The sequence below is a fragment of the Pungitius pungitius genome, chromosome 14 (genome assembly GCF_949316345.1).
Source record: "Pungitius pungitius chromosome 14, fPunPun2.1, whole genome shotgun sequence".
Taxonomy (NCBI): domain Eukaryota; kingdom Metazoa; phylum Chordata; class Actinopteri; order Perciformes; family Gasterosteidae; genus Pungitius; species Pungitius pungitius.
Genome location: NC_084913.1, coordinates 17,669,258 through 17,895,320, shown reverse-complemented (window position 1 = coordinate 17,895,320; position 226,063 = coordinate 17,669,258). Strand labels below are relative to the sequence as shown.

The window sequence follows — 226,063 nt, the reverse complement described above, 5'->3', positions numbered from 1 at the left end:
CAAGGGCCCTTTGAGGTCACACGCCGGGTGGGGGATGTCGACTATGAGGTAGTGCGGTCTGACAGGGGCGGGGCTACACAAATCTACCACCTCAACCTCCTGAAAGCCTGGAGGGAGGTGGAGTCTGTTTCTCTGGTTTCCTCAGTATCAGAAGGAGAGGACCTGGGGCCGGAGGTGCCAAAAGCGGCCAATCCCACCCTGCTCCCGTGTGAGGCCCGTCTCTCTGAGGACCAGAGGGCAGACATTGTTGCAGAAGCGGTTTGCTGACGTGTTCTCCCCCCTGCCGGGCCGGACCGACCTAATAGTGCACCGCATCGGGACTTCCCCAGGGGTGACGGTAAGGTCACGACCCAACAGAATGCCCGAACACAAAAGAAAGGTGGTTCGGAATTGGCTTCTATGTTGGAGATGGGGGTAATAGAGGAGTCCAACAGTGCCTGGAGCAGCCCCATCGTTCTGGTAGCCAAGAAAGATGGGTCTGTACGGTTCTGTGTGGACTATCGCAGGGTGAATGACGTGTCACGATTCGATGCCTACCCAATGCCCTGGACCGGCTGGGCACTGCACGTTTTTTTACGACCCTGGATTTAACTAAGGGCTACTGGCAGATTCCCCTGTCGTCAGAGTCCAAAGAGAAAACTGCTTTCTCCACTCCGTATGGTTTGTACCAATTTACCATGCTTCCCTTTGGCTTGTTCGGTGCGCCGGCCACTTTCCAGCGGCTCATGGACCGGGTCCTGCGCCCGCACGACAACTATGCGGCCGCCTACTTGGACGATGGTATTATCCACAGCACCACCTGGACGGAGCACGTGCGGCGGGTGGGCGCGGTGCTGGAGTTGCTGAGTCGGGCCGGACTCACCGCCAACCCGGGGAAGTGTGTAGTTGGACGGAGGGAGGTACGGTATCTGGGGTACCACTTGGGGGGTGGGCAGGTGCGCCCTCAGGTGGACAAGACGGCAGCTATTGCGGCCTGCCCGCGTCCCAAGACGAAAAAAGAGGTGAGGCGGTTCCTGGGGCAGGCGGGGTACTACAGACAGTTCATCACCGGCTTCGCGGACCTCACCTGCCCCTTGACCGACCTGACCCGGAAAGGTGCGTCAGATCCGGGGAGCCGCTCCTCCACAGCCCTAACTTTTCTCTTCCCTTTACCCTGCAGACCGACGCATCGGACAGAGGGCTGGGGGCCGTTTTGTCCCAGGAGGTGGAGGGGGCCGACCGCCCCGTGGTTTACATCAGCCGGAAGCTGTCTGAGAGGGAGGCCAGGTACAGTACGGTGGAGAAGGAGTGCCTGGCCATCCGGTGGGCGGTGGGCTCCCTACGCTACTACCTTCTGGGACGCCCATTCACCCTCTGTTCGGACCACGCCCCGCTCCAATGGCTCCACCGCATGAAGGATACTAACGCCCGGATCACTCAGTGGTATCTGGCTCTACAGCCTTTTAACTTCGAGGTGGTCCATAGGCCGGGGACGCAGATGGTCGTGGCGGACTTTCTCTCCCGTCCCCTGGAGGGAGGGGGGGGGAGTAAGCTAGGCCGGACGGCTCCCCGGCCTAAGTCGGGCGGTGGGGGTATGTGGTGGCGGGCGTGGTTTTGGCTCGGCTGCAGAGGGAGAGAGCGGGGGAGTGGCTCAGGGAACAGTGCCAGGTGCAAACACTTGACAACCAGCTGGGTTGAATTAACGTGTGTCCTCTCGCCCCGATAATAACAGTGAGGCGGGCGAGCGAGGAGGTGCCACCCCGAACGAGCGAGCGGGATACCGGCGCATTGTGGCAAAGCAGAAAATAAAGTATTTGAAACCCGCCACCCTGAGGTCCTGTGCCTTGTCTGTAACCCCCACGCACCCACACCGTACAGTGATTAATAAATAAATAAACATGTCATCCCAAGATCAGCTGTGCGGACCTGGTTATTCCGGAACCCTTCCTTAGAACCCGACCGGTTACACAGTCCTACGAGTCTAAAGTAACAGGGTTACTCTCCACCAACAGTTCTCTTCAAGAGGAGCTCCATGAACAGCAGGCCAAAAAAATCGAGACAGAGGCTCTGCACAGCAAAACTCAAATGAACACTATTTGAGTTAATTTTAACACTTTTAAAGTGTCCCATGGGGTCAACACGCCACAGTGTCAATGTAACACTTTTTAAAGTGTTGTCATTTTAACACTGTTAAAGTTAATTTGAACTCTTATATACTCATATATAAATTTAACAACACTCAAGCTTTAGATTCTCAACACAAGTGGGTAGTGAGTTAAATTGACTCTGTGAGATTCAATTTTAACTCTAAGATGGTGTTTATATTGTCACAATCTTGTCAGTGTTAAATCAACACTTTAACGAAGTGTCTCATCTTGACACTGGATAATCACTCCAGCTCGTTCGTACAATTGACTCTGTAAGAGTTGAATCTTTTTGATGTGTGATTTCAACTCTGCACTTCAACACTTTTGCCCAACACCGGTAAATTAATTTTAAGAATGTTGCTGTGTGGCTGCGTTACAAAGAGCCCAGAGGAGACCCACCACGAGAGCGTCTCTACCACTGAGTCTTGATCGCAAAGATCCAGCAAATAGAAGATACCATCGCCAAAGGAGACCACATCCTTATCACCAGGTTCCAAGATTTAGAGTACGACCAAACAGTCTTTGAGAACAGCTGCCTCGACTTAAAAGAAGAGAGGCATTTTTGGGAGGCGGATGCAAGACCGGCAGACGGAGATGGAAAAAATGAGGCGCAAGATGCAGGAGTCAAAGAAATGGAGAGAAGCGAAAAAAGGAGACCATCCAGGGCGTCAACATCAACTTGCCTGAGAAGATAACTATGGAAGTAAATCTGTGCCATCGGGGGTTGAAATAAAAAGGTGATTGAATTTCTAGCACTGAATATTTATGCATTGAAATTATGTACCTGAATGTTTTTCAACATTAAAACACCGCAAAAAAACCTAAAAAAAATGTTGAAATATTCAGCCGCAACAGAAATGGAGGTTACAATATTCAACCCGAAAAATTTCAACCTTGACACACCAACATCCGGAGGTTACAATATTCAACCCGAAAAATTTCAACCTTGACACACCAACATCCGGAGGTTACAATATTCAACCCAAAAAATTTCAACCTTGACACACCAACATCCGGGACACTAAGGAAGAGCAATCGATTCTAGATTCAAGATCAGGGGCGTGCGTCAAGCTAAAGGAGCGAGCACCCAAAACACCTTCGACTTCGGATTGTATCCATGTCCAATAATAACGGGGCTTTAACTCTTCTTCATGCCATCAGTGTGGCAACGTAAGAAGAAATACATAAAAGAACATATAATGTTCACCCTGGACCAAAACGTTTGCTTGCCACTGACAATATACAACTTTATTACGACTATACAAATCAGCTAAAATCCTATAAGCTCGTTTTTATACATATTTCATCCCATTTTATGGGGAGCTTTAATCAACCATAAAATGTATGGCCCCACCCCCTAACTTGATTTTGGTCTGTTGCCTCAAGGCAACTTGTAAATATAATAAGTCAAATAAGTCAAACAAGCAATGTAGCCATTTATAAAGTACTTCATTTTGAGGACATTAACCACAAATGGATCCAAACATAAATACAAAACTAGAATCTTAAAATTAAGATTGGACGGGTCCTCGCTACTTCTTGCACGTTGGGGCAAAAATGGACCCTGAACCCAAAACTGCCAATCATATCGAGAACCCCATTGAGCACATGATCCCAACATGAAGTTATTGAGGTGCTGGCACCGAATCACTTTTTACATTGGACCTATTCATTGAAAGGGATAAATATAATTAAAAGAAACAATCAATACTTTCATGCCCATTTCACTTCAGGCAGAGAGTACACATCACCATGGTGTGCCTTGGTGATAACCAGGACATTCTGATGTTCCATCCCAAAATAAAAGCCTCTCAAAATACCATACATGACCCAACTTCCTTCGTAATCTTTTAAAAGGTGTTTTTTTTAATCTGCGCCCTACGCATATAGTTTAATATTTCTTACGGCAAAATGCAACTTTTAGAGGCCAAGGTCTCAAGAGCACACTCCGTGGACTTGAAAAGAATCGGGTTTAATCCCAAGGAGAAGTTCGGTCTTTTACAATTGTAAGGAATTAGGAAAATATGCCAAAAAGGCACATCTTTAGTGATTAAATGCAGCAACCCCTAATCTTCAAAAATTATGAAAAAATTAGCGTGTGTTCAGGGGTTCAATGTTTACAAATCCTGCAATTTTGGTGAAGGCAGGCCAAGCCATTCGGAAGTTATACATTTTGCCAGATTAAGCCACACCCTTTGCAAAGTTCATTAACCGTAATATCTTCTTAAAACCATAAGACAGGTCAGAAATGATATGACTGTTTAAAGGGTGAGAAGTCCATGCTATATGAGAAATATGGAGCATATTAGATAAAGTATGGTCGAGTTATAACAACTTTGAAGTTCGTGGCGAATGGTGTTTTTTAATTCTCCCTACACTTATAGTTTGGAAATTCTTCCGACAAAATGAAATTTTTAGAGCCTAAGGTCTCAGGATCACACTGCGCGATTTTGAAAAGAATCGGGTTTAATCCCTGGGAGGAGTTCCTTTTACAACTGTAAGAAATCATGAAAAAGACCAAAAACCGGCCAAAAAGGCAGATTTTCCACTATTAATTATAATTAATTATATAAAATATTAGTATGTGTTTAGGGCTTCAATGTTCACACATGCAACAATTTTGGTGAGGGCAGGCCAAGTCATTTGGAAGTAAAAAATCTGCAAGATTAAGCCACACCCAGAGTTAATTAGCCCATATCTCATCAAAACAATGAGTTATCAGCACCATTCTGATATATCAAGGACACATTGACCCAATAATGATCCACCAACGGTTTCGTGACAATCAAACTCAGCGTTTAGGAGAATTTACCAAAAATATGTTTGTACGGTGTGGGTAGCTCGGGCTCCGGACAGAGGCACAGGACACCAGGGTAGCGGGTTCTAAATGCACTTTTATTGTGTACTGTTTCCAAACAACGCGCCGGCGTCCAGCTCGCTCGTGCTCCCGCGCTCCTTCGCTCGCCGCCTCCCTGTGTTATATCTCGGGGAGAGCACACACATTAGTCAATTATTGCCAACTGCCCTCACCTGGCACGGTTCCCCGAGCCACTCCCCCTCTCTCACCCCTGCAGCCAAGCCGAAACCACGCCCGCCACCACATACCCCCACCGCCCGACTTAGGCCGGGGAGCCGTCCGGCCTAGCCAACTCCCCCCCCTCTCCCTCCAGCGGGCAGGAAAGGAAGTCCGCCACGACCATCTGCGTCCCCGGCCTATGGACCACCTTGAAGTTAAAAGGCTGCATGGCCAGATACCACCGAGTGATCCGGGCGTTAGTATCCTTCATGCGGTGGAGCCATTGGAGCGGGGCGTGGTCCGAACAGAGGGTGAATGAGCGTCCCAGGAGGTAGTAGCGCAGGGAGCCCACCGCCCACCGGATGGCCAGGCACTCCTTTTCCACCGTGCTGTACCTGGCCTCCCTCTCCGATAGCTTCCGGATGATGCAGACGGGGCAGTCGACCCCCTCCACCTCCTGGGACAAAACGTCCCCCAGCCCTCTGTCCGACGCGTCGGTCTGCAGAACATACGGGAGAGAAAAGTTAGGTGTGTGGAGGAGCGGCTCCCCACAGAGAGTCTGTTTTACCTTCTCAAACGCCCGCTGGCACTGCTCCGACCACTGGACCGGATCTGACGCACCTTTCCGGGTCAGGTCGGTCAAGGGGCTGGTGAGGTCCACAAAGCCGGCGATGAACCGTCTGTAGTAACCTGCCAGCCCCAAAAACCGCCTCACCTCTTTTTTTGTCTTAGGGCGCGGGCAGGCCGCAATAGCTGCCGTCTTGTCCACCTGAGGACGCACCTGCCCACCCCCCAAGTGGTACCCAAGATACCGTACCTCCCTCTGTCCAACTGCACACTTCCCCGGGTTGGCGGTGAGCCCGGCCCGCCTCAGCGACTTCAGTACCGCGTCCACCTGCCGCACATGCTCCGCCCAGGTGGTGCTGTGGATGATTACATCGTCCAGGTACGCGGCCGCGTATGAGGCATGCGGACGCAGCACCCGGTCCATGAGGCGCTGGAACGTGGCCGGGGCACCGAACAAGCCAAAGGGAAGCATGGTAAATTGGTACAAACCATACGGAGTGGAGAAAGCTGTTTTCTCTTTGGACTCTGACGACAGGGGAATCTGCCAGTAGCCCTTAGTTAAATCCAGGGTCGTAAAGAAACGTGCAGTGCCCAGCCGGTCCAGGAGTTCGTCGACCCGGGGCATTGGGTAGGCGTTGAATCGTGACACGTCGTTTACCTTGCGGTAGTCCACGCAGAACCGCACAGTCCCATCCTTCTTGGCCACCAGAACGATGGGGCTGCACCAGGCGCTGTTGGACTCTTCTATTACCCCCACCTCCAACATAGCCGCCAATTCCTCCCGAACCACTTTTCTTTTGTGTTCGGGTAGTCTGTAGGGTCGTGACCTCACCGTCACCCCCGGGGGTGTCTCGATTCGATGCGCTATCAGGTCGGTGCGGCCTGGCCGGGGGGAGAACACGTCAGCAAACCGCTCCTGCAACTGGGCAATGTCTGCTCTCTGGTCCTCAGAGAGATGACCCTCACACGGGAGCGGGGTGGGATTAGCCGCTTTTGGCACCTCCGGCCCCAGGTCCTCTCTTTCCGATACTGTGGAAATCAGAGAAACAGACTCCGCCTCCCTCCAGGGTTTCAGGAGGTTGAGGTGGTATATTTGTGTAGCCCCGCCCCTGTCAGACCGCACCACCTCATAATCAACCTCCCCCACCCGGCGTGTGACCTCGAAGGGCCCTTGCCACTTAGCCAGGAGTTTAGAGTTGGAAGAAGGAAGTAATACAAGTACCTTTTCTCCCGGTGTGAATTCTCGCAGCTTGGCTCCTCTGTTGTACAGCCGCTGTTGTCGTTCCTGGGCCTGGAGCAAGTTCTCCCGTGACATCCTACCCAGTGTGTGGAGCTTTGCTCGTAGGTCCAGGACGTACTGGATCTCGTTTTTCCCGGGGCTCGGACCTTCCTCCCAGCTTTCTTTAATAAGGTCCAGCACCCCTCTTGGTGATCTGCCAAACAGAAGCTCAAAGGGAGAAAATCCTGTGGAGGCCTGGGGGACCTCCCGGACTGCAAACAACAGAGGGTCAAGCCATTTGTCCCAATTACGTTCATCGTCGCTAATAAATTTACGAATCATGGACTTCAGCGTCCTATTCATCCGCTCCACCAACCCGTCAGTCTGGGGATGGTAAACGCTGGTGCGGACGGACTTAATGCCCAGTAACCCGTAAAGTTCTCCCAGTGTGCGCGACATGAACGAGGTGCCCTGGTCTGTTAGAATCTCTTTCGGGATTCCAACCCGGGAGATGACCTGAAACAGTGCTTGCGCGACGCTCTTTGCAGAGATATTGCGCAATGGCACTGCCTCCGGATACCGGGTTGCGTAATCCATGAGGACTAACACAAAGCGGTATCCGCGTGCGCTCCGGTGAAATGGCCTGATTAAATCCATGCCGACGCGCTCGAACGGGACCTCCACCAGCGGTAGAGGCCGCAGCGGGGCACGCGGGATGGCTGGTGAATTGACCAACTGACACGAATGCCTGGCCAATAAAATCGGGCCATTATCCGGTCTAGTGTTTTCCCGTATCCCATGTGACCCGCCATCGGATTATAGTTAGCCGCCGGGAAAATCAAAAAAAAAAAAATTTCGGCACCAGTAACTGTGTGTTTTCCTGCCCCGTTCGAGTGTCACGACTCACTCTATACAGCCTGTCCCTAATCAATGAGAAGTGCGGGTATGACTGTGCTGCATCAGGGCGCACCCAATGACCATCATTTCTTATCACCTGGTCGTAGGCTGAGCGTAGAGTATCGTCACGAGACTGCTCGAGTGGAAAATCCTCCATGGAGCGGAACTCGGGAACCGCCGGCGTCTCCAGCGGAGGCGCCGCCGGTTCCCCCTCTCCCCCGGCGGCGTCGGACGACCTCGCGTCACCGCTCAGCACCGCACACATACCGCATGTCCCTGTCGGCCGTGAACGCACCCCCGCCGCCTGCCCCATTAGCGTGTTAAATCCCTCCCAATCCGTTCCCAAGATTACGGGGTGCGTCAGGTGGGAGCTAACCGCAACCTTTATCCTATATTTTTTCCCCCTGAACCTAAGTTCAACGGCCACAATAGGATACTCGTGAATGTCCCCATGCACACAACTAATTTTCACCCGCGACACCTCCATCAATGCCCCGGGCCGAACCAGGCTCTGGTGTATCATGGACTGCGAGCAGCCCGAATCCACCATCGCCTGGCGTGTACCCCCCTGGATTCTTACCGGAACGCGGTACGTCGCTTCCGGGCCGGGGGAGGGTGATGGAGCGCCGGCAACCCGGATCACCTGCCCCACCTCCATCAGCGGGCACTCCCTCCGCAGATGGCTGGGCTGCCCACACTTCCAGCACTCCTGCCCTGGCTTTTGAGAACCTCCGGGTGGGTCAGGAAGAGTGCCGGGGCTTGCTGCGGTCGGGGGGTCCCGGTGTCGGATCATCGGCTCCCGCCGTGGGGCTGGTCGGGGTCGCCCTATGGTCAGCTGCTGGCTCACTCCCCGTGGTGCGGCTGCTTCCAGGGTCGATTGTGGTGCGCCCTCCCGGTCGCCCCGTCCGCTGTGTTGCACCGCCTGGTTGTCCTCGGCCAGGGTGGTGGCTGCCTCTAGCATCGGTGGGCGGTGGTACCGAACCCACGCCGCCGTTCGGGCCGTTAGCCCCTCCAAGAACTGCTCCGGTACCACCTTTCCCAGCACCTCCGACGCTGTTCCCACCCCATTCGGCAGGAGCCACCTGGCGGCCGCGTCCCGGAGCCGCTGTCCGTAGGCGAATGGCCGGTCCTCCGGTCTCAGCCTGGCACCCCGGAATCGCCGCCGGTGGTTCTCTGGCAGCAGCCCTAGCCGGTCCACTACCGCCTTCCTCACCGCCTGGTAGTCCCGCCGGGCCGCTGGAGGTAGCCCCATGGCGGCCGTCTGTGCCTCCCCAGTTAGCAACGGGAGCAGCCTAACGGCCCATTCCCCCACTGGCCATCCGCACGCCTCCGCTGTTGCCTCGAAGGCCTCCAGGAACGCCTGGGCGTCGTCCTCCGCCGTCATGCGGTGGAGGGTCGGGCTCGCCAGCGCTGTTGGCCCCTGTGGTGGTCTCGCCGCCAATTGCTCCAGTGCCTGGGCCTGTCTCCCCACCTGGGCCTGGAGCACCTCCATGAATTGCCGGTAATCCTCGGCTTGCTCGCGCTGAATCCCCGCAAGCTCCCTGATCATCTGTGCCAGCGCGAGCGCTGGTTGGGTCGGCATTCCCTGTTGCCCCTCGTCCGACATTCTCCGCCGAGTTGGGCGCCACTGTACGGTGTGGGTAGCTCGGGCTCCGGGCAGAGGCACAGGACACCAGGGTAGCGGGTTCTAAATGCACTTTTATTGTGTACTGTTTCCAAACAACGCGCCGGCGTCCAGCTCGCTCGTGCTCCCGCGCTCCTTCGCTCGCCGCCTCCCTGTGTTATATCTCGGGGAGAGCACACACATTAGTCAATTATTGCCAACTGCCCTCACCTGGCACGGTTCCCCGAGCCTCTCCCCCCTGCAGCCGAGCCGAAACCACGCCCGCCACCACAATGTTTTTCACTAAATTCAAAATGGCAGAAAATCTAGTTAGGTGCATTTGCATACCATGATTTACTTTTTTGTAGAGCATGAGAAAGAGGACCTGTGTGCCAACTTTCAAGTTGATCGGACATCGGGGCCGGAAACTGGCCCAGTGTGGTCTTTTTTAAATTTCTAGAGGGTGCTATAGAGACATTTCTTTATACCCATATACAGAGGTGTGGACTCGAGTCATGTGACTTGGACTCGAGTCAGACTCGAGTCATGAATATGATGACTTGAGACTCGACTCGACAAAACGTACAAAGACTTGCAACTCGACTTGGACTTGAACACTGATGACTCGTGACTTGACTTGGACTCGAGCCTTTTGACTCGAGAAGACTTGCTACTTCCCATGAAATTTGGGGGAAAACATTTTCACACCACCGCGCCGCTCTGTTTATCTGCATCTGTCAAAAAAACGTCCGCCACCTGTATGCAGAGAGCGCTGCCTGCACGACATCCAATCACTGCAGTCCATTTGACCGTATCAACGAGACAGCTCGTTCATGGTTACAAAAATCGGGATTTTTGAACCCGGATTCAGACTCCGATGGAAATCCTCGCCAACATTATGTCAACGTCCGTTTTAAAGTAGTGTAATGAGCTGAGTTAAAGTTATTAGTTAATCAGTTATGCAGATGTTGCATGTGTTCACGTTATGCTCTGTTACCAGCTGTAGTTACGCGAGACACCCCGAGTTTTGGGGGGCCGTGTATGCGGAAGTGTTCGTTCGGCGTGGTGACGGCCAACAGTGACCGAAGTTGAGTTGTTTTATATAAATAAATGCAGCGGAGTTGCAAGCCAGTCATCGCCTCCTTATTTACGCTGCAGCATTGGGGTGAGCGTTACAGTACTATAACACAGTCACAGTCGATCCACCATTACCCTTCCCTTCGTAGTCTAGGTCTGTGAGGCAGCGCACCATCACCCAGGGTTCCCCATCCCCACTATAATAAAATGACTTGAATTGACTCGAAACTAAAATGGTACGACTTGTGACTCGACTTGAGACTTGTTGGCTTTGACTTGTGACTCGACTTGGGTCTTGCTTCGTCTTTGACTCGACTTGACTCGGGACTCGAGGGCAATGACTTGAGACTTGCTTGTGACTTGCATAACAGTGACTTGTTCCCACCTCTGCCCATATACCTGAGACCCAAAAATTATCAAATGTTTTAACAGTCCGGATATCCATGCCAAATTTAACAACTTTTTGAATATGATAAAGGCCCCAAAAAGGCCCGCGGTTTGTGAGAATAATAATGATAATAATAATAGTAATAATAATAATAATTCCTTGAAATACAACAGGTTCCTCTATGTCTAGTCGTAGCGAGGACCCTAATAATTCCTTGAAATACAATAGGTTCCTCTACGACTTGTCAACGAGTCTACGACTAGTTGTCGCGAGGACCCTAAATATTAAACAAAGAAATGAAATGACCACACTCTATGTACAAAATCCACATACAAAACATGTAAATTTAAAGGGCTTGTTTGTGTCACATTGTATGGCATATATATATATATTAGACTGGCCTACAGCTACTGGCCTGAAGAGTGTCTTAAAATATTGAAGGGGGGGACATGATATCGTTAAAAATGTTATGCCAGGGCAAGCACAGAGTGTATTGTGAGGTGTTCACCGGGGGGATTTTCAACCTCTTCTATGTCTTCTTCCTCATCTTGATCCACAGACTCACTATCATCAGACATGCGTTATCCTAAGAAAGTACAAATTTGAATGTCATATTCAAAATGAATGATTATGAATGAATGACACAAATTGTTCTACTGACTGACCCCTGACTGACCCCTGATCTCCTAACTGTCTGGCAGACCTGTTGCAGGGATCCAATCTTCCAAGACTCCTTTCAAGCTCACTGTCCTCGTTGTCACTGCCCTCATTGTCAGATGGATCGGCCCTAACAGCTTGATTTTTAAACATTTCGCCCATTAAATGTTCCTGTTTCGATTCCCATTCAATACCAGTATTTGGTGTAACAAAAATATTGACTATGGACAACAGTCTGCCATAGAGGGTCTCGTGCTAGTATTTAGCCTTAGATGGAGTTCACCACCCACTAAGGGCTGTTTTCCAAACAACCCGACTTCAAGAAAGGTTGTTACGGCCTAATGCCGTCCATGGGCTCTGCTTCGATCTGATGTGCAGGCTGAGCGGTCTGACGTGGAACCGCATTTCGGCACTGGGCTCTTTCCTCTTCGCATGTCGCTATTGCGGGTAACCTTGTTAGTTTCCTTTCCTGCACTTAGTAAGATGCTTAAATTCAGAGGGTTAGCTTGTCTAATCTGAGGTCACAGTCAAATGAGGTGCAGCCCCAGAACTGCTGGAGCGGTAGAGGAGGGTCCCACCCTAACCCGTGGCCACCCATGGACCCCCGCTGGAACAACACCTTTTGTAACCGGAACACGCATAATGCGGTCAGTACAAGAACTAAAGTCCACCAGCAACTACATCCTACCGAGGAGGAAAACTGGCCCAATCAGTCTGGACTGAAGGGGACAAAGGACCAACTGAGCTGACTTTCTCTTATTTCAAACTGTACAGTAAAGGTTTATGGAAATATTTATGACGAATATAATGGCATTTTTGGTGACTTCGCCTTCAGTTATCTCAAAAGGTACACAGTAATATAGAGAGGGAAATGTACATGGTTATAGAGAAGGTCAACCAGAACTAGGATCAAGTGTCAATAGAGTGTTAGCCAACTTGGATCTAGTTTAACCCTTTTAGTCCTATATACGTTTTTTTTGGCCTCATGCTCAAAATTGCATTTACATACTAAAACAGTCATATTTATGAAAGCAAAAGGTTTATCTTGAAAATTCTTGTTGTCTTAATACAAGGAAACATAGGTGAGTGTGTTGTGAAAATCAGTATATATATTTTTGATATATATTTCTGTCAGAAATCTTGCGAGGAGCACCTGGCCAAAACAAATTTATGGTGAAATAATTGTCTTTCCGCTTCCGTATTATGGCCCCAAGAGTGCTCACTGGAACATTCACAAGCTTAGAAAGGCGCCTATAACCAATTCCATCATTGTGTTTTGCAACAATTGCGAAGGTCTTGAGTCAGCTCTGGGCTTTTACCCATCATGGGATGTGTCTTGTGTGTCACCTTGACAATGAGACCTTTTTGTAGGCCATAAGTTGGGACTGAACCAGCTGATATTAATTTGCACTGACAAGGGTCTAGATTGATTTTTAATTACTGATAGTTTTCAGCTGTTGTCTTGGCTTTCCATACCTTTTTGCACCTCCCTTTCTTCATGTGTGTCATGGTTTGAGTTTTCTTCCTTTTTTTATTTTGTAGTTTCATGTCTCGTGTTCCTGGGGTTAGCTTCAATTCCTGCCTTGTCCTGTGATTGTCTGCAGTGTCGATGATTGTTTCCACCTGTGTCCAACAGAGGTGGGACAAAGTCATTGTTATGGAAGTCACAAGTAAGTCTCAAGTCGTTGCCCTCGAGTCCCAAGTCAAGTCGAGTCAAAGATGAGGCAAGTCCCAAGTCAAGTCAAAAGTCAAAGCCAACAAGTCTCAAGTCGAGTCCAAAGTCTTACCATTTTAGTTTCGATTCATTTCAAGTCCTCTTATTACAGAAATAAAATGTATACAAATCATGTATGTCTGTAAGATTTGTATTTGTTTAAACCTCTTTATACAATGACGTTAACCAAATACAGTAAGAAACAGAAAATGTAATTGTCACAAAAAATTCAATCTACGATGCTTTTGTTCATTTGGTATTCTTCATACCTGTAAAAGAAGAAAATGAAACATGTCAGAAAATCCCTTATAACCACATGTTTTATTTGAAACTACTCTTTACTCATATCAATGTTGTGTTAATATTCATTGTCTATTGTATACTAAGGTATACAATAATACATTTCCGTTTATGCAATATTAAGAATATTTTCACTGCTTCAAAAGCCCTCCCTCAAGAAACCGAAGTCATATGCTTTAAAGCAAAGTGGGTACGGGGAACCCTGGGTAATGGTGCGCTGCCTCACAGACCTAGACTACGTAGGAAAGGGAAGGGTAATGTTGGATCGACAGTGACTGTGTTATAGTACTTTAAAACGGACGTTGACATAATGTTGGCGAGGATTTCCATCGGAGTATGAATCCGGGTTCAAAAATCCCGATTTTTGTAAGCATGAACGAGCTGTCTCGTTGATACGGTAAAATGCTAGTGAGTTACGGTACTACATTCGATAAGGTGCTCAGCATTCGTTCAAAACTTACCTTTCTTTGTGCAACTTCAGGTGTCGAACAAAGTCGGACGTTGTGGCAGCGCCGTCTGTAATCTTCGACCCGCATGTTTTGCAAATAACAACTCGTTTTTTGTCAACTACCTCGTCATTTTTATAGCCAAACGAAACTATCTTCGGTATCATTTTTCCAACTGGCGCGTTGTTGCGCTTCATTGGTTGTCTTGCAATGTGCCTGTTTAGATGCTGTCGAATCAGAACCAGGTGGGACTGCAGTCCCACCTGGTCATTGTTTATTGTTACATGTCGGCGATGTATGTCCATGGTCCCTGTTGGTGTTTTTGCCACGTTTTGGAGTTACTAAAGAACACTTTTTTGCCTGAACTCTGCACCTGAGTCCTGCCTGCCTGACTGCCTACCTGCACCAGCCATTGTGACAATGTGTTCAATACTTTTTCCCTGTGTCATTTCACATTATTACACATAACTTTATTTCTGAACTTATTTGTTTTGATTTCTTTATGTATGTATTCATGTATTACTTGAGCTGTTACTTTTTTGTGGAATATTAGTTTATTTAAAGAGCCCTAAGCCTTGTGGCACGGTTGCTTTTTGTTTATTACAGCGATCCACTTATTGTGTCCTGTCCTGGGCTTAGACATCATCACTGTGCCTCTCTATGCATTGTGGAAGGTTTCCTCTTTAAGGAATGAAGGCAAATAAGCCTGTCTTTCCTTCAGTTGGTACTGCTTCTGTCAAGGGCGTAACCACGCATTCTTTGGGGGGGGTCATGTCCCCCCCAATGTTGAGAAAATAGCAATCTGTCCCCCCCAGCAAAGAATATGTCAAATTTATGTTCTACCTTTTTTCCTTTAGATGGGAATTCAAATTATCAATGTACTCATCAAAACTATGTTCTAAAGATGCACATTATAATATATGAATATAGAATTGTAGGCAATGCACTTAACAAAAAAATTATGGCGAAGAGTAATAATTTGGACCCCCCCCCCCCCCCCCCCATGTCTAAACCATGGCTACGCCCTTGGCTTCCGTGTCCCATCTATAACCTCATGTGGTGCTATTGGGCCAGCTTTCAGAATGGCACCTTGGACGTTTTGATGGCCCTTATGAATGCATGCTTTGAGATCCTCTCACAATGACCTTTAGGTTTCATGTTTCATGTTCATTTCTACGGTGACACTCAACCTCTCAGTACTCACCATGGGACCTTTTCATGAGAGCCTAATGCACTAGTAGTAGTGCATTAGGTCACGCGTGTGTATGCGCGTGCACAGGCTTCGCTACGAGCTTGTACGCCTTTAAATGTCGGACGCTGAGTAGAGGGCGGACCCGAATGGCCCGTGTGTGCGTGCGTGCGACTCTTGTCGGCAGTCTCGGTGAGTCGCACGGATCTAACAGCCGCCTTTGTGTGCGTGATGTACCGTGGTCGACGCATCTGTGAGGAGCGATACAGCCAGCTGCTTAGTTCGGATGTGAGAGTAGCTTACAGCTGGATTGTACCTGTCGGATACAGCTGGCAACATGCGTAACTAAGGTCAGTAGCGTTGTCTTTGCCCCAACCTGTCCATATTGGTCGTGCATTAAACGGAGTGAGACGGGAACCGATGCCCCACAAATATGAAGCAAAAAAGGCATTTTTCTACTCTTGACGCACAAATATCACGGAACTTGACACTTTTACAGGACTTTCCGAAATGGAACTGTGAATTAAGGCGCAGCTGGGGCAGGTGTGCGTATCCTTGATGGAAAAGCGGCTTTTGAGGGATTCGAAATTGGAATATGTGCCATATTGGCCTCTAAATCTCCCCGTTGGAGCTGAGGCACCGTGGCAGGCGGGTTTAGAATTACACACGTCCTGTCACCTCCCTGAGGCGATGTTTCTATCTGAAGGATCCATTTTATTTGTAGTTGTATTTTATCTTCGACATGCGACCATGCGTTGTTCTAACCATGCTATTTGATATAATAGGAGGATCAAGTCTGCAAAAATACTTAAACCGCGATCATCTTGTTTTTAGAGATGATGAATAATAAATAGCATGAACGCCAGGTATCGTGTGTCCGCGCATTGTTCTAGTCTGCAGCTTCATGCTCAAATGTCAAACAAGTGCACGCTCACGCGCAGCTCACAGCAAAAACCTCGATAAACAGAGATGCATATTTGGATGGAATAAGAGGAGTATGACATGCCTTTTGATGCATGACCTTCTGTGTTAACGCAGATGGACAGCACGCCGTAGCAGTGCTCATGTCCCCGCCATTTAGCCTGAGCGGCACATTCCTCCATTATCCCGCTCATGTGTATGGATTTCCAAAATTCAGCTGCAGAGTCAATCGGCTGATTAATATTTTCAACATTTTAAAAACCATAAAACAAAAACCTTTATCCTTAAATTAGATAAAATATGAACGCATTATTGTGAAAATGGCCTCGAACCGACCGTTAGTATCTTCTAAAAGGTGCCCTTCGAATGATTGAGTGTGGGGATCTTTTTAGGGATACAGAATTATGAAGATTTCGATTATGTCAGTTCACTGGTTGATCGAATAGCGTTGCAGAGTCCACGGGGAGGACGGCTCAAACGGAATTTTTATGCTGCACGTTGAACTCCAACTCCATCTATCCGCATTTTAAAGCCAACGGGCCTGCAACATATTAGAGGTTTTGTTTAATTAAGTTTTATATATATATATATATATATATATATATATATATATATATATATATATATATATAATTAGGCCTCACTGCGACGAATGCACGATGTTCAATTGGATACATCGGGTCCTTTTCATTGCAGTAAGCGCGAGGCCTCATGCAGGGCTCCATAGCATCCGCTATCTGTCCATAAATGAGCCGTTATGTGTCCGGGCCTCCATGCGTCGAACGCCTTTAACTGGAATACCTGCACACTAGTGAATAAAACGACGGCAAAATGGGTGCCAATCCACAGAGATAATTCTTGTTTTTAATATAACTATCAGAACACATTCGAAGGTTTTGGATTTTAAGAGTTAATAGAATAAGAGGGAACTCTTTTATTCATTTCCAATCTGGCTTCATAGCGCGCGTGACACACCCAGAGCACGCGTCTTGTTTCCCTGCGGAGGGCCCAGGTTGCTTCTTCACCTGTTCGGACAATCATTTATATTAAAGCCAAAGACACGTCCAGGACATATTTCGAGAAAGAAAACGAAAATGTTTGACTTCATCGGGTAATTCTGTTCATTATTTCACCGTTCTATTAAAATATTTTTGCTGCATTGATAGGAATTTAAATGCATCCGACTGCACTCAATATGATTACGTTTGACCGCTACTGACAACTATTCAGAAAAGAAAGATTATTACTATTTTTGCCAAATACTTGTGGTTTTCGAGTGGGATGTCAGACATGGATAGGAATTTTTACTGAACCCCTATCCCCGATTCGATGTCCCTTCTCGTTTTCTTCTCAACCCCCCCGCCCCCCCCTCACCCTCCGGGTGGGGGTTGTTCGGTTACGATGGAGGCTGTTTTGGGTAATTTGGCTGTCCTGCTTTTCTTGTCCTGGTTGGCAGCCGATTAACTGCGCTGACAGATCAGGCGCAAAAAGCCAAGGGCTCTCAAGGTAACAGTAATCCTCTGGGCGGGGTGAGTCGGATATCACGCAGGATTTTGGAGATGCTCTTTTCTTTAATAAGTAAAAAAAATATATCCGTTGTGCGATCTCTTCTGTCGTCTTGTTTAAATAGAAAGGGAAATGCCTCTTCCTCGTTTGTAAATATTTCGGATTTATTACAATAGTAAACTCATGTCATAATTTCGAACATTGGATTTTTGCTGATGGACTAGAGTATACGTTGAACAAATATAAAAAGCCAAATGAGTCCGAATTAAAAGTTGATGGCACAATGTAATGCTCTCTAACCTGTGGGGAAAAGGTGTGTTCTCCAGTGGACTGGGGTGCCATAGAGGGGTTGTGTAATATATTTTGTGTGCTATGTGCAGTCATTGTGGTGTGGTGGATGCTGGGAATGTGTGTGTAGGTTTGTGGGCTGCTCTCTAACTGGGTGATGTAATGCCATGAAGGGTGCTGCAGCAGAACCACAGAGCCCAGAGAAGGCGTGTCCTGCTTGCAGAGGAGCTGAATAACAACATGGTGCCCATGCTGCACCCCTGCCAAACCGACGCCACAACCTCACCCAAAAACACACACCACCAGCCTTCATCGCTGGCTTTTACGCAACCCTCCATTGACAGTTCACTTTGTTTTAAACATCTGTTTTTATTAATGTCTTTTTTAAAAGAGCAGCAGAGCCTGTGCATACAAAGAACGTGTCAAAACAAATATTACAAAGTATTTACATATAGCTATAGTCATTTTGTAAACAGACCAAAGGATACCCCCCTAATTTTAAATGAGGATTTTTTCATTTTCAATTGAAAAATTAGTCGTGGTATTGCTGTCCCTCTTATAAATGCCATCTTGTCTTTAGAAATAAACTGCTGAGGTGTCGTGCTGTACAGAGATCATTTGTAGGGTGCTATTCACGAGTATTGTCGAAGATGATCCATGCTGTATTTTTAAATCTCTTGAGTGTACAAGGCCATTGTAAACTTTGTTCCATTTCTGGCTAATATTTATCTCAAGAGTATTACAGTATTAAAATAGACATACACCATGCATAAAAAATGTATTCACATTCCCGTAGCTCTTCCTTTCATAGGAGAAATACCAGTTTAAGATGGTGGGTAAATGCCATTCTATTTACACAAAAAGCTTTGTGTCCGCATCGGGATGAAGAGAGAAGAGGAAGAGCGAAGTCAGGGCGTTTCATGCCATGCATGAGTGGGAGTAGATGAGGTGGAACATCACTCCCTCCCTGCGTTTCCACTGATCCTGCCTTCTGCTGTCCCTCCTCCCCTCCACTATCATGTTATATGTTGTGGTCAAATGTATCCCAGTAGCAACAAAGACAGGCAAAAGAAAATGTCACCTCTATTTGTAGATGTAAACTGCACCAGACTCACACTGAGCTATTCCAGCAAATCAGAAACATCGCAGTCTGTCCCTTTTTAGATATTATCACCATTTTGTCACTGCGTCTGTGTTTTTGTGAGAATAGTGTGTGATCAGGGCACCTGCTATAAAATGACTGGCAAGCGGCACCCATTGAAATGCATTGGGCTACCGATGGGTTGCTTTTATTTGCACTTACACACACATGCCCTCCATCCCAGTCCGGGTGGTTGTTAATAAGATCCAGAGTGCTGCTGCCTTTTGTTAGTGTGTGTATGTAGACTCGTCCCTGTGGGGTTCGTCAAAGGAGCCTTTCAAAGAGAACAATGATCCATGCCGTTTAGCCTTTTAACCCCTGACGCTCCCCACACAGCAACAAAAGATACACACACACACACACACCGAGATAATGCCGGAATATGTCATCATTTGTAAACACTAGTGTAGTATTAATCTGAAGTGGGAATGCAGAGTAGGAAAAGAGCTTGTCTGTATGTCGTAAGTAATTATTCATATTAGCTGAAACCAATTGAAAAAAAATGTAATGCAAAATATATTTACTACAGGACTCTTTTAAAAATACTGCATCAGCTGCAGTCAAAAATGGATCAAGTAAAGAAAAATCAGCTCAGTCAGTTCAGCTTAAACATTAATACAGCTGTGCTGATGTGAGTTTTTAAAGGCTGAAGTACTTATTATTTAGGACTGAAAGCTGATATTTTGCAATTTTATGGCATTCAAATTGTCAAAGTTAGAAAATGGAATGTTCATTAAAGCATTGTTGAACAGACATATTGCACTTTTTCTTAACATTGCAATTTCTTACTTTGAGTGGCAGACATTTTATGTTTCAAAAATGAATAAAACGGACACATCTTTTAATATTTTGCAGATTAGGAAAGTGTAAAAATGTATTTATGCATTAAGTATTTACTGAAAAGACACACAGAATAAAATATCAACATGCCAGTTGAGCTCACTATTGTGTAGATCCAGGCCAGAGGAACTGGCAGAGAACAGTTCAGAATACAGATTAAATAAAATCGACTTTTTAAAAATAGTTTTTGGAGGTGGTGGTCATATAGGCCCTTTACATTTTTTTTTTATAGATATTCAATTAAAATATGAATAGACAGCAAAACAATGGTCTATTCCAAAGTCAATTTATATTGATAATGTTTATAATAGATCCCAGTGGTTGCTCTTTCATATTATTCTTATTGTTTTTATTATTAACCAGTTGGATAAGTAATATCACATAGTAGCGTTGGGCGGGCAACACTGTTTTATACCTTTTTTTAAAATAAAAAGCTTTAATACATTAATTTCAATACATTGCTGAGTCATTATGTCAGTGTCACTATTCAAAACGGATAGGCCGGAATTTTTTTTTTCCGGCGGTACGTTTAAAACTCTACGGATGGTTTTGAGTGAGCACTGAAGTATTCATGATCAAAATAATTGGGGTTCACACTTTGCCAATGGCTTCTTTAAGCCATTTGGGTGCCCTAAGCACAAATGCTTAGTGGTGCCCCCCCCAACCAACCAACCAACCAACCACCACAGGAATAACAACCATTCAGAATTTCTTAGTTAGGTTCTCTTTATTCCCCAAATAACTTCTAAACATAAATAATTTACATAAACAAACATGAAAAGAAATAAATTATATAAAAGATAAAATTATAAATACCAAATACCACCACAATTACTAAAAACACAGATTTGCAACTGAACATTGTAAACGCAGAAAGTATTCAAGTATATAACCGTGTAAGTAATAATGTGCACATTTCTTCAGTAAATAATATACATAATTACAAATAATAATGAAGTGCACATTTTAAAGTGCAAATAACCATACATAAGTACAAACTGCACAGTAGAATTTACTTTGCCATCTCTATAAAAGAGACCATTCTGCTATCCGATAGAACTATATTACAAACATTTTCACTACCATCAGTTGTCAAAGGCCCTACAGAGGCACACACCTGCATTTCCTAGCTGCAAAATCAGCTATCAGGTCATCATATGACAGTTTGTGAGCCACGTCCCCATTGATGCTGACAGTTTAAGCATAATCAGAAATACCATTGCTAGCTAGCTAACAACCTAAGGAATGATTGCTAGTCTTATTGCTAACGGTAACAGAAACGTAACATCAATGATAACAAAAACGTAAATGATAACATAAACGGTAACAGAAACTTTGGGCGGCCCGCGGACGATTACCGAATACGGCCCACCGGCGATCCGTGCGGTCATTATGAGCGCGAGTATACGTGGCCAGCCGGCCGCCCGTTGACCGCTAGCAACGGTCCTCACAAGAAAAAGTTTGGGGATCCCTGATTTAAAACATTGTCTTACTTGAGAGCGACGCGCGAGCATCATCCCGCTCTCTTCTTTTCTTTTTTCCGCCCCCGACTCTTGATGCCTTTTCGAAGCCATTTCAAAGCTGTCTGCCACATTTGAGATTTGTATTTGTACTTGTACTTTGTATTATGCTTTTGCATATTAACATGCTTTGGACATATTTTATATGTTATTTATACTAGTAGCCTACTATGATGATTTTTCCCGTCCCAGATTTTTTTATGCCCCCCCAGGCACTTGGTGCCCTACGCGCAGTACGTGATGTATGGGGTTGCATAGAGAACAAATTTGTTGATTCTTTGCCACTTACTGATTTGTTATATTTCATCAAAAAGATTCCTCAAAATCAAAGAAAAATGAGGGTATGTCAGAGATAGCCATTGCTGGGCTGCGCTTAAGTTCAGAATGCGAAGAAGGGTTGACAACACAATTTTTTGTAGTGAATGGCAGATCCTTACCCAAGGGTTATGGTAATCAGGGTAGGAAATTCACACACAATTTTTGCCCCCACTCACTGAAAACCAGGATTATTTTATGAGAAATTGGAGGCATATTTTGACACTTGTAAAATAACCTTTAACCTCTGTTCTAAATAATAAATATACTTATTGGGGCTTGCTGTATATGCATTTGTCATCAAATAGCAGCAATTACACTATAAGGCAGTAGTCTACAGATTCAAACTGTGATTTATTTTTACCAAAATGAACAGAAAACATAATTCAGACTCATTTAATTTGATTTGTGTTAAGCAATATCTGAGCAATGTCAAACAGCTTGACCATTTTGCAGAACGCTGATTCACAGCTTCCACGATTGGCTCTGTTATTGAGCTGATTACTCCGTGCCTCAGTAAAAACAAAGAACAAAACATTTAAACCTTGAGTCAACTGCAGTCTCATTTAATTGTATTTTACCCAAATAGAGGATTGGTTGTTAACCAAAAGATGGCAGTGACTTATGCGGAGAGGAGAAACATCTCTCACTGACTACACTCTGTCCAACGTTAGCTGACGCTAGCTAGCTAGCAAGCCTTTGTAGCTAGTTAAATAGCTAAAAAGATCTATCCAACGTTAGCTAACTTAACTAAATCATTTCAAAACAATAAATACTTAGTTATCACCCACTTATGGGATGTTGCTTGGTTGTCTGGTGACAAAAGGACACGTTTTTCTTATTGTTTTTGCTCCTCCTGATTAAGTCAGCAAAATAATTTGCCATTGCTGGTGGACAACGACGTTGCCAGTTTGTTGTCGGCAAGTTTGAGTCCCTCGAGTCTTCTCTTGGTGGTCTCTTGTGGTCTTCCTCCACCCTAAAGGTAATCTATCTTCCCTTTTTTGCGTGGATTTTTTCTTTTGAACCAGAGAGGGTGACAACACTGAATTCACTCTCCCGCACTGACAGGTCTAATCCAGAATCGTTCCATTTTTATTTTTAAGAATGTTTGATTCTTCCTGCAATAAGTTGAGGCGAGAATGAAAACATTCTATGGTAACTGGACCAAGTCATTATGGCTACGATGTTTTTGACAAGTCAACTAAGTTGTAATTATTTTTTGCACCTGTCCATTTTGGGGCAATTTTGCCCTTTTCCCTTGTTTTTTTCCGACACTGATGATAATGGTATGCAAAGAAAGCCTTTGCATTCTTAACTGCTACTTGTTGGGGACACAAGCTTTTTTGCTTTTTGAGATTTTTGAGACAGGGTGCTTTCTGTTCTCCTGATGTCATCACTGGTAACCAGCGGAAGAGCAGAGTATTGTGAGGGAATTTTAGTTCAAAGACCAGTCAAGCTGCTGCATTCTCAATGAGCTGAAGAGGCTGGATGGCCCTGGCAGGTCAACCTGCTGAGAAGGAGTTACAATAGTCAAGGCATGAGATGACCAAAGCCTGTACCGGAACCTGCGCCACCTTCTGAGTGAGAAGGGGACGTATTCTCCTGATATATCTACATGAACGTGTTGTTGCTGTAATGTTGACAGGGAGGGAAGGTTAACTGTAGAGTGTAAAACTGTGGATAGGACGGTGTTGGTAAAGGTCAGGTTATTGTTTGGAGGGCGTTTTCCTGGAAGAAAAAGAAGTTTAGTCTTGTCCACTGACAGATCTCAGTCAAACAAGCATAGATTCGTGCTGCTACCTGTGTCTTAGATTAGGGAAAAGACAGGATTAGTTGGGTGTCATCAGCATAGCGATGGTAGTCAAGGACAGAGCAGAGACAGTTAGTGTACAGAGAAAACAGGAGGGGACCTGAGTCAGAACCTTGGGGGACCCCAGTGGTGAGACGACATATCCTCTACAAGTTACTCAGTGCGGTCATTAAGGTAGGATGAGGGAAGCGACAGAGCAGAGCCTGAGACTCAGAGTTCTTGAGGGGAGAAAGGATCTGGTGGTTGACTTAGTCAAATGCAGCCGAACGGTTAAGAAGGATAAGGACAGAGGAGAGCGAGGCTGCTTCCACAGTATGGAGTTGCTTATAGACAGCAAGGAGGGCAGTCTGTTCAATAGGGTTGGGTACTGAGAACAAGTACCAATAATGGCAACGGTTACTGTACGACCAGTACCTACCGTACCGAAACACAACAGCGATTTTGGTGCGTGCTTTTGGTTCTTGAGCCGATTGAAAAACTTTATTTACACAATCTGATGACTCTGTCCTCGCAGCAGCTAACGATAGCCTACTGCTTGTCTGGCAAGCAAGCTATCTACTTTCTATTTTTTATTTAAGGCAGTGTTTCCCCTCAGTTATTAAAGTCTGCATGTGTTTTTGCAGCGCACCGCACTATTGCCCCGATGGACGCAGGCAGACAATTGTGCGTGCATACACACAGACACCTGCACATACACAAGAGAGCACGCACTCACCAGCAGACACAGCGTACGTACGCAACAACAAACCTCCCTCCCTCCCGTCGGACGACCCCCACCGAAGTATTATTGGTATTGTAGCGGCGTTGCTTCTGTGTTAGTCGTCATTAAGTCACACATGACTTAATTTTCCTCGTGCGAATGAAGGACTTTTGACTAAATATAGAAATAATAAATTCTGTCACACGGTAGAAAACGATGCAGCTCTTTTGTGTTGCACCTACTGCAACAAGGAGCATCCAACAAAAAATGCTTTTCAATATACAGTATGTTACATGTCTTTACTTCCTGCACAATGGTCAAAAAGTTCAAAGCCATAGTCAAAAATTGCATTATAAAACCCCTCTTTTTTTCAATCATTCTTTTGTGCTTTAAAAAAAAAAAGTTTACTTTAGCACCGTTATTGGAAAAAATCCAAACGACTAGTTAAAAATGACTGTGTTATGGAAAGAAAGGGCAGAAGAGAGAAAGGCCTGCAGTTGTTACCTTCAGATGGATTGAGACTGGGTTCACGAAATGGTTTACTCTCGCCTCTTTCAGAGAGTTAGGTAAAGTTGAAAGGGAATTGAATGGGAGTTGATAAGATGGGTGAGAAAAGGAAAAAGGTCCAGAGCAATACACTGGAAAATGTGAGAAGGAATGGGATAATGGGGGCAGGTGGTCGTCAGGCAGAGGTTTCCAAGATGAGTACTTGGTTGGGAGACGAGAGGGCGAAAGAGGAAAGGAAAAAGGGTGAAGATGAAGTCAATGGAAATATGGTCACAAGGGGAGGATTAGAAAATGTATGAACATCCATCTATCCAGACTAATAAAGATGGAGTAGAGTTTTTGGGGGTTTGTTGATAATTTTTTTGTTTATCAATTCTCCACTTTCCCTGTGCTACACAAGACTGTCTTTTGAGGGCACTTTTTTTGCTCATTATCGCATAAACATTTGAATGGAGGCACAGTAAATACTATTTGTGATAGTAACTGTGGGAAAAAGCCTAAAAGGATTCTGAAAACTGTCTTGGCACGTTTGTATAAAAACCTGAGAGTACAATACAGTTTACTGTCTGAGGTGGATGCCAGTCAGTCATCAGTCAGTCATCTTCAAAGCCGCTTATCCTTCGTACAAGGTCTCAGGGGGGCTGGATACAATCCCAGCCAACATCGGGCGAGAGACAGGGGACACCCTGGATTTGTCTCCAGTCAATCGCAGGGCTCACACTAACATCAGCACACCAATGGCCAATTTAGATGTGTCATTTATACAACCACTGAGGTAGTCGTATAAATGACACATCTATGTCTAAACAGATACATAAAAAGAAGTACTCCAGTGTTTGTCTTTTTAAGTGTGTAAGCCCCTTAAGTCAACCGATTAATTGAGTCAATAAGACAGAATCTGGGGAACAACAAACATGCATGAATGCATATTATGCATTAGACTTGGAATATCAGCAAATTACTTTTTTATAACGAAACTGCAGTTTTAAGGATATGAAGTCCACAAAAGAGACAGAAGAGGATTTGAAATGAGAACATTTTGTGTGCCTGCTATTTTCCTACTTTTTATATCGTATAAGTATACACTCACCGGCCACTTTATTAGGTACACCTGTCCAACTGCTCGTTAACACTTAATTTCTAAGCAGCCAATCACATGGCGGCAACTCAGTGCACTTAGGCATGTAGACATTGTCAAGACAATCTCCTGCAGTTCAAACCGAGCATCAGTATGGGGAAGAAAGGTGATTTGAGTGACTTTGAACGTGGCATGATTGTTGGTGCCAGAAGGGCTGGTCTGAGTATTTCAGAAACTGCTAATCTACTGGGATTTTCACGCACAACCATCTCTAGGGTTTACAGAGAATGGTCCGAAAAAGAAAAAACATCCAGTGAGCGGCAGTTCTGTGGGCGGAAATGCCTTGTTGATGCCAGAGGTCAGAGGAGAATGGCCAGACTGGTTCGAGCTGATAGAAGGGCAACAGTGACTCAAATAACCACCCGTTACAACCAAGGTGGGCATAAGAGCATCTCTGAACGCACAGTACGTCGAACTTTGAGGCAGATGGGCTACAGCAGCAGAAGACCACACCGGGTGCCACTCCTTTCAGCTAAGAACAGGAAACTGAGGCTACAATTTGCACAAGCTCATCGAAATTGGACAATAGAAGATTGGAAAAACGTTGCCTGGTCTGATGAGTCTCGATTTCTGCTGCGACATTCGGATGGTAGGGTCAGAATTTGCCGTCTACAACATGAAAGCATGGATCCATCCTGCCTTGTATCAACGGTTCAGGCTGGTGGTGGTGGTGTCATGGTGTGGGGAATATTTTCTTGGCACTCTTTGGGCCCCTTGGTACCAATTGAGCATCGTTGCAACGCCACAGCCTACCTGAGTATTGTTGCTGACCATGTCCATCCCTTTATGACCACAATGTACCCAACTTCTGATGGCTACTTTCAGCAGGATAAAGCGCCATGTCATAAAGCTGGAATCATCTCAGACTGGTTTCTTGAACATGACAATGAGTTCGCTGTACTCAAATGGCCTCCACAATCACCAGATCTCAATCCAATAGAGCATCTTTGGGATGTGGTGGAACGGGAGATTCGCATGATGGATGTGCAGCCGACAAATCTGCGGCAACTGTGTGATGCCATCATGTCAATATGGACCAAACTCCCTGAGGAATGCTTCCAGCACCTTGTTGAATCTATGCCACGAAGAATTGAGGCAGTTCTGAAGGCAAAAGGGGGTCCAACCCGTTACTAGCATGGGGTACCTAATAAAGTGGCCGGTGAGTGTATGTAATATTAGGAATTAATAGTAGTATTGGTGGAGGCAGGAATATAAGTAGTAATAGCATTTGATGTAGTTGCATCTGTACTTAGCAATGTTGTACTGTAGCAGTAGAAATAGAAGAAATACTAGAAAATGTTCTTCTGAAAATGCGTTTGAAATGCTGAAAACAGAAATTAATTTCAGACAATTGCTTAAAATACAGAAATTCAAAAATACCAGCAAGCAGAAAGCTGAAAGGAGTTTCAAAAAATAGCTGAAAATACAGAAATAAGAAAATCTTAAACAACAACAGCAGTAGAAATACTAGTAGTCGTAGATGGGATTGGGTGAGGCAGGGAGGGCGTTAAGATACCGAAGGTTTGTCTTTCAATCAATGAAATTATTAATAGGCCTCATCACAAACATTACATTAAGAAATTCCCCCATGGGGCTTTTATTTTGAAATTATGTGTGATAGAAAGGGAGAGAGAGTAAGAGAGACACAACAGCAGAAAACCCAAAATTAATTAGTGGAGTCAGAGGCTCCTTCCCTCTGTGGTGTCTCCACCTCAACCTCAACCTCTGTCAGCCTCCCATCCTCCTGCTAAGGTCTCTCCCAATCTGCCAGATAAAATACATCCCAAGAAGAAAGTACAGTACTTATGGTGATGGTTCCAAAGGAGCACAGCACACTGCTAAGAACTGAAGTTGTTGCATCGCGTTTTTTTTTCTTCAAAATTCAAACGCATCAATCGATTTTGCACTCTCCCGGACACTCCCGGACCTGCCCCCAATTTGTTACGGTCTGGCTCCTTGAACACAACAAATGATGAAGGAAAGCAAAAAAGGTCTATTCCATAACTATAAACCATGCTTTTCAAAAGAAGGCACAAACAGCATTCGCCAAAGGAATTCTCGTAGACCACCATGCCACAGTCGCACCAGGTGTCTTCAGGAAGAATGGCCCACAATGCATCAGGTTGGGCGTCCCTTAAAGGCTGGCTGCACTGGCCAGCTTCCTCCAATCGGGTTAAGGGCCTCACTCTCCAGCCACTCAGGAACCTGTAAGACAGACAGGCAGATACACACATACCAACACCAGAGGCTCTGGGGCTGTCATAGTGTTGCAACTATTTTAGCCTGTGAGCGGTAAGGCCAAAAATTCATATCAAGGTATTTCAATCCGGAGAGACTTGTTGAAGTTTGAACACTGCTTTATTATAACATGCATTAATATTGATATTGCAATGTGTTTGGGGCTTGGACTCCATCCTGCCGTAGGATAGACCAGGGGCTGGGATGCTGAGCCGAGTTATATCCCCCCCTTCGGGAGTCCAGACACTGGTGATGGTGGTAGAGAATAAGTTGCTCCAATATCCTGATGTGCCAGGTACTACTGTAGATTGGAGGTGTCGGGTGGTGGCGGGTCACCTTTGGTGCGCGCTGAAATGACAACTGACAGCAGAGAGAGAGAACAGTCTTTTAACGTTTGCCAGCACTGATGCAATTGGTTTATGGTAACATCACCCACATCTGGTTGGCTGGTACTACTTGACCCCGCCCCTAATCAGCTGGCCGTGTGCCCCCACGAAGAGAGGAAGCCTACTGGGAATGGCAACGCCTGTCCAGTCTTCCTGACTAAATTTTCGCCTAAGCTTCATTTTGTGTGATTTTGCCGGTATCAAAATATGTCATGGTATTGTTCCATGTTTTTTTTTAAAGACCACATCCAAGAGGGGCATGATCAGACAGGGAAAAGAGGCAGGAGGAACAGAGGGGGGAGGGAGGGTGGTCAAAAAGGTATAGGTGTGGTTCGAGAGATGGGGGAAGAGAGGGCAGGTGAGGGCAGGTGGAGTCCAGGTGCTGGGTGGAAGGTGAGAGAGGAGGAGGACCCAAAAATTCAAGAAAGTCTACACAAAATGTTAAACATGACAGCTCTTTAGAATGGTTACATCCTATAGAATTGAGCAGAACTCATCAGAATAAGATTGGCAGCACTTTAAGCCAACTAGAATCAGCGGAGAGCAGTCATGGCAGAGCGTAGCCACCCCATGACTGTACCTTTCCCAAGAACAAAAAAAGCTCCTAGGACTGCTTGTGAGGGATTAGACTATAACACGGGGGTGTTCTATTACCAGAAGCAAACACTTTTTATGGCTAACTGCCAAAGCAGGTGACATTGTACAAATATTCTTTGGCTTTTGTTGATGTTCTCTGACTGATGTGTTATTGAGAGCTTTACCGAAGAGGTGGATCTCTGTAATCGGCAGTCTGTCTGCTTTCTTGAAGGGTCTTGTATTTTTAGCATGAGGTGGTGGTGCATTTTTGTTGGAAATGTTTGACTAGGTTTGCTAATTCACGTCCAATGCGTTGGTTGAGCTTTGTTTGGAGACTGTACAGTGTTTCCTTGTTCCTTTGTGGTGGCGGACAGAGGGGCCGAAGTGTGGGGCAGTGGGGCTGGGGCTCTCTGTCCACAGATGCGAGCATAGGCACACATCTGTGTATGCGCACACATGTCTCAAGCCGCGGGATAATGTGGCTAATATATTGTTGGAGCCCCCGTTCTGCTGACAAGGTTCTCCTGTCAATCATGAATCATTCACCACTGATCTTGTGAAATCGTCCAGCTGCTGGATATGTATCCCCTCTGAGGCAAATTTGTAATTTGCGATTTTGGGCTATACAAAATAAAATGAATTGAATTGAAGAATCCATCTAGCCAGTGTTTGATTTGGTCAATGGCTGGCAGACCTATTACAATCAGCATTTTGTGATGTGATAGTGGCAGCCAAGAGTGTAGTCCTGGGACTTCATGGTTAGTGTATGTGTTATTGCTACCTTTTGTTTTTGTGTTATGCTGCGTTTTATTTGACAAAACTATTTTTCTAAATTATTTTATATACCCTTTTCTTAATCCGTATATCTTACTCTACTGACTCATGAATTCAATTAATTTGTATAGACCAAAATCACACAGGACAAATTTGCGTCAAAGGTCTTATAAAATTTGTACACATACAACATCGTCTGTCCTAGAACCCTCTCATTGGCATTGGACCCTCTACCCCACAGAAAGGAAGAAACCTTAGGGAGAGCGGTAGAGTAAAAATAATTAATTTTGTAACATCTGCATATGCAGTAGGGGGTGCTGATGTTTCTGTGAACAACTACCTGTTTTTTTGTGCTGAAACATTTCGGTGACCAGCCTTCACCCCTGAACTACAGTGGAATAACATTAACCACAAAGACTTCAGGAAAGGTGCAAAGTCAGTAACGTTAGTTTATGATGACAGTAGTATTAATGTCACTATTAATGATAGTGATAGCAGCATCAGATGTCAGCTGGGCCATGCAGGAGGCAGGAACAGGGTCCCTGCTAAAAGTAAGTGCTAAAAGTAAGTGCCATTGTGAGTGCTAATAAAGTGCTACCTAGTCCAGGTAGAGTTGAATATTGAGTTAGTCCCACTTCGTTGACAGTGTAAAAATACTCCTACACAACTTAAAGTCTCTCATTAAAAATGTTACTTAAATAAGATTATGGAAGGATAATCTGCAAACTAACTTAAATGGCCAAATGTGAGTAGTACCTAATTATACGCACAATATTAGTTAAGGAGCATTAGTTTAAAAAGTAATAATGTGATTTGGGTGCTTGGCTTAGTGTTTAAGGATTGTCAGAAAAATGCTACCGATATTGCCGTAATCACGGTGGAATGGGCCTGCTGTTTGGAGGCTCTTTTAGGGTTAGTAAAGTAACCCTCTGGGTGTATGACATTATTATATTGGTTCATGATGAGGGCCTTTTATTGATGTTATGTGGTGGACATCAGAATGTTTTTATTTGGGAGGGGGCAATGTTCTGCTCATTTTATGCTGTTGGGTCTAATATGATGTTATATTTCATTTGTAGATTATATTCAATCAGTTGAGGTACTTTACCTTCATATCTTTTTACTAAAATCTATTACTACAGTTTTTTCGTAAATATTCAAGCTGAGCACTGGAGCTCACTCTGGCACTACCTGGACCCTTTGCAAACTCTTGAGTGTTGTTAGGATGTATCGTTGGGTTATTTAGAGCACCACACTGGGCTGGCTGGTCTCCAGAATTTGTAGTTAAACCTGTTCACCAACAACCCAAATCAAGATCTTTTCCTAAACCTAACAAAGTAGTTGTGTTGCCTAAACTACGGTTTTTCGGACAGAAGTTAATTTTTAATAGACTGTATGGATATAACAAGCTGACTTGTATTATCAGACATGACAAATTAGGAGTAACCTTTTGTAGGACATCATACAAACTAAATATAGGAAGATTCATTGCTCTGTGAGCAATACAGCAAACAGTGGACAGTCTGTGGAGACACAGAACCAGCAAAGAGTACTGTGGACACTGTCCGAGGAGACTCGTTTGAAAGTTAATTGCCATACTATTTCATCAAAGGTTTAGCTTATTTTTACAGTCTCATCATAATCAATTCATCCTCACAGGTGACAAGCTCTTGCACAAGAAGCACTATTTTGCTTTAGAGGCAAGTCTTTCTTTCAAAGTCTTTCACCTACCGGTTCCTTAATTCTTGTAGAAAAATAATGTTGTTTTTCTTCAGACAAAATGTAATTTTTTTGACACTGAAAATAATGTATTGGCCCGCTGATGAGAAGCTTAGTTCATAACCTGAGTAAATGCGCTTGGATACTTTCTACCTGTGTACAAGATGTTAAACCAAAATAACAGTGCCCATGTTTCTGACTTTTTTCTCTCTGAACCTGCACGTATGTGACTTATGTGGTATTATGTGCTACTGTTATGCTATTTGGATGCAGGATGTGTGCTGTAGTAAAATCAATAATGAGGGACCCATCCTAACCTCCTGCCTCTCTCTTTCTGACAGTGATGGAAGAAAAAGAGGCCAGTGGATCCCTTGTCAGCTCCAACTCCCAATGAACAATATGGAGGAAATTCATCTTGCCATGATATCTGGAAACGTCCATCATATCAGACCTTTCAGCACAAGTCTTAATAGCATCTGTTCAGAAGTGTAAAAGAAACATATTAAAACATCACCTCTCCCTCCCTGCTTTCTCGGTAACCCTACTACTGGAACTACTGGACAATTTACTCATGTGAAGATAGTGACACAAAGACTGTTAACCACAACTACTGTTCTCCTGCCACGGCCTTTTTCCCTTTTGAAAATATATTTTTATAAGAAATATTTATTAGAATATAACTGCCCATTTTATTCATAAAACTTTGGATCTTTAAAATCTGTTGGATCATCTTAACATTTCCTTTAATTGGCTTTCCGTCAGTTGGATTAAAACATTATTTGCAGCCATGGGTCTTGTAGGTTTTTATATCACTCTACAAGTGTTCCTCAGCACATGTCTGGGACTGGAATTTTTAGGCACACCAGGTCAGTGGGCCCGCTACCTCCGCTGGGATGCCAGCACCCGAGGCGACCTCAGCTTCCAGTTCAAGACCGAGGCCTCGGAGGCTCTGCTGCTGTACTTTGACGATGGAGGCTACTGTGACTTTCTGCAGCTGTCAGTGGTGGGGGGCCGACTGCAGCTTAGTTTCAGCATCGACTGCGCTGAGACCTCGATCTTGTCTGACAGACGGGTGGATGACAGCAGCTGGCACTTTGCCAGTCTTAGCAGGTATAACCTGCGCACAGTGCTGGTACTGGATGGCCAGGCCAAAGCAGACGAGGTACGGCCACAGCGCCAGTTCATGAACATAGTCAGCGACCTTTTCCTGGGTGGAGTGCCTCAGGATATCCGCAAAGGTGCGCTCACACTGTGTACAGTGCGAAACATGCAGCCCTTCAGGGGCTCCATTACAGACCTCAAATACGGTATTTCACTACCCCTGCTCCTGGGAAGCCTCAAGGTGCCCCTGGAGTCAGAAGGGTGGTGCACGGTAAACCCATGTGAGAATGGAGGTACGTGTGCTGTGGTGGATGGAGAGCTGTTCTGCGACTGCTCCAAAACCGAATACAAGGGCCGCTTCTGCAGTGAAGGTAACGCATGACACATTATATATCCATTCATCCTGATCAACTTTGGCAGGTCTCCAACTGTGAAACCGATCTCAATTCAACCTTAAACATACCTAATTTACTTTTTTGTATTTGAACTATATTTCAAATGCAACTAAATAGGGACCCATGCTGTTCCTGAGGGCATGGTTTGAATTAGATACAAATTAGAAATGTAGCCAATAATGCAGCAATCTGGGAACACAGAAGGTTAAAGCTTGTGAAGTAAGTAATAATCATCCACGAAATCAATCAAAATAGAAGACCTGGCTTCATTCATTGCATATTTTCACATTTGGAGAGCTGTACCTGTGTAACTATCACATTTGATTTAGCCGTTTGTTGTTTTCATGTGCGTTGATTCAGCGGATTTTACAGTGTCAATCTATTCATTGTGTTACTTCACTGGAAGGTTAATGACCAACATCATAACCTTAAAGGTTTCAGTGTTTTTCAAATTCTGTTTTCCTTTTTCCAAAGACTGTTAATGATCTGAGGCTTTCTATGTAGACTCTCCCAATGATCATTATCTTATACACACTCTTTGTATGTGTGTGTGCGTATGTTTATGTGGAGCTGAGTTTTAAAATCAGAAAGCCATTCCAAGCATGATTAGCCAGGAGGCACAGGTTAATGTTGTCGCTCCTGCAGGCAGTGATAAGGATGCCTATAGGGAGAATGGTGCCTCCTGATCCCTCTTTCTTCACGCAATCACAAGATGCCAGATGTTTAAATCACATTCTTTTGTGCAGAGAATTTACCAGAGCTGTGTTTCAATTGCTACCCAGCTGGCTGTGCGTTGACAAAATGAATTTGTATATAAAAAAAGCTCTTTTCTCATTCACCCTTCCCCCCACAATTTCTTTACTGCGTGCCACATAGAAGGCACTCAATTGCGGAAGCTTGAATTTCCTGTGATTTGATGAATAATTAGCACTTACCATTCTATGATAATGTCTGTTTTGTGGTTAATTATTGAACTGCTCTTTTTTTGGGCTCTGAAAATGAACTCTTTGTTATGTACTTAATTATTCACAATCAATTCGAATTCACAGGCTGCTCCCAGTACACAATAATCTGACCCTTTATTAGTTAATCAATACCATTTAGACTAGAAAGTATTTTCAATAAATCAATTCAGATCAGAGGTAATTCTTTTGTAATATATTTATTTAGCTATTTTACCCCCATCTCAATTCAAGCCCTCTTCTTAACCTCTCACAAATATGGAATTTACATCTCATTTGCGCTGACGCTAAATCCCCTGGTTTCAGACAAAAGACGAGGGATTCTGGAATTTAAAGATTAGTTTTTTTTTTTTTATTGAGCTTGAAGTAAAGACAAAAAGGGAGGGTGTGAGGGTGTGTGTTGCATGGGGGTTGAAATGTTTTTCACTTTGCATTTTTAAGAAGTATTAAAGGAAATCTGCTTCGTCACAACATCCGACCGGTCAAGGTCTCTCTATAGCTGGAAAGGAAACCCTCTCTGCTCTGAGCAGCAGAGTTAAATATGTGAAAAAGCGTTCTGTTGTTAGTACAGGTGTAGGATCTGATTATTTTGGCCACATCACCCAGGCTTTTGAGATTAACTAATCTGCTAAATATGTTAACATTGCTCTCTAATCTAGACTCCAACAATCTACTCTTTTTTTGTCACAATTAAACCGGATTTAGGAAAAACTCACGAATGTTGAATAGGATAAAATCATGTAATTTCTGGACAGGTTGGTAATTATAGTACTTTTTTTCATGTCAAATATTAAAAGTCTCATTTAACTAGGATGTTTTCCAATCCACTGTCTTTTAGGGACACAATGGTCATCCTCTGCAGGGTAAATGTTGAGATGGAGGTAGTTTAGCAGCTACCAACATGTTCCGAGGATTATCAGTCCGAAACTGGACCGTTTGCCACTCATCCCCCTCGATTTGACACATGGAGGAATACCTCTGCACAGTTAGTTTTATTTCCAATGCAAAAGCTGTCTCCATGAATTATATACTAATATATATATATTGTATAGTTGTCAAGCTCTCCCTGCTGTTGTTAAACTCTTCCTGCCTTGCCTTATTTTGGCCTATTTTGGGCTCCACATTAAAAATGGCATACCCATGGTGTAAGAACTCTAACTACTTTGTCTGTCTGAACTTGTCAGGCTATAGTGAGTGTACTGATGAGTAAAAATCAGTTCATATGTCACTGGTGGAGAAATGAATCTATATAACTTTTTAAAAAGTTCAGTCATCCAATTTTCAGAATTATCTGAAAACCAATCACCAACAGGGTATCAAGCCTTATAAAACAAAGAGATACCAGGAAAAACACAGTAATGTGTAAACAGTAATCATGGAAAGGTTCATGTTGATAAAGGGAAATTGAACTACTCTAACGGAGGTTTTAGTGCAGGCTTCACGGCAGAGAAAACTTTATTTTTCTGTCCGATTTCCAAAAACATCTTTTGCGAATCGTCTGATGCCATTGGTGCGACAGCTGCCTTAAGCCTGGAACACACCAACCCGACAAACTAGTGGCGACGTGAGCAGACTGCACAATCGGCTCACATTGGCAACGTCTGGGTCCAAAGTTGCCCTGTCACACCAAGCCGATTCTTAACACCCGACGGCCAAGTTGCACCTCCGTTCTGCGCCTGCGTAAGAGAAAATACCTTCTTTACCAGCAGGTGGCAGTCAATCAGAATGATCAGAAGGCCCGACTGACCAACAAGCCCAGACGCCGATTCAACATGTCGACCAGGACCAAATTCGGCCGATGGTGCGGAACACACTGAGGAGATTTAGTCTGCCGACGCATGAAAACTGCCCGACGGCCGACCGTCGGCTTGGTGTGTTCCACGCTTTAGCCACTCAGAAGCCAAAATGGGTAGAGCGTAAATGTCGCTGAGAGTGACGTCTTTCTTTGAAATTCCACACCCTTAACGTCATTCAAAAGCGACAAGAAGCTGTGTGAGTCGTACTTTAAGAGTATTATGATTCCAGAGCTTGGTGGTTATTTTGCTCTAAATTTAGTAGCATTAGGTATTTAGCAAGGTTTGTCTGAGAGAAATGTCTTGGATATCGCTGGATTCAGCCTTGAATGTTCTAGCAACTTGCTTTCTCTTTTTTGTATCAGGTATAGCTTTGACAAATTGTTCAACTTTTACACCACCGTAGGATATTTTCTAACTCTTTAAATACTTGTTAGTGTTCGTAGTGTAGTGTTTCGAGCATTTTCAAATGAATAAATTGTCTATTCATTTCATTTGAAAAATGAAAAAAGGCAGTCATAAAAGTCATATCTTGGTTGACGTTAACTCCAAGATTGTTTACGGTGCTACTTGATCAGAGCAATTCCATCAAGAGAAACCATATCCCAAAATGACTGACTTTGAAGGTGCTCTGGGTCTATCAAGATGTCATCTGTTTTGTCTGAATACAACATCAGAAAGATTTAATGTCCCCCAGACATCCCTGATATGGAAGTAAATCTGTGCCATCGGGGGTTGAAATATAAAGGTGCTTGAATTTCTAGCACTGATTATTTATGCATTGAAATTATGTACCTGAATGTTTTTCAACATTAAAACACTGAAAAAATATTCAACCGAAACAAAAAACATGGTTACAATATTCAGCCGTAAAAGACATGACGGTTACAATATTAAACACAAAAAATTTCAACCTTGAGACACCAACATCCGGGACACTAAGGTAGAGCAATCGATTCTAGATTCAAAATCAGGAGCGTGCGTCAAGCTAAAGGAGCGAGCACCCAAAACACCTTCGGATTCGGAATGTAGCCATGTCCAATAATAACGGGGCTTTAACTCTTCTTTATGCCATCAGTGTGGCAACATATGAAGAAATATATAAAAGAACATATAATGTTCACCCTGAACCAAAACATTTGCTTGCCACTGACGATATACAACTTTATTAGGACTATACAAATCAGCAAAAATCCTGTGTAGCGCAGCCGCTTTGTGGCACAACGTTATTTTGCGTGACTCGGTTCGAATCCTGGTTGTGGCGGACTTTTAATAAATGTTCTTTTATGTATTTTACGGCAGTGACGTAGTGCTCACTTATACAATCGTAATCGCTGCAATGGATATGGGATGCATTTTTGAACATTTTCAGCACAATATGTTTGCAAATGTGTGACGACTCAAGTGACGGAGGCAGACAACACCTGCCTGCCGGGGAAAAACAAACACGCACCCTTAGCCAAACCAGTAGTTCAAAAACCAGTAGGCATGTAACACCGTCACTGAAAAATGGGTTCTCGTTTCAGACTTCATGAGCAAATACAGGATCCCTTTGAGATAAATTCTAAAGCCTCGCATTAAGATGTACATCCCTTTATGTAAGACTCTGCGCTACTTGCAGGTCGCTGTGTTGTGCCAGATCCTCAATAAAGTTTACCCATGGTCATGAAGACTCATTTAACGTTACGTGGACTTTGAATGTCTCGTTTAACTTCCGCTTAGTTTGTGTCCAATACAGTCTGTTAATCTACAGCTGTCTATTACGGAATCTTACAGACACAAACCACACTGATGGCATAAAGCATAAAGAGTTAAAGCCCCGTTATTATTGGACATGTATACAATCCGAAGCCGAAGGTGTTTTGGGTCTTGAATCTAGAATCGATTGCTCTACCTTAGTGTCCCGGATGTTGGTGTCTCAAGGTTTTTGGGTTTAATATTGTAACCGTCATTTCTTTTGCGGCTGAATATTTCAACAGTTTTTTTTTTAGGTTGAATTTTTTTGCGGTGTTTTAATGTTGAAAAACATTCAGGTACATAATTTCAATGCATAAATATTCAGTGCTAGAAATTCAATCACCTTTTTATTTCAACCCCCGATGGCACAGATTTACTTCCATACCCTGAAGTCTTACAAACTGGCTGGTCTCGACTGGCTTGATCAATGGATACAATTGAGTGTCATCTCCATAACAATGGAAGTTTATGCAGTGCTTGGTTCAAGCAAAGATCCTTGTGGGACTCCATGAAGAACATCAAGAATCAAGAACTCACTGTTTACAGACAAAACTGGGATTGATTTGATAAATAGGACTTCAATCAAATGTTCTAGTCACTGCAACAGGTGTACTTTCCACACACTGGGCCATCGCATAAATGTTGCTTTAACCTAGTATCTAAATAGCTCTTAAAAGGCTCACAGGGCGGTTAGTGAATATTCTTATTCAGGGGATTGCCAAAATGCTATTGTTTGTGTGTTGTATTGATTTATTTTGATCCCCTCTAATATATTAACTTATTTTTACACATCAGAATACTTTAGAGGGGTTTCCTTTTATCCCCACCAAAAGAAAATTGTCCAGATAGACAGAGTACTTACTTACTTTCTATCATGGGTATGCCACTTTTTTCAGTACCTCCACCCTCTAGCCTCTTAGCCCTGTGATGCGGGACTCACAAAGACATTGATGCGAGAGCACTGGTGACCCTTCTAGGCTCATAGGCACCCTTTCCCAACCTCGATTCACAAGCTGCACATTGGGACCTGTTCCCAGTGTTGATTCTCCTTCTCTGAGCTGTCTGCCTGGTTGCCTCCTGCCAGGTTAGTGGAAGCACGGATCAGGGATAGCTATTTCAGCTCATTATGTCCTTCGTCCTCCAAATGTCACAATATGTAAATGTTTCTTTGAGGAGGTGGATCACTCTCTGAGGAAGACAGAGAGGGGTGTATATATATGAACCACATAGCAGCAAAACTTTTAACTGATATTTGTTTTATTATTTCATTGGACAGTGACAACCCTCCCGACACATCAAATATCACTTCAATGGTCCTAAACTTTAGATTACGTTGTTTATGGCGCGTTTCCACCGAGCGGTACGGTACGGTCGGGTCGGGTCGGTACGGGTCGGGTCTGTTAACCATGATTTGGCGAGTGTTTCCACCGGCAACAGTACCCTTACTTGATAGGCATGGTAAAGTCACTTGATAGGCGCGGTATTGGACGGAAAGTAGATTGACGTCATTCGATCGCGCGAAAACTGAAAGCTAACCGCAAACAACAACGGAGGACATACAGCCGATCCTGTTCTTGCTTCTCGATGTGGCTGTTAAAGTAAATGCTGCGCGGCGACATTGTTGCGACGGTGTTGTAGTTTAAAAATGGCGCTTCGTGTGTTGTCTTTCCCCTTGCGGCACGCGCAAATGACGATACTCTTTCAACCAATCAACGTTCTACAGTGAGTCTAGCTCCACCCTTTAGCAGAGGTGTGGACTCGAGTCATGTGACTTGGACTCGAGTCAGACTCGAGTCATGAATTTGATGACTTGAGACTCGACTCGACATAACGTACAAAGACTTGCAACTCGACTTGGACTTGAACACCGATGACTCGTGACTTGACTTGGACTCGAGCCTTTTGACTCGAGAAGACTTGCTACTTCCCATGAAAACTGGGGGAAAACATTTTCACACCACCGCGCCGCTCTGTTTATCTGCATCTGTCAAAAAAATGTGCGCCACCTGTATGCAGAGAGCGCGCGCTGCCTGCAAGACATCCAATCACTGCAGTCCATTTGACAGTATCAACGAGACAGCTCGTTCATGGTTACAAAAATCGGGATTTTTGAACCCGGATTCAGACTCCGATGGAAATCCTCGCCAACATTATGTCAACGTCCGTTTTAAAGTAGTGTAATGAGCTGAGTTAAAGTTATTAGTTAATCAGTTATGCAGATGTTGCATGTGTTCACGTTATGCTCTGTTACCAACTGTAGTTACGCGAGACACCCCGAGTTTTGGGGGGCCGTGTATGCGGAAGTGTTCGTTCGGCGTGGTGACGGCCAACAGTGACCGAAGTTGAGTTGTTTTATATAAATAAATGCAGCGGAGTTGCAAGCCAGTCATCGCCTCCTTATTTACGCTGCAGCATTGGGGTGAGCGTTACAGTACTATAACACAGTCACAGTCGATCCACCATTACCCTTCCCTTCGTAGTCTAGGTCTGTGAGGCAGCGCACCATCACCCAGGGTTCCCCGTCCCCACTATAATAAAAGGACTCGAAATGACTCGAAACTAAAATGGTACGACTTGTGACTCGACTTGAGACTTGTTGGCTTTGACTTGTGACTCGACTTGGGACTTGCTTCGTCTTTGACTCGACTTGACTCGGGACTCGAGGGCAATGACTTGAGACTTGCTTGTGACTTGCATAACAGTGACTTGTTCCAACCTCTGCCCTTTAGTACCAAACAACTGTGCCAGGTACCCCAACGGAAGGGTACCCAAAAAGTTGTACGCCACGGTGCAGATTTTTGGTACGTTTCTCAGTGGAGACACAAATAAAAGGGTACCGACCCGACCCGTACTGTACCGCTCCGTGGAAACGCACCAATAGCGTCACCAATCCACCTAACCTGCAAGTCTTTGGAGTGAGGGAGGAAGCCACATTACCTGGAAACATATGGTTTCGGTAAACATGCAAAATATGTCTTCATCTTATATTTTGGAAGGTACGAATAAAAGGACTGCTTCTAGTCTAGTTTGAACTACGGAGTCTGCATTTTGTTGTTTCATTAATATAAACACAACTCGACACAACGAAAATTGTTAATGGTGAATACCATATTCTGAAAAGCAGTTACACTTCTTAGTCAAAGAATATATCCAAGTTGTCATTACAAAAGCCACAAAATATACAGTTGTAGATTAAACACACAAAAAGGTGAAGAAGAAAGTTGTCAAGCGAAAACTAGGAAATGGAGCAGCTGTCAGTTTGGTTTACAGCTCTGTGTGGCACCTGGCTGACTTCCACCATTGTATCCTGAATGAACCATTGCATCTGCTTGTGTTGCTACCCCAACACAAGCAGATGGATTTAGCAGCCCTCCCTGTCTGCATCTCAAGCCACCCTTATGTTCATATCAACATGAAGCATGGCTGCTGGTTAGGAAATGATGGCTGTTACAATATTGATGATGAAAACCGTAATAATCAAGCCCTCAACACTATTACGACTCAAGCCTTCATCCTGTGGGAATGTTGTGTGTCAAAATGGTCATTTTAATACATCCAGGAAGCATTAGTTAATCCAGCACTGATAAACGAAAGCAGTATTTGAAATACCTCACTAATCACTGTGCGTTCCTACTTTATCCAAAACATCGGGAATCATCCCTTTAGGTAATCCACTTTGAGCTCTAATCCCCTGCTGAATTATAAGAGAGAGTCATGCTCTCACTGAGATTATGTGTCCACTGATAAATAAATACATTTTTCAAAGTATTGTGAGCCACATCAGAGAATGGTGATCGGTTTGGTGTTTACTTTTGGGGGAGATGTCTGAGGTGAGTTGGAGAATATATATTTATACATTCATACCAGAGATTACACATTTCAGAGCTCTCTGGTACAGTAATTGTATTGAGTTTAATTTAGGCTAGCCAGCCACTGGGAGTTGTGTAGCTATGTGTTGGCTGCTACCTCATTAAAGATGTGTGTTTGCAGGCCTTTCTCTCTTTGCACGCACGCACACGCACAAGCCGGAAACTATGGCATAATACAGGGGTACTAAATTGTCAAAGGAAGTAGGTTATGATGAAAGCAGTAACTACAGCTGATCGGAAAAGATGGAGAGAGAGATTGGGCTCCTGATGATGAATCAGGCAGAAAATCAAACTGCAGGGGTAGAGTGAACTAAAAAATGAAACCGTTAACTCTTTCCCCAGCTTCTGACGTTCCTCCATTAGGGACACTAATGCTGCATTTCCACTGTATGCCACGCTTGTCTCTTTTTTTGGTTAGAGGAAATTACCACTTCCTTACATAATATCACATTTACTTTCCCTTTAAAAATGGACTTCACCTATGGGTTGTCTTTTTCTTCCTGTTTTTAAAAACAGTAAAAAAAAAAACACGCCCTTTTATATGCTACACAAAGACAAACATTAACTGTGTCATGGGTCATGAGACTCCACAGCTTCATTTAGGAATTGACACGATTCAGAAAATTCAGAAAGCATTTCCATGATCACACACAAATATTCTAAGAATTTAATCATGGATATAATTTTCTTTCCAGCGGAGTCTTGGATTCGTATATATTTGTGGGCCCATGGCTGAATTAACCTTGACACATTTACATTACAGTGTCTCTGAAAAAAGGAAAAGCATCAGCACGTTATTTTGGCTCTCTGGCCATCGCCTTTTTGTTTGCCTGACTGTCTGCGGTGAAAGATAATGGAAACCAAATGTTTGTGTGTCATCAGCGGGTCAAGTCGTGGAGGAACAGAGGCCTCTGCATCACGCTGGATATTTTTTCTAATGAGATTGAATGCTTCCAGACCAAATGTTGGTCTATGCTAAAACTTTCAACATTATTAATGACATGCACATGGCTGTGCCTACTGCCGGCCCATTGTATGGACTATGAAGTGTATCATATTTTTGCATGATATTCATGCAAGTAGTACGCATGTTTCTAATACTTGCTCTGTTTGCTTGTTTTCTCTCTCTCCTTGTGTTCCAGAGGTCAACAATGATATGCCAGGTGAGTTTGAATTGAAAAAAGATATATTACATATCACATATATATTCAATTTAATATTTGTTAGCAACCATTAGCATAGCTGCAGCTTTCCAGATAGGCTAGAACACTGCATACATGCTTGCATACCGTTGACAGCCGGGCTGGAGCTATCAGGGTTTTTTGGTGTCCTTGCAGCCCTTTTTAAAGTTATTTCTTTCTTCAAAAGTCATTTTGACCTCTTAAGATATGCATTTGGCCATAACTGAACAATTCATTTGAGAATCGGGACATTTTCAAATAAATGTCTAGTAGGATAGAATCATGAATTGCTGATATTTTGGGGACCTCTCTGGTTGGCAAATTAAATGATGTGCAAATTGAAAATGCACATACTATGTGGCCTTTGGTGGTGAATGTGAGGCTGATTATTGAACCTAAGAAAAAGGGAGGTTCAATGTTGTTCTATCTCTTCTGCTAACATGCTGGTATTCTAATGAGGAAAACCACAGAAAGCTTTGTGCGACCTGTCAGTGTGTTCTAATGCTATGCTTTCTCTCCTGAGAAAACATGTGTCATGACAATACCAGAGTGTATTAGAACTAAGTGTTCTCTTTGCTCAAGGGTTCTTTTGGCTTTTTCACCTTCCCTCCCCTTTTTTTCTTTTCAAGGCCTTGCACATATGCTGGCAGAACAAGGTATGGCTCTCCTCCCCTCTTTTCTGTCATGTCTGTGCTTTGTGTGTCATTGTAGCGTGCAGCTGCATGTTTTTGTGCTCAAGAAAAAGGAAACTGCATATTTTGATAGAGTTTGATTTTTTTCATTTTGCAGTCCTGCCCTATGAATCCGAAACACACTGCCGCTATAAAGGGGTGCAAAGTCCCTGGCCTCCACCTAAGAAAGATAGCTGTTTAAAGTTTAAGCTTGTCGGAGACAAAGTTACAACAAGCCTTTACTAATACTGTGTTTTGTTCTATGTAACTAAATGTAAATTGGCCAATTAATTGTTTTTCTTTGTTACAGAGGACAGAATATGAAAAATTATTGACCAGGCAATATGCAAATGATCCCAGTATAAAGTTAATTAATAATATGTGCTATACGGTCCACACATGTGTTCAACATTTTATAGGAAAACAAAAACCCAAGGAGGTACCTCTCTAATTTGTACTATTTATACTTGGGATGGATGGATGGGTCAACAAAATATCTTTAACACAGGGCACCGCTGTTTGTTTCTATTAACAGTCCATTCGGATTCCTTCCTTTGGACCAAGCCCAAATCCTAATCAACAGGTTATTGTTGTAACCTCGATGAAAGATGCCTCCTTACCTTACCTAAGTTGCATTCTTGTCAAACCTCATCAAACCTTAACCGTAGGGTTTTTAAATATCGGACAGGACATTTTTTTTAGAAGTTCTCCGACATTGTGTGAACGGAACAATTTCAAAATGAGTATATATATTGAATGACATCATGAATGATTTAATGATTATTATTACATACAATGTCAATACATATAGTAATAATATTGTCCTAAAAAGGATTTATTTATTGACACACAAGTTTTTAGAAGCCTAAAAACTTGTGTGTGTGTGTAGTTCTCTGGAGCCTTTGTGGTGCAGAGATCCTGTAATCATATTGTGCTTGCATGTTTCATGTGTTTTGTGATGTACAGCTGTCATTGTACATTGTCTCACATGTCTTCTTTTTCTTCCCTGTCTCGGCTGTGGATCCTTTCTTCTGTCTTGGTTTCCTCCTGCCCCTCTAGCTAAAAGCAAAGGTACAGCTTTTTCGAAATCTTTCCTTTACCGCCTCTATGAAAAACGGCGCTTGCTCTGTGAGTGTTTGAGAGAAGTGTGGTGTCTAATGTGTTTCCTTCACTATTCAGTGTCTCCTTCTCACTGAGGGTGCATGCAGAGTGAGTAATAGAACCTGAATAGAAAGAGAAAGAAAAGAGTGTGACGCTTTTGTTTTCTTACGATGTGTGTGCGCGTGTTTTGTAATATTTTAAAATGCCGTACAGCAGGGGTGTCAAACTCAGTTCAGGTTCGGTCCAGATACTGCCCACTCATCATAAGCGGGCCAACCCATTAAAACCATAGGGAGGGGTGGCACTGACGATTCGCCAGAGGCCTATATGGCCAACGGGGTGGAGGGGAGGGGGGGGTGCCATGCGAAACAAATTGATATAAAAAAACAAACACTTGCCTCTCAATGTCCGATGTTACTTTATGTTGCATTTAATTTACCTGCCGATTTTATCCAAAGCGACTTACTTTGCATTATAACCCATGCATTACATTTTTGCCTGGGGAGCAATTAGGGGTTAGGTGTTTTGCTCAGGGACACTTCGACATGGCACATTGGGCAGCCGGGATTTGAACCACTAACCTTGGGGCTCCCAGAGCATTACACCACTCCATGCGTCACCATCGCCACTATGTATATTGGCATGCGTGGGGACCTTTCTGTAATTCTAACAATAGCAAAGTCATCCGGTGGGCAACACTGGACGTCCTGGGGGCCCAGATCTGGCTCGTAGGTTTGACACATGTGCCGTACACTATATAAGATTCATGAGTTTCATTCACTTAGGCTCGGTTTTCAGGTTTTCACAAGAACAGGCATCTCCACTCTCTTCCTCTGTAAACATTCAAAGGACATTCTTTCTCCTGGCAGATGGTAGCTGTGATGTGCAGGCTTCCTGTAAGCAAAAAAACTGTCTTAACCCTTGTTTGGTGTTCGGGTCTGTGGGTACCTGTTTTCATTTTTCAACAAAACAAAAATAATATAAAGAATTATTTTTTCAAACTCAGATTTATTGGCATTAGCTCATTTTCTACAGCGGACATATATCAGACAACATTTTCATCTACAGCACACTGTAACCCCCCCCTACACATTTATATCACACATAGGGTGTTCGGGTCCACTGGACCCGGGCTAGTAAAAGTGTGGGAATTGTAGGTTCTGTGTACCTTCAGCCTGTCCTCCTCATGTCTGGGCCTGCTCTAAGTATGGGTCAAGGTATGAGAGTTGTCCTGGACATGGCTCAGGGACTCAGTGGACATAACATCACATGGGACAATTTGTTTTACATCGTACAAGCTGGGACAGGAGCTCCTAAAAGGAAGCTGACCATGGTGGTAACAATAAGAAAAAACGACCTGAGCTCCCTCCTCAATTGCTGCCTACAAAGAACAGGCCTATCATCTCTTCTAAGTTTGTCTACACGGTTGACACGTCCCTGGTAACCTACACTCACCGGCCACTTTATTAGGTACCCCATGCTAGTAACGGGTTGGACCCCCTTTTGCCTTCAGAACTGCCTCAATTCTTCGTGGCATAGATTCAACAAGGTGCTGGAAGCATTCCTCAGGGAGTTTGGTCCATATTGACATGATGGCATCACACAGTTGCCTCAGATTTGTCGGCTGCACATCCATGATGCGAATCTCCCGTTCCACCACATCCCAAAGATGCTCTATTGGATTGAGATCTGGTGATCGTGGAGGCCATTTGAGTACAGCGAACTCATTGTCATGTTCAAGAAACCAGTCTGAGATGATTCCAGCTTTATGACATGGCGCATTATCCTGCTGAAAGTAGCCATCAGAAGTTGGGTACATTGTGGTCATAAAGGGATGGACATGGTCAGCAACAATACTCAGGTAGGCTGTGGCGTTGCAACGATGCTCAATTGGTACCAAGGGGCCCAAAGAGTGCCAAGAAAATATTCCCCACACCATGACACCACCACCACCAGCCTGAACCGTTGATACAAGGCAGGATGGATCCATGCTTTCATGTTGTAGACGCCAAATTCTGACCCTACCATCCGAATGTCGCAGCAGAAATCGAGACCCATCAGACCAGGCAACGTTTTTCCAATCTTCTATTGTCCAATTTCGATGAGCTTGTGCAAATTGTAGCCTCAGTTTCCTGTTCTTAGCTGAAAGGAGTGGCACCCGGTGTGGTCTTCTGCTGCTGTAGCCCATCTGCCTCAAAGATCGACGTACTGTGCGTTCAGAGATGCTCTTATGCCCACCTTGGTTGTAACGGGTGGTCACTGTTGCCCTTCTATCAGCTCGAACCAGTCTGGCCATTCTCCTCTGACCTCTGGCATCAACAAGGCATTTCCGCCCACAGAACTGCCGCTCACTGGATGTTTTTTCTTTTTCGGACCATTCTCTGTAAACCCTAGAGATGGTTGTGCGTGATAATCCCAGTAGATTAGCAGTTTCTGAAATACTCAGACCAGCCCTTATGGCACCAACAATCATGCCACGTTCAAAGTCACTCAAATCACCTTTCTTCCCCATACTGATGCTCGGTTTGAACTGCAGGAGATTGTCTTGACAATGTCTACATGCCTAAATGCACTGAGTTGCCGCCATGTGATTGGCTGCTTAGAAATTAAGTGTTAACGAGCAGTTGGTCAGGTGTACCTAATAAAGTGGCCGGTGAGTGTATGTCCCAAAGAAAACCAAGAATGTGGTACTCATGAGCACAGGGATGGAAGAATCTGGCCAGCAGAAACCAGAGATAATCATGGACTACAAAGCCACAAAAGGAGGGGTAGACAACATGGACAAGCTGTTGTCTGCCTACAGCTGCAACGCTCTTGAAACCACAAATCCTGAGAAGACAGCATGTTCTGACAACCTCAGACTCTGCAACCACCGTGAGGAGGATTCAGGAGGACAATGCTGGTACCCCATCCACCCAACCTACAGAATCCTCTGCAGAGCCTGAGGTAAGTGTTTGATGCTGTTGCAGTATATGTTTGACACTCATACCTTGCAAGACAGAGGTTTTAGTCAAATTCATGATCTTTTCATCTTTCTAGGATGCGGCCGGTAGTAACAAAAAGAAACGCTGTGAAGTGTGTGGACCCATGACAGACAGAAGACACACAGACAGAAGACAGACAGAAATACAAGACGCAATATACATGCACCACATATGCAACACACACACACACACACAGTAAAACTCTGCCACAGTGTTTGAATAGTGGCAGATCTGCTGGTATGAAAAGGCAATGTGTTCAACAATGTAATGTGTTCAATGTAACCTGTGTGTTGTGCTATGTAAAATGACCTGCTTACTAATGAAATTCAAATAAATAAAAGTCAATGGTTATAAACAACCTTGCTTCTTTGTAAATTTGTCCACTCATATCTTGATAATTGATTTTCTTGATATTTAAAAAAACAAAAAAATAGCACTTTAATTTGTAAATGTGTTATAACAAAGTTAACTATATTTTCTGTTTACATTGCTTCTAATTTGGATGAATAAAACATTTGTTGACTATTTTAACTTAAAATTATTTGATCGTGTTGAATTAAAAACCCCAAATCGCAGCGGGTCCACCTAATGAGTAACAAAAAAATTAACACCATACAAGGGTTAAACTCTTTCATCTCTATGTGGTTATGTCAATGAATGTTGATGACATATGAGAAATGTGCACTAAAAGCACTTCAGTGGCTCTAAAGTTAGCACAATAGTGCTCTGATATATATATATATATATATATATATATATATATATACTGTATATATATATATATATATATATACTGTATATATATATATATAAATATATATATATTCTTTAAATGGTTACAGCGCTATCAGATCAACATCGACTGTAGAAACCTTTGCCAAGAGCAGCAGATTCAATTCAAAATGATTAGACAATTTTCCGACAAGAGAGTTCCGTGCAAAGACTGTTGAATGTTCAATAAAAAAGAAAAATGCATTATCAAGGCTACCAATATTGACCCCAATTTTTTTAAATAGTTTATTATAATTATTATATGGAAAGGGGTGGATTCATCATAATCATAAACATTTACATAAACATGTAAGTGGTTTCAGTCTAAATAAAGGTTTAACAGTTAAAAATTTGGTCAGAAATCAGAAATGCTTGGTCTATATTGCATTTCAATTAGGACAGACTTCACTGTATTACCCGTATTGCTGCAACAAATTCCTTACTTGCTGCTGCACAATAATGTTTGCATGTGAGGTCACAAGAGGACTATGATGCTAAAATGCTATACAGGACTGTCTCAGAAAATTAGAATATTGTGATAAAGTTCTTTATTTTCTGTAATGCAATTAAAAAAACAAAAATGTCATGCATTCTGGATTCATTACAAATCAGCTGAAATATTGCAAGCCTTTTATTCTTTTAATATTGCTGATTATGGCTTACAGCTTAAGAAAACTCAAATATCCTATCTCTAAATATTAGAATATCATGAAAAAGTATACTAGTAGGGTATTCAACTAATCACTTGAATCGTCTAATTAACTCGAAACACCTGCAAGGGTTTCTTGAGCCTTGAAAAAATCGGATTGGTTCAGTAAACTAAATCACAAGTATGGGGAAGACTGCTGATCCAGAGGACCATCATTAACACCCTCCATCAGGAGGGTAAGACAAAAAAATAAATTTCTCAAAGAGCAAGCTGTTCACAGAGTGCAGTTTCAAAGCACATCCACAATAAGTCTGTTGGAAGGGGGAAATGTGGCAGGAAACGCTGCACAACCAAGAGAGATGACCGCAGCCTTAACAGCATTGTGAAGAAGAGTCGCTTCCAGAATTTGGGGGAGCTTCAAAGACCGTGGACTGAAGCTGGAGTCCAGGTATCAAAAGCCACTGTTCACAGACGTGTCCGGAAAATGGGCTAAAATAGCCGTATTCCCATGGTCAAGCCACTTTTGAACTCAAGACAACGGAAGAAGCGTGTGACTTGGGCTATGGAAAAGAAGCACCGGACAGTTGCAGAGTGGTCCAAAGTCCTCTTTTCAGACGAAAGCAAGTGTTTTATTTCATTTGGAAGTCAAGGCGCCAGAGTCTGGAGAACGGCTGGAGAGGAGCAAAAACCAAGTTGCTTGAAATCCAGTGTGAAGTTCCCACAGTCAGTGATGGTTTGGGGAGCCATGTCAGCTGCTGGTGTTGGTCCACTGTGTTTCATCAAGTCCAGAGTAAATGCAGCTGTGTACCAAGAGATTTTAGAGCACTACATGCTTCCGTCTGCTGAAAAGCTCTATGGAGATGAGGATTTCATTTTCCAGCATGATCTGGCACCTGCCCACAGTGCCAAAACCACCAGTAACTGGTGTGCTGACCATGGCATTACTGTCCTCGATTGGCCTGGCAATTCCCCTGACCTGAACCCCATAGAGAATTTGTGGGGTATTGTGAAGAAGAAGCTGAAAGACACCAGACCCAACAATGCAAATGAGCTAAAGGCCGCTATTGAAGCATCCTGGGCATCCATAAAACCTCAGCAATGCCACAGGCTGATTCCCTCCATGCCACGCCGTATTGATGCAGTAAGCCGTGCAAAACGATTCCCAACCAAGCACTGAGTGCATTAATGGACATTTTCAAATGTTGGATTTTGTTTTGCTGTGATAAATCTTCTAATATTTAGAGATAGGATATTTGATTTTTCTTAAGCTGTAAGCCATAATCAGCAATATTAAAAAAATAAATGGCTTGCAATTGTAGCAGTATAGAAGGAAGGTTGTCTTGCTGAAGTTAATTGCGCTGGCTGACCACTAGGGCGGCAGTATATAAGTGCGGCCCTCCTTCTCGTGCCCCCACTGATGCATCATTTCCGGGTCAGGTATCTGTCTGCGCAGAGTAGCGACAGAGTGCTCCGTGCACCGTGCTCAGCTTTTGCTCTTTGATCCTCTCGATCAGTGGTAAGTGTCCTCTCGTTCTCTCTCCGTGTTAGATCGATCAATATTCTGTGGCTAATGTCATTGTGGCCACAGGTAGATGTCTGCCGCCGTGTGGGTGTTTTCTTGACCTCGAAAACGGGTACGTTACTGAAATCTAGCCTCCAAAAAGCCTTGATCAATGTGGCTTAGTAAAGTTAACTTCATGTTCATTGACAGGGAATGCTCATCACCTGGTTGAAACCTATAGGTGGTGATCCATGTGACAGCACCATCAGTTGATTGGGGCCTCTGCTGCTTTGTCTGCTGCGTTCTCCACTGTTAAATGCTGCCAAGTGTACATTTGTAGTGTTTGCCACGAGGTACCCAGCGTGTCTACTGCCATCGCTGGCTGGGGGGGCTATGGTTGGCTTTCCTGGTGGATTGCCGACACCAGATTTGAACCACGGCTGGTGGCGTGGGTAGTGGTCCATTTGATTTTGTGCCATCACTGGGTGAACTCTTGTTTGTTTTCTTTAAGTTGGTTTTATTAATTCTCTTGCCCCACCACCGGCCCTTCTCACCAGTGGGCCCTTAGCATTTGATTATGTTTATTTTTGATTATGTGACAAATGCCAGATTTTATAGTAAATTATATTTACCTACCTTTTATTGAATATTAAATGTTTACAAAAATGTTTTTGTAAACGGGGAACCACGAGCCCTTTCCTTTTGAGTAGAATGAACCTGTGTGCTTTAAAGGTCTTGGGCCTATCCCAAGTGGCGTTGTTGGAAATCTTAAAATCCCTGAGTGTTTCTCTGCCTCTCGTTCGTGCTGCCACACAATATTTCAGTTGATTTGTAATGAATCCAGAATGCATGACATTTTTGTTTTTTTTAATTGCATTACAGAAAATTAAGAACTTAATCACAATATTCTAATTTTCTGAGACAGTTGAGGGAGGGAAAATACAAAGCTGGTACACAGTTATATCCTTCAAAAGCCCACTGATGGATACAGATTGCAGCAATACACCAGTAGACCAAGGAAGAGTTTCCGTTATGCCACTTAGGCTTGCATATGTGGTTTGTGATCAGGAATAGACAGGGCTCCTGCTTTATTGATCTTTTTTATGGACTTCATGATCTGCCTTTACATGGAGGGAAAGATGGGAGGAAAGTGGTTGGGGGTTATTGAGATGTTGGTATTAGAGGTAAAGGAGATATTACAATGCCTTTGAATTAATATCTCCAAGTTGTGTGTGACTGCACTTTTTTAGCTTGCATCAATCACTTGTATGAGGAGTGAGCAGCAGCAGCAGCAGCAGCCTAGCACAGTCTTCCAACTTTCCATATACACTGTGGTAGATTACAGGGAGAGGTGAGGGGGTTGGGGATGGAGGGGAGGTACCTTGCGGCCAGATGGCACCACCCCCGAGCCTTATATGGACTTTGGCCTAATGCGGAGAGGGTGGGAACAGCTTAGCAATTAAGGAGAGCATAAGAAGGGGAACAAACAACCCAACAGGGAGGAAGAAGGGGAGAGAGAACAGACCAAGTGAAACGTAGTTTCGGAAAGTAGAGAAAAGCCGATTCAACCAAGTGGAAGACTAACGGAATTGACCTGGACTGCCTGACTAACCTCCTGTGTACCAAACTGTTTTGGAAGAGAACTCGCGTATGACCTGGTAAAAGAAGACGACGAGAATGGCTTGGAAATGGTGACGTGGTGTTAGCTTCCTACACGGTCAATTATTCTAAAATAAACTGTTAAACTGTACCTGGTGACATGGAAACCCACACCCATGGGCTTGCCACAACACACATTCATAGACATACACAGCTCATGAGTCAATAGGATGGGGTGGTCTTAAAATGTATTATTCAGAGAAACTGCAGCAAGATGATTGGTCAGACATGCAATTGTGTTGGGTTTATTGGTCAAGAGGTGACTGATTATTAGAACCAACTGGTCTAATTACCTTATGTCCTGACAATAACTGCAAGAATTTTAGAGTCAGATGTATGACAAATAAACTTCGGTGTAAACCCTACAAGTCATAATTTCACATTCACACCCATTCATACAATGATTGCAAGGCAAACCTTCCCCTCAGGATGTAGATGTTTGCATTGATCATTGCTCATAAGATACAATGTCATTTAAGTATATACTATTTGTGGTGTGCATACATTATTCACTTTACTTTGTATACTGTATGTAAATATGATAAAACACACACCTTATGTGATTCAAACAATGCTTTTTGCGACCTTCTCTCATCCAAGCTGTTCATGCAGTCCAAAAATGCGTAGAGCTATGTGCTGGCAGAGATTATATGCCAACAAACAGCAGTGTCAACAAAAACAATAGATCCAGACAAAACAAAGGCAACACAGCTATGACAAACTCCTCACAAAAATGTTCAGTAATTTTGTTGTTTAACTGTTAATGCTTCTGAAGGCAGAAATGACACATTCTATACAAATTTAATATGAAGATGAGGGCAAACGTATAATATATATAATCATGTCTCCAGTGATCAATTGTTTATATTAATATTGCCAAATGTTGTTTTCAAGTACAAGTTATTGTGTATCTATTCTACATAGGGTGGGGGTTTGAGGGCTTGCAATTTATTTTAAAATACACTACCGGAACTGGTTCCTGACTGGTGGTCCAGTGTTTTACATTATAAAATGTATTCTTCTTTGCACATTGGTTTAAATTTTACATATGTAATCTTTTTAGCTTCCGGCTATTCTCTGGTTCGTTCAAGCTTTGTTGGATGGACAGGCTGACGATGCCATCTTCGATCCTACTGACGGTTGTTAGTTTTTAGTTTTATTACATTCAGCCTCTCTCTCTCTCTCTCTCTCTCTCTCTCTCTCTCTCTCTCTCTCTCTCTCTCTCTCTCTGAATTTCAATTCAACCTTTTTTGTACAAGCCAAAATCGCAAATTTGCCACACAATTAACCTAATCCCCAGAGCAAGTCTTTGGACTGTGGGAGGAAGCCGCAGTACCTGGAGAGAATCCAGGTGTGTGCCTTTCTAAATCTTGTCTCGGTTGACAAACATTGGCCAATTTGAATGTGAATACATCCACATTGTGTATACAGATGATAGTTTAACATCTCACAGCAGTGTATAGATAAAAAACCAACTCACTAGTTTATGTTTCTAGACAGCTGCTAGAAGCAAATGTGTCTTATCTTGAAAATGCTTCATGAATAGCCGCAGGACGAGTGGGATAAGCATCATCCTTTGGATTGTCATTTCTTTGGTGTATGATGTCCTAACATTGTCCTCTTCCAAAACCAACGCAGCATTATTTTCTACAAAATGCAGGTGAAAATGTTGTCCTTACAATAAATTGTATCCCGTTCAAGCTGAAGATGTCAACCTCAGTTGTCCATTTGCCCCAGGGCAAACATATTTGCAGTGCACAACAGTCCCTAGACAGTATTTTGTAGAGGGGGTTGTGGAGGTGGGGGAGTGAGAACATGCCTCAAGGGAAGAAAAGCATGGCGCCGATCTGGGAAACGATTAAATCAAGATTCCTCCCAATATCACCCCGATTCCCCCACGACACACAAACACACACACACACACCCCAGGGGAATGGCATGCCAAGCAGCACAGAAAGAAAGATGGAGGGAGAGAGAAATGGAGAATGAAATAGATTATAAGTGAGAATGTGCTGCTTATCTTAATTAAATGGAAGTGCATTTTATCCTCCTCCTATTGATTTCTGCCAGGGGTAGTGTGTGTACTTCAAAGACAGTCTGCTCTATAATGGTGGTCTGAAGGCTGTATTTGTTACTCAAGGCAGACATGACTATTGATGGCAACAAACTATTGAGATAGTCATTTCAAGGATTAATAAAGTCTAGTTCTAAGAACTAACAACTTGCAGCCCACGTTCTCCATATAGCTAATGTTACAAAGCCACATACAGTTAAACGACATGATGTGCATGAGAACATATCTGCAAAAGTGTTTTTTTAATTGTTTGTATCGTCTGTAAACAAATGTGTTTATCATTTTTATCAGTTCAGAAACATGCAATGCCATTCGATTGCCCTTTCCTACCCTCCTGACCTCCTCAATTCATTTTCATTTTGAAAGGTCAATGCATTTGTGCTCTAGGCAACACTTATTTATGTGTTTTGTAATTTATTTTGGCCTGCTTTCTGGTTACTTTATTGTATAAATGGGAATCACAACTCATTTAAAAATGAAAAATTTGGTCTCAAAGGTCTGTACAAAACATATGCAGCATCCTCTGTCCCAGCCCTAAAAAAAAAAAAACGTAAGGGTTAAACTGTGTAAAATATATATGAAAGTAATTTTTCATATAATAACCTGTAATAGTAGTAACTAAAATCATCATATACCGCTTAACTACAGTAGCGTAACATGAACCACGTTTTGATCACGTTGCTGCTGAGGCCCAACCATGTCACTATAAAGCAAGGTTGTTTCTGGTATTACGCCTACCTTCATTGATATTAAAGTAGAGAAAGGTAATGTAGGAATCCTTGTCAGTATATCACACCTACGTTCATCCGGACCACTAACCTCCAAAATTATCTTCATGAAGTTGAAACGTCTCTCGGTTACGTATGTAACCTTCGTTCCCTGAAGGGAACGAGACACTGCGTAAAGACGCTGTGGGAACGCCCCTGCGTGACCGCGTCATGAAGCACGTGTAAAATCTAACCAATGGCGAGCTGGTACGTCATAGGCGGGGACGCCGGACCAGGGCGCTATAAAGGGACCCGAAGGGCAGGACCATTCATCTCTGAAAGGCCAAATCGAGTGCCATGGGCAGGCCGGGAGTATTGCAGAACGTTTACGCAGCATCTCGTTCCTTTCAGGGAACGAAGGTTACATACGTAACCGAGAGACGTTCCCTCTCAGGGAACTCAAGCTGCGTAAAGACGCTGTGGGAACCCTATACCCACTCACCATATGAGCAAGTGACCGTGGTGTAAAGTTTTAAAAACGCACACTCAGACGAGCACCTGGGCTCAAGGTGTAGCGTTAAGGCCAAGGTGGTAAAACCTCACGAACGTGTGGGGAGAGGACCAGCCTGCCGCCATGCAAACGTTGTGTAGCGATATTCTAGACAACAGGGCTTTAGAAGCCGCCATACCCCTAGTAGAATGGGCCCGGACAGCCAAGGTGTGGGCTGGCCGGCCGATTCATAAGCAAGTGTGATGGCCTAAACCACCCACTTGCTCATCCTCTACTTAATTACCGGGCCGCCAGTGTTTGGGAGGCCCGAAACACACAAACAGCTGTTCGGAGAGCCTACACAGGGAGGTCCTGCGGACGTACAGGTCTAGGGCTCTGAATGGGCAGAGGAGGTCAAGCTTCGCCTGGTCCGACGCTTTTTCTTCTCAGGAACGGGGGAGGACAGAAAGCCTGCAGCACAATAGGCCCGACCGCAGCGGACGGAACCGTAGGAATGTAGCCGGGGGAAGGGAGAAAAACGCCTTCACCATACCGGGTGCAAATTCCAAGCACGATGGGGCCACCGAGAGGGCTTGCATATCTCCAACTCTCTTGAGGGAAGAAATAGCGAGCAGGAAGAGGGTCTTAAGAGCCACATACTTCACTGCAACCTCCGCCATGTGCTCAAAGGGAGCACCTGAGAGACCGGGACTCTAGTGCTGGCCGCTGGCCTTAGCCTCAGGGTGCCACGAAGGAAGGGGGATGCCAGCGGGTGTCTCCCAAGAGAACGCCCGTCTAGTGGGGCATGGGCTGCCGACAGGGCCGTCACATATACTTTGATGGTGGACGGGAATAAACCTGTGGCAAACGCTCCTGCAGGAACTCCAGGATGCATATAGATTATAAGTGACGCATCCTGCCTCGGGGCGAGGGAGAAACACAGAGGACAGTGAGTGGTCTCTCTGAAGGCAAACAGGTCTACCTCGGTAAGACCGCCTTTCCACAGGAGCTCCACCACCTCGGGGTGGAGTCCAGTCCCCGGGCCTCGGCCCCTGTCTCGACAGGGTGTCTGCCCCCCATATGGCCAGAGCCCGCAGGCAACGCCGAGTGACCTAGATCAGACGGCGCTGGTTTCCCCTCGGGGAGAACCCCTTGGCCGTGGGCCACCACTGCAACGGTCTAAAGTGTAACGGACTGCAAAGGATCACGTAGGATGCTGCTGCCAGGAAACCTAACAGTCTCCAAAACCGTTTCATAGTGAGTGGCTGGCCTAGCTTGTCCTGCTTGACTGCGGAGAGGATCGAAACTACTCGAACGGGAGACGGATGTGCCCGCATCGTGGTCGAATCCCAAACAACGCCCAGGAAGGTGGTCCTATGCACCGGGGACAGCACGCTTTTCCTGGCATTGAGTCTCAGCCCCCAGACGGTTGATGTGGGCAAGCACAACACCTCTATGTTGCGCTAGAATCAACCATCGTCTGTGTAGTTTAAAATGCAAATGCCCTGGAGACGCAATGGTGCCAGAGCAGCGTCCACGCATTTGGTACGGGGTGAAAGGGCTAGGCCGATCGGAAGAGCCCAATATTGGTAAGCTTTCTCCCCAAAAGCGAACCTCAGGAACTTCCTGTCATGGGAGGATGGAAAATAAGCGTCCTGGAGAACTACCGTGACAAACCAGTCCTCGGACCTGATCTGTGCCGCGATCTGTTTGAGAGTGAGCATCTTGAAGCTCGTTCCGAGGCTCCCATCCGCAGCAGTGCCTGTACTTCTCGCACCGATGTCCGCGCCTGCTGAGGGTCTAACAAAGTGGGTAGTACCCCGTAAAATCGAGGGGGCCGCCACCTGACGAACTACGGCCCAGCCTCGACGAGGGGGTGCATGCAGCGCGATGCTCTCCTGCTGCACCAGGTGATGCGAGCTTAACGACGTGGCGTCGACGGGCTCTTACGAGGTAGCACCATCGTATGCAGGCAGGAAGCCGCCTGCATTGCCGCCGAGCCAGGGCCGCATCCGCGGCCGGCATGCTAGCATAGCCATGTCGCTTAGCCTCCGCCACTGACGAATACAAAGCCGCAAGCGGGTTGTAAACGCGTCCGGGAAGAAAGGCAAGTACCGGCGCGGAGGTACTCTACGGGAAGGCAGAAACCGTTCATGCAGCTTACCGGAAGCAGCAAGCTGTTGTTTACCCGCCAGCCAGCTGATATGGGACTTGTCAGCGGCTCGGTGAGGACCTCCAGCAGATCTTCTTTTCTTTTATTTCGGCGGCAGCGGGGGAATGAGTCGCCTCGGCGTCAGCCTCCGCTGCCTCTACGCTCACCACGTCCAGCTCCTCGGAGCCGGGAGAAGGTGGGAGCGGCGTCTCGTCCGGGGTGGAGGAAGCCGCGGAGCGTGTCTCCGACGCCGGAAACGAGCGCCTGGATCCGGCTGTGAAGGGCCGGGAAAAGGCCCCATCCGTCCCGGAATTCTCCGCGAGATCCATTTGTGATCCCACTTGAAGACATCCGGCGCTCTGCCTCGGGACGAGCTGGACCAGAGCCGCGGGGAGCACGCCTCATCGAGCCGCTCCTCAGTGAAGAGAGCTCGACGGAAAGATGGGATTGCCACACACAATCTGCACAGCTAGGCCCCTCAAGGGCTAGCTGAGCGTGCTCCACGCCTAGGCAGACAATACAGGCGTGTCGTCTGAGTCACTGCCCGTAATAAAACGGGCTTGCAAGGGGGAACACATTGGACAATACCGCTCAGCCATTACTAGGTGGAAAAACTTCACACGCACTAGATGAAGGCACAGAGATGAATGGTCCTGCCCTTCGGGTCCCTTTTTAGCGCCCTGGTCCGGCGTCCCCGCCTATGACCTACCAGCTCGCCATTGGTTAGATTTTAAACGTGCTTCATGACGCGGTCACGCAGGGGCGTTCCCACAGCGTCTTCACGCTGCTCGAGTTCCCCGAGAGGGAACTTTAACAAAACACAGGGGTCTAATTATTATACTTTTTTGTCCAATCCCCTGTTGTGATGGAGGACTAATTATTTTATTATTTTGAACAGCAGTTCTTGGGTCTGTGAAAGGGGCCCCATCTAGCTCCATGGTCTCTTCAGAAAAATGACCAATACTGCCACCATTTCTTCAATCAGTAGGTATAATCCCACATGTAAAGTATGACCAGTATGACAAACAACATGGAGTAACACGCTGCTTGAATGTTCTTGACTTGAACATGGAGCCTTCATACAGCTCAATAAAGAAACACACTACTTGATGGTCTGTCAATACATGTCTGTGATGTGTCACTGTAAAAAGTGCAACGGCACCAGTGCCTTGCACATGGGCAGTCCACCGTTTTACATATTTCAGTGTTTCATTTTCCCTATTAATGGCCCACGATGCCAAAAATCTAACTTTAGCCTCTGGCTTGTCTCATTGTCTCATTTACAGGAAGATTTCAACCACGTCACCAAAGAATGCTAGCCATCCTGTGTATCACCATCGATCCCCTTGGTCTAGTCACATCTGCAGTAGATAAACTGCATTGCTTTAAAATGTGCCTCTCAATCACACATTACACTTCAACTAGGGGGAAGTTGTTCCCCCAGATTCACAAATATGTTTCCCTCTCTCTATAGGTTATAAGACCTATATGGCTCCCCTTCAGTGGTTCTCAAAAAGTTGCAAGCAGCAATACCACACGCAATGTCTTTAATATGTACAACTTGGGTTGGTTTACCGGGAACCAGTTTCTCTATTGGCGCGTTTCCACCGAGCTGTACGGTACGGGCCGGTACGGGTCGGGTCTGTTAACCATGATTTGGCGAGCGTTTCCACCGCCAACAGTACCCTTACTTGATAGGCGTGGTGTATTCCAGAAAGTAGTGGTAACGTCACTTGATAGGGGCGGTATTGGACGGAAAGTAGCAGGGCCGGCGCTAGCCATTTGGGTGCCCTAAGCACAAATGCTTGGTGGTGCCCCCCCCAACCAACGAACCACCACCACCACCACCACCACCAAAGGAATAACAACCATTCAGAATGTCTTAGTTAGGTTCTCTTTATTCCCCAAATAACTTCTAAACATAAAGAATTTACATAAACAAACATGAAAAGAAATAAATTATATAAAAGATTAAATTATAAATTATAAATACCAAACACCACCACAATTACTAAAAACACAGATTTGGAACTGAACATTGTAAACGCAGAAAGTATTCAAGTATATAACCGTGTAAGTAATAATGTGCACATTTCTTCAGTAAATAATAAACATAAGTACAAATAATAATAATGTGCAAACTGCACAGTAGAATTTACTTTACCATCTCTATAAAAGAGACCATTCTGCTATCCGATAGAACAATATTACAAACATTTTCACTACCATCAGTTGTCAAAGGCCCTACAGAGGCACACGCCTGCATTTCCTAGCTGCAAAATCAGCTATCAGGTCATATGACAGTTTCTGAGCCACGTCCCCATTGATGCTGATGACAGCCAGACCACTTAAACGTTCCTGCCCCATTGATGAGCGCAGGTACGTTTTGATTAGTTTGAGCTTTGACAAGCTTCGCTCAGCAGAGGTAACTGTGACAGGGAGAGTCAGTGCAATACGAAGAGCAATCCACAGATTGGGATATGCCTCTTGAAGCCGATTGTTATGCAAAAACGTAAACGATAACATGAAAAACAAATGATAACAGAAACGGTGACGGTAACAGAAACTCCATGCGGCCCGCGGACAAGTACCGAATACGACCCACCGGCGGTCCGTGCGGACATTATGAGCGCGAGTACATGTGGGCAGCCGGCCGCCCGGTGACCGCTAGCAACGGTCCTCACGAGACAAAGTTTGGGGACCCCTGATTTAAAACATTTCTTAGCTGAGAGCGACGCGCGAGCGTCATCCCGCTGTCTCTTTTTTATTTTTTCCGCCCCCGACTCTTGATGCCTTTTCGAAGCCATTTCAAAGCTGTCTGTCACATTTGAGATTTGAGGCGTAATCGAACAAACCACTGGGAGGTGGGGGGAGGGGAGCACACAGGAGGTTTTTCTCCTTTTTCTCCACTAATTTGGTCTAGGCCTATTTCTTTTGTATTGCTTTTGCATATTAACATGCTTTAGACATATTTTATTTGTTATTTATACTAGTAGCCTACTGTGATGATTTTTCACGTCCCAGATTTTTTGGTGCCCCCCCAGGCACTTGGTGCCCTACGCGCAGCGCGTGATGTGCGTGTGCGGAGCGCCGGCACTGGAAAGTAGATTGGCGTCATTCGATTGCGCGAAAACTGAAAGCTAACCGCAAACAACAATGGAGGACAAACAGCCGATCCTGTTCTTGCTTCTCGATATGTGGCACGTTAAAGTAATGCTGCGCCGCGACATTGTTGCGACGGTGTTGTAGTTTAAAAACGGCGCTTCGTGTGTTGTCTTTCCCCTTGCGGCACGCGCAAATGACTACACTCTGTCAACCAATCAACGTTCTGCAGCGAGTCTAGCTCCACCCTTTAGTACCAAACAACTGTGCCAGGTACCCCAACGGAAGGGTACCCAAAAAGTGGTACGCTACGGTGCGGATTTTTGGTACTTTTCTCAGTGGAGACACAAATAAAAGGGTACCGATACCGCTCGGTGGAAACGCACCATAAGATCGGTTCCTACCGATCGAGTCAAACTCAAGCGCACATTTCGGTGCATGAGCCGATTGAAATATTTTTTTCAATGTTGTCAATCATCGTTTTGGCACCGTTTAGCCGGTTATCAATAAAAAACAAGACCCATAAACTAGGTATAACAGCAGTATATGTAATTTGTAATTTATAGACTCTGAGGAAGTGAGCAGGATGATTGCTTTAAGCCTCTGGCTTACATGATGAATTATGGATGAGGACACTCGGTAGACTTCACAAGTACAAATCCCTGATGTGCATGTGATTGAAAATGACCAACATCGAACATTTTTAACCTCAGGCAATTACACACTTGGAAGTCCATTAAATACAGGATTTGTTGCTTTGTTCTTTGATTCCTCCTTTTCACGTGTTCTTTAGCAAAACATTGCACCTTGATTGGCTTCCAATGCCATGTATATTGAGAAATTGAGAGTTGTGTGAAATGCAGTTCCATGCACTAATTTCCATGCAAACATATATGCCGACACATACAAATAGGTATGTTGTAGGATTTATAGTGCAGATTTCCAGAGCACCGTTCTTCTGAGTAAATTTGATAATTGCCACGGTTTCTTTTGTGGATTGGAGGGTGTGTATTTGAAAAGCAGATTATTGTGGTGGGCCCTGGCCATATCTCTGTCGACCAGTCGCTTACTGTGACACATGACGACTCAGCTGTTATCTCTCTCCCACCAGATCCTGCAACCTCACCACCCTCACTCCTGCTGCCCCTCCTAAGCATATTCCTTCACCCCACCTCTTTCACTAGATGTTTTTTTGAAGGATTGGTTTACAATACATTTGAAGGATTCTGTATTTCATTCACAATAATTAACTATAAATAGTAAATATAACCTTTTTTTCCGGGTAGCCATTTTAGAAATATAACTTTGAGCTGGAATGGTACGTGTTTATGTAAATGCAAACATAAACATACATATACATGTCATCCTCTGTTACATCTGAAACTTGAATGTGTTTGACTTTTCACATTTTATGTTAATTCATTAAATGACTAATTAACAGTCACAGAGCTAGTGAGGTAGATAACGGAGGGGTGGAAATAAATAATTGTTCCAAGAGGAATAAGGGTAACTATAGGAAAAATTATGCTGCTGCCTCGGTGGGGGTGAAATCCGGGCCAATCAAGGCTGGGCGTTCCACACCAATGACTCCCACTTCAGAACCTCCCCCACCCTCAGCTGTTCAAATGCTTCCACGCTCTCACACACACACACACACACACACACACACACACACACACACACACACACACACACACACACACACACACACACACACACACACACAGTAAGCTACATTTGTCAGGCTGACTATATAGTGTCACTATCACATAGACTCATACCTATATTACAAATGATGAATATTTGACAGAACATCTTGTCTTTGATCTGTGAATCATGTACTTGGCCAGAGCCTGTTGCTACAAAACACTGCACGTCGGTCAGTAAATTGAACACTAACGGCAAGCACGCTGTTATAAGCTTCTAGGACCTACATATCCACTGCTGCTGGTATAGCAGACGATTTTACAGTTCATAACATGTGAATGTCATCGGTCACCGTCAATATACATGCTAGAGGCTAGATATCCTGTAGAGATCTTTTGTTGTCAATACTGACACATGAATATCTACTCAGTTTTTGTGATAATAATAATAATAAAAATGAGTTTTCATGTTTAACGTAGTCATATTAATGTAAACACACTAGTTGTGTGCTCGGCATTGTCTATTATTTACCTTTTATCATAGAATAGATTTGAGATTATTGCCTGGAAAAAACTATAGGGTCATTATTTCTTTTCTTTTCTGATGTTGTGTTGAATGATGCTGTACTGTAGAGCCCAGCCATGCAGACTGCGTCTGGTGTGTTGTGGGGGAGGGGCAGATAGCGAGGTGATTATTTGCGCTCCTCTGGGGCTTTTGTCTGGGACTCATGAGAGAAAGAGGTTAACGCCACTTAGCCTCAGGAAGGCCTGCAGAGGCCTATTGTGTGAGCGCGTGCAGCCTGCTGCTGTGTGTGTGTGTGTGTGTGTGTGTGTGAGGGGTCTGGGCTTCCCCGCTGTTATACGAAATCACTTACTATTTACTCCAAGCCATCAGACATCCCTGTCTGTTAGCGTCATGCTGACACAAAGGATAAACATGTGTTTGTACGAACAAGACTGTAAAAAGGATATTGCTTGCAGTGGAATGCAGTTTTGATTTAGGGATAGGTTCATTATCATCGTAGAAGTATTAGGTCTAAGGCCCATTTCTAGATGTCATGTTCCACTGCAGATTATTATCACACCAACTGCCATGTCAAAGATCTCCCTGGATCCGTTCATCGGAACCCAAAAAAGGAAAAGTCTGTATCTCTTCAACTGATCACGGGCTTAGTTTTGCGGGCTGCCATTTGCTAAATGCTCGGTCACTATTGATGCTAACTTTGCTATTTAACAAACTGAGTCGGAACAGGGCGCCTTATGGTCCGAGTTCGGATTCTGGTGATGATTATCTGGGGGCCTAAATAACAAAGATCCCCATAACCTGGAGGGGGCTTCAGTGATTGGCATCTCGGCATCCTGACCTGAGTGTCTTCTCATTAAGCCACTGTGTTCATGCAGTATTAGACCTGCCACTTCTCATTTTTGGAGATGTACACTTCTGCTAGGAGTCAGTGTGTGAAATCATTGCCAACCACCTTGACTCCTTCAGAAATTAGTTTACTGTTGTGATTAATTTCTCTCTTCATGCCATCTTTTCCTCTCAAATGCAATTATATTTTTTAGTTAAAGGACAAGCCGTCCATCAGATGAAAATAATGACAAATGAGAAAAAAATGGTGACTGCAATGCAGGCTGAAGGGAGAACATGCTGTATGAGAAAGGCAGATGGGAATTTGTCAAAAGGAGAGAGAGTAAAATAAAAAATCCAAAAGTAAAATATGAAAAGAGAAGAACATTCGTGGTTGTTACAGATAATGCAACATCATTCAATGCTAAATGTTCATATTGCTAAAGACAACTACTACTGTAGGATTAACCAGGGAATTGATTTCTACCACAACATGTTGTATGAGGACTCTGATGTAAGCATTTGCCCAGTATACAGTAACAATGCTTTGGAAACTACACAAACCAAGACGTTAGAGGTTAGGACACGTAACCCAATATAACAAAATGAGCCTTTAAATAAACAATACTGGCAGACCAACATGCTGTCTGTTCAACTCAGGTAAAGTTGTGAAACATCCAGCAAGGTGTGGTAGAAGAGGTCTACGCTTACCCAGGATGGGGCGGGTCTTATCAGCTGAACGCAGTGGCCAGCTGCCTCCAATTAGCTTGATGGAATCACGCTCGCATCGTCCAGGACAAAGCAACAGAACACACACACATGTACACAGGCCATGTGCAAGGCCCTGGTGCCGTTGCACTTTTTACAGTGACACATCACAGATATGTATGTATTGACAGTCCATCAAGTAGTGTGTTTCTTTATTGAGCTGTATGAAGGCTCCATGTTCGAGTCTAAAGAAAATTTAAGCCGTGTGTTACTCCATGTTGTTTTTCATACTGGTGATATTTTACATTTGGGATTATACCTACTGATTGAAGAAATGGTGGCGGTATTGGTCATTTAGCTGAAGAGACCATGGAGCTGGATGGGGCCCCTTTCACAGACCACAGAACTGCCGACACACTTTATCAATGGACAATGATAACTGGCTCAGTTTGTCAATCTTTATCCCAACTCTTGAAACCATCAAAATGATTGCATTTTTTCTTTATTTTTCAGTGCTAATGCATCCGTAGCTCCATCCCCCCTCTCCGTTTCAGCTCCCCACTGCCGTTAGGTGCAGACATCTCAACGCACCATTGGTCAAGCCACAAAACAAATGGAAATCCGCCAGCCTGCTGAAATTACTGATTATTATCTCCCACACCCCCATCCGTTTCCACCAGCAGCCATTCTCCAACACCCAGCCTCCCCTCAGATTACTGTCCTCCATCTCTCTATTTATCTTCCACCCAAAGACTGGATTCCCAGCTTCTCACAGTAGAGTTGCACACAGGATCAAACTAAAATCATTCAGTTATGAAAAGAATAGCCTTATTGGCTGTAGTATCTCATGCATTAAGGTGTTCTTGTCTCGGTCTTTACAATGCTCATTATCCACACAATGGCTAGTGATCTTAAATGCTATTATAATCACTTTGCTACTCAAAAATACATCCTATGATAAGCAATAGTGATAGTGTGCCCCCCCCCCACATTTTGAGCCATGTTAACAAAAAATGTTCATATGACTATAATGAAATGGTGGTATGAACGGGTTCTGGTTAATTCATAAAATTACTTCATACATAGAAATAAGATTTAAGAAATTAAGATCTATTTGTTCCGACAATGCCCTAAATATCTAAATATCTAAAATCTTCAGCGTCAACCTATTCTCAACCATTGAGGCAGCCTCAGAGGTGCAATATAAAAATAAAAATATATATATATATATATATATATATATATATATATATATAGTAACCTAAATGTTGTGGAACACGGTGACATTAGCAAATAAAACATTTATATGAATATAATCATCATAAATATATATTACAACATGCCCCTCTCAGTTGACGGCCTGTATTTTATTTTAAAAAATGATATGTCTGAGTCAAAACTATATTCAACACTTTTCTTCCACTTATTTTTATTTTGAATACATTGTTTTATTTTTCTATGTTCAATTGATCCACAAGCCTGCACTACTAACAGCAGATCAGGGGAAAAGGAGGCCACACACTAACATAGATACCGTTTTATTGTGCTCTAAGTTCAGTTCCTTGAAGTGTGGGTGAGGCTGAGAGAGAGCCACACACTCAACAAAGTGCCATCTTGTATTGCCTTCTAGGAGGTTCCAATAAGATTGGCTTCCAAGGTGGATAGTGTTCCCTCTCCGCCCACCAGGAAAGGGTCCAAAGCCCAAACTCTGTGTGCACTAATATCTGGTTATTTATGTTTATTAAGAATTCTTTTTATCCGTCTATTGCTGTTAAATCACAACAAAATTAGTTTATTTTGAGTTTAGACAGCCAACATCTTTACAAGATACGCTGTGATTACGGCGTTCGTTCTCCGAAGTTCAGAGGAGCAATGGAGGGAAGTCAACTCATCAGATAAAACCCGGGCAGAGCAGGTTAGATTGCCAGGTTCATTAAGATGGTCTTCCAGCAACTTTCATCAATTCATCTTCTCTACTTAATATGAAATGAATAATGAATATGAATATGAAATCCATAACAGAACCATTTAGCATATTCTCTTCTGCCTCATCACCGTCATAATCACCATTGGGAATGTATGTTGTGTTGGGTGAGGCTTCGTTGAGGACATGATGCCTTGTATTGTGTTGTGCCTGAGTCTAAAAACAAGGAGCTAAATTAAGATGATATTCCAGATAACGAGTCCTGACTGGACCCTTCCTCCGTGTTATCCCTCAGCTGTGCTGGCCCTCTCTTTCTTTCACCCATTTCTTGTGAATACGACATTTTGGTTTGCTGGGTACAAAGCAGCAATATTGGTTATTGATTGATCAAAGAAAGTCTACATGGAGGCAAGCCCTTCCTCCTCTCTGGCATCAAAAAGAAAACCAAAAAAAGGAACCTTAAGGAAACGATTGATTTCCCTGTAAGAATGCAGAAAAACAGACACAATTGCCTAAGCAGCATGACGAGAACATTTGCTTTGCATTTGTTGGAAACACAGCATGAGTAACTCACCTTCTATGAATCTAATGCTAACCCACCCATGTCATAATGACGCATTACAGGTGCAGGGAAAGGACATGGGTGGGTCAAAGAACACATGACTTTAATTCAGGAGAACACTATCATGCTACAGTTTATTATGCCATACTGCTATAAGACTGGTTGCATCCGTTGTTACTTCTGTGGATCTTTAGTATCATTAGTATCATGGCTCGGTGCTGATTGTGATTAAATCTACACTTCTATGTGCTCATTAACCAAGTCAGTTTTACATTTAGACTTCTACCAGAGTCTCTCTTGTCTCCCCACGTCATATTTTTAGGAACGTGCCTTTGCTCATTTTCAATGTCAGTAATAACTAGAAAAGGCAGCGAGGTAAGACTGTGAAGTTGAATATAAGTGAGTCTTGCAGAGGTTATCATCAATTAATTTAATATTTCCTGGGGAGTTCTCCAATCAACCCACTTCTTGTATCCTCTTCTCCTTCCTCCTCCTCATCCTCAGTGATCTATGTGGTGTTGGATTAGTCTACTTTAAGGAAAGGCTGCCTGAGGTGTTTGTGTCTCAGAGATGAAAGCAGCGCCCATTTTCTTTCATTTCCCGACCCCACACTTTTTTTTCTTTGCGCGTGTGTGTGTGTGTGTGTAGAGGAGAGGGGGGGTCAAAGCTGAACTCATGCTATCCTATTAGTGTTGTGGTGGCTGATGGATTATATTTTAACACGGTGACTTAATTGAAGATGATCTCCCACATAACGAGTCCTGACTATTTCCTGTTTCACTCTTTCTTTCCACACTTCACTGCTTCTCTTCTGTCGTTCTCTTTCATCAAGATTACATCATTTATTTTGCTTTCACTCTGTCTCATCATAAGCAACTACTCTGTCATGAGCAGGTTATTTGACAGGAAATGGTCATTTTAAAGGCAGGAGTAGGCCTTTGATGATGTTGGATGATAGCTATCTACGAATTCCTTTTTCTTTTCCCATTGCCAGTCCACTGGATTCCCCACAGGTGGACCTTTTTAGTAAGAACTTCAGTAAGAACGGTATTCAGTCATGCAGGGATTTTTTCTTCATTCGTGGTTAATTTGAATTCAACTTGTTGTATTGAGCGGCAAATCATTCTACATCCCTTTCTACGTTTTAAATCCATTTCTTAACAGTTTTAGCTTAATAGTAGCAGAAAAAGTGTGAAAAACTGCAGGGACAACCACCGGGGCTTCTGTAGGGAGGGAGAGCAGAAAGATGTTGGTTTATGATGACAGTAATATGAATCATATTTAAAGTAATGATGATGGCAGCAACAGGTGTCAGCAGAGCCATGCCAGGAGTCAGATCCAGGGTCCCCACGGAACTACGATCCACAGAGACCTGCCAGGCGAGAAAGCACTCCCGGAAAGAAGCTGAATTAGTGATGTACATTAATAAAACATGGATTATTGTGAAAGGTGAGAGTGAGGGTGAGTGTGAGAGATGGGCTCGGTGTGTCCTAAAAAGTCCCCCGGCAGTCTAAGCCTAGGCAGCTTAACTAAGGGCTGGTCCAGGCTAATCTGAGCCAGCCCTAAGTATAAGCAATATCAAAGAGGAACGTTTTATGCTTTATCTTAAATGAGCTGACCAAATCAGCCCCCGGACTGAAAGTGTTCATGGTCAAATGTGGGCGGTCAGTCCCACAATGCTTTTATGGTTAGGTTTTGTTTTCAAATTAAAGTGTGAAAAGTGCTGTCTGGTAGACAAAGTAAAAAATAAAAGGAAAGGCTAGAAGACCGTCTATAAGCAGCTTCATGTTCTTGTGAGTACACATACAAATTATTCAGAAGTTAACGGTCTTATTACCTTTTTCTGTTTCAAATGATCTCAGTGACCATTGTTGGTCTTTTACTGTAATAATCTTCTACTACAGGGGCAGGGGACTATGAAGTGTGTGTTGTGAGTTCTGGTTCCTTCATCAAATTGAACCTGTGATCCTGAGGCAATACAGTACCAGTCCTCAGTTTGGACAGACTCTTGTCACATGGAATGAGATAATGTCTCTAAAGTTTTGAATGGTACTGTATAATGAGAAATGTTGAAATCCAAACTGCAACGTTTTCAGGGCTAACTATAGGCTTCATTTGAATCTGTCCTTCCCTCTTTTCTCTTTTTTATCACAGCCAGGGAAGAGAATGTGGCCACGTTCCGTGGCTCTGAGTACTTCTGCTACGATCTCTCCCAGAATCCCATCCAGAGCAGCAGCGATGAGATCACTCTCTCCTTCAAGACGTGGCAGCGCAATGGCCTTATCCTTCACACTGGCAAGTCAGCTGACTACGTAAACCTGGCACTGAAGGACGGCGCCGTCTCCCTCGTTATCAATCTGGGCTCTGGAGCCTTTGAAGCCATCGTGGAGCCAGTCAATGGAAAATTCAATGACAACTCATGGCATGATGTCAAAGTGACCCGCAACCTCCGGCAGGTAAGGCACAGGGATGGTTGAGCGCAGCTACTATCAAAGCTCCAGATAGATAGGACAAGAGATGAGTAGAGCTAGGCAGGTAGGTACGTCGACAGGTACACTACATTTCATACCATTTTGGTCTTTCATCAACCTAGTCACAGAATCCTCTTGGGGCATCCACGGGCTATCAAGCAAAATAGAAGATTGTTTCAGAACGTGATGACTTTAACTAGTAAACCCAAATGTTTGTTTCCATTGTCATTCATATGTGAGCAAAGTGCTCCACAGTGAAGCTCAGCTTATCAAATCCTTTTAACGCTGCCTCCGTTTCCAGCAGTAAGTAGTGACTTGGAATGAAGCATTGTTTTTACAAACCTGTGTACTCCCACACTTTTCATTACTTAGCTTTCATTTGTTTTACTTTAATGTACTAACAAAACCTTTGGTCAACCGTGTATTTTTGTTTCTCACCCACCCCACCTTTTTGAAAAGCAAACAAGCGTTGGACGCGCTATGGTAAACACTCTCCATTGTATGGTAGATATCATTATTATTATCATCCTTTAGTTTGCTGTGTTCTTTTGCTCCTCACTTTTCTTTAAATTCTTTAAATTGAGTAAATAAAGATACCATCTCTGAAAAATGTTTTGATATTTCCCAGCCTTCACATGTGATTTACTTTTCTTGTCCAATCATTTTCCTTGTTGCTTAACTGCTTTCATTTTTATTCCTTCAAGGTTTTATTGTAGATTTTCTAGTAAGGCTTTTATGATTAGTGTTAACAAGAATATTACAACCACATTCAAGAGACAAAATGCACACCCCAAAGTCTTAAATATGTTTCACTCACAATCTCAATCAAAGTGAAAACGAGAGGTGACTAACATTGTACATTGGAGACAACTCATTTTTATGTCTACAGGAAACTGGTGTAAACTTTGTTCATCAGTACTTATTTATTGACCCTATCGCAGCGGCCAGATGCAAAAGAAATCCCAAATCAACAACAATACAGCCAGGTTAAAATGTCAAGGTATGCTCGTGTTAAACATGGATATGTTTACGTAATGGGGCTGGTATTTTTGCATTGTTTTTAATGATCTATTCAAGTTATGTTTTACCTCATTACTTCTACGTCTTACCTTAACCTCCCTACGTAGTTTGTGTAAAGACACTATTTCCAATTGAATGGGTACCATGAATTAGATACTCATCAATATCTGTGCCGGTGGAGCGCCCAACGGGGTTCTTGGGCGTCTTTCTGTCTTTGTTGAATAGTGATAGTTAGCAAAAGGGATAAGTATAAGTAGCAGCGCTAACGTTGTCTTGCGCTATGGCAGTGGTTCCCAAATTGGGGGGCGGGACTCCCAGGCGGGTTGTGGCTTCATCACGAAAAAAAGAAAAAAGAAGAAAGTGAAATCGACATGAGGACCTAACATGCGCTGTGATCGAACCGCGCTCCCCAGAGCGCCTCAGGGTAAAAGTAGACTAGTGCAGCAAAAAGGCATAGAGACGCAGCATCAGAAAGACAGCGAAAAAGAAGAAGAAAGTAAAGGCTAGAAAGTACAAAAGCACATCCGTCCCTTTTCCAGCTCTGTGGTCGGTCAGGGAGAGAGACCCCAGTGTGTTTTGTGTCTTAACATTTTGGCATCTAAAAGCATGAAACCCACTAAATTAAATTGCGACATGGAAAACCAACATCCTGATCAAATGAATGAACCCTCTGAGTTTTTTAATGTGAGAAACTATACCTTTGCACTTTTATGTTCTAGCATACTTTTTTTAACTGGTCCGAAAGATTTCCTGTGACATTTGGAAATATACGTTTTTGCAGTGTTCCCAAGCTCAATTTTAATGTTCAAAGTAAATTTACAAAATGTAATAAAACTGTTAAGTGGAAGTGTTAAGTGGACATAGAATTGAACAGAGTTTATAGTATTGTCGCGGTTTGGTTCTGCTTCCTGTTTTATTTTGTAGTTTCATGTCTCTTGTGTTCCTGGGTAACACTTCCTGCCTTGTCCTGTCTTCCCCTGTGATTGTCTGCCGTGTCAAGGATCGTTTCCACCTGTGTTCAATCACCTGCACCTCCCTTTTGTATTTAAGCCCTGTCAGTCCCTTGTCTCATGTCGCGTCATTGTATCCTGTTCCATGGTTCAGGTTGGTGCATGTCGGTTCTGTTTGAGAATATTAAAGAGCACTTTGTTTTTCGGAAACTCTGCGTATGAGTCCTGCCTGCCTTCGACCCGGACCCGTATATATGTGTATATTATAAAGCAATTCAACAAAGAAGGAACAAACAATTTTTTTTTTTTTGTTCGGCGTCTTCTAATGTTCCCAAATCCTCAAGGAGGGCCCTGAAAATTTTGGGAACCACTGCGCTATGGATTTGCATGTAGTATGCAGTGGTCGCATCCCACCAGTTAAACATCCTGAATATAAAATATACAATTCAGCTTATGAACTTGATTTTGAATACATTTTGGATGTTGAGAATATTCCTTCATTTTGGGTCGTGGCTTGTGATTAAGGGGTGATGGTGGGGTGGTGACAAAAAGCAAACAATTGAATGCTAAGCATTTGTCAGCTTTACAGGAAGGTGCTCACCCATTTCATTGTCATCTCTCAAATACAATATGCTCAAATGAACAGGATTGTAATTGAGTTTCATTACCATAACATTTAGACAATCTAAAAGACTATAAAATAACAGAAGTTTAAGGAAAACTTAAATTGATTACACCTCGAGTCAGAGTACAATTCTCTAAAGGCATTCAATTACGACGTCTAGAGGTAGTATTAGTAACATGTAGGTCTACTGAAGGTAAACCTTTCTTTTTACCTTGTTGTGGTATTCTTTAAAGAACATGAGGGGTTTTGTAATACTACTTCTACTACTTTTAATACTTTGTTGTTAGGTGGAATCGATGGTCAAATAAATGCACAAAGTGGTATATAAAAGCAAACAACTGAATAGTTCAGTATAGTAAAAAGTACCTAAATATTGTACTAATCAAAATGTTCTCACAGCTTGGAGGTTTCTATTCTGTGACTCAAATCCTGTAGTGTGGATGTCTCCTCTGCATGTTTGCACATTATTTTCTTTGGCTTCCTACTAACTCCTTCCTTTTGGTTTGTCAATATTATTTTCTATGCCCCTGCATGCTTGTTCTATTAGTTTTAGTACCTCCTCATATGTTTTGACAAAAAAAGAGATCCAACAGTAAACAGCATATAGATCAGACTTCTATCAATAGCATCTGCTATGATGATGGCTGTCATAGTCTTCGATCCTGAAACTCCCAGAGAAACATTTCAATTCCCCACTCACCGATCACTTTTCCCTGTCAGGTGACGATATCAGTGGATGGGATTTTGACCACCACCGGTTACACCCAGGAGGACTACACCATGTTGGGTTCTGATGACTTCTTCTATGTTGGTGGAAGCCCCAGCACCGCGGACCTGCCTGGATCTCCAGTCAGCAATAACTTCATGGGTTGTCTCAAGGAGGTAAAGTACCTGGCTCATCGAGTGGTGGCGATGGTGGCGCAAAGTGTGATGCGCTGGTAGCCGCAAGGTTGGCGGTTGGAATCCCGGCTGCCCCATGTGCCATATCAAAGTATCCCTGAGCAAGACACCTAACTCCTAATTGCTCCCCAGGCATAATGTAACGCATGGGTTATAATGCAATGTAAGTCGCTTTGGATAAAAGTGTCAGCTAAATGACATGTAATGTAATGTATTGTAATGAGTGAGATGTGCTGCTAGTGATTAATTGCAAAAAAGCTCATATCTATCTGTCCATACCGTCCCTTGGATGTTCTGCTAGATATTCCACTTCCTTCCTTCCTACTAGTATCTGGCTTTGCCTTACTAGTGTTTGGGGCTGGGCAGTTACTATGTAGTGTGTTTATCTGACATGTTTGCTGTTGTGTCAAAGGGATTGATGACAGCAGGGCCATCAATAATTGAATAAACCAACATTACATGAAAACAAAAACAGTGTGCCTGATCACACAGAAATGCCGTAAATTACCACAACCTCTTAAAAGCGCATTGGGTCGTGGATACACCAAATCTGTGAAAAAGGTGTGCTACCATCCTTTGCCATGGTGGGCAAACAAATTCCCTGCATCAACAAAAGACGCAGGCTAGGACTGACACATTGGTCAAACCCAGGAGATTTGTATTTGTGTCTTCTGTAAAACTAAAAGTTAATGTTGAGTAATGCTAAATTACACTACTTGTGTAACAAATGTAGCTATTTCAATCCAAAACATGCATCATATTTTCTTTTCTAAACCATACCAATATGCTGTACAGAATTGCATTGTGTAAACCAAAAGAAAGTAATGAGGCATTCCTTAGTGACTTCAGTATTTAACGAGCCTCTCACAATGAATACAGTAATCATGTTCAACAACTGGTTATTCAAATAAAACAGTGGAAAAACAAACAATGTAAATACAGTATGTATGATCTACAACTTTAGATATGTGCTCTCTTTTCCATTGCCACAAATGTTTACTGACTCCATCTCCTCAACTAAAATGAAAAGAAAGGAACTTTTTAATATACTAATTGCATAACTATTGCCTTCAGATTCCTGTCATGATGCTTACAGTTTCAAACTCCAGTCAGTGAGAGATAATGGCAATTGTCAAGACGTTTGTAAAGACGCTTTACACAGGAACTATTTAGCCGTATCATTGCAGGATGAACATCAACTATGTGCCTGTTGTATTTTGGCCATGCTATTTTGGATGCCGGGACAATGGAATCAATCCACCTTTTAATTGTCTGATCCTGTTGGATCCCTTAGCCGCTCTTAAGCCAAAACGGGTAGCGTCATTCAAAAGCAACGAGTAAGAAGCTGCGTGAGTCATGCAAGTTGGCGGGTGGCCGTACTGCAGAAACAGTTAATCAAATTAATAATTTTGATCAAAAATGTTTATGATTCAAGTGCTAGGTGGTTTATTTACCCACCGTATGTGTAAGAAAAATATTAATGATATCACAGGATTCAGCACAATCTCGGCTAGCGACTTTCCATGTTATTTTCCGTGCTTTTCGCTTCGATGGATTGTTAAACTTTTGCGCTGCCGAGAGCAGTTTTCTGGACTAAATTTCATTTTCTAACTCTTGTAATACGTTTTGTTTTTACGCAAGTTTTTCAAACAGATTAATGGGAATTCTAAAGCTTCGATGGGTGAAGGATTCATATCTTTGTTTGTGATGAGTACACAATATTCTGTTGGAAATTTGAATTTGTTAGATTTTGGTCCAGTTTGGACCCTATTTATTTTGGACCCGATTTGCTCGGGATGAATAGGAGCTAGTTGGTTTCCCGTTGCTTTGCTTATGCAGATTGCCATATAATAAGAGCTCAAGAGGTAACCGACCCTTCACTCACAGACAAAAAAGAAGTCCTCCCCTCAAGCTGATGACGTTTTATCTTTGCAATTGGCTACTGCAGTGTGTGGCAATAGGCACCTGTTTTCTCTTTTTACTGGTTACAAAGGACACACACACACACACAGGAACACACACACAGCATATATGGCCCACAGGGGGGGTGTGAGGAATTGGCGCAGTAGCAATTTAATCCCCCTCTGGCCCACTTCCTGCTCTATGCCATGCTGAGCAAGGTAGCGATCCCAGCCAACCCTCACACACACAAACGTCCAAATAAAAAATACAAAAATACAAACACGCACTTCAAGTCATTCACATTAGTTTTGAATCATTTATTCTCTCATGACACTGAGATAGCAAGAATAAACACCGTGTTATATAACAATTACAAGACATCTTTCCTTGGTTTTTAACACACAAACACTCAGGTCAAATATACTGTGAAAGTGCATATAGGCTGCAGCATTTGTTGCAGATGCGTTTTTCATTTTCAAATGAATACACCTTTGCTAGTAAGTATGTGTAAGGGTAGTGATTTATCTGAATTTATCTTTATATTTATTTTGTTGATAAATAGGCACTCTTTTAAAGCAATCCACTTTGGTCTTCTTCATGTTAATGTGTGCACATTGGGACGAAACGCCCCCGTGTGCAGAGAATGGTGGATTATTGTACCATGCAATCAGGGCTTGACATTAGTACCCGCCCACCGGCAAAATGCAGGTAGCATTTGGCTGTGGCGGGTAAAGCCGTCACTCTCACTAGCCACTTTGGTGGGTGGAATTCTAAATCTCTCTATATATTTTTTATTGTAGTGGAACCAACTGTCTTCTGTTCAGTGTTTGAGATAGTATGTCCCTTCAGTGTTGCCATAGAGGCAAACGGGTGGTTGAGGACGGTTATTAAAGCCCAGAACGCTCCGTTTTATTGGTAGCAGCAATGTTTCATGTAAACCGGCTACAGGCCGCGACCACATGACTATGCACTTCCTTAGTTTAGCTTAGCTGTCTCAGTTTAGCTAGCAGGCGGAATCTGAGCGCCGTCGGTGCAAGATGTGCTTGGGGATGAAGACCCGTTTAACAGCTCAGGGCTGTTCGGCAGAGGGTCGTGGCCCTCCGTTTTCTAAAATAATAAACCCATTGTAAGGTTCTCAACCCTCACGCATTGACTGTGACACACACACATTTCAACCAGTTCCCACGCCACAACGCCAACCAAGTTCTCCTGCTATGTTGTATGATGCACATATCGTTTTCCCCTCAGCCACCGTACTGGCTCATTATGCATGTATTTTTTACTTTATTCTTTTCTATGAATTGATTGAGAATTAATTCAACACCACATTGAATTACATGATATTTCATATTACAGCTGCAGTCTGCAGTGAATACAGATTATCTGATCACCAGGGGAGTGGGAGCAGAGCAAAAGAACTGGCCAGCTCTCAAACATGCATCAGCATCATCACTCCCTCCAGGAAAAACACAACAATTTAATTACTGATGCATTCATTCCTTTTATTGAAATCTCAGCAGATAATCTTCAGCACTGTAGCCAGACTGACAGATTCACTGCTCTCCTATTAACCTTGACTGGTGGAAGGTGGAACCTTGAATGACTTCATGAACTTCTTCAATGAGAAGATTAGAGAGAAAACAAATAATCTCCTACCCTAGGCCAAGACAGATCTATCTGCATACCCAGTAACCTTAGAACCAGCTATAAACTCTAAAATATATTCGAAAGTATGCTATTATGACAACTAATAATACCAGTGAGTGTCAATCAGGATCACGGTGGAGGTAGAACCACCATTCATGAATGACCTTATGAGGTAAAACAAAGAACAACAACTTTATTGATCTCTTCAGACATGTCCCCAGTACGGTGGCTTTTCAGGCAAGTAGTGCCACAGTGTTTGGGCTTTTTGATTTAGCTACCATACATCGCAGGCTGAGGCGCTCAACCATGGCAAATTATTTCCAACCAACTAAATCATTTTTTAAAGGAATTGACTTATTCCTGCCCCCGGCATTACCAAACTGTACAATAAACACACCCACGCCAGGGTCAACAATGCAAAACTAGATCCAGGATGTCCTCAAGGCTAGATCTCGCCCAAAAGAGGTCAGTGTAGAACTCTATGGCATGGCCATTGATATCATCTTTGATACATGAGTTTCAGAGACCTCAACTTAAGAGGATAAGCAGTAATACTAGTAATTCCTAAAGGAATTGTTGTATACATTGATTCTATCTTTTGGAGGTTTTAATGCACTACAGGTAGTAGCAGGCATTTCAGTTCCATTTCCAAAATGGCAACTCGTTCTACAGCTCCCTTCCGCAGCAGGGTCTGTACTTCTTGCTCCAACACCAGAGCCTGCTGGGGGTCTACCACAGTGGGTAGCACCCCCCGAAATCGAGGCGGCCGCCACCTAAATTGGATACATCGGGGAGGGCTCGCCACTCACCCAAAAAGTTTCTCAGGGGCTCGAGCCCCTCGGGGCCGGTCTCTGGAAGTCTCGGGTCTACAGACACAGCTCCCTGTAACAGCGAACTGGCAGGGAAGTGCTGGTGTAGTAGAGCCGGAACCCTCCTCAGAGGGGGCCAACGGCCCTCGGGCTCACACTCGCTGGACCCGGTCGTGCCCCGAAGCGGCGGGGGGGACAACGGACCGACTCCCGGAGAGTACCGGGGAGAAGGGGGCACCGAAAAGTGCGGTGACACTCTAACCCCACCGGTGGGGATCACTCTCCGGGCCCTGACCCTTATGGTGTCAGGGCCTATTGGACCAGCGAGAGAACCTCGTCCGAGCGTATCGTGCTGCGGCCCAGCCTCGATTAGGGGGTGCGCGCAGCGCGACGCTCTCCTGCCGTGCCAGGTGGTGCGAGCTCGTCGACGGCCGGGGCCGCCCTCGAGCAGCCCCGCGGACGTGGCGTCGTCGGGGGAGGAAGGAATCGAGCGCCTCTGCCTGCCACCTCTCCGCGTGGAGTTTGTCCACAACGGCCCCAATGGCACCACGAAGAGGGTTGCCGGGGAAAGAGGGGCATCAAGGAGGAAGGCTTTGTCCTTCTCCTTGAGGCTGGAGTGGCTCAGCCAAAGGTGCCGCTCCGTAGCCACCAGGGCTCCCATGGAGCGCCCGACGGACTTCGCCGTCTCCTTCGTGGCTCTCAACGCGAGGTCAGTGCTCACAAACTGCCTCCGGAGTTAGCTCCTTCCCCTCGGCCACGTCGGCCAGCAGCTCTGCCTGATATACCTGGATAAGCGCCATCGTATGCAGGCAGGAAGCCGCCTGCCCCGTCGCCGAGTAAGCCTTGCCCACCAGAGCCGAGGTAGTCCTCGAAGGCTTGGTGGGCAGCACCGGAGTCCTCAGCGACACGGCCGCGGGGGAAACATGGCCCGCGTGCCTCCGACGCCAGAAACGAGCGCCTGGGTCCCGCGGTGAAGGGCCGGGAAAAGGCCTCAGCTGTCCCGGAATCCTCCGCGAGATCCATTTGTGATCCCCAAGAAGACATCCGGCGCTCTGCCTCAGCACGAGCTGGACCAGAGCCGCGGGGAGCACGCCTCATCGACAAACCGCTCAGCCATAGCACTTGGAAAACTTCACACGCACTAGATGAAGGCACAGAAATGAATGGTCCTGCCTTTCGGGTCCCTTTATAGCACCCTAGTCCCGGGGTCGCCCCCCTATGACGTACCAGCTCGCCATTGGTTAGATTTCACATGTGCTTCATGACGCGGGGAAATCCAGGCAGAGAGCGGCAGACAGACTGGGGAACCGAGAGGATCGATAACTAAAAGGACTCAAATACAGGTTCAGCAGAAAGACAAACAATAAACTTTTATTGCTGAAACCACGCTTCAAAGAGCAGCCAAGCACAGGCTTTACCCGGTAGGTTGGACAACGATCTGGCGACGAGTGAATGAAGAACCGGAGTAGATATACTGCTGGGTAGGGATGGGTATCATTTTTTTTTTTTCGATACCGGTGTTAAATCGGTGTGTACGGTGTGGCACTGGACACAAGTGGGTACAAGTTTCCAATATATATTTATTTAGTACAGCTCGCCGGCGTCCCGCTCGCTCATTCGCACTCTCCCTCAGTCGCTCGCCTCACTGTTTTAAATAGGGAGGAGAGGACACACACATCAATTCACGCCAGCTGATTGCAAGACGTTCTCACCTGGCACTGTTCCCTGAGCAACTCCCCCTCTCTCCCACACCTGCAGCCGAGCTGAACCACGCCCGCCACCACACGGTGCTTTTAAAACAATACCGGTGCCTAAGCGGTGCCTAAACCGACTATTCGACTAAGGACAAAACAATAATTGATATGCTAAAGAAACATATTTTTCTTCAAATTGAACAATAGATTAACTGTTTAAACAATACTGTAAATATAAATGAATAAAAAACACTTGGCTTCAAACTTTTTAACTTTAAACTATAAACAATATTTTAACTGTTGGTACTGTTGGTATTTCCCCTCTAAAAGAGCTTGAAGTGTAAATATAATTTAATTGGAATTTGGGGCATATTAATCATATCATTTAATTTTAGATTTATGCTCATTGTGCAGGAACTAAAGATATGTAACATATTGAAAAGCACTTGTGTTGGATTGACTTTTTCTCGATGTAAGGACGTCATGAATGCAGCAGGTGCAACACAAAGACTTGCATTATGCACAAGAGCATATTGTTTCTTATATTCTTATTGTTTCATATCTACGGTGTGATAGAAATTATTATTTCTACGTCTGGTTAGCGCGTGCTCCCCTGTGTATGTGGTTTGTTTATTGGCAGCTTGGTTACCTGAGCAGGTGAGGCGACTTCTCATCAGGTTGTCTGAATAGGCTTCAGACTAGAGCCACCCCCACTACCACACCATTCAGGCAGGAGGCGTGGCCTCGCCATGACAGGAAGCTCAGATAGTTGTGAGGACATATAACAACCAAACCACTAAAAATTTCCAAATGTTCAAAAACAATCATTTGTTATTGAATCAATTTGTTATTAATCAACATGTATATAATAATATATGTAAATAGAAATAAGAAAATAAACACTGTGAGCTATAAGCCTACTGGCTGCGAGCCCAGCCAACGTGCTGCTAGCAGTGGCCCTGAAGTGCCAGCAGCAGTCACGTCAGCAGAGCCTGTCGTCTCGCAAAATATTTGAGCTTTCCTGAGCTGGCATACACCGTCTGGGAGCCGCTACCGGGCTTCATTCTAGAGAACACCTTCAGTGTCTAAGTAGTTGAATCCAGAGTAATGAACACATGCCGCCTCATAGACTGACTTTGCTTCAGTTTGGGATGTTTAAAACCCAATTTTTCTGTTTTGAATCCGGAGCTCCTTCTCGAACAATATACATTTTTAGGGATAATCAGTGGACCACCGACTAGTAAAAAAGCTCCTTACTTTATATTTTGAGAGTGCATTATCTGTTCAGCCATATACAGTATATCCGTCTGTCATTCTGCCGTTTAATGTCCACTCAGTAACATTGTACGTGCCTGCTGAATTTGGTCAAAAACACTGTGCGAAAGATTGTCATTATTCCTTCTTCCTCCTAATCACAGGCCCCCACCAGCTCTCCCTGTGTCGTCGTCCAGCATCCTCTCATCCTCCACTCCCCGCTATTAGAGCTAATTTGCCTGCTGCCAGTGCTCTTGTCCTCGCCATCCGTACAGCGGCATTATGGATAAATGTTTTGTTACCATGGCACCAGGTACTGGTCGCCCTGGGAAGCCCCGTTGGTTGGCTGGCCCATGATTATTACGCCTTTCATAAGCCAGCAATTACAGAGAAAGCCTACATCTCAAGACCTACAAAATACTTAATGGCTTACAACAACACATAATTGCTATAACTGCATTGCCATTATACCTCCATCAAGCGCTCATATGGAGCCTGCTGTGTCTGTATTACTACAGTACAAAGAGTAGGAGCAAAAAAGCACTGACTGTTGGTTGGCATTCCCCAGTAGTGAGAGTACTTTGTTACTGTAATTTTATATTTTCATTGCACTTGTACAAATCAACCGAGTGGTTCTCGGTCTGCATTGTCTTCCATTACAGTTACGAAAAACGGGTCACCTACTTCTATGATACATAATAGATAAGAGTGAAATATATGTTTTTTACTATTTGACAACGTAAAATATATCCCATAGTTAACCCACTGTATATCAGAGGTAAATAGTGTGCTTTCTTTTAGAAGGGAATATAGTTTTTTCTCTGTTACCACTCAGATGCCATTATTATACCATTTCCGTTTTCCTCCACTACATTGCAGTATTAAATTTGTAATTGCTACTCTGCTACACCTAAGAGGGAAATAATACATTATTGACATGAATAGAACTCCACTAAATCCCAAAGGTAAATTATGTACTTCTTACTAGACAATTGTCTGATAGATTTAGTTACTTTTCAAATAACAGGTTTTCATTCCCTTCCTGTTCAATGAAAACCATATTTTCCAAGATGTGTCCTTTATGATAAACTGAAGCGGTGACATTATTCTAGAAATGCAAAAAACAAATAAAACACACAGAGGAAATATATCACTAATCTATCAATACTGTTTTTTTGTATGGTTGTAATTTAATTTTTACTTCTAGTAGAATATTTCTAGTGTGGTATTAGTAATTTATTTTCCTAACCAATATGACTACTTCTTCCACTATAACATTAACTTTATTCTACCATGTAATCGTAGCTTACTCCTGATACTATGTGCAGCTTATGTGACTCGACGACATTAACACCTGAAATACCTAATGATTGATGTATTGAAGTTCCAGGCCTCAATTTGTAATGCAGCGAAGACCTTTTCATCAGGTCTTGCTTATATAGTTAGTGCTGAAACAGCATATTCTGGTTCTGGTTTACATGACAGTTGTCCCTAAAATAAGGAGTCTCTCAGCACACCACACACTGCTCACTGACATGTCTTTACACATTATCTAACTGATCGGAGTATGAAAGCACTATCAATCTCAGATAATCCCTTTTTTTCACTACACTCATTTAAGAAGATCCCAGAACATACCGTATTTTCTGCAAAGGAAAGGATGCCACCCTGTGGACAAAACCATACTCTTTAACTGTCTCATGGCAAGACCATGTGACCACAGATATAGTGCCTATTGTAGGCGCGCGTCTACATGATGGTTCCACCGAATACCCCCTGTAAAAAAAAAACTATTCTCAACCTTTAACTGTGTTTTTCCAGACTATAGAATCAATGAAATTTCGATCCTACTCATACACACAGACAGAGACACACTCTCAGTGGGCAGAGATTTATGGGCAAGGCAGATCTAGATCTAGATGACAAATGTTTGTGTCCCTCAGCCCTTAACACCCAAACTCACACACACACATTTTTCTACTTGTTCTGTATTATAAACTAGACAATGTTTTTGTAGCTAATATAACTACTAACAGTAAAATGTAAAAATGTAGCCCCTCTGATGGCTTTTTCAATGCAAAGCTTTTGTTTTTTTCCTGAATCAGTTAGTCTGAATGGCGGTCTTAAAAGCTAATTTGAAACCTGTGTCGTATTGTGTACATCTCTTTGTCACATACTGATAAGAGAGAGAGGGGAGGGGCGAGGGGGGTTGTGTGTCTGCGTGCGTGTAATGGTGTCTGTGTCGTCAATGCCTGGTTGAAGAGATAAGGCAGTGATGGATTTCGATCAACTAGTCATTGTCAAACAGTTTCAAATGCTTGCCATGCAGATTGACTCACACACCAACATACTTCTATTTATGCAGTGTGTGTATATGTATGTTTACCTTGTGTGTGTTGGGTATCCCTTAGTCTGCAATCAGAGTCTACTGATGCTTTATTATTGTGTTAACCTGCAGTCTGCATCTGCAGTGTGCTGATAAAGCTCCCTTTGCATGTTGAAAGCCTTTTTTCCTATCATTGTTCAGAGGTGACAGGGACTCAAAGGGACGTGTCAAATTGTCAGCTAAACTCGCTGTTCTCGTCTCCATCTTGCTGCCATTGTCTCTTTTCCTTGACGTCTTGAAGCACATTTCATACGATTTATGCTTCATTTCATCAACAAGCAAGACACAGTGGCAAATTTGTGATGTAACAACAAAGTTGTATGTCCATCCAGCTCAATGTAAAGGAATAGCCATTTTGATTTGGGTAAAACATTTAAAAATAATAAGAATAAAGCCAACCAAATCACTGAAATCCTCATTCTTCCTTTTCAGTTCCTTCTGAACTCAATATATTGTGCTAATGTATTGTGCAGGCTAATAGGTTAGGTTAATGCTGCATTTAGAAGACATTGCTTTCTTGCTCCCTGGAAATGCTCCCTGTAGGAAGATTTTTGACTAGTTTCACCAATTGATATTTTGCACACAGGTGCTCTTGGATATGCTCTGCAAAAAAGGCAATCATGGTATGCAAATGCAACTACATTTTGCGCCATTTTGAATTTTGTGAAAACATGTTTTTGTGAACTCCTCCCAGACGCTGGGTCCAATTCTCACGATTCCTCAGGGAATGATTATTGGCTCAGTGCCATCTAACATAATTGAAATATTTCAACTTTGGGCCAAAAATTCACCTGACGCTGTCTCGCAAAAGCCAATCAGTGTTCACCGCTGTCTTGCTGTCACAGCGTGAAGACACGCTCACCGGAGACACACAGGCCATCAAACCGGCTGCTTGTCGGCCTGAAGCACCGCTGGAAGAGGCGGTCATCCAGACGCACTTCCTGGAGGAGTTGGTGAAATTCAAGCTGTGTGCGGTGACTGATGACGTCATGAACCCAAACACAACACCGTTTGTGGTCCCGACGTGTAATTCACACAACAAAGACAAAGAGCACAAAAAGGGGTTATTCATTTCCATGGTGGATAGCGGAAATTATTATTACTGTCCTTACGGATACAAGTAGCAGAGATGAGCCACGGCCCCTTCCAGGCGCGAATGAAGCAAAATAACTCCAACTAGTTGTGCGAGTAAAGCGTGGCAAAAATTCGCTTGGCTTTTGGCGTGAACGCAGCATATCGCTCTCCAACAAAGCATTGAAGCCGTCCAAAAAAGCGTCATATGTAAACCAAAGATCCAACGCTCTGGGAAAGTGGATGAATATTTTTAAAAGAAAGAAAAATGGGCTACAGATGCACCAGTCCATCATCTTACTGACTGGTATTGTTAGGTAATGTTGTTTGTGCAGGTTTACATAAAGATAATAAATAAATAAATAATAAATAAATGTCCTTGTGATGATCATTGTATCAGGATTTTGCTTGTTAAATTTCATTATTTTATTTAATCATTGAACACAAATCCATCCACAATTGATATCAAGTAGTTAATCCAAGACAGTGTTAATATTTGAATGGGCCCCGGGCCATCTTGTACCTCAAAAAGGTTAAGAACCCCTTCCTTTAAGTATTCCCATGCAGTGATGTTCAAAGAATTATAGCTCCACCTATTGGCAAAGGGAAATGCAACATTTTTACATTTTGATTGGCTACTCCTAGCCCTTCTATCTAATCAACCTCAAATTTGTGCAGATACGCCTTAAGACTTTCATTATCAATCACTGTGAATATTGGGAGTTTTTAAAAACTTTGTTTGATTATAAACTTGTTGTTTTCGTGTTACAGTGTTGCCATGACAACCGGTTATTCACAGTCAAAACGAAAGTGCTTTTGAGGGACTAAATATGCTCCAATCTTTACTAAACTTGAAAAACGCATTTAGAGCTATGTGAACATATGATTTTGATGCTTCCAAATAGCATTTTGGCTCAATAGTGCCCCCTACACGTATTCATAAAGCCTCCCCAACAACTGCTTTGATCTACAGTAGGTGCACATATCAGCAGATTAGGCTGGAGAATAATGAATAAAGCTTAAAAACTTACTAAAAAATTGGCGCGTCAGGATGGCCATGTCTATGGGCACATACTCAACCTTTGGCTGAATTTACTTTCTCTAACAACTTGAAGTTAATTGAAATGCCGCGATACTTGGGAAGCTCTCAGCCATTCAACAATTCTTGGACAACTCTGGGCTAGGAGAGGGATCCGAAACATTCATTTAAAAGGAGTACAATGACAAAACGATAGGGATTGAACCCGTAAACTGCCCTACTGTGCACTATTCTTACATTTTATACAACATATTTTACAAAATGCTTCATTGAATAGAGCAGCAGCGCCATCCCATATTAAAGTATCCCAGTGTTTAAAGACAACCAACAAAATATTTTAATAACTTCCCTGCTGTAAAGATTCAGCTTATTTGGAACCTTTTAGCTGAATAGCTGATTAGGAAGGTGGAAGCCCACATGAAGTTATAGTAGTCGGCATAAGATAGACATAAGTGTTAATTAAATTAAGTTTATAGTAGCAATGTAACTTGCATGTTAGGGTCAGTTTGTTCGGCACCCAGGTGCGTGAATCAGAAACGTGTTCAATCTGAACAGCAACTGTACATTATCAATAATGCACCCCCCCATGAGTCACTCAACCTCAACCAATCCGAACGCTGGATTTCATCTACCCGTGTTAAAATTCTTGTTAATACACATGCAAGTTTATGCAGTGTTTTCTGTTAACACTGATAATGCAGAAACTAATCTTAAGATGTTGCTAAAAATACAGAAATGAAAAGGCATCAAATGATAAAAGGCATCAGTTGTACTATAACTAAACGTCAGTTCTAATAGTAATAGTAGTTTTTAAAGTAATATTAGTAGCAGTATGTGTGATATTAATAGCAGTTTATAATATGGGTCGGTTAAATAAGCATTATAATTGGTTGAGAGTGACAACCCGGGGTATGCTGAATTTAAGCAATAAGGTAAGAGAGGCCTTACATCGTCCAATAGTGTAACAGTTCGGGGTGTTGTCAGGTCCGACGCGCAACTTTAATTGTCTGGTTGCAAAAGCTTGCATTACCCAAAATTAAATTTGTGGGATTTACGGTCTTTTTCCAGCGATCGCCACCGAGCTAAAAGCTAAAATATCAACAAACGGTCACGCAAAATTGAACTTTGAGTGCCCAGTGATATGCAACGCTCAGGTCAATGTGAACAGCAACTGTACATTAACGAATAATTCACACCCTGTGACTCACTCAACCAAGCGGAACGATGAATTTCATCTACTCGTATTATAATAAGCCAAGTACTGTACACCTGTTGACATTGACCTGAGCGTTCCACATCAGCGGTCAGAATTTCAGAATAAATGAGATGCAAAAATAATGTAGATCTCCTAGCGTTTGGTGCAAGGCTAATGTAGGATCCGAAATTAGTAGCGGATCGTAAACGTTGAGTTGACGCGTTTCTGTAATCTCACACCGACAAGTTCCGTTAGTGAAATCGAGTGTCCTTTTTTATTTGTCCAAAGTTTGCTGTTTCACTATACAGAGTTCAAATTAACACGGTCAAAAAAACTGTCCGGCTCCGCTCCGCCACTGTCCCTATTAACTGCTGTAAAACGTTGGTTATCCCTTATAACTGCGATGCCAGTCCACAACGCACGTGAGCCTTAACACGCAAATTGTTACATTTGGTGGCTACAACAATATGTGCTGAAAGGCAGCTATTTACATACTATTTATAATGGGGCTGGTAACCGTATTATTAAATTAAATTACCTTATTGCTTAATTAAAGCAATAAGGTACTTGAGCCTGTACTTTATTTCCAATAATGTTACATTTCAAGGGTTTGCTTACAACACCCCTGAACTGTAACATTATTTACAATGAAGTACAGCCTTCAATCCAGAGAAACTTGTTGAAAATGTAACAGTCATGAATATTTTCTAGTGCAGAGTTGTTTGGGGCTTGGACTCCATCCTGCCGTAAGTTAGACCAGGGAGTGACACCGAGTGCGAAAGTCGTCAGTGGAAGGTGGCTATGGTGGGTGGGCGGTGGCGATGGTTGGATTGCCAGGCGGGGATGGTCGGAGGAAGATGGCGATGGTCGGATCGTCAGGTGACGATGGTCTGTAGTAGGTTCCTCCGGTGGTCGGCGGAAGGATACTTTTTTAGTAGCGTTTAGTTTAGGCCCTCATGCAAATTACATGTAAATGTAAAGAGTATCTTACAACCATGGGTTTTCCCTAAGTTTGTTTTCTAACTTTATTGAGAATGTGGCACAACACGGCGACCTACAAGTAGAACAGTGTCTTAAATAAAGTGAAGTACGTCTTAATGCGACACTTTTGAAATCAACACAAAGGGATTCTGTATGTGTTCATGAAGTTTGAAGCGGGTCATTTAGCTAATGTTTTGATAACAGACCGCAGCGGACCGACTACTTCCCCACACCCCCGTCTGGCCAAACGTCTGACCACTGGCAGTCACTGGAAAACGGGTTATCGTTTTATTTTTTTTCATGAGAGCCCCTGCCCGCCACCTGCTCGTGAACTAGGTAGTCGCTGCCTGGGAGAAGCTGGACAAGGACATGATCCGAAAGTCCGTCAAAGTTTGTGGACCGCACGCAAGTAGCCCAGGATGAGGAGAACGACGAGGAGGACACTGCAAATAAAGCGCTATACGCGATAAACTTAAGACTGACACTATGGTTTATTACTGATTCATTTCTAAATGGTTAGTCTCCAGAAAGTTGATTAGCTATAGGGCTACCGGTAGAATGAAACCGGTAGCCTATCGGTAAATGGTTGCAGGAAGTGCTGAACACATACGCAATGAATGATATTAGCCTACTGTAATTATGCCCATTATTTTATTTAAATAATACAATTCTATAACAGAAGATACCGGTAAGTAAGAAATAAAGGCCTGCCCCTAATAAAAGCCTCCCCCAAATACAAGCCGGTGCGCTGTAGTCTGGTGTTAGATTTTGAAGGAAATTGGCTCATGTATGGTATTTCGAGAGGCTTTTATTTTAGGACTGGTACATCAGAATGTCCTGGTCATCACCAAGTCTCACCATGGTGATGTGTACTCTCTGCCTGAAGTGGAATGGACATGAAAGTATTGATTGTTTCCTTTTAATTATATTTATCTCTTTCATTGAATAGGTCCAATATAAAAAGTGAAATGGTGCCAGCACCTCAATAATTCCATGTTGGGATCATGTGCTCAATGGGGTTCTCAAGATGATGGGCAGTTTTGGGTTCAGGGTCCATTTTGGTCACATCTGACTATAGCACCTTCTTCCACATGTTTGCAGTGTCTCCCACATGACTGGTGTTAAACTCCAAACTGTATTTCTTATGCAGCTCATCCAGAGTTACATTGGCCTCTTGATTGCTGCTCTATTAAAGACATCACAATCTACTCAGAAAGAATATCAACTTTGACGATGTTCATGATAGACTAAATGAAAACTTAAATCGTGGCAAAGAAGAAAAGAGAACAAATGGAACAGTGGTTTCAACTCGAGACATACTTCATCTAAACTGCTCCAGATTTCTCAATTGTCATGACATCCTTACCTCTATACATCCATATTATAATCCAAGCCTGGTGGAAACATGAACTAGCACCACTGACTTGCGAACGCCACAGGCGTCCTCGACCACCTTTCTAACCATCTGGCCAGTGCCCCAACGTGCAAGGAGTAGCGAGGACCCGTCCAATCTTAATTTTAAGATTCTAATAATATTATTGTAATTTTCCACTTTCTCTCTAATCTGTCTGTCCTTTTGAGGCAGTATCATCCTACCTGGAATGCAAAGACTTGTTTGGTCAAGTGCTTAACTAAAATGCCATTGGGCTGTGCTTTCAGCCTCTTTCCGTAAAGAGACTACCATAGCTGCGCTGGTCAAAAAGTGGACCGTCAGGTTTTAAGTCAGCTTCAGCTTTAGCTTAGCTTTAGGTTTGGGTCTGGATGGGACGGCTTGTGGGTCATTAGTGGTGGGCAAATGTATCTATTGACTAGTGCGCTGTAGCAAAGGGTACCCCAGTTAACCTTTGCAGCAGAAATAGTGCTAAAGTCTTCAATTATAGTTGCAGGATCTTCTCCTCTTGGGGGTGTGGATGGTCAGGTCGACGGCGCCACTGATGGTTTGGCCGAACGATCTAGCATGACTGACGCGGCTTCTTGTCACTTTTAAATAACGTTAGGCGGGTTAGGGGATCTGATTTCACAGGCTTGAGCATCATTTACTCTCTACTTGTTTCGGCTTCTGAATGGCTAAGCCAGCTGTCGATCTTTCCGTATGGGTTTAGTCATATCCAAAAGGATGCAATAGGACCAAAAAAGTGGTTAAAATGCCAACCACAGCAGGACTTAGCCCTAGAATCCAGATTCTGACTTTTGTCATATTTCAGCCCTAAAGCCTGAACAAAATCCTTTTCTGGAGAAGTAATAATCACTCTATCAACGTAAAGACTTTAGCTCTGCTTCTTGGTCTAAACAGAGAGCAGAAGCAGAAGCAAAATTGTATTTTTAGTTGGTTTGTATCTTTTAAAACTGAAAGGAGCTAACGGAATACTTAAAGCTCACTACATCCACAAATATAAATGCTGGTTGGAAGGTATAATAAGTGATTGATAAGTGCACAGTTACGCTTTGTCAGAGTTTCCGTGATGCACTTACCTTCAGTATGCTTTCATAATCACAACTTTTAGGTACCGGTCCATACCCAACGGTTATTAATGAGAGCGTTAACGACTCTCGTGCCCATTTCAAATTAGATTTGTATTTCAGGCGGTATCATTCCGACCAGCGAAGTATCAATGCCAAAGTCATGGACTGAGATGTAATTAACCTGCTTGTTCATATGACTCCCTGATCATTTATATACCTTAAATGATCCCACCCTGTCAACTTATGTAGATACAAGGCTAGAGTATTGGTTCATCATTTCAGCGCTTGGCATTTAGTCACATTACTCTCTCAGACCCACAAAACAAACCCAATCAAATGAAGATGTACGAGTCAACCGCTTCCCACACAAAGGGTGCACACTCTCTAAAGCTTAATTCCTGGTGTCTAAGTTTTAATAAACTGGCTTGTCTTTCAAAAAGTGAATGTTTAGAGATATGCATTACTTACATATTCAAACACGATATTTTGAGGTCCATATTGAATTCCTTGTTTGAGGAGAAACATGACAAAGCTGAAAGGGTTTTTCAGCAGAAGTAAGACAGGGTACAAATCTCAAAGGTAATCATGAGTACACAAAGATTCAAACAAAAAACAGGACTAGGGTCTTACGGAGGATCCCAAACAATCACCTCCCCAGGAAAACACTGGAAAGGTGGAGGTGTTTGGACACAGGTAGGGACAATGTAGACAATCAGAAGGGAGGAGAAAACACACCAAGGAAGGAAGTGAAGTCAACCCACACACACAAGAGGTAGGGAAATACTAAATAAAACTAGGACAGACCAACCACGTAGCGAAAAGCAGGTTTTTATATTAATCTATCTTTGACAATACCACGATAGACGAATGACTGAAATGCTGTCCTTGCTCTACCACAGGTGGTGTATAAGAACAATGACATCCGTCTTGAGTTGTCCCGCCTGGCACGCATTGTGGACCCTAAAATGAAAATCCAGGGTGAAGTATCCTATAAGTGCGAGAATGTGGCCACTCTAGACCCAATTTCCTTCGAAACTCCCGAGGCCTATATCAGCCTCCCAAAATGGAACACCAAGCGGATGGGATCCATTTCTTTCGATTTCCGCACAACAGAACCCAACGGCCTCATCCTCTTCACCCATGGCAAACCTCAGGAGCGGAAAGATGTTGCCCGCAGCCAGAAGAACACCAAGGTCAGTCCATGATTCTGTATATCATTTGCTAATTTAATTCTAAATGTAAAGGCCAACAGGCTTGTTTGGAAGCACAGATCATCAACAAACATCAAAATGTTTTTACCACAAAACAGCAAATCTAATTGCATTTGACTTGATACTTCCTGTCATCCTTTGACCTGAATGATTGAGAACCTGCAAAAGCATTTTACAAGGGTACTTGTTATTTATTTATTGCTTTGAGATGACCATGTCAAATTGGTTGCGATGGGAATTCTCACATCAGCTGCTTCACCTCAGCTCCACCAATCTAGACAGGGATTTGAATCTTCAATTTTGTTTTCGAAAAATAACTGGTCAAATTAAATAAAACAATAACGAAATAATTGGACATTCAATTTTTAGCAGATTGCTGGAGCAGAATCAAAGATTAAGAGTGGAAAAAATGCAGAGGTGCACTCTCACTCGATCATAGACACACAGTTTCTCGGCAACACACACACAACAGAAAACAAACTCTCCTCAGGCTTATAACTGAGGTTGTTACATGCTATATATAAATAATTTTCAGATTCCAATTCTAATTACATATATTTGATGACTTCATGATATATGCTTTATTAATATGTTTAACTAAACTGTGTTGTGCATTGATTACACATACTGCGTTTTCATTTTAAATCAAATATTCACAAATCAGAACTACGACTTTTTCCGTAAAATGACCATGATTTATTGCTCAACCTCTGGGTTTTTTCCAGGTGGATTTCTTTGCAGTTGAATTGCTGGATGGCAGCTTGTTCCTTCTGTTGGATATGGGCTCAGGTACTATCAAGGTAAAGGCCACCCAGACAAAGGTCAATGATGGTGCCTGGTATCACGTGGACATCCAGAGAGATGGACGCTCAGGTCAGTTGTGCTTTTGAATCAGAACTGTAACATTATCATTTTACATAAAAGCCCCAAATTTGAAGTACATTGTAAAAAGCACAAATATTTCTCAAAATACTTCGGTACTTGTCTAAAAGTATAAAAAATAGAACATTGTACTTGTATTGAATTTATTGAGAACTTATGAGGATTGTTGACCACCCTCAACGAGTAATTCATATCCTTAATTTGATATCAAAATACATTTAAAGATAACAAAATATTTTCAAAACTCATCTCTATCCCAGTGCTTGTGTATACGCATCTCAAGTACCAACCAACCACCAAAAAACTGTGGAAAGAAGACAACACAGTCAGTTGTTTGCATCATGGTCTTAGTTTTCTTGTTTTTCTGTACATTAACTATCAACTTGTGTCACCTTGTCTGTTTTTTTTATTCTTTTTATTTTCCTGCCTTTGACTTCACACTTTCTTTACACTTTTTCTCTTTAGTTGTATCCTGCCTTTTCTTTTCCTCTTCTGCGTTTGAGATAACAATTGAACACAGACAGCACCAACTGATCAATAATTTACTCATCTGATTTAATTAATGATAATCTGTGTTAGGTGGTATATTTGCTTGGTTGCTTGTATGGGGAGTGAAAGGTAACTCTTTGTTGGGTTTAAAGAGACTGTACAGAAGCTGGTTTCACTCTTAGCCATAGCTGTGGAAGTCTACACTTGGAATTGATTCTGGACATAAAAAACACCCCGGTCTTCCGTCCCTGTATCCTGACCATGCTCTAGCCTCTGACCCTCTCCTGGTAATCAGCCTAGCCCTGTAAAGTGTAAGGGATTTGTGACTTCCATTCCCCTTCTTTGGAGGTCCGTTGTCAAAATAATCCAAATAGATTGTTCAATTAAAATTAACTTGTTTTATTTGTTAAAAAAACCCATGGCAGTCAGTGTGAGTGACCCAACCCGAATCCCAGAGAGTCTCCCAAGCAGGTATGGGAAGGATGCACGGATCGGGGGTGAGGGGGCAGTAGATTGCCACGGCGTGGTCGAATGAAATGTATCTTGCAAGCCGAAAAACTGTGGGCACCCCTACCTTATCAGGTTTCCTGCCCGTTACTACTCCCTGCACTATTCTGAAACACATATAGTGTAGTCAGGAATCAGGAAATGTTTGTTGCCATAATATGTCAGACATAGATGAAATTTGACTTGGCGGTTGGTGCATGACGGCAGAAAGTACAATAATGGGCAACAGACAACGTAGTGCAGAAATAAGATAAAGATATAATAAAATATATGCTATGGATTAGTTCGCTAAAGCTATGGGTTAGTAATGTGGCAATACGAGTTGCCTACGACACTGCAGGAAAATAACAGATCTCCAACAACGCCACTTGGGATAGGCCCAAGACCATTCTTGTTCAGGCACACAGAGCCGTTCACCAAAATCAGGGGTCAGAGACCATAAGATAATTATAAAAATATACAGTGTTATTCTGTTACAGTGTAATATTCTTTTTAAAATGGCAATATGTTCTTTGTTGAGGAGTAGATGAGGAATATCTCCAGCTCACACCAGCAGTGGCTGACACCTGCTCGCTGATCTACATCTGCCCAATACCTCTCCTTAAAGTGCAGCAACCTCTTGTTCCTGTCCACACCTGCAGTTGGATCTTCAGTTGGCGGCTGCATTCCCTGACATCAAGTCCCAATACAAATTCCAGTTGTCGCAAATAGATCCTGAGCTTCCCCTTGTTTCTGAGTTATTTGTGTTCCATTGTTTCTATTGGCCTCCCTGCCTTTTTTACATCATATTGTAAGTTTACTCATTATTACATCATTGCATATTTTCTGGTCATCTTCACCTTCATATCCATTTCTTTATTTGCGTCCATTCCTACAATTGTTGAACCGTGTCATTTTCTGGGCTGCTTAAATCAGAAAATATTTCATTAAACAAGGCTTTCATATTTGGCTCCCCAAAGTAACATACAAGCTCATTAGAATATGGTGCACCTCATCTAACTATCTCCACCTCCAGCTTAAAAACTATTATGCAATGTTGCCCCATACCTTTCTCAGAAACCGATCTGTTTAGACTTGGCTTTTTAGTGAGAGTGACTTAAAAGGACAGGCACTGAGTGTTTTATTTAGACAGAAGTATATCTTGACTCTCTCAATCCCCAACACAGGGACCATCTCCGTAAACAGCAGAAGGACCCCTTTCACAGCTAGTGGCGAAAGTGAGATTCTCGACTTGGAGGGCGACATGTATCTGGGGGGGCTTCCCAATGACCGCACCAACCTCATCCTGCCCACTGAGCTCTGGACGGCAATGCTCAACTATGGCTATGTGGGGTGTATACGTGACCTTTTCATTGATGGTCGAAGCAAAGACATCCGTCAGATAGCTGAGGCACAAAATGGCGCTGGCATCAAACCCTCGTGCAACAAGCAACTTGGCAAACAATGTGAGAGCTACCCATGCAAGAACCGGGGAGTCTGCAAAGAAGGCTGGAATAGATTCATCTGTGACTGCACTGGCACTGGATACTGGTCACGCACCTGTGAGAGAGGTAAAGGCATGTTCTCTCTTCTATAACCCTGAAACTATTCTGACATAATCTCAATAGCAGAGGAATATCAATAGCAGAGGCATTAAAAATGACAGACACACTAGAGAACCGGAACAGAATAATAATAATACTCCACCAATAATAAAGGAATTCAAAGGAATAATTCACCCCAAAAAATAATGATTTGTACATCATATTCTCAACCTGCGTTACCTGGAATCCATTCAGTTAATCTGTTTAATCAACAGCAGCATTCAGTACATTTATTTTATGAAGTATTATAAGTATTATAGTAGTAAACAGTTTGCAGAGTGATTCTTCCAAGGGATCCTCGCCCTGGCTAACTTGGTGTTGTGCTAGTTGACTCGATCAACATCAGTACTTTGTACATTTGACATTACAGCTATCACAATTGGCCAGGTTTTCTTGCCCATGCTAACTGGATGAGATACTATGTTTTATTAGATCAACACTGACATTGTATTAATTGACCTTTTGTTTGTGCCTGACAGATAGCTAGCAGTGTCTTTGCTCAGGCTGAGATTCTACCTGGACACATTATAGCTGTCACAGTTGGCGAAGTGCCCTTGCTCAAGCTGACTTGTGAGACACAATTAGCTACAGCGACTGTCCTAGTGAAGATGGTGCATCACCACAGGCAGTTTTCTTGTTTACTGCCCGGTGGTCTTCCATTCGGACCCTCTACGCGAGTGCTTAGAGGGTGCGCTACTGGCGCCCTTTCCTCCTGTAATTGCAGGGCGTAAAATACTGCCTCACTTAGACAATTGGCTGACATGTGCGCCAGCCCGGTAAAGAAAAAATGATTAGGGTAACAGATTTGTGGAACTGACTACGGTTATCACTGTGCCTTCTTACAACCTTTTGCCTGACCAGCCTTTGGGTAATTTATCTACCCGGCAGTGGCTATTGCATCCAGAGGTGATGCTGACCTCTGGATGATGTTCTTTATACCTTTGCACTAATTCCTTTTGATATTGGCAACACTCCTTAGAGTTCTTTCATAATAGTAGGAACTTATTGTCTTGCGTTCAATTATGGGCCTGTCCACGGAAAGATCCCACCAGGAGGCTATGCTGCGTTCACAGTTGTATTTGGAGGTGTTAAACCTCAGAGATTAATGTGTGGTTTTTGAATTGGACAATCTGAGATAGTTCATTGCTCTTATACTGCGATTTATGGCAAGTAGGGTCCAAAACATCACTGGCGTTAATGGTTTCACATAGAATCCTAAAGATAATGTATAATGAGACCTTTGACCTGGATAGTCAGAAGATGATTCACTCTAAAGTTTTCAAAAGCAAGGGCAGGAAACAGGTTGCAGCTGTTAACTTCGGAAGGATTAAGGTTCGGTTTCTTCAGGAGAGGGTTAACTTGCCTCTTTCAGAGTTATGCAAATAGCCAAAAGTGAGAACTTGGACCGGAGGCAAGGGAGTGAAAGAGAAGCGCATGAAAAATGATTAAAAAAATAAGGGGTGTGTCTGATGTATCTTTTAGGATGCACGAGTAAGAAAAATAGCGTAATATTCGTAATAGCAAAATGTCTAGTAGAAAAAGAAAAAAAAAGTCGGAAATATCAGAACCTGGTGGACGGAAGGGAACAACAATGTTTAATTGTACTGTCAGTGTGGAACTCAAAAGACATGGTATAAAGAGTGGAAGGGGGTAGAGAAAAACTCCATTTTGGCGTGATGAGTAATTCAGTAACAGCACCACTAATAGTACGTTCACACCAAACCCATCACCAGCAATTGGCACGACAGGTTTACATACAAAGTCTACCCAGGTAGCCAAAATTAACTGGCCCAGATCCGGCTTGAGCTCGGCATGCCGGAAAACACAGGTCAGGCCGAGTGTTTGCCGGGTTGAATATATTCTTAATGTCACAAAAACACACTTTTACTTACAAAATCAAGCCAGTCGAAATGACATTGTTTAGTGATGAATTTATGTCAAGAAAAGTATGAAAAATCATAAGCCAAAGAAAGATTGTTGTGTTTTTATTTTGTGAAAGTTTTGTCTTTGTTTGATCCCTCTCACTTTCCAGTTGACTATCCAATTCAAACTCTACATTAGTTTTAGCCATTGCAATTAGCTTCAACATCATAGCCTCCACATCATTTTGAAGGCCCTCATTTTCTCCATTTATGTGCAACTTGCAGCTTGGTGCTGATCTCTTTTAGCAGGGCATTCTAACATATCTCCATTCATTTGTTCTCGTAGGACATCTAGGAACTGTGGCAGTCTGTCCTCTAGCTCTCCTCTTACTTGTTCCTCCAGTGAACGTAGGTAAAAATCCACTGAAGATTCAACCTCCTCAGAATCAAATTCCATTTCCTCTGACATTATCTCCTTTTTCTGGAGGTCTTCGAACCAAACTTATGTGATTAAAGGTAAAATGAGGTAACACTTTTAAAGCACAACGGTAATAACATTTGTTTGTTGACAAACAGAGTAGGGTCTGACTATGGGGTCAAGGATTTCATCCCGATACCTAATGGTAGGGAGACTGCAGGTCTCTAGCCTTTAGAGGTCTGTGCGTTCCTCCTTGGAAGTAGGATCGCTTCCTTGATCACCGCCAAACCGTGTTTGTGATGTGGTGTCGTCTTCTGGATCCATGTTCTGGCCAGATCGTACTGTATCAGTGGATGGACCTAGAAGCAGTATGACAAAGCAGTAGTTCAATACGGGCTTTCTTTTCCCTCTACACGAACCACAGAGGTTGTAGACTTACTGGGAAAAGACGTGGTCAGAGAAAGAAGTCTGGGTAAATAATCAGTGCGGAACAAGGTAAGGTAATGTAAGGTTATCCAAGTCAGGCTGGTTTGGCAACGGGAAATCAGTCCAAGAGAAAATGCGGGAAAGTCGGTCATGCCCTGGAGAACGATCTAGTATCAAGTGAGATAGTGACCGTGGTTTAAATATTGAAGAAAGTGAGTAGGGTAGACAGGTGAGTCTGATTGGGCTAACGAGGTGGATTTGACTAGCAGGTGCACAGAATGAACTGATTATGTGGAGTGAGCGGTGGAAATGACATGGTGGAAGTGATAGGTTGAAATGACAGTATCTGTCACAGCTTTATCACCAAAGAGAGTCACTCCAGAACTAAAAGTATAGTACATCTTAGGGCCATTTCACCAAGAGAGAGAAATTGCACATAGGTGTGAGGACCAACCTCTGGCATGGGGTTTTCGTCCCGAAGCAGCACTGGAGGCCAAAGCTCAGCCTTTTTATTTTGCCATGATATTCAGTCTTTTGTCCAACCATCACACTCAGCCTTCTTGTCCCCAACCGTATCAACTACAATAACTATGTATCTGAATCACATTGGGATGTCACCTTCCTGCCTGAAAGTCCATGCTGCCCAGCTGGCTCCCATCTTAACGGTGGTCTTCAACGGATCACTGAAACTGTGTAAAGTCCCCTCCTGCTTCAAATGCTCCACCATCCTCCCAGTCCCCAAGAAATACGCCATCGCAGAATCAAATGACTACATGCCTGTCCCTATCCTGATGCCTGTGGTCAAGAAATCCTTTGAGAGGCTGGTGATGACCCACCTGAAGATAATCACACGGCCCCTCCTGAACCCTCTGTCAAGGACTATTAGGTGGTCGCCCCCAGTGATTTTTGCCATACCAACTGCACATCCCTAGCTACATCAATGACTGCACCTCAAAGGACCCAAATGTCAAACTCCTGAAGTTCGCTGAGGACACAATGGTCAAAGGCCTCATCAGGGATGCCGAAGGGTCTGTCCACAGACAGGAGGTTAAACACCTGGTCATTTAGTGTGGTCAGAACAACATGGAGCTGAACAAGCTCCAAACTGTGAAAATGACAGGTGACTTTAGGATAGCCAGCGTTTCACAAGCGTGTACACGCAGAAACAGCAAGTTTTGGATTTATTTCTGTTTAAGGACACCATCGTTCTGCTATTTCACAAAGCTAAATACAACTAATACAATAAATGTGAACTGGTCAAAGAAGCAGTAACTTCATAGAAGCCAAACAAAATACATTAAGGTCTTGGTGGTTTAAAAGTTGAGAGGTCAGTCAGCTTATAGTGTATAAATCCTTTGGACACACTTTATTGCGACCATCTCCCATGCTAATAATTACGTACAAACATACATACTAACACACGCACATACAGCAAAGAAATATTTAATGTCAAGAGTTAATCTGACAGCATCCATGCAAATTTGTTTGGTGCATGTTACACCATGCATAATCTGACACCTTGTCAATTTGACATCAGTCCCGGGCATCTCTATGACCAATCACAGTCATCTATTTAATGTGCAATTGAAATTGACACAGACATTTACAGCATGGAAACACACAAGTAAAAAAAAGTGATTGGGATTTCGTCACCTTATATGTAAAATGTTGGGAGTGCACGAGGGGCATTTGCTTTCAAAGAGCTAAGGGCCGAATTGAACTCTGTGTTGACAGGTGTCAATTATGTTATATCTAGGATTTTATCGTTGATATGTGAAGAAAAGGGATGACAGAGTACACAGCTCTGTTTTAGCACAGTGAGTCGAGATGTCTTTTACAAGGGAAGGTGCTGTTCAAGATTTTCTAGCTGAGGGATAAGGTCAGAGTGTTCTTGACTCGGGAAGGGTATTACCTCGCCCACAAATTTCATTATAAAAACTTCTTACAGAAGCTTGCTTATCGCAGTGGTATGTTTTAGAAGCTCAATGGACGGAATTTAATGTTTCAAGGCACCAACACTTATCTTCCACAGCTCACAGACAAAATAGCATCTTTTACCAAAAAACTGAAGATGTGAGAGAAATTGCTTGCAGAGGGGAGTCTGGACTCTTTTGAAAACTTGAATGCAGTCCTTCTCAACAATGAGCTGGGTAAATACAATAATTCCATGTATAAAGGCTCGTATTTCAGCACTTTCAGAAGTACTTCCCAGAGGATTCTGCGAAATGTGACCGGATACGAGATGCCTTTCAAGCAACTATATGTGTTGTTTGCACTTCTTGCATGATGCTTATTTGAAACACTATTTTGAAAAACTGCACTGTTTCCAATTTCAATTTTAATAATAAATTTACATGTTCATCAAATATACTAAAACTATGAAAAAAAAGTTGAAAAGTCTTGTAGATTTATTTTAGAAATAAAAATACTTTCATATTATAATGCAATTCATTCAAAACTAAAGAGGTAAAACCTATTTTCATTTAATAGTTATTGTTTGGGGGAGGGTTGGTTGGGTGCGACTGAGGGTGTCTCACTACGTCTATATCCTCAAATGGGGGACATGACAGAAAAAGTTTTTGCCTTAATAGGTGACTTTAAAATTCTCCATTGGTGTGTGAATGTGAAAGTGAATATTTGTCTCTATATCCTGTTTAGTAGCTAATCTCTATGTCAGAGAAAGACAAACCCAGGAGTTTTGTGATTACTGTTCTTGATGCGACAGGACTGTAGTCTTTGAGGATGGTAGTTGCTGTCTGCTTCTGGATTGAAGATATTTTTGAGCATGATCTTGAATGGCTGACTAAAATGTGCAGCCTTTGGCATCATTTGCAGAGTGTTCCAGCTGATGATATTCCTAACCTCTCTCTATGTGCCTGACTCTCTCACACAGAGGCTTCCATCCTCTCTTATGATGGCAGCATGTACATGAAGGTGGTGATGCCAACCATCATGCACACTGAGGCTGAGGACGTCTCCCTGCGTTTTCGCTCCCAGCGGGCATATGGCCTACTCATGGCCACCACTTCGCGAGAATCAGCCGATACACTCAGGCTGGAGTTGGATGGCGGTCGCGTCAAACTCACGGTCAACCTAGGTATCGTATGGCCACTCCCACCCCCACCCATCAGCCTCCACACTTCCACCATCACCCTGAGAGTTCACTGTTGAGTGGTGACCTCTCCTCTACTTTTACCTCTCTCTGTTTGCATATTCTTTCAGTTACTCATTTCTATGACACCTTAAAGGTCTTTCCAGGCTTTAGAAAATTGTTTTGCATGGGTATTCATGCTGTTTTATGCCTACCACGGCCTGTTTACTAAAAACTCATTACAAGATAAAATGTTAGGCTACACATATAACTTATATGATTTAAATGGTAAACTTCTTTGAAAAAGAAGAAAACATAATATCTGTATTCTGTTTAACTGCTTTTCTGTTTAACTCAACCATTGATACAGTAACAGCACAATAAGTACATAAAGATAATGTTGAAAGAAACAAACCACCACTGAGTATGCTCACTGATTTTCAGTCCATCATTCAACAGGACACTAGAAAAACCTTGTCTTTCTCAATAACCCAGTTTTCTGTCTCAGATCAAGTCATTTCTTTAACATCTTCCTCTTCTTCCGGGTTTTTTTCTTTGCAAATGATGGTGTCTTTTCTGGAGGTCTAAGCTTTTCTGTGTTTTGTCTTTATGTTTATATCTCAACTTCATTATTCATCATGCTTTGTCAAAAGATGGTATTCACCCCTTCAAAGGCCTTAAGCCTGCGGCCCGTCAGGCGAACAGCCCGAGAACAGAGCCCAGCTAAACCTACAGCTGGCTGCAACCCCAAATACTTCCCAACATACTTTATAATAAAGGATGTGAAACTTATCTGTAATTTATAAGTTATGAATAACATATGAAAAGTCTTATAAAAGAATAGTAAGTTTTCGAGTATTGGCAATATTAACAGAGGTTGGCTGGCATTTCCAAGCCACATTTACATAGCTTATTCACATGAATTCATGTAAGTCAAACCCCAGATTTTAGTCAACATTTGTTGTGCAAATCTTAATTGTTCAGAACTCATATGATTGCTTAGATTTTATGAATGACTACAGTTGCACAGTTTTTTGGTAGATCTACCCTCTGATGTATCTTAGAAACACACGTAGCATACTGTAGTTCTCCTGATCTGATGGTTGGGGTAACTGTGCCTCTGCATGGTGCTGGTGCTGATTGGATCGTGGCTGTTTGCTCCCACTTTTCTGTTGCGGTTGACGACACATGAAACCACCAGCCACATGGTGATCAACCCTCACTGTCTTCACCACTGCATACAGTAGTTATTCTGGCCTCAAGGGGTCTGTCTATTGCACCATTGTCTTACAAAATCAACATTGTATCATATTAAAGTGACAAATTATCACATAAACAGATGGATTTTACCATCTTCTTAGTGCGGAAAATTTGGATGTTTCTGTTTTTAAAACCTGATGAACAGTCAGTGTTGGGTTGGACAAGTCATGTAGCTGGTATTACAAGTGGCCATTTTACTGTAAATTTAAACTGGTATTATGGGTAACAAAAGAGCTCTAGAAAAGCAGCTTTGTACAACTAGCACATTACTATGATGAATTCATGCATTATCATATCTCCTATTAAATGGTGTTTTTGAAAATCTTTACAGTATATAATTTATTTCATGGTAATTTAGCATGAAGTGGACTAAAGACTAAATTAATAAAATGGCTGCCTTTCTGCATGTGTACGTCCCCGGAAGGGTGGACTTTTTGTTTTTGGATGTCTGCAGCAGTAACCTTGAAGGATGCAATTTCATCTGTCATTTATTCTTCCCCATCTAGACTGTATCAGGATAAACTGTAACTCCAGTAAGTTAACACTCAAGTTTCATTTTGCTTTAATGTTGATGGTATGTTGATGTTGTTTTGTTGTTGTTCTTGAAGGAAATGTTTTTAATATGCACCTGCACTGCCCTCCACATTCTTTTTTAAAAACCATAAAGGAAGGATATGTTTACTCGATTGGTTAAACTTCCCGTAATTCAACAGTAACTAAAATAAACAGTTTAATGCAATGGTTAGTGATCCATTTAATTTATTAGACAAATCTTAACTTTTTTTTAATCTACAACTTTATTCTAAAGCTTTATGGTACTATTCTCTTGTTTGCCATCAAAAATTAAAACCATACCAACACCATTACAACAACATAGCATAATAACTTAGTTGGGGCTGAGTGCTACTTGGGTCTTCTCAACAAATTTCAAGTTTTAATAATCTAGATGAAGCTGTTCAACACCGTCTGTCCATTAGGTGCACCCCCAAGGGTCATATAACCTTAAGAGTGAACCTCATCTTCAATGCTGCAGAACCCCATTTTTCTAACACCAATTTGTTACATAATTACATCCAAAGTAATTTGGAGTAATTTCTGTAAATAATGGGTACAATCCATTATGGTGCACCGATAAGAAATGATGAGCAGCTGTGTATAGTTGGTGTGTAATTGAAAAAATATTTATCTTTATTTTAGCATAAACTCATAAGAGAGAAACAACATATTATTAAAGTCAAACAGTCGATCAGGAACTGAATACAAAAACATTAACTCTTAAATTTCGCAGAACACAAAGCAACCTTTTGAATTTTTTAGGAAAACTCCATCCAACCCAATGCATTATTGTGTCAGTTTATATTCTACACAATCAAAGTAAACCAATGGCAAATTTTTTTTGCAACTACATGTGTCCGCTCTTTTTACAATGTAAAGTTGTTTATAAGTATTCTACAGATTGCTTTTACTCATTGAGGTCATTGAGACTTTAACTGTCATATCTGGTTTTTATTTATATATATATATATATCTTAGGGCTGGGCCAGTTAACACGTTGTTATCCCTTTAATAAATGAGTTACTAAATGCAGTCAATTTTTATTTTGTTATTATTTGAAAGTCAGTTGCTCAAACCATAGGTCTAAGGGGGGGGGGCTGAATGGTATTAACTTGGCAGGGTTGTCATCATGCGTCTAAACCAATGAGAGCATTTTGGGGCGGGCCTAAGTCTGCTACACTGCGCTCATGTGAACCAACTAATGGAGGACAGACAAATGGAGAAGGGTAGCTAAGACTGTTGTGGACGTTTTCATTTTATAAATCTTTCAGAAGGCAAAGCTGATAGAGCCACACTTATAAGTAGAAAATCCAGTAGAAACATGGACGTCACAGACAAAAATGTCCATGCACAGTGTACTTAGTGCTGGACCACTTCACTCTAACAGGGACACCTACTACTGAACGTAGACTATTGAGATCTCCCAATGAATTAAATATGTCGCACAAAAACTGGTAAAAGTCAAAGATCCCAGAGAGAGTACAAAGACTGGACTTGACTCCAAGTCAGTGCCAATCTCGGCTGAGTTGCCCCCTTTTATTGTCCTCTCTGTGTTATAGAATATGCAGAGATTCTGGGATTTCTTCCATAGAAGCAAGGTAAAAATCCTATCCAAAGCTTTTGAGGCCACAAATTATACCTGCAACAGGTCCGACCTGCACCTGGCGCATGACTGAAGATCACAACAGAGATGACGTCAGTCCTCCATACTTTTTACAAAACTCGGCACAGATCTTAGATTGCATGCACAGAGTAAAATATTAGAAAACACTTTTACATATGTAAGTGTGTTATATCTTTAGTCTATAACAACCATTACATGTCATGTCATTTAGCTGATGCTTTTATCCAAAGCAACTTACAATAAGTGCATTTCCACATAGAGATACAAACTCAGAAGAACAAGTAAAAAGAAAGAAAAAATTTCATCAAATAAGCAGTATCAAAACATGTTATAGAAAAGTGCCATTATAAGTACAATTTAAGTGCTACTATTTGTTAGTGCTACGGTTTGCTACTGTTTTAGTCAAGGTAGAGTCTAAAGAGGTGTGTCTTGAGTTTTCGGCGGAAGATTTAGAGGCTCTCTGCAGTCCTGATGTCATCAGAGAGCTCATTCCACCATCTGGGAGCCAGGACAGCAAAGAGTTGTGATCTTGCAGTGTACTTTTCTCTCAGTGACGGAGGAACAAGCAGCTTGGCAGATGCAGATCGGAGTGTGCGGGTTGGGATGTAGGGTTTAACCATGTCCTGGATGTAGACTGGACCCAATTAATTCACAGCATGGTACGTGAGTACCAATGTTTTGAACTGGATGCGGGAAGCCACTGGTAACCAGTGAAGAGAGCGGAGGAGTGGTGTGGTGTGGGAGTATTTCGGAAGGTTGAAGACCAGTCGAGCTGCGGCATTCTGGATGAGCTGCAGTGGTCGAATGGCGGTAGCAGGGAGACCTGCCAGGAGAGAGTCACAACAGTCAAGGCGGGAGATGACAAGAGCCTGAATCAGTACCTGCGCCACCTTCTGAGTGAGAAGGGGTCGTATTCTCCTGATGTTGTAGAGCGTGTATCTACAGGATCGTGTTGTCGCTGTGATGTTGGCAGTCAGGGAAAGTTGGGAGTCAAGTGTCACGCCGAGGTTCCTAGCAGTCAGAGTGGGCATTAACACAGAGTCGCCGAAGTTAACAGTCAGGTCCTGAGTGGGAGAGTGTTTTCCGGGGAAGAAAATTAGTTGGGTCTTGTCGGGGTTGAACAACCAGGTTAAACGTGGGTAAAATACAGAGCATCTCATCTACATGTACCCCTTAACATGGCTGATTATATTCATATGAAATGTGTTCATACTTATAAGTTAAGACTCAAGCAACTTGAATTTATTTGTACATTGGACCACTCATGGTTCATTCGTTCTCAACTTATCATGTTGTTATCATGAAATGTTCTAGGTAGAGCTATCTAATCAATTTCATGTATAAAAATAATCAGTATGATACTGTATATATGTCAGTCGTCTCGAGCTTGAAGGCGATAAATGCCGTGATCTTTACTTCCTCTACAATGTCATCCGCCTGTCAATACCACCCTCGATGAGAACACTATGCTGGGTGCAAAATCAATGTTGCCCAAACCCAAGTATATTTAAGGACGCTGATTCGCTAAATTGTATGTCACACTTTTTAAAATGTATTTAGCAATTTGCTAAAGTGCTTCTGCAGGCAATTGTCAGCTTGCCACTAGCGCATGAGGAAACTACCCGCGTTGACAGGAAGGGACGTGCAAGAAAAGCATACACTTTGCACGGATATCATGTTTTATGAATATTGCTAGGTACATTCCATATTTCAAAACACAAATATTGACATTTTTATACTTTAATTTGAACTTTCCTTTTCTTTTGGCTCAAGAAGGGGCGCTCCTGGTGGGGCGACTCCTCGTTGGCCTCAATTGGCCAGCCGCTAATGGTTTGGAGGACTGACATCTCACCTCAAAGTTTTCGAAACACAGAGTAAATAGATGAATTTCATCAAGCCCTTGCACAAAGATTATATTTGTAACAATTAGGCAAGAATGAGATTTTGTTTGTGTCTGATATGGCTAAAAGTACTTTATGGTTTTAGTTCTGGTTTCATCTTCAGAAAATTCAATGAAGAAAGAAAGGACAAAAGGTAAGGCAGGGAAGAAGTAAGAGAAAGAATTTCTGGAAGCCTATGATGAGTAAAAGCAATTTGTCCTCCTGTAGTATGGTAAAAGCCATGCCTCTTTTCTGAAAAAAATGATGGCGAGGTGTATATTATAATTATGAATGTCAAGTACTCTGTATTTCACTGACAAAACCAAACCTTAGTTTCCCAATGGCATACAACGACGTTGACTTGTATTTAAAGCCATTTTTCAGTTTGGGTTAGCTGGTTGTGGAGTTCTGCCAATTATTGAAAGCTGAGAGTCAGGAAACTAAGGTTTGGTTTTAGCCTCAGGATGTTTTTAACTTTGTGATTGAACACTGTTCCCAGGCAAGGGACCGGAGACCCTGTATGCTGGGCAAAAGCTCAATGATAATGAATGGCATACAGTGCGAGTGGTGCGTCGTGGCAAAACCTACAAGCTAACTGTTGACGATGATGTAGCAGAAGGTACTTACCTGCATCAACTTGTTTCTTTGCTCGAAGGAATGCTTATTGTTGCCTTTTCAGCAATATCCTGCCATGCAGTGGTCTTGTCGTAGAGACAGGGCAAATCTGTATTTTATTCTGCTACAAAGACAGCAGGTAGATATTTAAGCTTTGATGGCAGTTTGCATCCATCTAACAATGTAATGCAATTTTCTTCTTAAATCAGCCCTTTTGTGTTAGTGTCAGACAGTGTTCTCTTTTCTTTTTCGTTTTTGTCTTTCTTTTCAACCCATCCCCTCCACCCTGCCCGTCTTCAGGCCAGATGGTGGGCGACCACACTCGTTTGGAGTTCCACAACATTGAAACAGGAATCATGACAGAGCGTCGATTTGTTTCCAGCATCCCATCCAGCTTCATTGGTCATCTGCAGAGTCTTAGGTATTCAATTGACTTAACTGAAAAGAAATACTAGTATTTATTTATCGTTTCGAATTTTGCCTCTTTTAGGTAATTATTATGGTCTCATTATTTTCTCCAGCCTCAGTTGTCTTGTACTTGAACATTTAGAGAGTTGCTAGTAAAAACAATGATGGCCATATTTTATATTTGTTAGAAACAAACTGGAGATTTATGTAGCTTTAGAGTGTTTTCCATACAAAATACTGTTTCAATCTCTATACTTTACATCTGTTATAAGGCTTTAAATAACAAGAGTACACTTAATTGTAGGTCAATCATGTCAACTGTCTGTTCCTGTCATTTCCTCAGATTTAACGGCATGCTCTACATTGACCTGTGCAAAAATGGTGACATTGATTATTGCGAGCTCAATGCACGCTTTGGGATTCGTTCTATCATCGCTGACCCTGTCACCTTCAAATCCAAGAGCAGCTATCTGAGCTTGGCTACCTTACAGGCCTATACATCCATGCACCTCTTCTTCCAGTTCAAGACAACCTCCCCAGATGGCTTCATAATCTTTAACTCTGGAGATGGCAACGATTTTATCGCCGTAGAACTGGTCAAAGGGTATGTTTCGGGATGCTTGTTAAACTTTTACATGTTCGAATCCTGAAGATTATGAATTGTAAAATTAAACCTAAAATTGCTTTCATAGATGGTTTTATGGTAACAATGTATGAAATGATAATGTACAGATGTACACGTCTCTCGTTACATAATGCCTGCCATCTGTTTTCAGGAAATACTCTAAAACCTTCATTACAAAATACAGTTGATAGACACAGTTAAAAACCAAAAGTAGAGCTTACACCAGCATAAATAAACGGGTGTATGAGATTCTTTGATGTTTGCTGGGCAGTTGGGTGGGGTGAATGTCGGCTGATTGAACCTTGCGTAAAAAACATTCAGGTCGTAAGGCAGATTGCGATTCTCCACAGTGAGGGGGGTTGGTCTCCTGTAATTTGTGGATACTTGCATGCCTCTACACAACTGAGTTGGCCGTTGGCTTTCGTTCAGTTTCTCTGTGTAGCTCCTCTTTGTATATCTCTGTGTGTTTTTGCAAGGGTGCAAAAGCATCCTTTATTACAGTTTAGGAGTGGTCCAGTGAATTTTGGTCCCTGATGCTACACTTAATATGCGGTCTGTATTGGGGCAGTTCTTTGTTTAGGTTTTCTCTTTTAAAGGGAGTCTATTCAGCCAGCTGTTGGAGCTGCTCTTTCACCTAGGCCTGAGGTTGGATCTAAACACCGATATTCTACGACATTCTATCACCTACAAGTTCTTTAGAAAGGAAACGGGCTTCCATAGTCCTGGGCATCAACTCAACAGAGATGAAAACCAAGATGACTAATGATGACAATCCAAGACGAGGACTTTAACCAATTAGACAAGAAGATACCATGGTGACTGGGTCCACCCACTTACGATCAAAAAGAAAAATTACGAGACGCACGAGTCGAACAGTTTAAAATTCCGCAAGTGGCCAAATAAAAAAATTGAAAACGGCTTTTGCTTGCACGAGAGGCACATTTGCACCCTTTGAGTTTGACATTGATTTGCCTTCATAAATGTGTGGGTTCAGTGCTTTGCCCAATGTCATTCCAAATAGAGAAGCTGGTGATAAAATCACCCCCTGAACAACGGCCAATTTCATTAAATATATTTATCTAATTTCTTCAAACCTTTAAGTTCGGGACTGCCTCATTGTCAACATTTCAAACTGAGGCTGAAAACTGTAACTCTTATATCTTGTTTCATGCAGATACATCCACTATGTTTTTGACCTTGGAAATGGGCCCAACCTCATCAAGGGCAAAAGTGACAGGGCATTGAATGACAACCAGTGGCACAATGTGGCCATCACCCGAGACAACAGCAACACCCACACTCTGAAAGTGGATGCAATAGCCACTACTCAGAGTATCAATGGAGCCAAGAATCTGGACCTAAAAGGTATACAAATGTCATCAAAAATGTTTTACGTTCTGTGTGTAAAGCATGTCCTTGTCTACATTTTACGGAATATGTCTTGTATTTTCTTTTCTATATTATTGACTTTGGGAACATGTTAATACAGAACTACTGATATGTCATTATAGGGATGTTGAACACAAGGTGTCGTAAGTGGTATTGAGAGCACATTATATGCATCCAGTGGAAAGTAGTATCCATTGTTTAGGGAGAGAACTACAAGCAGTAAATTGTGTTAATTAGGAACGTAGTCCCTGTTTATTACTAAAGTGACTAGTCCGGAAAAGGATATGTGAGAATATGTGAAAGTGGTACCATTTTATCACTGCCTTTGGGAAGTTTGATTTCCAAACTTTCATGATTATATTTTCCTACATTTTACAATGTAGCTTGCGACCCCATGACACTCCACAAATAATAGTTTGAACATTTAGTGTAAACTACTCTATGAATAAAGAGGAAAAGGACAGGAAGACAGGATTTGTTGCATAGTTATATCAGACAAGATCTTACAGTTTCTTTGTCTTATCTACACCCCAGGTGATCTGTTCATCGCAGGACTGGGTCCAGGTATGTATGGCAACCTGCCAAAACTAGTGGCTTCCAGAGAAGGCTACCAGGGATGTTTGGCATCAATCGACCTCAACGGTCGCCTCCCGGATCTCCTCAATGACGCCTTGTTTCGCAGCGGGCAAATAGAACGTGGATGTGAAGGTACATCGCCCCTCAAGTCTGAGCCCGATTTGTACGACTCAAACTTCAACTCTAACTCCATCTCTAGCAGCACTTTGTTCCTGCTCAATGCAAACAGTAGCTCCATGGCCCTGTATCCATACGGAAGCCCCTCCATTCTAATAACTGTACTTGTAGCCTCACTTAATCACTTCTAGAGTGGGGCACAACATCAAACAATCCCAAGACAACGCCACCTGTTACCTGCCACTTTGGTCCCCTCTTTACAGTGCTGTTGCGGTAACCCTAAACAGTTTTTGCTACTGTGGACACATAATGCTGCCAGGTCCTCCATTGTTATCTTTTCAGCTTTTGTTAAGTTTCATTTTTGTTTAAAATTTTGTGAATGTTGAATCTTCACCAATATTATTGAAATAATTATGCTAGGCACAGGTCACTATAGTGGCTGATTGAGGTGAAGCTGAATCAATTTGATTATGCAGAGATACATTCACAATCAGTGCAAACTTTGGTGAATACGTCGATTCCTGAAAAGAATGATGAAAAGAAACTACAAATTTAGTCGAACGTTGACAACCGTCGTCCCCCTTAGTTAATGTTGCTATGCTTGTAAAGCTTTGGTGCCTAATGACATGGCAACATCAGACTGATGTTGTATTACTGGGTAGTTGACTAGTCCTGTTTTAATGAGCAGTATCATGAGAAAGCTGCTCATTAAACTGCTCATATTTAACTCTCCATAAACATATGAAAAATACATAGACATTACCACAAATAACTTGATATGTTTCACTTTTACATAACAAAAAGCTTTGAGAATGAAAACTAACCCATCAATTGGTCTCAATTAAGGTCCCCAAACTCAATACAGGACAGAACTGACAAGCTATTCACCCCACAAAAAAACTATTTGGCTGAACATGTCAAAAGGGTAAAAAAGAATCTATGGGAGGGATTTGAGTAACTAATGTCTTCAAGACAACAGTAAACACTTTAACATACTTTTTTTTGTTTTGAATGCCTTAAACGAATGTAGTGCTACAAATCCATCAGGAGGGTTGGATCAATACTGTTGAATAACAACATTAGAGAGCACATGCATGAATGACTGTAGGCACCGTCATTCAGTTCAGTGAGGGAAAAAGCAGAAGAAAACATAATTTCCATTCCTCAAGGTTCAGTATCATTGGTAGCTATACATAAAGCAGAGAATATTTGGACAAAAAACCTCCATTATATTATTGAATAAAGGTTGGTTCTACCTGGCATAATCTGTTAAATCTCTCCCGGGGACTCTTTTGAAAAAGTATAGTGATGTTAATCCTAAGTCTGTCACAAAACATCACAGGATCATCCATTTCTGCAGAATTCCATGTAAAGATCAGGCAAACAGCATTTTATGTGGCTGCTTATACTTTCTTATCACATATCTTTATTAGTTGATTGCACAACATGTGCATGTAGTTAATGGTGCCTGGTGGTAAGACTGAAAACATTACACTGCTGAGACAGATTATGATAAGAGTTTTATTCATATTTAACCGGAGTGCATTATCAGGATGAAGTGAACCGCGCAACGTAGCTGACTTTTATTGTAAAACATTTAGACGGATATGATGTTGGCTGAGACAACTTGTTAAACCTGGGGGTCATTGGGCACCCAAAAAAACACACCAGTCCCCTAATCAGTGGATCTGACTAATTACTCTGGAGACTTTCTGGAGTATTCACTCGCATACGCAAAAACTGAAAGTGTTTGCCCTACATTATTTTAAGCCTGAAACTAAAGCCTTAACTTTTAGCCTTATTGTTAATGCTGGGGAGCAAGCAAAAATGGTACTTTAGGACAAACCAACAAAATAAATAAAAATTGAAGGTCTGAGTATGGATGCAGGTTTGGAGCGGACCATAACATAACAGGAGCTTTGAAAATCTTTATCAGGCCATTTCAAGACTCAGGGCCGCATGTACTAACGCTTTTGTGCCCACTTCAGGTGCATTTACAAACCAGCTGCACTGAGGTGAAAGCGCAGACTGCCTGCCGCGGAAAATGAATAAGCTAAATTGCCCTTTCTGTGTCATGCAATTCACAGGAGAGTCAAGGGGATGATGGCAGTTTCCCATAAAGAGATGGGAGGGGATGCACCTAATCATGTATTCCGCAGTATGTACAGAAACTGCCCATGGAAGCACGCCTTTTTTTGGTGTAATAATTCTCAGCCTCTTAAAAGCAGGTGTAAACCTGAATGCGTGTTTCCTTGCATATGCCTCCTGGTTTAAATGACAGCAGTAATCCGAGCCAGGCGGTGACTTAGGCAAAAGAGACGAGCTGAAAGAATTTCTGCCACAAGGATCACACTTTTTCCGTTGGGTGAACACAAAATCATTACGCGTTACAGATTTAGCAGCCACGCAGTTTTACAGTTACTGGAAGAAATCAAAGATGACATCGCATCTCTGACTCAGCGTTCACATTCCACTCCAGCAGGTGTTAAAATTCTCTTTGTGTTACAATTATTGGCATCAGGATCATTTTAAACAGTCATAGCATCAGCAGTGGGAATATCGCAGTCTGCACTCAGCTACATTGCAGCACAAGTACTCCAAGCTTTGCTGCAGTACACTAGTCAATGCACACATTTCCTCACCACTAATACCCAAAATAAAACATCTTTGTTGTCACTGAATTTTTGTTTTTTGATGTTGAATGGCTGATCCATGATAGGCAGAGAGAAGGAGGTCCATTCAAGTGTGCGTTACAATGCTCGCAATCTGCGGTATAGTGGGCGGAGATAGGCGCTGATTACCTGATGAGCTGCAGGTTTTGGAAGTACAATGTGAACTTAAGTATCACAACGCATGCTATCTGCACACTTACCGTGGCGCTGATAACGCTACGCAAATGTACGTACATGCGGCCCTCAGTCCTTACCTTTTTTGACAAAGCAAAACTTACCTAATGGTTTAGTTTCTTTTGTGTTGATTTTCAATTGTTCATGCATATTGTAGCTACATCAAAAGGGGCTTTTGAAACATTTTGCAAACATATGTCCCTGTGGACAAAATGTTTCCTTCTTCATGTGCAAGTCGTCATTATGTCGTAGTAGTATTTGTCATCATCTTAAGGTTCTGGGTGACACAGCCTGTTGCATGGAAACCTTTTTCTCTACAGATGTTGATTCTTGCCATATCATTCCATTAGACATTAAGTGTTTTTTACATTGACCTACTGAGCTCCATTTTAGAGAAATACATGTTACTAAATGTTTTAGTCAAGACAATCTATAACATTGTGTACAGTATGTCCTCTTTGCTCTCACAGTCTGAATGTGGTTTATGAAAACAATGCTTTTCACTGTGCTATATGTACCGCAAGAAAGTAATAATGACAAATTTATTTTTCAAAATAAAATCTCATCAATCAATGTTGGTCTTCTCCATGGCATTCTGTCTCATTTTTCTTTGTGTTCGTGTTATTTCTTTCCTTTCTTTTTTTTGCTTATGTATGACGATCAGTTGATTGCTCATTTGATTATACTGACATGCACGGCCTGCTTTTCATCACAAGCTTTCATCGCATAATTTAATTTGTGTTTCTCTATCCAATGAGCCCACATACTGTAATCACCAATTAATGATGGTTGACTTGGCCATACCCTCCTTTTACTAGACTGTGATACTACACGGTTGAAAAAATTGTAACAGAACACTGCGGGCCGTGGCGTGTATAAGCTTTTTACTGTGGTTACATCTTACATTAAATCCAGTACCCGATATGTAGATCAGCTGCAGGACTTTCCTGTGTTGACCCTGTTGAATTCTACTATCTAATTTATCAGCAATTAACTTGGATCTTAACAGCCTCTTTGGCAGAGCAGCTTGCATCAGTTTACCAGGTAAGTTTAAAACTTAACACATTAACCTGAGTTAAATAAGTTAATGAAAACTGGCCGTCGGCATGTTTAGCCAATTTAAAAAATATTTAGCAGATATAGTATAATCCAAGGTGTGTGGAGAAGGACAACGCCAGCAGCAATTAAACTTGTTTTGGCTAAAAAGAGTCATCATAAAAGACATTTAAACAGCATAGGCATAGAGCATTTAAAATATGAAAGACAGTCCCTCATGTACACATTCATTCCAAAGTTGTGTGTTGCCTGCTTCTAAAGTTAAATTTGTTGCCTTCAGATGTCTCAGAGTAAATGTCATGCCTTTATAATTAGAGAAGGTTGTTTTCAAAAAAAGGGTTTTGTACGAAGGGCTTGTTTTGTCCAACTCGGTCTCCACCATGTCAGTCCTAGATTGCAGAATATCAACTAAACATACAATGTAGTGAAAAACAGCTTATAGCCAAGTTGATCAATAGTCCATTATGCTTTTTTGTAATGCTTTTGGAGTGTAGTCAGGGTGCTTCAACAGTAATTTCTCTATACACGATTGTAAAGATCAAGATTCCGGAAAATCGCTTTGATGTGATTTGGTACACCACACTGTCCCTTTAATGTAGGCTGTGGGTTTACTTCAGCATGTGCTGGTTATGGTTATAAATGACATGAGTTCTCTCCCTCTCTTTTTGTGTGTGTGTGTGGCCGTGTTTGTGTGTGGCTGTGTGTCTGTTTGATCCTTGGGATGGCTGGATTTATACAGGTCCCAGCACCACCTGTCAGGAGGACTCCTGTGCCAACATGGGTATTTGTATCCAGCAGTGGGAGAACTACACGTGTGACTGCTCCATGACCTCCTACACTGGCACACAGTGCAATGACCGTGAGTACTGATCTCATTATTAAATATCACACATGGACAACAGGGAATGGACAACTTCCACCATCCAAACACCATGTTTGTTTTGAGGGTGTGTGCATACCTCCAACAGCTTTCTTGTAATCATTGTTCAAGTTTTTGAAAGACGGAGAGACCGTTTTTTTGGTGTTTACAATGGGTGTGTATGTGGGGAGAAGTGGGCGAGGCTGGATTGTTAGAGGGTGAAGCAGTGTCAGCATCTGATTAAAAAGTAGTTCATACTTTGCCACAATTTTAATTCTTTATGCTTCATTTTATCCCAAAATGATGGAATGCTTGTGCTAGTCGTACTCATGTGTTTATCCAAAGCGTTTGGATGAGTTATATGTGTTTATTTTGACATCTGTGGCCGTTCTAGGCCATGCTGTCGAAATGTCTGCGGGATTTTCTAGTTTGGACTGTTGTCTTAGCCAGGGATCGAGACCCTTTTTCTCTGAGACAGGGCTCGTCACTCCTTGCACTATCCTCTAATGCAACACAACAACAAAAAACTTTGTATTATCTTTGTAATAATAAATAAATGCCCCTACAGCTGTCCAACGACAGATTCATGTACAGTTGAAATTCATGACATTAAGTGGAGGCACTAAGTGGAGGCTGTCCTTTCGCAAGCTCTGATGATGTGAGAGGTGGTTGATTGCCCTCGACTCCAGTGCCGGGTCTTCAGACACATCCGCGTACAGGGGATGTCTGCAACTCCATTTCTTTAGGACGAACTATCAAATGTAGGTCTCAAAACCAACTGCTTGTGCAGACAGCTCGGAAAATAGCTGCTGAGTAGTTCCAAGCGGGAAGGGTCCAGAAGAAATGGCAGACTATATACAACTGTCACGGTTTGGTTCCTCTTCCTGTTATATTTTGTAGTTTCATGTCTCTTGTGTCCCTGGGTTAGCTTCACTTCCTGCCTTGTCCTGTGATTGCCTGATTGTTTCCACCTGTGTCCAATCACCTGCACCTCCCTAGTGTATTTAAGCCCTGTGTGCCTGTTGTCCTATGTCGAGTCATTGTAAATGTCACTTTTACCTGTTGTTGGAGCAGCGCCTTGGTTTTGTAATAAAGAGCACACAAACTCTGCGTTTGAGTCCTGCCTCCCTCCGCACCAGCAGCACCTTACCTGACAACCACGTTAAAAAACAAAATAAAAACTTTTAGGGAAATACGTTTGAGCCAAATGGTAAGATCATGTTGTGTAATCTATAATATGTGGACCAAGTGGAACAGAGCGACAGCTCTCTTAGCAACTCAGATGCCAAAATGGGTAGAGCTTAAAATGGTGAATCGAGAGTGAGCGAAAGCACTGGTATTGCTTGTGATGCGCAAACAATGGCTAACACATGTATCCCATTTAAAAAAAACTGGTTAATTCCATAATTTTGTTCATATCGTAAAAGATTTATGATTCATATGCAGGAACCTTGGTGGTTATTTTGCTCTGGCTTCAACAAGGATTGTCTAAGAGAAATGATTCAGATATCATCGTCTTCCACATCGTCTTGGCTAGCGATTTTGTTTTCTTTGTTCGGTTCTTGCATCGCTGAGGACACACGGAAGTCCTGAAATCATTAAGTCCCTTTACTGCATTTGGATGTGTTACGAAATATGCCAAATGACTGCAACACCACATTCTGCTGTAGGGATTATTGCAAGGCCCCAAATTACCCTTTTTTAAGTCTACGTGTCATACATGTATCTACCTAGTTTGGTATCAAAAAAGGCGGGAACAGCTTCATTAAAATGCAGTAGTTGCCGCTTTTGAGCTGAATTGCCAATCTAAAGCTCTAAAATCATGATAGCTACATTTAGGATTTCAAATGTGATGCCAAGTTTGGTTAATAATCAGCCTTTATGTCGACAGTCTTGACCGTATTGCTGTGAGCAGGTTGTTTTCCCACCTTATATGGCATCCCTTGCCATCAGTGTATCAACGCATGTGAAGGGGAGAAGGTTGACATGTTGTATACAGGACTGTTAGTGTGCTGTCAGAATGTTAATGGATATCCATTTTCACTTTGGCTTCTAAGTCCAAAATGCTTCAGGATGATTGGACTATTGTACTATTTTCCTACTACGTAATTTTCATTATAATAATTTTCCAGATGTCTTTAGCTTTATGATATGTAATCAATTATCTTACCTTGTGATTTTACTGTATAGTTTGGAGTTGAGTTGCTTAAAAATTCTCCTCTTTTCAGCTGGCACAACGTACATCTTTGGTAAAGGAGGAGGACTCATTACATTTAAGTGGCCAGCTAATGAAAGACCGAGCACCAGGACGGACAGGCTGACCGTTGGCTTTAGCACCTCCCTGAAAGATGGCATCCTGGTCAGGATTGAAAGTGCACCTGGTCTGGGGGACTATCTGATGCTGCACATTGTAAGTTCTCACATATTCTTTACTTGTCTCATTTAAAGTTTAGTAGTGTCTCCATTTTCTCTGTTTTTTACTCACTACTAATTAATAATTAAGGAAGGAAAAAGTGCAAAGCGAGAACTACATGGCTGAAGGTGCAGAGTGTAAGATTTGTAACCATCTATAGCTTTCAGCAGAAATTTGGTGGATGTTCCTATAAAGAGACACTGTCCAAACCCACTCCCTTTGTTGATAGAACAAAGCTATTCTCAGCTAATGTAAACACAACTCTTTTCAGGTGATTATACACTAAATAAATCATATTTATTGATATTATTTAATTTCTGACAATGAATCCCTATAGAGATCACAAACTGTGGCAGTGACAGTAAGTATTTGAAAACCATACAGTAATAAAGATGGGATTTTTTCATTTCCAAGGTTTTCCTAAAGTATCTCTGCTGCTGCTTATCACCTGATAGGGACTCATGTAATATTGTACACCCCAACACAAATAACCTATTTCTTTAATCATTCCTTTCTTGCAAACCCCTCATTTTGAAATCTCAAGATTTTGATTGTGTCTAGTTCAAAATCATAATAACTGTTAATAACTGTTGGTCTGATTATCAAAAAGAAAAAGAAACAATTTTATTATCAATTACAAAGATTTTTATTAAAAAATAGCTAAAGAACGGAGCTTAAAAGACCTATTTTGATGTCCACAAGTGTATTGAAATAACAGCTGTAATTAGTCTTTAGAATGATAAGTGAAAAACTGAAAACTACAAAACAGAGTCACAGTGTGTTGACCATATCTATTGACCCATAATCTAGTAAAAATGTTTTATTTATTTATATTTTAAGATAAATTAAATGTTTGTGACTAAGAGAGAAAGCGACAGTGGGAAATTTGCCGCTTTGGAAGTCTAACTTTGAAAAACTAAACTTCTAAAACTTGAAAATGTATTTTATACTCTCCTAAAAGGTCTCTTCCTTGTAGAGGAAGATTTTTACAGGAAGATGTTACGTATCTCTGTAGGTATCACAATCCTTCAACATTGAAGACTAGACTAGAAAATATTCTACTTCCTGTTTTCACATGCACCCATGGCCCCTCTACTTTATTGGTCGCTTAATATTGGTTTTCAGACTAAAGTGGACTGGGAGACCATTTAGAAAACAAAGAAGCCTGTGTGAATGCAAATGTATCGGTGTGCTGTAGCCTCAGGGGATAACCCAGGCTCACACATGGGGAACATGCAATTGCCACACAGATTCATTCCCATTCAACCTAGCAATCAAAAATCGGGACCTCCGGCTGTCAGGCAACAGTGCTAGTCACCACAACATGGTGCAGCCCCAGCTTCAGGGGTGTACACCAATAATCATGTTTTCTCATTTCAGCAACAAGGCAAAATTGGAGTGACATTCAACATTGGCACAGTGGATATCAGTGTCCAGGAGGGCAGTACCCCTGTAAATGATGGGAAGTATCATGTTGTTCGCTTTACCAGAAATGGTGGCAATGCTACACTGCAAGTGGATAACTGGTCGATCAACGAGCACTTCCCAACAGGTACAAAACTAATCATTCAATCATCTTCAAATTGCATCTTTACTCTGCAACATGTTTTCTATCTAAATCGATAGGAAATCGGACACTTTTAGTTAACAATGAAAACCTATGGCAATGATTATCAGAAAGAGCTTAAATAGGATGAATAATTCGACCAAGATTTTGGGTCATGCAACAGTTAATGAGGTCAATGGAAGAGGTCAATGGAAGAACAACATTATTACATTTGTTGTTCAACTGCTTATTTTCTCACTATTTATATATATTTAACTATTATATATATATATAACTATTATATATATATATATATATATATATATATATATATATATAATATATTTAACTGTGTCTTAAATTAGTTGACATATATCTTTTGTGCAGTAAAAAGCGACAAAACACCACAAATAAACTATCCAAAACGCCAATGTTCCTTTTCAGGTTTTTTTTGGTGCCCTTCTTTTTATAAAGTGTTCCACTCAGAAATTCCACTAATAAGGAGTTATTAGGTTATCTCTGAACTCTGTGGACCTCACCAGCAGTAACTGCAATACACATTTTGTGGGTAAAGTATTTGCTTTAACTTTTCTAAAGGACCCAACTCTTTCTTGTTGGCTTGATATTGGATTTAGGATTGTACAATTTCCATAGGCCCTGTTCATGGAATAATATGCGTTGCAGGAAAGCGCAATATATAGACCACTGGGGCAACATCTTGAAGTGCTATTAAACCTTTATGGGTTTGCTAAGATCTGTGTGTGGATGTTTGGAGGTTGGATGAAGACAGAAAAGCTGCTTAATAGGACTTCCGTATCAAATCCCATGAGGACAGTTTAATAATGTCATATTTCCATCATCCCTTTAGTATCAGTGGTAAAGACCTCTACAAAGATGTATCCTCCTATTAAATTTCCATATAATTTCTGTACCTAACTGATAGTGAACTCAAACCAGGAATCAGGAAACGTTTATTGCCATTATATGTTAGACATACATGGAAATTGTCTTGGCGGTTGGTGCATGACGGAAGACAGTACAATAATGACAACATACTGCAGCAATAAGATAAAAATAAAATAAAAGTATAATAAAATATATGCTATGGGTTAGTAGGCTAAAGCTATGGGTTAGAAGCTAAGAAGAGATAAAGATAAAATGAAAAATAAAAATAAAGATAAGGTGCACCAGCTAAACAAAGTGACAAGTGAAAGTGAAAAAGTGAATGAACATGGCAGTTAGAGTCAGTCAGGGGGGGGCCCAGGCTCTGTTGATGAGCCCGACTGCCGAAGGGAAGAAACTGTTTGTGTGGCGGGAGGTCTTAGTCCTGATGGACCTCAGCCTCCTGCCAGATGGAAGGGGCACAAACAGTTTGTGTCCGGGGTGAGAGGGGTCAGCTACAATCTTTCTGGCCCGCTTCAAAGTCCTGGAAGCGAACAATCCTGGAGAGACGGCAGATTGCAGCCAAGTACCCTCTCTGCAGAGCAGATGACACGCTGCAACCTGCCCTTGTCCTTGGCTGTGGCTGCAGCATACCACACTGGGATGGAGGAGCAGAGGATGGACTCAATGAATGCCGTGTAGAAGTGCACCATCATTGTCTTTGGCAGGTTGAATTTGCCTCAGGAAGAACATCCTCTGCTGAGCCTTTTTGGTGATGGAGCTAATGTTCAGCTCCCACCTGAGGTTCTGGGTGATGATGGAGCCCAGGAAACGGAAGGAGTCCACAGTGGTGACGGGGGAGTCACACAAGGTGAGGGGGAAAGGTGGGGCTGCGTTCTTCCTGAAGTCCACGACCATCTCCACTGTCTTCAGGGCGTTGAGCTCCAGGTTATTCTGGCTGCACCACGTCCCCAGGTGGTCAGACTCCCACCCTGAGGCAGACTCGTCCCCAGCAGAGTTCAGTCCAATGAGGGTGTTTTCATCAGCAAACTTCAGGAGCTTGACGGACTGGTGACGGGAGGTGCAGTTGTTGATGTACAGGGAGAAGAGCAGAGGGGGAAGAACGCAGCCTTGGGGGGAACCGGTGCTGATGGACCGAGAGGCAGAGATGTGTTTCCCCAGCTTCATGTGCTGCTTCCTGTCGGACAGGAAGTCACTGATGATGGTGTTGAAGGCAGAGCTGAAGTCCACAAACAGGATCCTGGCATAGGTTCCTTGGAGTCCAGATGCTAGAGGATGAAGTGGAGGGCCATGTTGACAGCATCGTCTACAGACCTGTTGGCTCTGTAGGCGAACTGCAGGGGGTCCAGGAGGGGTTAGGTGTGGGTCTTCAGGTGGGACAGGACTAGCCGTTCAAAGGAGTTTATAACTACGGAGGTCAGGGCGACGGGCCTGTAGTCATTCAGTCCTGTGATCCTGGGCTTCTTGGGAACAGGGATGATGGTGGAGGCCTTGAAACAGGCTGGGACATGGTATGTCACCAAGAAGGTGTTGAAGATGGTGAACACAGGAGACAGCTGGTCAGCACAATGCTTTATTTTAAAAGCTTCGAACAGTACTCGGGCTGCGAGTGATGACGTTTCACAAGTCCACGAGAACAAAAGTCCACACAAGAACGAATATTGAGAAAGGGCCAATCAGACTGGTGACACATGAGGAAGGTCAAGAAACCTGAAACGAGAGGAGAGTTAATTTCCAAAATAAAACAGGAAGTCACAAAACAACCGTGGAGACAGGACAAAAACTCAAATTGACATACAGGTGTGACAGTGCAGATCTTTTAGAGGTGTCAAACACAGTACTAAGGTCCTACAAGACAAGAGTAGAGACGAGTCCTTTGTCGAATGCAATTAATTCCTTATTCATTTTCACCAGTGCTGTCTCTGTGTTTTGTAACAGTATGAACCTGACTAAGACTCAAATAAACCATTGTTATTTATTAATACCTTCATTTTTTATATATGCTTTTCTAAAGACTTTACAAACTGAACAAAACAAAAGGCTTGTTTGGATGATGATGGGGTGGAAGCCCGAAGGATGTGGATGCGGAGGGCGTTCCAGAGGGACTAGTGGGGTGCAGCAGCAGAGAAGGCCACGTCACCCCAGGTCCGGTCCTCGGTCCTGATGGTCTTTAGGGTGTTTGCATTGGCAGGCTGGTTGCTAAGAAAAAAATCCCATAGAAGGTTCCTTTGGTTTGGCTGCTCCCCTCCCTATACACACTCAAAACTAGTGACATTATAAAGAGTCCATGTCTGATGGTTGGTATTGTGACGTTGGTGATGCAGTGAGAAAGGGAAACACCCAAACACAGACAGCACTTGTGTTTGTAAGTTCATTCTTGTATTAAACATTTACAATCAGAGAGTTTCCAAGTAACAGCATGCAGGTAACAGGCAATAAAATAATAAGACAGAATGCATGGATCCAATGAAAGAAGAAGTCATGTACTCGTGTCATTTTCAAGCAGATTATACATTTTGGGATTTGTGATATTGGGCTATACAAATAAAATTGGAAGACAAATATTAAATGTTCTTTGAGGAGAAAAACAGATAAGGAGATTTGTGTAGACTGCCTTCATTGATCAAGCGACACACTGCGCAATCAGTGCTGGCTACAGGTGGAGAAGATGCAGCTGTGGGAGGGGCCACGCTCAGTTTAGGGTCAATGTTGAGTTTGGACAGCAGGGCTATTACCGAGGTGGACCGTAGGCATATCCAGCAGCATCATATGGCTGTGAGAGGGAATTAGAGGTGAAATCCCCGCCGGATCGAATGCCCCTGATGCCAGACTACATGACCATTCACCTAGATGCTGTGCTAGTCAGTGCATCACTTTGTCTTGCTTTACAAGATATAAGATGATTCTTTTTTTCCATCAAAAATATATAGGATAAATTAAATTTGCAACTACTAAAGAGCACATTCAAGCTGAAAAATATTAGTGCATGCCAATATTTATAGCATGAAAGGGAACACACACACAAAGACGGGCAAATCCTAAAATAAGTATAGTTTTGGGTTGCAGAGAAAGTTGAAAGGACAAAGGTCCAAACGCCTATTTGTTACTGTGTCAACGGTCTGAAAGAAATGTATGAGGGGGTTTGACAGGATGCAAAACTATTTGTTGTTATGTTTAAAAGGGTGAAATATATTCATTTTGTATGTTTCATGTATTTAATAATACTGTTGTTATTGTTCTACTTTGTATCCATTTTCGTCAACAAATTTGAAGATGATTTATGCTGTAACTAATCAAAGTTTAATTAACAATGTAATCGTCAGCTAAAAAGATTTAAACCACATTGTAAATGATTGAGGGAAAGTGATATTTGCTCATGGTGACATAATGGTGATGATCAATAAAAGTCTTTATAAATTTCTTTTAAACTTTAAAGGGAACAGTGACATTGAACGCTATCAAATGGCCAATAAGAAAATTCCTTTCAAATACGCCAGACCAGTAGAAGAATGGCTGCAAGAGAAAGGTAATTTCAAACAAAGTGTTTCTATGCTTATCTGTGTTCACTATGCTGGTATGATGTGAAATTCCTCATCTGCACTATAATGAAAATGAAAATGAATACATAAATGCTAATTTACTCAATTTCAGGCGTATTAAAGAGTAGAATCGATTTTTTTTCTATTAACATGTAAAGATGATTGAACAAACTTTTCTTTGAAGTTGTTAAGCCAATAGTGTCCCTGGCATGGGCATAAATGTAAACCCACAAAAATCATGAATACATAACAATCTAAGGAACTAAAAGATTGTAAAACCAATAACTGGCTAAATAATTCAACATACTTTATGATACAAATTAATAAAATAGAGTAATTATTTTAAAGAAATCTATCACTATCATAAATGTTTCTAATCACAGGTTTTGTTGTCACTGGCATGTCTGAACCTTCTGAGGGTCTTATTGTTATTGTGCAAATTAAACAACAGGTGCATAGTCTGTGAGCATTTCAAATTGTTTGGATATTAGTGTAATCAAACAGTGAGGTTGGAGAATACATCCGAGCTTATGACTGCCCTTTATGAGGGTGAAGAGAACCAATGGTAGCTTTAGGTAATGTAAACACATGGGGGCCACATTCCTTTCACCGATGAAAACATAGTTAGAAATGGTATATTCCGATAATCATAAATAATCAACCTAAATCTCATATATGGGTCCTTTAAGTCTTGCTATTTTGTTAATGTGTCGAGGAGTGCAAAGTTCTCATATATTTAAGATATCAATAATTCAAAAAAAGGAGAGACGCTTCCAGGAAATTATGTGGTGGTCTGAAGCATAAAGCCAACAGCTTCTGGTAGCCATTCATATGGTTGCATACATTTGATCAGCTCCAAATGAAAGTTTGTGGGCCACGTGTGATGCCACTGCATTACAGTGTGTCACTTCGCAAATTGATTCTCAATAATCAACACGTCCGTCCTCCTACTGCCGAGGTTTAAGCAGCTTTATACAAACCCATATTTGTTCATGTATTCATGTAGAAAATATTTAAATGGTATGTTAAATTATAATTATCTGTGAACAACCATCATTCATATTGATACTCAGTATTGAGTTTGATCTTGTTAATACAAAATGGCTCTTAATCTTTTCATAAACCAACAGTAATGCTACAAATGAAGTTGCTTTTCTTTGTCATAAATATCTTACATCTGGATGTCTCTTCTAGGACGGCAGCTAACAATTTTCAACACTCAAGCAGCAGTGGCAATTGGTGGTAGTGATCATGGCCGGCCCTTTCAGGGTCAACTGTCTGGCCTTTATTACAATGGCCTCAAAGTGTTGAACATGGCTGCTGGGGGAAACCCCAACATCAAGATTAATGGAAGTGTGAGGTTGGTGGGTGATGTACCCAGCGTAGCAGGCTCAGCCAGGACCACCGCCATTTCACCAGAGATGTCAACGACTTTTATTGAGACTACTACCATGATGTCTACCACTACCACGCGGAAACACAGATCCTCCTCCACAGTGCAGGTAAGGATAGACGTCCATTATAACTACACAAGGAACAGATGACACACTCATATTACCCGTACCAACTCACTGCCTAAACAGTCAACACAAAGGTTGAAAAAAGCATTTGTTTACGTAGGACATTTGAGACATATTTACTTAATAAGTAACTCGACGACGAGTAACATGTCATTTGAGTTCATTCTCGTTTGTAAATGTATGTCCTACACAAGGCAATAACCTGGCCTTTTTGTCAAGAGATGTCAGCAGGTGTCCTCTGCTGTTCGGGCTGGATTTACGTGGATTATAAATATCGGATCAATATGAGGATCAGAAAGATTGGCTCAGTGATTGACCTTATTCAAAAATAGAGACAAGCAAAGAACCACGGTTTATTTTGAAGGCCATCGATTGCACTGTTCATTGTCCTCAGAAGGTCTTTGAACTGCCCCTCGGTGTCCTAATGAACCACTGAGAAGGACCTTTGATCCAGCAGCAAACCGATATTTGAATGAACACCTATAAATGTAGGTTTTAGTTTAAGCAACTTTGGATTCATGTACCTTTATGGCCTTGTAGGGTGTTCAATTCAATTTCAATTCATTTTATTATGTATATCTCAACTCAGAGGGCTTTACAGTCTGTACACATGCAACATCCTCTGTCCTGAAACCCTCACATCGGCACAGGAAAAACTCCCCAAAAAAGGAGAAAACCCTTCAATGGGGAAAAAAGGGTGTTATTCACTCATGTGTTTTTTCTGTCTGTTGTGCACAGTGCACAAGGAGCTACTTCTATTGGGTCTAATTTTCAGATATACGGTCTGATTAATTTTCTTGATCATTTTCTAACTTCTCTTTTATATTTTCTTCTCTCTATACCGCTGGCCCCTTTTGTTTTGGGTACATCTGCTGGGGCCTTGATCTTTGATGAACGCATTCTACCCAAGAAGCATACAGATGAAATGGTGTCATCTGCAGAGTGTCCGAGTGATGATGAAGATCTGGAGGAGTGCGGAACTACAGCAGGTGGGACAGGTCAGTTTGCATTTGCTTGCTTTTTATGTGCTTTCCCTCATCTGCAACGGAGCATCACAGTATCGTTAAAGCATCACACCCCCATGGTTGAATAAAGTGTAACTTAAAACACACAAATTAATGCTAGTACACCTACGCATTAAACATTACCTGACATAAGTTATGAATACGAGTTATGAAATGCTTCAAATTCAAACTCCAAAGAAAAATTGAACTGATGAATCGGTGATAGAATATGTTTAATTTCATTCACTAAGCATTCATAGCATGAGCTACACTTGCACATGGGGTCTTCTGAAGCTGTAAACATGGTCACCAATATGCATACTAATTCTGGATGCTCAGAGGAATAATATGGTTCACGACAATACAAATTTGCACAATTTGTATGAGGGTGAGTCATGTTATCTGCACTGATGCTGCAAAATGTATGCCACCCTATAAGAGTCCAATGCTCCCATCCTTCGCTGCTCGCCTGATTTCATTTTGAAACCGTACATATTAACGTCATTCATTTTCATTTTTAGCTGAAATGCAAATTGTTGTATAGTCTCCATTGATTATTTATATTTTAGTTTTATCATTGAATTTTTTCTTTTTTTGGGTCATACTTTTGCTTTTAGGTGTACTCGTTATTCTGTCTTTTTTGTATCAAAATATTAGAAATTCTGAAATGTCTAAGCCTTGTGATAGGTTGGAAAATCAGTTTGAAAGAATTTGGGAATCTCCATATATAAGTGACAGAATTTGTAGGATACAGCAAACAGTCATGTCAACACTTCCATACTGAATAATCAAACTTTCACAAACCTTTCGGAGGGTTTTTAGTTGGAGCATGTTCATAACATGATTTTTCTGTTCATTTATTGTCCGCCTAAAACAATACAACAGAACCGTTTAATAACATTGCTTATTTGATTTATCTCATCAATAATTCAATTCCCAATAGCCACCCAAACAGCAAACTGCATGCCCTCAGAGTGCTGCTGTTGGGTTTACATGGCATGACAAATTTAGTATTTCGTTGATGTTGGGGGTAAAGACAAGCTGTCCCGGTCCTGTAAAGAAATTCCTGCTGCAGTACTTGCACATACTCCACTCTTGTTTTTCCAGATTTAAAAAAATATATAGATAAATGGTGAAAGTAAATTAAAAGGACTTCCCTAGACAGACTGGCCTGATATACATCACTACGCTAACCATGGTTATTATTATTATTAACAAAACAGCCAATGTTCCAATGTTGGGGAAGTTCTTCAACATGACATTTAAAAAGACAGCAAATATTGCAGTGAAACATAAAGACCAGATTTTGCAATGTATTTGGACCCAAGGTAACATTTTAAAACATTATTGATGGGGGTTTCAGTGCTTTTCTGATGGCCACTAGTGAGTTCTCCCTTCTGATGCTCATTCCCATTTTGCTACAGAGTGTGTGAAAGGTATGGAGTATTTGGGTCTTCTATGTAGCCTGAGATTCATTTGGATTTGTGTAGAAAGACGAAGACGGGGCCCCAATCATGCAATTGTTTACACAGAAATTCACACCATTTGAAACCGAACATCACTTTGACATTGACCGCATGCTGTTTTTCTAATGTAGTTTGCTGTATTATCTTTCCCGTTCTGTTGCTATTCTGAATTGTGTTATCCAGACATCATTGTTGTCTATTCAACGATCATCGAAAATCCCAAATATATTTTGGCCTCTCATGTGTCGCATGATGTTTTGGTGGGTCATTGTGGTTTTCACGTATATATATATATATATATATATATATATATTTATTTGGAGTTTCTATTTGGCTTTAAATGACAATATCCCTATTTCTATATCCTAACCCTAAACCTAAATAAAAAGGCAAACCGATGATGACAGCAATTGTTTTTTGGATGCTGTTGTACCCTTTTAATTATTCTCTTGCAAACTAGTATCTATTATTATACTGCATTTGAACCTATTTAAGTGTAGACGGCTTAAAAGGTTTTTTTGTTCTATTCTTTCCCTCCTCTAATGATTCTCGTATTGGTGAACTTTGATTTCTTTGAATGATTTTGATTGATCCTTAACTCCATGGCCCAGACTAACTCGGTTGTTTTCGTCTTGTGCTTAATTTGAAGATGAATGAATGTGCCCTAGCTTTCCACACCTTTGTTTGGTCAGTTTTGCTGCAGTTATGTTCTCTGTTGCAAATCTCTTGTGTTCTCCTTTCCTTTCAATTCATTCCTTAAGATGGTAATTGGCATACCTATGATAAAAAGTTCAATAACTGTAACTACTTTGTATATCTGGATATTATTTTTCTATGGGGATAAAGACAACCCCCTGGGAGTTTTCTGTTGTGTAAAAATGAGTTTATATGTTACTGGTCAAAAAATGAATTAATATAAAACCAGAGAGACAAAAAAAACACAAGAGATTTGCCTGAAATAAAATAGCAACCCTACAGGTGTATACCAACAGAGTCAAGCCTTTATTTGATATAATTTTGATGATTATGGCTATATTATATATATATATATATATATACTAATATCTTAGTTTCACCTTTTAAATTGAATAACTGAAAGTAATGAGCTTTTGCACAATATTCTAATTTTTTGATGAAAATGTCATAAAACGTCTATAAAACATTGAGATACTAGGCTAAATTCACATCTAAGTGGAAGGTTTTACATTGATGGAGTGGGTATTACTACTGTAGGAAAGGCTTTTGTGCAGGCCTCGTTAGGCACGCAGGTTTAGTTGTTTTGCTCAAAACGCAAAGGTAAGGGGCAGTTATGATCGATATGCTATCTGTATAGGCAGGGTTTTATATCAGCATCTTCAGCACTCCGTAGGCTTGCTCTTCTGTGCAGTTTCCGTTATCATGTTGCTTCGCTGAGGAATGCACCGCCATGTGGGCATTTCTCGGGTGCGGTGCTGCCTCCCGATCCTCGGTAGAGCCAAAAAATATATATATACGGAAATATTACGGAAAGTATACAGTATTACAGAACAGTGCCTTTTGTTAGATTCCATACCTGTTCTGTCAACGAAAAGTTGGAATAATGGAGGACAGAGTTATTCTCCCAACATTTGGCTGTACCCTTCGCCCAGCCTCGGCCATTGTAAGCCCGTGATTGAGAATGTGTTTTGCCTACCAACTCCTCCGCCACACAGCCCGCCTCCTCCTCCTCTTCCTCTTCCTCTCCTCGCTAGCTGTTGACCACGTTCAATTCTGTGTCCTTCCATTGTCCAATATTGTGTTGTGCTGTGGCTATATGTATATATATATATATATATATATATATATATATATATATGTATATATATATATATATATATATACTTGCAAGTTGATGGTTGATGAGATGCACCTTCGTTAGAGAAAGTCAAGATTGACCTGGGAGCAGTTTACAAATATAGGATAGATTTAGAAAAAAAGAAATGTATAGAAATGTGGTTGACAAATTATAACAACCATTTTGCATGTAAAGACTTTTTGTGATGAACTAATGCCAAAGTTATAGGGGTGGGGGCTGAGAATATTCAACGAAGACCCATTATAATACTCTTTGATCCACATTTCATAAGCAATTGATAATATAGGAAACAGGATACAATTTTACAAAATCACTTGCATGGACGTACCAAAGCATTTGCAATTAGTCAAAAAAGTAATGAGAAACTGCTTTTTTGATGTGCACACAATGATGTCATAATATATCAATTCTAATGAGAAATGTATCAAAGCAACTGAGAAAAACTGTAATACAATCCATACATTTTAAAATGCATTGCCAAATTCAATTCATTTCAATACATTTGATTTTGTAAAGGCTTTACAGTCTGTACACATGCAACATCCTCTGTCCTGAAACCCTCCCATCAGAAATGAAAAAAACTCCCCAAAAATGAAACAAACACAGAGAAAAAAGGGAAGAAACCATAGGGAGAAAAGCACATGAGGGATCCCTCTCCCGTTACAGACAGAATGCGATGATATGTCATGTGTACACAATGAACCACGTGGAAGATGTACCGTACGTTTGATTCATACAACAGAAATGATTCAACTAGTACCCAGGTGTGTGGCCGGATCACTGCAGGAATATCTACCGTCAGATATAAACACCATCTGATGTAATGTTGTGAAAAATGCTCACTCACTACCGTTTCTCTGTCGTGAGGCCTGCACAAATGCCTCTCCAAGAGTAGTTATCAGTATTCTCTCAACGAGAAACTTTCCACGATTACTGTCCACACAGCGGGCTCACAGGCAAGTGTGTGTTTGGCATCGTATCTCAATGCCTTATAAGGCTTAATTCTCTGTTGGTGATTTATTTTCAGAATTTGAAGGGTTTTTGTGTGTTCTATTGATTTATTTCTTCATGAGTAACATATAGACTGATTCTTATACATCAGAACATTCCCAGAGGTTACCACTTTGTATTTACCACAGAATTTTTCTTTCTCAAATAGACAAAGTAGTTACAAAGGTAATTACACTTTTTTTCGTGCCATTTTTTGAAGCAGAGGGCAAAAAAACAGGCCAGAGGGTAAAAGGGGATCTACTCCTGATTGATTCATTGAAAGTGAAAACTAGCTAATGCCAAGCTCTTCACATGTCAGAGCTATAGCCTTTTAAACCAGCTAATTCTTAAAAGCAGATACACCATTTTTACAGATCTCTCAAACAAAATCCCAAAAGGTAGAGAAACTTTCCAAATAGTGCCCAAGGTAGGTGTATCCTCTGGTTTATCTAATTTAATTGTGACAAGAACGGTGACAACACAGAATTGCAAAGGCTGCAGTGCCCTCTGGTTTGGCGCCATAGACATTAGAATTAGAGATTACCAGAATCCTGCATGAACTGTTCTAGGGTAGCTAAAGGGTTTGTGCATCACAATATAGTCAACATTTCTTCTATAATCATAAAGCATAAAAGTGAATATTAATTTGATGTAATGGCTTGATATGTATCTCATATAGTCATAGCAAAAACGTGATGCCAGGTTGAAAAGAAAAAAAGACATGAAGACCTTTGGTAAATGTAAACGGTTAAACTTCTAAACTGTAAAATGTTCCACTAAAGCAGTAATATTTATACACCATGCGTGCTCTGGCTGGAGTGACTGGTGTTCCAAAAACAGTTGATGGTCTCCTTTCATTTTCCCTTGAACATAGACAAATGCAATCTTATGGAATCTCTCTGAAGGAAAATGACTGAATGCAGTATCTCAAAAGAAATGATGGGTTAAAGCTGGTGACCCATAATGTTTAATAGTCAATCCTTTGAAGTGTCAAAGACACATCAGAGACACTGTTTTCACACAAGGTTTGTTTGCTTGAGTACTAACCTGAATCCGATTGGGGATGCTTTCACACTGGATAACTGTTGCTCCAATGGAACATTTGTATGTTTTCCTCAACAAGTGAATGTGAGGAGATGTTTGGGCACCTGTTTTGCCGTACGATAATGGTCGGAGCTATGTATGCAAATATTACCACAACACTTGGAGATGACTTTCACATCTGTTCTTGTACACTACTAGTCTCTACTAGTCTCAGGTCATACTTGGTGAGTGTTAGCGCACATTTCACGCAAAAAAAATGCCTTTCAGGAGGTGCATTAGAATGCTGAAAACTAAAATGAATTTCCAAAAAAATGTGAAAATACAGAAATGAGAAAAGCTGAAATAAGTTTAAAAAAATGCTGAAATGAGTTTTTAAAAAATGCTAAGATCAGAGCTGGGCCAGGATCGTGGGAACCACAGACACGCACTGCTCAGTCTATCGCACAATTGATTGGTATTAGCTGATAAGTGGAGTCACATGACAGAGCTATTCAGTCAACAAACCGACATCGCTTGGCCCTCCCTCCTCCAGCCTGACCCCGCTGCTTCTGTATCTGTATCCTTCCAGAGACTCCAGTGTCTCCCTCCGATAGTGCGTCCTTGTATGGTAAAAAATCCCACTATGTGGAACGAGATCAACATGAAGCGGTGAAGGTTTTATTGCCAGTGTGAAAGCACCCATTGAGTAAACTGCTATTGAGAAAATGTTGATGAATTGATCAGCTTTAGTTCACACCTGTTGACATTGCCAACAATTCCTGTGTCATGTACAATATGTGGGGTAGTAGCACAGTAGCCAATTTCATTAGATGGTTAAGCTATAAATAAAACATGAAAATATTGTGGGTATCAGCTTTAAGCCTTTTCTTTTGACCTTTCCCCATTCTTGAATCCTGAATACATTGCATGTCTTTCACAGTGGATTGTAAAGTATTGTAGATGTGTTCTGTGGTTTTATTTTGACCCTCTTGCCCAATGCTATTAGTTAGACTTGAGCAGTGTCCCAATTGCATACTACTGCAGTCTGGTAGTAATTTACTTTTTTCTGTTTTTGGGTGGTTGGAGGGGTAGTGTGTATTCTCAATCTGCTTACAGAATTGACTTGATGTAAGTGGGATGCACATCGGTTGCACATTGCAATGAAATGCACAACAGAAATAGAGAAGAATTGGCTTTAGCCCTACAACTGACGTCTGTTCGCACACATGTAGTATTATTTTGTTAATGCCAGCATAAACTTTAACATTAACTTCAGTCACTATTCATTAACAGCAAGGGATTTGGACTCAGGGCCTCATGTACTTACATTTGCAAACGTATTACAGCATTACGGCATTATCGGCACCACGGCCCAAACACCTGCTGGAGTGGAATGTGAACACTGAATCAGAGATGCGATGTCATCTTTGATTTCTTCCAGTAACTGTAATACTGCGTGGCTGCTTAATCTGTAACGCGTAATGATTTTGTGTTCACTCAACGGAAAAAGTGTGATCTTTGTGGCAGAAATCCTTTCAGCTCGTCCCTTTGCCTTAAGGCACCGCCTGGCTCGGATTACTGCTGTCATTTAAACCAGGAGGCATATGCAAGGAAACTCAGGAAGGAAATTCAGGTGAAGAGGCGGAGAAGCAAAACGATGACGCGCTTCCATCGGCGTTTACACAAAATATTATACATAATTAGGTGCAATTTACGCATCCCCTCCCATCTCTTCATGGGAGCTCTAACTTTCCATGTGACTTTCCATGTGACTCTCCTGTGAATGTGTACGATAACATGACACGGAAAGGACAATTGACCTTTTTCAGTCTCTGCGACAGGCAGTCTGCACTTTCACCTCAGTGCGGCTTGTTTGTACATACTTCGCCATGCTTTAATCCGCACATTGCAAAACAAATACACCTGAAGTGGGCGTACAACTGTAAGTACATGAGGCCCTTAGTGTCCGTCTCCTATTTTTATAACATAGGTCAGGCTCACCTTCTCCTAGTTTGGTGTTCTTTTTTTTCTACTTTCTCTAAATGCAACTTACTTTAAGCATGCATCAACATCCTGCAGTACAACTAAAACAAAACCAAAGAATAATAATAACCCATATTTCTGCCTGTCCCGTCTCTCTCTGATGTACATGCAGACTGCATGGCCGGTTCTTGTGTAAAGACTGACATTACGGACCAATTTGTCATCAAAAAACACACGAGAGAGGAGCCCCTCCTGTCGAGTGCCTCTCTCAACAGTGTCTGTTTTTATTGTGCATCTGGTTGTAGTGTGTTCAAAATATTGGCTATGTTCATTCATCTTAACATTTTTCAGTTGACATTTTTAAGTGATCATTTATTTTGTATTACTCCAATTGATCACTGTCATTTTAGTTCTGATTTTGGCTTTTGGTTTATTATATATGTTTGGTTTATTTTATTGTCAATTAGATATAACTGAAATTACAATGTGAAATATGTTTTGATATAATTACAGTTTTTTTTATTTGGAACTACTTCAGTGACTAACTTGTGTGTTTCATTTTCTACAGTATACTTTCCAGTCAAACTAAGAGTTTAAAAGTTCAAATCAAAGTTGCTCGATCAACTCAACTTCAGTCATTTTTAAAAATAAACAAAATCCCACAAATTAGTAGGTGAAGAAGTTCCTGATCCTCTTCCATTTTTCAGATTTTTGAAAAACTATTCTAACTAAACAAATAAGTCTTTGTTGAATAATATGACAAGAAGTAAAAAAAAAACAAATGAATTGCATGGCTAAAAAGTTGCAGTTTAGGGGTTGTCAGACTTTTCAGTGTTAGAGTTCTTCTGTTCTTTTCTGTATGTAGATGGGCATGTATATTTCTCATTGTTTGTATATCCCCATCCCTTCCTTACAGCCCAAAGCTCTAATGCCGCCCGACCGCTTCGTACTGCCTTTACATGGACATGGCAACTGACTTACACTGTCACCCTCATCACCCTCATACCCTATGTAGTATGTTCATAGGTCCCGCCCTCTCTTCACCTTCTCCCTTGTCTTTAAAGATATTAAAGTGTAATGTCATCCATCCATTCTACATGAAAGATCAAACCACAATTAGGACAAAAACGTTAAAATGAATAGATTTGAGATAATATTGAAGTCTATTGCAATGAAAAAAATGTATATAAACATTTTTTGTAAAAAAAAGAATAATTATTTACCAGGAAAAAACAAAACATAAAAAACAGAATTATGGTGTTTATTTTTTATGTTATGTGTTGTGGATGTATGTGTTGTTGCCTACTGTACCGTCGTGTTTAAGATAGAACACAATCTACAATGGATAAAAATGATCTTTAACGGTACAAAGTGGCTTTCCGACATTCTTACACAACTTTTCCTTTGTAAATTCTCTTCATGCCTAAATCATGTCGGCAATTTGTTGATGTAAGTTGACAATATACAGTATCTACCGTTACATTCTTTTGAAATTGTTTTTTCAAGATGCAGTTTGTAAAGCATGAATAGTGGAGCGTCGTGAAAGCAGAGTGACTCAAATTGTGTTATTTACTATTACACATCACTGAATTATTTACACCTTAATGATCCACCAATCATTTGAAACTAGGTAGGTGCTAATGGGAGTGTCCCATGATAAGGGTTACTCTGCACACTGCACCAGGCTTCGAAAATCATTCGAAAAGATTTATTCAGCCACAAGCTACTGATCCTGGTCATTTTAAGTATGTATTCCTTATATGACAAAATGATAAACAATCAAAATCTCACCATTCAACAGTATACAAACATTTACAAATGCTTGTATTATGTTTATACACAAAAGGCTTACCTGTAACCGCATCTATTAGAGAGGCGGGACCTAAAAGCTTACAAACTGCATCTCCTATTGACTTGTGACAACTGAATAAAACCCTTACAATCAAATGGCCTTGATCGACGGTGTTGTGCTTCTGAATGCATATGTTGGTGTTTGTGATTTACTTACCGTTTTCTTTAAATATGTATGTATTGTGCATCAAAGATTGGGTATGCACATACTTGATGGCAGTGGATATTTTTCCCATTGTCAAGGGCACTTTGAATGTTCACTCCAATAATACCTGCTTGAGGTCATCTTTTCATAACCAAAACTGTAACTTTGTTACAGACCATGTCATAAAATACATTACAACAGTGTGAGAATTAAAGCCTCTATTTTTAACAAATACAGAAGGGAATGAGACTTCATTGTTTAACAAGCAGCAGTATTGAATTTTCATTGCTAACAGTACAACAAATATAAGTCGCTCTAAAACAGTTTCTTTCTAATGTGTCAGATTCATACAATGTATTTATATATACATATAACTTAGAAATGATTGTGATTGTGCTTTTATATTTTCTATTTACCAGTACTTAAGAAGATTCTGATTATTATTATTTTATTGTAGTATAAAGTAGGAGCATGAATGTATTGAATCATTTATTCCGGGACTAGGTCTCGGTTTTTTCTGCCTCACCAAAGCTAAGAAGGTTCATGTCATGACATCTTTCACTCAGGCAGTGTGAGCATTCAGGTGACTTTGCTCTGCCATCAATAGAGTATAAACTTAAATCCATTATGATTGGATTGCATTTTCTTGGTCACAGAGCTGCTCTTTCCACAAAATCATTGTTACGTTTTGAATAATCAGACACACACACACACACATCTGATCCTGACCCGTTGATAGTCTGTAAAAATCTTCTCCCGGAAAGGTTTCTATTCCTACGTAGTGAACTCCAGATGATGATATATGAGCTTTCTGGGGTTTTGCATATGGTAATTACAACAGTTGACTGAATTATTTGTCATATATGATCACAACTTGGCTGGAAAATGCATCCAATCGGTTTTGATTAGACTGAAAAATAACTAATTGTGCATCTAATTAATTGACCTCAAACGTATTTTATTTTTATTAACAGCTCTATCTTCACTGTTAAAAGTGGCAAAAACAAACTGATTGTTTGTATATTCTTATGAAAAATAAAATGTCAGATGGACGTAACTTTGACCTCCAGAACAGCTCTGCAACCGAGAAATGTGTGTAGATCCATTACTAAAACTTTCTGTAACTAAAACAATAGGTTTAAGATGATTGGAGAGCCATTGCCAATTTGGAGTTTTGATAGTATGTCTTATTTGATCTAGGTTATTTTAACTATATGCTTTGCTTTGTTTTTTGACCACAAGTCCTCTGCATAATTCAGCAAATGCAGTTTATCACTTTAAAGTAACGGATTGTACTTTCTTTTCAGTTTGATAATCAATATATTGAGTACGGAACCAATATACCTTATTATAGCAAGCATATTGAATTCAAATCAAATTTTACTCATCTTAAGCCTATTTAAAAGCTTAATGTATGTCAATTTTTGAGTTTAATTGTTGCCTGTTTGTTGTTTTGTCTAGATGTGTTCATTATAGGATATACTATGAAAATGCTTATGCTGGCCTCTAACATGACTGCCTGTGTTTGTCCAACCTCAGGAGCTGAGTTAGTCAACCCAGTACTTCAGGATCCATTAGTGCATCCCTGTGTAGCTCCCCGTGCACCCATCCTTCCCACTCCCTCCACACACCACTCACTCCTCACCATTGTTGAGACCACCAAAGAGTCCCAGTCCAAGAACACTGAGGCGGGGGTACCGCGGCAGCGCTGATTGTGATGATGATGGCTTGGTGATATCGGGGTATGGCTCTGGGGAAGCGTTCAAGTCTAACCTGCCCCCTACTGATGATGAAGATTCTCCTTGGTAACAGATAAGACCTCATCCACGTCAGGCTTTCAAGGTGGCTACAAAGCTCTTACACCCAGGACTTTTAGACCTAACAAAGCTTCAATCCCAATCTCCAGAGGCGTTAGGACTACCACTACCGCCATACTACTAACCGCCGACCAGAGCCGCACCACCGCCACCTCTGCCTCCACCGCAAACCTCAACAATGTTCCGGCCAAACAGCCAGCTGGCAAAATGAATTTACCGCGAGCTAAAACCCCAGCCCGACTTAGTGTTGCTTCCATTGCCCACATCCTTTGAGGTAGACAGCACCAAGCTGAGGGGCCCATTAATAACCTCCCCAATGTTCCGTAATATACCCACAGCACTCCCCACAGAGCCGGGCGTCAGGCGAGTTCCAGGGCCCTCGGAAGTGGTCCGTGAATCTAGCAGCACCACCGGAATGGTCATCGGAATAGTGGCGGCGGCTGCCCTGTGCATCCTCATCCTTCTGTATGCCATGTATAAGTACAGGAACAGGGATGAAGGCTCCTACCAGGTGGACGAGAGCAGGAACTACATAACCAACTCAGCTGTGCAGAGCAATGGCGCTGTCATCAAGGACAAAAAGCAGAGCTTGAAAGGCAGCAACAAGAAACAGAAAAATAAGGATAAGGAGTACTATGTGTGACTGTGAGACTTTGGTGAGCATGAAAGAGTGAAGAAAGAAAGCCCTAACAGAACATTTATGTATCGCTTTCCTCGCGAGGAGCTATGACAAATGATGGTAATACATGGAACTTGAATAATATACTGTGCTGAGTAGTTGAAATGATTATATGTACTGTAATATAAAGCACACTTACTATTGTAAGCATAACGAAAAGGCTAAATAGCAACTTTAGAGACCTTACTCTTCTATCTGGTCTGAGACGTTATCAGTATAGATTTTACAGCTACATCATTCTCCGAAGTGACTTTTTGAGCTTGGTGATCCTTGGCATTATACAACTTTTTTTTGTGGAAAAGTATTCATTACAAAAGGCTCATAATCTTATATTTTCAGCATGTAAGAAACATGTAGTACTTAACAAGAGGGGTCAGGCCAACTGTAATTTAAAAAAAGGACTCTTGGTACATCTGAGTATGACACATTTTTATGGTTTATACATTATACAAGTGTGTTGTCCAACATATTTTGCTGAAAGCAAAAGGAAAAAAAATACAAGATATTTCTGTGTATGAATGATACCAAGTGAGAAAAATTGCCACAGATCTCCTGAAACCTGTTTGCTCTGGCATCTGATTCGTATTGTTTGACAGACGTTGCAGAAAGAAGTGGCTGTTTGTCTAGGTAGAAATCAACTGATTGTTAACTGCATGCCAACCTGATTCTACAGTAAAGTACAGTACAGTAAAAGTCCAGTAAACGGTGTTCAACTTGGACCATGTTCTCTTATTTAATGCCAAACAATTATTCATTATCTGATCAGAGCTGAGACCCTAACCTGTTTTCCAAACCTTCAGAAGTATTGAACGTGGAAAAATCTCTTAAAATGTATTATTGATGCACAGCCAGTGGTGGTTTTATCTTTTTGCAAAACTGTATGTTGGTTTGTTGCCTGTTGTTCTCATTTTCTATGGAGGAGTGAGGAGAAAGATACATGCAGTACTACAACACTGTTAACAAATGTTTATACAGAATCAAATGTTGAAAGTGTCAATTATATCTGCTGTCACAGTAAACTGTGTCAAAAACATAAAATTTGTTTACATATTTTATTACATGCTAGCTGTTGTACTTTGTAGGTAGAAAACTGTACATATATCATGACAGTTGTAATTTTTAGTACTTCTATTGTACAGACACATGATTTATTGACGTATTTTATGACAGATCTATTAACTGTTAATTTAAATGGCGAAAACTTGGAATGTGGAGAATAACATTGATACTTCATGAAGAATAAAATGTATTGTTAGCCTAGAGTTCTAACCAGAGATGTTTCTAAAGTTGCATGAATATTGAACTACTTGCAGTTGTCCAACAAAGGTGCCCTTTCTTCTGTATCATGGCTTACATGTTCTGGGGTACACTAGTGATATTTCCTTTTGAAAGAGAATAAAGTCCGAGTTATGACGAATACAGAAAGACAAAGAGGCCGTAATAGATGGGTTTTCACATCTCAGAAGAGCTAAAATGGTGGTGGTTTTTGTATGCGTGTTGGGGTTGGGTTGGGCCTAAGTGGGACTGGTCACCTTAAATCATTGTCTTGTCACCTTTTTATCATTAGTCAATGATAATATACTGTCCATTTGTGTTTCCATTATCTGCCATTTTCATTTAATGATGTAAAGGCGCAATCTTTTACTTTCCAGAAGTCCACAATTTGTGTTATAATTGTTACTTTTCATAACCTTTTTTCATCAGTTTGATAACAAATAAAACATTATTTTTTCTCTGAAATTATACTGCCGTCCTTGGATGAATACAGTAAAGAATGATTAACCATTTCAATATGTTTTACCAAGATTCATCAGGAAATGCGTTGGCTTTGAGGAACCACAAAACTTTCTTTATAACCTTAAAAACTAGTGAGCAACAAAAACAGTTAATCTATCTGCTGCATCAGCACTGTGTGGATGTGGTTCTTGCTCACGAGTTGATGTCATTGATTTGTTGGATTAAGTTGTTTGTACTGTAGTAGTGAAGTTAAAAGGGATGTGTACCACATACTGGTGTCAGATCAGATCTCGGGTTGTGGCTGTCATCTATTGGATTTCTTTTTAAAAATGTTCTGTTAACTTCAAACTACAGTAGGACATGATTGAACCTGTGACTACACTCTTAATTTGACAGCAGCTTTAAGATTAATACAGTGTCAAACTGATCCTGTGCCTGGGGGGGGGGGGGTTCTCATTTAACACGGCCGCGGAAGTCTAACTTCTGCCTGAGCAAATCTTTTCACAACTTGAATTGAAAAGTTCCACACCTGTTGCACATTTGCATTGCCAGGACCAAAAGTAATTTGCATTTTAAAGTACTGTATTAACAGATATTCATTTGTCATTCCCCAGTGTATCCATGAATAACATATCAGTTGTAATCCTTCTCTCTTTTTTACGCATTGTACCGTGGACAATATTTTGTAGTTCACAGATGCTTTTCAAAAAGCTCACTTCTGAAAGCCAATGCTGGAAGCCAATTGTGGTTGAGGATCACAATCTGTAAGATTAAAAAGTTATTGTGTATTCCAACATATATTCATCTACAATCATTTCGACATGTAACAATGTGAAATTTGTACTCAACCCCAGTGTAAAATCAATGAAAAATGTTTGCAAATAGGAGACAGAATTGACAACATACACAGTGTTATGTGTCGATAGAAGAAAGATAAACTTCCTAAAACAGGGAGGCCGGGCTCTGGGCGACAACACGATGTGCCTCTGTGTGAAGGAGCACCGAATATCTGTCATCCTAGTAATACTGACTGATGACTGAACGTTGAACATTATTGCAATTTTTCCAACTTTCAGATATCTATATTCGTTTTTAATCACCACCAAATTATATTGAAAAAGGAGTTATACAGTGGTTGCACATCTGTTTTTGCTTCATGGTAATCTTCTGTTGTTGGGTTAGTGTGGGTCCCTTGATAGTCCCTTGCAGCTTTCTCCTTCACCGTTGTCCTGGTAGATCCTGCAGCCTCTCTTCTAGGACCATTGTCTGTCTCCTGTATGGTTTTGTGTATTTAGTCATTGAAGCCAACATTCTTCCATTTCATTCCAACATTTTTCCATTTCTGCTATTTCTGTTTTCAATTCTATCTCGATTTTAGGGATCTCATTCTCTGAAGTGGGGCTGGTCGTCAGAGGCTTTTCTTTCAGATCATGGATGTTCCTCTCAGCTTGTGCATTGTTTGGAATAGAGGTTTGCTGGCTGCTTGCTGCCTCACCTGAAACACTAGCACGTAATTGACACAGAGTAACTTGACAGTTGACTTCTTGAGTTTGTTAAGTCTCTCTGCCTCATTAGCATTTCAATGATGACCGCTGGGTCATCGAGGAAAGGCTTTATCCGAAACTTAATGTCATCACTCAACAGCCATGTGTCCATGGACCTCAGGATTTTCTTACTCATCAAATTAGGACTATACTGCTCCTCTGACTCGTTTTCCTCGCAAACTATCTAATAGTCTTTATCTTTGAGAGAGTCAAGTCGTTTTCATTTCTATGATATTTCATATAGCCCCGGGGTAATGGCTTTTATGACTGTGTGATGGGTAGAGCTCTCCCTCCCCCCTGCCTGTTTGGCCACACCACCTTAATTGGTGATGTCTAACAGGTGTGACCAGGTGCTCTTTAAATGCAAGTTTTTGCCCCAGTAGAGTTAGAGGGGGGCTTTATGTAGGACTCCCCCATGTGTATATTTTTCGGATAGCTTATTTGTTTGGGCAAAAACAGCAGTTGGCCGAAGGTTCTTCTTAAAGAGGGAGAGGAACCTGTATCCCTGTTGGCTCCCAGGTGCCAAATTCACCCAAGTCTATAGATATGGAGGAAGGCCAGATGGACTTACGGGACTTGGTGATTCAACTCAGGGCTCAAAATGAACAACTTTCACAAGAACTTTCAGCAACGCAAGCGCGTCCAGCAAGCTTGATTCCTGGCTCTTCCGAACTTCCTGGCCCCTGTGGATCTGCTGGTCTCCCTGGTGCAGCGCCTAAACGCCTCCTCTACATCCCCAGAGAAAGGAAGTGCCCCATGTTTAGGGGGAATGTGGGTATGGGAGTAGTGGAATGGGTCCAAGAGGTCCGTGCTAGCATGCGGGCCAGGCATTTAGCTCGCATAGATCAGGCCTATTTTATTTACGATCATTTGGAGGGGTCTGCCAAAGATGAGATCAAGTATAGACCCTACAAGATCGTGAGGATCCAGAGAAAGTTTTGACTATACTGCAGGAAGTGTATGGATGTTCACTGTCTTATGTTGCTTTACATAAAGGATTTCTTCTCCAGAAAACAGCTAGAGGGTGAGTCTTTGCAGGACTACTCTAATGCTTTATTTGAGCTTATGGAAAAAATCACGAGGAATGCTCCTCAGGCTATACCTAACTTTGCCATTCTATTGAGATATCAGTTTGTTGAACATGTTAATGATTCAGATCTCCGCAGAGCTTTAAAACAGGTTGTACGTGCTAAGCCATTGGTTACCATCTTGGATGTGCGAGGTGAGGCGGTCAGATGGGAGAGGGAAGGTAGACAGCTGTAAAGTAGGCCCCGCAGTTTTTCAATCCCCTCCATCTGTGCTACCCACATTTCAAGGGTGTCGGAGCAGAAGAGTACATCATCTCAAAGTGAAATGGCTGAGATAAAAGAGATGCTTAAGGTACAACAAGGGCATTTTGCTCGTAATTGCGATAATGCAAGGGTCCCTGTTCAGCAACAGCGCCCCCAGTCGCATCCTATGCAAAGGTCAACTGCTCAAAATCAGCCGTCGGAAAACTAATGCCCTCTCTTTTGCAGAACCACGATTCAGAAGGGGGCATTACAGGTTCATGTTATCCAGTAGACGAACAGTGTCTCTCTCAACTTGTTAGTCCTTGTCCACATGTTGCAGTGAGCATTGGTGGGGTTGAGGTAGACTGTATACTGGATACCGGGTCCATGGTCTCCACAATTAAGGAGTCCTTTTTCCACCAGCATTTCGGCAACTCTCCCCAGGCCAATGGCTAATGGCTACAACTTACAGCGGCTAATGGACTTAGCATTCCATATGTGGGGTATGTAGAGCTTGATGTTTCTGTAGGGGGTACAGTTATTTCCAAAAGGGGGATTCTAGTGGTCAAGGATCCTCCTGGTTCTTCGCCCGAATCTGACATTCCTGGTGTCTTAGGCATGAATGTATTACGTGAATCTTATGCAGAGTTGTTCGGGCAACATGCCTCATCCCTTTTTGATGTCCCACTTGTGAAGGAGGCTCCTGAGGCATGGAAGAAAGCTTTCCAAAAGTGTCACGAGGCCCGGGCCAGACCTGCAACAGGTGCCATTGGCGTTGCTAGGGTGAGAGGGAAACATCCAGTTTACATAACCGGGGGGACAGTTAAATTGGTGGCCGCAACCTGTTCGCAGAAACGTTTTCCGCCTTTCCAGGCTTTGTATGAACCTTTTGCCAACCAAGAAGCCCTTCCTGACGATTTGTTAGTATCTCTTGCTATGGTCACAGTGCATCATGGTACTGCTTACATCCCAGTTGTGAATGTTGGTGACACTGATGCTAAACGTTACCCCCGCTGTGCCCTAGGGACGTTAAACCAGGCCCAGATAGTGAGTTTACCTACAGGCATCAACGAGGTCCCCAGGAAGCCAGCAGGAATGGGTACCCTGGCCACCATGAGTTCTCAGACAGGGCAGGTGAAAAACATCTCTGATACCCTAGCTTCTCTTGATCTTAGCAATGTTCCAGAGGCAGAACAGGCTAAGATATGGTCCATGTTTGAGAAACATCATGCTGTTTTTTCGGCATTTGAAGGGGATCTGGGATGTACTAACCTTATAGAGCATGAAATCCCATTGCTAGATGATGTGCCTGTGCGACAGAGGTTTAGGAGAATCCCCCCCTCAGATTATGATTCTGTTAAAGCCCATATCAACCAGATCTTAGAGACCCAGATAATCCGAGAAAGTTGCAGTCCATACGCGTCCCCAATAGTCCTCGTCAAAAAGAAGGATGGAAGCCTACGGATGTGTGTGGATTATCGTCAACTCAACAGCAAGACGCGCAGGGATGCCTTTCCTTTACCTCGGATAGAGGAGTCCCTCGATGCCCTGGCAGGGGCACGTTGGTTCTCAACTATGGATTTGGCAAGCGGCTATAACCAGGTACCGGTCGCAAAGAAAGATAGGGCAAAATCAGCCTTTTGTACACCTTTCGGCTTGTTTGAGTTTAATCGCATGCCCTTCGGCCTCTGTAATGCGCCTGGTACATTTCAGAGGTTAATGGAATGGATCTTTGGTGCACAGCATTTTCAGACACTGTTACTATACCTGGATGATGTGATTGTCTTCTCTTCCACACGGCCATTTTTAGGCTTTTGTACCTACTATCGACGTTTTCTGGAGGGTTTTGCAAATATTGCAGCCCCCCTACATCGCCTTGTAGCCGACATGACAGACGCTCGCACAAAAAAAGCATCTCGGAAGATAATTGGGGAGCTTTGGACTGAACAATGTGAGAGAGCTTCCAGGACCTTAAATCCAGATTAATCAGTGCCCCTGTGTTGGCGTATGCTGATTTTTCTCTGCCTTTCATTCTAGAGGTGGACGCTAGCCTCAGTGAGGCCGGTAGCATATGCCAGCAGAACCCTGACCCCAGCAGAGCAAAAAATGCCCAATTACAGCTCCATGGGGCCTGAGTTTTGGGCCTAAAATGGGCAATGGCTGAAAAATTTCGGGACTATTTGTTAGGTCAAAAATGTGTTGTATGGACTGATAACAACCCGTTGGGCGGCTCAACTAGCAGCTTTTGACTTCTCCATTCGGTATCGCTCGGGTCGCTCTAATGTCTCTTTCCAGGCAGCATCACCATGGCAATACACCGCCTGATCTGGGGACATTCCTCCTAGGAACTGCCCTCCGAGAATTCCTGATGAGCAAGGTTGAACCTTCAGTACAGGTAACCCAGATGTCTGTGTTTGCCCTTCCATCTCCAGCATGCAGATCCAGTGTTGAGAAGCTTCCTTCAGTTTTGGTGCTGTAAACACCCCCCAGACAAGAAGGAACACCAGGCTCTTTGGAAACCAGTAACTGGTGCGACAGTGAAATAGGATGGTGGAGAAGGAGGGGCTCCTATATCGTCGCATTCACCGTCCAGATGGTGGAGAAGATATTCATCAGCTGCTGCTGCCAGCCTCCCTGCGGGAGCAGGTTCTCCAGCAACTTCATCAGGGTCATGGACATCAAGGAGTGGAGAGAACTACTAATCTGGCCAGGTCTGTATAAGGATGTCAAGGACTGGTGTCAAAAATGTGAACGATGCACCCTGGCCAAACCCGTACACCCTGCTGTGAAAACACCCATGGGCCATCTGGTAGCTTCCCGACCAGATCAAATCTTAGCCATTGACTTTTCTCTGCTAGAACGTGCTCGCGATGGAAGAGAACAAGTTCTCATTATGACTGATGTTTTCTCCAAATTCACTCAAGCTGTCCCGACCTGTGATCAAAGGGCCTCCACTGTGGCAGGGGTACTGGTCCGGGAATGGTTTTAAATGTTTGGGGTGCCAGCCCGAATACATTCGGATCAAGGCCGGAACTTTGAGAGCTTGTTAATCCAGCAGCTTTGCAGTTTCTATGGCATAAAAAAAACACGCACCACGCCATACTACCCCCAGGGGAACGGCCAATGTGAGAGGTTTAATAGGACCTTACATGGCCTATTACAGGCTCTTCCACCTGTCAAGAAGCCAGATTGGCCCAGCTACCTCCCACAAGTTACCTTCTCCTACAACACGACCACCCATCAAACCACTGGTGAGTCACCATACCTTCTAATGTTTGGCCAAGAACCCCAACTTCCTGTTGATTTTCTCCTTGGCAAGATTCAGGAACCAATTGGAGGTACTGTCGGTGATTGGTTGCAAGAACATCAAATGCGCTTCCAGACTGCCTTTGATGGGGCCAAGGAAAGGATCCAAGCAGCATCTCGCCTCAGGAAGGAACGACATGACCAACATGTGGCTGGTGGCAACCTGACAGAGGGTGAAATGGTCTACTTGAAAGACAACAGTGCTCGAGGCAGAGTGAAGATTCAGGACATTTGGCGTCCCCGGAGGTACAAAGTTGTCAAGGCCCCTTCTGATGGTGGAGCAGTGTATTCTATCGCACCCCTGGATAACGCAGAAAAAATAAAGCATGTCCATCAAACTCTCCTGCGACCAATCCCACTTACCACCCCTATCAGTGAACCAGACTCTGGGGAGCAAGGGAGATCAACTACCAATGGAGGAGATTGCGAACCGAATGGTGAATGGTGGATTGTTCCCCAACCAGTGACAGCTACGCTAGAGCCCTTGGTTTCCCCTCCTCAACCACCTGCACCAGCTGAACCTATTGCTGGCACTATATCCCCAGTGGATATGGATAATGCTGACCCTATGGAAGGATCCATTGCAGTGCCCCTTCGTCGAAGCCAGCGTGAGACAGCTGGGACACACCCAAACCCCCATAATCTCCCTTTGCCAGCATGGAGAAGCGGGAGAGAGGCTGCAACTTATCGGGTAACTGGGTCAGGTAATATGCTCTCTGCCATTCCTAGGCTGTGGAAGTAGTTTCCCTTGAAACCGTGCTTTATTTTTGTTTTAGGGCTGATTCTTTGTTTGTTTTTTATTATCGGCGGGTCGCCGACAGAAAATGGGGGGTAGATTGTGATGGGTAGAGCTCTCCTTCCCCCCTGCCTGTTTGGCCACACCACCTTAATTGGTGATGTCTAACAGGTGTGACCAGGTGCTCTTTAAATGCAAGTTTTTGCCCCGGTAGAGCTAGAGGGGGGCTTGTTGTAGGGCTCCCACGGCATAGGTGCAGCACTCGACATATGCAGATGGGTGCCTGTTTGAGCAAAATTTAAAGGTATGTCTGGTTTTTGAAGCAGTGGTTTTCTTATTGTTTCATGTTTTAACATGCACTTTTAGCAGTGTCAATGTTTATTGGAGTTATTTACTCTACATAGGGTAGAGGCGGGGCATTACATGTGGGGCGCAATAGTACAGTAGTGAGTAGTGAAAGCCAGGAAACAGGAAATTTGATTGGAGGTGTGGAGATGGTGGTTGCAGTCTCAGCCAATTCCTGAGCTGATGACGCATGGAAGCTCTCAACCAATCCTCGGGCTAAATGGTTCTGATGACGATTGAACCAAATGGCGGAATTACACTGAAACGTAAACACTGGACTTTGAAAATATTGAGACTCTCAGGGAATGGGTCGGGCAGCTGAACTGGGTAACCCCAGACTGCCGGGTTCAATCACGTTTAGGCTTAATTCAATTGATTATGTTTGTTTGTGATTCACACTGCACTGGGTTTTGTTTAAAACTTTGTTACAGAATGAATATTGAGTTGATTTTAAATGAACATCTTTTCAGATTCATTTTGACGACGGACCTCCACAGAGGGGCCTGCCTCACGAGGTGGACCTGACAGGAATTCCATATATAGGTTCTGTAGGAGAAAAACATCTTTAATTGTAATTGAACCAATTATTCAGTTTTATTTTGACGACTGACCTCCAGAGAGGGGCCTGCCTCACGAAGAATACCGGACAGGGATTCTCTACAATGGGTATGTACATCACCATATTATTACCTAATCAAAACTTGTTTGGATTGCATTTAAAGTTGGATTTCCTGAATTATTGTCTAACTTGGTGCTGTATCTAATACTCTTTGCAGGAGTCTGCGTAGGCAGAAGGTGTAGCAGCAACCACATAGGGTTAAGACTGGTGACAACACGAAAAAGATTATAATGGTCAAGATATCATTTTTCCGTTTCTTAAATATACAGTCTTACCAGTTTGTGAGGTGAATGTTGATTCCGGAGTTATCTACAAGCTATCTGGCTTAAAGCTGTCCAGCCGCCGCTTCGGGCACTGACCAATCCAGGGTTTTGTTAGGGGTGAAAGTACAACAAGCGAATCCAAACATTTAGCAACCACGCCTTTTATCAGCCAAGATCATGTCTAAGGCCATTCTAATTTGCCCAGCTGTAAGGCTGGTTTTAAACAATGATTGATTAATATGTTATACATCCAATCAATGAATTGTTGACCACAAGGAAAAAGGGGTTTCAAATCCAGCTAAGATCTTGTTCCAGGCTTACAAATCTTTAGGCACACGTTTATGTATTCCAATAGCTTCTTTTTTACCTTGAGATGTGGATTCATGTTGTTCAGTCATGCTTTAGATGGCTTTTTTGTGCTGTTACTAAGGTATTATTTGTAGTGCTGCGCACTGTGTTTATTGTTTCAGGGAATGTTTCTTGGTGGCAAATGAGTTTCCCAACTGAATATTTTTTTAAATTGTAAATGCTCATGTATATCAAAAAGTCTCCTAAGGAGGTGCTCCTTTGGATCTTTGTCAAGCAGGTCTGTGCGGATAGTTTGCATAAGTTGACATACTGGTAAAATATAGATATTTAATTCTACCCACACACAACCACCAGAGGTCCGTTCTGGATGTGGGTCGATTAAAGGATGTCCCTTGTTTCTGAGGGATTCAATTCAATTTATTTTTAAGAATCTCTAAATTGCAAATTACAATTTCGCCTCAGAGGGCTTTACAGTCTGTACACATGTAACATCCTCTGTCTCAAATCCCTCACATTGGCACTGGAAAAACTCTCCAAAAAAAAGGAAAATTAGGGAAAACATCAGAGGAGGATGCCTCCATGCCTCCACCAGGATGGAGAGACTGCAATGGATGTCATGACTACTGAATGAATGATGTACAATATGTACAATACATTTAATTCCTACAACAGAAATGATACAAATATTATAGCAAGCCAAGTGTATGCAGCAGGACTAATGCAGGGACAACCACCATCAAGGCACAAATACTCAGTGGAAGATAAAGTTAATGTTGACAGTGAGAGTGAGAGTATTTGGAATAATAATGGTGTTAGAAGCGGTAGGTGTCACCAGGTCCATGGCAGGAGGCAGAACCAGGGTGCAGATATAACCAAGATCCATGCAAACACGTGAGGTGAGATAGCTCAACAACTCTGGTGAAGAAAGTGAATTAGGGATGAAATCCCACTGAAACGTTTGTTTGAAAAAAAACTTGTTAAAGAGATGAGGCGATGGTGGCGAATGGAGTGGTGTGATGTGCTGAGAGCTGCAAGGTTGGCGTTTCAAATCCCGGCTGCCCCATGTGCCATGTCAAAGTGTCCCTGAGCAGGACACCTGACCCCTAACTGCTCCCCAGGCAGAATGTTATGCATATTTAACCGGGGCGGCTGTGCGCCTGATCACAATGGTGACAACGCCACTTTGGGACTCTCACCCAAAGAATACTGAACGGTTCGTTATAATAAGGAGCAGAGAGGTGAATTTCTAGTTTTGAAACAATGTCATTTTTTATTTACAGGTAAGTTTAATATTGAAAACATGGTCAATCCAAAAAAAAAATTATACAAAATATACTATAGATCACTATACTGAGGTACTCTACCAGCACAAGGTGGCCACCCGAAATGCCTACAGGGGTGGGGGAGTGAAAGGGAAAAGGGGGCCACCACCAGGTAAAAGGGAAAAATCATCAAATCAAAAGAAATTAGGACACAGCAAACATTCAAAATAAACTGAGGGAGCCCTCCACCTTGTGAGCCTCCACCTATAAGCCTACGATATGCCCACCTGCACTGGCATTGAGGAGGCCCTAGTATAGGACACGGTAACAGTTGGTTTATGAAAAAGAAACAAAAAGACACTTACTGGGGAAAAACAAATTAACGATTCATGATCAAAATACTACATAAACAAGGTAACCATAGGTTCACAAAATATATTTCAAACAAGGGCAAAAACAGCAGTGACTAGGGCTCGGCACTGCAACACCCGAACATCACTTCCGTTCCTGTTACAAGAGACAAAGGTAAATAACTCCAATAAACATTGACACACTGCTAAAAGAGCATATTAAAACATGAAACAATAAGAAAACCACTGCTTCAAAAACCAGATATACCTGTAAATTTCGCTCTAAACAGGCACCCATCTACACATGGCGAGTGCTGCACTGATGCCATGGGAGCCCTACACCAAGCCCCCCTCTAGCTCTACTGGGGCGAAAACCTACATATAAAGGGCACCTGTTCACACCTGTTAGAAATCACCAATTAGGGTGGTGTGGTCAAACAGGCAGGAGGGACGGAGAGCTCTACCCATCACACATAGGTTATAATGCAATGTAAATTGCTTTGGATTAAAGTGTCAGTTAAATGACACGTATTGTAAAGAACGTAACCTGTATGTTTGTGGTGGGGACCTAGTCTGTAAGAGTTTTACACTTCTTCAGGAATGCAATCAGATCAATCCATCATTCAGAGATGATTTGTGGAGTGGGGTTGCTAACATCAAAGAATGATCAATGTTTAAAGGTAAAACAGGAACAGTACATAAAATAAAACATCTGAGTCTTCTAAAAAACGTTTAGGCCTTTAGACCTGACATGACAAGGCGTTGGCTTCCTAGAGGAAGCAAAGCTGTGGAGCAGTGACTCTGCACCGACCTCTGCTTTCATCAGTGCCCTCTTGATGAAGTTTGCAACATCCACACAAACAGTTTTTGGTGTGGGAAGCAGGAGCACTCTGACCTGGGAGAGAATTTTCTGGAGCAGTTTGTGTCTTTCACTTCCACATATTTATGTGAGGGCTCCTTTTTTGCAATGCCTATAATCAAAACAAAGCAAAAAGGAACCAACGGATAAGAGCATGATCACAGTAGTTTCTGGGGCTGCTTAAATTCATTTATGTTGGGGAAGCTATTAAGCCAAATTAAAATTTATTAGCATTACAATCTTATCAAGTAACTACATCCCACCCTTTCTTTACTACCCCATGACAACCACATCATCAAGACTGCCGTCTGCCACCTCCGGAACATTGCACGACTTAAGCCCTCTCTCTCCTCTGCCACCTCCCAAATTCTCATCCATGCCCTCATAACCTCCAGACTCAACTACTGCAACAACTGTACCGCTCTCCCAACAAAATCCTCAACAAACTGCACTATGTTCAGAACTCTGCCGCTCGACTGCTCACACCCACCCGCCGCCATTAACACAACCTCCACTGGCTCCAGGGGAAAATACAGGATAGACTACAAAATATTACTCATCACCTACAAAGCCCTAAACAACCTGGCCCCTCCTTTCCTCTCCACGCCCCATTCACTTGCCTCAGGTCCAGCAGCTCTAACACCCTGAACACCATCAGGACCAAGCGCTGAGCCTGGGGCGAAAATTCCTGTGCATTTTATAGAATGGTCCCAAGAGACCCTTTGTTAAGTCTCCCTTTTACACACACATGTAGGTCAAACAGGGTGTGCTTGTTGAAAACAATTTACCACTTACGAACCCAAATTCCAATTCAGCTTGATTTTTCATGCAAAAATGTGTTTAATTCTACAAAATTTTTATTTTATTTTTTTCCTCTCTTTCTGACATACAAGATTCATTTGAGACATGCAGACAATATTTAAAGCAGTTTTATCATTCTCCTTTATTTCTCTTTATTATGACAATATGCATTGCTCAATGCAGTAATGAAAAAGTGCAGTAAATGACATTTGAAACAGCTATCAATCACGAGACATAAATCATTTAGCAGATGGTCAATTAAATCAGATGCAATGGTTCTGTTGAATTTTGACTAGGTGCAGTTCACTATCCAACCAGAGACTGAGTCGGGGACCCTTTCGTCAAAGGCTTTCATTATAACACCGTTGTCACTGCAACAAGAGAAAAATATCTGTGTTTCCAATGGGGCTTTGATGCTCTTTTCACATGACAAACAACATTTGACAGGTTCAAGTTAATGGTTTCATTAATGGTTTCATGTGACTCCTAAGATTTAAACTTATAAAGCCAAATGCTAATCATTGCCTTTAAAAATAATATGTGATGCTGATGATATAGTGCATACCATCATCCGTGCCTTTGGAATGCTGCTTTTTAACCCCTGACTAGTGTCTACAGGTGTTACTTACAGGCTCCTCCAAAACAGCTAATTAGGGTAAGCCCACGGCAAAAGTATGTCAGAGTAGCTGTATTGGGGCTTTTATGAAGGCTTCAGTGTCCTGACTACACCATGAAGCTGCATCTGGCTTTGTAGGAGTAAAGAGACAGCTGCTCACATTACATCTGGACTATAGATTCAGGTACAATGGTCTGATGAGACCAAAAAAGGGCTTTCTCTCTATTTGACAAAACACTTTGTCTGACTGCTGCATGTCGTTAAAAAATGCCATGACCACTATGAAGCATGGTGGTGGTAGAATGATGCTAAAGGGTTGCTTTCTATGCATTGTTTTCGTCCTGGTAGCACATGAATGATTGCTACACAGACATCACTTGATTTTTACATTAGAAAAGCCACATAATATCTACTTCAAATCAATAGTGTAAACAAGAACACTACCAGTGGCTTAAAGAAACTAAGGCAAAAAATATGTAAAATATGTTTCATAATCACAGAGCTGTCAAATGGAGACAATGGTTAGTATGTAGTGTATAAAAAGAAAATATCCAAGGAAAAAAAGAGGGTAGATAAATTAACAATTAAACATTGTTGAGGCATGATTTTCAACAGAAGTAGCAGAAATACAGATGAAGCTGATATACTGACGCCTCCAATCAATATGCTGCACGTTACACATTCATATTCTCATAGCAGTTCCTGAAATAGTCACAAAACAAAAGGATAAGGCAAAAAAACACCCCAAAACAACACTTTGGATCATGTGATAATAAATTAGTGTCTTGAGATTGAAAGGCATTAGTTTGTTGGAGCCATTCCGAAGACCACGTCACTAGCTCTGACCATTGCTTGGTCACATGGAGGCGGTTGATTTGTGTGTTGAAGCATGGTCCTAATTGACTTTCCATTGACTTTGTTTTTGTACAAAGTGACACGGAAAAAAGGACATTAATAAAATGCAATGAACTGAGTTAATATAATATAATATAATTTCAAATGTATGAAAATTGGCCTGATTTCAAAAGTTAAAGAAGTCACTCCTCAATTCAAGAACTTAATTCATTACAGCTTTTTAGAAGATAAAAACTTTTGATCGTTATACTTAGACAAAACTGATTGATCTATTATTTCCTTTTTTGAAATATGGGTCCTTTTCTGCACTTGTCCTTGAAAAACGTTTACCGTAGCTCTGTTCCAACCAATGTTGCACATCCTTCAGGTTGTAAAAAAAAGGCCCCTTGCCGCCCAGGTAGGCAATCTTTCTCTGTTTTACTATACACACTCGTTCATTGGACACACCATAAGCCACATTAGCATTGTTGTCCATGCAGTCTGCTACCAGCTGACACTGTGGTGGCAGGGCAAAATGCTCAATGAGCTTGCGTGCCGCTCCCAACCTCTCTCCCAGGTTCTGGTGTTTTGGGACATCAAAGGAACAAGACCCCACAGCAGGTGCCTCCCATCCATCAGACGGATGAGCCTCATCTATGTATACTAACAAAAAATTTGCTACGTCACTGAAGTCCTCCACCAACTGCCGGAAAGCTGGCAGATGGCTGATGAACGGGGGTCAAGTAGCTGAGCCAAAATTGACCACCAGAGGGCGGTCAGATGACTCAAAATCCAGAAGGTGGCACTCAACTTCATTTGCTATCGTGGCACCAGGTGGCAAATGAATCATATTACTGGGATTACTGCTTCTTTGAAGGCTGTCAGGCACCTTCACCACTTTGGAGTTTGGTGCCTCGAGGCCAACTTTCACCTAAGACGATAATAAATAGGGATTAAATCTCACAAACTGCACATGTCAAAGAGATCTAAAGTGAGCTTTACCTTCATCCTTTAAGTAACTCCTTTTTCATTTTTGTATGAATGAGTAGAATGAAATTTCATGACAGATCAGGACCTTCCACCAATTATTACACATATAGTAATCACTACAAAAATAAATTGTCACCCTGTAGTGTGAATGTCCTCCTGTAGTCCTCTGATTAAATCATTTATGGAAAGTTTAATATTGATTTATCTTAAGTGCATTCATATCAACCATAATGATCCATGAATATTTTATATATAACTGGAATTAAACTGTAATAATAAAATAGTATCAGCACTTACTTGTACTTTTCAGCAGAAATTTGTTGTTTTCGAATACCAGTTTAATATTAACTTCGAAAAATAATTGGGAGTTTAATCAAGCTTGCAAATTCGAGAGCCTCCAATTGTATTCAGTCTAGTAAAATATTGATGGTGCTATCATTGACCAAGCCAATAAAGAAAACTCTTTTGTTTTTCTACAACTATTAATTTCAGTCTCAGAACTAAAACTTAACACAAGTTATCTCTGGGTCCATTTTCTAGAGAACAGGTCTAGACCATACATTTTAAACGATGTGCAGCTCTATTTCATATACATCGTTACACATTTATAACGCATTCAGGCCTTAATATTATCATCACAGATAGTTGGAAAGGACTGACTCCCTCTCACTCTCTGTGCACATTTCTATCTCACACAAACTCCTTCTAACTCCAATGTAATAAACATTATTATTCTGAGTATCAACATTCTGCCGTGCTTGTGTGAAGTGTACAACAGTGTTCGTCTTATTGCGGACTGTAGAAGACTGCTACTTAGTGGGTCGACGTGTGATCTCCATAATTAGAACGCCTTACCTGTTTATAGGCGTCAAGAAGGAAGCTATTCCAGATGGAGCGCACCCCCTCCGAGGTAAGCATGCGACGCCTCGCTCCGCAGTCCGCGGACCGGGAGCAGCTGAGCAGCGACACGACGCCCTTCACCAGCACCACGGAGTCGTACAGGGCGAGGAAGAGACAATTTGAGAAGAAACCAAGGAGTATCTGAAGTGTCATGAGCAGACCAGCACTCGCCATTCCCATGTTGCCTTTCACTAAGGACCGCAGGAGTAGTATTTAGGACGGCCCCTAATTACTCGCAGCCGTGGGTCACGGGTCTCAGTCGGACCCCCATAGCCACTGCTCTCACCCTGGGAATGTTCCAGACTGTGTGCAGAGATGACGGAGGTGCATCAGGTGTATCTTGCACTTGTCTGCTGTGTGCCTCTACACGAAGCAGCTGTTCCTTGTACTCTTCTTAGTAGGACGAACGTTATTACGTCACCTTCACGATACTTACTGTGCCAGTGGGCGGTCCCTAATATCAAGTATGGACTTGTACACTTGGGAAAATAGTCTTCGGAGTTCAGTCTCACAAATATGAAAACTCTGTTATTTTACGTTTTCATTTGAAATTGAAAAATATATATATATATATATATATATATATATATATCAATATTGTGTTTTATTGCAGTAGCACAGTAAAGTAACAAATATATATATTTGTAAAAAAAATATTTGTAAAAAAATAAATGCATTTAGAATGCATTTTGTCTGAAAGCTTTAAAGAATGATTCAGTTTGGTCCGTATACACTTGTGTGTCGCTGAATGTGTGAGGAGTTTTGAAAATGTGCTTTGAGTATTTAAGGTAAAAAAAAACTAGTCAACATGGAGATTCACAACAAGAAATAAGTTCTCGTTTATTTGCATTAGACAAACGTAACATTGCATCCAGTACAAAAAAGATAAATCTGAATCATTCCCTTTTAACCCTAACTCTTTTCATTCCTTCCATTCTGGTTGAAGATGACTGAGACTGAGGTAAACCCACCTGCTGCATCTCATGGTGCTTAAAATGAATTAGTGTGTGTACAATTAAGCAATCTTGTCTTTGGGCACCTGAAGGCTGTATTTAATCAAGTGGCACATGGGTTTGGTAATTTGACTATCAATGCTTTGCAATTTAAAGGAAGTGACACCTGGATGTATGTTCTGTGTGTAATGTTTGTGTTTAGTGTTTTGCAAACCACTGTGCGTATAGTTTTGCAAACAGTGAGGCTGTCACGGTTTGGGTTCTTGTCTTGTTTTATTTTGTAGTTTTATGTCTCTTGTGTTTCTGGGTAACTTCACTTCCTGCTTTGTCCTGTCTTCCCCTGTGATTGTCTGCCGTTCCTGATCGTTTCCATCTGTGTCCAATCACCTGCACCTCCCTTGTGTATTTAAGCCTTGTGAGTCTCTTGTCTCTTGTCGCGTCATTGTCTTCTGTTGTCTGCAAGTCTCGTCTTCATCATGCCACGTATGGAATTCATGTTCGTGTTTCTTTTGTAAGGTCTTTGTTTTTCCCTCCTTCCCCTTTTTCTCGGGTGGAGTGGTTTTGAGTTTAGTTTTTATTCTTCGACTATTAAAGTCCTTTTATTTTTGTAAAAAATCCGCGTCTGAGTCCTCTCTCCTTGCCCACGCACCCCCCCCCCTGACAGAGGCTGACTTTGTGCTTATAGTGGTGCAAATCTGGACTAATGTTTTGCTCCTTGAGTGTACAGTTTGGATAGTTGAGTGATTTTTGCAAACACTTTATTAGCAAGTTAACATTTATAAATCTGTTTTTTTCTCAACAGTTCTTCAGACGGCAGCATAAACAGTAGTTGTGGCACCGTTGTAAATTAACGTTGGTACATTGATGTTCACAAGAAGCAGTATCTGTAGTGCCTGAGATTTAGATGGAACAACCTGGGGGAATAACTGCATGGCTGGTTACAATTAAGAGCAGCTCGTTCACACGTCTTGTGTGTATTTAAAAACGCCACAGTAGTATTAACTTTAGTTCCATCAACTCCTTCTGGAAGGGATTTCTCCACCAGTTATTTTCTGTTTGGGTGCATGTTGGCAGCTGCAGCCTTCTTAGGTCCAATGCTCTCATTGGTTGAGAAGCCATCACACACCCACATTGCACCCTCATCGTGACCAAATGGTTTGTCTTTGTGTATTGAGAGCCTGTCTTCTACAGACTTTGAAAATCATCATAATTTTTAAAATGTCCCTTACCTTAGCAGTTTGGCATGAAGACATTTTCTAATGGAAAAATTATTTCATAAGAGACGGCAACTTCCTGTTAGCAATAACGAGCACTGTCTTGGGGCTTCTAGAAGCTTTTGTTATTTGGTGAAAGGTTCAAAGGTTAGTGCTCTCAATCCCATTTTGAAGGACATGTTCAATTCTATTGGCTCATAATAAATACTTTTTCACACAAAATGCAAATGTCAGTTTGGCACATAATGATGCAAACACCCAAATTCTGGAGATCTCGCCTAAACTGCCTGTACTAAAACATCTCTAAAAAGCTGTCCTTCACTTTATCAAAATCAACTATTGCTGAGAATGTTGACCTATTGTGCTATAATCCGGAAGAGAGCTCAAAATGCTTTAATCCAAACGGATAATCATCTTGAAAGTGCTTTTTATTTCAGGCAAATCTGAACCTTTTTAATTTTTGCAGTGTGCCATCTTCATATTTACTGATGTTTACACATTTGGATAAAACAATTAAAAATCAAAAAATATTTCTATTACATATCTCATGACTTTCCAATTTAATAGTGGACAGACCGCTTATAACATGTTTTGTATATTTAACATTTAACAATGAGAATCCTATCACTGTCACTAGATTTCTCTTCCAGGTATCGTCCAACTTCTCAGTAGGTCATATATTCTGTGAATGGATAAACTGGAATGTTCTGCAACACAAGTCCCATTACCAATGCCGGATGTGTACTCAGCAAACAGACCATATCAGTCTAAGAACAGACATTGTCTGAGATTACTAATTCATCAGGTTTCATGTCAAAGAAGTCTGGCACAATGTGACAACATCTTAACTGAATTTGACATTGTGTACCACAAGTTCAGTTGAAAATGGGATACAACATCCTAAATTCTGACTAGAACCTCAAGATATTAAGTTCATAATTTTCCAGACTCCAGCATATGTCCAAGAGGAATACAACTACCTGCTGTTATTTCACAAGGGCCAAGGCAAATGCAGGATTTGTTGACAGAGTGAGATTATGCAATGTTAGATGAGTTTATCCTTGAACACAGAGATGTGTTGATTCAACTCGATGGTCATTTTTGAGAATGAAATAACAAAATTATGCATGATTCAGGTTCAATAGTAAATGACCAATGGTTCATTTTATTATTTACATTATGAAGTGGAACATGACCTTGAAAACTTGAAAACAAAAAATCTCATTGTATTGTGTTACTGTTGTTTTTCCCCTGCCGTCAGAATACTATGTGGGAAAAGACACCATTGGAGGAGGGATCAATAAATGTGACACAGTGCGCTGGACTCTATTAACCGCCCTCAGCTGGGCAAATATGTAACAGTGAGTAAGTCTGTGCACTGTAACCTTATATAATGTTATGTAACAGCTGGGTTGGATTGAAAGGGTTCAGCCTCATGAGATCTAATGTTTCTTTGGCTACAGTTTGACCTTGTTGGTGGTTTGACAGCATTGTTGAATTAAAATGTAGAGGCAGTCACACTTGACTGTGTTACTACCAACACACTCAGTACAGGTGAAACTCGAAAAATTGGAATATCGTGTAAAAGTTTATTTCAGTAATTCAACTTAACCATCTACCAGGACATTTTAGAGCACTTCATGCTTCCTTCAGCAGACAAGCTTTATGGAGATGCTGACTTCCTTTTCCAGCAGGACTTGGCACTTGCCCACACTGCCAAAAATGTTCAGAGATTTTGAATTTGGGGTTTTCATAAGCTGTATGCCATAATCATCCAAAATTATATCAAATAAAGGCTTGAAATATCTAACTTTGCTTGTAATGAGTCTACATAATATATTAGTTCACCTTTTAAGTTGAATTACTGAGATAAATGACCTTTTGCACAATATTCTAATTTTTCGAGTTTCACCTGTACATTACTTTAAAGAGAAACACACAAGTTATAACTCACAGAGACCCTCTACTATACCAGACAAAAACTATTTGTACATTATCTGCTGTAATCGTTACTGGGGCTTCCTGCAAGCGTGACAGAATCCCATCCCAAAATTGTTATTCAGTGGAGTTGTTTCTGTCGTACATCAGAATGTAAAATGAAATATCAAATATGTGGCTGTCTCGACAGTCTACCAGTTAAATAATGGAGCACTTTGGTTTAGTGTCTGATGGCATAACTGCTTTATCTGTATTTCTGATACAGTTTTATCTGTATTTCTGATACAGTTCTGCAGATAGTAGAGCCTCCCATGTTTTTAATTACTGAGGATTTTATGCCCGGCTGGAGCAGCATCAACTACTGCTCAAGAGGAAACCTATGATAAAATATTATAAAAATACACCCTCCTATACTGCAACAGTTAGTAAATAATCCAATTATTTGATTACAAGACTACATGTAGGTAGTTTAGTATTGATATTTTGTCCATTTTAGTTCTGGACTTTAATAATAAAATAATTGCCATGTGCACACCGCGAGATATGCACGTATAAAGAGAAAACTTGAATGGTCTGAATTCTGCTGGCTCAGAGGGAATAAGTCAGGGCCAAAGGTTGGTTTTCATCCTGCTCCTCCTCTTCAGACAAGGGATTGACAGAGGTCGTTCTAACAAGCCTAGACACTCAGACAGACCATGAACGGCTGCCAGAACAAGGGTTCAAAGTGGAAAGCAAGGCAAACAATAAACCTGTTTGCTGTGAAAAGTTTTTTGGGCCATAGGACAAATTGAAAAATACTAAATAAAATGGAAATCACCAAATAATTGATTTTATAATTCATCTAGATAAAAGCAAATTCAGTAGTTAGTAGTAGTAGTAGCTAAATAACATAACATGCCCTAAATCAGTGTTGGCCACCAACCCACCAGTCGCGGGCCTTTGCATGGGAAAATAAAAAAAATATATATAAAAAAAAATGTATCCTGTGATTTTACTTTGAAGGGACTTTCTCTAATGCAGCAGAGTGTGGATTTTATTCCGGCTCGACCGTCGATGTTTTCAGTCAGCGCGGCAATTAGAACGCGAAAGCACCCCCCCCCCCCACCCCCAAAGGGGTGAGGGTGGGTCCCGGAGCCAGACCAGTTGAGAACCACTGCCCTAAATGATATCCTTAGCTACTGTTGCTTTGTTGTTATGTGGATGAACTTATAGCAAAAAAGGGAAGAAACCTTAGGGAGATCGTGGTTCTGTCTGGACCCTGCCATATGCTGACAACTGCAGATGCTTTTATTATTATTAATAATTTAAATATTAATCATATTACTATTACTGTCGCTAACATTACACGCTTTGCTTATTTCATAAAGTCTTTGTACTTTCCCTGCCCTAATGCTTCTGTAGATGTTGTCTCTATCAGATGGTGGTTGACCCTGTGGTGGTCCTGTCCTCCTGTTCTCCACCTGACTTACTACTTGCAATATTTGGATCATCTGTTTTAGGAATTTAATGTTTATTGTACATCCTTTATATTGTTCATTCCGTCCACATGACATCCATTGCAGTCTGTCCATCCCGGGAGAATCCGGGATGGAATCCCTCCTCTGACATTCTCCTTAACCCTTGTGTTCATTTTTTTGTTACTCAGGTGTTGTGGGTCTGTTGGACCCGCTGCATTTGTTTTTTTTTAATTCAACACAATCAAACAATTTTATGTTAAAATAGTCAACTGATGTTTTATACATCCCAATTAGAAGCAATATAAACAGCAAATATGGTCAATATTTATTAAAGTGCTACTCGTTTTTTTTTTTGTTGAAAAAAAAAATTAAGTAAATCAATTATAATCAAGATATGAGTGGACAAATTTACAAATGAAGCAAGGTTGTTCATAACCATTAACTTTTATTTATTTGAATTTCATTAATCTTTCTTCCCTTTTTCTCCATTGAAGGGTTTTTATATTTTTTGGGGAGTTTTTTCCTGTGACAATGTGACGGTTTCCGGACAGAGCATGTTACACGTGTACAGATTGTAATGCCCTGAGGCAAATTTGTACTTTGCGATTGAACTTCACTGACTCCTCCGGGATGTGCCTCTTGCTGCCTCTTACACCCTATTTCACGCAAACCAGTAGCCAGTTTGATGATCTGTTCGTTTGGAACAGTGCCAGCATCTCTTGGTTAGTCCCCAACTAACTTACAGGCGTTCAATCTCTGTATGTGGTGAGTGGCTGTACCATAAAGTACATTTACACTCTGGCAGTAGGACGGCAATGATGACGAGTAGGGTATTTCAACACTCATTGGTTTTCGCAAGCGTAGGACAAATTTTTCTTTGGCAAAAAAGCGATTTTTCCGCTTTGCTCCTTTTGCCAGTGAAAATTCACTTCCTCTGCAACCATTCGCATCTTTGTATGGACTTTGCATAGAATCTACTCGCACAAATAATTTATAACTGCTGTTATCTACCTGGCGGCACGGTGGTGTGGTGCTTAGCACTGTCGCCTCACAGCAAGAAGGTCCTGTGTTTAACTTGCGGGGCATTGATAAAATAGGACGTCACATATGCGCAGTCTAGTGAGGGAGATGACCGAAACTAAGGCTTATTAGCGATACTTGCTTACTAACACATTTAATTTATTTTTAAAGCAACCCAGGCTGACTCCAGTAAGGTCATGACCAAGAGTGTGCGGGATGCTTGTGACGGTTTCCTCCTTCTGACAGATGAGAGGCACGTTGTTTTCGACTCGTTTTGCACCTACTTTGCGCTACTACTTAGCGGCCGGTCACCCCCCCGTCAGCTGGCTGGTCCTCGGATTGGAGGGGGTAGATCGTCATGACATGGTTAGTTGAAAAGTAACAGCTCTCCTCAAAGTCACCAACAACCTCCTCCCCTCCTCAGATGCTGATCCCCTCAATATTCTCATCCTCATCAACTTCATCAACCTAAACATCCATCTCTCCCGCCTGGAATCCTCCCTCAACATCACCAGAACTGCACAACAGTTCATTATAATCAACAACTGCACCGCTGCCACTGCTTCGACTGCTTCAGGGCCTCTCCCAGGGTCTTCTTCTTCTGTTTATCCCTTACTTGCTCCCCTTTGGTGACATCATAGGTCAACATGATCTCCACCTCTACTGCTACGCAAACAATGTCCAGCTCTCCATCTCCACAAAAGCCGTCATCACTGCTACTCAATCCCCTAACTAATATTAAATCATGGATGCAAGCAATCTTCCTGAAAATCAAATGTGATAAAGCTGACATGATTATCCTCAACCCTAAATCCTTCACCTGAACCAGTAACAACTTCTGCCCCACCATCGACAACTCCACTCCGTCTCCCTCCCCACACATCTTCTTTTCCACTTATATAACGCTAAAATATAGCCCTTCTCCGCTCATCACTTTCACATTATCTGCTGCAGAAGCTCTGATCGATACCTTCCTCACCACCAGAAAAAAGAGAATCTCCAGAGAGATTTTGGTATTCATTTCTTTGTGTAAATTCTCTCGATTTTCTTTTTTTGGAGCAGAATACGTACAATACGATAGCCAATGAGTTTCGAGAATGAAACCTTTTGAAACAAAAGTCTTTTGCATTGTTGAGGGAGCTGATGTCCTTAATAGTTTATTGTTCCTTTTAGAATATTAGATGACATTTTTACACTTTAATGAAAATGTTCAGTAATTAAATATAGATGTGGCAGTATTAATTTATTGTGTTTCGGTTTATTTGCAACGGAATCTGTCCAAGCAGGATACAATGACATGCAAAACATCTACTCAGAGATGCAAATCCTGAAGTAGAACCTGAAGTGTTTTGAGAGTATCAACAGTCCATCCCTTGTTTTGTTTTTTGCAGTTGCCACTTCTGCATTACAGAAATAACCATTGCCATATTAAATGGTGAATGTGTTAGAATGCTAGATAAAATAACAATGTATTTTTCTAACTTTGATCCAAAATGATTAGAGACCATTTTTCTGGTTGAGATAAACTTAAAACAAAATACAGTACTTTTATGACGACCATAACCAACGGCTGACCTGCAGAATTAAGGGCAATATCACTATTGTCAGTTTTTGGCAAAGCCTCATCTAATGCATCATCTAATGCATAGTAAAATAAGGCCTAGTCATAGTTTAGCTTTAGATTTTTATTCAGGTTTCTTGTTTGCAAAGCAGCTATACAAGAGCAATTACTGAGAAATGCTTGCAGATGTTAATCTCCACTTGCCTTGTTTTTAGGAACTAGTTTTATAGATACAGATAACTTATCCAATAAACCAGATTGAAAAAGCCAAAAGCGGTGGGGAAGAATATACGTGAGTAAAAATCAATCCTGGATACTCGCACATGCATCCTGTTTTCACGCCAAGCACCGGAGCGGCAGTCATCAAAGCAGCAGAAAAAGCTGGTACAGTCTTTTCCATCCAAACAATCGTAAGAAGAGTCACCTTCCTCGTGATAGGGCACAATGTTGTTCATCTGCAGCAAGGAGGTGCCAGGATGGATATTTAACATGCTTACTGATTTCTGCTGTGGAGGGAAACACACATTTAAAAATGTTGCTATTACATTCAGCAGGCTAAGAAAGAAAATATTTACCTGTGTGCCGTTATTGGCTTTGGCCTTCTTGGTTTGTCTGTTGCTGGTGAAGTAGTGCAGAGTTCCATACTCCATGAGGGCAGCAAAGGTGAAAATGAAGCAGACAGAGACAAACAGGTCCATTGCAGTCACATAGGAGACCTTGGGAAGAGACTTTCTTGAGATGGTGCTTAAAGTCGTCATCGTGAGCACTGTGGTAATACCTAAATGGATTGCCACAGAGACAAATTGCTTAGAAGATTATCGTATACTTTTTATCTAGATATTTTTCAACACAGTCAAAGAACAAATAAGTGAAATATAAATACAACGATTGGTATTTCAACAAAAATCCAGCAAGAGAAATTTTGTGAGCCCACGCGGAGCAGTCGTAAGCAGTATTAAAATGACATCGCAATAGTTTTAGGTTCAGTCTGCCAACCATGAGCTCAGAAAATGGCATACCCATGATGAAATGTGTAATAACTCTGTAACTAATCAAAGTCTATACAATGTAACAAAAATAATGTTTCAATGTACAGCTAAAAATGCATCACTTCATCATTTCTAAATCTAGAAATCTAAGAGATTCCTCAAATCACGCTACTCTAGATGACCTAGATCACACAAAGGACAATGACCTTGTGAAGTATCAGATGTTTGATTTCTTTGAAATGTTGATGAAATATTATCCTAGAGTCTAGACTGAATGGTGGAAATTGGGCAATACTTATTCTTTTGAACCGAACCCCCATATTTGTGGCTATTGAACATAAATTATGAATACACCTCATCTCGAAGTAATATGCCTGCTAGTAATTGTCAGTCAAAAAGTATTAAACAAGGCTTGCTTTCATTAGTTGGGCTATACTGATATGTAGCCCAAATTGATTTAAGCCAAATGATGAAGTGATTAAGTGGACCTAAGTTGAACCTTTTGCCAGGAATAAATATGTAAATGGCTGTGTTATAATGATATCATCGTTGAGGGTAACTTGTTTTTACTAACCAACTACAGCGGATTAAAAGTTAGTGCCCTGGAGGTGGCAAATACATTTGACTTATATTAAAGTTTGGTGAAGATTTACAACAAATATTTTTACTCCTACTGAGGGAAAACTGCTGAACAGGTGTATCAACCAGATGCACCTATTCATCCAGAATGTGTTCATTCAGGGAGACACCTGAGCCAACCGGTAAGGCCTCCTTTTTTACTTAAATTCTTCCTTCACCCACGGTGTCCACCCATGGTGCCCAACAAAGGGTTCTCAAAGCCTCTCAGAACAGGCGGGAGATGACCTTCCACCAAACCTCTTAGCGGCCTGATCCACAATAGAGGCTTTGAATTCCATGTCCACTACCTTCCTCGGGATGTGTCGGCAGTACTTCCGGATGTGGCAGTTCCCGGACAGGATCCTCCGCCTGACATTCCCAGTTCACCCTCACTACACGTTTAAGCTTGCCAGGTCTTTCCTGCCGGATCCTTCATCATCAAAACCGACTCACCACTATGTGGTGATCAGATTGGGTTCTCTCTTCACCCAAGTGTCAAAGACATCTAGGCACAGATCAGACGATATGATTACAAAGTTCATTTATTGATCTAGGGCCCAAGGTGCTCTGGTACATGGTACACTTATTAGCCAGCTTATGTTCAAACATGGTGTCATATAGACAAACTGTAGCTAGTGCAACAGCAAGACAACTAACTTCAACAATCCATGTCGGACAATGGCTTATTCCATTCAATGTCCATTTCAGAGATATGCACCTATCATGCACCATGTTCCTATCCATGCCATACTTCTTTCTGAAAGCTGACTTGAGACCACTAGACTCTCCACCAATGGCTGGAAAAAAGTGCTGGTCCACTGGCTTGCTTGTGGAGCTTCCTACTCCACGTCACTGCCACTTGCCATAATTAGCATGCCGGTCAGTAATGTTGTGGATAAAATTATTAGTTTGCGCTGTGAGTTGTGTGACTTTCTACATAACAATGGTTTATTTAAGGATTTTCCTTCAGGAATTAGAGTGCCTAGTACCCTTAGAGGGTCACGGGAGGGGTGAAGTCAATCCCAGCTAGAATTGGGTGAGAGCAAGGGTACACCCTGGAGCAGTTGCCAGTACATCACAGGGATAATAAACCAACAAAGACACATTCACTCACATTTAAATACCTAGAGGCAATTTTAGAGTCACTAATTAACATATTGTCTTTGGACCATGAGAGGAATTGGAATACCCAGAGAAAAAACACTGGGAGAAAATCACACGGAGCTAGTCGAACACTTTGCGGCTAGGGGGGGGGGGGGGGTGTCTATGGACTAATCGTTTGCATTTCATATCATGTTTTGTTTTGAGCGTTACTGCAATCAATGTTTTGTCTGCAATAATACCCAGGTTTGCAAAAGACTGTTTGGCTGTCATGTGGTTTTTCTTTTATTCTTTATACCTTAATGCATGCCGTTACTGCTCGGCTTGGACATTATATGTGCAAGCCAGATTGTGTTAAAGCCCCACCTGAGAACATATCGCATGCCCAGTGGAAAGGACTATAAATTCTTACAGAAGACTCGTGAGGCGCTTAACTGGGGTCTTGCAGAGCCTGCGGTCAACTTTTACATGGCCGTAATGGAAGACACCAGACGTAAACCGCATGCTAGTACCCTGTGGGGGGCCCAACCGGACGCAGTCAGGCCACTGTTGCAGAAGTGGTCTACTGTGAGTCCACTGGGGCCACCGAAGTGGCAAGGCATACCATCTGGACATCAGACAAAGTGCCAGTGCGGAGGAGAGCCTACACAGTGTTGCCACAGAAGCAAGCAGTTAATGAGGGGCTTCTTCACAAAATGCTGAGTGACGGAGTCATTGAACCCTCCTCTTCTGCCTGGGCCTCCCCGGTAGTTTTAACCCCGAGGAAGGATGGAACCCCCCGTTTCTGTGTGGACTACCAGGGAGTTAATGCTAAAACTCACCATGATGTCTATCCAGTGCCACTGGTACATGAAATCTTGGAGTCCTTGCAAGGTGCCCAGTATTTTAGCTCTTTGGATCTACAACGTCCATCCAAAACCTGCTTCGTTTACATTGATGACATTATTGTCTTTTCTCAGACTCAAGAGCAGCACCTGCGAGGTTTCAATGCGGTCTTCCAGAAACTCCATCAGGCCCACCTTACCCTGAATGTAAAGAAATGCCATCTACTCCAGACTCAACTCACATTCCTGGGGCACATAGTCTCCGGAAAGGGGTTTCTGCCTTTTAACAGCTCAAGGATCGGTTGCAGTCGTCACCTGTGCTGGCTCAGCCGAGGCCCCGCCTTCCTTTTCAGGTTCATTGTGACTCTATTGGCGTGGGTCTTGGTTCCGTCCTGATGCAGGCTATCGAGGGGGATGAAAGGGTCATCGCTTTTGCATCAAGAGCTCTCCAGGGTGCTGACCTGAGATATTCCACTTCGGAGCAGGAATGCCTGGCAGTTGTGTGGGCTGTGGAGAAGTGGCGCCACTTCCTGGAAGGACAAACCTTCGACGTTTACACAGATCACAGTGCTCTAGCCTGGGCATTTAACTGTCCCAAAGCTATGTCCCGGCTTACTAGGTGGACTCTGCGCCTGCAGGCGTTCTCGTTCCGTTTCCATTACAAGAAAGGGTGTTGTAACGTCGTTCCGGATGCCCTGTCCCGTGCACCACCTCCCCCACACGAAGGTACGGCGTTGCTGGCTGGTGCGTGTGGAACGGCCGTGGGAACTCGCTGGTCAGACCTACCCAGCTCCCTGCAGGATATTGAAGAAGCTCAGTGGACGGATGCAGTTTGCCAAGAGATGTGCGAAACTATTTTCCAGCCCACACCCGGCCGCATTCACTACCAACAAGAACAAGGAGTGTTGTATCCGGGGGTGCCATCAAAATACGGAGGTTTCAACTACCAGTTGGTCATTCGGCCGTGTCATACTTGCCAGCTGTATAAAGGCTCTAACACCAAGCCAGCTGGTCAACTCCAGACCTCTGAGGTCAGTGAGCCTGGGGAGATGATAGGGGTGGACTTCATGGGGCCCTTCCCACTCAGCAAGGCCCGGAATTCGGTCTTGATGGTAGTGGTTGACTACTACACTAAGTGGGTGGAGATTTTTGCTCTGAAGGATGCCAAAACCCCAAAGGTCTGCCAGATCCTGAGAAATTAAATCTTCACCCGCTGGGGGGTGCCAGCGTACCTAGTCTCGGAAAGGGGACCCCAATTCACCAGCCACTTAATGTCTGTGTGAGACCTGGGGCGTGGCGCAAAAACTTACTACGGCGTACCACCCACAGACCAATCTGACGGAGACGGTCAACCACTTTGCGGCTGGGGCTGGGGTGGTGTCTATGGACTAATCGTTAGCATAGCATGTTTTGTTTTCAGCGTTACTGCAATCAATGTTATGTCGGCAATAATACCCAGGTTTGCAACAGACTGTTTGGCTGTCATGTGGATTTTCTTTTATTCTCTATAAATTAATTAGGTTCTTGCAACGACATCTAGGCCGCCTATTTCCTTTTTTCTAAGTTAGCGTGTGCAGTTTACCCTTTCATCTAAGGAGGAGGGAGGGAATTTGTTACACATTTACATTCGAGACCATGAACAACACAAGCAGAATGCCCTGATTATGGTGATATACGTATAATTTTGCTCAGCCCAACCATGCTAAACTTTCAGTACAAAACCTGTCAAGCCTTTGAAGCGAAAAAATCCTAAATGTGTCTTACCGTTGTTGTTTTTCACACAAATGAGGGATATAATCTGCATTTTTCCTAATGAGGCAACATGAGTGTTCAAGCTGTCTGGTCTTTTTTTTGAGCCAATCAAAAATCTTGAGTGAAATGTGACACTCTTGCTGTTTTTCAAAGTAAAAGCACAGGAACTGTGTATTTCCAGAGTTATTACACTTTATCATGGGTGTGCAATTTCCAGAGCAGAGACCATGAAAGAGGCTATAGCTTCAAAGTGTGCTAACCACTCCACCATACCACCAAATAATGAATGACCTTGTACTTGTAACCAACAAAAAAGTTGTTTCTGTTCTTGTCTTGTCTTAGTGCTGACACCATTGATCATTTCATCCTGTTAAAAAGACTAGAATTTTGTTCTCATTAAAGCAACCGCAGAAAGATGGTTTGTCGTATGTACCAGATCGATCCCAGTTTCTGTTTGTAAATGTTGAAACCACAATGACTACCAATGCTGGTCACACAGTGACCACAAGGTTTGGTGCTTCGACTGATTTTACCTTATTTATCCTTCCTTCAGGCCGTTTTATCAGAAATCAAGCTAAATGAGAGCAGCTAAATTGTTGGACTTTAAGAATGTATTAAGGATGTGTGGTTTAAATCTCAGATACAACTGCCGTTTTTCACCTAAACGTAATTTCTAAAATGTAGCACGTTCTCTCTTAAAGAGATTATCAGGTATGGAGTTGATTCAATTAATTTTATTTTGTATAGCCTCAAAATCACACATTTGCCTCAGAGGGCTTTACAGTCTGTACACATGCAACATCCTCTGTCGCAAAACCCTCACAGCAAAAACTCCCAGAAAAACAAATAAAGGAAAAAATAAAATAAAAGATAACGGTAGAGGAGGGATCCCTCTCCCAGGATGGACAGATGGATGTCATGTGTCCAGAATAAACAATGTAAAAGATGTACAATACGTTCAATGCATATCTCAGAAGTTTTCAAGTTGGCATTTGGTAGCCGATCCTTGGAACTCTGAGCAACACCTTCAATTTGACGAACAAGTGAAGAAGAACAGAAGAACTCCAACGTTGGAGAACCAAAAAATGACATACTTGCATGCGTTTAACCAGAACCATACAAGTTTCAAGTCATGGACAGCTGTGCACTTTACAACCAATCATCAGCTAAGGGGCAACAGAGTTACTAAACTATAACGCAAATGCTAATTTCAGGCAACTTTTAATGCGGTGAATGACTTTAATTCATATTTCCAAATATTTCAAATTTTAATGTCCAGTACAGTGATTAACAGAAGGGGGCACATATGAGCTTTGTCTTATATGTATTAAATAAGAACATATCAAACCTAGAGATGTACGGGCTGGGACCGCATCCTTGTTGATCCAAAAGGAGACCCAAGACAAGACCACAATCATGCTGCAGGGAATGTATGTCTGGATGGTGAAGTATCCCATTCTCCGACTCAGGTCAAAATAGATTGTCATAATGACATATTCCCCTGAAAATATATTAATAAGGTAGATATGAAGATAAACCGCTAGTTGTATAAGCACAAGTGAGCTGCAGTGAAATGTTTCCCACTGAAAGGAGATTTTTTCCAATCTTTATCCAAGAGCTTGTTTTTTGCAATTTAAGCCAAATCAATCATTTCACTTTAGATGTTTTAATGCTCTCCCTCAAAACCATGTGATTATATTAAAATAATCCCTGCTTGTCTTTGGATTTCTGCTAAAACTATATATGTGCTGGGATATGTTATTGCTTCCACAGATTAGCTGCGCTCCATCTTCACTCATGGACATTTTTTGTACAACAACCATGTCAAAATGTCCAACCAATAGTCCTTGTTGAAAATAACCAACACAACATGGTGTCACAAAGGGAGCCGACGTAAAACATACGTGTCTCTCCCCTACACAAAAGCTATCACAATCACTAGACAAGAAGACAAGAAAGTGGCAAAAGACTGATTTGAAAGGGGGCCTGGCAAAGCAGCTATTGATGCTATGCTCATGAAAATAGGTATACAGTAAGAAAATCAATCAAAAGAAAGGAGATGGACTACCTAAAGCCAAGAAAAAGGAGCAAAGTGGGATGACAACACACAACATCTTGCAGAATGTGTAGAATCCCACAACTGTCGTAAACATGGACATTAAAAGGGAACGTCTGCAAGAAAATCTGATCAGTAAATGAGGTTAAAGAGGCTATGGATGGACTTTTTCCAAGTGATGTAGCTTCCAGAGGTAAACCATGGATGGCTGTCTGCTGACCTCATTCTTTGAGCACATACTGTTGCTGAACCTAGACCTGACCAACTGCAGCAACCCCAGATCATAGCACTGTCCCAAATGCTTGTACAGTAGGCACTAGGATGATGGGTGAATCACTTCATCTTCCTCTCTTCTGACCCTGATGCGCCCATAACTCTGGAACAGGGTGAATCTGGACTCATCAGACCATGTGACCTTCTTCCATTGCTCCAGTCTAATCTTCATGCTCCCTAGCAAATTGAAGCCTTTTTTCCGGTTAGCCTCACTGGTTTTCTTAAGGCTACAGAGCTGTTCAGTCCCAATCCCTTGAGTTCCCTTTGCTTTGTGCGTGTGGAAATACTCTTACTTTCACTATTTAGCATAGCCATGAGCTCTACTGTTGTTTTTCTTCGATTTGATTTCACCAAACGTTTAAGTGATTGCCGATCACGATTGCTCAGGATTTTTTTCCGGCCACATTTCTTCCTCGAAGACGATGGGTCCCCACTGTCTTTCCAGTTTTTAATAATGCATTGGACAGTTCTTAACCCAATTTTAGTAGTTTCTGCAATCTCCTTAGATGTTTTCTCTGCTTGTTGCATGCCAATGATTTGACCCTTCTCAAACAGACTAACATATTTTCCATGACCACAGGATGTGTCTTTCGACATGGTTCTTTACGAAATGAGAAGCAACTAATTGCACCAGTTGAATAACTTGTTGCCAGCTGAAAGATAATTGCCCATGCAGTAATTATCCAATAGGAGGCTCGTTAATCCAGGTGGCGACACAGGCAGTGTATATTGTTGGAGCCAAATGTTTCATTCAGACGTCTTTACTTTATATGTACACTGGGTGGCGCTGTTCTATTGACCTGTGCTTTCCTATCTAAGCGATTAGGTCATGCTACATAACACCGTTTGTGGTCCTGACGTTTGTGTAATTCACACAATAAAGAAAGAGCACAAATAGTGGTTATTCATTTCCATGGAGAATAGTGGAAACGAGAAATGTCTCGAAAAAAAAACAAAGATAAGCCACGCCCCCTTTCAGGCGTGAATGAAGTGAAAAAAATGGGATACGAATGAGGCGAAATAACTAACTCTGCTCGCGCGGGTAAAGCGTTGCGAAAATTTGCTTTGCTTTTGGTGTGAACATCATAAGAGTTAAAAAAAAAATGAGTTGTCGTTATGAGCAAAAGAGATCATTTTGATCATTTTGCAGCCTGAAGCTTGACCTTCCCATCATACAGCTGTGTGATCCTAACAAGCAGCAGAACCTAACAAGTCTCAGCTGACACCTCATCCAACATATTCCTGGAAAGTCTCACAACAGCTGACAATCACACCCCACTTTGGCGTCACACATGCTGACACATTGTGAGAAGCACTATTAATTACGTTGATTTAGTTTCAGACAACCTTCTTATAATTGAGAGATATAACACAGTCATGGAATATTGCATGGGTGGTTAGCCAGACGGACAGTATTAAGTGCAGAGAGTGCACTAATGAGATAAATGCAAAAAAACCTCTGACGCTATCCAAACTTTCAGACAGAACCTGGCAAAAACAAGGTGCAAACATATTTCTCTAGAAATATTTAGAGAGGGCAGCTCAGTCCACCAAAATGTGTGCAGTGCACAGTGAGACGTTGTGACTGTTAAAACGTCCTTAAAAAAGCCACGGCCCCTATTTGTCCGTACTAGCATGCAAAGCCACACCTCAGTGCAGCTCTCGCCTGTCCAGCTACTCATGGGAAATTGCCTTTGAACCACATTGCCTACCTGTACTGAGAGACTACAGCCGGCACTCCTGGAACTGCTACAACTCCATTAAATAAATAGGGCTGGAAGCTATTTTTGTTCAATAGGAGAATCTTGCAAAGCTATTAAAATCACCTTATAAAACAGCACAGCTAGCTGTGTGCATACCATATGAATTTACCAGTATTACTGAAGTAACTGTTTTAAATGGCAAACACAAGTATTCCTCATTGACCATAAAAATACACCACAACCACCACTTCTATAATTAAACTATACTACCCAACCGTCCTTTACTCACTATACAGGTTACTATTGCAAGAACAGCCGCTCTTTACAGACACTCCAGGCCATCTATATAATGTATATGTTAAAGAAAATAATATATAATGATATATACTTTATATAGTTTGAGCAGGAATCCAAGCATAAGAGGCTAGTTTGGGTGTTTTGACAGCTGGAATTAAAAAAGATCTATGCTCTTAAATACAAATAGGCTCTTGATGAAAATGAGAAAAAAGCTTGGCAGGTTTTAAGTAGTAAAGTTGCATGTTATTGTAAATAGGAAATTCTATATACATAAGTTAGGTCAAATACAATAGTAAAACTGTACTCCATCAAATCTAATCAAATCTAGATTCTTGTAATATCAATGCTGAAAACATGCAGGAGGCCTTAGTCAGAATATCTCACCTGACTGGGTGTGGGCCACATGAGAGGTGTTTCTCAACCCTACAAAGGCAAATTGGTAAAGTCTCCAGTACTGCTCGTCTGCGACCTCCACCGCTCGTCTCTGCCACCGGTAATTGATCTCATTTTTGGGATACCCATCTACCAAACCAACCAAGACACAGACATCTAATACACAATGTAGAAACCGTGTTGTTGCCTACATATCTTCATTCTGTTTACTATACATCACAAGAATAATGGAACCACGGCAAGCAAAGGAGAACATTCAAGATGAAACTTACCTGCCCAGTCTCATGGAATGTATTAAAATGAGCAAGAATAATATTCATTTGATTGTCTTTTTTTTCATTTTTAGTGTGTTGTGGTCATTTGATTACATTTAATCTGACAGTAGTAGACCTGAGATTTATACTCAACTCAATGGAATGGTCTTTGCCTTTTTCAGTAGCGTGTGAAATATAGACATGAGAGGTTAAAGCACAATGCAAGTGACAAATGAAGGGTGACGCAGACACCATGAATCCGACTGGGAAAGGTGCATAATTCATAACGTCTGACTGAAAACGGGACTGTGTGACCTGTCTCTGCTGGGGGAGCATATGAGAGTTTGGTACAGGCTCAGAGCGGGCAGCCTCAAGCAGATGGGCCTTTTAGCAAGGAGAGGGAACAAGGCTGAGCCACAGTCCACAAAGAAGCTTCTCTGCAAATTCCAAAAGTCGGGATGTCGGGATGACGAGCTCAAAAGTCGTTAGGAGAAACGTTTGACCACCTACAGCTTGAAAACTCCAGTGGACACGAGTGCTCATCCATTGGAAAGTTATGCAGCTTTAGGTAACACTCCGCATTAATAGTCAACCTGACAAAAACAGAATTGTGACAGAAAGAAACATGTCTCAGCATTGTTGTCTTTTCCCTCCCAAGTGGTACCGATACAGTGAAGGCATTTCATGTTTTCGTCTATAATTACGCCAAAAATAGTAGAAAAATAATTTACTCAAACCTAAAGTGATCAAGACACTAAATGGAACTATACAATACAAAAACATATTGTTTAAGGGGGGGTAGCTCAAAATGAAAAATAGCTACTAAAAAGGTACACAAACTGGTTGTATAACTGATATACCTCAATGTGTACATGACTCTCCCGTTACTCCACAGCCTCAGAAGGCGGTTGGGAGTGGTGATCCAGTGGGCGTCTGATTTGCGGGAGTTCCTGAAGAACGTGTCAGGAATCCAGATTTTGCCTACCATGTTACTGTTGAGCATGAGCAGCTTTGTCGAGCTGTTGAACTTCAATCGGCTGTCATACCATGTCTGGGCAAAGAAGATGTCAATGGTGTATTCCTGTAACAGATTAGGAAAAACAACAAATGTACAAGTGATCTTGGGTGAGCGGAGAGCATGGTCGTCCTTCAATCATAGCATTAGCTTTTCAATCAACTACTCTGCTAATCCGCTTTTCAATATGTCCTTAACCCCAGCATTGCTCCTGTGACTGCAGTGTGTGGATGTTAAATAACGAGGAGCAGGTGGCACTCTGTATGGTAGCTTCTATCATCAGTGTATCAATGAGAGTGCATCGGTAAAGGATGACAGTTGGTGTTAAAGTATAGTTTATTTAAAATTAATCATAAAGTCTACTTTAAGCATTCCTAGAGTAAATATGGCATTCATTTTTGGATTTGATAGTGCCATGCGACGGCCATGTGCCACTGACTGGGTCTGACTGACACACAGGAAGGGAGGGGTGGAGCCTGCTAAGAGATGATTGGGTAAGCCCAGTGTCAGTATGGAAAATGAACCAATGGGCCGCTGTCCCTGCTTTATGGGCCGGTCGAAAGTAAAAAAAAAAATTTTTATAGGCCTATCGACCGGCCTCCAAGTGCGTCGGCCAACCGGGCATTTGCCCGGTATGGCAGATTACCAGTCCAGCCCTGACCGTTAGACACCACGTTGTTTGATTATTTTCATTTTTAGTTGTATGTGCATGTTTTGGCTTCTAGTGTATAGTTTGCATGCGTTTGTTGTGTGCAGTGAACAATGTATTGCAGATGCGTTTTGAGTTGTTGTTGTTATCCACCTTGTTTTTATTAAGTGGCATCTGATTAGGGTCGACAGGTGCGTGCCAGAAATTGACGGCAGGTGTGCCACTCGGCACCCTTTTTAAGGAGCTTGTTTTCGGCGAGTCTTCTGTGAAGACCGTAGCGGTTATACATGAGATTTAACTGTACTATAACGAGTCTTCATAAGTTTAATGTGGTGTCAGAGACTGATGTTGTTCACTGGTTACGTCTGTTTGAGGACAGAGTTTAGATTCATAACTTCATGTTTAAATGTAACTTTAACTTATTGTCTGTAACCGCAGAGTGCAGCTTGTTTATTGTCCATCATTGTGCATTAAAACTAACAATGTTATAATTAAAGGACATGAGGGGACAGTCCTCAAGACTCTAAATCGCCAGCAGAACTTCAGCTTCAAAGAAACTCTGAAGCTCTGAATTATAATAATAATGAATAAAATAATTCCACATATGAATTGTATAGTTCTCTGTAAGATCTTTGATGTGTGGTCAGCAGCTTGCTGTACGAGGACCACTACACTGATTTATAGCCTCTTGATGTTTGAGTAACAAGATAAACGGTAGGTGTGTGTGCATTCAAATATTTCAGTATAATAGTTTATTTTTTGTTACTGTATCCAAGCTCCTCCTCCTAAAATGATAAAGCTAATTATTTTATGACTATATATATGGTGCTCAATATTATATATACCATTTCTAATTTTAAATGAAAATGAGACAACAGCTTCTTAATAGTAAAATATTTAAGTCAAAAACTAAATTAAAACGTATTGGCAAGACCAGCTGACGTGGTGACGTCATCAAGTCAGCTGCTGTTCCAATTGCGGAAACGACCGTTCTCCGTTCTCCCGAACCTGCGAGTCAGGACTCCCGAGTCTGTCTCCCGAGTCTATTCTCGCGGGAACGCAAGTCCGTTCTCGCCGTCTCAGGTATTGAGAAAGGGCCACAGAGTAGGTCAGTGCGTGAAGTAAAAAAAATGGTTAGAGCCAACTGAAAAAAAAAATCTCCGACAGGCAGAGACGCAACGCGAGTCGCATTTTTAAGCACCACGTCTTAACAAGCCCCACGTTTACTTCTACTGGTTAAGAACAACAAACCGAAGTAAAGAAAATAAACCTGAAGCCGAAGAAATCCTTTACATTTATCGGGAAAGACCCGCGAACCTGATGAATGAGGGAGGGAGAGAGGATTTCTGTGTATGATACACAATAAACTGTATGTGTGTAGGGGAGGGGCGATGTGACTACCAGCCAATCACAGAACGCAGACACAGACAGCTACCCAATGAGGACTTTTATTCAATCCGAGCACAGATATTGACTCGTATTACTCGTATAATACTCGTACTCGGCAAAAGTGCTTTATCCGTACCGGATACTCGTTTCAGCTGAGTATCCGGCTCAACTCTATTAACATGTACACTCACCGGCCACTTTATTAGGTACCCCCAGCTAGTAACGGGTTGGACCCCCTTTTGCCTTCAGAACTGCCTCAATTCTTCGTGGCATAGATTCAACAAGGTGCTGGAAGCATTCCTCAGGGAGTTTGGTCCATATTGACATGATGGCATCACACAGTTGCCGCAGATTTGTCGGCTGCACATCCATGATGCGAATCTCCCGTTCCACCACATCCCAAAGATGCTCTATTGGATTGAGATCTGGTGATTGTGGAGGCCATTTGAGTACAGCGAACTCATTGTCATGTTCAAGAAACCAGTCTGAGATAATTCCAGCTTTATGACATGGCGCATTATCCTGCTGAAAGTAGCCATCAGAAGTTGGGTACATTGTGGTCATAAAGGGATGGACATGGTCAGCAACAATACTCAGGTAGGCTGTGGCGTTGCAATGATGCTCAATTGGTACCAAGGGGCCCAAAGAGTGCCAAGAAAATATTCCCCACACCATGACACCACCACCACCAGCCTGAACCGTTGATACAAGGCAGGATGGATCCATGCTTTAATGTTGTAGACGCCAAATTCTGACCCTACCATCCGAATGTCGCAGCAGAAATCGAGACTCATCAGACCAGGCAACGTTTTTCCAATCTTCTATTGTCCAATTTCGATAAGCTTGTGCAAATTGTAGCCTCAGTTTCCTGTTCTTAGCTGAAAGGAGTGGCACCCGGTGTGGTCTTCTGCTGCTGTAGCCCATCTGCCTCAAAGTTGGACGTACTGTGCGTTCAGAGATGCTCTTATGCCCACCTTGGTTGTAACGGGTGGTTATTTGAGTCACTGTTGCCCTTCTATCAGCTCGAACCAGTCTGGCCATTCTCCTCTGACCTCTGGCATCAACAAGGCATTTCCGCCCACAGAACTGCCGCTCACTGGATATTTTTTCTTTTTCGGACCATTCTCTGTAAACCCTAGAGATGGTTGTGCGTGAAAATCCCAGTAGATTAGCAGTTTCTGAAATACTCAGACCAGCCCTTCTGGCACCAACAATCATGCCACGTTCAAAGTCACTCAAATCACCTTTCTTCCCCATACTGATGCTCGGTTTGAACTGCAGGAGATTGTCTTGACAATGTCTACATGCCTAAATGCACTGAGTTGCCGCCATGTGATTGGCTGCTTAGAAATTAAGTGTTAACGAGCAGTTGGACAGGTGTACCTAATAAAGTGGCCGGTGAGTGTATATTTGAATGATTTCTGCTTTATTAAAAAAACATATTGTACATAATTTACATTGTTCATCCTGTACATGCATGAGAGGCCGTTCTCACCGAGATTTTGCCCCTGTGTGCGCAAAATAATTTGCGGTGCTATTAGTTTGCAGTGGTAGTGGTATTTAAAAGGGGATTGTCTGAATAAAAGTGATATTGGACTGTACACTCAGGAGCCTCTGTCCGTCTATGGTTTACCTCGCATGGTATTTTTGGCCATAAGAGTAAAGTAATTGAATTCAGGCTGTCTCCCCTCAAAGAGAGTGGCGTTGTCACGTCTTGGTAGTACTCCAAAAGTATTTCAGTGTCCATTTGGTCACACTTTTATATGCTTCCTTTGGGCGACTTTATCAGAAAACACTGCATAAACTTCCATTGCTATTCAGACAATACTCAAATGTATCTGTCGATCAAGCCAGAAGACACCAATCAGCTTGTTAGACTTCAGAATTATCTTGGAGACATCAAAACTTGATGACCTGCAACTTCCTGATGCTAAACTCAGAAAAAACGGAAGTTATCATGATAGGCCCAGAGCGCATTCGAAGTCAGCTGTCTTGTGATACAGTCTCTAAGAATGGAATTGCTCTGGTATCCAGCAGCACCGTTAAAAATCTTGGAGTTCTCTTCGACCAGGATATGTCCTTCAACTCTCATATAAAGAAGACTTCAAGGACTGCCTTTTTTCATCTATGTAATATATCGAAAATCTGGAACTTCCTGTCTCAAAGTGATGCAGAAGAACTAGTTCATGCATTTGTTACTTCTAGACTGGATTACTGTAATTCTTTTATCAGGCTGCTCTTGTAAATCGCTTAAACCTCTTGTGGTGGCCGGGTGTGGTTAGCGCAGCTGCAGGGGGGAGAACGGGGGAGTGGTTCAGGGAACGCTGCCAGGAAGGTAATTAGCGCAGCTGATCAGCATCAGCATGATTGTGTGTTCCCCGCTAAAAACAGTGAGCAGGACGCGGAGGGGTCGTCGGAGCAAGGGCTCAGGAGCGGAGCGGGTCGAGCGACGACGACGACAGCAACACAGATCGGCAAAGACAGAGCCGAAAGAATAAGAATAAAGAACCTTGCCGCATTGCAACGTGTGTCCGTGCCTTTATTCCCGGAGAACCCGGCAACGATAGCCAGGAAACGGCTACAGTGGCGCCTGACCAGGGACGACTGGGTCATGGACGGGCAGCACAGCGAGGGAGCGGCGCAGCCGGTGATCGCGCTGGGGCAGATGCTGGCAGAGATCGCGGCCTTGCAGAGGGACCAAGCAGAGGTCAACCGGCACTCCATGGGGGCGCTATCACCGACCGGCGACCCTGCAGGCCGCCATCACCCTGGCCGAGAACCACCTGGCGGTTCATCCCGGCTGGCAGAGGGAGGACGCCCGACCACCGGCGATCGCCCGGCCAGTCCCAGCGCCGCGAAGGAGGGCCCCGCAGCAGACCGGGGCGCAGGCCCCGCAGCCATCACCCCCCTCCCGGTTTCCCAAGGCCCCAGGCCCGGCCGGACCCGGCAGCCTTCCCGACCCACCGAGAGTGCCTCAATCGTCAGGGCAGGAGTGTTGGAGGTGCGGGCAGCCCGGACACCATCGCCGGGAGTGCCCGCTGATGGAGGTGGGCCAGTCGGTGCGGGTTGCCGGGCCTCCAACACCCTCCCCCAGTCCAGGAGCGACGTACTGCGTTCCGGTAAGGATCCAGGGGGGTATACACCAGGCGTTGGTGGATTCGGGCTGCATGCAGTCCATGATCCACCAGAGGCTGGTTCGACCCGGGGCATTGGTGGAGGCATCACGGGTGAGTATTGTGCATGGGGATATTCACGACTACTCAGTGGTGCCAGTAGAGATTAGATTTAGGGGCAAAAAGCATAGAGTAAAGGCAGCGGTTAGCTCCCGCCTTTTGCACCCCCTAATCTTGGGAACAGATTCGGCGGGGTTTGATAGGTTAGCGGGGCAGTGTGCGGGGGTGCGTTCACGGTCAGCAGGGACATGCGGGATGTGTGCTGTGCTCAGCGGTGACGCGAGGTTGTCCGACACTGCAGACAAGGGGGGGGAACCGACGGAGCCTCCTACGGAGACTCCGCTGGCTCCCGAGCTACGCTCCATGGAAGATTTTCCACTGGAACAGACTCGGGATGACACTCCACGCTTTGCCTTCGACCAAGTGATACGAATTGATGGTCAACGGGTGCGCCCTGACGCAGCATTATCCTACCCGCACTTATCATTGATTAGGGACAGACTATACAGAGTGAGCCGTGACGCTCAAACAGGACTCGAGTCGCACACGCGGTGACTTCCGACTCGACTTGAGACTCGTCCTCGAAAGACTTCAGACTCGACTCGGACTTGAGCTTTGGGACTCGTGAACAATGTTTAATTTTAGGATCTGATGAGCATCTGATGAGCTCGCCATACCGCTCCCTCCATTACCTGCCTACGTAACACGTACATTGACATATATTGCTGGCTGCGCACGCGCGGCCACACACGAGAAAGATGTCGAATGCACCGGCCGCTGCTGGGTGGCGCTGACGGGGAGGCGGGGGTGCCGCTGGCGGTCCGACCGACGGTTCGCTGATATCGGGACGTATGCGCTCCAGTGGCGGACCGTTTACTCTGCGATCTCCTTAAATGTCTCTGCTCTGCTCACTGAAGCAAAACAATACGTGGACAAGAGCAGCGAGTGTAGTCAACTACTGCTGCTAACACATCCCGTCGGACCAGGATTATTTATTTATATCCGTTAATGAACTGTTCTCCTCTTGTTACCCTGGTAACCGCTGTCATTACAGACGGTTGCGTTGATTCTTACTGTGAAAATCTACGTACTTCCGGTTTAGCGGCTACGCTTCGTATTTTCATTTTATGGGGAAAACCACAAAAAAACATTAAGTAAAGAGTAAAGGAGGAGTAAAAAGTTGTTGATATTGTTTTTTTACGGTGAAAAGGACGTTGATAAGAGATGGGGACTCGAGTTTGAGACTCGGACTCGAGTGCGACTCCAGTCGCACACGCGGTGACTTCAGACTCGACTTCAGACTCGTCCTCGAAAGACTTCAGACTCGACTCGGACTCGAGCTTTGGGACTCGTGAGCATCTCTGCCGAAAAGCCGTCGGGAAATTATTTTCCAAGCGGCTCACTATAACCCGATGGCTGGCCACATGGGTAGTGACAAAACTATGGACCGATTTTACTGGCCCGGCATCTGGGCGGATGTGCGCCGATGGTGCCCGTCCTGCCCGCAGTGTCAACTGGTAAACCAGCCGGCCATTCCGAGAGCGCCGTTACGACCACTCCTGTTAATGGAGGTGCCGTTCGAACGCTTAGGCATGGACCTCATCGGGCCATTTCACTGGAGCGCATGGGGATATCGCTTTGTGTTAGTTCTGGTGGATTACGCAACACAATATCCCGAGGCAGTGCCGTTGCGCAACATCTCTGCAAAGAGAGTTGCGCAGGCTCTGTTTCAGGTCATCTCCCGAGTTGGAATCCGGAAAGAGATTCTGACTGACCAGGGCACCTCGTTCATGTCACGCACACTGCGGGAACTTTACGAATTATTGGGGGTTAAGTCGGTTCGGACCAGTGTTTATCATCCCCAGACCGACGGACTGGTGGAACGGCTGAATAAAACACTGAAATCCATGATTCGTAAATTCATTCATGACAATGAACGTAATTGGGATAAATGGCTTGATCCTCTGTTGTTTGCAGTACGGGAGGTTCCCCAGGCCTCCACGGGATTTGAGCTGCTTTTTGGCAGGAAACCACGGGGGGTGCTCAGCCTGGGTGAGTTGTCACGGGAGAATTTGCTCCAGGCCCAGGAGCGTCAACAGCGACTGTACAACAGAGGGGCCAAGCTAAGACAATTTTCACCGCGAGAAAAAGTACTTGTATTGCTCCCTTCTTCCAGCTCAAAACTACTCGCCAAGTGGCAAGGGCCCTTTGTGGTCACACGGCGGGTCGGGGAAGTCGACTACGAGGTGGCGCGACCTGACAGGGGCGGAGCTACACAGATCTACCACCTCAACCTCCTCAAATTATGGAGGGAGGCAGAGTCTGTTTTCCTGGTGTCTGCAGTAACAGAGAGAGAGGAGCTGGGGCCAGAGGTCCCGAAGTCCACCAATCCGACCCGGCTCCATTTCGACGCCCAGCTCTCTGCGGCCCAGCAAACAGACATAGCCCAGTTGCAGGACCATTTTAATGACGTGTTCTCCCTCCTGCCAGGTCGCACGGAGCTCATAGCACACCACATTGAGACGTCGCCAGGCGTGACGGTGCGATCGCGGCCCTACCGGTTACCTGAACAAAAGCGGAAAATTGTCCAGAGGGAATTGGCGGCCATGCTGGCGATGGGAGTAATAGAGGAGTCCAACAGCGCCTGGTGCAGCCCCATCGTTCTGGTCACTAAGAAGGATGGCTCCATAAGGTTCTGCGTGGAGTATCGCAGGGTGAACGCTGTGTCACGGTTTGATGCATACCCGATGCCCCGGGTCGACAAACTCCTGGACCGACTGGGCACCGTGCGTTTCTTTACGACACTGGATTTAACCAAGGGCTCCTGGCAGATTCCCTTGTCGCCAGAGTCCAAGGAAAAGACGGCTTTCTCCACTCCGTTTGGGTTATATCAATTCACCACGCTTCCCTTCGGGCTGTTTGGGGCACCGGCCACTTTCCAACGCCTCATGCACCGGGTGCTGCGCCCGCACGCGGCATATGCTGCAGCCTACCTGGATGACGTCATCATATACAGCACCACGTGGGCGGGGCATGTGCGGCGGGTGGGTGCGGTGCTGGAGTCCCTGAGGCAGGCCGGGCTCACCGCCAACCCGGGGAAGTGTGCAGTTGGGCGGAGGGAGGTACGGTATCTGGGGTACCACTTGGGCGGTTGGCAGGTGCGCCCTCAGGTGGACAAGACGGCAGCCATCGCGGCCTGCCCGTCGCCCAAGACAAAAAAGGAGGTGAGGCGGTTTTTGGGGCTGGCGGGCTACTACAGGAGGTTCATCATGGGCTTTGCGGAGCTGACCAACCCCTTAACTGACCTGACCCGGAAAGGTGCCTCAGATCCAGTCCAGTGGACGGAGCAGTGCCTGTGGGCGGTTGAGGCAGTGAAACGTGCTCTCTGCGGGGAACCACTACTCCACACACCTAACTTCTCTCTCCCTTTTGTCTTGCAGACGGACGCGTCGAACAGAGGGCTGGGGGCCGTTTTGTCCCAGCAGGTGCAGGGGGTGGACCGCCCGGTCCTCTACATCAGCCGGAAACTATCAGAGAGGGAGGCCAGGTACAGTACAGTAGAGAAGGAGTGCCTGGCCATCCGGTGGGAGGTCTACTCCCTGCGGTATTACCTCCTGGGACGCCAATTCACCCTCTGTTCGGACCACGCCCCGCTCCAATGGCTCTACCGCATGAAGGATACTAACGCCCGGATCACTCGGTGGTATCTGGCTCTACAGCCCTTTAACTTCAAAGTGGTCCATAGGCCGACAGAGCCGAAAGAATAAGAATAAAGAACCTTGCCGCATTGCAACGTATGTCCGTGCCTTTATTCCCAGAGAACCCGGCAACGATGAAACGGCTACACCTCTCCAGTTGATTCAGAATGCTGCAGCATGTGTATTAACCAGAACTAAGAAATGGGATCATATAACTCCTGTATTAATTTCTCTATACTGGCTTCCTGTTAAATCAAGAATAGAATTTAGGTACTTCTCCTCACCTACAAGGCACTTGCTGGTGAGGCACCATCATATCTTAAAGAGCTTGTAACACCGTTTTGCCCTACAAGGCAGCTGCGCTCCATAGCTGCTGGTTTACTTGTGGTTCCTAGAGTTTTAAAAAGTAGGATGGGATCCAGAGCCTTCAGTTATCAAGCTCCTCTTTTGTGGAACCAGCTTCCACTTCCAGTCCAGGGAGCAGACTCGGTCAGCTCATTTAAGATAAAGCTTAAAATGTTCCTCTTTGATATTGCTTAGGGCTGGCTCAGGTTAGCCTGGACCAGCCCTTCTAGCCAGTCTAGGCTTAGACTGCCGGGGACTTCTTAGGACAAACAGAGCCCCTCTCTTACTTTCACTCTCTCCTTCCACAATAATCCACGTTTTATTAATGTACATCACTACTTCAGCTTCTTTCCGGGAGTTTTTTGTGCTTTCTCGCCTAGCAGGTCTCTGTAGATCATAGTTCCATGTGGACCCTGGTCCTGACTCCAGGCATAGCCTTCCTGACACCTGCTGCTGCCATCATCAAAATAATGATGATGGCATGATTCATTCATTCAATATGATTCATATTACTGTCATTATAAACCAACACCGTTGTGCTTTCCCTCCTCACAGAAGCCTCTGTGGATGGTGGTTCTATCTGGTGGTGGTTGTCCCGTCGTACACTTGGCCTGCTACTTGCAATTATTTGTATCATTTCTGTTAGAGGAATTGAATGTATTGTACATCTTTTACATTTTATATTCTATACACATGACATCCATTGCAGTCCGTCCATCCCGGGAGAGGGATCCCTCCTCTGACGTTTCTTCACTTTTTTCCCCATGGAAGGGTTTTTCTTTTTTTGGGTAGTTATTCCTGTGCCGATGTGAAGGTTTTGGGACAGGGGATGTTGCATGTGTACAGACTGTAAAGCCCTCTGAGGGAAATTTGCGATTTTCGGTTATACCAATTAAAAAGAATCGGCGAAATCTAGCACTGAGATGGTCTTCTTGAAAATTAATAGATCCTTGTCGTCAACATCGATGGTGCTCATACAGAAAAAGATCTGATAACGGATTTGTGATCTCGCCGAGATCTCGGCGAGAGCTGCTCTTTTTTTCCGGGTGAGTGGCGAGTTCAAGTTTTTGGATGTGTTGCTATGGTGATTTTGCCAAACTTGCTTCTTTTCATTGCTTTCTGTCCATCAAGCCAGATGAGACTGGCCAGCTTGTTAGACTTCAAAAATGTCTTGGGGACATCAAAACTTGGATGACCAGCCAGTTTCTGATGCTAAACTCAGACAAAACAAAGGTTGTTTTGATAAGCCAAGAATGCCTTTGAAGTCTTCTGTCAGCTGCATTTTTTTCCCATTGAAGGTTTTGGGACAGAGGATGTTGGATGTGTACAGACTGTAAAGCCTTCAGAGGCAAAATTTTCATTTTTGAATTTAGGCTATTCAAAATAAAATGAATTGGTGTTTTTTGTGAAAATGCAAACTGGTAAAACACTTTTTTCTACCATGTACATGCTGGTATGTTTAACAGAAAAGGGGGAAATATACAGTACATCCATTATACCAGACAAAAAAGTAAGCAAAAGGAAAGACGTAGTCTCACCATGTTGATGGGGTCCACTGGTCCAATGCTGTTGACATACACAGATGTTTCAATTGCTGTTGGCCTCACTGAAATATAACACATTTTATACAGTGGTTAGTGGATTTTAAAAAAAATGCTTTCTCTCTAATCAACTTAAAGAGAAACAAAAATTGCACTGTGTTGCAATTGCAAAATACAAAACACTGGGGTAAGGTGATTATACAGAGGCATACAGTCCAGTCAAATTGTCATTACTATACTATTGCTATTTAGGGCCTGAACACCCGTGTAGTTAGAGCTGTTGTTTTTATAATTTTGGCCTGAGCACGATCTCGTCTATCGCCCGAGCACTGATGTAGCAAAGGACATATAGTTCTTCTAACGTTTATTAGGTCCTGAGCAGCAGCGCGATTGGAGTGGAGGACCCATTGTTGTTCTGATGAGAATCCGAGCAGCGATGTAGTTGGAGCGAAGGACCTGTTGTTAGTGATATTTAGTGAGGGATTTCATTGTGGGTAGGCCCACGCTGGCACACGGCCGTCTTAACATTCTGGTAATTCCTTGCGTGAATTATGTGACTTTTACAGTTTTTTGTGTAACAGGCTGAGGGGCAGAGTATTTCCAGCAGGAGGCCTTCGACCTACACCGGGAAAATCAAGACCATGAGGATCAGGTGTGCCAGGAGACACACCTGTACTTTCCTTATTAAGGGTGGGACAATGGGACAATGACTGCATTCATCAGAGGGTGCAGACCCAAAACAACAAGCAAGACAGTACAAATTATTCAACAAAGCTAAACTAAAAGTGCTTTATTAAGAGCGAGGGCAGCAAACAGTCAGGCTGTTGTTAAGGGGTTAACGTTATCACACACTACGACAGCTGACAGGGAAAGTGCTACACCCCGGACGTGTTCTCCACCAGCTACTTCGGGCCATCGAGGACATCACCGTCTTCTCAAACGCCTGGGAAACGCGGAGCTATTCCGTCCACAGAAAGCAGCAAAGTATCCCCTCAAGCAGCTAATACTCTGCATGGCAAGTCATCAGTGCTGGCAAATGTTAAAAACTGTTGTATTCTCCGTTGCTGTCAGTTGTCATTTCAGCACGCACCAAAGGTGACCCGATACCACCCCGGACACCTCCAATCTACAGCAGAACCTGGCATATCAAAAGGTTGTGGCAACTTATTCTCTACCACCACCACCAGTGTCTGGACACCGAAAGGCGGGGCTATGCCTCATCTCGGCTCGGCATCCTGGTCTATCCTACGACAGGATGGAGTCCAAGCCCCGAACAACGTATAAGTTATAAACCAAAAATATTTATGCCCGTTTATAATAAAGCATTGTTAAAATTTCAAGTCTCTCTGGATTGAAAGACTTTTTGCCTATCTCCCTGAGTTGGAATACAGTCTGGATTAATTTGAGAGCCTTGCCTACCCTCCGTGTTAAATAATGCAAATCACTTCAGCAGTAACTGTTCGGACACAGTTAAACAAAATCCTATTTCCAAATGTATCCTTTACTTGCCTCCAATATCAGGTCGCAGTTTGTTGTCATAGCCTTGCAGCAGTTTATTCAGGATCAAAGTCACCTCGCTCTCGTAGACCTTTGGTGATAAGACCCAAGTCTTATTTATGGGAACGGCTTCATAGTCTTCTTCTTCCTGTTTACTGGACCCAAATGCTGCACTGTGGAGTAGAAGAAGATAAGTTTAATTAAAATTTGTATTTACTTTAACAAAAGGAACCCCAGACAGAGGCACCCTTTATTATAAAGCAGGGAATGGGATTTGCCATAGGCTAGGCCCTATAACACACATCAACTTTAGGTAGATTGGGAGTTTTCGTCGCTAATTAGTAACTCGGTCTTAATTGCCAGAATTATACACTTACGAGTGTCACAAACCCACATGAGACAGCATGGACAGTCTCAAACATCACAAACTCGGTCTGTCATGAAAGAAACATGAAGTCCATCACAGAAACTCACACAGCTGCAGCTGAGCTGTACCTATAGCTAAATTTGTAAATAAATTACAAAGTCAACTTCTGGAAAGATATTAAACGCGTGAGCATAAAAGAAAAATTGCGTGTGAATATTTCAGAACAAATAAGGAGTGTATGAGGACGAACAATTCCCCCATGACCAATAATTCCAGCCCTGCATCTCAACATTAAGGGTTTCTTAAACCGTCCATCCCAGAGGTTCCTTCCTGCACAATGGCAACCCTTTCTATTCTGAAGAGGAACGTGAATGTACTTTTCAGGGGGCAGAACCATGACAAAATCTGTCAAGCCAGACTTTGTCTTGCAGACTACCTTGAAGCGCTCCACTAAATATATGTTAAAGTTGTTAATACAATACCTTGACTAAGACATCCCAAAGTACCAAATTGATCCAAAACCCCCACCATCATTCCCATCCACCATAAACGTAAGGATCAGGGCACTTAAGAATCAATGATTAACCACGGCGGAAAGCCGATAGAACGTCCATGACGACATTAGGAGTATCTCAACAGTGATGGGCTCCCTCCCCACAGAAGCCTCTGTGGATGGTGGTTCGACCTGATGGTGGTTGTCCCTGCAGTGGTCCTGCCGTACACTTGTTCTGCTACTTGCAATTACTTGTATCATTTCTGTTAGAGAAATTGAATGTATTGTACATCTTTTACATTGTGGGAGAGGGAGAGGGAGAGGGATCCCTCCTCTGACGTTCTCCCTAAGGTTTCTTCCCTTTTTTCCCCATTGAAGGGTTTTTTCATATTTTGGGGAGTTTTTCCTGTGCTGATGTGAGGGTTTCGGGACAGAGGAGGTTGCATGTGTACAGACTGTAAAGCCCTCTGAGGCAAATTTATACTTTGCGATTTTGGGCTATACAAAATAAAATGAATTGAATTGAATTCCGCTGTAGTGTCACGCCCGCCAGAAATGTCTTCAATATTTTTATTAATATTAATTGTATTAGGGCCCAAACACTGACCTGTGGTCGGCACAGTGAAAATAACATTCATGGGATAGAAATAATTACATTTATCACACCCCAACAGTCCCTGACAGTTGAAATACTCAGTACTTTGTACTTTTCTTTGCCCTGAGGTCCATAACTAAATAAGGCTGAAAAGCTGGTTCAATAAATCAAAGGATGTTTATTCCTTAACAACACCAAGTGTAGTCTTGTAAATAGAATCCCTTAAAACGGTTGTTTATGGAATTCCTAATGCGTTTAACAGCCTGGTATTCCCCAGTTAGCTATAAAGTGGTCACAGTGAAGTTCTCCTAATTTCTATCAACACACGTGACTTATCCTGAATTGAGCTCTTCCTACTCTCTATTATGTCATCTCTGGTAGTGGCTTTTTTCTCACTTAAACCACACCCCTTAACTTATTTCCTCTTTCAGTGTGACTATTTGACTTTATTATTTTTGCTTTGCATAGAATCTACTTGAGCGAATAATTTGCTTCGCCTTTGGTGTGAACGCGGCATAAGTGTTCATTAGAGAGACAGCATGTGGGAAGAAGCTGTCTGGTAGTTTTGGCATACAGTGCTCTGTGGTGCCTACCAGAGGGTAGTATGAACAGGTTGCGTTCAGAGTGTGAAGGGTCTGCACTGCAGTGATCTTTCCTGCCCTTTTCCTGACAATGTAGCTATACAGGTCCAGGATGGAGGGCAGACTGGAGCCTCTCTACAGACCTGATGATTCAATTCAATTCAATTCATTTTATTTTGTATAGCCCAAAATCGCAAATTACAAATTTGCCTCAGAGGGCTTTACAGTCTGTACACATGCAACATCCTCTGTCCCGAAACCCTCACATCGGCACAGGAAAAACTCCCCAAAATATGAAAAAAACCCTTCAATGGGGAAAAAAGGGAAGAAACCTTAGGGAGAACGTCAGAGGAGGGATCCCTCTCCCGGGATGGACAGACTGCAATGGATGTCATGTGTACAGAATCAACAATGTAAAAGATGTACAATACATTCAATTTCTCTAACTGAAATGATACAAGTAATTGCAAGTAGCAGAAGAGGTGTACGGCAGGACCACTGCAGGGACAACCTCCATCAGATCGAACCACCATCCACAGAGGCTTCTGTGGGGAGGGAGAGCAGAAAGATGTTGGTTTTTGATGACAGTAATATGAATCATATTTAAAGTAATGATGATGGCAGCAGCAGGTGTCAGCATCCGTTGTAGTCTGTTACTGTCCTGTTTAGTGGTGCTCTGTGTGGTTTGTCGCCAGTTCGTCTTGTACTGACTGTCAAGACTACCTTCGATCCATAGACAAGGACCGTTTTAGGATTCCGTCTCTGCCTGACCCTCTTGTACTTTTGCCTACCAACATTTTATGTACCCACCATGCAGTCTTTGAGAATGGCCGTTTCATAATATGTTTTCTGACTGCAATGTGTGAATGTTAGATAATAATGGGCAGGTGGCACTTTGTATGGTAGCTCCCATCTTCAGTGTATGTATGGGTGTTAATCGGTGACCCATGTTCTTGTGGACTCCTGAAACTGGGATTTCTTCCTGTTTTATTTTGTAGTTTCATGTCTCTTGTTCCCTGGGGTTAGCTTCACTTCCTGCCTTGTCCTGTGATTGTCTGCAGTGTCTGATTGTTTTCACATGTGTCCAATCACCTGCACCTCCGTTGTGTATTTAAGCCCTGTGTGCCTGGTGTCCCTTGTCGGGTGGTTGGTGCACGTCAGTCCGCAATCATCGGTTTATTTAAGAGCACTTGTTTGGAAACTCTGCGTCTGAGTCTACCTGCTCCAGCCGTTGTGACGGAAACATCATCAGTCATAGCCCGATGCAACTACTTTTATGATTTGGGAGCCAAATATCCCAGAATGCATTTTAACCTAGCAAAAGGCAGCTATTGCAGCGGGGAATAAACAAATCTTTTTTGGAGTGTTCATTAAAAGCGCATCAGTAACTTTCCATCATTGCTTTTTCTTCCGTATTAACCATGAAAGACCTGTTGTGGAAGTCCTACTCACGCCGGACCACCACAAACCCTTCCTGTTAGATACATAACAGCCTCTGTAGGTACAGACAGCTTGGTGAATTTCACCAACTTCTTCAGGACCTGCGTGTGGATGATTGCCGCTTCCAGTGGTAGATGAGGCTAACAGTTAGCAAGTTTAATAGCATGTTGGCTCATATCGGGGACCGGATTTCACCGCCTTCACATCATACTTCTCCGCTGAGAGAACTGTTACATGTCAAGACACCTTGTGCTCAAGCACATCCAAACGTCTCTTTAAAGATCCATTATTATTTATGGGGCGCCAATTGTAAAATGTTGCACTTTCTAAAATCCTGCGCAGTTTCGGTACATTTAGCACTACCATTTGAAAAAAAAGCACAACAATATTCATGTCACTTTTTCAAACAGAAAAGAGAAAAATGTATGTAAATTCATATAACTTTTCTAATGGTAATGTTGGCAGTAACACAAAGTTGTTAAATAATATAGATGTTTCATCTAAATATAAATGTAAATGTTAAATGTAAAAAGTGACATTTGAATATCACATGACTTATGAATATTGTCGTGCTTTTTTCATATGATAATGTAATGTACCAAAGCTGTGCAGGATTTCCGACATTGTGCAACGTTTTACAAATGGCGCACCATAATTATTGAGCAAACTTTCTGCAATATTACCTAACATTTAGTAGCAGTGTGTCCTTAAACAATACAATTATACTACACTGTAATGTACTGTCATCAGTGCAGTAATGTTGTGTATAAAAGGCACATGCGGTTGTTTCCTTTTGGTTAAATGTGCGAGGTTTTTCCTATAGTATTAATGTATCCTCCATTTTTTTTTTTTCAGGAAATCAGTGACGACAGGGGGAGCTTCTCAATCGCCCAGGAGTGTGACGCCATTGTGTTGCTAGAGTTTCAACTTCCAGCAGAAGAAGCACAAAGACCCACATTACAGCAACTATGCCTAAGATTGTGCAAACTCAACGCAACAATGAGCTGCAAATTAGCTCAAATAAGCTTAACAATTATCTTTGAGGATGTCAGAGATATGCGGTGTGGTTAACGGGACTGTAAATACACTTGGTATAGAAAAAACATGTAAAAAGCACACAAACAGGAACATACATCTCACAGCGGCCAGCCTGATCTCACCCCCCTAGAAAGCAGCCTGATCCCAAGGAGGCTTTCTCAAATCATAACATTTAATCTGGGGTCAGAGACTGTTGTTTGTACAAGTCTGTTTGAGGCAAGACATTTTTTTTAAATTTGTATTTACTTTTGATCGATAATTAAAGGACATGTGAGAGGACTTGGACCGTCATTGAGACTCCAAACCAACAGCTAACTAGACTTCAAAGGACTTTGAACTATTAATAACAATAAATATTTATCAAATATGAATTATTGAATATTTCCCTCTAATATCTTATATGTGGGGTCAGCTGCCTTCTTTGAAAATGTTTATTTTATTTCATTGTCCGACAGTGTAAGTTCACCTACAGCCTTAACGATCACTGTATCATATGCATGAAATACCATAAAGCCTTTTTAACTCTGAGCTTGCTTTTTTGGTCCCTGCTCCGAAAATGGCTTATCATGATAAAATATATATGTAAATTGTCTGGACAGTTCATTTTCAGGATATGGAGGGGAACCCCTGTGAGTGTTCTGAAAAATCAGTTTATATGTTACTGATGAATAAGAAATAATTCAATATGACACACAAAGGAAATCTTTGTATTTTGAGAATATTCTGTAAAAGTTGATGTCTTCTCAGAAGAAAAATCATCAATCATCCTCTGATGAGTAGCCAACCAACATGACTTTCAACTGCTGTATTACAAACCCTGTGTCATTGGTCTAAATCGGGTGTTAAATAATATACCCCAGTCGTTAATTTGAACAACATAGAGTCTTTTTCTCAGATGCTAACACGATGTTACACTACTCTCTCATCACAGTCACAATGAAGGATGCAAAATGCGCTGCTATGACTCGAGGGCAAAGACATGACAGCCCGGAGGAGATGGCAACATCTTCAGTCATTTTTTCCGATGATCCAACCAACCAGTTCTTGTCATGATGGAGGCTGCCCTGCTGTTTCACATGATTACAGACTTACCAGAGTCCGAGGACTGCCAAAAGCATCCAGGGGTCCATGGCTTTGTTGCGCACAGCTCTGACGATCAGCTGCTTCACGTTCTCGTTCACACCTGACAAACGAACTTCACGGTATCCGCGGAAGAATAGGAAGTCAGAGGTTTTTTTGTCGTCAGCTTGCTTCTACATAGCCGATGAGGGTTAGATGCAGCTCCGGTGGGATGTGAGAATTGCTTAGACAGTGTGCGAGGAGGAGGAGGGGGAGAAGTGCCGGATGCTGACTCTGCTTGAGTCCTTCTGCACTGCCGCTGACGGGCTGCTCTTATCAATGCAAGCATCTGGTTGAAAATGTTGCATAACGTCTAAAAGATGGTTGTTGATTTTTATATTCATTTTCCATTCACACTAGTGTGGAAGTGTTTCAAGGAAAAAATAGACGTCTGCGGATGAAGCCTGAATCCCATTTGAAACAGCTGCAGTGTAATTTAGCAGCAGTGCAGATCCACACCATGCGTTCTATTGGTAACCTCTGAGCAGCTTTAACAGCTAGTATTGAGATGCAGCACCTTTTGTCAAGGTCAGGGTCACCTTGAATAAGATCCAGCCTTTCCCATGAAAATTAATTCTTGCCAGACCGTGAAGACGAGTGGTTTATTATCTTCAATAAAAAAAAACACCAGGTCAAAATAATACATTATATTCAAGATTAAAAAGCGACACAAATATCAAGATGAACATTTCTTTTTATGGAAAAACTGCAAATGAAAACTATACACATTTTCTAATAGAACCAGTAATCTTATTCCTGCCAACAACACTTTCGAGACATTCAAAGGAATTGTGCGTATTTCCATGGCCTAATTTGGGTTAAATCACACCAAGCCACATCACAACTTAACTCTGGATTCTCATTGAGGGAGAGACAGAATCTTCAGAAGAAGATAAGGATCTTTAGTTTTTAGTGGTGTTTTCTTTCATGATGGTGTTATTGATGTGTTTAGGTCAGTTGCTGAAGTTCTAACCAACTTTAGTAAAAGCTGAATCTTAGTTCACAAATCAGGCTTCAGTAAATGTTAGTTACTGTACCTTTCTACGGAGGTGGGCCACCGCTAGTGTCCGTCTCAATGTGTCCTTGGGGAAGACACTTAGTAGTAGTACAGACCATTTACATACAACAACGTGGATATCATTGTCATTGACGATTATGTTTAACTTGACCATCAAACTTTATTTCAGCTCATATGCCATGTCATATATATAACCCATATTCATTGAGAAAGTGTATCCATCTTTTTTCTTACTGGAACTGTATGTGTAGGTACATACAGTTAGTCCATCCCAGCATAAGGAGGAGTGATATGCATTGCCCAAACTGTTATTAGGATGAGGCAACACTGCCTTCTGGTGGCATTTCACACCTCTTGCAGCAAACTATTAAATATCAGGACGATAAACCAGGAGATTGGGAGAGAAGAGACCAAAGACTGCAAAGTAATAGGGGTTGGATTCGTAGCCAGGTTGATTTAGGCTTGGAAAATCCTCCAACAAGTGTGTGATTGGGTTTTGCTGCATATTCTAAATTCTATTTCACAACTGTCATGTTTAATGTAGACACCAGCCACCCAGGACTTCCAATGTCTTTCATCTACTAATTTTCGATAACAATTTAAAGCTAGACAATGAAGCCTCCCATAATAGTCAATAGTTGTTTGTAAGTTTACATATTGCTGATCATACGGTTGATTGGTCAACCTGGCTACAGCTTCTGAGATGTGCCGCTCTGCATATCAATGACCTTCACAACACAGAGGACATTCTTTGAACTCCAGACTGCTTAGAACAAAAAAGGCCCTCTTTATACTTGTTTGTCTTGTTATTAACACAACATCCTGCAATTGTGGGAGATCAAAGGCTCGTCTTATTTTAAGCAAGACCTGTACGGTGCAATAAATGGATTAGATTTACAAACCTTCCTAATAATCTCTGATAATAAACCTAGTAAATAAGATTAAACATTTTAACAAGGGATGCTTCTTGAAGAATAAAGCTACCTTCCAAGTCTTAATCAGGCTGTTGTTTAAGGGGGTTTCAGAATGTCACCATGGATTCCACATATTAAAATATTTAAACATGAGAAAGTATAGTTTGGAAAGCCGCTTATTAAAAGGATTTACTAACAGCATAACATGATAATGCACTTATACATTCATTCAGTGGGCATTGAACATTCATCAGGAAACATAAAGTTCACTTAATGATAAATGCATTACTGTAAAAAGTCTGTGAGAAAAAAAAGACTTTCAATGCAAACCTCTGAATTAAACATTCAGGTGTGTGATGTAGAACTGTTATATGAACATTTATCTTCGAACTATGGGACCCTACTTGCAAGTAAAAAATTATTGAAGGAAACTCCACTATATATTATTATATAGTATATATAATTACATTGTGAGAGTTGGATATGTCCCAGCTAGGCTCTCTGATAAATGACTCAATCGTTTGCATTCACCAGTGGTTCCTATGACAACAACAAGTGCCATGCTCCTGGTTCAAAGATGCTGCCTTGATTTTTTCAATTGTGATAAACTAACAACAAAAAAGCACATTTAATATATTGGAGCTGCTTTTACGCCGCAATTTACTCCGCAAAGTGGCAGTGTAATTCTGATAATTAGTCAAAATTGATTTGTAGTATACAATTTAAATTTTAAACAACTTCAATTTCAACGTCTGAATTGCCGCAGATTACACCAGCGTCTTCATAATGAGCACAGTTATGTGTCCCTACACCGGCATGTTTGCAGTCCAGCAGGTTAGACTCTGTACCATGACACTCAACATCATCCAGTAGAATCTGCAGATCCTTCCCCTCCCCGAACTCTGAGTTCTTGGCTGCCTTCAGAGCATAGCTGAAGCCCAGCTGCCGGCATACAACTGCAGCATTCTTGGTGGTCCATAGGTCGTCACACACGGTGCCCCAGTTCCTGTTAACATAAATCTCTACCCGTCCACGGTCACTGCGGCCCTGTTGATCCCCAACCAGCCTCACCGCTCCATTTTGGAGCTCGGGTGTACTCTCCGTTCTGTTTTTCCCATGTTTGCGTCTACCTTTCCGCCTCGAATGTCTTGTTGATTTGGTGGTGGTTGGTGTCGGTAACAGGGTGGTCAGTTCTGGTCCTCCAAGAGGATCGATGAGCTCTTGGAGCCAGTGAAGGGACTGTGTGGGTTGTGGCTCAGGCTTGACTTCTTTTGCTGGCTCAGCGCCAATTAATGCTGATGGAGAAGGATTAAAAAGCAAGACCGAATGTGAACACAAAATAAAGAATGGTACAGATTACATTTGTTTTGTAACTAGTTGGTAGTGGACTCACTTTCCTTGGGAACAAACTTGATGAGGTTACTTTTCACTCTGACAGGAAGAGAATCATAGTGACATTGTCTTGGGGGAGCCCGTCTGAAAATAATGAACAAAACTGGATGAAATACTGCTGTACATAAGAGTAGATCAGATATACGTAAAAAGAAATATGCCGCATTTTAATAGATTGCAGCTCAAGTTCTGAGGAACCAGGACGAATGGTTGATACTATTTAGGTGATTCGCTGAGAGAAATGCAGAAAGAACCAGTACCCCTCCAAAACTGGCATACCCATGATAAAAAGTGTAACAACTCAACTATTTTGTCTTTTCTGTAGGATAAAGGGGAACCCTTGTGAGTGCTATGATGTATCCATTGCTATAAAACATGGGGAAACCAGGATGGAAATTATTTTAAGTCAAAACCCTGGTTGTGGACAGTATATTTGGGAAGTTTTACTTTGAGTTTCTTCAGCACCATCCACCTTCTAAGATTCAACACCCATCTGCATCGCCAGCCAACCCCTGCCAACTCCAGCAGAACCTGCATGCCTGAACTGAAATAGTTCTGATTACTCACCTGGAGGGGTCCACCACTTTATAAATTACACCTGAAGGTGAGGTGGCACTCGGTATTCCAGTTGACATGAAGTACAGCTCGCCTGAAAGAAAAAAAAAATGACATTACATTAACTCCACGAGGTCAATTTACAGCTACCTCAGAAAAGTTTGAGGGGGTGCATGTGTTCATGCATTACCTGCTTCATCCTCTGCAAAGGAGATGATGTACTGGTGATAGTTGTTGATGAGTCCAGGAAAGGCACAGGTCAAGCCCATCCCCATACATATCTCATTGTACTTCCATCGGCCTGTGTTTCTGTCCTCCCGCAGACTCATCAAACGCCTGGAAAAGGAATTCCATAATTAATCTCTGAAGTGCAGTGAACTTTATGATGGATTGCTTTGTGATTAAGGTTCATGTTGTACCTGCATCCCTGTTAGGGATTTAAGCAGAAGAGTACGTCTAGCAGTAGAAATGATATGTGTATCTAGTATGGAAGTAAATCTGTGCCATCGGGGGTTGAAATGAAAAGGTGATTGAATTTCTAGCACTGAATATTTATGCATTGAAATGATGTACCTGAATGTTTTTCACACTGATGGCATGATGAAGAGTTAAAGCCCCGTTATTATTGGACATGGCTAGAATCCGAAGCCGCAGGTTTTTTGGGTGCTCGCTCTTTTAGCTTGACACACGCTGCTGATCTTGAATCTAGAATCGATTGCTCTTCCTTAGTGTCCCGGATGTTGGTGTGTCAAGGTTGAAATTTTTTGGGTTGAATATTGTAACCTCCATTTCTGTTGCGGCTGAATATTTCAACGTTTTTTTTTTTTAGGTTGAATTTTTTTGCGGTGTTTTAATGTTGAAAAACATTCAGGTACATAATATCAATGCATAAATATTCAGTGCTAGAAATTCAATCACCTTTTTATTTCAACCCCCAATGGCACAGATTTACTTCCATAGTATCTAGTAATAGAATTGTAGTTTGTGTGTTATTAAATTATTTGAGTATGTTTGATTCATGCAATATGAATTAAACACAATTTTAACAGTAATGTAAGTAATTTAATTATTGTACACATGACATCTAGCCACAATGTAAATGTAAATCCTGGGGAAGTGCGAGGCAATTCCCTTAATTTTGTACACCACAAAATGCATTAAACATGATGATTGGAAAGGCTACTGGGAGGCTACGGTTCGAGGAGAGACGGGTGCCGGCTAATACGCTCAGCGATCCCTCTCTCATCGCAGTTTCACTGCCAGCACCCAGACCAACCTCTGGACCCCTTCCTCCCCTGCTGGAGGAGTACAGGTCCAAGGTCCTTAACTTACCCGTGACACTATCAACACATATTGTCTACTTCTACTTTGGTTTAGGTTTTAAAGTACTTGTAAACAGCTAAAGAGATAATTTGCCTTAAAAATATTTTACACTAGGATCAGTGTAAAAACTTCTCCCTTAAAGAGAGGAAACCCCAGAATGAGCAACAGAGAATAGATCCTTCCCCCAGGAGGACAGACATGCAGTAGATAATTTCAGTGCAGATTTACAAACATGATTAAACTAGAGTGGAGACAATCCAAGTCACTGAATGATACATAGTATGTGAACCAATATGAGGAAATTGATTGTGAAGGATATCAACAGCAGGAGTTTTACACAGAACCAGAGCCATACCAACTCTTTTCACCATCACCTGTGGTGGAAGCAGGATTCAGATCGTATGTTTACTTCAATTAAGTAAAAATATCAATGTGATGTAAAGACTCTTCATTAAAAAACTCTGCATTAAAACCACAGTAGAAGTACAATTGCAAAAATGCAAGTATTCAGATCACCCATTTACCACCTGTACCCCGTACCACCACTGTATGTGTGTAAGCAGCATAATCATTTTGGCTGATCATACAGCTAAATGTAGCAACTTTTTACAATCACGTTGTTACCATTTCTCAAAAAAAGTTTAATAGCAAAATCAGAAGCTTCTGAATTTGAGGCTATTTTTAAGAAAATAATCGTCTGTATTTACCAGATTCAACCTTACCCGCTCATGAAGTCGCCAAATATGTACATGCCATTGAGGTTAGGGTATTCACAGCCTCGGTACACATAGCCACCAGTCACAGACTTGCCCATCTGGTGAGGGTATGCGTAAATAGGAAGAACATCATCTGTGAAAAATCCCAAGGGTCATTATTGGTATTGTTATGTTTCAACTTCATCTCCTTTAGTGATTTCTTTACAATATGGACACTTGACTTAATTAAAATAAGTTCATGTTTTCAAAGTAGATTTTAACAAATATAGTTTGAATATAATGATTATGTCTAGTGATGACACTGCTAACATCTGAATACAGTCAGTGTGGGATCACTTTTAGGGGTATTTTCTTTCTTTACACAGTACAGAGAGAACAAGGCTGAGACTCATTTGAAGGGATTTGTGATCCATCCAGCTGAACTGCTGCATCTGTCAATGTCTTTTCAATTGTTTGATTCATAATAATAATGAATATAATTAGAATACTATGTTATTCTAATACTAATCATATATCAAATTTAGACAGAAAGGAAAAGTTAAGATGCATGTATTAATCTTTAAATAATAATAAAAATGCCTGGTATTGACAAATCACAGGACTCTTTCCACAGAAAGCTGTAAGAAGGTTTTTAGTTTGATACAGAAACATGTTTATGATGAGCACTTGAGTCTTTGAAAGAGAGGCAGCCGTCATGCAGCCAAGCGGCACCTGAGCCACGGTACTCACACTGGCAGTGTGGCTGAGATGTTGTCATGGGTTATTGTCAATGTGCATGGTACGGTTGATTTACTCTACAGACCCCTTGGAACCCCAATAGCAACATTTCAGGCACTATAAAATTATATGACAATTATTTTTTCACAAAAATTGTTTCTAAAAGGTTTTCAAATATTTGTGAACCTAAACATAAAAATGTGATCTACTGTCTAAAAAGTCAATCTGGATTGGGGCAGAACATTGCCTCTCCTCTTTTTGGATACATGGTTGGCAACTGGAAGATGTGTCTGCAAAGTGTGTACCTGGATCCATGAGATCTAGTATATTATGTATTTAGAGAGGTTGGGGGGCGCTCGGTTTGGTGGCATTACCTTAACCAGTATTTTGCACATTGGCTATGTAAAAACTACAGTATTGGCCCTTCATTACATCACAATAAGAGACGTACACAGTTTGACTGAAACATTTGAATGACCATAGCATGCCTACCTAGTGAGCTGTTGGCACACAGCTTCTTGTCGTAGCAAGAGAATCCCTCCTTGGCTCTCCATCCATAGTTTCGACCTTTCTCAATAATGTCAATCTCTTCGAACTTGTTCTGGCCTACATCGCCACAGAAGATACGTCCTTTGCCCTCTTTGGTCCTTGGATCACCCCGATCCACAGAACACCTCCACATATTGCGAATACCGTAAGCATAAATCTCGGGGCGTGCCCCCCGCTCGTGTATGAAGGGGTTATTTGGAGGAATTCTGTACAACGGGCCTCTCTCGTTGTCATCCACATCAATGCGAAGAACTTTACCCAACAGAGCTGACCTAGTAATGTGGAAAAGTCATATTTTACCTCAGATGCAAAGAAACTTGCCATCACTATCACTGAAACTAATCTTCTAAATAATGGCTAAAATATGAATCAGACCGTAGCCAAGGTTCTTTGTCTAAGATTTTAAAATGGACATCTCACTTGTTCTGGGCATTTCCATATTTCCCAAAGGGATCTCCTGCCATTCCTCCATCGCCTGTGAAAATATACAAGTAGCCATCATCTGCAAACAGAAGTTGCCCTCCATTGTGGTTGGATGCTGGTTCATCAATCTCCAGAATAACCCTGTAAGAAAAGTGGACATGAAAAATAAGATAAGACAAAGAGCTGGTATTGCTATTTGCTGACCTGGATCAGTCTATACCTACCGCTCGGAGGCATGATCCACCACATTCATGTCATTGGCGGACACATGGAACTCACTGATTCGGATCCTCTCATCAAAGCCCACCTCCACTGAGTAGTACACATAGAGCTTCCCATTATATTTGAACCTGGGGTGAAAGGTAAGTCCCAGAAAGCCTCTCTCATCACCTTCCCATGATGACGTTAACACCGTCTTGGTAATGTTCAAAAATGGTCTGTCCAGTTTTGACCGCTCAGAAAGGTATGTCCACACCAAGCCTACCTGTTCGGCCACAAAGAAGCGATATGTGCCATCATTGGCATGCACCATTGCAAGAGGGTTCCGTAGCCCGTTTGCAACTTCTTCCAGGCACAGCTGCAGACAGCCCTCAGAGTCAGACTGAACCGTACCCAGATTCTGAGAGAGCTTCTGGTTGCTCAGCAGGTGAGGGTAGCAGTAGTCATCATCATCGAGTTTCAGATACTGGCAGAGACTTGTCTGGTCTTCTTTGACTTCTGCTGTGAGTGTGTCGTTAGACAGGAAAGGGATGGTGGAGCTGCACTTCCTCCAAAACTCGGAGCAGTAGTCAGGACAGAGGCCAGGGATGGTCCTGATTGGGGTGTTTGGGTCCTCAGCGTCAAAAAGGTGAGCTGCATATGGAGAGCATTGCTGAGCAGATGGGGAAGAAAAGTGAGGAGTTGAGGCAATAAAGCGGAATGACTGGTTATGAGTCTTCCGTAAGGAGATATTTTACTAAGCACATCCATGATGATTTAAGCTTAAAAATAAATACATGTTACTTTCCTCAGATTAGCAGTACCCAGTAAATTACTGTGAAAAGAAACACTTGGCTATTAGGATAATGGAAGCAAGTGTTGAAACTCCCAGAATGCATTGCTTTTGCAGCAGTATACTGTAATCGCACAATACAGTAAGTAACTGTTGGACTTTCACTGTAAATTTACATCAAAGTCTTACAGTGTATTTGATTGCTGTAATGTTTAAATTGAGATTTACAATAGATATGTTAATGCAAAGGGACTGACTGCTGTTAATAAGCACCTTATTTGTGAGTGTGTTCAACTAGTTATTGCACCTTTGTTGATAATGTACTTTTAAGATTAGAGTATGCAATAAACTACTTTTTGAATTCATTGTTGAATTTGGTTCATAACATGATTTGAATCAACATGTACATTTATAAATGAGCGTGATGACAATGTTTTGGGACGAGAAGCACAGGAAACTTTTATATAGAAAGATGATAAGAATATTAACAATAAAATGGATAACCTGCTACAGTAAACATTGGTACTATCAAGAATAAGGTAACTGTCAACAAACACAAGAGACATTGTCATTTAATTGGATACAAGCTTATAATATTTGGAGCATAATACAAGCTACTTTGACCATGTAAATGACGGTGGAAGTTGGCAATGCAATGTCCCCCTTAAAATACAATATAATAATAATACAATATGTTGGTGTCACTTTGCAGATGAATGCAGTTTTTATGACTAGTTTTTATCATTCCAGAAACGGTATGTCAAACTCTGTTACATAAGAAAGAAAAGTGAATTCTCCAAATAATATCATATCATGATCGAGACAAAAATACGTTAGTGTATTGACATTTAGTTTGGTCTGACTTATGGGTTATTACGGAGTAGTTTGTTTTGGACGAAGCCGAACGACCTTTGTCCATGCATGCCTACCTGGCAGAGCAGCTCCAGGACGAACCCCGCACATTTAACATATCCAAAATAATCAAAGCCACCCATGATCTGGTAGTACTTTGTCATCAGCTCCTGGTCCCTCTGATAATCACAGCAGCCAAACTCCTTGTACATCACGCAGAACTCGAGCTCCCGTAGCGGTCGGAAAGGCGGCTTGAAGTCCAAACACTGCGGGTGTAACATTACAGGTGCGACAGATACGGCCAAAACACACCAAAAGACAATCGGCGAGACCCACGATGGACACGGGACTCGTCCAAAGCAGCGCCGCATTTTGCCCTGCATCGGTTAGAGATCATGGAGGGTAGAATTGTGCAGAAGCGACTGCACTGTTCTGACTCAATCACCCACCTAATGTGTCCCTGTGACGTCAGCTGAGTCCGTCCGCTGAACACACCACTAAAACAACTGATGATGTAACAACACTGTCACCACTATAGTTCGAGTACAGTCACGTTCCAATCACAATAACTCCTATAATGCTTTCATTCGGCTTTAGTGTCGTACACACAACTACATAACCCATGCATTGTGGGGCTGTGGGTTCTTTTGTTACTCTCTTTTCTTACGCCATATTTCAAATCCAAGGAGGAATTATTCGATTCATTGGCCAGCCGCTGTGATTAACAGCTGCTATACCTCCTCAGTCCACCAGGGGTCGCGCTGTGTGAGTGAGCGCATGCCACGTAAAAATGACGACGCACCATCATTGAAATTACTGGGTTGGTCCACTTTAGATCGAAGTGGACGGTATCTGGACTAAACCTAAAAGGAATTTGACACCCGCTGTTATCTTTCCATCATATTATTGTTAAGTAATCATGCATTACAGCGCGTGCTGACCAGCAGTGGTCAGGGATTCTCTACGTGGTTAGGCCATGCAGCTCAGGAGGAACCTAAAAGTGATGAATACAGAAAATAGCAATACATCTTAATCTATGTTCACTCTAGCCAGCCTTCACTCCAAAAAACAATCCAGTCAGTTTCGTAGTGCACGTTTGTACTAAGCATTATGGTAATGGGTAGTAAAACTGAAATTATAGCAGTTCCAGTCAACGTCATAAGATGAAATAATTAAATAACAATTGATGAAATAAATCAATGACCGAACACCACATCAAACTGTAATTTGGAGACTAGTCAAGATTGACACAAAGATGAAAGCAGTAATGTACATGTCAGCACCGTGAGAAGGGGATTTCAAATCCAATAAATGAAATCAATATTATTTAAAAAAAATTTAAATAGAAAATAAAAGTTGCCAACAAGCCACCTATTTTGGGGATAAAACACAGGTTATTTCATGTCGGGAGAGCAGCCAGAACATAATTTAGAGGTAACCATTATTAAGCTAAAAGCCATTTAATAACTGCTATTATATTGTGAAAAAGGACCTACTACAAAATCAAGAACAGTTTGACACCGGGTTACAAAAACAGACCATGCTAAAATCAATCATACAAATGCTGTTAAACATATAAAAACAATAATTTACAGTAACCAACCACAGCAATATGGCCTAATCTCCTGATGACATACAGAGATATCCTCCATGGACCTCAGACTGGGGCCAAGGTTCATCGTTCAACGACCCGAAAGCACACGGCCAAGACAACAAAGGAGTGGCGACAGCTCTGTGAATGTCCTCGAGTGTCCCACCCAGAGCCCTCGCTTGAACCCTATTGAATGTCTCGGGTGAGATCTGAACATGGCTGTGGCTCTGTGTTAACTGGAGAGGTTCTGCAGAGAAGAATCAGAGAAACTGGCCAGAAATCGGTGTGCCAAGCTTGTTGCGTCATACTCGAGGCTTGAGGCTGTAAGTCTGCAAAAGTACTGCGCAACGTTGGTCAATATTTATTTACATGTTATTTTCTTGTAGATTTGAAAATATTTTGATCAAGCTTTTTTCACTTGATCACTGTGGGGTCTTGTGTGTATGATTTTGAATTAAAAAATGAATTTAATCAACTTCAGAAAAGGCGGAGAAAGGTATCTTTGCTGGTTTATTGATGGGGTTTTGTCGAAGCATCTAATTCCCACAGCATCTAATTCATCACACATTTCTGAATTAATCATCCACAGAGACTCAGCAAGGTAAAACTGTCGTAGGAACGCAGAGAGTGAAATGTTTATGAATACACACACACGCACAAAACAATAGTTTGTATTCATGTATTCATAGAACAAGAAATACTTTTTAGAAGACATTTGACTTCTTTTCCATGTATAGAAATATCAATCTTATGCAGAGAAGAAGAAAAAATACAGAGGCCTGTGTAGGCGCTGAGTTTTTCAAACCTGTTCGACATTATCCTGCTTTTTGGCCTCTGGAAATGACATACCCATCATAAAAATGGCCATACCTCTGGATCTACTTTTTTTTAACTGGAACAACTGGGTGTGTTCTTATGTGTAAATATCAGCATGGAACATTTGTATATGTTACTTGTAATGAAATAAAGATGCCACAAGCTTTATTTTGAGATCGGCCTGAAAGAAAACTCTACAGTGTATTCATCTCTGTTTAAAACAAAACACACATAGCCAGTGTGTGGACAGATTTTGTGGAGAGTTTTACTTTGATAGAGTGACGCAGAACAAATCTAGAGAGAGAAAACCTGAATTTGGTGAGATCTCAGGCCATGGTTGTTCAACCCATCGTAATCGTCAGAGCCTATTGGATCGGAGTAGCCCCACGGCAGCTCCCATACTCACTCAGAAGCTACGTGTCAGTTAGAAAAGCTGTAGGCTAAAGTTAGCCTGTCAGCTGTGGCTGCATTACTTCCTCTTATTCACTAGGTGACATCATCTCACCATATAATGGAGTCGGAACAAAGAACTTTCAGGAGAGAAGACCCCATCACAAAGGAAAAATCTGATGGGTATGTGTACAAAGTCCTGCACATGTTATATACTAATAGCTGTATTAATGTGAATTGACTGAAAGGGTTCTGTAAATCAGACAATTTAATGTTTTGGGAGTCAGAAAAGAGGGGAAAACTATTATATTTTGTTTTGCTGAATGGAGGGTGGAGGAAGTCACAAAGCTTCACAGCATGGAAGTAAGGGGGTTGGAAGTTGGATATTTGAAATCGACGATAAATAAAGTGTTGGAACGGGAAAGGGATCCCTTGTCTGTTTTCTCCCTAAGGTTTCACCCCTTTTTCCCCATGAAGGGATTGCACTTTTTCGAGTTTTTCCAGTGCCGATGTGAAGGTTTCAGGATCGAGGCTGATGCGTGTGTACAGACTGTAAAGCCCTCTGAGGAAAATTTACGCTATACAAAATAAAATTAATTGAATATTTCCACACAATCGTATCGCAGCTCCAATGTGAGGGTCGTGGGATATAGAATGTCATATGGTTTTTAATTGTAAAGGACGACTAGCAATTTTCTGATGCTAAAATCAAACAAAAAAGAGATCATCTTGGCCCAGAGCGCCGTCGAACTCCGCTGCCTGTGGATATAGCTTCTCTGGATGGAATTGCTCTGGTATGCAGCAGCACTGTAAATAATCTTGGAGTTTTCTTTGACCTGGATGTGTCTCAGATGAAGCAAACTAAATGGGGTATCATATTACTTCTGTATTAGCTTCTTTGCACTGGCTCTAATCCTCACCTACAAGGCACTTGCGGGTGGTAAAACCTAAACCCAAAACCTTTGCCTTCAATTCCCCACACATAAAAGAGACAAAAAAATTAATTTAATACATAACTGTTGCAGTTCATTAAATATCTTCAAGACAAATAGTTTAGTTTATCCAAGAACAAAATTCTATGTCCTCACTAAGAAAAAGGTAGTGTGAATGATTTCTTTGAATGATATCTCATATTGTATAGATAAAAATATAGATCAATGAAAGTAACAGTGTTAATACTTTTTTCAATAATTTTATATTCGGAAATCCTGTCGTCTTGGGATCAACAAGGTCCGGTGGTGAAAGTACGCCGTACCGGTAAGAAATTTCTTCCCAGTACGCCGTACAGGCCCGTCGCAAAAAAACAAGCAACTGCTTGGGGCACCGAGCTGGCTTGGGGCCCCAAGACAATGACTGGTTAAGAATAAAATGCAACGCCAAACTGTGTGAGCGCCCCTTTGGTAGTCAATGCAGTAAAGTGCAATGACACTGTTATCAGAATCCCCCTCAAGGGCCCCCTCTCATGAGCACAAAAACAAAACCTCGTCGGTCGGCAGTCATCATGAAGCAGAATTATTCTTCAGGAAGCCGGAAAAGGAAGAAGAGAAAGGAACAGGAGGATAATAAAAAACAAGATAGTGGTAAGTGATAAATTACACTGGATAAAATAGTTACTTGTCTTGGTGTAATTTTGCAGCAGGTAGGCTGGCAAAAATATGTTTATGTTAGTCCGTTAGATAGAGACTTAGTTTTAACTTGCAGCAGCGCTGTGTCCCGAGTAGTAATAGTAGGGTGGGTATTGGGGGGAGGGGTGACAGATTTATGACTCTGATAGGTGGGTAAAATGGCGGACCTGTCAATCATCCTGTCAATCATATTTTTGACATTTTTATAATTTATGACCCTGATGATTTATGACCCTGCGCGTGCAGGCGTGTGTGCGTGCGTGTGGATGGGTGTGTGCGTGTGTGCGGGTGTGTGCGTGGTTCAAGGAGCCTGTTAAGAATGTTAATGGTGATAAAGCAATAAAAGTGGTTTTAGGTTTCAGCGTAAGCATAAACAAGTTTTTACGACTGGTCACCACACTGATCCAGATATAATCACTGTGTGTGTGTGTGTGTGTGTGTGTGTGTGTGTGTGTGTGTGTGTGCGTGCGTGCGTGCGGGCGGGCGGGCGGGCGTGCGTGCGTGTGTGTAGTTCAAGGAGTCTGTTAAGGATGTTATTGGCGATAAAACAATAAAAGTGGTTTTAGCGTAAGCATACAGTTTACGACTGGTCACCACGCTGATCCAGACTCCAGATGGATGCTAAACCTCCAGGTGACCCTGTTTGAGCAGGCAGAGGGGTATTATCAGAAGATGGTTCACAGTCAGTATGAGCAGACCGGAAAACACGTCATTGAGGTGTTATAGACCACTCCCACCCACAATACTAGGTTTTGGGAAGTTTTCAAGTAACTTGTGCAGTACCCAATCCTACACTTTGTCAACCCGGAGCGACGATGGAACACTATGGCGGTGAGTGTCGTGTTTTACTTCTTATTACAGATTGTAGTACAAGTGCATTATACTTAAAAGTATATGTGAGTGTTGTGTTCTACGTCTTATTACATATTGTAGTACACATGCATTATACTTAAAAGTATATATTCATTAAGGTTTTCTCCACAAAATGGCTTCCCTGAGGTTAACCGTCTAAAGAACCAATGAGGTCTAGTGATTTATATTTGTTTCATTTTCATCATCTTAACGTATTTAACTTGTATTTACATGTATGTATACTACACTCACCGGCCACTTTATTAGGTACACCTGTCCAACTGCTCGTTAACACTTAATTTCTAAGCAGCCAATCACATGGCGGCAACTCAGTGCATCTAGGCATGTAGACATTGTCAAGACAATCTCCTGCAGTTCAAACCGAGCATCAGTATGGGGAAGAAAGGTGATTTGAGTGACTTTGAACGTGGCATGATTGTTGGTGCCAGAAGGGCTGGTCTGAGTATTTCAGAAACTGCTAATCTACTGGGATTTTCATGCACAACCATCTCTAGGGTTTACAGAGAATGGTCCGAAAAAGAAAAAACATCCAGTGAGCGGCAGTTCTGTGGGCGGAAATGCCTTGTTGATGCCAGAGGTCAGAGGAGAATGGCCAGACTGGTTCGAGCTGATAGAAGGGCAACAGTGACTCAAATAACCACCCGTTACAACCAAGGTGGGCATAAGAGCATCTCTGAACGCACAGTACGTCAAACTTTGAGGCAGATGGGCTACAGCAGCAGAAGACCACACCGGGTGCCACTCCTTTCAGCTAAGAACAGGAAACTGAGGCTACAATTTGCACAAGCTCATCGAAATTGGACAATAGAAGATTGGAAAAACGTTGCCTGGTCTGATGAGTCTCGATGTCTGCTGCGACATTCGGATGGTAGGGTCAGAATTTGGCGTCTACAACATGAAAGCATGGATCCATCCTGCCTTGTATCAACGGTTCAGGCTGGTGGTGGTGGTGTCATGGTGTGGGGAATATTTTCTTGGCACCCTTTGGGCCCCTTGGTACCATTTGAGCATCGTTGCAACGCCACAGCCTACCTGAGTATTGTTGCTGACCATGTCCATCCCTTTATGACCACAATGTACCCAACTTCTGATGGCTACTTTCAGCAGGATAAAGCGCCATGTCATAAAGCTGGAATCATCTCAGACTGGTTTCTTGAACATGACAATGAGTTCGCTGTACTCAAATGGCCTCCACAATCACCAGATCTCAATCCAATAGAGCATCTTTGGGATGTGGTGGAACGGGAGATTCGCATCATGGATGTGCAGCCGACAAATCTGCGGCAACTGTGTGATGCCATCATGTCAATATGGACCAAACTCCCTGAGGAATGCTTCCAGCACCTTGTTGAATCTATGCCACGAAGAATTGAGGCAGTTCTGAAGGCAAAAGGGGGTCCAACCCGTTACTAGCATGGGGTACCTAATAAAGTGGCCGGTGAGTGTATATCTTTTAGAAAGCAGCTACAGGAGGAATTTTGTTTCATTTTCATCATCTTAACGTATTTAACTTGTATGTATATTTCTTTTAGAAAGCAGCCACAGGAGGAATCCTAAAGCCTCTACAAAAAGAGGGGAAACAGATCGTGCTAACAAGTCTTCAGGAAATACAAAAACAGGTTGAAGCACTGAGTGGTTTACCAGTAGCCGCGCATAGTGAGGAGCCTGTGAATGGTAAGGTGATATCCTAACATTTTGTCTTCTTTTATTTACCTTATATAACCCTGGGAAAATATTATTTTTGCATAGGGTGTTCTCCAAGAGGCCCAAACTGGGTTAAACCAACATTAAAAACGTGGGCGAAGGCTTCTACATCCAGGGAGACCTCGGGAGGTAATAATATTATTATTAAAGGACAACATTACAACATTTCAGGTTTTCCCGCACTAGATAACATTCAAAATGCTTTCTTCACAGGTCGTCGGGGTCCATCAGGGGCGACCCCATTGTATGATCCCCCAATAAAAAGGCAGGCTTTGGGCTCCAGCAGGCAGGACATCACTGCAAAAGGCCCAAACTGGGTTAAACCGACAATAAAAACGTGGGCGAAAGCATCTACATCCAGGGAGCCGTGGGGAGGTAATTAATAATAATAATATAATAATTAATATCTCAATCTACATTATTTAACTTGCAAAAATGTTTTTACACAGGTCCACCCCAAAAGTGCAGACAACCTTCGGAGACGCTGGCTGCACCGGGTGATGTGACGGACCTATTTACCCCGAGATACAACGAGTGGATAACCGACGAGGAAATAATACGCTGTGTTGAGGCTCTCGAAGCGGATGTTGACGAACGGCAAGATCAGGAGGCTGTAGGTGAGCAGAGAGATGCTGATGGTGCAGCACTGTTTGTACCGAATGCCGAAGAAAATAAGAGACATGAAGATTTGTTAAAGGAGATCCGTGATTTGCGCCATGCTAACCAGAATTTAACAACATTAGTGACAAATCTCTGTAAAGAGCAGGATGAGGTGAAGCAAACCCTAAAACGTCATATGAATGTACAAGAGAAAATAGGTGCGGCTATCATAGACCTCCTCAGAGCTAGGTCTAACCGAGGCGTCCTATAAGGTTTTTTTGTGTCATAAAGGGTCTGCAAAGTGTGTAATATGTCACCTCCCAGAAAAGTTTTGAAGCGTAGTACGGAGGATTGTGTGCAAAATCATGTGGTTATTGATGACAATCAGAGCCCCGATCCGGAGTTTCGGATCCTTCTCCAGGGTGTAGAGAATAACTTGGAGCTATTATGTGCTTTGGCTAGGAGTGAAGCTGTCGATGTGATTGATGTTGCTACTGCTAACGACGTATCTGGACAGGGGGGTATAAACACACTGAGCGGCATCGCCCCCGAAATAACACCCCGACCCGATCCGGAGTTTCGGATCCTTCTGCAGGGTGCAGAGAATAACTTTGAGCTATTATGTGCTTTAGCTAGGAGGGAGAGTGAAGCTAACGCCGTAACGGATGTTGCTATGTATAATGGTATTGATCCCGAAATAACATCCCGTACTGCTGAACACGTACCGATAACCCGTGACGGGGCCAATTCCCACTGTGTAAACCAGAGGGGGGAGGGGCCACCTCCTTCTCAGGAAGGTAGAGCGGAGACACACGCACCGCAAATGCCTGAGGGGGCTGGGGAAAGTTTTAATGTTACCAGGAGAGATATACCCTCATTCAACGCTTTTGAACTGCGGCAACGTATTGATTTCAGAAACATCGATCTCACAGACATTGAGCGAGTGCCAGACCTGGTGAGAGACAGCGTGTCTGCTGTTATTGACCAAGCCATCGCCGAAGCGCCTGAAGGCAGCGTTCTCAATGTTGTTTTACGCGGTCCTTCGCTGGGTAGCGATGTGCAAGCAGTTCTCCGAGCAGACGACTCCTACAATGTAGATCTGTTTATGGAACAAATAGCCCAAGTGGTGCAAAGTAATGATGACACTATATCGGATGACGAATTGGAAATTGTGGTCTCAGTGGCCGGAAATAGAAATGGCGGCTCAGGGGGGCGTTTAAAGCTAGGGAATGTCCCTTATGATCAGATATTATCAAAAAAAGGGGGCAATCTGTACACACCAAACAACAGGGATAACAATCTCTGTTTCTCTATTTGTCTAGCACATTTTAACCATCCAGACGAGGACACAAGTTATAAATTAAGATATGCATTACAACTACACAACTCTTTGAATTTTGACCCCAATCACAAGGTCTCATTCGCCGATGTAGGTGTTCTTGAAAGGCATCTGGGATTAAAAATCATAATCTTCCACCATACTGAAGGACGTAAACGTCTGCAATGTTTCAAAACACATGACACACCCCACCCTCAGACAGTTTGGTTATATTTACACAATGACCATTACCACATGATTCTAAACAAGACAGCCTTTTTTGGGGCTTCATATGTGTGTCAGTATTGCTACGAGACATATGAGGTACGCATGCACCACAACTGTAAACAACTGTGCAACGTCTGTTATACAACAGAGTGTCGAACACACGCAACCAAAACACAGAAATGCAACGACTGTAAACGTATATGTAAATCAAAATATTGTTTCGATCAACACAAGCATCCAGAAGCAGTACACTCCGTCGTGCCATGCACAACTATGAAATATTGCGAGGCCTGTGGAAAAACACACTATGCCGGTAAAAAACCCCACACGTGCAAATCGAGCGTCTGCTTACACTGCAAGGCGCCCCGGTTGGAGGGTGAGGACGAGCACAAATGCTTCATACAACCCATTGAAAAGAAGGAGCCCCAAACAGCATACATTTTGTATGACTTTGAGACACGATTTCACGGTGGTAAACACGAGGCGAATTATGTATGTGCGATGGATCTCGAGGGGGACAAATTTTGTTTCAGCACTTTAAAATGCGTGGACAACTTTGTGAGACGCTATAGGAGGCCCAAATATCGGGGTTATACATTCATAGCCCACAATGCATCTGGTTTCGACAACTATATTGTGTTGGAGTATTTTGTAAAACAGAAAATAACACCCGAGGTGGTCATGAGAGGGAGCCGTGTCATCCTGATGTATGACAAGGCATACCAACAGAGATGGGTAGACTCATTTAGTTTTCTGCCTATGCGTTTGTCGAAAACACCAGCGGCTTTGGGGTTTGAGGATCTGGAAAAAGGTTATTTTCCACACAAGTTCAACACAAGGGCAAACGAACGCTATGTTGGCAAATACCCAGACCCGTCATACTACGGATATGAGGCCATGTGCGACGCTGAAAAAACATCCTTCATGCGCTGGTACACCACTGTTTGCGGCGAAAAATTTGATCTCCAGGCAGAGCTTCGCCGCTACTGTGTAAACGACGTAGAGGTGTTGCGGAGAGCGTGCACCATTTACCGCAAAACATTCTTAGAATGTACGCAGCTTGACCCTTTTTCTTTCACCACGTTGGCATCGAGTTGTATGGGTGTGTTCAAAACATTGTTTCTCCCCAGGGACACTGTGGCTCTGACACACGAGGGGGCCTACACGAGGCAGAATAAGACATATTCTGATGTTTCCATGCAGTGGCTTGAATACGTGTCCCACACGGAGAATATAGAGATCAGACAGGCACTCTGCCACGGGGAGCAAAAGTTTTCTCCGTTCTATGTGGACGGCTACAATACGGAAACAAACACTTGTTATGAGTTTGCCGGTTGTTTTTTCCACGGTTGTGTCAAATGTCATGTACAGAGCGACATAAACCCTGTCACCAAAGTCCCGTATGGTAGGCAATACAAGGCATTTATGGATAAAATAGATGCCCTGCAAAAACAACATGGTTTGAACGTTGTAGTGATGTGGGAGTGTGAGTGGGCCTCATTAAAGCTCTCCAGCGCTTCTGTTCAGGCTTTTATGGCCACATACAAAAAGCGTGAGCGTCTGGACCCCAGAGAGGCCCTCTTTGGAGGGCGTACAAATGCTATGAAGCTATACCACACAGTCTGCGATGATGATGAAAAAATCAGATACTACGACTTTACAAGTCTGTACCCAACTGTGCAGGCAAAAAAGCAGTTTCCCGTTGGACACCCGCAGATTATCGTCAGAGATTTTGAATCTATCGATAACTACTTTGGTTTCATAAAGTGTACGATGCTTCCACCCCGAGGTCTGTTTCACCCCGTCTTACCTTACAGGTGTCACGGTAAGCTCATGTTCCCCCTGTGTGGGTTGTGTGCTGAAACTTTGAACCAAACTAGTGCGTGTACTCACAGGGATAGAGAGAGACAACTGTTGGGGTTTGGGTCTCCCTGGAGTTGCAGAAGGCTGTGGAAAAGGGTTATCGAGTTGTGTCTATCGATGAAGTCTGGCATTTCCCCGACAAGACGGACACTTTGTTTAGTGGGTATGTGAAGACGTTCATGAAATGCAAACAAGAGGCGTCAGGCTATCCAGGTCACGTCAAAACACAGGCCGATCGCGAGAAATACGTCTCTGACTATTTTGAAAAGGAGGGCATACAACTAAACCCTGACAAAATCTGTGTCAACAAAGCCATGAGGAGTTGTAACAAACTCCTCTTGAACTCTCTGTGGGGTCGGTTTAGCATGAGGGGCAACATGGCTTCCTGTGAGTTGATCACTGACCCAGCCCGGTTTACACAGTTGATGTTTAGCGATCAATTCGATGTGAGACAATTCTGTTTTATCTCAGACGAGGTGGCTTTGGCGTCATGCAGACAGTGGCAACTCTCGCGTAAAAGATGTCAATGTTTTCATAGGAGCCCTCACAACGGCCCATGCGAGATTATTGCTTTACGACCTGCTAGATAAGCTGCAGGAGAGGGTGTTGTATTGTGACACAGACAGCATAGTCTTCACATCAAGGGGCGACGACTGGGTCCCTCCCCTGGGCTCTTATCTAGGGGACTTGACTGACGAGTTAAACAGTGGTGATGTGTGTGGTCAGCCCGAAGAAGACTATTACAGAGTTTGTATCGGGGGGCCCCAAATGTTATGCATACAACACACTCCAGGGTAAAACAATCGTCAAATGCAAAGGCATCACACTAAATGCCCGAAATGCAGCTGTTGTCACGCCTCGCGCTCTGATCGGTCTTGTTCAATCTTTTGTGGCCAATCAGAACACCCCTACACTGACGACTGTGTCTGAAACCATCAGACGGGACAAAAAGAGGTTCCATCTTAAAAACGAGACACTTTTCAAGAAAGTCCAGGTGGTGTACAATAAACGTCGGGTGTTGTCCGATTACACAACGCTCCCTTATGGCTACTAATGGTGATCAAGGATTTGATGCACGGTTACAACATCCATTTAGTCTGGTATTGAGCGGACCATCAAATTGCGGAAAGACTTTTTTTGTCAGGAATATTATCGAGAACGCCGAGAGGGTTATCTCACACCGTTTTGACAATGTTGTTTACATTTACTCGTGTTGGCAACCTTTATATGATCAACTACTTAAAATAAGAGACATCAGGTTTGTAGAGGGATTACCAGAGTCTCTATGTGATGATGCTTTGTTACCACAAGATCAAAACAATCTACTCCAATCTAATAGCCAGCCAGTGCTCTCCGGGTTTATCAGAGGGGTGCGTGTTTACAATCGTCATAGCCGAATACTTGCGCAACGCCCTCTTAGGAAGGTGGTCACAAGCTAGAACTCCCATAAAATCTGTGCCGTTATAAACACGTTTTTGAACAACGCTTGCCAACTCTACGGTATTCATTGTAGGTTTTAGAAGTTATCTACCAACACTTGTCGTTGGTTTGATATCTCGATGACAGAGTCAAAAACAGAATAACAAATGAGGTTTATCGTCCGGGGCAGAGCTGTTCTGAAACGGACCTCCAGTCGAACATTTCCCGTCTTAATTAGTGACACGTTCCCCGAGTTCCAGATTAAAACAGAACAGGGAGTATCCTTGGCCAAAGTCATTTCGTGTAACCGCCAACGATCTATCTTTTAAATGCCTACGGGTTGTTTGAATCATGTGGTAATATTCTCTTACGTACTGCCCTCGTTGAAAGAGGGGTTGAAATGGTCGGGACGGGTACGCGTTGCCGTCAGCATAGACGCACAAAAACTCAGGGTCATAGTGCTGGAAATTAAACGGATTCAGTCTATAAGCACCGGTGTATGCTTCGTTGTCTACGAATCCCAAAACAATAAATTTAGGGATCTGACCCATGTAAAGATTCTCCTGGTTGCATACTCTGGTCCCGGCCGGGATGGAGAAGGTTTTCAGGGTTACTCTGTCAATGGCATATTTGGCATTTGTCTGTTGTAGGGCTCTGCTGTGCGCCATCCGGACTGTTGGTGCTACAGCAACTTTCTTCACAAATACGCTAGCTGACACAATGTTAACCTTGTAATGTGCAGCCGTCGGTGTCATCAGAGAGAATTCATCTTTTGAGCGTGTAAACTTGAGAGAAATATCAACACCGTTAAGCATTAGCTTCTCTTGAAAAAACAAATCAGCGTGGATAGGACAAATTAATTCCACTATTCGGCTTTCCCCGGTGTAGTCTCCTCGTGACGTTAATCCCTCGTTGTCTCCTTTTATAGACGTCTCGTCCATGTGTCCAGCGGTGTCTTTACTAAACAGAGCGGTACTGAACTGAGTATCCAGGGTGTCTTTTCCATAGTTAATCAGACATTCGATTATGCCCCGGTACGGGTATGTGTTTGAAGATTGAGAGATCAGTCTATCCCCCAGCATTATATCGACCTGTGAGAACAGGGTGCATCCTGGGTAATTTATGAAGCCTACGTCCGCATCAGCGGCTAGATTGGCCGTCGGCGTTAGTTATCTTTACGCGCATAAACAAAAATGTATCGTTCAAATCATAGTAATCTTCTCCGCTGGCCGAGATATGAAACTCCAGAGGCCCGGTGGTTGTAATCGCAGATACGGGGGGGATTTCGATAAATGCATATCTCTCGATGGACGTTTGGGTGAATGGAACGGTAAAGAGATCCAATTCCGACTTGACGCATTCGGCCGATTGATTGTGAATGAGAGCCATGGCTTATCCTAAAATATGTCTTTTGTCAGAATCCTAGAGCGTTTTAGTTGGGAACCTCCTCGATCTGTGCCGGTCTTCTTTTTGACTCTTCTCTTTGCGGTTTTACCATTTTTAGCACCCTCCTTGGACCGCCCATAACCGGGGGGAGGTCTTTTCAAAGCCCGGCGCGTGTGGACCAACATACCATTTCCCTCTTGCTTATTGGATAATGTGCCTTTCGTTATATTTGATACCACATCGCCGATGATATTAGCAGCGGCTGTTTTCAAATGCGGTTTGGCCATACTGAATCCTCGTTTTAGAAGAGGCATGGCCATTCTGAACAGACTGCGAAATATTCCTCCTAATCCGTTACCGTACTGGGTCCTCGCTCCTATAAATCCGGGTAGTTCTCCGCCGGCTTGGTTCATATAATACGCCATATATCTCCCGTCATCGCGGATGTAGGTGGATCGCCTCATCTTTAGAAAATCTGTTTTATAGGCCTGAAATGTAGCTTAACAATCACCTTACCGTATATAAATGGTATATACTGGTTCTGATCGTTTTTTATCGAGATCTCTATATCGTCGATGACGTTTTTCGAGAGAGCTGTGTAGTGTGGCCTGTCGTAACTCAAAGTGGGGATGCGCCTCTGTTCATCCGCCACATTTATACACCGCAGGAGCGGAACATAGCTGTCGCCGACTAACTGATAGTCGACAATATCGCTATATACGTATAAAGTGTAAGAGCCAGCGTGGATGTCTGCCGGGTATGGGGTATTGAGGGCTTTAATAGTAGATGGTAATGGAAAAGGTTCCCCGTGTTTAAAGCCCAGTATAGCCGCCAGCTGTCCTTCAAATGTTATAGTCGTCTCCTCGGCCACTCCCAGAATGTAGACGCGGTTTTTAACGCTGCTATAATGCAATGATAGACCGTCCAACGGAGGGTACCTACTAAATCGTAAATTTATCGCTTTAGTTATTGCCTGTATAGAGTCATAAACTCCTACGTCCAGTGCAAAGACAACCTTAGTGTCTGTCTTAGAATTGTACACTGTTATATTCGCGTCACTCTTCGGGAAGGTGTTCCAGACGCGCGGATACTGGAATTCTATCAATCCCACCTCATGCGGTTCACTCAGAACGATGGGCTTGGCTACTTTTGTCCTATAATTCCATATCTCATTTTTAGGATATACCTGAAATGAGGCGTTACTCGGTAGTGTGACATAAAATCCATTCGCAGCCATCGTGTTGATTCCGACGCTGGCTTGTTTAAGAGTGACCTCTAACGGTGTACGGCTCGGACTTTTAAATCACACGTCCACAATGTCTTTTTCTGAGACCCAAGCATTAAACTTATCCGGCCAGCCTAGCCATTTTACCAGCGCCTCTTTTCTGCCCCTGGAGATTTTTCTGTCCAGGATTTTTTCTATTTTAAAGACTTTGTTTTTACCTATTATCACTTTTTGCAACTCCCTCTCGTAAAATGCTCCTTTCACCGCTTCGCCCGCACAGTCTGTAAGTTTGTAAACTGGCGGATCTCTGGCTATACACTTTGATATTATAAAATGCTCATCTGTGAACGTTTGTTTATAACCCTTCCTAAACACGCCTCGGAGTTTTGATATTCTCACGGTGTCCCCCTTGTGAAATTTAAAGCTCACAGTCTTTGGGGGCTTCGACTTGTATAGATGATTGAAGACAATCTTTTCATTGTCTTTATTTACAGATGATGGAGCCATTTTTATAGATCTATGATGCGAGTTGTTGTACGCGTCTACAAGATCTTGAACCACGTCCACATATCTGCGTGAATTAACGGATGTTAAATATCTCCACATTCGAGTCTTGTACGTCCTGTTAAAACGTTCCACAACACTTGCTTTGGTCTCGTTTGAGGTTGAAAAATGAGTGATTTTGTGTTGATCTATAAGCTTCCTAAATTGCTTATTGTAAAACTCTGTTCCTTCATCAGTTTGGAGTTTCGCTGGTACACGCCCCTCCCTCAGAATATCCTTAAAGGCTTTGGCGACGGTGGAGCCTGATTTGTTAGAAAGACATCTAACCCAGGCGTACTTGGAAAATACATCGATACACATCAACAAATACCGTACTGAGTCATTTTCCTCCGCATATTCTCCCATATCAACAAGATCCATCTGAAACTGTCTGTCTATACCGCTAACTAAAACCCTGTTCCTCGGAAAATGTAGCGCAGCCTTGGCGTGTAACGTGTACACATCTTGTTCCAATAAAAAGGCATTCACCTCGGTCATGGGAGGGTTCACGCCGGTACATTCTCTAACGGCTTTGCGCAGTTTAGTCGCACTGCCCAAACCCCCTGGATGCGATGGATCATAATAAATCTTTTGCAGCGTCCTCTCCATGATGGTGTCAAAGTACGAGTGACCACAGGGGCGTTCATTCCAACATGTTTTATTTCTGTCATACAAGACATATCAGCGGTAGCCGGTAGGATAACATTTGTTTAAGAATTACGTTATTAAGACACTCAAGATTTTCACATTGTTTTCGATTTCATTTCATTTTCTCTCTGTCAACATGTATTTTACACATCATCATCATCCGTTTCAGTTTCGTCATCATCAACATCAATTTCATCGGGTGACTCACACTCTCCATCATAACATTTGAGAAGCTTTTGCAGTTGTTTACATTTGTGTTTGTCTTCCCCCCAGGTCTCAGACATTTTATCCATGGTGTGCGCCACATTATCTGCATATTTCAGCTGGTTTAAAAGTACTTCCGCACCCCCCATGATGCGGTCTCTCCGCGCATCGACATTGTTCATGAACATAAACATGGAGATGGAGGGTATGAAGTTCTCAGTCCAAAGCCTTTTCATCAGAGGTTCAAAGTGTAGCTGGTAGAAACACTCGTCTGGATCCAAACACGGATGGTTTTTCTGACTGGGATTATTCGTCTGACATCCGTAACAGATCTCTCTGATGTATCGACACCAGACGTTGGCCAGCAAGTGTGTCACGCTCATTCTAATACCATCCACAAACTTTTCGGAATACTCAAACACCTCATGAGTTTCACAATTCTTCTCTTCCTGTGTGGCCATAGGCTCTGGGGATGGAGGAGGTGTCGGCTGCTGGGTGTGAATCATCAGAGATGGAGAAGAGGGGGGAGTCCAGGTCGTGGGGATGCTGGCGTTTTCAGAGCCTGAAAATAAAAACATTTTTAGGATTCTGCATAATTAACCTCAGGTGCAGATATATATATATATATATATATATATATAACAAGTACATAACCCACCTGTCATTCTTTTAGATGCTTAAGGGGTGGATGATTTTCGGTCTACGCAAGGTAGCATGCACACCAGATTGCATACCACTCTGTGTATTGTCGTAAACAAGACGTTTTCTAACAGACCCGTAAGCCTGATTAACCCTGTCTCTCTTGATTGCTTCGTCAATTTGTTTAAACACTTTTTGCAGAGCAGGCCAGTCACACCACTGAATAAAGAAAATGAGTGGGAACCACTTGTTATACTCTTCGTCTGTAAGCGGATATGGCTGTTCCCTCCAGCCATTACGACCCCTATTTGCCACAATTTGCTCGCGGTCCTCGCACGCCGTCAGAAAAATGAAATCATCATGTCGTCTGCTATACCGGTCTGCGGTAAGATGGTATATTTTCGGTCCTGATGCACTATACCACTGAACAGCGTAAAGCGATTCCAGGAAACCTACTTGCTCAAGGTCTGTACAAACAACTGTCCGAAACTGTTGCCAGTCTTGCACGGACACTCCCTCATACTGTAACTCTACCGATGGGTCTTTCTCTGCAGTAAAGCTTGTAGCAGGCCTTCTCATACGGCGGGGGTAATCAACATCTGAATGGTCGGCGTTGTCTGTAGACATACCTATAATGGAGCCTGTCGGAGCGTGATCCATTTTTGCAAAGCGAGCAGCAACAAAAAACAGCTTCAGAATCAGGAGCAGTGGTCCCAGCAATGATTGAGGGCAGAGTGAAGTATTTTGGAGGTAATTCTGTGGACCTATATACACACCCCTCGATGACGTATTTTCCGGTCTGGGGACCACCCTGTGAACCTTCTTCTGCCAAAAAACAATTTATTGTTTTATCACCATTAACACACACACACACGCACGCAACCACATACGCCAGCACACACACAGGGTCATAAATCATCAGGGTCATAAATTATAAAAATGTCAAAAATATGATTGACAGGATGATTGACAGGTCCGCCATTTTACCCACCTATCAGAGTCATAAATCTGTCACCCCTCCCCCCAATACCCACCCTACTATTACTACTGTCCCGTGTTGTTTAAATAGATCGGAGTTTAAAAAAACAAGTGACATTCAACTGTCATTGTAGCGGGAGCGGGCTGCAGTACACATTTTTTTCTGCCCAAATCAACAAAGTTGCCATATGATGGCACTCTGCCGATTGGGCACTCGCATGTGCCGTACCTGACTGCCTGACCCTCAACGTACACCTGTATTGAAAACAATTTAAACATCACCCTAAATACTTCTAAAACACATTGCTGCCAGCGCTGTTTATCATAACAATACTTCTGTACTGTTGCTAGCCCGGGCTGTGTCAGATCATACTACTAAATTGACTAAACTAAGCTTAAACCATTTTTGACCGCCAAGGGTGCATCACTAAAGTAGGACGTGATCGTAAATAAATTAACAGGTTCCGCCATTGTTATTAGATCTTGACGAGCGGAGCGCTTTGACCCAGAAGAGTCACACGTGACGTATCATAGTACCACCAAGAAATAAAAACTACTTTCACCCCTGCCAAGGTCCAGCCTCCCACTGTTTTGAAATACCGGGACAAAGTCAATGAGATCAAGTTGATCCTTGACTAAGAAAGGGGAGATGTCATTATTCAGATCCTGATTAGAAGTTTTACTGAAACCATATTCGACTGATTAACTGGCAGAAAACAAACAAAAAATACAATTATTTAAAAGCTGCAAGACATTTAGACTACAAAGAGGGCCTGAGCTCACATGTCCTTTTCCATTTTCACTGCAGCCCTTTCTTGCTGTTCTTTGCTGGGCTCAAAGGAAAAATAAAAGGGGGGTAAGTGCTGGAGCATGCACCTGGGAACTCCAGAAGGTGTTAAAACATCAGGAGCCCTCTCCCACAAAGCTGAAGGGGATCATGTAAAACTAGCGGCTAGCAGGTGTAAACTTCCCATTAAAACAAGGAGTAAGCCGTCCCTAATAAATGTATTTATGACTGCATCTGATGTTGGGGCCTGTGGCTGTTATCTCAGTGAGCGGGAGGAATGTCTTATGGGGTAGCTAACACTCCATGTATTAGTTATATTACCAAGTATGTTTAACAGAAACAAAATAATACCTATTAAAAAAAATCAAAAAAACGTTTAGGCCTAGTTTTGTTTTTAACCAGCTGCATGCTGAAGTTGCAGTTAAGGTACAGGACCAAAAAGCAGCTGAAAAACTCATACAATCGGATAGAATTCACATGTTTGTGTACAATGTTTGTCAACAATGGGAACTAGGAGAGTTGCCTTTGCAATTTCACCTCTGACGACACACATGTAGAACCGAGAAAAAAACTGCAATACAGCTTCTACCCTGTCCTTAATAATCTCTGGTTTCTATAACTTTAATACACAACCATAATCTAAAAGTAGTATTAGTAATAGTAGTTATATCTGCTATGTCAGTTACATTAACCACCTTACTTTCTCTTAGATATCCACTACTTTCCCACTCCCCATCTGTGAGTGAAAAATCCTATCCCATTTTTCCATGAACACTACAATCTTTTATTAGAGATTAATTAGTGTCTGCCTCAACTGCATTGTATTTTCATTTTCATTAACAAACTATTGCTTTTCTGTTCATATATTATTATTTTTTATTAACATGGTTGATACATTTGACCCATTACACCCAACGTACAGTCTAATTATTTAATAAATTATTAACATCATCACCTCCATATCATCATTGCCATATCTATTTTTCAAAGACAATATTTTGTTCATCCGTGCTTTTCTAGCTTCATGTTCTAAACAAAAAGGGATGGATTTTTTTTATGTTGCCCTTTTCTCAAGCTACTCTCTTATTTAGAAATACATTCATGGTTCTCTACATTACTTTGCAGATGTTGATTTCAAAGTAATCTTGCAACCGTTTACATTCAATAAAAATAGGAAAATCTTTTTTTTATATTTACTTTAAATACAAATAAATGTGATAATGCTTAACAGCATCACCAAAGCATCTTCATGTTCTTATTACCCTTCCTCTTCAAAGACTGCTTTAGGGCAAGAATTTGAAAACTCTCTATTATCTAATATAATATACAGAAATTAATATTATTTTGCCAGTTGTTGATAATCACGCCCTGTTCCCTATGAAATATTGTACCACTTTCACTATCTAAGCACACTACTTTTTTCAGGTGGTGTGGGAACGTCCACTGAGAGATGTTAGTCAGACAAGCATAGATTGTGCTGCTACCTATGTCTCAGATTTGAAAAATATATAATTAGTTGGAAGTCATCACTATAGCAATGGTAGGAAAAGCAATGTCAGTGGTTCTATCTGGATGGTGCTTGTTTCTGCAGTTATCCTGCCTGACATATTAGTGGGACAGGTTGTCTTTAAGGGAATTAGGGTAATCACTATATTGCAAATTAAAGATGGACCAGAAGTGCTGTTTTGGATGTGTCAGCCAAAATAATAAAAATGTTCTGACTATATATTCCTGTTACATTGTATTGGTTTTCTAGGTCTGATCATCTTTCTTATAAAAATTTGGTTACGATTAAAAATGTTTTATTCTGTTCCCTGCATCCTTGAATCCTTTTCACAATCTCTTCATAGGTGACGTTATTAACTGCTTTTTCCTGCTCGATATCAACACTCTCTTCCTAACATCAAAGCCATTGTGTTTCCATGTGTTTCCGACCACAATTGCAACATATATCCCCAAAAAACAGTTGTTTCTCGAACAAAGTTCTCCTCCAAAGTTTCATTTTCTTCCAGATACTTTGCAGAATTTTTCTGTTCTTACTTTTAAGAATCTTTCAAAAAGCTTTCATCCCTCAAGACACTAGCTATGTCCACAATTTTTGTTATGATTTCACACAGTACAAATAACCTTGACTTGATATAACATAGTGCCATGTGAAGAAGCAAATTCTTAAATGCAGATTCCGTGAATTCAAATTCCAATTTAAGGTATGCCCCTGGCCTTGCAGTTTCCCAGCTGCATAAAGGATTTTTACAATTGATTAATTAGCTTGTTGGGGCCATATTAACTTTCCAGAGGTAAAGCTGTTTAAAAGCTGATGAGAAAGATGGAGCGCTTATTCCTGTTGTAAAAACATTTCATTGACATCATGGACACTTTCAACACATCTCTTGCTGTTGTTTGAACCCTTAAAATCATCATTGACACATGTGGTTTGTCCATTGAAACACTATGTTTGTGTTTTTTCAAAATTGCAGTTAAGTGACTCAGTGTGAAATGTTCTGTCTTGGGTCATGGTTTACCTTGACCGAAGTTCTCAGCTTGTGGTCCTGCTGCTGTTTGTATTCAAGGGAGCAATTTTATGAGACCCATTTGTTTGCTTAAGCAATGACTCATTTACATCTGTGTTGAAGATAATTGTTGGCCATTTTGCTTTAATTTGTTCTTTTTCGTAACACGATGTAATAACAATGCAGATATCTCTGAGCTTCTCAGCAAGTGAGCTGAAAAATCTGCCATAAATACAGGTTGACGCATTTCTGTGATCATCAGAAGCTGCTTGCACATGTTTAGACGGTATTTCCTGTGTGTACCAGCGGAGGAGCCTGGTCATTTTGTCAGGTCATAAGCCTTAAATGTTTTGAGTGTATGTCTGAATAAAATCATAAATCCCCCATTAAGATAATCAAACAGCCACTCCCTCAATAAGTTTATAGGTCCATATGTTCTAGTTGAGATATCAACTAGCTTTTAATACATTTTAAATGGTCCAGATCCTTAAATGATTACAAGTTTGGCAATATTAAGTGTTTCTGAAAATTAAAAATTGCAGAATATAATTATAGGTGGAGCTGAGGGGTCTGAGAGGCTTTTTTGTAGAATTACCAGAGCCTACATCTTTTACAAATTGTTTACACATCCCTTCTCTCAGGGGTCTTGCTCAAAAAATGCAGTTGAAGGACCGAGAAACTATTATGTCTGTAGCTAATTTCAGAGGTTCCTGCTGGGCCGCAGCTGACCTCAAGCCCACTAATTCCAGGCGCTAAAGCAAAAATAAAAAATATAAGGCGAGTCAACATGCGCGGGCAGGCAAAGACGTCTGTTTGAGTTAAGTCTTCCATGGTGTGGGAGCATTTCACATTGAATAAATCAAAAAATATGCAAAGGTATTGGTGTTCCTGGTTTTCCGGGGGTTCCCGCGCCGTCATTGTCGAGCGGGCGCTGCTGCCTGGAGGAACGCTGTCGTTTCCTAGTCTAACGCATGCGCTCACTCACAGAGTGCGACCCCAGTGGACTTTTTAGGAATAGCAACTACTTTTATAGAAATGCCATTTCTTTTGACACTTAGCAAAGTCATTCGGCGGGCCACTATGTCTCCCTCAGTCATCAGGTTCGCTGGGTCTTTCCCGATAAATTTAAAGGATTTCTTCGGCTTCAGGTTAATTTTTTTATTTCGGTGTGTTGTTCTTAACTAGTAGAGGTAAACGTGGGGCTTGTTAAGACGTGGTGCTTTTCAGTTGGCTCTAACCATTTTTTTTTTTTAACTTCACGCACTGACCTACTCTGTCTCTCTCTCCCTCCCTCTCTCTGCCGTTTTTTTTTACCGTCTGCTGGCTCTCTTCACGCACTCAGTGTCTGACGTTGACTAGTTGTGTTAAATAACTAAATATTAATATTACAAATTAAGCCACACACACTTCCCCTCTCTCTCTCATGATCATCAGTGATCAGAATAATGAGTGATAAACATAAATGAACATAAGAATTAAGAAGAAATGCTGTTTTAACCGCAGAAATGCGTCAGTACAGTACACTGTTTTTCAAGTTCATGTATGATTGGTCATATCACCTGTTAATCAAGCTCCCTGCGAAGGGTCAATTGCATGCTTAAAAAAGAGCATAACGGTTAAAGCCATTTCAAGACAACCCGGGGTAAATCCGTCCCACTTCCGGGTTAGGCCCTGCCAAATCAGAGTACAGATACGGATACAGATAATTTATATGGTTCAACAGATACAGATAATGCTGTACTCGCTCATCTCTATCAGTCACTTCCTTGCTAAACGCAAGAAGCCACTCAGTGACGGCGATATGGTGAAGGAAGTTTTCTCGAGGCAGCGGATAGCCTTTTTGTCGACTTTAAAAATGAAACAGAGATCGTGAAGGCCATTGAAGAAGTGCAACTCTCCTGTAATACTACTACAAGACGATGTGAGAGAATGGGTGTGGATGTGGAGGAGCAACTGAGGAAAGAGTGCTTTTCCCTCCAATTTGACAAGTCGACTGATATGGTGGATGTGGCATAATTGTGTGTTTTCATCAGGATGGTTTTTGAAGACATGAGCGCTAAGGAAGAGCTACTCACAATTTTGCCATTAAAAGGACACACCAGAGGTGAGGATATTTTTAATGCTTTCATGGGATTTGTTAGCGAGACAAAACTGCCGCTCTTCAAGCTGATCTCCATCACAACTGATGGGGCGCACCAGTGGGTTCATTGCACTGTGCAAAGAAAGTGAATCTTTCCCGGATATCCTGAATTATCATTGTTTAATTCACCAGCAAGCATTGTGTGGAAAGATTTTAAATCTGAAAGAAGTAATGGATATTGCGATGAAGATTGTGTGTTCGGGTCAGGCCAGTCTGCAGAGAAGGCTTTTCCGTGCTCACTTGGAGGAGAATGATGCTGAGCACACAGACCTGCTGCTTCACACGGATGTTAGGTGGTTAAGCAGAGGTAGATTTTTGGCCAGATTCACGGAGCTATTGCCTGAAATCAAGGAATTCCAGAAGCTTTCAAAACATGTGGATTACCATACAAAGCTAGAGGACCACCCGTGGCTTTTAGATTTATCTTTCCTCACTGATCTCACTGGTGAGCTCAATGAATTGAATTTAGAGCTGCAGGGTAAGGGTAAAGATGTGGTCAACATGATGGGTTCAGTGAACACGTTTAAAAGCAAGCTACAGCTGAAGTCAAGTAGACTGCAGCGTGGTAACCTGCGCAACTTCTCTTACATGCACGCAGAACTACAACGTCAAGGTAAAGGTGTGACATAGCTTGACAGTGCACGTTATGAGGAGCATGTTCAGAGCATCTTGTCAGAGTTTGGGAGGCGTTTTACTGACTTTGCATCCATCGAGCCTGTAGCCAGCTATATGTGTTATCCATTTGGTGCAAGTATTGATGTTGGTGACATTGCCGCCAAAGTCAAATCACTTTTCGACTTGGAAAGCTCCGCTCTTGAGGATGAGTTTCTGACTTTGCAAAATGACATTGAGATCAAAGCCAGATCAACATCTGCTTAACCTGGAGAGCATGTAGTGTTCTGGAAACTACTGGTGGAGGAGAAGTATCCCAATCTCAGAAGATGTGCCTTGAACCTGACAGCTCGTTTTGGATCAACTTATTTGTGCGAGTCTGCTTTCTCGCACATGAAAATCATCAAGTCCAAGTACAGATCAACAATGACTAATGACCACCTTGCAGCCTGCCTACGCCTTGCAACCAGCTCCTACACTCCTGACTATGAGAAGCAAGCCTCCTCCTCCCAGTGCCAGGTCTCCCACTAAGGTAGAAAGTGATTTCCTTTTTTCAAAATCAGAGATCAACCTGTTTTGTAACTAGTTCATTTTTCTGTTTGGTTCATATTAAGGTCAGTTATGACTATTGCTCATCATGCAAATTGGTGTGTGTGTGCATGTGTGACCGTGTGCTTGTATGAGAGAGAGAGCGCGGGTTTGTGATGGTATTGTGATGTCTAGTAGTTGTGTGACAAGCCCTTAGTTAAGCTGCTCTAGGCTTAGACTGCCGGGGGACACAATCATCCATGTTTTATTAATGTACATCAATAATTCAACTTCTTTCTGGGAGTTCTTTGTGCTTTCTCGCCTAGCAGGTCTCCGTGAATCGTAGTTTCGTGCGGACCCTGGTTCTGACTCCTGGCATGGCTCTGCTGACACCTGCTGCTGCCATCATCATTACTTTAAATTAGGGCCGGGACTCGATTAAAAATATTAATCTAATTAATTAGAGGCTTTGTAATTAATTAATCGAAATTAATCGCATATATTATACATACAAATATATGACCTGAGAACAGTGAGAAGTCATTTTTTTCACATGGATTTTTATTTTTATTCAACCAATTCCAGTGTAGCAATAGCATATTTAGAAATATAGTACTTTCAAAAATTCAGGTAGCCTATAGGTAAGTAGACCTTCTGTAAACTATGTTTTTTTAAGTAGACCAATACTTTCAAGTAGAGATGTGTCGTTCGTGAACGATTCGTTCGTTTTGAACGAATCTATACAATGACTCGGAAGTGACGAATCCGCTCAAAGAGCTTTTCGTTCATTTCCTCGTGGCCGCGCATTCGTGACTTCAGTCAAAGGAAACAGAAATGGTTCGTTCATTTCCCGACTGGGTTTTCGTGGGCGAGTCTATGGATCATTTTTCACGCGACCTGCATTGGTTTAGTAGAAACAGTTACTTCATTCCCTTTCACATGACCACTGTTTTAGAAAGACATTCATTCACAAGTCATACTGACTGCTTTTGTTATTTTCGGGTCGGCGAGTGTCCGCTGTGCCTCCTGCACGTAGCCCGGCGGCGGCATGTAAACAAACACCGACCAAGATGAAAGAAGCGAAATCACGGGGGAGTAGTTTCTCCAATAGTTTTTTTACAAAGCACAACATACGGTTGTATACTGTTTTCTATAATGTAAAGTGTCTTATTATATGCAGCGAGTAAAATATTGATAAATGTAGCATGGTGCAATATTGATTTTGGGTTACAATAAAAACATTTTACATCATGATTATTTTGGCATTTCATTCAAAGGGACACACTAACTTCTAGATGGCTTGCGAGTCACCGAGTGCAAAACTGTGGGGGGGGGGGGGGGGGGGGGAAGAGCCATGGTTCCCTTGGAGACAGCCATGACTGACAGCTGTACTTCAAAGCCAGATCCACCCTTTTTTGGCACCAACATGAAGTGCAGAAGGGCCTACATGTGTAACTTGATCTCTTTTAATTGGTGTGAACTTACTGCACTTACTCGGACAATGTCACCCAAAGTTCACAGACCTAATTCAAGTGTCTTAAACTGAATTTTCCATATAATAAAATACCATTTTACTTGAATTGCTTACTTGAATGTGTGGCAGATCATATTTTTTAAAGAAAAATACAGTACAACGTGAAGGTTTGTAAGGATTTAAATGATCATTTATTATCAGAGTGGCATTTAATTACCACATCAAACAATTGCTCTGCACTAAACTGTAAGTGTAAATGTAAAGTGAAAATAACAAAACTGATCACTATGACTTGTGACCAATATAATTCACGTCTTTCTATACTAACAACAGCGGTCACGCAAAAGGGAATGAGGTAAC

General features: G+C 42.4%; 4 protein-coding genes across 19 annotated transcripts; 1 reads left to right on the top strand and 3 right to left on the bottom strand.

Annotated features, from left to right (window-relative positions):
* The first annotated feature begins 15,352 nt into the window (after positions 1-15,352).
* On the top strand, positions 15,353-137,810 carry nrxn3a (neurexin 3a). Of its 14 annotated transcripts, none has more exons than XR_009941576.1 (25): positions 15,353-15,549; positions 31,920-33,050; positions 42,578-42,598; positions 43,246-43,272; positions 44,347-44,358; positions 68,823-69,124; positions 72,455-72,616; positions 89,975-90,268; positions 91,012-91,159; positions 93,331-93,714; positions 99,347-99,550; positions 101,311-101,337; positions 105,363-105,482; positions 105,779-105,899; positions 106,230-106,490; positions 107,686-107,876; positions 108,435-108,608; positions 113,235-113,354; positions 115,583-115,764; positions 117,148-117,319; positions 121,653-121,742; positions 122,950-123,257; positions 124,186-124,273; positions 131,748-133,024; positions 135,111-135,698. XR_009941576.1 is itself a non-coding variant. In XM_037486933.2 (24 exons), exons 2-24 carry the CDS (start codon positions 32,366-32,368, stop codon positions 136,029-136,031), a joined length of 4,443 nt encoding a protein of 1,480 aa, XP_037342830.2. In that variant the 5' UTR covers positions 15,355-15,549; positions 31,920-32,365; the 3' UTR covers positions 136,032-137,810. The 14 variants fall into 14 exon arrangements, 4 of the variants coding, with proteins under 4 accessions (XP_037342830.2, XP_037342828.2, XP_037342829.2 ...); XR_009941574.1 differs by having other exon boundaries at positions 44,347-44,415; positions 124,189-124,273; XR_009941573.1 differs by having other exon boundaries at positions 44,347-44,415.
* A 9,999-nt stretch (positions 137,811-147,809) lies between these two features.
* Positions 147,810-153,233, bottom strand: dio2 (iodothyronine deiodinase 2). The gene is made up of 2 exons (XM_037485965.2): positions 152,765-153,233; positions 147,810-151,850 (listed from the first exon to the last, which is right to left on the bottom strand). Exons 1-2 carry the CDS (start codon positions 152,987-152,989, stop codon positions 151,191-151,193), a joined length of 885 nt encoding a protein of 294 aa, XP_037341862.1. The 5' UTR covers positions 152,990-153,233; the 3' UTR covers positions 147,810-151,190.
* A 268-nt stretch (positions 153,234-153,501) lies between these two features.
* Positions 153,502-190,581, bottom strand: gabrg1 (gamma-aminobutyric acid type A receptor subunit gamma1). Of its 2 annotated transcripts, XM_062557256.1 has the most exons (9): positions 190,126-190,581; positions 184,532-184,692; positions 183,020-183,087; positions 172,073-172,293; positions 171,723-171,805; positions 170,950-171,087; positions 167,585-167,737; positions 161,528-161,730; positions 153,502-161,455 (listed from the first exon to the last, which is right to left on the bottom strand). In XM_062557256.1, exons 1-9 carry the CDS (start codon positions 190,161-190,163, stop codon positions 161,177-161,179), a joined length of 1,344 nt encoding a protein of 447 aa, XP_062413240.1. In that variant the 5' UTR covers positions 190,164-190,581; the 3' UTR covers positions 153,502-161,176. The 2 variants fall into 2 exon arrangements, with proteins under 2 accessions (XP_062413240.1, XP_062413239.1); XM_062557255.1 differs by lacking the exons at positions 184,532-184,692; positions 190,126-190,581 and having other exon boundaries at positions 153,502-161,458; positions 183,020-183,090.
* A 154-nt stretch (positions 190,582-190,735) lies between these two features.
* Positions 190,736-200,150, bottom strand: hhipl1 (HHIP-like 1). Of its 2 annotated transcripts, XM_037460832.2 has the most exons (9): positions 199,680-200,117; positions 197,984-198,630; positions 197,757-197,900; positions 197,280-197,608; positions 196,077-196,203; positions 194,222-194,367; positions 194,044-194,125; positions 193,478-193,560; positions 190,736-193,379 (listed from the first exon to the last, which is right to left on the bottom strand). In XM_037460832.2, exons 1-9 carry the CDS (start codon positions 199,983-199,985, stop codon positions 192,814-192,816), a joined length of 2,430 nt encoding a protein of 809 aa, XP_037316729.2. In that variant the 5' UTR covers positions 199,986-200,117; the 3' UTR covers positions 190,736-192,813. The 2 variants fall into 2 exon arrangements, with proteins under 2 accessions (XP_037316729.2, XP_062413238.1); XM_062557254.1 differs by lacking the exon at positions 193,478-193,560 and having other exon boundaries at positions 193,221-193,379; positions 199,680-200,150.
* Positions 200,151-226,063: the final 25,913 nt, after the last annotated feature.

What these genes read in the sequence shown, in the direction of transcription:
- nrxn3a (XM_037486929.2), top strand. Translation starts at nt 32,366, where the DNA reads ATGGGTCTTGTAGGTTTTTATATCACTCTACAAGTGTTCCTCAGCACA. An exon ending in ACATATGCTGGCAGAACAAG is followed by an intron (nt 43,273 to 44,346) that starts GTATGGCTCTCC and finishes CTGCCCCTCTAG; the next exon opens with CTAAAAGCAAAGGTACAGCT. An exon ending in CAAGAATCTGGACCTAAAAG is followed by an intron (nt 107,877 to 108,434) that starts GTATACAAATGT and finishes TCTACACCCCAG; the next exon opens with GTGATCTGTTCATCGCAGGA.
- gabrg1 (XM_062557256.1), bottom strand. Translation starts at nt 190,163, where the DNA reads ATGGACCCCTGGATGCTTTTGGCAGTCCTCGGACTCTG. An exon ending in TTGGCAGTCCTCGGACTCTG is followed by an intron (nt 184,693 to 190,125) that starts GTAAGTCTGTAA and finishes TCTACTCCACAG; the next exon opens with TGCAGCATTTGGGTCCAGTA. An exon ending in CCCAGCCCGTACATCTCTAG is followed by an intron (nt 161,731 to 167,584) that starts GTTTGATATGTT and finishes CAATCCATTTAG; the next exon opens with GTATTACCACAGTGCTCACG.
- hhipl1 (XM_037460832.2), bottom strand. Translation starts at nt 199,985, where the DNA reads ATGCAGGGCAAAATGCGGCGCTGCTTTGGACGAGTCCCGTGTCCATCG. An exon ending in GTGGATCATGCCTCCGAGCG is followed by an intron (nt 197,901 to 197,983) that starts GTAGGTATAGAC and finishes CTTTTCTTACAG; the next exon opens with GGTTATTCTGGAGATTGATG. An exon ending in CTTTGCAGAGGATGAAGCAG is followed by an intron (nt 194,126 to 194,221) that starts GTAATGCATGAA and finishes TTTTTCTTTCAG; the next exon opens with GCGAGCTGTACTTCATGTCA.